Raw genomic sequence first — 288358 nt, forward strand, 5'->3', positions numbered from 1 at the left:
CTAAATATTTAAGACACATTACAGAGATCAGTTTAAACCATGGAATACACTGCAAGGATACGATTTATTCACAAGGGTAAAAAAAAAAAATCAGTTTACTAATACTGACATAAAAATTATTATTTTTTCAAACTTTTAAAGCAGCAATTTAAACAAATTTTTTTTATAACCGAAACATGCAGAGAGTGTAAATGGCATTATACAAAAAAAAAAAAAAAAAATGTATAATCTGTATTATGTCATCTTGGACAGGACTATACTATACAATACTTGTTTTCCAGCACTACAAATCAGTTAAATACATGTGTTTGATCAGTAAAAAATGGCTGAGCAGCTAGACCAATATAGTTTCCTTTGGATTCAAATAACCATGAAATCAGCAAGTGCTATATAAGACCACCAAGTTCAAATGTATTTTACAAATGGTAGACAGAAAAAAAAAAAAAAACACGACACAAAAACGTGTTCCTATCAACATATCTATTAGAAAGCACAAAAATATGGGGATGAATAATTTTTGTGCATTTAGGCTAAACCATCAGAACATACATTTTTAAATTATTTACAGTTATGCACATTTTAGCACCAAGTATTAACTCCATAATTCCACCTTAAACACCTTCAGCCAGTATGCCTGTTTTAGGATCTTTTATCTTAAAACATCTGTCTCTTTCTTAGGCACTATACAATGCAATACATTTTTACTGTTTTATTTGGATACAGCTTAATTTGGCAGTTTAAACTGACCATACTCCTACCCAAAGTGAAGTGTTTTATGTGCAGTATTTGGTCAATGATATTTTCTGTACAATATCGGTTATGAAGCAGGAAGCCTTGCTTGCTGTCCTGGGAAGTAGGCTGACAGTATTGGTGAACTTCCAGACTTAGTCAAGTTCGACCTAACTGGAGCTGGAAAAAAAGAAAAATGGCTTTTATATTTAATTTGATTAGGAATGATAGAACAGATCTACATTTTTTTTTGTGAAGTCCATCTGTACGCCTAAGTGTTAAGCTTACCAGGGTTTGCATTTTTTTGTGATTTGGTAGGTGCACTTCCATTTCTTTTCAGGTACTTCATATCTAAACCAGCAGCGTCACTGTAAAAAATGGAAAGGAACAAAAAAGGCATTTCATTTTAGAAGTATGGACCAAATGCATCATCACCATTATATCTGGCATGCCTACACTGACATTTGTAACTGAATGCATCCAGACATTAAAAGACCTTCCTAAAGCAGAACAAAATTCTTCTACAATTTAGAAAAGAAGAACTATCGTAGTTTCTCCTTAGATCTGCAATATGCATAGTGATTTACATGTGATCAGCCAGGACATCAGCAATTTGAGGGGTTGAGGTTTGGTTGAGGACACTGGCACCAATGACAGTTATACCTTGAGTGTAACTGTTTAGAGAAACCTTTCAAAATCGCTGGGTTTAGGTCTGCTTTAATTAAATAATAAATGTTAGTGACCGCAGGATTGCCATCATAGCAGACAAGGCAGACTGGGACCCCGCAGCCTCTGCGAGCGGGTCAGGTGGTGTCACATACTCCAGGGACTCCATGGTGAACCTGGTAACCGCCAGGAAAAAGTGAAAAAATTGCTTTTAAAAATCCCCCCCACCGCTGCACCACCAGCACCACCACAAGTCCCAGTGCACCAAATACCTATAACAGAAAGAGGGAGTAGTTTTGCAGCCACAGGGACTAACCACTCCCTCCCTCAGATGCAGAGTCAGAGAGCCAGGCTGCACGCCGTGTGGCGATCAAAGAGAAAGAGGAAATCGAGTAACTGCCACTAGGAGGCCCACCGCTGATTTACCGCTCCATAGGTTTCAAAAACATGGCAGCTGTTTGATAGCAATGGGAAACTACAAGAAAACGGCCACTGGACTACACAAACATGGCCGCCAAAATATACATCAATGGCAAAATAGCGGCTACACGTGGCGCCCACGCAGCTCCCAGGACCCCTGGTACATTTGGACAGCAAGGGGGGACCCCCCACCAGGACCATCTTCCTAAAAAAAATGGATTTTTGTAAAATCTTACCGTAAAATCCTTTTCTCTTAGCTCATTGACAGACGTAGTCCTCGGTGATACACCACCTTCGGGTTATGTTGCCTCCACAGGAGCAGGACTAGACAGGAAATTAAAAAGCTCTGGCCACACCCCAGGGGCAGTCCCAGAGGGTATATCCTCTCTCTCTCTGCCTCAGCAAATCAGTTATGTGAAAAAGCAGTCTTTAGAGATTTTAACCCAACTCAAAAAAACAGAGGGGCGGGGACTACGTCTGTCAATGAGCTAAGAGAAAAGGATTTTACGGTAAGATTTTACAAAAATCCATTTTTCTCTAGCGCTCATTGACAGACGTAGTCCTCGGTGATACACCACCTTCGGGACGTCCCAGAGCAGTATCACAACTGAGGGGTGGGAAAATGGAAATCAAATCCCAATCTAGAAGGCCCAACCGGTGCCAACTAGAAGTTTACAATGCTCATCCTTAATGATGAGACTCAACAAAAAAAGAGAAAACAAATTTTTTTTTTTTTTTTCAAACAGAAAAAAACCCTCGAGGTAGACCACCGGTCTCCTCAAATTGCGGCCTGCAAAACCTTGCGGCCAAATGAGGCATCCGCCGATGCCGTCACATCAATTTTATAGTATTTTGTAAAGGTATGTACTGACGACCAGGTGGCCGCCTTACATACCTGGACCACTGACGCCTGATGGCGAAAGGCCCAGGAAGTACTGAGCGCTCGAGTGGAGTGCGCCCTAACAGGGAACGGAGGACTCTGACCCTTAATAGAATAAGCCTGTACCACCGTTTGTCTAATCCATTTGGCAATGGTCGCGGCAGATGCAGGCAAACCCTTTCTGGGGCCATCCGTGATCACAAAAAGTGAATCCGTCTTACGGAATGATTCCGTAGCTTTCAGGTATACCCTGATTGCCCGAACCACATCTAAGGAATGCAACGCATGTTCCCGATGATGCTTGGGCTGAGGACACAAGGAAGGTAGTACAATATCTTCATTCAGATGAAAATCTGAAACCACCTTGGGAAGAAAAGATGGCTTAGGATGAAGTACTACCTTATCCCTATGAATCACTAGGTATGGGGACTGGCATGATAATGCAGCCAGTTCTGACACCCTGCGAGCAGAAGTAATAGCCACCAAGAAGGCCACTTTCTGGGATAAAGTAAGCAAGGGAATCTCCCTGATGTTTTCAAAAGGAGGTTTCTGTAGAACCGACAAAACCAAATTAAGCTCCCAAGGCGGTAAGGGCGCGCGGACTGGAGGAGCCAGGTGCCGCACCCCCTGGATGAAATTCCGCACCAAGGATTTGGTAGCTAAAGGCTTCTGAAAGAAGATTGCTAATGCTGAAACTTGACCCTTGATGGTGCTCAAGGCTAGCTTCTGCTCAACCCCTTGTTGCAAAAAGGCCAATATTCGAGACACCGAATAGGTACGTGGAGGAAATCCTAAAGATTCGCACCACGCAATATAAGTTTTCCATGTGTGATAATAGACTTTGCTGGAAGTCGCTTTCCTTGCTTTAATAAGGGTAGGAATGACTGAAGCTGACAAACCTCTGTCCTTCAGTACTTGGGTCTCAATGGCCAGGCCATTAAACCCAGCGACTGTAAAGCATGATGGTAAATTGGTCCTTGAGACCACAGACACTCCCTGAGACGAAGTTCCCACGGAACGTCTACGACTAACATGTCCAAGTCGGCCAGGCCGGCTTGAGGAGGCCAGCCTAGAATTTCTAGGACCACTGGCGCTGATTGGATCTGAACCAGGCGTCCCTAGAGGTATCTGGCCCCGACCATCCGAGAAAGTCTGGTCGTTTTCTGTTCCCACACATTTATCAGATACCTGATAGTTATCAGGAAAGGTGATCTTTTCTGGTTGAACCTCAGGGACCGAAGTCACCCGACTAGAGGCTACTTGGCCTATCTGGTCAACCAGATCCGATTCCTGTGAGGTATCGGGACTAATCTTAGGAAAAGGTAAAGGAAAAGATCTATTCAGGGAACGGTAATTACCGCTCCCTGTAGTACTTAAATGTTGGAAGGGAAGAATCGCACCGGTAGTAGTGGTTGATGCTCGATCTAATGTCCTGAATACCGGTGAAAACGTCCCCCCACCCTGAAACCGGGTGGGGGCGCACCTTCAGGCTGTGTACTCCTTTGCTTCGGGTTTGGCTGGGTTGGTCCTTTGCTTGTCCGACCAGCCCTTCTTGAACCCTCCTGGAGGAGTCTTGCCTTTCCCGCTAGTACCAGCCGGGCGCCCTTTATGGGCGGTAAAGAAAGGTCCTCGCTTGTTGCGAGGTCCCTTAGCTTTAGCAGCCTGTGGCAAAAAAGTGCTCTTGCCCCCAGTGGCATCCTTAATGATTTCATCTAGGTTGGCCCCAAATAGACGATTCCCCTGAAAGGGGAGATTTGTCAAGGTCTTCTTGGAACCTAGGTCAGCTGACCAGCATTTTAACCACAGCACACGTCTGAGGATCACCGCTGTCTTAGATGCATGCCCTAATAAGGGAGTAGTGTCCAAGGCTGCGTCACAGATAAACTGTAGCCCTTGTATAATCTGTTCCATCAAATCAGATGTCTCCTGGGGAATATCTTTTCCCCTAAGATCTTGGCGTACCATTTTCGCCCATTCCGTAAGTGTCTGGGAAACTAGACCAATAACAATTACTGGTCTAAAAGCTGACCCTATCAGAGAGAAGATGGTGCGGGACTCTGCTTCCATCTTTCGATCCACCGGATCCTTAAAGGACGAAGTGTCCTCCACTGGAATAACCGTGGCTTTATTCAGCCTGGAAATAGGCGGATCCACGACTGGTGGTACCGTCCATTTCTTAATGATGGATTCCTCAAACGGATAGCGTCTAGCAATACGCTTGGAAATAGTAAAGGTACGTTTAGAATGCTCCCATTCTCCTTTAATCTGATTACCGAAACATTTAGGTACAGGAAAAGCCTTCATCGTCCTGATGGGCTTATTAGTACCAAAAGGAATCTCTGTTTCAGTTGCCTCTGCCGGTAAAGCCTCAAGTTTTAAGGTTTCCTGCACTGCTACAACTAGTGCGTCCACCAATGCTTCTTCCTGAATAATAGCAGGAGAAGAAGCGTCCTCCTCACTGTCTGAGGGGGCTTTACCTGGGATAACAGCCCTTGCAGAGGAACCTGCAACTGCCGTGACCACCTCTGAATCTGAGTCAGAGGTGTCAGATGGTATAGGGGTAGGCGGGGGTCGCTTCCTTGACCCCCGTCCCTGACAGGCCGCCTCCACCCGAGCCACCATAGACTCCAAAATTGCTGTAAATGACTCTATACTCTGTGCACCGGCGGGTCCCGTGGCCCCCTCGAGGGAAACAGGTGGGGGAATATGTGTGGCAGGGTCCATGATAACTCCAGTTACTTCCTGGATAATATAATTCAAAAATAAAACTTTTTTTTTTTTTTTTTTTTTCAACCCCCAGCGCCACAAAAGCCCCTTAGTGTTACCTGCTAGGGATCCCTATCGATCGAGAGAGAGAGAGAGATAGACCCCCAGGCTCACCACTTGATGCTCAGAGTTTAACTGCAACAGGTTACAGCGCTGTCTTAACAAACAGGAAGTCTTTTGGCTGGCTGCCCAGGAAGAAAGGAGGCGGCTCCGCCCCTCTGTACGCCTTCCGGCGCCTCCCCCAAGCTCCACGAGGTGTTTGGATCACCTCAAACATGGCCGCCCCCATGCTGGAGACACGAGGCTACGCCAAAATGGCGGCTCGTGCGATCCAGCAAAAAAAATGGCGGCGGCCCGTACTGAATAGCGGTGTGCTGCAGGGCACACAACACTCTCACTGCATGGGGATATGGCGTGGTTGGCGGTACCGGCCCTGGCGGACCGCATGGCCGTTCGGGAGGCCTGCTAATAGCTGGAGATCTGATTAGGAAGGCAGTCTACATGTCCGTGGCTTCTGACTGGTAGGTAGCTTATTCTTAACCCATAAGATTCCCAGAATGCCACAGATTACATCTTTAAAACATGTATACAATTAGATTGTTAGCTCCCAAACCAAGCCTGGCTTTTTGCACACATAAAATCACACTCAAAGTAGGAGGATCTGTGTCATGTTGTAGGATAGAAAGGGACTCTATCTTACCATACAGAGAGGGGCCCGCGTTCACCACAAAACCCGTCAGGGGGAAAGGGGGAACATACTACTCACCATACCGGAACCAGGTGGGCACCAACTCCTGACAGTACCCCTCTCCACCGGGGCGGGAGGGCTGTCGACCGATACGGACGCCGTGACTCATGGTCTTTGGCGTTTCAGCGAGACGTTTAACTCGCGTGGACAGTCCTTTAATGGGACTTTGTCGCGGCCGACCCAGCGCGGAGCTATGGCCTGCACGCGCTCGTAGGCTGAACTGGGGTGACCACCGGATCTCAACATCCAGCCCGTCGCCCAGTTCAGCTTTCTTGCTTGAAGATCTCACAGGAACACTGGAGAAAAAAGCTGTCTAAAAAAATCCTTTAAGAAAAAATTCTTGCCAGGACCTAAGATCCCAGCAAGGTATCTAGGTCCTTACTCCTAACTAGACAGAAAATAACTGATTTGCTGAGGCAGAGAGAGAGAGAGGATATACCCTCTGGGACTGCCCCTGGGGTGTGGCCAGAGCTTTTTAATTTCCTGTCTAGTCCTGCTCCTGTGGAGGCAACATAACCCGAAGGTGGTGTATCACCGAGGACTACGTCTGTCAATGAGCGCTAGAGAAAAGGGATTTTGCACAACTGGCAGTGCCCCCCCCCCAGTCCCTAGAACCTGTTGACATCCCCAGACAAAATAGGCATGGCCGCCCTAGGGGGCTGAGGGTGGGGGGATCAAGGCACGAGTGCAAGGGGGATGGTCCGCAGAGGGCTCCCCTGAAAGTGTGGGGGAGAGACATGAGGGAAGGAAGGACACTCGGGGTCCGACCAAACGAGGGAGGGGCCCACCTCCACCCTGAAAAACAACCAGAGGGGGGGGACACTAAACACACCTTGGGACTGGGTGGGCACCGCTCCAGGTGGACCACTGCACCATCTTGGAATGGGTGTGCTGCGACTCATGTCGTGACCAGGGCTATGCGTCCTTGCGAGGCATTTAACTCGCCGATCAGCCCCAGTAGGGCTATGTTGCGGCAACCCCAGTGAGGAGCGAAGGTTAGGGTCATGCTCGCTGGCCAGACTGGGAAGACCATAAGGATCTAGAATATCCAGTTTGTCGCCCAGTCCATCAGTTGCTTGTAGTTCTCACAGGAACAGAAAATAACAAAAAGAGAAAAAATTCCATTTAATAAAAAAATGCTAGGACCAGAGATCCCAGCAAGGAACTAGGTCCTTACTCCTGACTAGGCAGAAAAAAAAACTAAAGACCTATAGCAGGAAGTGGGAGTATATCCCCTGGGACTGCCCTATAGGCATAGTTCATCTTTTTTCGGCCTAGTGTCCTACTCCTGTAGGGTGCAGCATAAACTCAAGGGCCAAGCTCTGGAGCTGTGTCCGTCAATGGACGAAATAGAAAAAAAAATGACAATTCTGAGAAAAAAAAAATGTTTTTTACTTTCTGCTATAAAACACACAGCAAATAAAAAAATAAATAAAAAAATCTATTTTTTTTAATCATTTTAGGCCAATATGTATTCTGCCACATATTTTTGTTAAAAGAAAAATCCCAATAAGTGTATATTGGAATAGATTTATGACATTTTTATTTTATTTTTTTTACTAGTAATGGCAGCTGTAACTGATCAACTGGCACCCCGACTGGGTAGTTGGAGTATCGTCGTCTCCTACCCACCCTGGACCTACGACAAGACTCCAGGTTGCAGTGGGTGAACCTCTTTCCCCAGAGAGTGCAGCAGGAACAAGCTCTTACAAGAGCTTAGTGATTATTCAAGGGAGTATGAAGAGCATAGCAATTAGGGATGCACCGAAATTAAATTCTTGGCCGAAGCCGAAGCCGAATAATAATAAAATGTTTGGCCGAAGGCCGAATACCGAACGCGGTGTTTTGCATTTTTTCCATTTATTTTGCCAATTTTTTGTCCTCTCTCTTGTCCTCTCGTGTCTCTCTCTCTCTCTTGTCCTCTGACTCTCTCTCTCTCTTGTCCTCTCATGTCTCTCTCTCTCTTGTCCTCTCATGTCTCTCTCTCTCTCCCTAAATGTTACTGTAGGGAATGGGATTCAGTGCACACTGCAGCCTTGTACCATAGGGTTAATGTTAGTGACACTGTAGGGATTGGGAAGGATGCTGGGAATGGAAATCAGGAAGCATGCAGGCAGCCTTGTAAATTTTAATTGCAGATACAGGGCACTGGGCAGGTCAGGGTTAATGTGGTAACATCAATTACTCAGTGACAGTCAGTGTCAGTGTGGACTCGATCAGATTATACAGTGACAGACAGTCTCTCATAGTGGTGGTAGTAGGAGGCTGGAGGTGGACTAGTAGTAGCCTGGAAAGGAGCACAGCCGCATACATACATTACTCACTCGTGCACTGCAGCCCGCCCCACACATTCAGTGAGTCTTACTCTCCTCCCTAGTTTTTTCAATGGCACATTCAGGAAGCCAATCACGCCGTGAGTAGCGGCACAGCGGAACCAATCAGGTGTGCAGGCACGCGTGATTGGTTCGCTGTGCAGCTAATCACGGCGTGATTGGCTTCCTGAATGTGCCATTAAAAAAACTAGGGAGGAGAGTAAGACTCACTGAATGTGTGGGGCGGGCTGCAGTGCACGAGTGAGTAATGTATGTATGCTCACAGCTGAAGTGTCCCGGCTTCCCCTGCCTAACACGGAAGTCTGTGAGTCCTCCTGTCCTCCTCAGAGTCCCTTCCCCCTGTAAATATCGTGACCTCGGCGATATGAATATCCCCTACGGCCACAGAACGATAGTCAATATCATATCGACTATCGTTCAGCCCTATTATTCGGCACAAAATTATTCGGCCTTTTGACTTATTGGGCCGAACACCGAAAGTGCTATTTTTTCTATTTTCGGCCGAATAATGTTCGGCCGCCGATTATTCGGTGCATCCTTAATAGCAATCCCTTGTAGCAGATTCCCTCAATGAGAGACAGGACTCCTTTATACAGTTTTCCCCCACAAGGTTACCGCCCAGGTGGACCTTGTGGGGAACAGGACATGAAATTCACAATCCAAAAAAAAAACAGAGGTTTAAACTCAGTCAATCCCAATACACACTCCCTCCCCTCTGCCTGATTACATTATCATATGCAGATGAAATTGCATACAGAACCAGAATTAACCTGAATTATCTAGCCATCTGGACAGAACAATGTGAGGTCATTAACATTTAACAATGGGACAGGCAGACTCAACACAATACGCGTCCCACCTCAAAACATACAATAGGACAAGACTGCCAATGACAGTCTGTCTGTCTCCTACATTGAAGTACATGGAATACACATCTAAGTGTCACAGACTGCATGGCAACAGGCTATAGGTCTCACAGTGTAAAGTGGGATTAAACCTTCATATTTCTTGAGAGAAATTGTGGATAAATATTACTCTCCCATTTGAAGTTATCCAAACCATTTTCTCGGCGTCCCTTAAGTATGTCTCACTCCCAGTAACGGTGAGTACCGTTAAGCGGCGATCTGGGATTTTTAGCGGGACTGTGACGTTGCGGCAGACAGATCAGACACCTAACACTTTTGAGGGGACCAGTGACATTATTATAATAATCAGTGCTATAAATATGCACTGTTAATGTACTAATTACACTGGCAGGGAAGGAGTTAACACCAGGGGCAATCAAAGGGTTAAGTGTGTCCCTAGGGGGTGCTTGATAACTGTGTGGGGGGTGGACTTTCTGAGTGTAGAGATCTGTGTTCCTGAATAGCAGGAACACAGGATCCTTGTGCTCATCTGTGACAGAATGGCGGTCTGCCTTGTTTACATAGACAGACCACTATTCTGTCTCCATGGGGAGCGATCGCGGGTAGCTGGCAGACATTGCGTCCGCTGGACCCACTGGCTATTACAGTAAACAACATACAGGTACATTGTTTCAGGCAATAGAGATGACCTGCCATAGTAAAAGTGCAGCGGCTGGTCGGCAAGTGGTTAAATAAGTTTCAGAAAGGCACGTTAAGAAGGGTTTCTACCCCAGGTAATAGCAGGTATTTTATATCTGGTACATGGTCGGTCTTTTTACTTAACAGTTTAAAACTGAAATATGTTTCACTTTGAAATGGAAATGTGGCTAGGCTATTGACAACCAATTGTTTATAATAAAGTTTATTTACTGCTTGTTAAGGATATTTAAAGTCCTCACTGACCTATGCAGCTGCAGCCAGAATGTCCCAGCAAAACATGGAAAGGAACAAACAAGACATTTGATTTTAGAAGTATGGACAAAATGGCTCACCATCATATCTAGAGTGCCTACATGATTATGTGCAGATTAATGTATTCAAAAATTAGTAGATCTTCCTAAAGCTAAACTAAACTCTCCTATACTTTACAAAGAAAGACAGCGCCATTTTAGCTTCTCTTTAGATCTGCAGTTTGCATGGTGCTTTCCATGTTATCAGTTACAACACTAGCCATTAGTGCCGGGTCACATTTATGCGATGACAGACATCCCATGTCATTTGGAGTGCACTGCTGTGCGATGAATTCGCATTGCATTCGGACACAACTCGCACAGGACCCTTTTTTGGGTCCGCACCAGAATCTGATCGCATGGGTGTTCACACCTATGCGATCTGATTCATGTCTGAACTGACAGTTCGCACTGCGATATGCAAACTGATCTGGGGGTGTCATTAACTTTGTATTGACACCCCCAGCGATTCGCATATGGCAGTGTGAACTGCCTGTGAGTTGAACGTGATGCAGGAACCTGCAGTGGATTTGCAGGGTTCCCACATCGCATATGTGTGAACCAGGACTTGAGATGTTTGAAGTCTGGTTAAGAGCCAAGAGTTAAGACGCTGAGATCTGTAGCTGCAGGCACTTTAGTAATTCATCCTTAAAAGGTTTTTTCTTTTTTGAAACACATACTTGCTTTTTCTTGGTAGCTTGTTTTGCTACCCCCTCCTAAAAGTGACTTGGCAGCCTGCCATCCTTCCAACCTCCTCTGTAAACACAGAACAGCTACACAAAATGAGGGTGACCAATGTGCTGGGGCCCAGCAATCAACTTCACTGCATATTTTGTGAGATTTAGGGGGAATTGCTCTCTAATGCCTACAGCTAGAGGTTAGTCGGGACTTGTTTTAAAGTTTTATTTACTGCTTTTTAGGATTATTTAGATAATTCACTACCCAATGCCTGGCCAATGACTTTGTATAAATTCAAATCTGTGTACCTTGAGGTAGGAGGCAAAATAGGAGTTGATGTTGTAGGTACAGGCCTGGGCTCAGGGGCTGGACTACAATCAGTAGGGGTACTGACATTGAACCGTACCTGTAAATGGAAAAATATCAGCTTTTAGAAGTGATGAATATGAATAAACTAAATATAAACCAAGAGCTCAGAACAGCATATATAAAAAAAAAAAAAAGCTAGACAAAACAAAATTGCTTTAACAGTGCAAAAAATGTAAAAAAACAAAAGAGAAGAGTAAACCACAGTGAATGAGTTTAAAAAAGTGCCCAAAGCCAATGAAAAATGTGAAATAGTAAATTAATTGTATGCTGCATGCCTGTGGGCTAAGTCTTGATGAACCTGAGATCCCAGCTGGCACATTCATTCGCAAAGCTGGAGTACTGCTGTTGTGAAATTTGGAAGCTAGAGAAAGGCCAACTGGATTAAAGATTGTTGAAGCAAAGTAAGGATCATTACCAGTAGAAAACGGTGGCTAGGAAAAAAGAAAAACATTGTTTGAGGATATGCCACATTCTAATACAGCTCTCAAAATGGGGGGAAAAATCTTCAGGAAGTACTTTTAGACTTTATATGACAATACCAACTTTATTTTAATGTGATTATAGTTTTGATCATGCATTGACATTTCTTTACATGCAGTTTCCTTTCAGTGAAGGGTTTTTGATCAGTAAAATCTGGTTGGTAAGAGTGTCTATTAAGAGCAGAGGACAATACCTTCCATGCTCTCATAGCATTTTTTCAAGCCCCAACGTGAGCCTGTGCTTTTCCATGCAAGCAGAGCAACAGGTAAACTTTAAATGCTTGTACCAACAGCTGCACTTCCTCTTTACCAAATCTTCTCACAATCGTTCTGTTCTGCAGTCCAAACAAGGGAGATAAAGCCCTTTCTAAGACTCAATTCAAACCTTTGCAGTTTGCTTTTGTGCGTTTGTGTTTTTGTTATCGTGATTTCACAGTGATTTGCATTTTTTTATGCTTTTTTTTGCCAAATTTCTTGTTGGGCAGATTAAAAAATGCAAATTGTGGTAAAAAACGAACTGCATGCTTTCTGCGGCTTTGCCATTAAACTTCTCCCATCCGCGCTACAGCCTATATACGGCTGCAGCGCAGACTCACATTTTCGGGAGGCTGTTTTTAAACGGCCTCCCAGAAACAGTCTGGGAAAATATGCGCATTGGGGAAAATCTGTGTCGGCCGTGTCCCTTGGACACAGCCGATCACAGATCGTGGAGAATGGCCAATCACAGCGGCCATTCACCATGTGATCGGACCGTCCAATGAGAGATGATCTCATATGTAAACATATGAGATCATCTCTCATCGCCAGCGCTCCTTCCTCACACAGAGCCTGCTTGTGAGGAAGGAGGGAGAGCTGCCAAGCGCCGGGGACACAGAAAAAAGTAATCAGGGCACTGATCACCAGTGCCCTGATTACACAAGGTACACCAAACACACCTTCAATGCCCACAGTGCCCGCCATCAGTGCCCCCCATCAGTGCACACAATCAGTGCCCATAGTGTTGCCAGTCAGTGCCCATCAGTGCCTGCTCATCTAGGCACTGATGAGCACTGACTGGCAGCACTATGGGCACTGAGTGTGGGCACTGATGGTTCTGCCCATCAGTGCTCATCAGTGCCGCCCGTCAGTGCCCATCAGTGCCGCCCGCCAGTGCCCATCAGTGCCGCCCGCCAGTGCCCATCAGTGCCGCCCGCCAGTGCCCATCAGTGCCCCCCAGCAGTGCCATCCTCTGTGCCCAGCAGTGCCACCTCTCAGTGCCCAGCAGTGCCGCCTCTCAGTGCTCATCAGTGCCGCCTCTCAGTGCGGCATATTAGTACCTCCTCATCAGTGCCACCTCATCAGTGCCCATAAGTGCCACCTCATCAGTGCCCATCAGTGCAGCCTCATCAGCGCACATCAGTGAAGGAGAAAAATTTATTTATTTTCAAAATTTACTCGCAAAAAATAAGAAAAACTTTTTTTTTCAAAATTTTCTGTCTTTTTTCTTTTTAAAATAAAAAACCCAGAGATGATTAAATACCACCAAAAGAAAGCTCTATTTGTGTGAAAAAAAATGATAAAAATTTCATATGGGTACAGTGTAGCATGACCGCGCAATTGTCATTCAAAGTGTGAGAGCACTGAAAGCTAAAAATTGGTCTGGATGGGAAGGGGGTTTAAGTGCACAGAAGGCAAGTAGTTAAAGTCTATCGAACCAAAAACACAAAAAAAAAAACACCGTTTTGCATTTAAAAAAGTCCATGACTCTTTCCAAAAACGCAGGGGCACAAAAATGCATTGATGTGAACGTCTTCCATAGGAACCCATGTTAAAAAAAAAAATAATAATTTTTTTCTTACCGCAAGATCCTTTTCCCTGATGTTCATTGACAGACAACTCCAGAATCTTCTTGACCATTGGGTTTTGCTGCCCCCCCCCCCTACAGGAGTAGGACACGAGGTAGGAAAAAGCCTTACTACGCCTATGGGGCAGTCCCAGGGGGCATACTCCCACTTCCTGCTATAGGCATTTAGTTTTATTTCAAGCAGTATCAGAAGAAAAAGAACCCAACTCAACAGAGGGGTGGGTGTGGTGTCTGTCATTGAACATCAGAGAAAAGGGTTTTACGGTAAGACAAAAATTCAATTTTCTTTTGTTCATTGAAGGACACAGTTCCAGAATCTTCTTGACCATCTGGACATCCCAAAGCAGTGTCATACATGAGAAAAAAACAGCAGAAAAAAAAAAAAATCCCAAAGGCTAAACCTAGCCAACAAGGTGACATGGCGCTCAACCAGGAACAACTGGAGCTCACCTGAAAACAATACACCCTCAAAGAGGACCAAGTTCTCTCAAACATTGGCCTGCAAAACCTTGCCGCTAAAAGCAGCAACCGCAGATTCCAACACATCTTTGTAAAATTTTATGAAAGTGTGCACAGATGACCAAATGGCTGCCTAGCAAACCTGCATCACTGACGCCTGATGGAGGAAGGCTCAGGAGGCGCTAAGCGCCCGCGTAGAATGCGGGCGCAACAGGGAAAGGAGGAACTTGACCCTTTGATGGAATAGGCTGGCACTACAGTCTGTCTGATCCATCTGAAAATGGTCACGGCAGACGCGGTCAACTCCTTGCGAGGTCCATCCATAAGGACAAAAAGTGAGTCAGATTACCTAAACAACCTTAGGAAGGAACGACTGACAAGGGCGAAGCACCACTTTATCTCAGCGAACCACCAAATAAGGAACGACAAAGCAAAGCTGCCAGCTCGGACACCCTGCATGCGGAAGTAATCGCCACTAAGAAGGCTACCTTCTAGGACAATGTAAGTAGAGGAATCTCGCAAATATTTTAAAAAGGCAGTTTCTGAAGAACCAACCATACCAAGCTAAGGTCACAGAGGCAACGGAGACCGCACAGGTGGAGCCAAGTGGCAAAACCCCTAAACAAAAGGTGCGAACCAAGGAATGTGTAGCCAAAGGACGTTAAGAGAAAATCGCCAAGGCCGAAACCTAGACCTTGATGGTGCCCTAGGCCAGGCGCTGTTCCACACCTCTTTGGAGGAATGCCAAAATTCGAGCCACCAAAAAAACGGGGAGAAACCCCCAGAGACTCACACCACTCAATACACGACTTCCAGACGCGATGGTAAATCTTCCTAGAGGTAGATTTTCTAGCCTTCAACAGCGTGGGAATCACTGAGCCAGACAACCGCCTAGCCTTCAGCACCTGGCTTTCAACAGCCAAGCTGTTAAAGCAGGATGGAAGATCAGCCCTTGGGCCAACAGGTCTTCTCTGAGAGGGAGTCGCCAAGGTACGTCGGATTCCAGCCTTACCAGATCCGCGTACCAAGACCGGCGAGGCCTGGGGGCCACAAGGACGACCAGTATTCCTTCTGCCTCGATCCTTCGCAGAAGTCTCGGCAGAAGTTTGAGAGGAGGAAAGGCATATATCAGGCGGTACTAGCCCCAAAGAGCCACCAGTGCGTCCTTGGCGTTGGCTAGAGGATCCCGACACCTTGCCAGGAATCTCTGCACCTTCCTGTTGAAACTAAAGACCAACAGGTCCACCTTGGGTGTTCCCCACTGGAAAGACAGCTGATGAAACACCTCCGGATAACGTGACCATTCTCCTTAGTCCAAGGCCTGTCGACAGCCAATTTTCCACCCCTGGAATATGCATAGCAGAGAGAGCTGGAACAAAACGTTCCGCCCACCTTAGAATGCCGGCTACTCCCCAAGCCGCTAGGACTCTTCTTGTACCCCCTTGGTGATTGACATATGCCATGGCCGTGTGATTAAACCTGTACCGGACACCCCTGAAAACCAACCGTCCTAATCCGCCTGCCAAATTTCGTACCCCAGCTCAATAGGATCAGATTGTCTAGAGACTGTAGATTCTTGTCCCACTTGGCAAATAAATCTCTGCAGAGGTCTCGTGTGCAACTGTGCAAAGGGAACCGCCTCAAAAAGGTAGACACCATCAGGCCCAGCACCTTCATGCAAGTCCTGAAAGACGACTGGACAACAGAAGTCGAATGGCATCCTGCAGCTTCTGGAGCTTGTCAAGCAGGATAAACACTCTGGCTGAGGTCGAGTCCAGAGTCAGACCTAGAAAGTCCAACTTGGTAGATGGAACCAGAGCAGAATTCTGGAAATTCAGAGTCCACCCGAACTCCTGCAGAGTCGGCACAGTGATGTCCAGGTTGTCCTGTAGAGCAGTCAGAGACTCTGCTTGTAGAAGATGATTGTCCAGGTACCCCAGCACCGCAATCTCCCGCTGTTGCAACAATGCTAACACCAGGGCCAGCACTTTTGTTAACACCCGAGGAGCTAAGGCAAGACCAAAGGGTAATGCCACTAATTGATAATGCTCCTCGGTCACAGCAAAGCGGAGAAAGCGATGATGTCTGACATAGATCGGGATATGGAGGTAAGCATCCTGGATTCGATTCAGAGTTTGGAACTGGTACAATTATCCCTTGCCGTAGCAAATCTTGTACCGCCCAGAAGAGACCACGTGAGCGGTCAAAGGACAAATGCAGGCTGGAAAGAAAAACGCCTCTCTGGAGGATAAGACCGACATTCGATCTTGTAGCTGGACCGAATCAGCTCGTGGATCCACCTGTCTTGAATCAGAGGTCCACGGGTCTGGAGAAAAACAAATATGTCCCCCCCCCACCCCAGATACGGGTAAGGGGGCACCTTCAGGTGGAAGAGGGCTTGTCTGCAGGTCTGGAAGGACCTGCTCTCGGCTTACCAGGCCAGGGCCTCTTGGAACCTCCGGAGACGTTCCGAACGGATTTGGATCCTTTTTCTTGAGACCCTGAGGGATGAAACAAACGCTTATGAGCCGAGAAAAAAGGAACACGTTGACAACGAGACTCCTTGACCCTGGAAGCCTGTGGAGTACTCTTCACTCCTGTGACTCCCTAATGATTTCATCCAGCGAAGACCCAAAAGGGCGATCCCCCACAATGGGAGATCCGCTAAGGCCTTCTTGGAAGCTTGGTCCGTAGACCAGAATTTCAGGCATATCATGTGCAGAAGAACCACTGCTGTCACAGACAGCTGAGAAACTAAGAGCCGCATCCAGAGAGGTGTCGCAGAGAAACTGCAACCCCTGGATCAACTGGTCCGCCAGATCCGCAAAGGCAGGGGGAAGCTGTTCCCCCTCCAGATCCTGGCGCAAAAGCTTAGCCCACCCAGTCAAGGTCTGGGAAACTAAGGCAATGGTGAACACTGGCCTAAGGACTGAACCAGCCATAGTCAACATGTGCCGGACCAAAGTCTCCCCTTTCCTAACAAAAAGGTATTTAAAAGCCGGAGACTTCTCCACCGAAATCAGGGTGGATTTGTCCAGCATGGAAACCGGGGAATCCACCACTGATGGGACCCTCTACTTTAACAGGGACTCTTCAAAAGCGAAATGCTTGGGAACCACCACATTGCATTTAGGATACCCCACATACTCCTGCCGGATCCTCCATTTTTAACGTTTTTCGCACTGACACCACCAGTGCCTACACCAGCGCTTTTTCATATGCGGTTGTAGTGGAAGAGGAATCATCCTCACTGTCAGAGCACTCAGGGTGCGTGGACGCAGACCCAGCAGGGTGACTCTCCTCAGCGGCAGCCAGATCAGACTCAGAAACTGAGAAGACAAAAGAGGGCGTGGACGCTTTTTGCTGGTCCTTCACTGTAGGACCAAATCAACCTTTTTTTTTTTTTGTGTAAATGATTTTTATTGAAAATTAAATGCATACATTGCAAATGAACAACCGTACAAATACAGTAACATATTGACATGGTACAGGCTTAACGAAACATAACAGTACAAGCCGAACAGTGCCTGTCCCATGGGTTGGGGAGGAGGAGGGGTAGAGGAGGGAGGGAAAGGTACAGGTTAGGTGAGGTAAGTGGAGTAAGGATGCAGTAAAGAACAATAATGTCAGTACATTAGAACTGGTCTACAATGTTGTTGCCCAGAAGTTCCACTGTGAGTTGAAGGATTGCAACTTCAATTGGTTGATGGCGATAGCCTTTTCAAATTGATAGTTCGTTTTTAATAATGAAACCACCTCTGACAATTTCGGGGCATCGGGTGTTCTCCATTTACGTAGGACTACCGTCCTGGCCGCCAGAAGAATATGGGTCACCCAAGGTCTATACATGACAGGGATTTTATCTATACCTAGATGTAATAAGGCCATAGCTGGGGACGGTGAGGTCAGGCAGCCCGTGTGAGAAGATATGTAAGAGAACACTTGGTTCCAAAAACTGCGTAGGGAGGGGCACGACCATAGTATGTGAAGCAGAGTGCCCACCTGGGAGCACTCCCTCCAGCATAGTTGGGAATATTTTGGGGAGAAGCCTGCCAGTCGGAAGGGGGTGTAGTACCACCGATTCGTTATCTTGAGAGCCGTTTCCCAATGGGTGGCACAGTGTGAATATTTGTGAATCGCCTGGAGAGCTGCCTTCCACTCAATAATAGAGAAAGTCGCATTCAGGTCCCTGTCCCATCTGAACATGTGTGTGGTCTTGTGAAACGTCACATTGTCCAGCAATATATTGTAGTAGGTTGACAGTCTAGGGGAATGTCCCGACGTGTCTGTGAGTGCGTCCCATAATTTCCCGTCCACGGTTATTTTGCATAGTGGGTGAGATAGTAGGAAGTGCGTTACCCTGAGCACTTGGTAAAAGGAGTTGTGTGGGAGTGCATACTTGCGAATGAGGTCGGGAGTTGAGAGCAAAGTGCCGTTATCATAGAAGGAGTTAAGTGACCTAAGGCCCCAACTAGTCAGTAAGCGTGTGGGGAGATCAGGTATATGCAATCGGAGAATAGAAATCGGTAATAAGGTTTCGGACAGAATGTCTCTTTCATTGAGCGGGACTGGAGAGCGACGCCACACCCTCAGCGAGGCTTGCATAGTAGGAGGCAGTAAGCGTAGGTCCCAAGCCTTCCATTTATCACTCAAAAGCAGCGCTTTGAGGTCCGAAATGGGTGCAATGTCTCTCTCCAGGTCCACCCAAATCGGGTGTTCGGCAGAGTTTAGCCAATGTCGCAGCTGAGCCAAGACAGTGGCCCAATAGTACGTCGGTATGTCTGGGATCGATGCCCCCCCAAATTGTTTCTTCCGAACTAGAGTCGCGAAAGCACAGCGTGGGTGTTTGCCCTCCCACACGTAGGTCGTCAAAGTCCTAGATAGTTTGAGGAGGTGCGTCATAGGGAAATGGATAGGGAGAGCTCTGAACAAATACAGCAGTTGTGGCAAGATAAACATTTTATACGCCGCCACCCTGCCGCTCCATGAGAACCACAGGGGGCGCATGCGAGATATGTCGGCATTGATCTTTGCCTGTATTCTGGACATATTTGTTGAGAGCAATTTGGCAGGGTTTGCTGGGAGATCTATACCCAAGTAGTGTATTTTATCCGAGGACCATGGAATGGGAATATTACTCGCGAGGGATATCTGGGAGGCGGAGGGGACCCCCATGTTGAGGACCGTGGACTTGGATGCATTTAATTTGTAGTACGATACCTTACTATATGCCTGAAGTGTATCGTAAGCTGCTGGGAGGGACGTGTGCGGTTGGGTAAGCATTAAGATAATATCGTCCGCAAAAAGGTTTATCTTATGATGATAGGAAGGGAGGGAGAAGCCCATTATACAGGGGTTGGATCGAATGGTCTCCGCCAGGGGCTCAATGACTAAGTTAAAAATCGATGGAGAGAGAGGACATCCCTGACGGGTACCATTCGATATATGGAACTGTTTGGACAGAGTGCCAGCAGTGTATACCCGAGCCGTTGGGGAAGAATACAGCGCTGTAATAGCTGACAGTATTGGGCCCCGAAAGCCAAATTTGAACAACGTGGCTCGCATGTACCCCCAGTGGACCCTATCAAATGCCTTTTCGGCGTCCAAAGTGAGTAGCACTGACGGGGTTTTGGATGTATGAGCTAGATGCATGATTCCTAGGACCCTTCTAGTCGCGTCCGACGTCTGTCTACCAGCCGTGAATCCCATCTGGTCTTTATGTATCAGGGACGGCAATATAGCTTGCAAGCGTTTGGCGAGTATACGGGCGTATATTTTGGCATCGGAATTAAGCAAGGAGATGGGGCGAAAGTTAGCAGGGGTGTTAGGTTCTTTCCCTGGTTTGGGTAGCGTGACAATGTGGGCCCCTAGTATGTCAGGTGGGAGTGAAGACACCTCCATGGCCTTGTTAAACACTGCAACTAAAGTGGGGCTCGTGAGGTGGGACGTGAGCTGGAAGAATTCATTTGAGAATCCATCCGGCCCTGGTGATTTACCCTTGGGCAAGGAGGAGATGCTGGTTTGGACCTCAGACAGTAGAATCGGTGAATTCAACGATTCCAGTTGGTCAGTAGTGAGAGATGGCAGGGACACGGCCGCGAGGAATTGGTCAATATCCGCAGCTGTCGGTTGGTGTTCGCTAGGGTCGTTCTGTAAGTTATACAGCGCGCCGTAAAAGTTGGCAAATTCGTCGGCTATGGCCTGCGGGTGTGTGATTTTCGATTTGGTCGAGGGTTGCAGCAGATGTGCAATCCTTGACTTAGCCTGTTTGTGTTTAACCTGATTGGCCATATATTTCCCCGCTTTGTTAGCTTGAAAATAATGTTGTTGTTTAAGGTATTGGAGATGTTTTTCTGACTGTTCTAGGAGTAGGAGTCTAAGGTCCTGTCTCAGCTTAATCAAAGCCATCGAGTCCGCATCGTTCGGTCGTGCTTTGTTAGTCATTTCCAGATTGTGAATGTCAGTCGTTAGGGATGATACCTTGTCCCTCCTCTGCCTCCGAAGCCGCGACTGCTGCTGGATGCACACCCCTCTAATGAAGGCCTTGAGTGCGCCCCACAGCACCCACGGGTCGGAGACAGAGGGTTCGTTAATGGCAAGGAACTCATGTATCTCCTTGTTGAGTCTATTACGACACCCGTCGTCCTGCAAGACCCGGGAGTCACATCTCCAGATACGTGTCGGAGAGAATTTGGCGGATTCCTCTATGGTCAATTCCACCACCGCATGGTCGGACCAGGGGATGTCAGCAATCTCAGAGGAAGTCGCCCTATTCAGCAAAAATAAGTCTACACAGAACAAATCTATCCTGGAATAGGAATTGTGTCTAGGAGAGAAAAAGGAATAGTCCCTTTCCGCTGCATGTTGACATCGCCAAACATCGTACAGCTTCTCTTTATGAAGAAGGGGCCCCAAGGACTGCCGTCGATCCCGGGGGGACGCCGAGGTGTCCAACCCAGGGTCGACGACAGCGTTGAAGTCCCCACACAACAATAAATGACCATATTTAACATCATATACTTGCGGGAGAACTCTCTTCAGGAACCGAAGTTGGTGCGAGTTTGGTGCGTAGAGTACACACAGAGTCATTGGCATGCCATTTATATCACAGGTGGTGATGATGAACCTGCCGTCAGGATCCAGTACAGTCTTGTGGATTGTGACCGCCAACGTGTCTCTAAACGCCAGCATCACACCCCGCTTCTTGTTGTTACAGGAGGCAAACAGGATCAGTGGAAAGTTCTTGTGGGTACAGCGAGGTTGATTGTCAACCTGAAAGTGTGTTTCCTGTACAGCTAATATATCAGCTTTCCGTGAGGTAGCCTCCTTCCACAGAGAGCGTCTTTTTGCGGGGTGATTGAGACCGTTCGCGTTGATGGATATCACCTTAATGGTCATGGGTAGACATAGGGATCCTTAGAGCTGACCTTTGGGCGTACAAAACAGAACAAAAATGCATCAGTTGCGAATCATCCTTACTGTCCAGGGAGGAGGTAGCAGGGGAAGGAGGAATAGGTATGAGGGCAAAAGAAAACAAAAAGCATAAGAAATGGACTGTCTCGGCAGTCCGTGAGCGGAACCAACCGCTAGAGAAATAACAGGAGGCCAGATAGAGGTGCTATCCGTGGCCTAGGACAAAAACGTGGGTCTTCAGTGTGCGTTGGGGCTGGAATGCACTGACGGAGACCTGGAGGATCTCTTGCGCGATGCTACTTGCCATTCAGCTTCCAATGGGCGTAAAGGTGGAGAGAAGGGTGGCAAAGCCTGATCCGCCGGCAGTATGTTCCATCTACGGAGCGCTGAAATCCCTTCTTCCAGGGATCTAATAGCCACAGATGAACCTTCATGGGTGACCAGAAGGGTCGCAGGGTATCGCCACTTGTGTTGTACCTGGTGGTTGCGCAGAGCCTTAGTGATCGTGGATAGGTTGCGCCTAGCCTGCAGTGTGTGCTTGGACAGGTCCGGCAAGAGTTGTACAGCGCTATATGGATCCGGTAGCCGATTGTTCTGTCTGGAGGCAAGCATGATGCGATCTTTAGCATGGAAAAAATGCACCCTCATGAGAACATCCCTGGGAACATCATGCGTTAGAAAGGAGGGTTTGGGTAGACGGTGAATCCTGTCTATTAAAAGTTCTGAGTCCGGGATAGTGGGGACCAGAGTTTTAAACAGCTCCGTCGCATATTGCAGAAGTTGTGTGGGGGGTACCGATTCTGGAACACCTCTCAGCTTTATATTGTTGCGCCGACTCCGATCTTCTAGATCGGCGACCTTATTTTTCAGCCATGCGATTTCCTCGGATTGAGAGTTCGTCCTGTCTATAACCATATTGATGGATTCAGCATGGGTATTAACAGTTCTTTCCACTAAATCTATCCTGGAGCCCAGAGAGGAGATTTCTTTAGTTATCTGCCTGGTTTGCTGCTGCATGTCAGCCTGCATAGATGCTCGCAGGGAGTACAGCATGTTCTTCATTGAGGATTCTGAGATAGGGTTCCCCCCCGAAGGGCAGGCTGCAAAGGAGTCTCCAGGAGTGGGGCTGAAGGCCGCTGAGGCCTGATTGTTAAAAGTAAGTTCCATACCTGAATCGTGCAGCGCTGGAGGAGGAGAGTCCCTGCGCTGCCTGTGCTTTGCTGGGCTCCGGGATGACGGAGAAGGTGGCGAAGGTGAACCCGAAGATTGTCCGCTATCCGGGTTTGCAATCATGCGGCGCTGAGGTGGGGTAGTCTGGAGCTGTGGAAGCTTGGGGATCTGCGTCGGGCTCGGCTTCCCGCGCTGCCCTCCGCTCGTGGTCCCACCGCCATTTTGGCGGAGCCCGGAGGCTTGGGAGATGAGATATCCCGTCATTTTACCGGACTGTCCGGTATCCTTCTTGCGCCTAGCCATGGCGGATGGTTCCCCGCAGGTCACGGATCGTGTCCGGGGTGTGTAGGAGCTTTGTGGGCCCTAGTAGCGGCGTTTGTCCTGGGTGGCCGTGCGGAGCTGACTCAACAAGCAGCCATCTTCCGCGCTGGCAGCCACGCCCTCTGGACCAAATCAACCTTGAACACCAATGACTCCAGAGCCACCACCATTGCAGACAGGGTGGACTAGGATCCAGAAGAGCCCGCCACCTCTGAGATGGGATCAGGGTGAGAAATTTGCTCCAGAGACTCCATGGTTAACCAGGGAACCACCCAATCAATCTACAAAAAAACACTGCTAAGAGACCCCCCTGCTACGCTAGCGGCACTACAAGTCCCAGACAGCTTTAGCAGAGGGAAGGAGATCTGCCTAGGGCACCCATAACAACTCACCACCCCTGGTCAACACAGAGCAGAGCGCTGGATGCTGTACACCATGTGGCGATCAGGGAAAAAGAGGAATTCCAGGAGTCCGCACTAGAGGTCCACTGCCACAGTCACCGCCCACTAGTCTCCAAAAACATGGCCGATGTACAATGCAATGGGAAACCACAAGAAAATGCCCGCCGGACTACACAAACATGGCTGCCAATATACAGCTAGCCATTCACTGCAAAATCGTGGGTCCTGGGACCCACAGGGGACACCAAGGGACATCTGTACAGTAAAGGGGGGCCCTGGCAGGAGTCCCCCCCCAGGACACCCCCCCAACAGACCGCTAGTTTGGCTAACAGCGGCGCACGCCCCTCCGCCCCCATTGACTGCTCGATACCCCCAAAACGCACAGGTATGGCCGCCCCCGGGGGGAACAGGAGGGGGGAGCTAGGTGTGGGTAGATGGGGGGGTGGTCCACAGGGGACCCAGACATATGGGAGGGACGCTGTGGAGGGAACCCGGGGGTCCGACCATCCCAGGGAGGGGCCCACGTCCACCTCAAAAGGCCACCAGGGAAGGGTGGGGACACTACCTACTATACCACGGAACCGGGTGGGCACCGCTCCAGGCAGACCACCTCTTCATCGGAATGGGGGTGCTGCAGGGCAGGAGGCACGACTGCGTCCTCACGAGACGTTTAACTCGCAGGCCAGCCCCCGTTCAGTAGGGCTATGTCACGGCGGACCTAGCGCGGAGCGGAGGTCTGCACGCGCTCGCCGCCCAGACTGGGGAGACCGCAAGGATCTAGAATATCCAGTCCGTCACCCAGTCCAGTTGTTGATTGTAGTTCTCACAGGAACAGAAAATAAAAAAGGAGGAAAAAAATAATTCTAAAAAAGAAAAAATGCTAGGACCAGAGATCCCAGCAAGGAACTCATTTCTTACTCCTGACTAGGCAGACAAAAAACAATGCCTATAGCAAGAAGTAGGAGTATACCCCCTGGGACTGCCCCATAGGTGTGGTAAAGCTTCTTCCTGCCTAGTGCCCTACTCCTGTAGGGGGCATCATAACCCAACGGTCAAGAAGATTCTGGAGCTGTGTTCGTCAATGAATGAAAGAGAAAAATGCCCTGCATTTCCGCAAAAAACATGAAACATGCATTGGTGCGAATGGAAAAGCAATAATCACATACCACGCGCTCCAGGGCTGCCTGTAGGGTGGAAGGTAGAAGCAAGCCTTTGAGGCTCCCCAGCGATTGCTATGCTGCTAGCCAACGAGCATAGAAGGGTGCTGATACAGATACAAGTATATGAGAAAGGCAGCGCATTAACACACCGGGATGCAATGGATAAAAAAGTCAGGTGAACATCCAGTAAAAAAAAAAGGGTTAACCGTTTATTGGTAATGATGACCGAATAACAAAGTACATAAAATGCTTACATCCCCCTGGGCTGGAGTGGACAAGGGCACCTGGCAGCGAGCAACACGAGTGCGGGGAGGTCAATCTCCAAGAACCGCTCTATCATCTATCTATCATTTCTTCAGACCCGAAAACGCAAGGACAGTACAAATATCTACCAAATTATCCCTTTTTCAAATTTAGACAGTTAAAAGGTTTTTTTTAAGAGCCATGGTGAGTATTTCTAAGTTTTAATTTGTCACAAATGTTTGGAAAACGAAGAAATTAAAGAAATACCCTTTACATTTTTTTTTTTTACCACCATACTGTCACCAGTTCTGTACAGTATTATATAATGGGTGTAGAAGTGATGAGGGATACTGACAAGTGACAGCATGTATAAAAAAAAATAAAAATAAATTTATATTATATATATATATATATATATATATATATATATATATATACACACACACACACACACAAGATATTTTTTTCTATTTGTTTTTTTCCTTTTTTATTACGACTATTTAGCACACAGTCACCAGAGCAGCACTGTTCTACTCTGGGAAAGGGATCAGGATTTTTTTAAAATATTTTTTCACATGATGTCCACCAGGATCGTTGAAAGACTGGCCCAGCTGTCATTTTGCTATAGGTCAGGTACGAGTGTGTTTAAAAAGAAAAAAAAAAAAAAACTTTAAACGCTTCCATGAAAAAAAAAAAAAAAAAAAAACATTCCACAATCATTGGTGGTCAGTGGCAAGCTAATCTCACTACTCCACTTGAAAGAAAAATGAAAAAAAATCCAATCCAAAATTCTTGATCATCAGTAGCACTTTAAACCCCCCCCCCCCCTTAAAAAAAAAAAAAAATAATTAGCAATCATTTAAAGTGGTTATAAAGGCTTCAGATTCCCATCTTTCATTCTGTACATGAATTTAAAAAACCCTCAGTATGCAGTTCCCCTCTCAGCCCCCCCCCCCGATTGCGATCCAGCAACGCGCACAAGAGCAGCGGCTCTCTCATGTCTCTCCCTCCTCAATGGCTGAGAGACAGTAGCAGGGGCCATTGGCTTCTGCTGCTGTCAGTCACAGCCAGTGAGGAAGGTAGGTCTGCCAGGGATGTAATTAGCGTATGTATTCTTTTCGTAAAAAAAAAAAAAAAAATAATAATTACATTCCAAAATAATGCTGAACAGGTAAAATACCTAGACAGACCTCTACTGTTGTACTTGTATTGTATTTTCTATCAGAGATGCAACAGATGGTCCTGAAAAGATGATGAGAACCATTTATACAGTAGTTAAACCCACACTTCCACCATCACACTATACACAGTTCACAACAAAGCGATTCATGGTCTTCTTTTTCATAGAACCCAAGGGACACATTTTCCACTTCAAAACACCTGTCCATATCTTATGATTTTTTTTCCCCCCCTGATTACCAGTAAATTTAGTTTACCACCATCTGTTGCACACCTCAGAAACTTAGCAATATGCATGAGTACTGTGCACCAGGGAGATGTTTAAAAACAAGTATTGCGTTACCTGGATTGGTTTAAATGAATCACAGAATTTACCAAAACGTGCTATAAGAATGTTATGTACTATATATCAAAAATAATTTACAGTGTTAGGCATCAGAGACACAAACAAGACAGCATCTGGAAACTATAAAATAAAAGCTGTTAATACACCACCAATCACTGAGCTAAAATTGTACAAAACTTTAAGTTTTCCTAATTTAATTGTGTAGAAGCCTATGGAAATGGTGCCTTTTATAAATATTCATAAAAGAATAGATGTGTTGTGAGAGGCAACACAGTGATGCCAACCGTATAAAGGTGGAACTCCTCAGGTAAACAACCTTTAAAAAGCAACTTTAGGTAGGCAGCTTTAGTAGGCAACTTCAGTTGTTGATTAATTGCTTTAAAGCGGAGTTCTGGGCACAGAAATGATTTTTTGCTGAACATACCCCCAGGACAGTCAGGGCTAGCACATTCCACAATGGCTAGCCTCTGATCTGTACCGGTTCGCACTTACCTTTTAGAAGAAATACTTACTTAGAAAATTTCTTCCACAGCGTTTCCATCTCTGTTGTGGGCAGCTAAAGCCGGCGCGGTCCTCTTCTCTGTCTTCTTCCGCGTCTTCGTGTCCCTGAAAAGGAATTGGATAGTTATTTTTATTTTTTTTGTTACTCACCTTTTTATTGAAGATCGTAAATACTCACCTATGACTGCTTCCTCCTCCAGCGCCGAGGCTCACCCCGTCACTTCCTGCCTCGCGATGATTCCTGGGAGCTAAACGTCATAGCTCCCAGGAATCAATGCGACGGCACCTGCCCCTCTCGTCACTTCCGGTGCGGTGCCGCATTCCTAAACAGCTTCTGGGCATGCCCAGAAGCTGTTTAGCAGGGGAATGCGGCGTCGCCCGGAAATGACGAGCGGGGCCGGTGCCGTCGCATTGATTCCTGGGAGCTATGACGTTTAGCTCCCAGGAATCATCGCGAGGCAGGAAGTGACTGGGTGAGCCTCGGCGCTGGAGGAGGAAGCAGTCATAGGTGAGTATTTACGATCTTCAATAAAAAGGTGAGTAACAAAAAAAATAAAAATAACTATCCAATTCCTTTTAAGGTGAGCTCTACCTAGCGGAGGGGCACAAAAAAAAATCGTTTTTGTGCCCGGAACTCCGCTTTAAAAGAATGCACAATTTGAGAATTGATTGCATTTGAGAACTCAACACATTCTCACATTTAAAGTTGTTACCCAAAAAAGAAATGGATCATGTTCCCCTAACCACTTTAAGACTGGAAGGATTTGCCCCATTAATGACCAGGCCCTATTTTGCAATTCAGCACTGAGTTACTTTAACGGACAATTGCGCGGTCATGCAACGCTGTACCCAAACTAATTTTCACATTCTGCTATAGGACATTCCCCAAAAAAAAAAAAAAAAATGTAAAAATGTAAAAATTAAAATTTTTTAACATTTTAGGCCAGTTTGTTTTCTGCTACATATTTTTGGTAAAAAAATAATAAAAATAAATCGCAATAAGCGTATTTTGATTGGTTTGCGCAAAAGTTATCCCGTCTACTAACTAACTAGGTCATTTTTATTGTTTTTTTTTTTTTACTAGTACTGTAATGGCGTCAATCCGCAAATTTTTTGCGGGACTGCGACATTGTGGCAGACAGATCAGACCCCTGACATTTTTGACACTTTTGGGGGTACCAGTGACATTACTACAGTAATCAATGCTAAAAATATGCACTGTTACTGTAATAATGCCATTGCCAGGGAAGGGGTTAACCCTGTGGGTGATCAAGGGGTTAAATGTAAGCCTAGGGGAGTGATTCTAACTCTAGGGGGCGTGGCTTCTGAGATGACCATAGAGACATGTATATAGCAAGATCACATGAGCTCTGTGATCATCCCAGGGAGAAGGACAGTCGGCTGCGTTTACAACAGCCGACTGTCCTCTCTCAGCGGGGAACGATTGCGGGTGTCAGGCGGCAATCGGAGCCGCCTGACACACGCATCGGCTTCCCTGCTGATGAGCGGGGGCGCGCCGGTGTGCGCTCGCCCCCTAGCCTCCTGAGAGTGAGCGATGTAGACCTAAGTCGCTTTGCCCAGGAGTGGCTGCCTGCCGCAGTAAATCTGCGGTAAGCGGTAACTGGTTAAAGAATGTTACACAGCACAATGCCTGTGCTGTGTAATTTGGCCCCCTGTATCAGCTGAAATACCTGGCTGATCCTGCCTGGCTATACCCTCCCCCCTGTAAACTGACCACGGTTTATCATGGCTGCTGAGCCCTGACACCATGGGCAGGTTACATGCCTCCCATCATCCACAGCTGTCCTCTGTGCTCTCCTGTGTCCTCTTTCCCCCCTCTCTTCCCTGCCTATCAGCTCTGTCTACTCCCCGATCCTCCCTCCTGCTGCTCTCATAGCTATACTAGGATTATGCCATCCCCTCTGCTATACAGCGCTGTGCTATTTAAAAAAAATGCAGATTAAACCTTACATCTTCCAGCGCTCACGTGACTCCTTGGCTCCCTCTCCTACCAAGCTACATCAGGAGTGCTGGTCCCCACCAGCTATAGCTGTCAGCCGGGCAGAGGAGTCACATGAGCGCCAGGCAAATAAGGTATAATCAGCATTTTTTTTTTAATTAAATAGCACAGGCATTGGGACACATAGCGTTAAATAAGAGGGGATCCGCATGATCATAGTATAGTGGGAAAAAATACACTTTAATGGGAAATTTGGAGGTATTTTGTCTGCGCTAAACCCCAGTTTTTTTGTTTTTAATATATCAAATATAATTTCATTTGCACAAATATTCTCGTTCAATACTTTTATTGAGTTTTATAAAACAGCCATAAAGCAAGTTACAAAACAAAAACAGAAGTAGAAATACTGTTATTGTTACAGAAGTATTACAAATGTTATACTGTATAGTGAAGTTTGCACAAAAGGAAGAAACAAAAGAAAAGGGTAGAATTATTAATATGATAGTCTGAGATATTAAGATTTTGAGAAGGTATTCAGAACATGGCTGTGGGGAAAATAAAAAAAATAAAAAGGTTAAAAGGAAGAAGTCAGCAGGGTGTGGGTAGGGTAAAGTGGGTAAAGGAGAGGGCATCGAGAATAGAACTTGTACCACAAAAGTTAATACAAAGTAAATAAAATATAAGTCTTAACTACCAAGCATTCAGAACCTGTTCCTCAAAACCCGGTGATAGGCCATGTTTAATCCAAGCGTCCCAAATGCTTATAAAAGTACTACATTTATCGCAATCCATGGCTTCCATTTTTGCATGTAATAATGCATTATTCATCCTATGTTTAACTTCTACAAGATTCAGTGGTAGTCTTCCAAGCTTTGGCTATGATTTGTTTAGCGGCATTAAGAAGCTGAAGGAATAATTTGAATTGTTTTTGTGTCAGGCATTTAGGTTTTAAATTTAAAATGGCAATCACCGGATCTGGAGTAATATCTATTTCAAAATTTTAGATGCTAGAGAGAATATTTCTTTCCAAAAAACTGTAGCAATTGAGCAATTCCACCATATATGAACATGTGTACCTATTTCCGTACAACCTCTAAAACAAAAAGCCGGATAGTTTGGTGTGAACTTAGCGATTCTAGCTGGTACAAAGTACCATCGTGAAAGAACCATGTATGATGATTCAATTGCGATAATATTTGAAGAAGAAGATTTCGTTACAGACCAGATTTCAGACCATTCTGATTGGTTAAGTGTACGGCCAAGGTCTTTTTTCCATTTCCTGACATAGTTTGGTGTATCTACGTCTGGATTGTTAAGCAATTGAGAATATAGGCTAGAAATTAGACTACTGGGGTGTGGGTTCTTGATACAGATACGCTCAATTTGAGAGAGCTGATTCAGAATGGTACCATTTGTTATAAATGGGGTATAGAAATTTTTAATTTGGAGATATCGAAAAAGTTCTGAATGTGGTAAATGATGGGATTCACAAAGTTCAGGAAAACATAAGATAGAAGAGCTAGAGACCAGATTAAATAGCCTTGACAGGCCTGACCTAGACCAGGCCCGAAATGAATTTGGGTATTCCCAAGCCGGATAAAAAGCTGGATTTTTCAGAAAAGACTGTAGTGGATTGTGTGTAGACTGTAAATTATAATTAGTCTTTAGTCTATCCCATAAAGAGAGAGAATGCTTGGTAATTGGATTAGTAATATGTTTTCGATCTGATGGTTGTAACCATAAGAGATTGGAAATTGAGATGGGGTCACATTCAATAGATTCTATCGTAACCCATAAGGGAATTTCAGTAGTGGCATGATACTTCTTTAATTGTGCCAATTGCGCAGCTTTGTAATATGTGGCAAAATTGGGGAGACCCAGTCCACCCCTTGTTTTGGGGAGAATCAATGTGGATTCGGGCAATCTAGGTTTGATTGAACCCCAGGTGAATTTAATTTTAGGTTGTAAGTTTCGAAGAAAATGTGCAGGTATATGAATTGGCAGGACCCTAAATAAATATAAAAATTTGGGTAGAATAACCATTTTGATTGCATTTATCTTCCCAAACCACGACAATGAAAGTGATGCCCATTTCGTCAGTAGTTCAGTAACTTTTTTCAATAATGGAGTAAAGTTGGCTGCATAAAGATCAGAATGGTTGGGAGTAAATTTTATACTCAAATATGGAATGTGCTTCAAAGACCATGAAAATGGTAATGCATTCTGCGCTAAATTTAACTCAGGTTCACTCAATGAGATATTAAGGGCCGTGGATTTTTAAAAATATATATGTTGTCCTGAAATAGCAGCAAATTTATTAAGGGTAGCAATGAGATTAGAGGCTGATATATGGGGAAATGATAGAAAAAGAAGAATGTCATCTGCAAATAAACAACTTATGATGGTGACCACCTAGTTCTATACCAGAACTTGAGGGATTACTTCTAATACTGTGTGCTAGAGGTTCAATGAGAAGGGCAAATAAGAGAGGGGAGAGAGGGCAACCCTGACGCGTGCCTCTCTCTATGTTAAACCAGTCTTATTTATAGCCTGCGTATTAAATATATGCTTTAGGTTTGTTATAAAGCACAGAGATCCATTTTAAAAAATTTAGGCCAAAACCCCATTTACTAAAGAGTATATTGCATATATGGCCAGGATATGGTATCAAAGGATTTTTTAATGTCTAGTGATAGGAAGCACGAGGGTTTTAGCTATACGAGATAACAGAGTTGCACGTCTGATGTTGTCAGTAGCTTGGCGAATAGGCATTAAACCTAATTGATCCCTATGAATGAGTTGTCCTATGAAGTTATTTAGTCTGGAAGCTATAATTTTGGCTAAAATTTTAATATCTAAATTTAATAAGAAAATGGGTCGATAGTTCGACCAATTCGACCAAATCGTGTCATCAGTTTGAGGCTTCCGGAGCATACAGATGATTGCTGTTAAAGTTTCCTGTTTAAGTTTCCTGTTTAAAGGATTGTCCATTAAGAAGTGTATTGAAAGCATTAGCTAGGATAGGCGAAAGGGAATCGGAAAAAACCCGGTAGTATAATACCGAAAAACCATCAGGGCCTTTTATTTAATTTTATTGATTTGATAACTTGGGACACTTTCTGTCTCAGATGGAATTTATGGAAAAATCAATAACACCAGATGAAGAGTCGGTAGTGATAGTTGAGCAAAAAATTAATTTACCGCAGAAAAATTCAAATTGTTTTCAGATGAATATAGAGTAGCTAGATGTGTTTTAAATTTCTTAAGAATTTTTATAGGGTTGCTGGAAAATGTATCTCTCGAGATTTTAAGACGTATGGGTTTAAATGGTTTATGGAGTAACGCGAGCATGCGGGCCATAGGTGAATCTGGTTTATTTGCTTTAATGTAAAAATTGTGACGCGATCTTCGAAGTGTCTTATCTGCAGACTCTGTAAAAAACAGATCAAATTCAAGCCTAGCCTTATCAAGATTGGTTTTATTAGAAGAAATAGGATTATTTTGATATACTGTGTAGCATGTATTAAAGTTTGTTTCTAATTTCTGGCTAAGTGTTTTACGTTCACGTCTAAAGAGTGCAGCCTGTCTCAAACAAATACCACGAATAACTGGTTTGTGTGCCTCCCATAAAGTAAGGGGAGACACATCTGGCGTTGAATTATGTAATAGATATTCAGAGAAACCATTTTTAATATCCAGAAAATGAGATGTATTTTTTAATAAAGAGTCATTAAGGCACCACGTAATGAGTGTCATGTGTTTTAGGAATAGTTGAAGCAATAACTGTGCATTAGGGTCAGACCATGTGATTGGTATGATCATAGATGCAATCGTTTCAGGTATGAGACCTATAGTGAGAAATATATGGTCTATGCGGGAGAAAGTTTTATGAGGGTGCGAGTAATATGTGTATCTACGCTTGTTTGGATTCACCTCTCTCCAAGAATCTACCATATTATGTTTTGCAAGCAGTTGTGAAAATGAGTTTATTAGGGCTGCTCGAAGAAGATACAGGGGATTTATCCAGAAATGGGAAAATAACTTGATAATATGACACTATAGTGATAGTGGAGTCAATAAGGTATCCCGTGAGAATCAGATACCTGCCCTCAGAGTAAATGGAGTAGACCGATGAAAGGCCACTAGCACACCTCGTTGTTTTGTAGAGGCAGAGGCAGTGAAAATTTGAGGATATTTAGGACTAAAATATTTGGGAGTGGATTGTAAGGTGAAGTGTGTCTCTTGGAAGAAACAAAATGTGTGCTTTTAACCACTTAAGCCCCGGAAGATTTTACCCCCTTCCTGACCAGGGGGTATTTTGCGATTCGGCACTGCGTGACTTTAATGGACAATTGCGCGGTCGTGCGACGCTGTACCTAAACGAATTTGACGTCCTTTTTTTTCCCCACAGAGCTTTCTTTTGGCGGTATTTGATCACCTGTGCGATTTTTTGATCACGCGCTATAAAATAACAATATTTTTCAAATTTTTTTATATGAAATTCCCCCCAAAAAAAAGTAAAAATCTAATTTTTTTTAAATTTTCGGCCAATTTGTTTTATGCTACATATGTTTGGTAAAAAAAAAAAAAAAAAAAAAAAAAGAAGAAAATCGCAAAAAGCGTATTTTGATTGGTTTGCGCAAAAGTTATCGCGTTTACTAACAAAGGGAAAGATTTTTGTTGTTTTTTTTTAACGCGTAATGGCGGCGATCTGCGATTTTTTTTGCTGTACTGCGACATTGCGGCGGACAGATCGGACCCTTGACTGACATTTTTGGGGTTACCAGTGACATTTCTACAGTAATCAGTGCTATATATATGCACTGTTACTGTAAAAATACACTGGCAGTGAAGGGGTTAACTTTATTTGAGAGGGAGGGGCTGTGTGTGTCCCTAGGGGCGTGATTCTAACTGTGATTGGCTGTGGCTTGAGGTGTAGTTACACCGATCAACGGTTCTACATTGTAGAACCGTATGATAAGTGTTTCTACACTGGGAGAACTGACAGGCAGCTTGTTTACACAAGCTGCCTGCCTTTCTCCCTCTCCCCCGCCGATCGCCGAGTGACCAGCGGACATCGGGTCCGCCGGTCACACGCGCGGGGGGGGGGGTCCGTGACCGCGCAGGAGCGTGGCGCGCGCTCGCTCCCCAGACCCTCCCGGGCTAGTGACGTACCGATACGTCACTCTGCCTGTGAGGGGCTGACCGCCGCAGTATATGTTCGTGCTGCGGTCGGCAAGCGGTTAATGATGCAAAGTTGCGAAAAGCTTTAGTACGTTTGTTTGGGTTATTTAGTCCCTGAACATTCAAGGACATTATAATTAGGTGGGGCCATAAGATTGTGTATAAACGATGTCTAGCATACCATACCATTGTGGAATTTGTCGATTGTTTCATACTCGATGTGGGAAGGGGGAGGAAATGTGTAGAGAAAAGGGAAGAACTAAACAGAAGGGACAATTGTGTGCTTAGTATTGAAGGTAATATATAAAACAAATAGTTAAGGCACAACCAATAGGAATGTATGCTGTTGATGGGAGATGGAAATCCCCCAACAAAGGCTAAATAGCTACCGTCAGTAGTCTCCGAAAGGGAGAGGCCACCGAGGGTAACAAAGTGAGGACGCACGGAACAACCTAGGAAGGTACAGAAAACCACAAGTTAACCGGTTGCCGACTGCGCACAGTATATTTACTGCGGCAGTCGGCCCCGGCCAGGCAGAGTGACGTAGGTCTACGTCGCTCGCCTGTCACTCCTTCTAGAGCCAATAGCGGGCGGGCGCGCGCCCGCTGAGGCGCGCGCCCGCCTCGGCTCGTTCCACGGAGGAGTGCGGGAGTGTGACTAGCGGACCCGATGTCTGCTGGTCACACTACGATCGCCGGTACAGCGGGAGAAAGACAGAGCGGCTTATGTAAACAAGCCGCCTGTCAGTTCTCCCTGTGTAAAAGTGAAGATCAGACAGTTCTACTATGTAGAACTGTTGATCTTTGTTTTTACACTAGTAGACCTGTCCCTGCACAGTTAGAATCACGCCCCTAGGACACACTTAACCCCTCCCTGTCCAATACTGTTAACCCCTTCCCTGCAGTGTCATTTTTGCAGTAACAGTGCATATATATAGCACTGATTACTGCAGTAATGTCACTGGTACCTCCAAAAGTGTCAAAAATGTCAGTCAAGGGTCCGATCTGTCCGCCGCAATGTCGCAGTACCGCAAAAAAAAAAAAAAATCGCAGATCGCCGCCATTACTCGTTAAAAAAAAAAAACACCAAAAATGACAAAAATCTTTCCCTTTGTTCGTAAACGCGATAACTTTTGCGCAAACCAATCAAAATACGCTTTTTGCGATTTTTTTTACCAAACATAGGTAGCGTAAAACAAATTGGCCGAAAATGTTAAAAAATTTAGATTTTTACATTTTTTTTGGGGGGAATTTCATATAAAAAAAAAGTGAAAAATATTGTTGTTTTTGCAAAAATTACGCTCTTTTTTTGTTTATAGCGCGTGATCAAAAAATCGCACAGGTGATCAAATACCACCAAAAGAAAGCTCTGTTTGTGGGAAAAAAAGGACGTGAAATTCGTTTAGGTACAGCGTCGCACGACCGCGCAATTGTCCGTTAAAGTCACGCAGTAAAAGATCGCAAAAAACCCCCTGGTCTTTTAGCAGGAAAATCCTCTGGTGGTAAAGTGGTTAATAATTACTAAACAATATACAGTAGTATAAGAGACTTAAAATAACAAGCAGAAATCACAGTACTCCTGCCAGTAGTAGCTGTGCAAGATCCTGCGAATCTAAGAATTAATTTCATAGGAAGGAGTACCAACTATAAAGAACTTTATAGAGCTCTAAAGGAAGTTATCCATGTCTTATATCACATATTATAGATAGGAAAGGCTGTAGCACAGTGAAACTGAATAACCATATTAAAAAAAAAAAAAGGAAGATTGATTTGAACCAAGCAACAGAGATTATTCTATAATAAGTAGAACTAAATGGAATTCTGTGCCACAATGTAGTTTGCTATAACATGTATGAGCTTGAGCATTTAGCTCAAAAAACAAATTAGAAGTATGTGGCAAAAAGGGATTAGATCCATGAATTATTATACTGGCAAGATAAAGAAAGACACAAGTCTTTTCTAGGAAAGAAAAATTGGATGACCAACATGGGACACATTGGCATAAGACAGAGGAGATAAAAAAATTATCTGATCCATCAGTCCATGGAATCTTTAGCTGATGGAGAAGGAGAAATGGAGCGACCACGTTTATGTGAATCACAACGATTTTGTTTCCCAGAGGATTTTGAGAAAGTGCGTGGTGAGCCAGAGGCAGATCTGCGACGAGCATTTTCTGAGCCTTGCAAGTTCTGGTGTTCAGTTAGGTGAAGGTCTTGAAGGGTGTTTTAAAAATCTTCAGATGAATGACATTTGTATTTAGTACCTTGAAAAGTAAAACGCACCGAAAAAGGAAAACCTCACTGGTAGGGGATAGGTTTTTGCTGCAATATTTGTAATAATGGTTTAAGAGCTCTTCTTTTATTTATGGTGATAGGACACAGATCCGCGAAGATTTGGTATTCGTGACCCTGAAAATTTAAGGATTCTTTTTCTCTAGCAGCTGATAAGAGCTGTTCCTTTGTACGATAATAATGGAATATAATGATGATGTTTCTGGGTGGACCCTCTGATTTTTTTGGAGATAAGGCGCGATGGACTCTGTCCATTTCCAGGCGTTCGACTGGAATAGCAGGTTGTAATTCCTGAAACAAGGCTAACATTGTCGCTTGTAGGTCAGTTATGGATTCAGGAATGCCTCTTATGCGCAAATTGGAGCGTCTTGCCCTGTTCTCAAAATCTTCTAGACGAGACAGAAGTACTAAGTTTTCCTCTTTAAGATTCTCAATTTTGGTCCTGTGTAAAATTCTCAATATCCTCTATCCTTGTTTCAAGATTAACTATGCGTGTGCCCAGCTCCCTTATCTCTTTAGTCAGGCTATTAGTAATATGGTCAGAAGTCTGTTTAAGTGCCTTTTAAAACATGCGTTCAATATGTGATAATATATTGGGAGAGACTGACTCAATGTCCTTTTCATCCTGTGAAACTGAGCTACTGCGGACTGTTTCAGTTTGATATGTGAGGAGAGGAGGTAATAGTTTCACTGCTGTGTCAGCGCTGTGAGGTGATTCTGAGGCGGCTGAGGGAGAGGGAGCCAACGCCATTTTAACTGAGGCTCTGGACAGCACTTCCTTGCCACTTTTGGACTTAAATTTAGTCCGAGACCTGCTGAAAACCATACCTTTATGTACAGCACAGTTTCCTGTACTAATGCTGTAAAAACTGAGCGAATATTCGGCGGGCAGCCGCTGCTGTATGTAGTGTGCTTTCAAGTCAACAATGTGCATTTTACATCACTTGGGGACAACGGTAAAAATATGCTGTGCTCAGTTAATTATATTTTTATATTCCTCAGTTTTGCCTATTCATAAAGGAGGCTAGTTCTACTTCTTTGATTCAATAGACGCAAACATCTAAAATTATTGCATTTTTAGACAGTAAATCAACTAGCGAAAATTCTCTTCTGGTTGTTTTCCCCCAAAATTTTTAGAGAACATTTGCCTTAAAACAAGCATATTTGTATTTCAAAGGAAATGAACAGTAAATGTTTAAGGTGGCATCGTTGTTTCACTTAATTTAAAATAGAAAACTGGATTTTTGACTTACCGTAAAATCCTTTTCTCTTAAAGCGAAATTCCACCCTGGGAAAATTTTTTTTAATAAAAATACCCCCGGGACAGTCAGGGCTAGTGCATTCCACCATGGCTAGCCTCTGATCTGTCCCGGGTTGCACTTACCTTTTAGAAGAAATACTTGCCTTGAAAATGTATTGTCCAGCGCTGCCATCTCAGGTGTGGGCAGCTTGAAGCCAGCGCGATCCTCTTCTGTGTCCTCTTCCGTCTCCTTCGGTCCCACGATGCACTGCACCGGCCCCACCGTCACTTTCGGTGCCGCAGCGTCATCCCTGCACAGCTTCTGGGCATGCCCAGAAGCTGTTTAGCAAGGTATGACGGCGCCTGAACCAAAACGGACATCGGGGCCGGTGCAGGCGCATTGATTCCTGGGAGCGATGACGTTCAGCTTGCAGGAATCATTGCAAGCCAGGAAGTGACGAATCGCCGTGGCCGCCGAGGAGAGGAAGAGGAAGTAAGGTAAGTCTATTTTCTTCTAAACAAGGTAGTAATAAAAAAAAAAAAAAAAATTGCGATTATCCATTTGTTTTTCAGGTGACCCGGAGCAAGAAGATGGAGGTAAGTATAATTTTAGGGTGGAACTCCGCTTTAAGTTCATTGACGGACGCAATTCCTGATGCATATCAGTAGGGTTATACTGCCCCCTACAGGAGTAGGACACTAGGCAGAAAAAAAGTTCTGACTACACCTATGGGCAGTCCCGAAGGGTACACCCGCTCTCTTCCTGCATAGGAGACCAAAGGGTAATGCCACAAACCGATAGTGAGCCTCTACCACGGCAAAAACAGAGAACCCGTTGGTGTCCTGCACATAACGGGATGTGAAGGTAGGCATCTCTGATGTCTATGGAGGCCAGGAATCCCCCTGATGTAGGGAAGCCACCCTTGTGGGAACCAATACCTTCTTGAATGTTTGATTTGCATGGAACCATCCAGAGCCATTAGGTCCAGCCTTGTTGACTGTACTGCCCCATAGAGTGCCAGCAAGTGATCCAGGACAGCCGTACAGTGGAGGAAAACCTTACTGGAGAAACTCGATAGATTGAAACTCAATCTTGCAACTGGACCGCATGACTGCCTGAACCCAGCCGTCTTGGATCTGGGCCAGCCGCAGGTCTGAGAACCTGCACAGACGTCCCCCCCACCCGGGTGAGAATGCACCTTCAGGCCGAATAGGCCTTGTCCACAGGTCTGGAAAAAACAATCTTTGACTAGGGTCACTTGGAGCCACTGGCAGAAGTCTTGAAGGACTTCGCCTCATCGACCCGAGGGACGAAGAAAACAGTTTGTGAGCCGAAAAGAAGGAACCCCGTCTGCGACGTGGGTCCTTACCCTTGTTAGCCTACAGTAGACTAGGCTACAAGAAAAGGGGGAATAGGGGGGTTGCACACAGGACAGAGAGGACCCCTGGAAAGTGAGGGTCTGACTGCCCCAGGGAGGGGCCCACGTCCACCCCAAGGGAGAAGGGGGGGGACATTTACTCACCGTACCAGGAACACAGGCGGGTGCCATCTCCTGACAGGACCCCTCTCCGCCAAAGTGGGGGGCTGTCGCCCAAATAGGAACGCTGTGACACAGGCCTAGACCCTGTTGTGTGTGACCTTGCGAGATGGTGGTGGTGGGTGGCTGGCACCCTGTGGTGGTGGGTGGCTGGCTGGCACCCTGTGGCGGGTGGCTGGCACCCTGTGGCGAGTGGCTGGCACCCTGTGGTGAGTGGCTGGCTGTTGGCACACTTTGGTGGTGGGTGGCTGGCACCCTGTGGTGGGAGGCTGACTGGCACCCTGTGCTGGTGGGTGGCTGGCTGTATGGCACCCTGTGGTGGTGGCTGACTGGCACCCTGTGGTAGTGGATGGCTGTCTGGCACCCTGTGGTGGTGGCTGTCTGGCACCCTGTGGTGGTCGGTGGGTGGCTGGCACCCTGTGGTGGTGGGTGGCTGGGACCCTTTGGTGGTGGGTGGCTGGCTGTCTGGCACCCTGTGGTGGTTGGTGGGTGGCTGGCACCCTGTGGTGGGTGGCTGGCACCCTGTGGCGAGTGGCTGGCTGTTGGCACCCTGTGGTGGTGGGTGGCTGGCACCCTGTGGTGGGTGGCTGACTGGCACCCCTGTACTGGGTGGCTGGCACCCTGTGTTGGTGGGTGGGTGGCTGGCTGTATGGCACCCTGTGGTGGTGGCTGACTGGCACCCTGTGGTAGTGGATGGCTGAATGGCACCCTGTGGTTGTGGGTGGGTGGCTGGCACCCTGTGGTAGTGGGTGGGTGGCTGGCACCCTGTGGTAGTGGGTGGGTGGCTGGCACCCTGTGGTAGTGGGTGGGTGGCTGGCACCCTGTGGTAGTGGGTGGGTGGCTGGCTGTCTGGCACCCTGTGGTGGTGGGTGGCTGGCACCCTGTGGTGGTGGGTGGCTGGCACCCTGTGGTGGCGGGTGGCTGGCTGTCTGGCACCCTGTGGTGGCGGGTGGCTGGCTGGCACCCTATGGTGGCGGGTGGCTGGCTGGCACCCTGTGGTGGGTGGCTGGCTGTTGGCACCCTGTGGCGGGTGGCTGGCACCCTGTGGCGAGTGGCTGGCACCCTGTGGTGGGTGGCTGGCTGTTGGCACCCTGTGGTGGTGGGTGGCTGGCACCCTGTGGTGGGTGGCTGACTGTATGGCACCTGCGTTGGTGGTGGGTGGCTGGCTGTATGGCACCCTGTGGTGGTGGCTGACTGGCACCCTGTGGTAGTGGATGGCTGAATGGCACCCTGTGGTAGTGGGTGGGTATCTGGCACCCTGTGGTAGTGGGTGGGTATCTGGCACCCTGTGGTAGTGGGTGGGTGGCTGGCTGTCTGGCACCCTGTGGTGGTGGGTGGCTGGCACCCTGTGGTGGTGGGTGGCTGGCACCCTGTGGTGGTGGGCGGCTGGCACCCTGTGGTGGTGGGTGGGTGGCTGGCTGGCACCCTGTGGTGGCGGGTGGCTGGCTGGCTGGCACCCTGTGGTGGCGGGTGGCTGGCTGGCACCCTGTGGTGGCGGGTGGCTGGCTGGCACCCTGTGGTGGCGGGTGGCTGGCTGGCACCCTGTGGTGGCTGGCACCCTGGGGTGGCGGGTGGCTGGCTGGCTGGGTCTGAGTTTAAGTGCACAATATAATAATTTTTTTTAAATATAAGATGTTGTGTCAAGTAAATAGATACCAAACATGTCCAAGATTTAAAATTGCACAGCTGTGAAATGGTGACAAACTGTCATACCTAAAAACCATTAAAGGTTAACAGTTTAACCACTTCCATACAGAGCAGTTAGACACCCTTCCTGCCCAGACCAATTTTCAGCTTTCAGCACTCTCACACTTTGAATGACAATTGCTCAGTCATGCTACACTGTAACCAAACAAAATTTTTATCATTTTTTTCACACAAATAGAGCTTTCTTTTGGTGGTATTTGATCACAACTGGGGTTTTTTTTTTCGTGATATATGCAAAAAAAGAGCAAAAATTTTGAAAAAAAACACTTTTTTTAGTTTCAATTATAAAATTTTGCAAAAAATTAATTTTTCTTCATACATTTGGGCCAAAATGTATACTGCTACATGTCTCTGGTAAAATTAACCCAAATTAGTGTATATTATTTAGTCTGTGTGAAAGTTATTGAGTCTAGAAGCTATGGTACCAATTACTGAAAATTGATCACACCAGATGTACTGACGGCCTATCTCCTTTCTTGAGGCCCTGAAATGTCAGGACAGTACAAATACCGCCCAAATGACCCCTTTTTGTAAAGTAGACAGTCCAAGGTATTTAGTAAGAGGCATGGTGGGTTTTTTGAAGTTGTAATTTTTTCCCACAATTCTTGGGAAAATGAAGAAAAAAAATTTTTTTTCTTTTTTTTCCCACAAAGTTGTCAATTTATAAGCTATTTCTAACACATAGCATGTACACAGCAAAAATTACACCCAAAAATACATTCTGCTACTCCTTCCGAGTATGGCAATACCACAAGTGTGAGACTTTTACACAGCCTGGCCACAAAAAGACTCCACGTCCAAGAAGCACCTTCAGGCGTTCTAGGAGCATAAATACACATAAAACTTTCTTACTACCTATCACACTTTTCAAGGCCCTAGAGCACCAATACAATGGAAAAGTCCACAAAATGACCCCATTTTGGAAAGCAAACACTCCAACGTATATTCTATGAGGCATTATGGGTCGTTTGAACATATCATTTTTTTCCACAGGTTTTTGGAAAATGTGGGAAAAAAATGAAAACTTTTTTTTTTTACACAAAGTTGTCAATTTATAGGATATTCCTAACACATAGCATGTACACAGCAAAAATGACACCCCAAAATACATTCTGCCACTCCTCCTGAGTATGGCATTACCACATGTGTGAGACTTTTTCACAGCCTAGCCATATAGAGGGGCCCAACATCCAAGGCGCACCATCATGCATCCTAGCCACTTGCCTACGCCTATTTTTGACATTTGGTGTTTACAAGCTAAAATCACTCGTTTTGCTAGAAAACTGCTTAGAACCCCCAAACATTATATATTTTTTTTTAGCAGAGACCCTAGAGAATAAAATGGAGATTATTGCAATATTTTTTATCACACCGTATTTGCGCAGCGGTCTTCCAAACGCAATTTTTTTGGAAAAAATTCACTTTTTTAAATTAAAAAATAAGAAACCAGTAAAGTTAGCCCAATTTTTTTCCATAATGTGAAAGATAATGTTACGCCGAGTAAATAGATACCCAACATGTCATGTTTCTAAATTGCGCACGCTCACGGAATGGCGAAAAACTTTGGTACTTAAAAATCAACATAGGCGACAATTTAAAAATTTCTACAGGTTGCCATCTGAGTTACAGAGGAGGTCTAGGGCTCAAATTATTCCCCTTGCTCTAACGATCGCGGCGATACCTCATGTGTGGTTTGAACACCGTTTACATATGTGGGCGGGGTTTCTGTATGCGTTCGCTTCTGCGCGCGAGCTCACGGGGACAGGGCGCTTTAATTTTTTTTTTTTTTTTACTATTTATTTTATTTATTATTTTTTATTTTTACACCGTTTAAAAAAAAAAAAAAAAAAATTGATCATTTTTATTTCTATTAAAAGGAATGTAAACATTCCTCGTAATAGAAATAGGCACGACAGGACCTCTTTTTTGTGAGATCTGGGGTCAAAAAGTCCTCAGATCTCACAAGTACACTAAAAGATAGAAAAAAAATTATTATATAAAATGAAAAAAAAAAAAAAAAAAAGGACCTTTAAACCGGTTGCTAGGCAACATTTTCCGTAGCTCCGGTCCTCCAAGACCATAGAGTCAAGTGAGGGTAAGCTTGCCCTCACTCGACATCCTGTCTGTGAGGATCTGGGACCGGATTGTTTTCCCCGCTGCCGGCGGGTCCGGTAAACGGGGAAAAGGACCGGAACGTGGCGGGAGGGGGGGGGGGGGCGCCTCTTCCGCCATCCCGGAAGGGTGATCCCACTGCAAATCCGCCGCTGGGACCACCCTTATCGGAAAGCCAACCGTCCACCGTTTAAAAAAATACCAGGGTTATGGCAGCTATCTGCTGCCATAACACCGGTATTTAGGTTTAAACGGAGGACGTATATAAACCTTTTTGGACTTGGACATGGTGGCTGTATGAAGGGTGATAGGTACTCGGGTACTTTGTTGGGCAGGTGACAGGTACTCTGGTACTGATGAGCAAGTGGCAGGTACTCGAGTACTCCGATAGGCAGGTGTTACGAACCTCAGCGTAAAAAAGAATGAAACCGCCGTTTAGTGGATGTACCACCTTTGCAGCATGTACGAATTACCCCTGTAGCACGCCAGCATACAAATAATCATCCAAAGAGAGCCCCAAACAATCAAACGGCTTTCTGTATAATAAATCCCCCTCCAAAAACTAGACAAAGCTCCGAGTTGAGGGTAAAAACAGGAACTGTTTATTACATTCCAAGACATACAGTTACATACAGCTAAGGGGCACTCCCCTTAGCCTTGCAGGGGGGGGGGGGGATGAGATAAGGACCAACCAACAACCAATGAGAACTGAACATTTGTACATTTGAAACTGCAAGTCTTAATACACACCCCCTGCGGAGAGATGTCTCCAGCCCAGCTCAGGCTATTGTCTGTATCATGAATCCACACACTTAGACACAGGAACAGGAGGAGAGGGGGGGGGATGGGCTGTAACATTACATTACATTACATTTACTCAATGGCATGAGTCCTGCCATCTTCCTTTGTTCAGAGGATGAATAAAGAGGAAATAAAATGCAATAAAAGTGCAATGTCCCAAACTCATAGGAAAATTACACAAAGGGGTTTACAATCCAGGGACAAGGTGATCCGTCACACATAGTGATGGTTAGCACCGTCACATCTCTTCCCCCCAAAGGTAGACTAATCCAGGTACCAGACCTCCAACTGGTCTGTGCCTGAATTAGTCAGGTAACAAGTCCCAAAGAGTCAATCCAGGGAGTTCCAAGTAAATCTGCCATGGCCCTCCCCTCCCAAACCAAAACCTATCCCATATGACCGCACTCCATCCAAACATTCAAGCATCTGGACCTCAGAATGTAAGTAGGTCTCCGTGATGTGGGCCCAGGATCTGGACTGGCAGGAACGCTGAGGTCAAGTGGCCTAGGTCGTTCCCCAGTAAGACATCGGTGGGGAGCTCCTGTATCAACCCCACATCAATCATACCTGACCCAGCACCCCAATTCAAGTGGACCCTCGCAGTGGGTATCTGGTGCACCCCTCCCCCTGCTACCCGTACCACTACTGAACCTCCAGTTCGGGCGGCATCTGGGACCAAATGTCGCTTGACCAAAGTGAGAGTGGCTCCCGTGTCTCGGAGACCTCGAACAGGCTTTCCGTTTAACTGGACAGATTGGCAATGGTGCTGGCGGTTCTCTGTAGCGGCTTTCACTGGGTCAGCTTCGTGAAGGGTACCCAATTGCATCTCGGTGGGTTTGAATATTGGTATGACTGGGGGAGCCTCTGCGTGATAGTAGGGGACCGTTGTCTTTACTGGAGGGGGTGACCCTGGTCGGATCCATGCAGCTTGGTCCCTGCTCTGGGTACAGTCTCGTTGGTAGTGCCCAACCTGCTTGCACCTGTAGCACTGTACCCCACTGCGGGATTGGTATCTGCGTGCCTGCGAGTTGGAGGAGTCCCCCCCTCTCTGTGGTAAGGGTGGTCCAAGATTGGTAATCCGGGGCTTGAGCATTGGTCTGAGGCTAGGTTGTTGCTGCCTGTGGCCATGGTAATAGTGGACGGCATGGACCGGGTCTGCTTCATGGAGGACACCCCGACATTCCTCCTGCTCAATGCAGTGAGCAGCAGACTGGTAGTTGCGTAGATTTCCGCCGGCTGGCCGTCTCCATGACTGCGCCTGGTTGGCTGTGTTCAACGGGCACTCCGGCCTTTTGTGCCCAAGCTGTTTGCATCCAAAGCACCGGATGGGTTGCGAATAATCCCTGGAGTTAAAACGGGGTGGCTGGGTGTAGCTATCGGTTTCAGGCAAAGCCGGGGTGCGGTGTGCTGGAGCCTGGTAAATAGTAGTATTGGTGGGTGCTGCTTGTCGGTATTCCACCCTGGCAGGAGCTTTGGGCACATTATCATACAGCTTACGAGCGTCTGTATATTCATCTGCCAATCGAGCGGCTTCCGGGAAAGTGGAGGGTTTACGGTCCCGGACCCATTCTCTGACCCCGGCAGGTAACTTGTTGAAGCAATGTTCCAACATAAACACTTGTAAGATCTCCTCCCCAGATACAGCTTGGCATCCTGCCATCCAGTGGGTTGCTGCACGGTGTACTCTGCATGCCCACTCCATATAGGAGTCACTGGCTTGCTTGGGGGTCTCTCTGAACCTCCGCCGGTATACTTCTGGCGTTACTGCATACCTGGCCAACAGGGCATCTTTAACGGCCTGGTAATCTATAATGTCCTCCTCTGGGATGGCCCGAAAAGCATCGCTGGCCCGGCTGGACAATTTCCCAGAGAGGATGGTGACCCATTCGTCCGTGGGCACCCTGTGTAAGGTACACTGCCTTTCAAAGTCTGCCAAAAATCCATCAATCTCCCCCTCAGATTCCACAAAAGTTTTAAACGCAGCAAAAGGTACCTTCTTTCTTCCCACATTATTATGGGGTGCCTCCGCTGCTGCAGCTCCTCTTCCTTGCAGTTGGGCTGTTACCGCTGCTTGCACTCGTTCCACAATATCAGCTGTAGGGTTGGGGCCAAAATGTGCCAGCCTTATTTGCACTGCCCGGTTAAATTGTATTTCCTCAGGTGTTAAATCCAAGATGCCGGTCACATTAGCTCTCTCCCTTTCTTGTGCTGCATCCATCTCCAACAATTGAGCAATAATCTCTCGTTTCTTTAAATTACCTGCTGGTCGTCCTCTACGTTGCAATAACTTTTTGAGGGTAATCCGTTTCAGCTCCTCATACTGCATCGGTAGCTGTTCTGGGCGGTGGGACTCATCCCGTCGCTTGCCACCAATTGTTACGAACCTCAGCGTAAAAAAGAATGAAACCGCCGTTTAGTGGATGTACCACCTTTGCAGCATGTACGAATTACCCCTGTAGCACGCCAGCATACAAATAATCATCCAAAGAGAGCCCCAAACAATCAAACGGCTTTCTGTATAATAAATCCCCCTCCAAAAACTAGACAAAGCTCCGAGTTGAGGGTAAAAACAGGAACTGTTTATTACATTCCAAGACATACAGTTACATACAGCTAAGGGGCACTCCCCTTAGCCTTGCAGGGGGGGGGGGGGGATGAGATAAGGACCAACCAACAACCAATGAGAACTGAACATTTGTACATTTGAAACTGCAAGTCTTAATACACACCCCCTGCGGAGAGATGTCTCCAGCCCAGCTCAGGCTATTGTCTGTATCATGAATCCACACACTTAGACACAGGAACAGGAGGAGAGGGGGGGGGGATGGGCTGTAACATTACATTACATTACATTTACTCAATGGCATGAGTCCTGCCATCTTCCTTTGTTCAGAGGATGAATAAAGAGGAAATAAAATGCAATAAAAGTGCAATGTCCCAAACTCATAGGAAAATTACACAAAGGGGTTTACAATCCAGGGACAAGGTGATCCGTCACACATAGTGATGGTTAGCACCGTCACAGCAGGTGACAGGTACTCGGATACTCTGATGGGCAGGTGACAGGCAGGTGATAAGTACTGATGAGTAGTACTGATACTGATAGGTGATACTGTACTGATGGGTACTGATGATCAGTACCGATACGTGATAGGTACTGATGAGTACTGATAAGTAGTGATGGGTACTGATGAGCAGGCGGCAAGTACTCGGGTACTTCAGGCGTCAGGTACTCTGATGAGCAGGTGACAGGTAATCAGGTACTCTGATGACGGGTACTCCTTTGACAGGTACTCAAAGTACCGGAGTACCCGTCATCAGAGTACCCGAGTACCCGTCGTCAGAGTACCCGAGTACCCGTCGTCAGAGTACCCGAGTACCCGTCATCAGAGTACCCGAGTACCTGTCATCAGAGTACCCGAGTACCTGTCATCAGAGTACCCGAGTACCTGTCATCAGAGTACCCGAGTACCTGTCACCAGCCCATCAGAGTACCCGAGTACCTGATGGGCTGGTGACAGGTACTCGGGTACTTTGATGGGCTAGTGACAGGTGCTCTTTATATGGGGGGGGGGGGAAATCAGTGTGTTTGGGGTGCACTGTAATTGGTAACTAGCTGTTACCACACTCTCTTCCTCACACAGGATCAGTGTGTGAGGAGGAGAACACGGTGACAGCTAGTTACCGTGTTCTCTGTTGACATTTGTGACCGGCAGTGATTGGACACAGCCGGTCACGTGGTAAAGAGCCAATTTCATTGGCTCTTTACCTAGATCGGGGATCGACTCCGTCCGAGGGACAAGCCTCGTGCTGGAGCCGCTCATGTGATCGGCTGTGATTGACACAGCCGATCACGTGGTAAACAGCCAATTTCTCCTTGATCAGGGATGGGCTATGTCCGAGGGACGAGCCTCACCCCCGATCGGCGCGCAGTAGAGGGGAGATCCGGGCGACCTCATATGACGGCGGCCCGGATCCTCACAACCACTTTGCCGACGTCATTTTACATGACGAGGTATGGAAGTGGTTAATTGTTAATTTTTTTTTCTTGATTGTTTAATCTTTAATTATGGCCATAGAGTTTTTTCCAATCTGGTATTAGTATATAGCTATTTTGCCCCTAGCCTGGCCAACCTATTTATGGCCAAATGGGAGGAGGATGTTGTCTATCCACAAAATAGGCCTGAGTTGGTTTTGTGGATTCGTTATATAGACGACATCCTCCTCCTATGGCAGGGGGATTCTGTATCTTTAGACTCCTTTATGTCCCTTTTAAATACCAATGAAAGGGGCATTCATCTGTCTTATGAGTCTAGTAATAATACCATTCATTTTCTAGACCTAAACATTAGATTGGTTAATAACCAATTTGTCACGAGTACATTCTTCAAAGACACTGACCGTAATTCATACTTACCGGTAGATAGCTGCCACCATAGGGCTTGGCTGAATGGTGTACCCAAAAGCCAATTTATTAGGCTCAGGCGAAATTGTACTCGTGACGATGAATTCCTCCAACAGTCAGAGGTCCTTAAAGAGAGATTTCTGACCAAAGGTTATGAACAGGGCTCTTTAGAATCTACTATAAAAGAGGTATTACGAACAGACAGATCCCAATTATTGAATGGTTCCACTGCTAAAAAAGATGACCCAGGTTTTACAAAATGGTCCTTATTCACAGAATATTCCACCCAACATAAGGCCATTAAAAAGATTTTTCTAAAACACTGGGACATCCTTAAAAATGATCGGGTGTTGAATCCTGTACTTCCTGATAAGCCAGTTGTCACATTCAGAGGTGCCCCATCCTTTAGAAATAAGTTGGCCCCTAATGTGGTAGATGAACCAACAAGACCAAAGTTTTTTCTGGATCTTGTTGGTTACTACCCCTGTCGCAAATGCAGGGTGTGCATGTGTAATTGCAATCAGAGCAAAAGAATCTTGTCTTTTCAATCTACAGTGACCAGTTGCATATATGAAATTAAATTCTTTGCCACATGCACTACCACTCATGTTGTTTACTTACTGACCTGCCCCTGCCATAAACAATATGTGGGCCGAACCATTAGACCCTTTTACGTTAGATTAAACGAACATATCACTAAAATAATTAAAGGGAAGGACAAACATAATGTCTATAAACATTATTTATTACATCACCAAAAAAGCCCTAAAGGGACACTTTTTCAAGTTATTGATCGTTTTTTTTTTTTTCAAATATTTTATTTATGAAAAAGGAACAACAGTCGAGAAACAATCTGTGACATGTACCATACAGACATATGTAGCAAACATATCATTGAAAGAAGAAACATACTAAAACAGCAGATCGAAGATCAATGAAGGTCCTGGCGAAATCATAGGACCCATCCCCGAGGGCGGGGAAGGTGCAGGCACATCCAACCCGATTCACAGATAGCCAGGCACTAATACAGGCATGTGGAGAAGCTGCATTACGGAGAGAGAATAACCGTTTCCGGCCGTCGCTCCCCAATTTTATCTAAAAAATGGAAAAGATAAAAGGGAACAGAGCCCGAGAATGGGTGACACACAGAGAAGACAAAGAAGGATGGTGAAAGGATAGGGACGGGGGGGGGGACGGGGGGGCAGAAGGGGCAACTCCCCGCATGGACAAAACCCACGGGCACTCCCGAGGTGAAGATCAGCCGCACATCAGAGACCTGCCCTTGTCAGAGAGCACGAAGACATTCCAGAAACCCCAAATCCTATCGTACCGCTCCCTGCGATGCTGCCTCGTGAGGGTGAGGTCCTCCATTCTGTTCACGTCCTCCATCCTGCGCATACAATCCCCTATAGTCGGTACTCTAGTCGTCTTCCATAGCACCGGGATGCAAGCCTTGGCAGCACTCAGAACATGGGGGATAATCGATTTTTTACTTTTCGAGATCGGTGTAGAGGAGACCTGAAGTAGGAAGAACTCCGGAGTATCCGGGATTTCCCGGTCCGATAGTTCCCCCAAGAGGGCCCGGACGGCTTGCCAGAAAGGGCGTAGACGAGGACATGACCAGAAAATGTGGAGTATCGTGCCCACATCACTCTGGCACCTCCAGCAAAGGTTCGGTGTGTCCGGAAAAATTTTGTGCAAAGTAGAGGGAACCCTATACCACCGGGTAAGGATTTTATAGTTTAACTCCTGCAATTTCGCGCAGGTCGGCGTCTTCAAAGCCAGGGCGTATACTTTCAGGCGTTGCGCCGGGGTGAGCTGCAGCTGAAGATCCCGCTCCCACCTGCCCAACCCAGGGAGGACATAGTCCTCTCCCGGCGAGAGCAGGAGGCCATAGGATTTGGACAGCGTACCCGGCAGGCTCCCGTCCCCCACGCAGTATTCCTCATAGGGAGTGAGGTCCCTGGAGAATGACGAGGGGTCCGGTAAGGAGCGTAGATAATGGTGTACCTGGGCAGCGTGCCAGAACCCCAGTCGAAAGGAGCCACTGCTCGACATCAGCTCCTCTATCGTCGGCCACCGAGATCCCCTGAGGAAGTGGACTGCTTGAGAAACGCCCCTGGACATCAATCCGCGGAAAGCCGAGTCCTCCAATCCAGGGGAAAACTCCGGGTTACCCAGGACCGGGTAAAGCGGGGATGACTGCGTGGATATGGAGGGGTGCGAAAGAACGCAACGAGTGGTTGTAATCGTCACGCCGATCGTGGGATGCGCCCGGAGGCCCCGTGGAAGCTCCCCCCTAACCCATGGCATGCCCTCCAGGGAGGCGACGGTCTGTCCCCTCTCCAACTGCACCCACAATTTACCCGTACCATGTCTCCGCCAATCAATCAGCCGGCCGAGGTGGACCGCTTGATGATATTTAGCTACATCAGGGAGGGCCAGGCCCCCAGAGTGCTTTGGCAGAGTCAACTGGGCACGAGACAGCCTAGGCCTCCCGCGGGCCCAGATGAATTTCAGGAAGATGCTGTGGGTTTGGGCAAAGAATGAGGCCGGGATCTGCACAGGAAGCGCCTGCAGCAGGTACAAAATTTTAGGGAGGATCGACATCTTAATTAGGTTGCATCGGCCGAACCAAGAATGCAGTCCGGTATTCCAGGTCTGTAGCAGGCCACGAATATGGGTCAAGAGGGGCGGGAAGTTCAATTCATAGATTTTGGAGAGGTCCGAGGGGATCTGGGTCCCAAGGTATGTCAGAGCTCCCTGAGTCCATTTGAAAGGCAACGTCGAGGACAAGTGCGCCAAGAGGGGGGCCGGAACGCCCACCCCCAAAGCCTCGGATTTGTGAAAGTTCACTTTTAAGTTAGAACACTGGCCGTACCGTTCCAGTTCCTTCATCAAATTAGGTGCTGAGATCGCCGGGTTCGTGATGGAGAAGAGCATATCGTCGGCGTATGCTGACACCTTGCACTCCAGGTCACCAACCTTAATTCCCGATATGTCGGGGTTGGCCCGTATTCGTCCCAGAAATGGTTCTAGAGAGAGCGCGAACAGCAGCGGGGATAAGGGACATCCCTGCCGGGTACCATTAGAGATGTCAAAAGGGGCAGAAAGTACTCCATTACACTTCACTTGGGCCGAGGGGTGAGAATAAATATGCCCTATCCAGGACATCAACGTATCTCCGAAGCCCATAGCCCTCAACGTAGAAAGCATGAACCGCCAACTGACGCGGTCAAACGCTTTCTCCGCATCCGTGTTGAGCAATACGCAGGGCGTTTTCGTCGATTGGGCCACGTGGATAAGGTTCAGGACCTTAGAGGTATTGTCCCTCGCCTCCCGAGAGGGAATGAAGCCCACCTGATCCAAGTGGACCAAGTGCGGCATATGGTGGCTGAGGCGATTGGCCAGAATCTTCGTGAACACCTTCAGGTCTATGTTCAGCAAGGAGATAGGCCTGTAGCTGCCGCAGCTGGAAGGGTCCTTACCGTCCTTGGGGAGGACCGATATGTGAGCCCGAAGTGTGTCCGGTGGAAAAGACGACTCCCCCTTGCCCAGCAGGTTAAGCCACGCCACCAAGTGAGGTCCGAGGACCTCCAGGTAGGTGGAGTAATAAGGCAGGGTGAAGCCGTCAGGACCCGGAGCCTTCCCCGCCTGCAGAGATCCCACCGCTGTCTGAAGCTCCCGCAGGTTAACGGGGGCCTCCAGCTCCCCCCTGGCCTCATCACCCAAAGATGGGAGGACCACCGAGGCCAGGTATTCCTCCACGGCGGCCGTAGCGCCCCCGTGGTCCGGGAGGTTATACAAAGAGTCATAGAAGCCCCGGAACGCACCAGCGATCTGTTCGGGCAGAGTAGCGGAACCCCCCGAGGGAGATGTGATACAGGGTATAAAATTGGCAAGCCTCTGCGCCTTAACCGAGGCCGCCAAAAGCCTCCCGCACTTGTTCCCCTCCATATAAAAGGCATGCCGTGCCCTCTGCAGGTCTGCCTTGGCTTTGGAGAACATAAGATCCTGCACCTGGCGGCGGAGTACGAACAGTTCCTGTTCATCTGACCGATCCAGGTGCTTTTTATGGGAGGTTTCCAACAGGTGAATCGCCCCCAAGAGTCGCTGTAGTTGTTGAGATCTCAGCCTCTTCAGTCGAGCACCATGTTTCAGGTATACTCCCCGAATGACTGCCTTATGGGCCTCCCAGATAGTCCCCGGATCACAGTCATCCGTGGTGTTGGTCCGGAAGAATTCCGTAAGTTCCCTCAGAACGTCCGACCGGACCTCCTCGTTATTGAGGAGGGAGTCGCTCAGGCGCCAGAACCGCGTCTTCCCCCGCATACCATCCGCCAGTTTGTACACAAGCGAAATCGGCGCGTGATCGGAGAAAGTCATCGTGTCGATCGTGGAATCCAGCACCGCGTGTAACTAGCAATGCGGGATCAGAAAATAGTCTATTCTGGAGTATAACCTGTGGGGTGGCGAGAAAAAGGAATAGTCGCGTTCCCCATTGTGTTGCATTCTCCACACGTCGATAAGCTGAGCTTCGTGGAGAGCACGAAGAATTCGTTTCCGTGAAGTGTGGGGCACCGAAGAGCCGCCGGAGGACGTATCCACCGTCGGGGATAGCGGGACGTTGAAGTCGCCCCCCAAGATCAGCTGGCCCACCTGAAAGGAGGCCAATCTTTTAAGGACTCGGGCGATAAACACGTCCTGGCCATCGTTAGGGGCGTAGACACTCGCCAGTGTCACCATAGTCTCCCCAATGGTGCCCCTCAGAAACACAAAACGGCCATTTGGATCTAGCAGGGAGTCCTGGCAAGTCCAAGGCACCCTTGCCGCCACAAGAATGGATACCCCCCGTGACTTGGCAGCAGCGTGCGTGGAGTGATAGGAAGTGGGGTAGTACCGGTTAGTCAGTCGCTGCAGGCGGTCCGAGCGGAAATGCGTCTCCTGGAGGAACGCCACATCAGCCCGCCGGCGATGTAACTCGTTAAGAAGGACCTTACGCTTCTCTGGGACGTTAAGCCCCTTAGCGTTCAGGGAGACCACCGTGAGTTCGTCCATGCCGAGGGGGAGGGGAAGGGACCAAAAAGGGCTAGGGAAAAGAAGTACCAGACAACGGGTATATTGATCGTTTTACTGCTCCTTGGAGAGGTGGCTCTAAGATCCGTGGGGTTTCGCAACGTGAGACCTATTGGATCTACACATTTCGGTCTTACCATCCTCACGGACTTAATATAGAGTGGGACATTAACGCTTTTATTAATACATCTTAAATTGATTCTATTACTGTCCCCTCTATTTGCTCGTTTTATACACACCATCTCCTTTTTTCTATTTTTCTACAAGATATTTTATCCTCTCTCTCATAATTAATTGGCATTTTTGTATTTTTCATATTGCTTTTAAAATATTTTTACTGTTTTTATATTTTATGGCATTTATATATTCTTGCCATTGCATTTTATCCTTTTTTTTTTTTTTTTTCATATATACCGTTTTAATTCATTCATGATATATTATTTATTTAGTATATCTGTCTATTCAAATGTTGTTATATTGTTCAATTTATATTTGCATTGCAATTGTCCTTTATTAAGTATTGTTTTAATTTATATTTGCATTGCATTTGCGCTTTATACAGTATTTTTGGCTCTGTCCCCTGATTGAATTGGTGCTTTCTCTGCGTTGTCACATCCTGTTTGCTCTGTATGGCACGGCTGCACTTCCTCATATGATGCTGCTTCCTGTCTATCCCGGAAGTGATGCTGTGCCTCTGGTTTATCTGAACATGAGGCTTGGAATGTGGTTACTTCCGCATATGATGCACTTCCTGTTTACCCGGAAGTGATGTTGTGCTCCATAGTTCAGGCTCAGGTAAGTATCCAGGTGGATGAGGGGACGATACTGCATTAGTGTAAAAAATGTCCAGCCTTTAGGCCTACAGACTTAAAATGTTGAGCCATTGAGAGATGGTAAAAGGAGATGCTGGCTCCCCTTTAAAGGGGCCATCAGGGATAACAGAGTGGCAATGGTTTTGAATGGTGATTTTGGTAGAACTGAAAGAACCAAAACCTTCAGCACTGTAAAAGTGATTGGAAAATGGCTTAGAGGCTGCCACAGCTGCCTGAATTTTCAATAAAGACTCAGCAGGGGACGGCCTAAAAAAGGTAAACTTATGGCCACTGTATTCTGAGTGCGCCATCATGGTAAGTATTTTATTTATAAAATCTGGCATAACAGTAGAAAACGCTTCTCTTATTAAAGGGAGAGTTGGGAGCCACACCTGAAGGAGCTAGGGCACTAAAAGGCACCCCAAAGCAGTTTGTGAATCGGGAGGGGAAAAGGCCAGCAGGACTGGTCCTTTTGCATTTGGATTCGACATGTTGTAAGACAACTTATGTAAAACGCAGTAAGAAGAAACCTTGGGTGCTCACAAACCAGTTGCTGAGTTTAAGAGAAGTATAAAATGAAAGTAGAAAAGTGAGTCACTGTAGGCAGAAGCAAGGACAAACTGAAATAGCCGAATGCCCGTTGCAATTGGAGCAATAGGGAAGAGCTATCACACACTGAAGGCGGGTAGAGATAATGTAGAGCAAGCACCTGGCACTGCGGCAGATGCAGGACTTATTTCTCCAAGCAATATCACTTTCTGCTGAAACAGGTTAAAAAATAAAAAATAAAAAATAAAAAAAATAACGGAAACAATGAACAAGAGAAAGGATATTTTGCCATGCTCAGAAATAGGGCGAGAGTCTTCAGAGATTTACCATGGTAGAGGACCTGGAGAGCACTTTGTGGGTAACAAAGTACCAAATGCCACCTGCTGTGTCCAGGTTATTTTTACCCCCTCCATAGGCACACTCACTAGTAAGTTTACAGGAACTGGGCCACACTGTTGGCCTTGCCATGGCGCTGGACCCATAAAGCACCCTGTGGCTAACAAGACAATACATTAGATGTCTGGGAAACTCCACAAGCAGAGACCAGTATCTGAGGGTGATATAACAGGCAAGCCCCACAATCTTTTGTCCAGAGGGTGAAACAGCATCCAAAAACTCATCATATTTTATAAACATTCTAGTTATTACCTTGTCCATAGCCATCACTTCATTTATACAGACTGAGGGCTCTTTCACACGGGCGGTCCGATCAGATCCGCCTGTCAGTTTTTTAGGCGGATCTGATCGGATCCTCCATGCAGCTCTATGGGGCAGCGGGTGTCAGCGGAGACACCTCCGCTGACACCCGCTGCCATCCGCATCCGATCCTGTGCTGAAATCTGGACGGATGGAAACCCTATTTTTCCATCCGTTCAGTAATCGGAGCGGAGCGGATCTGATGAGAGCGGACAAGCGGTCCGCTCTCCTCCGATCCCCCATAGAGGGCAGCGGGTGCTGAGACACCTCCCTCTCCGCACTGCAAGCGGAGACGGAGCTGTCATCCGCCCGGCTCAGCGGGGATCGCGGATCGATCCCCGCTGAGCAACACGGATCCGCCTGCGGAGGCGGACCGTGTGAAAGAAGCCTTAGGGCTCTTTCACATGGGCGTTCCGTATGTCCGTTTTTCATCCCATCCGTTTGCGGATGAAAAACGGACATAATGTATCTCTATGTAAATACGGATGTCATCGGATGATCATCCTCTGACATCCGTTTTTTGTCAGTTCAGTTCAGTTTTTTGAACGGAGGAGAACCCTATTTTTTCTTCCTTTCAAAAAACGGAACTGAAGCAAAAACGGATGTCAGAGGTGTCATCCGCAGACATCCGTATTTACATAGACATGCATTATGTCAGTTTTTCATCCGCAAACAGATGGGATGAAAAACGGACATACGGACCGGATGACACAAGTGTCATCCGTGTCCATTACAAAAAAAAAAAAAGGGACCTGATCGGGCAAAAAAAAAAAGGAACGCCCGTGTGAAAGAGCCCTTATAGTACCTCATTATTACACAAGATTTCTTGGGGCATCCCTTTTTAGGTGGTGGGACCCCTGCACCTACCTCTACACTACATGGTGTCATACCCAAAATTTTGGGCACAACCAATTCTTTTTCTAAAACTTCACCCACTAACAATGATGGTTTTTTTAGATCTGACACTACAAGACCCAAGAAAACAACAGCAAAGCAACTTAGACACATTTTTCCTCAAACCTCCCCTTCTCCCTCCCCCCTCAACACCGACTCTACACACTTGAAAATCATTACCCTCACTCCCCACACACTTTCCAGAGGTGAGGTGTCAGTTTTGCAATTGGGATTGAGTCTTTGCCCACTCGATACCCTTAACGTCAACGGAGACAATTAAGTATTTATATCTCTTTGTGAGGAACCAGTGTACTAAACATTTTACTATGGCCAATTTTCGTGCATTACGTGACTTGATGTTGCTTTATGAGGAAGGGACTACTGAGGATGGGACATCCTCGTTCCCGACCCATACACAGATCCCTCTCCCGACACCTCATTGAACGCTAGTAGACTCCCTACATCAAAGAAAAAAACTTTCAAGCTTCATTCTTGTAAATTTTCCTGACCTGATGACGTGCCCAACCATCTGGTCCTTTGTACATAACACCATTAAGGACCTGAAATGCCAGAAATGGCAGGATATTCCTCACAATCTTACCCCTAACCAAGGCCAAGCACTTAAACTCCAGACATTGTTAAAACTCCAGACATTGTTATCAATCCCTCTGATAAGGGTGGAAACATCGTCCTAAGGACCCATGCCCAATACCAGACTATGTGCCATAGAATTTTGAATAACCAGGCCCAGTATCAACTAATCCCCCTTGCTTCTGTACAGGGGTTTATTGGGGAATACTGTAGTCTAATTGCAAAGGTCTTTTGGCAGGGCACTATTGACAAAGACACTTAATTTCCTCAATATCAAATTTCCTCGAACACCTACCTTCTATACGCTTCCTAAGACCCACAAAAACTTAGTTTCCCCTCCCAGTAGACCTATTGTTTCGGGTATTGGTTCTTTAACTAATAATGCCAGCAAATTTGTGGACGGGTTTCTTGCACTCCATGTCCACGCCCTGCCCTCCTATGTGAAGGATACCTCGGATTTGCTCAAGCACACTGAAGATGTCCAGCTCCCTCCAGATGCCCTACTCGTAGCAATTGATGTGGAGGCTCTCTACTCCAGCATCCCCCACAAGCGGGACATCAGGATGGCGGAGTTATTCCTTATGGAGCAAGATCGCTCTACCTGGACACTCAATACCTTTATTTTGCAACTGTTGCAGTTCATTTTGACAAGAAATTACTTTGTCTTCATGGACCAGCTCTATTTACAAGTACAGAGCGTGGCCATGGGGACTACATGTGCACCATTTTATGCAAACATTTATCTTGGAGGCTGGGAGAGAGTGATTTTTTCTGAAGACATTTTTGTGCCTTTTCTGAATTTTGTCACTGTCTGGTTCAGGTACATAGACGATCTGTTCCTGGCCTGGACTGGCCCTAAAACTATTATGCATGAGTTTATTCAATTGCTAAAAACGAACAAATTTAATCTACAATTTACTTTTACCTACAACACTCATCAGATCTCGTTTCCAGATCTCACGATTACTAATGCCCCATACACACGTGCAGATTATCTGCAGACTTTTGTCTGCAGACTTACCATTTCTATGTAGTGCAAGGGCCTGCCGGATTGCATACAAATTGAAAATGTTTAGGTTTGACCTCATATTATATGGTTTTGGTAAGTCTGCAGACAAAAGTCTGCAGATAATCTGCATGTGTGTATGGGGCATAAGGCACCTGATGGAACCCTTTCCACGGATTTGTTTTGTAAACCCACTGCTGGCAACACTTTGTTGCATGCAGCGAGTGCACATCCCAAACACCTGGTTCGCAGTATTCTGTACGCACAATTTTTGCGCTTACGTAGGTACTGCTCCAAGGTGGAAGATTTTCATATCCAAGCTATTCTTTTGCGTGATCGCCTCCTTCAGAGGGGCTATACAAGTACCAACTTGAAAAAGACATTAAATAGGGCCTTGGCCAGGGACAGAACATCTTAGCTATATGATCCTCCCAAACCTAGACACTCTGATACGGTCAAATTTATAACTAAATTTTCTGCACAACACCAACAAATCCGTACGGTCCTTTCCAACCATTGGCATCTTCTCACAGATCACCACATTACCAACAAATATATCAGAGCCACTCCTGATTTGGTCTTCCGTAGGGCTACCTCCCTTCAGGACCGACTCACTCAAAGTCATTACATAGACAGTGTCAGTTCATGTGCCGGCAACCGGGGCACCTTTCGATGTGGACAATGTCCTTGTTGTCCACGGATATTGGAGGGTGCTACTTACAGATTGCCGGGCAGTGAACTGTTTTCACCACGCACCCATTCCCACTGCGGCACCAAGGGTGTGATTTATCTTATGGTGTGTCAATGTGATGCCTTTTATGTGAGCAAAAAGAGATGCAAACTATGCCAACGTATCGGTGAGCACCTCTATTACTCCACCAGTGGCAAGATGACCTCTGTGGGCCACCACATAGGTCTCCACTACAGATTTCAATTTGAGGTAGCTAAATTTTTCGTGTTAGAGGTGGTCCCAGAGGATCCAAGAGGAGGTGATTGGGACAAGAGACTCCTACAGCAAGAGACTCTTTGGATAGAAAAACTCAATGCCATTATTCCACCTGGCCTTAATGAGTTACTTCCGTACAAACCCTTTTTATAATTTCCAGTTTTCATTATTTCTCTTTTTTTTTTGCATTGGGAGGGTAATATACTTAAATATCTGATGTTTTTTTGTGAATCCTTCAATCCAATGTTCTGTCTCACTACATGTTTTGTTTGCTGTAATCAAAACATATGATTTAGCTAATTTGTGTATTATTCATCTTTTATATTATGGGCAGTTGTATTTGTATGTACATACGACATATGATGTCGTTGTTCTGTTATGGAATCTGTGCACGTTTGGAGCAGTGCGGTTCACTTTTACTTCTCATGGCAACTTCTGGCCGCGTATCTCGGCGGGCATGTGACCCGCCAGCACATGTGGGTGGCCTTCTGGTCTTCGGTACCTCCCACTTGTGTGTTGCGATCCATTGTGAACCGCATATCCTTTGCGCGACATTCGCAATACTGCGGATCTGATTGGGTGGCGTCACACACCAACATCAGCCAGGGGATTGCCTGCTGCATCTCGACAAGGACACACATCCTAATTATGATCCCCACGTTTGGCACATGGATGTAGGGGTACGTTTTTTGATCTTTATGGCTGAACTTAGGTACTTAATGATGGTTCTACATCAGATTACTTTGTTTTACACCATTCCAATTTCTCTATTGCAGGACCTGGTGGTCTTACTTTCAATGGGAGTCCGACACACAGTTTCCTTATATCCTTGGAGAATATACATGTCTTTTCTCTAGCTGCCCCCTATCATATCTTTTGACCCGTGGTTTATTCGGTTTCATTGTACCCATGAACCTATCGGCCCATATAGGCGCTCCATCTTAACTCACTTACTCAATGCTGCAAAGGCTCTCATCCCTGTTCTGTGGGGTCACCAGTGGCTCTGGAAAGTAAATGAACTTTGTCTCCTGGAGGACCTCACGTATGTTGACAGAAGTGACTATTACACACGCCAGAATATGGGCCAGTTGGTTCGCTTTCAAAACCTCTGATACTTGTAGTGCATGGATGATGACCCCATTTGAGCAGGGGGAGAGGGGGCTCGCCCCGGACCTCCCTGGTTCAAGACTTTCCTAAAGTGTCTTACTAGTGTTTACTATTAGTTGCGTTGCAGGTACTGATCCTTCTTACAGGAATGTCCGGCCACTCCTCCCCCCCTCCCCTCCATTCTCTCCTTTCTTCCCTCTTCCACCTCTTCTATACTTATCCCCTTGCTTCTGTCTGTTTCCTACTCATTTCACATTTTCCTTTAATCTCTCCTTTCCTATTTCCACTATACCTATATTAGGACTATTACTTGACTGTTTTATCCTCGTTTACATCTTGGATTCCATCACTGCTTGACACCGTTTTACTGATATCTTACATGACTCGGTCTCAGGATAGTAAACAACGTCACATCCATACCTTTATAGATAGATTGTGTGATCCTGGTGTTCTGACTCATAATTGTGTCACTTTGTACTCTCAGAAACTGTTATTTTTATCATTTACATGACTGTATATCATTGTAATACTATGTTCTTTTTTCTGAATAAAAAGATATTAAACAAAAAAAACAAAAACAGTGGTTAGTTTTTCAGTTGAGGTCATCATTGTATCCCTCGACAGCACCCCCTCCTTTTTTCCTCTATGCATCTCCCCCTATGTTTTCTCTCCCACCTACTTCTCTCAATCCCCCTCCCCCCCTTTATTTTCCCATCCCCATCACTCCCTATACACTACCCTCCCCTTCCCCACTGTACCCCTCTCCTACCTCCCCCCCCCCTTCCATTCCCTCTTTTCCTCTCTGTCCATTCCCTTCTCCCCACCCCCCCATTCTTCCTTCTCTCCTATCCCCCATTCCTTCCCCATCCCTTCTCCTTCCCGCTCTCCCTGCCTTCACTATTTCTTTCCCCATTCTTATTCACTTTCTTCTATAACTTTCACCTTCTTTTCTCTTCCCCCCCTCCCCTTCTTCTGTGCCCCTTTTTCTTTGCTTTCTAGCTGTGGGATTCCATCCTAGTAGTATAGCATACCTATTTTTATTTTATTTCTGACAAGATCCACCTTTTTAGTCCCCCATGTCCGCCGGTGAGAGTTTTGGCTTAGGCTGAACTGCTGAGGTACTTGGCGACTGACGTTGTTTCTAGGTGATTGTCTTCATCAAATATTATTATCCAGTTATATTATTATCTGTACACATTTTAGCCAGGTCTACTTATTTATATGCGGTTTATTATCTCTAGAGCGCGTATATACATTTTTTCCTCCCGATGAAGCGGATGTTCACCACAAAACATGTTGAGGAATACACGCCTACACTCAATTTACTGTTTTGATGAATAAGTATTCATTTGTATTGATGTGAATGAACGGTTGTTGGATGATCAGCCCAAATTTTAAATTGTAATATGTTATACACAATAAATTTGAATATTTTTAACCATATGTGATTATTGTTAAATCAGGGTACCATTAAAATCCGACTATCTCTCCCTATCCCCTTCCAGGAGAGTGTTTTGAAGACACTCTCCTCTCCCCATTTCCTTTTTTTGAAGTATCCCCTATCAAGTTAAAATCACACAATGCACTTGATATCCAATGTTTCATTACCTAGCTTCTTTGCTAAATTTTACACACAAAACAGAGAGAACATGAACAAAGAGAGCTATATGAAAAGCGTGAGCTACTGGAAATACACTTCAGCTTGACTGGAGAGGTCATTGATTCCATCGTTTAAAAAACCACAATAATTAGAAGACACTTAGTCAATGTGATTTTGTATTTGATCTTTAAAGAGCAAATGCAAAGGCCAAGTCCAATAGATGTTAATTTGCTTGGTGTTTGCATCAAGATACCTGATTAATGACGAGAATTCTTTTTAAGCAACTAATTAGCATAACGCGAATACTTAGCAGAACCCAAATTAAACCATGCAGAGCATTAGCAAGAAATAAATGCTATCCACTCTATATAGAGCATAATAATATTATATAGAGCATAATAATATTAAGGTGCCAAGCTTGTACTAGGTCACACACAAAAAAGTTGCCTAAGGGCTTCCTGAACATGATGCAAAAAAGGGCCCTTGGCACTGAAAACCACTGAAAGACATAACACTAATATTGCCCATTTTAAAGTGTGTGTGGGGGGGGGTCTGCTGCACACAGAGTTTTTACAAAAAAATTAGGCTAACTTTAGGGTTTATTTTTTTTTTAATTCATTAAAGTATATTTCCCCCCCCCCCCCAAAAAAAATTGCATTTAAAAGACCGCTGCGCAAATAGTGTGACATAAAATATTGCAACGATTATATACAACGTTTAGCGGTTCGAATTCTAAGTAACTTTCTAGGAAAAAATACTGATTTTTACGTTGAAGGCAACAAAAGCCAGAAAAGGGCTGGGTCTTTAAGAGGTTAAACTGCCCTCACTGAGTGCCGGTTCACACTTCCGCGTGTGCGGCGATCACATGTAATATCGGAGCGCACTGCTCCTTCATTACATGCGATCGGATGTGCAGTGCGAATTCAGCCATACACTTTGTATGGCTAAATTCGCACTGCACCCGCACAAAAGTCGCACATGAGGCATTTTTTCAGCCGCATCAGGATCGGATCGCACAGTGGTTCACACTTGTGCGATCCGATCCTGTGCGAACTGTCAGATCGCACTGCGATATGCGATCAAACTGGGGGTGTCGTTAACATTTCATTGACACCCCCAGCGTATCGCATATGGCAGTGTGAACTGCCAGATGTGCGTTTGCGATGCGGGAACAGGCTGCGAATTCGCAGCCTTCCCGCATCGCACAAGTGTGACCCGGCACTTACAGACGGAAGTTCATTCCTTTGATCTAAAAGAACGAATAGATACATTGTAAAACATTGTGTTTACAGTTATCTCCCAGCATTGGCAAGGTTGATAAACATTTGCTGTAGGCTTTTTTTTTTTTTACAGCTTTACCTTACCATGCCTTTACCTTTTCTTTACAATAGAGAGGATATTGCGATCATACTGTTGTCTTCCATTGACATCCAGGTCTTTTTATGTTGCGGACCTCACCAGTGCTTTCCTTAGAATGTACCAAACTGTGGATTTGGCCACTCCTAATGTTGCTGCTATCTCTCTAATGAATTTGTTTCATTTTTGAAGCCTTACAATGGCATGTTTTTCTTGCATGGACAGCTCCTTTGAACGCCTGATGTAGGTTCACAGCAATAGATTTCAAATGCAAATACCACACTTAATATCAACTCCAGACCTTTTACCAGCTGGATTAAGAAATAACAAAGGAGTAGCCTACACCTGGCCATGAAACAGCTTTTGTGTCCTTTCACACGAACGATCCGATCAGATCCACCTGTCCGTTTTTTAGGCGGATCTGATCGGATCCTCCATGCATCCCTATGGAGCAGCAGATGTCAGCGGAGATATCTCGGTTGACACCCGCTGAAATCCGCATCCGATCCTGCCTGTGAAATTCGGACAGATGGAAATCCTATTTCCATCCATCAAGCGGATCAGATTGGACGGGATCGGATTAGAATTGACAGGCGGTACGTTCTCATCCGATTACCCCATAGAGGACAGCGGGGCTCTGACACCTCCCTCTCTCCGCACACAGTGCGGAGATGGACCTGTCATCCGCCTGCTCAGCGGGGATCAGCAGATTGATCCCTGCTGAGCAGAGAACGGAGCTCATCGGAAGGCGGATCGTGTGAAAGGACCCTTTGATTCAATTACCCAATTACTTTAGGTCCCTTGAAAAAGGGGATGGCGATTCTTAAGACCTGTAATTCCTAAACCCTTCCATTGATTTGGATGCACATACCCTCAAATTAAACCTGAGGGTGTGCACTTTCAGCCCATCTCCATTATAGAACTATAGCTTGAATATGTTTTGGTAAATACCTGAAGAAATTTGTGCCTATGTCCAAATATATATGGACCCAACTATCCATTTCTCACACACGCACACTGTACCACGCACAATGTGAATGGCATGATCTGATAAAGAGGTCTATTTTAACCACAAAAACAAAAAACCTAAAGATGATCTAACAGGTGTGTGTTGTTATTGGAAGACTACTTTGTTCTCATTTTTGCAGACCTGTTGGGTCCAACTCAAAATGTACGGGTAAGCATGAAATATCACATGGATCTATAGGCTCAATTTACAAAGCTTAACACAAGGATGAATATCTTTACTTTAGCCAGGTGACGGCTTGTTTGGAAATCTCAATGGACTCAATTCAAAAATTCACTTTTTTGAAAATAAAGATCCTCACTCTGCTGTGTTAGCGTTACGAGTTGAGCCTATAGTCGCTCCAATGCTCGACAGTAGTATAGTTAACCGTACTGCCCGATGTGGCAAAATGTCATTTTTTTTTGTAAAAGACCATTACTAAAATGCAGCATTCTGGCTGTGGCAATTAGCCAAATTACAGAAGTGGAAGGTGATGGTTCTAGGAAATCCTAATAAGAACAATACTGTCTTTAGAGTAGCAAGAAAATTAAATGCATGTTTTGATAGTTATAGAAAATACCCATGCTCGGGTAAACTATAAAAAGCATGAGTTTATGTTGCACTTTTTGAAGTGTTAGTGTAGAATTCACAAGACCTAAAGGACCCTACCTATTTTGAAGCAAAACAAACACCCAATAATTGTCAGTTTGCTTTGGTCTTTTGAGGAGCAAGTGAAAGAGGAATTTTGAGCTTTTCCTAGACCCTGGGTTATAGGCTCCCACCCTCAGGTGACTGGACAATGGCAATATTTCCAGGACATGCCCCCTTCCAATAACCCTACTCCTCTCCTCAATTTCGTAGCAAGCAATGCAGAATAATGAAGAAATGAAAGGGAGGGTGGTTTGTGTCACCCAAGTTATGGAATTTACAGGTAAAATAAAATTCCCCTTTTCTTCATTGTAAATTACATTTTCTGGGCTACTAAAGCCTGGTGCTTAAATGCCCAGAAACTCCAACCAATTAGTGCAATGTACATGTAAAAGTGAAGGTGGTTTGTTCTTGGGAGTGTAGGCACTAGCGATCGCAGTTCTCATTCATCTTGTGATAGTGGACTTGTAAGAAGGATGTCCCCTATAAGGCCCTGAGAACATGATAAATAGATAATCTGTCTTGGCCAAAGCTGGAGCTTTCAGGTAAACTTTAATGGCTCTGACTATAGCCAGGCAATGAGGAGAGATTTCTTTAGGATGCTTTGGAGCAGGGCATAAAGATCGTAAGACTATGTCCTCATTGGGGTGGAAGACTTATATCACCCCTTACGGAGAATGGAGGGCCTTGCGTCTAAGACAACCATGCCAGTGTGAAATATAAGGAATGGCTACTTACAGGAGAGGGCCGCCAACTCAGACACACATTTGACCAACGTGTTCTTCCTGTTAATGGCTTTTTTTTTTTTTGTTGCTTTAAGCAAGCTAGAAATAACAGACTCAGGGATCCCGCTGTCTAAGTCCTGGGCTTCAACAGCCATGCCATTAAAGCCCATAGAATAGGAGGGCCTTGGGATCTGACTGTTCTTGGAGGTTTCTGTGGTTAATTTGAAAGAAGTAAGCAGTGATTGGGTAGAATTTCTAAATACTATTTTGTAATCCTTTGAAACCACCGATTGAACCCACAGGTCTGGGACATCTGTGGCCCAGAGAGGCAAATTGTAACGGATGTCCCACAGAGGTCCCCTTTATTGGAAAGAGGACTTTTGGCGCAAGATTTGGTTTTCAAGGCCCAGCAACTCTTCCCCAAAGAAAGGACTGAATTTCGGTTCGGACGTTGAAGCCTGAGTAGAGCAGTTAGGCACTCTGTAACTCTGTATTTTAAGGCGGTAAGTTTTTGGGATCTTCCAGTGTGGGAATAAAAACCTTCCCTCCTGTGACAAGTTTGATAAATTTATCAAGTGCCTTTCCAAATAGATGTCTTGAAAAGGCATATGCAATATGCGCTTTTTAGCCACAAGACTCTGCACATGTGAAGAGCGGAAGGCAATTGTGGAAAACTGTCCCGTGAAATGTTCTAGGGCATGAAATGTTCTAGGGCAGGAGTGTCAAACTCAATTTCATTGCGGGCTATATTAGCATTATGGTTGCCCTCAAAGGGCCTGTTATATCTACAAGATTAGATGTCCAGAGCAACCCACGCCCCCTTACATGGGAAATAGAGAGCCCCCCACCATCAGAAGTCAAGAGTCACCCACCCTTCCTTACATCACAAAGCACCCCCTTACCCTGTGCTGCTGCCAGGAAGAAGATGCAGGTGGATCTGGGAAGAAGTGCAGGGTCTGGAGGAGAACCAGAGGAGGGCTGGAGTCAGCTTTCAGAGTCTGCTAAATGCTGAGACCAGGGGAGGCAGAGGCAAGGTGGTGTTGTGGTTGCACAGAGAGGTGCAGGATCTATACGAGGTGTTCTGCCCTCCTCTCTGCTGCGGACTGCTGAGAGGGGGAGGGGGATGGGCAGACAAGCCTTTCTGCAGCTGCCCAGAGGATTGCATATCTGGCAAAGGAGTTCTGTCCTCTCTCCTGCCGACTACAGAAACAAGGTGGGGGCCCGCGGGCTTTGTGTTTGACACCTGTGTTCTAGGGTATCCATATAAAGAAGCACAGCAGAAGGCAACCGCTGCAACTGCCCTGTTAAAACCGGATCCTAAAAAACAGGGATATTGGTTGTTCATTGCCCTAGTCCAGTTAGCAGTAGTTTGACATACTGAAATTGCAGCAAGAGCTGGTTGCAGGGCTGGGCCAGCAAGAATAAAAAAAGCCTTTAGGAACTTCTAAAACTGTATCTGCAGCATCTTTAAAAGAAAGAATATCTTCAAAAATACAGTGGGATGTTGAAGATTGAAATCGCAGGATCAACTAGAGAGATAGACAACTTCTTTGTAAACAATTCCACTAGATAGAAACCTCTTCAAACCTCAGGAGAAACAAACAGGTCACAAATTATATGCTCACTGATACTAGAATTTGTCTGTCAGGCCTCAGTAGTCAAGAATCACACTAGCCGGGCTAATTATTGCTTAATAACCATACCTACCTTACAGCCTTGTATATACATTGCGTGCTAATCATATCCTTAGGCGAAGTGGCAGCTCTCCTGAGATTTTGTTTTAAATGATGACATGGCAATGCTGTATACACCAATTGAATCTATAAAATTGATGCCAACCACACCCCTGAAGGAGGAGCTGTGATAGCCCAGAAACGCGTCAGATTAAGGACGTCAATCCTTTTTCGGCTATTAACATTGGTGTAATATGTATACAGTATCTCACAAACGTGAGTACCCCCCTCACATTTTTGTATATATTTTATTATATCTTTTCATGTGACAACACTGAGGAAATTACACTTTGCTACAATGTAAAGTAGTGAGTGTACGGCTTGTATAACAGTGTAAATTTGTTGTCCCCTCAAAATAATTTAATACACAGCCATTAATGTCTAAACCGCTGGCAACAAAATTGAGTACATCCCCTAAGTGAAAATGTCCAAATTGGGCCCAATTAGCCATTTTCCCTCCCCAGTGTCATGTGACCCATTAGTGTTACAAGGTCTCAGGTGTGAATGGGGAGCAGGTGTGTTAAATTTGGTGTTATTACTCTCTCATACTGGTCTTTGGAAGTTAAACATGTCACCTCATGGCAAAGAACTCTGAGGATCTGGAAAAAATAATTGTTGCTCTACATAAAGATGGCCTAGGCTATAAGAAGTCTGCCAATACCCTGAAACTGAGCTGCAGCATGGTGGCCAAGACCATACAGCGGTTTAACAGGACAGGTTCCACTCAGAACAGGCCTCGTCAATGTCGACCGAAGAAGTTGAGTGCATGTGCTCAGGGTCATATCCAGAGGTTGCCTTTGGGAAATAGATGTACGAGTGCTGCCAGAATTGCTGCCGAGGTTGAAGGGGTGGGTTGCCTGTCAGTGCTCAGACCATACGTGCACTGCATCAAATTGGTCTTCATGGCTGCCGTCCCATCAGGAAGCCTCTTCTAAAGATGATGCACAAGAAAGCTGCAAACAGTTGCTGAAGACAAGCAGACTAAGAACATGGATTACTGGAACCATGTCCTGTGGTCTGATGAGACCAAGATAAACTTATTTGGTTCAGATGGTGTCAAACGTGTGTGGCAGCAACCAGGTGAGGAGTACAAAGACAAAGTTTGTCTTGCCTACAGTCAAGTATGGTGGTGGGAGTGTCATGGTCTGGGGCTGCATGAGTGTTGCAGCCACTAGGGAGCTACAGTTCATCGAGGGAATCATGAATGCCAACATGTACTGTGAAATACTGAAGCAGAGCATGATTGCCCTCCCTTTAGAGACTGGGCAGCAGGGCAGTATTCCAATATGATAACGACCCCAAACACACCTCCAAAACAACCACTGCCTTGCTAAAGAAGCTGAGGGTAAAGGTGATGGACTGGCCAAGCATGTCTCCAGACCTAAACCCTATTGAGCATCTGTGGGGTATCCTCAAACAGACGTTGGAGGAGCGCAAGGTCTTTACCATCCACCAGCTCTGTAATGTCATCATGGAGGAGTGGAAGATTATCTCAGTGGCAACCTGTGAAACTCTGGTGAACTCCATGTCCAAAAGGGTTAGGGCTGTGCTGGAAAATAATGGTGGCCACACAAAAAATTGACACTTTGGGCCCAATTTGGACATGGTCACCTAAGGGTGTACTCACTTTTGTTGCCAGCAGTTTAGACATAATGGCTTTGTGTTGAGTTATTTTAAAGGGACAACAAATTTACACTGTTCTACAAGCTGTACACTCACTACTTAACATTGTAGCAAAGTGTAATGTCTTCAGTGTTGTCGCATGAAAAGATATAATAAAATATTTACAAAAATATGAGGGGTGTACTCACTTTTGTGAGATACTGTATGTATTTCCATTTACAACCATGTCCATATAGCATTGGTGTTTTTATGCTACTGTAGCAGGTTTTCCAGGCATTGGGCCTGAGGTGGGTCTGCCATTGTTACCAATAACACTCCCAGCACATTTAAGCTGTGACTCTAGGTGTGAGAACTGAGACTATGACAATTCCGGCATCTTTGGTTTGTGTGTTTTATTGTGTTTTGGGGATGGGAGAAGGGAATGAGTGGGATGCTCCTTTGGCTCAACTAGGTACAATTTCGGGACTTTTCTAGAGAAAAATGCCTGTCAGCGCCGTCTTGATGCCAGCCGATGCTGGCCAACGCTTCCTGATGCTTGGGTATACCGTAACACTGAAAACTGTGCTGGAACCTCAACCTTAATCCAGAAGATCCAGGACTGTATAACACTTGACTCCAGACATTGCTTTGCTCAAAAGTCACTGAATAGCTTCCTCCAGCCCTGCGCTGGCTTGAGGTAGCTCTTTGTAAATTCATGTGCTGCTGCAACTCTCAACTGGTACACTACACACTGTACAATGACTCTTCAGGGCCCAAACTGCAGGTACCCCCGCTATACTTCAGGGTCCTCAACCTAGGTACCCCTTTCTACTACTTCAGGGTCCTCTGACCAGGCACTCCCTTTACAGCTAGCTGACTCTTGGATCCCAGAACATTCTCCGGAGTGGTCCCCTCTGACACTAGGCAGACCCCCAGGGGCAACCCACAGTACTCACAACCTTTGTAGGCTTTCCTGGGACTGGACCCCTCTCTCTCTCTCTCTGCTTGTTCTCGGCACACCGGATCCCCTTCAGCTCAACTCAGCCCCTCTGGATTCTAAGGCAGCACCCAGAGACATCCACTTCTTCTGACAGGGGGAGAGACAGCCACACTCTCCCTCCTAGGACTCTGCTTCCCGCCAAATACGCTGAGTCATGCACTCCCCTCAAACTTATACCCACTCCCAGAATCCTCTGCGGCAGAATCTGCCTTCTGGGGTATTTACAAGCCTGAATGTGTCCCTGATTGGGTTTCCTCCACTGGCCTTTGAGAAACCTCTCACATGGCCAGTGGGGAGACTCTTCCCCCCCCCCCCCCCCAGCAGACACACCTGAGAGCCATGACACCCTGACCAAAAAGAAATCATGGCCCTGCTGTTAGGCAGACAAGGCCCACTATGCATTTACCTAGCCCCTGCCTGTAGGATGCTACACTACCTTAAATAAAACTGATTTTTACTCACATTATTTAGTACTCTGTTAATCAGATGTTCATCATGATCTGTAGCAGAGATCAGAAAGGCGTTTGACAACTAAAACTATTTTACAGGCAATACAAATATCAAACAGTTACATAAGTATGATATAAACGTACAAACATAAAAAAATATTGCATGCAGCTAATGTAATAATCCTATTCTGTAGGTTTTATTTTAATTTCACAAAAACTGTTCAGTTACAGTTTCACAGTGACTCTGACAGGGGTTAGTACAAACTACATTGCCAGGAGTGATTGAGTAGTTGCAGCAGCAACAATTATGTTGAAAAAAGGTGATTCTATGTTTTGTCTAAGAACAGACCCTGTATTGAGGAAACCCCTACAGTAACAGGTAAGGATTTAGGTAGTGGATGTGTGAGAATCATCATACAAATAAATGCTAACAATATTGTATAGTGATTTGACCATGCCGGATTTGTATGAGGGCATTTGTAAGCACCCCATCCATGTTACAGTCCTAACTAAAGTTCACTTAATTTTTGTTGTACAGCTTGGTTTGTATTTGAAACGCAAAATATATAGGTAAAAAAAAAAAAAAAAAAACCTGAACAAAGATGAATTCATAAACTAAATACTCTAAAATAATTACATTAGGAAGAGTTGGATCTGAATATTGAGATTTTTGACTTCTTGTGATCCTGATATTCATAATCATTGGGTTATACTGCCCCCTACAGGAGTAGGACACTAGGCAGAAAAAGAATCTGGCTACACCTATGGGCAGTCCCAGGGGGGGTATACCTCCTCTCCCTGCTATAGGTACTCAGTTTAGTTACAAGCAGTGTCAGAAGAATTAAAACTCCACAGAAAGGTGGATGCTGTGTCCATCAATGAACATCAGAGAAATGGATTTTACGGCAAGTCAAAAATCCCATCTTCTCTTTCGTTCACTGACGGACACAGCTACTGATCTTCATAACCATTGGGACATCCCAAAGCAGTTTTAAACATGAGAGGTGGGAACAGCAAAAACATTCCCAAGACTAAACAGTAGCCAACCAGGCAACAGGAGCTCAACCAGAACAACAGGAGCCCGCCTGAAAAAAACAAACAATACACCCTCGAAGAGGATCAGGTCCTCTAAACAGCAGCTTGCATAACCTTGCCAACACATCCACTTTATAAAGCTTTGTCAAAGTGTGCACCGATGACCAGGTGGCTGCTTTGCAAACCTGTATCACTGACGCCGGATGACGGAAGGCCCAGGAGGCACTAAGCGACCTAGTAGAGTTTGCCTTAACAGGGAAAGGAGGAACCCGACCCTTGAAGGAATAGACCTGAGTCACCGTCTGATCAATCTGGAAATGGTCGCAGAGGAAGCGGAAAACCCTTTCCCATTAGTGAGCACAAATAGTGAGTCTGACTTCCTAAAAGACTCTGTAGGTGCCAGGTACACCCTAATTGCCTAGACCGCATGCAAGGCAATTTCCTTCAGATGTTAAGGCCTGGGACACAGGGAAGGCAACACAATGTCTTTATTCAAATGAAAATTGCAGCCAACCTTTAGGAAAAACAATGGGAAGGGGCGAAGAACAACCTTATCTCTATGAATCACCAAGTAAGGTGAACGACAGGATAAAGCTGCCAGTTCCGACACACTGTGCACAGAGTTAATAGACACCAAAAAAGCCACGTTCTGAGAACCTTCTGAGACAGTGTAAGCAAGGGAATCTCCTGAAGTTTCTCAAAGGGAGACTTCTGGAGGACCGAAAGGACCAATTTGAGGTCCCAAGGCAGCAACAGAGACCGCACTGGAGAAACCAAATTTCGGACACCCTGAAGATCAGGTATGCACCAGGGAGTGTATGGCCAAGGGTCGTTGGAAGAAGACCACCAAAGCCGACACCATGCCCTTGATGGTACTCAAGGCTGATTTCTGCTCAACCCCTCGTTGAAGGAAGGACAATATCCGAGCCACCGAGAAGGTGCGAGGAAGAACCTCAAGAGACTCACACCACGCAATGTACGTCTTCCACGTACGATGGTAGATTTTCCTAGAAATAGATTTCCTAGCTTTTAGCATTGTAGGAATCACCAGCTCAGATAAACCTCTATCCTTCAGCACCAGGCATTCAACAGCCAAGCTGTCAAAGCCAGCAACTGTAAAGCAGGATGGAAGATTGGTCCTTGGGACAGCAGATCCTCCCTGAGAGGAAGCTTCCAAGGAATGTCGGCGACCAGCCGCACCAGATCAGCGTACCAAGCCCGGCGAGGCCAGTCTGGAGCCACTAAGATGACTGCAATCCCTTCTGCCTCAATCCTGCGTAGAAGTCTTGGCAGAAGCTTGAGAGGAGGGAAAACGTAAATCAGATGATACTGCCCCCACGGGACCACCAGTGCATCTGTGGCGTCCGCCAGAGGATCCCGTGACTGAGCCACAAACCCCTGCACCTTTCTGTTGAGCTGAGATACCAACAGATCCACCTCAGGGATGCCCCACTGGAGACATAACTGATGAAATGTCACTGGATGAAGGACCAACTCCCCTTGGTCCAACGCCTGCAGACTGAGGTAATTCGCCTGCCAGTTTTCCTCCCTGGGAATTATGCGGCAGAGAGGGCTGGAACGAATTGTTCTGCCCGCCTTAGAATGCTGGCTACCTTCAGAGCCACCACTTCTTGTGCCCCTTAGTGATTGACATAAGCCACGGCCGCGGCATTGTACGACAATGCGTGTACGATTGAATGCGCACTGGGCATCCCTGAAGACAGCCCGTCCAATGATCGAGACACAGTCTGATCGCTCGGAGTTCCAAGATCTTGATCAGTAGACTGGATTCTTCCAGTGTTCAGATTTTATGAGCAGAATGCTTGCTGAGGATGCCTCCCCAGCCGGACAGGCTGGCATTCGTGGCGACCACTGTCCAATACAAAAGGGAGAAAGGATTTGCCCAGGCGAAGCGCCGGAGAACAAAGCCACAATATCAGGGACTTCTTCGTTCCCCGGCTCAGTCTGTGGAGACTTGTCCCATTTGGCCAGAATCGCCCTTTGCAAGGACCTCATATGGAACTATGCAAACGTGCAAGTCCGGAAAGGATGCCCATCTGCTGGACAGCAGGAGACGAATTTCAGCCTGCAAATTCTGGAGTTCATTCAGAGGAAGGAACACTCTGGCTAAGGCCGAATCCAGAATCAGACCCAGATAGTCCAGCTTTGTGGATGAAGCCAGAGCAGACTTCTGAAAATTCAGAATCCATCCAAACTCCCGCAGAGTTCGTATAGTGATCTCCAGGTTTTCTACCAGAGCAGAAGGAGACTCTGCTCGCAGACGGAGGTCGTCCCAAGTAGCCCAGTACCACAATCCCCTGTTGGCGTAACAAAGCTAGCACCGGTGCTAACACTTTTGTGAAGACCCAAGACCAAAGGGTAACGCCACAAACTGATAATGCTCCTTTCCCACAGCAAAGCGGAGGGAGCGCTGGTAAACGACAGAGTGTGAAGGTAAGCATCCTTGATGATGTCGATAGAGGCAAGAAAATTCCCCTGATGCATGGATGCTGCCACCGTGTGAATGGACTCCATTCTGAACTTCTGCACCTGCACAAAGCAGTTCAGCGTCTTGAGGTCCAGGACTGGACGCACCTTGCCTTCCTTCCTGGGAACTGTAAACAGGTTTGAGTAAAAACCCTGAAAACGTTCCGACTGTAAGCAGTCTGGGGACAGGCGCAAGTTGGAAGGAAAAACTTACTAGGGAAGTAGAGCGAAACTCAATCTTGTTGCCTGACTGAATTACTTCATGGACCATCTCATCTTGTTCCAGGGAAGTCCACTAGTCCGGAAACCAGCAAAAGACATCCCCCCACCCCCGATACGGTTGAAGGCGCACCTTCATGCTGAGGGAGCCTTGTCCGCGGGTCTGGAGGAGCAGGCTCTCGGCTTGCCAGATGAAGTTCGCTTGGATCCTCCAGAGCAGGCCCTGAAAGGCTTTGAGCCCTTGTCAGTCGACCCTGAGGGACAAAAAAAAAAACTTCCTATGAGCCGGGAAGGAGGGTCCATGTCCACAATGAGGTTCCTTGCTCTTTGTAGCCTGCGGAAGATAGATACTCTTCCCCCTCAGACCTTTGATGTCATCCAGGGTAGCTCAGTCCATGCCTTTTTAGAAGTCTGGTCCGCAGACCAGCATTTGAGCCAAAAAAGACACGCCGAAGGACCACTGCCAAAACAGAAAGCCGAGCCACTAAGGGAGCCGCATCCAAAGAGGCATCACAGATAAACTGCAGCCCCTGGACCAGCCGGTCTGCCAGCTCAGCAAAGACAGGGAGGAGCTTTTCTCCCTCTAGGTCACATCGTAAAAGCTTAGCCCACTCGGTCAGAGTTTGCGACACCAGGGCAATGGTGAATACCGGCCTTAGTGCCGAACCAGCCAGAGTGTACATATTGCGGGCCACAGCCACCCCTTTCCTGTCAGCCAGATCTTTAAAGGCCAGGGACTCTTCAACCGGAATCATGGTTGCCTTGTTCAATCTGGAAATTGGATGGTCCACCACCGGTGGAAAAGTCCACTTTCCTAATAGGGACTCCTCATAGGGGTAACGCCTAGAAAATCACTTAGGGACCCCAAGGGGACGCTTTGGTTGTCCTCACTCTTTTGCGACAATTTTGTCAAAATAGGCAGGGAAAGGAAACACCTTTGCTGCTCTGGATGTCTTGTGAGTGCAAAAGGGAACCTGCATCACCGTCGCAGCTGCGTCCTCCATTTTTAAAGTCACACGCACAGATACAATCAGTGCGTCCACCAGCGCAATTTCCTGCGCAGTTGCAGATGTGGAGCAATCATCCTCACTATCAGAGGATTCAGGGCGTGTGGTTGCAGACCCAGCAGGCGGACCCACATCCGCAGTTGCCAAATCATAGTCAGGATCTGATGGGACAGGGGTGCTTTTTGCTAGTCCGTCGCCCGATAGCCACCTCCAACCAGGACACAAAGGACTCCAGGACCACCGTCAGTGCATCGATGGATGGCTGTTACCCAGAGGGCCCGCAGCCTCAGAGAGGGGATCAGGTGGGGAGATGTGCTCCAAAGACTCCAGGAGTCACCAGGGGGACCCCACAAAAAAAGGTGTAAAAACACTGCAAAGGGAAACCCCCACCGCGCTTGCAGCACCACCCAGTAGCCAGGCACAAAGAACCAAGCGATTCTTAGCAGAGAGGGAGAGAACCCCAGCAGAAATAGGCACCTGCAGCAACCAGGATAATCTACACTGCACGCGCAGAGATCAGGAAGTAAAAAGATCCAGGAGTCAGCACCAGGGGATGAGGAGGGGCTCCCACCACCAAAATTGCCACCAACAGAGCTCCACTGCCATGGCCGCTGCTATTTTCAATGGCAAACCACCGCAAAATGGCCACCGGACTCAGTGCCATCTTAAAAGCATTAAAGGGCCCCGGGCAATGCAGTACACTGGGGCCCTGCCTGCACAATCACCCACGAGAATAAAAATTCAAATTATTAATAAGGCGATTTTTATTGGTATAGCAGAGCCAGGCTAATGACCGCTTCCAAGTTTGGCGACTGGGTCCAGTGAGCACACACATGGACGGGAGTCGGACTCGACTGTCCTATGTGTGCCTGTTCTGGTGGAGGCGGACAGGCATTCCTGCAGTTGTGGGCTCCCCCTCAACGGCCCAAGTGGCCTGACAGCATCGCAGGGCCAATAGGCGCTTGCCACCTGCTAAGTTCGGCAGCAGGGTGCACACGGGAATCGAGACTAATGCTTGGCTGGGACTGGGTCGCTGGGCAGATGTGGGCCCCCCCGACAACTGCCCATTCGGTAAGATGGCCCTGGCCGGACTACACAAACATGGCCGAAACACACAGGCTACAACAAAATGGCAGCACCACAAGGCTTCCAGGGACCCAGGACGGATCCCTAGGTCTCAAGGACATACCCAGGCAGGAGGAGGGGCCCTGGCATTAGCCCCCACCAAGTATAAGACCCCCTGCAAAGCTGATCATCTGGTCACTGGCGGCGCACCTCCCCAGCCCCCCATCGCCAATATAGCACCCTTCCCCCACACCAGGAGGTGGACCAGACCACCAAACAGCCCAGCATAAGTGGAGAGGGGAGGTAGAATGGGGGGACAGATGAAAGGGGGCACCCTGACAGGAAGAAGGGGACCCGGGAGTGCGACTGTCCCAAGGAGGAGCCCACGTCCACGCCAAAACCCTCCAGGGGGGACAGCTACACACAGTACCAGGAACCAGGTGGGAACCGCTACAGACAGAATCCCTCTCCATGGAAATAGGGGTCTGTCGGCCAGGAGGAACGCTGCCATTCAGGCTAAGACGCGGTCATATGCGACCTCGCGAGGCGTTTAACTCGCAGGCAAGCCCCTGTCCAGTGGGGCTATGTCGCAGCCGACTTAGCGTGGAACTGAGGTCTGCGCGCCCTCGCTGGCCAGACTGGGGTGACCACTGGATCTATTATCCAGCCCGTTGTCCAGTCTGGCAGTTGATTGTAGATCTCACAGGAAAAATCCAGGAGAAAAAAAATGTATATTTAAAAAGAAAAAAAATTGCCAGGACCAGAGATCCTAACAAGGAATTAGGTCCTTACTCCTGACTAGGCAGAAAAAAAAACCTGAGTACCTATAGCAGGGAGAGGGACTGCCCATGAACATAGGCAGATTCTTTTTCTGCCTAGTGCCCTACTCCTGTAGGGGCAGTATAACCCAATGGTTATGAAGATCAGGAGCGGTGTGTCAATGATTGAAAGAGACATTTTTTTTTATGACAGGAGAAGTATACCAAACTAAAGGAACAAGACACAATATAGAGCCATTTCAAATTGCATTATCACTTTTTTGTTAAGCCAACCATAAATGAATCAAATCTCAGCCGGTTCAACGAGGACTGTCCAAGATTTGATCAGTGTATGGGCAGGCTGGTTATACTGAAGTCGATTCATTGATCGACTTCAATAAAACAAGCCCGTCAGTTATTTATTTATTTATTTCTAGCAGCGCAGTCAGCAGTGATCATTATGTTCTGCCAGCAGAGAAGGCTGCCCGCTGACAGAACACAAAAATGCTGCAAGATGGATTCCCCCTCAACACTGAATGTGTTGCAGGGGGAATAAAGCATAGCCTATGGCCAGCTTTAGTCTTTCAGTGTGGACTATTTTTTTTTTTTAGACATTTTAGAAGCAGTTGAGAAAATCACATTTTCTAGTTAGTCAGGCTACTGTGTAGGTACCATTAATCAACCAACAAAGGTAGGCACTATAGGAAAATCAAATGCTATACAAGTAGGAGAAAACACAATAGGCACAAAATCAATTTTCAACAAGAAAACATTGTGGAAGATTACACTTGAAAATTGTGACTGTGGATTGATACTTGGCTTTCTGAAAAATCTGAAACAGCAGAAAAGAAAAACACAGTCTATGAAATATATTTTTGGATACAAAAGGAAAATAAATACCTGGTTGGTTTGTATTGTGCCAATATTTGATGTTGGACCGGAGGTTTTTAGTGAGCCAGGCATTTCATGCAATGCTTGTGGTCCTTGTAGAGATGCAATTTTGTTCTCATTCAGCTGCTTGTTAAGCCAAGAAATTACTAGAGACAATAATATATAAATGAATTTAACACCAATGCAATTTACTTGATATTCAGAAACAAAAGTCAAACATTTGACTCTGCTGCTAAATCAAGACAGAAATTATGCAGCCTTTAAAAGTTTTATAATATATATAAACCAGTAGCCACGGTTATAGTTAAAGTGTTAATAAACCCAGAATCCTGCATTCACTATATCTGGTCTCCACAGTACACAGAACATGGAAATGCAATTATTTTTCCAAATATAAACAGCTAAATACCTTCTCTCATCAGCAGTATATAGTAATCTTGCGACTTCTATCAGTTTCTTGCTGAGCACTGGTTAAAGTTTTTCATTTTCCCCTGACTATGAGGCTGCATGACCCCTGGCCCTCTGTCTAGATGGTACTGATTGGTCATGTATCGATCACATGCACCCTTAAACAAAAAAAAAAAAAAAGTGTATCCCTTTCCTTCAATCAGCTACCCTGCCATCGGTTTTCTGAAAGCTCAAAAAGGCTGTATACATTCTGGGCTTTGAATGGCTGTAGAAGATAAATGGCTGCAGATAAACAGGTGCAACATATATAGGAGGATTTTTTCATCTCCGTGCATCACCTGAGGCTGGTCACTTCACTGGACAGATGTAAGGGTTTACAACCACTTTAAAGTCTTTAAAATGCATGGTAAAGCATATCCTCGTATAATGTGCACCTGCCTCAATTAATGCAATATGCATGCATCACTTCTGGTAGTTTCTTACAGCACAGGGCATTTCATGGTGACACCTCTCTCCCTAAAGGATCGTACACACTTGACGAAAATCGGACGAAATATCCTCCGATTTTTCTCTCTCATGCTCAGCGATCATAACCCTTTTTAGTTGACAGTGCATAATGTTCACTAAATTTCTCGTCCGATTTTTTTTGGGACATTTGTTCCTAGACTTCCGAGTCGTCAGCAACTTCAGATCATGCGCGGTCTTTCGTATCCTGTATCTTTCGTATTGTGGTCCTAGCAACCAAACACCAGCTTGCTAAAATGAAAAGTTAACTCTGCAGCTCTCGTCCTTTATCCAGTGCTGCTGTACCTCCCTCTGCCTTTAGTTCAGGATTGTCCCACCTCCTGCTCTCTGTAAGGTAGGAGAGTGAAGGAAGTAAAGGACATGGCTGTGAACTTGTGAAGGATGGGGGGTGTGCTTTGTGTATTAGGAGGTCATATACAAGGGGGTCATGTAAACAGGAGCAGTGCTGTGTTTGTTGGGGAGCCTTGTAAAGGAGAACAGTGCTGTGTGTGTTGGGATTTCATGTACAGGGGGGCAGTACTGTGTGTTGGGGTTTCATGTACAGGGGGGAGTGCTGTGTGTGTTGGGGTTCATGTACAAGGGGGGGCAGTGCTGTGTGTGTTGGGGTTCATGTACAAGGGGGGGCAGTGCTGTGTGTGTTGGGGTTTATGTACAAGGGGGCAGTGCTGTGTGTGTTGGGGTTCATGTACGGGGGGGGCAGTGCTGTGCGTGTTGGGGTTCATGTACAGGGGAGCAGTGCTGTGTGGTTTGGGGGTTCATGTACAGGGGTGGGCAGTGCTGTGTGGTTTTGGGGTTCATGTACGGGAGGAGGGGCAGTGCTGTATGTGTTGGGGGTTCATGTACGGGGGGGGGGGGGCGCAGTGATGTGTTTGTTGGGGATTCGTGTACGGGGGGGGCAGTGCTGTGTGTGTTGGGGTTCATGTACAGGGGGGGCAGTGCTGTGTGTGTTGGGGGGTTTGTGTACAGGGGTGCAGGGGTGGGCAGTGCTGTGTGGTTTGGGGGTTCATGTACAGGGGTGGGCAGTGCTGTGTGGTTTGGGGGTTCATGTACAAGGGGGGGGCAGTGCTGTGTGTGTTGGGGTTCATGTACAGGGGGGGTAGTGTTGTGGGGGGGGGGGCATGTTAAGAGGAAAAAAAGTGTTGTGGCTGTGAAAGAGGAAATGCTATGGAGGCGATATGTGAAGGGGGAAGGGGAGGGGGATGTGAAGGGGGGCAGTGCTGTGGGGGTGATACACATGGTGTGGTTTCCCACACATGGAAATTGCATGGTAGAAACGCACCGTGTGGTTTCCATGCAGCTGCATTTTTTAAAAGAGGTGCAAGGACCCTTTACCAGCAGAAAACTCAGGCACAGCGGCCCATTCAAATGAATGGGCTGTCATCTAAAGAATCTGAGTCATCTCACAAAAATGCGATTTGGACCTTTGCTGTAAGAAAATTTTACTAATCGGACCTCCATGCATTTTAATTCAATACCCCTGGTATAGACCATTTACATTTCTGTCAAACTGCTTTTATGTAGACAATGCTGGGGAAAAAAGCAAGGGACACTGGATATCTGTCTAACAAAATAAAATAAAAATATGTTTTACAGGAAACAAGTCAATATCGTCAAGAGTATCAAGAGACACCATGCCTCATTTAAAAGTAAATAATGCCATAACAAATAGTTTTGCAACACTTGCCATTCTCATTAGTTTTCAGCAGCTGCTTGCTTTCTTCCAATTTCTCAACTGTGTTATCTAGCTTTTCTTGTATCTTTAACACCTAAGCGTGTGTAGATAGAAAAAAAAAAAAAAAAAAGAAAAAAAAATTAGACACACATACAGTATAAAAATATAAAAAAAAAAAAAAAATTGAATCTCATAAACACCAGTCTGAAGGCATATTTACTAAGCATAACAAAATACACCAATATCTATGTAAACACAAGCACTGGCATTTACATGTACATACATACGTAAAACTTATTTTGTAATTTATTCATGTGGGTACAATTACACAGCAGCTTGGGCTCCTGGGTGCCAAAAATACAGGTGTTTTTTCATGCTCCACTTTCATATGCCTGCAAATGCATCCCTGTCAATATAAAAATTAGGTGTGTTTCTTCAAAAACTATAAATAAAAATTTGATACAATAAATAATCATAGGTGCCAATAACCAGAGTAAGGTGTTCAGAATTTTCAAAATTCATAATAAATCACAAATAAAGTGCATAAGTGCAAAAATTATAGGTGTACATAATCATCATGATTTATAATACCAATATAATACCAACTATGAAGATAATAATAATGATTATGTACAGTTATGATTTTGAACGTATGTACTTTATTAGTTTATTATGAATTTTGAGAATTATGAGCACTTGATGCTTATTGGCACTATATTATATATATATATATATATATATATATATATATATATATATATATATATATATATATATATATATATATATATATATATATATATATATATATATATATATAAATAAATTATTTACTGTATGAAATTTTCATTTATAGTTCTTAACTACTTGCTGACTGCAATATAGCACTTTTACTACTACAGGGCAGCAGCTCTGCACAGGATCACATATATACTACATGTAGTTTTGTATTTCCGCCTGTAGGGGGCGTGCAGGGGCCACTACTGCTGGGATAACTCACAGCAGAAGCCAATCTACAGGTCCTGGGGCCTCGATGTCCTTTGGCATCCGGCAATAGTTAGTAAAACCAACCAGTGTCATCAGTACAGTGACTGTGCATATTTTTAGCACTGATCACTGTATTCGTGTCACTGGTTTCCGCAAAGTGTCAGTCGGCCGCTATAAGTCGCCGATCGCCACCATTACTAGTATAAAAAATAAATAAAAAAAGGTTTTTGTAAGATCTTAACCTTAAAACTTTTTTCTATGATGTCCATTGACAGACGCAGCCTCATCTTCATGAGCTGTGTGGGTTAGGCTGCAACCTGCAGGAGTAGTCTAGGCAGTACATTAGTAAAATGTATACATGCCCACAGGGCTGTCGCTCCAGACATAACCCTCACAGACACAGCCCAGCACATCAGTTTAGTTACAAGCAGTGAAGACAAAAAAAATCATCCCCATCAGAGGGGCGGGTGCTTCTTCTCAATGGACATCAGAGAAAAAGATTTTACTTTAAGATCTTACAAAAATCGTATTTTCTCTATCGTCCATTGACAGACGCAGCCTTATCTTCATGAGCTGTGTGGGACGTCTCAAAGCAGTATAGGCATGAGGGGGTGGGAAAAACGCAACCAGAAAGTAACGTAAATTCCAAAAGGCTAAACCTAGACAACTGGGTAACATGAAGCTCAACCAAACAAAATGAGCTCACCCAGGTCAAAGACCCCTAAGAGAATAAGAAAAAACATTATCTTATGAAAGAGCGGCCAAAAGAGAAATCCGAAGAAGCCAACAAATCCACCTTGTAAAATCTGGTAAAAGGTGTATACAGACGTCCAAGTCGCTGCCCTACAAACTTGTAGAACAGAAGCCGGATGACGAAAAGCCCAAAAAGCACTCAGCGCTCTAGTAGAATGCGCCTTCACAGGGAAAGGAGGAACCTGACCCTTGAGTGAATAAGCCTGAACAACCGTCTGCTTGATCCATCTCGAAATGGTCGCAGCGGACGCAGCCAAACCTTTGCGAGGACCGTCCGTAAGGACAAAGAGTCCGATTTCTAAAGGTCTCGGTAACCGTCAGATAAACCCTTATCGCCCAAACCACTTCCAAAAAATGCAAGGCAATCTCTTTGGGATGTTTAGGCTTAAGACATAAGGAAGGCAACACAATGTCTTCATTAAGATGAAAATCCAACACCACCTTAGGGAGAAAAGACGGTTTTGGCCTGAGGACCACTTTATCCTTGAGGACCACCAAATAAGGCGAACGACAGGATAGCGCCGCCAACTCAAACTCTGCGAGCAGAAGTGATAGCAACTAGGAAGGCAGCCTTCTCTGACAAGGAAAGCAGAGATATCTCCCTAATATTATCAAAGGGAGGCTTTTGAAGAACAGACAAAACCAGATTGAGTTCCCATGATCTTAACGGGGGATCTCCTCGGAGGAGCCAGATGACGCACCCCTGGATGAAAGTGCAAATTAAGCCATTAGTAGCCGAACGGACGTTGGAAGTAAATAGCCAAGGCCGACACCCGACCCTTAAAAGTACCCAAAGCCAAATGTTGCACAAACCCTTTTTGTAAAAAGGTCAAAACCCTAGCTACAGAAAACAAGCGAGGGTGCAGTTGTAGTGATTCACACCATGAAATGTATGATTTCCAGGTACCTGGCCTTCAAAAGAGTTCGGATTCACAGAGTCAGAGAGACCTCTATCCTTTAACACATTGCTTTCAATAGCCAAGCTGTAAAAGCCAGAGACCGTAAAGCAGGATGGCAGATTGGTCCTTGAGATAGTAGATCTTCCCACAGAGGAAGACGCCATGGAGAATCCATGACCATTTTTATCAGCTCTGTGTACCAAGACCGCCGAGGCCAGTCTGGTGCCACCAGTACGTCCGGAATGCCTTCCACTGCCACCCGGCGAAGAAACTGAGGCAGGAGTACGAACAGAGGAAAGGCATAAATCAGCCGATACTGGCTCCAAGAAGCCACCAGAGCGTCTGTGGCATTGGCCAGAGGATTCCGAGACCTGGCCACAATCTGCTGAACTTTTCTGTTGAGACGGGATGCAAACAGATCCATGTCTGGGGTCCACCACTGGAAACACAGGAAATGAAACACCTCAAGATGAAGGGACCATTCCCCTTGATCCAACACCTAACGGACTCAGGTAATCCGCCTGCCAAATCACACCCGGAATGAGGACAGCAGAAAGAGCTGGAACAGTGGCCTCCGCCCAAATCAGAATCTCGGCCATCTCCTTTGCTGCCAGAGCACTCTTGGTGACCCCTTGATGATTGATGTAAGTCATGGCCATGGCATTGTCCGACTGAATCAGAACCGGAGAGCCGCGTAGCCGACTCATCCAGTGAAGCAGGCAGAGCTTGATTGCTCTCAGCTCCAGAATATTGTTGGGCAAGGAAGACTCTTCCGTTGCCCAATTTCCCTATGCACAGAGTTTCCCCAGTACTCCACCCCAGCCTGACAGGCTGGAGTCCGTGGTGACCACCGTCCAAAACCCCGGCAAGTAAGAGCCGCCTTTGTCAGATGGCTCAGGCGAATCTTCTGGTCCAACGACCAAGGATTTCTGTTCCATTTCGCCAGAATCCCCTTTTGCAAGGGTCTCAAGTGAGACTGAACAAAAGGGACAGCTTCAAAGGTCGGCACCATAAGACCCAGGGCCCAAATGGAAGCTCGCAAGGAGGACTGATCGGTCTACATCAGCAACCTGACTGCTTTTTGCAGCTTCTGAAGTTTGTCCAGGGGGAAAAAGACCCTCGCCAGAGTCAGTCCCAGATAAGTGACCCGTACTGAAGGGGTCAGAGCAGATTTCTTGAAATTGACTGTCCCCCCGAATTCCTGAAGGGTCTGAATCGTGATAGAGACATTGCCTAGCAGATCTGAGTGGGAGTCTACTCACAACAGGAGATCGTCCAGATATCCCACAATTGAGATACCTCGTTGACGTAACAAGGCCAGCACTGGGGCCAGGACCTTGGTAAATACTCTGGGAGCCGAGGCGAGACCAAAGGGTATCGCCACAAATTGAAAGGGCTCCTCTGCCACCGCAAAGTGGAGGAATCGCTGGTGTCCCTCGAAAATGGGGAAGTGGAGATACGCATCTTTGAGTTCGATGGAGCCCAGAAAATCCCTCTGATTCAATGATGCCACCACTGGCCGAATGGACTCAATTCGAAACTTCTGCACCCGCACAAAGCTGTTCAGAGCCTTGAAGTCCAGAATTGGGCACACCTTGTCCTCTTTTCTGGGCACCGTGAACAGGCTTAAGATAGGAGATCTTGCACAGCCTCCCGCAGAGCCTTCAAATGCTCTGGAGACAAGTGAACATTTAACTGAAAAAACCTGTCCCCTGACCTGGACCAGAATTTGATCTTGATCGGAACAAATCAGTTCGCAAACCCAATTTTCCTGAATGAAGGCCAGGGTTCTGGAAAGAAGCGCAGGCGTCCCCCCCCCATCCCTGAGCCGGGTGAGGGCATCCCAATGAAGAGGACTTGTCAGCAGTAACTGACTGACTGGCCTTGGGCTTGCCCCAATGGTTTTGCCCCAATGGTTTTTAACACCTCCAGAAGCTCTGAACGGCCTACCTTTATCTAGCGCTGCAGAGGCACGAAAAAAACGCTTGTGAGCAGAAAAAAAAAAAAGGACCCCACTTAGTACGGGGAGTCTTACCCTTGGAGGATTGAGGAAGAAGAGTACTATTCCTGCCAGTCAAGCCCTTGATCAACTCATCCAATGAGTAACCAAACAAACACTCTCCAAGAAAGGGGAGGTCAGCTAGGGCCTTCTTAGATGCTTGGTCAGCCGACCAGCTCTTCAGCCAAACCATGCTTCTCAAGGCACTGCCCACCCCGAAACCCTGGACACCAGGGGAGCCGCGTCCATCAACGCATCACACGGGAACCACCAGAGCCTGGATCACCTGGTCCAAGGTTCCAGCTGTTCTGGAGGAGTCTCGGGGTCCAAAGACTCCAGCAAACCCCTAATCAACTCCATCACCGTCTGTGAGACTAAAACAGATACAAACACCGGTTTCAAAATAGAACCCGCCAACACGTGAAGATGGCGGGGAAAGGGATTCCACCCGCCTGTCAACCGGCCTGTAAAGACCGGGGAATCTTCCACAGGCACAAGGGGATTTGTTTAACCTGGAGACAGGATGGTCCACTTTAGGTGGCACCGTCCAACGGCTGGAGACCTTTTCAGCAAAAGGATACCGGCGTTTAAAGAGTTTTGGCACAACTAACACGTGCTTAACGCGCCGCCATTGGTCATTCACAATATCGAGAAAAGTGTCGGGACAAGGGAAAACCTTGCCAGCTTTTCGAGACTTCTAGGAGCCAAAAGCCACCCGCGTCCCTGCCGGCGTGGGCTCATCAGCCAATTTTTAAGTGTCCCGTACTGAAATAATCAGGGCTTCCACTAAAGCGCGCTCCCGCGCTGTGGCTGAAGAATACAGGTCCTCTTCACCATCTGACTGCGAGGAAAGCGACCCCTCAGGAAGGGGAGCATCCGGGGCAACCACATTATCCTCTGATCAGAGCACATCTCAGACGGAGAAGGCAGAGGCCGTTTTCGGCTATCAACCTTTTTCATGCCTAAATCAACTGTTGTCGCCAGGCTTTGCAGAGCTGCAGAAATCGCGGCTAGCGACTGGGATCTGGACTGTCCAGGAGTCGCACAGAATGGGTCTGAGGGTGAATTCACAGTTTGGGACTCCATATTGCAAGTTGCAAAAAATGGAGTACTGTCGCTTTAAGAAGCGCCAATCGCGGTTCCCACCACCGATCGCAGAGATCCCCTTTCAACTAAGCAGCAGAGCATGCAGGGATATGTCCGCAGGGACCCGAGTACTGTACCACCGAAGATAAAGCGTCCTCCTGATCATACCAGCAGCATGCGGAAGAGACAGAAAATGACCTTGGCAGGAAACAGAGCACAGGAAATGATCTCGCCTGAGTGAAAGGTCACGCTGCTCAGTGCAGCACAAAGGCTACACAAACATGGTTGCCCATACAGTTTCAATAGGAAGCTCAGGGAAAATGGCTGCCCCATACAAGTCTATGGGGAAAAAACTACATTGCCCACACTTAAGATGGCAGCACCCACGGCGAGCCATGCCATTGACAGACCCTATGAAGGCCCAAGGATCGACAACAGAAACCAGCAAGCCCAAGGTACCATGCAACCCCCCCCCCCCCAGGGGGTCCAGGCGCCCCATACACATCTCCCACCGCAGTGACAGGGAGGTGGGGGGGGGGGTAGGACACACAGACCGAGCAGGCCAGGGGGATCGTTCAGGAGGTACAAATCCCATTATCCCCAGGAGAGGGCCCGCATCCCCACCCCAAGGCCAGCAGGGGCAAGGGGGGCACATTTACTCCCCATATAATAGACTGATGCCAGCCATAGGGTATGCTGCGGCTCAGGGTGTTCCAGGTCATCGCGTCCCGGCGAGGCATCCACTTGCAGGCTCGTCCCCACCCGGGAAAAGGGCACCGTCGTGGCTAGGCCTAGTGCGGGACTATAACCTGCTCGCGCTCGTAGGCCAAGGCTAAGCGGGACCATAAGGATCTAGAATATCCAGTGCGAATCCCCAGCCAGCATGGTTGCTTGTAGATCACCAGGAAATTCTTCCCGAAACACTAGTTAGCAAGTGAGTAAAGAAAATATTCTGAAAGGAATACAAAAAACTGAGACCGGAGTCCTAGCAGGAAACCTAGGTCCTACTCCTCCTCTAGGCAGAAACAAAAACTGATGTGCTGGGCTGTGTCTGTGAGGGTTCCAGAGAAGGGCAACTAAACTAATTAGGTGATTGGAGGACCTTAATTATGAAGAGCGTCTGAAATCGCTTGATTTATTCTCCCTGGAGAAGAGACGCCTGAGAGGGGACATGATAGCAATTTATAAATATCTCAATGGTAATCTCGACATAGAAAAAAAGCTATTCAGTCAGAGAGTGCATGAGGACTCGAGGGCATACACTGCTATTAGATGAGAAGCGTTTTAACCTCAGGCAACGTGGGGGGTTCTTTACTGTTAGAGCTACAAGATTGTGGAATTCTCTACCACAACAGGTGGTTTCTGTGGGAAGTATGGTGGCTTTCAAAAGACTCTTAGACGTACATCTCAAGGATCAGAACATTCAGGGGTATGTGAGATGATTACGGCCACACACACACCTACACAGGTTGAACTGGATGGACTATTGTCTTTATTCAACCTCAACTACTATGTAACTATGTTATTTATGGAGGGACAGCCCCGTGGGCATGTATATGTAAAATCTTTGTACTAACGTACTGCCTAGACTACTCCTGCAGGTGGCAGCATAACCCACATAGCTCATGAAGATGAGGCTGCGTATGTCAATGGACGATAGAGAAAAACAAATTCTATAAAATATATCCCATAGTTTGTAGATGCTCTACATTTGCATAAACCAATCAATATACGCTTTTTGGGATTTTTTTTTTTTTTTTTTTTACCAAAAACATATAGAAGAATATATATTGGCCTAAATTTATGAAGAAACATACATTTTTTTTATTGGATATATTTTATTGCAGGTAGTAAAAAATAGTTGTTTTTTTAATCAAAATTGACACCCTTTTTTTTGTTTATAGCACAAAAACTAAAAACCAGAGAGGTGATCAAATACCACTAAAAGAAAGCTCTATTTGTGGAGAAAAAAATTACATATATTTTGTCTACAGTGTTGTACGACTGTGCAATTGCCAGTTAAAGTAACGAGGTGCTATATCGCAAAAGTTAGATTTTTGCTTTACCGTAAAATCCATTTCTCTGATGTTTATTGACGGACACAGCTCCTGATATTCATAACCAATGGGTTATACTGCCCCCACAGGAGTAGGGCACTAGGCAGAAAATAATTCTGGCTACACTCATGGGCAGTCCCAGGGGGTATTCTCACTCTCTCTGATACAGCCACTCAGTTTTGTTACAAGCAGGGTCAGGAGAATTATAACTCCAGAGGGGTGGATGCTGTGTTAGTCAATGAACATCAGAGAAATGGATTTTACGGTAAGTCAAAAATCCCATTTTCTCTTCCGCTCATTGACGGACACAGCTCCTGATATTCATAACCATTGGGACATCCCAAAGCAGTGCTAAACATGAGGCGGGGGAACAAAAAAAAAAAACAATTCCCAAGGCTAAACAGTAGCCAACCAGGCAACAGGAGCCCACCTGAAAAAAAACAACACACCTTCAAAGAGGATCAGGACCTCTTAAACAGCAGCCTTCAAAACCTTGCAGCCAAAAGAAGCATCCGCAGATGCCAACACATCCACTTTATAAAACTTTGTAAAAGTGTGCACCGACGACCAGGTGGACGCCTTGCAAACCTGCGTCACTGATGTCTGAAAACGGAAAGCCCAGGAGGCACTAAGCGCCCTAGTAGAGTGTGCCTTAACAGGGAAAGGAGGAACCTGACCCCTAATGGAATAGACCTGAGTCCCCGTCCCCACCTGTCTCTTCTATCTGAAAATGGTCGCAGAGGAAATGGTCGCAGAGGAAGCGGACAACCCCTTTCAAGGTTCATCCGTGATCACAGAAAGTCTGGACTTCCGTAGGTGCCAGGTACACCCCAAATTGCCCAGGTCACATCCAAGGCATGCAAGGCAATTTCCTTCAGACGTTTAGGCCTGTGACACAGGGAAGGTAATGCAATGTCTTTATTGAAATGAAAATCAGAGACAACCTTTGGAAGGAACGACGGACAGGGGAAAGAACCACCTTATCCCTGTGAATCACCAGCTAAGGTGAACAACAGGATAACACCACCAGTTCAGACACCCTGCACGCAGAGGGAAAAGCCACAAAAAATGCCACCTTCTGGGACAGCATAAGCAGGGGAATCTCCTGAATATTTTCAAACGGAGGCTTCTGTAGAGCTGAAAGCACCAAATTAAGATCCCAGGGCGGTAACATAGCCCGCACTGGAGGAACCAAATGTCAGACACCATAAAGAAAGACGCACCAGGGAGCGTGTGGACAAAGGTCGTTGGAAGAAGACCACCAAAGCCAGCACCGGGCCATTTATGGTACTCAATGCCAATTTCTGTTCTACCCCACACTGAAGGAAAGTCAAGATCCAAGTCACTGAGAAGGAGCAAGGAAGAACCCCAAGAGACACACACCACGCAATGCAAGTCTTCCATGTGCGATGGTAGAGCTTCCTAGAGGTAGATTTCCTAGCTTTCAACAGTGTAGATAAACCCCCATCTTTCAGCCCCTGGCGTTCAACAGCCAAGCCGTCAAAGCCAGAGACTGAAAAAAGCTGGATGGAAGAATGGTCCTTGGGACAATAGATCCTCCCTGAGAGGAAGCTGCCAAGGAACGTCAGCAACCAGCCGCACCAGATCAGCGTACCAAGCCCAGCTAGGCCAGTCCGGAGCCACTAAGATGACCGGAATCCCTTCTGCCTCGATCCTGCGTACAAGTCCTGGCAGAAGCTGGAGAGGAGAGAAAGCATAAATCAGATACTGACCCCACAGGGCCCCCACTGCATCTTTGGCTTCCGCCAGAGGTTCCTTTGACTGAGCCACAAACCTCTGCACCTTCTGTTACGCTGAGACTCCAACAAATCCACCTCGGGGATGCCCCACCGGAGACACAGATGATGAAACACCTCTGGCTGAAGGGACCACTCCCCGTCGTCAAACGTCTGCCCATTGAGATAATCCGCCTTCCAATTTTCCACCCCGGAATGGGTACGGTGGAGAGGGCTGGAACGAACTTTTCTGCCCATCTTTGAATGCCTGCTACCTCCAGAGCCGCAAGGAAACTTCTTGTGCCCCCTTGGTGATTGACATAAGCCACGGCCATGGCACGGTCCGATTGAATGTGCACTGGACAACCCTGAACACGATCCGTCCAATAACCCAGACAGAGTCTAATCACTCTGAGTTCCAAGACATTGATCGGGAGTCTGGACTCTTCCAGCATCTAGATCCCCTGAGCAGAATGCTTGCCGAGGACGCCTCCCCAGCCAGACAGGCTGGCATCTGTGGTGACAACTGTCCAATACAAGGGGAGGAGGGAATTTCCCGGACGAAGCGCCGGAGAACGAAGCCACCATATCAGGGACTCCTTTCGTGCCCCGAATCAGCCAGATCGGATTGTCCAGTAGACTGCAGAGTCTTGTCCCATTTGGTCAGAATTTCCCTCGTATGGACCTGTGCAGATGGAACTGCCTCGAAGGTAGACACCATCAGGCCCAGCACCCGCATGCAAGTCTGGAGAGATGACCATTTGTTGGACAGCAGGAGGCGAATTGCAGCCTGCAATTTCTGGAGTTTGTCCAGAGGAAGGAGCACTCTGGCTAAGGCCGAGCCCAGAGGAAGGAGCACTCTGGCTAAGGCCGAGCCCAGAGAAAGAAGCACTTTGGCTAAGGCCGAGTCCAGAGGAAGAAGCACTCTGGCTAAGGCCGAGTCCAGAGTCAGGCCCAGATAGTCCAGCTTTCTGGACGGAACCAGAGCAGACTTCTGAAAATTCTGAATCCAGTCGAACTCCTGCAGAGTTCGTATTGTGATCTCCAGGTACTCCACCAGAGCAGAGGGAGACTCTGCTTACAGAAGGAGATCGTCTAAGTAGCCCAGTCCCGCGATGCCCTGTTGCATAGCAAAGCTAGCACCGGGGCTAACACTTTTGTGAAGACTCGAGGAGCAGATGCGAAACCAAGGGGTAATGCTCCTCTCCCACAGCAAAGCAGAGAAAACGCTGGTGACTGCCACATATTGGAATGTAAAAGGTAGGCATCCTTGATATCAATAGAGGTGAGGAAATCCCCCTGGTGCAGGGATGCCACCACCGTTCAAATGGACTCCATTCTAAACTTCTGTACCCGCACAAAGCAGTTTAGCGCCTTGAGGTCCAGGATTAGACGCACTTTGCCTTCCTTCCTGGGAACTATGAACAGGTTAGAGTAAAAATCCTGAAAACATTCAGGAGGTCGGAACCGGGACTCCCATGAAGGAACAGGTTTTGTACCGCTCCAAACAGACCCTAGGCGGTAAAAGGGACAGGCGTAAGTTTGAAGGAAAAAAACCTTGCCGGTGGACAAGAGCGAAACTATCTTATAGCCGGACCAAATGACTTTGTGGACCCACTTGTCTTTCACCCGGGAAGTCCACGGGTACGGAAAGCAGTGAGGACGTCCCCCCTCCCCCGATATGGGTGGGGCGCACCTTCATGCAGAAGGAGCCTTGTCCCCCTTGTCCCCGGGTCTAGAGAAGACCCATCTTGGCTTGCCAGACCAGGTTCCTTTTGATCCTCCAGAAGAGGCCCTGAAAGGCTTCGAGCCCTTGTCAGTCGACCCTGAGGGACAAAAAAACTTCTTATGAGCCAAGAAGGTAGGCCCACGTCTATGAAGAGGTTCCTTGCCTGCTTAAGAAAAGTACTCTTCCCCCCTTGTGAGACCTTTAATGATGTAATCCAGGGTAGCTCGAAAACAGGCAATCTCCTTGAAAAGGAAGATCAGTCAAGGCCCTTTTTAAAGTCTGATCTGCAGACCAGCTTGAGCCAAAAAACACGCCGAAGGACCACTCCCAAAAAAGAGGCAAGCCATCAGGGGAGCCGCATCCAAAGAGGCATCACAGATAAACTGCAGCTCCTGGTGCGTCAGCTCAGCAAAAGCGGGGGGGGGGGGGGGTTGGGGGACTCACGCACAGATACAATCAGTTCGTCCACCATGCCTTTTCGTGCACAGTCGCAGACGTGGAGGAATTATCTCCATTATCAGAGGTCCCTGGGTGCGTGGTTGCAGGGTGACCCACGTCCGCGAAGGCCGAATCAGAATCGGGGGGGGGGGCGCTTTTTGCTAGCCCGTTGCCCGCAAGCCACCTCTACCTGGGACACAAGAACTCCAGGACCGCAGTCAGTGCATTGATGGATGGTTGGGACCCAGGGGGCCCACAGCCTTAGAGAAGGGATCAGGTGGGGAAATGTGCTCCAAAGACTCCACGAGTCACCAGGGGGACCTCACAAAAAGTATACACTTTAGACTCACCCTCCACAGAAACTGGTGGCTGCAGCCACCAGGAGAATCTGTACTACACGTGCAGTGATCAGGAAGTGAAATGATCTAGGAGTCAGCACCAGGGGATGAGGAGGGACTCTCGCCACTGAAATCACCACCCACAGGGCTCCACTGTCATGGCTGCTGTTATTTCCAATGGCAAACCACAAGAAAATGGCACCCAGACTACAAAACATGGCCGCCGTGTATAGAAACACACAGGCTACAACAAAATGGTGGCACCACAAGGCTTATAAAGACCCAGGAGGGAGACCCGGCCTCAAGGACAGATCCAGGCAGGAAGGGGGGCCCTGACAGGAGACTCCACGAGGTACAACCTTCTCTCCGCACAATTGACCGTCAGGTTATCGGCGGCGCACCCACCAGTTAGTGCCCTGCCCCGATCCCAGGAAAATGGCTAGACCACCCAAATAGCCCCAGCGTGGAGGGGGGGGCAGGATGAGGCACTTGGCAAGGGGGGGTGCCTGAGGGGAACCCGGGGGTCCGACCATCCCAAGGAGCCCACATCCACCTCAAAACCCTCCAGGGGGAGAAAGGGGTCATCTGCTCACCATACCAGGAACAAGGCGGGCACAGCTCCAGATAGAACCCCTCTCTATCAAAATGGGGGGCTGTAGGCCAGGAGGAATGGTGCGACCTCGCAAGGTGTTTAACTCGCAGGCCAGCCCCCGTCCAGTAGGACTATGCCGTGGCCGACCTAGCAAGTAGCTGAGGTCTGCGCGCGCACTCACTGGCCAGACTAGGGTGACCACTGAATCTAGATTATCCAGCCCGTTGCCCAGTGCAACAGTTGATTGTAGATCTCACAGGAAAAAAAATCCAGGAGAAAAAAATGTTCTATCTAAAAAATGTTGCCAGGACCAAAGATCCCAGAAAGAAAATAGGTCCTTACTCCTGACTAGGCAAAAAAAAAAAAAACTGAGTGACTATAGCAGAGAGAGGGAGTATATCTCCTGGGACTGCCAATGGGTGTAGCCAGAATTCTTTCTGCCTAGTCTCCTACTCCTGTAGGGGGCAGTATAACCCAATGGTTATGAATATTAGGAGCGGCGGTGTCGGTCAATGAACGAAAGCTAAAAATGGCCTGGTCATGAAGTGGGGGAAATCTTCCAGGAGTCAAGTGTTTAAAGGGGCAGTGCACTACTGACAGTTATAGAATTTGTATTCAGATATTCGAGTGCAGCAGTTCCTAGGAAGTTACACCAAGCAAAAGATTCTTTAGTTTATTAAATGCATCACCATGCCAGGGCATTAAAAAGCAGCTGTCATTACTGAACTGTTTTGAAATGTGCATGCTGAAAGCACAGCATGCTTAAGGCCCCTTTCACACATACAGGTTCCTCCATTTTTCATCCATCCCTTGAAGGATGAAAAACTGACAAATGCATTCCTATGGAAAAACGGATGTAAATGGATAATCATTCATTTACATCGGTTTTCATCTGCTTCCGTCAATATCCGTTTTTTGAACAGTTGAAAGCCCTATTTTTAATCCTAGAAAAAAAAAAAAAAAAAAAGGATCAAAAACGAGAAAACGGACGAGAAACAGACGTTGACTGTAAAAAAAAAAAACTGCTGAAAAAAAAAAAAATGTGAATGAACTGATTAAATGGTCCGTATGTGTGAAAGGGGCCTTTAGCAGATCACTTTTTTTGTATTTAAAAAAAAAAAAATTATAATAATAATTTTAATCTGCAGTGGAAATCTAAGTAAAATGTTAAGAGGCATATGTCGCTAAGTATATGTGAGGCAATGGTAAAATTTTCACTTTTGATCAACAATGTACAGCAGGAGGGGCTCTTAACTGGATTCTCAGGCATGGAAGCCACACTGTATTGTTTCTCCACCACTTTCTTCCCTTGCCCATTCACAGTGACAGAATGCTTTGTTTTCAGTGAATAGGTACATAGTAACCAAAGCGTTCATTAAATGGGCAAGGGGAGAGGAAGGGCGGACAAGCAACAGTGCAGCTTCAGTGTATGATACCTGCAACAAGTAGAGAGATCTGTTCTAAATAAAAAGTGAAAATATTACCGCAATAGCACACATACTTAAAGTGACATACACATCTTAAAACCAAGCATATTTTTTTACTACAGATTAAGAAAAAAATTTAAAAAAAAAAAGAAAAAATTAGCCACTGACCAAGAACATACGTGCGTATTAGGTGTCCCAACAGTTGATATTCAGATGCTTATTATACGTCAATAAATAGTAGTACAGAAAAGGATAAAGCCAAACCTAGAATGGTAACATTGATTTATTCATCTATCCTTTCATACTCATAAAAAGGCAACTCAAGGGTGAGATGTATAATAATTTATTTTTGGGTAGCAAGTTTATTTTTCCTAAAGTGGGAAAATAGTTAAAAAAACTGAATAAACTCCAAAAACATTTAGAACTGTCAGTGAAGGGTAGCACACCTTTATTTAAACCACTCCCCCCCCCCCCCCCGGGGGACGTCATGGACTTTTGAGTGGAGATATCTGAATGATGCCTGCAGCTACAGGCATCATCCAGATATCTTTTTTTTTCAGGCAGGGATTCATTAAAGTGTAAGCGCCACCTTAGCGGCTTGATTTGCTCATACAGGCACTTGATTTGCTCATACAGGACTCAAAGAGTGGATTACAGTATTATAGGAGGTGACCAGCGAGCATGCTCCCTAAAAGCTTTGCTAGTGTTTAAATCACCCAGTGGGGTGAATGAATACTTTCTGCTTGCGCCCTGTACTATACAATTAAGATATCTTCTAAATGCACCAAAGCTGTAGTAAATTTTGAAAATATTGTTGCCCTTAATATTACCTCCTCTTCCTTCATCTTTAAGGCATGTTTCACGTTTGTTAGCTCCTGCCTCTCGTTCTGTAGAAGCTGTTCCTTTTCTCCCAGAAGCTTCTCTTGCTTCATAGTAACAGCATTTTTCAGTTTCATCTTTTCTACCAATTTCTTTAGATCAGTTTGCAATTTTTTAATGATTTCATTAGCCTAGGATAAAAATTGCAATTGAACAATAAGGCCATGAAGTCAAGACACTTTAAGTATCAATAATGGGATATACCAAGAATGAAAAGTTTACTTTTAGAAGTTCTTCAGAGAGGGATTTCACTGTAGTTTCAAGCTTGCCAATTTGCAGCTGTTTTTGTTCCAAAGATTCTTCAAGTTTTTTCTAAAAAGGGAAAAAAAAAAAACTAAATCACATAAACATGATTCATCGCAGCAGATGCAAGAAAGATGGAGTATGAAATTAGTCATTTACCTGATGATAAATTCTGCCTTCAGTGTGCAAATGGCAAGAAATAAAACAAGCATTGCCTGCATTAGGCATTGTAATTTCAAGTTTGAAATCTCTGTTTACACTGCACATTTTCTGATGTACAAAAAAAAAAAGCATTATAGTTCAATATTTTCTTTCAAGATAATTTATATGGGGTGTGCTTTAGAATATTCTCCCTCAAATGATATGGGAATCTTCATGTAGTAACTAAGAAATCTTCTTCCATCCACATCTTGGCTTTCACCAGGATCGGTGTGGTTGTATGATTTTATGTCAAACTTCCCCACAAATAAATGAGCAAAATCTAAATGTGTTTTGGTTCAAACTTACTACACAGAGTTTTGAATGCAGATATTAAAAAAAAAAAAAAAATCCACACAAACACACACGCACTATTTGGGTGCATTCACATTCATGTGTTTTGCAGGTACAGTGCATTAAATAAAAAAACCTTGCTTTCATTTTCATTAGGAATGAGCGTGAATGCATGTAAAACACACCTGAAAATGCATTGCAGCCAATATGACACATACCTTGTGCTCCTGTGCGCTTTCACAAGCATCTGTACTTCGTAACACTACTTGCTCTTTATCCTTGACTTCCTGTTCTAGAACAGCTGTCCGCATTTTGTACTGGTTTAGAAGTTTCTCTTTCTCGTGGCACTCAGAGTCCAAAGTTGCATTTTCCCGACGTAGGGAAGAAGCTTCTTGTTTAGCTCTGTAATTTTCCTGAAACAACATTTTACAATCTATTTACCCAGAAATAATCGGGGAAATTTATCAACACTGGAGCAGACAGAATCTGGAGCAGCTGTGGATGGCAACTGATCAGCTTCTACTATCTTCAGCTTGTTCTGTTAAAGTGAGGTACACACTAAGAAAATCAGGTGAACAATTGTTCTGATTTTCTTTGTTTTTTTCACAGTAAGTGGGAACAGAGGAAGGAAATCGTGTACAAAAATTCTTGTACGACAAAGGCTTTTTTTTGTGGTTTATTGTTTCTGATCATGTGCAGTCTTTCATTTCTGATCTTTCTCGTACGAGAATCGAGCGAAAATAGGACACACTGAAACGAAAATCAGTTGTTTGGTTACCGTACGAGAAAAAAACTTTGGAGTTTGACCCTTCGGAAGTTTTTATTCAGAAGGTCGGAATCGGAAGGTTGGAATTGGCTGTTGAAAGTTATGTACACACCATGAGAAAATCATACAAATAGTTTCTCGGACTAAAATGTTTGCCTGATTTTCCTATAGTGACGAGCCTTAACCTCTTCCGGACCGCCCGCCATAGATATACCACGGCAGGCAGCCCCTCCTGTGCGAACCAACGTAGCTATAAGTCGGTCGCGTGCCTGCAGCTAGAGGCTCCTGTTCGGCAGTGGGGACTCTGGACACCCACAATCGTTCCCCGCTGAGAGAGAAGGACGGTCAGCTACTGCAAACACAGCTGACCGTTCTTCTCTCCAATTCTCTCTCTGGAATGTTCACAGAGCGCCTGTGATCCTTCTATGTAGGATCACAGGTCTCTGATCATTTCAAAAGCCCAACCCCTATACAGTTAGAAACACTCCCCTAGGCTCATATTTAACCCCTTGATCACCCACTGTGTTAATCCCTTCCCTGCCAGTGTCATTATTACAGTAACAGTGCACATTTTTAGCACTGATTGCTGTAGTAATGTCACTGGTCCCCCCCAAAAGTGTCAAAAATGGCAGTTAGGGGTCCGATCTGTCTGCCACAATCCCACTAAAAATCACAGATTGCCGCCATTACTAGTTAAAAAAAAGAAATAAAAATGATAAATCTTTCCCGTAGTTAGACGCGTTAACTTTTGCGCAAACCAATCAAAATACGCTTATTGCTATTTTTTTCCCAAAAATATGTAGCAGAAAACAAATTGGCCTAAAATGTTAAAAAAATTTGATTTTTAATTGTCTTTTTTGGGGGAATGTTATATAGCAGAATGTCGCTCTTTTTGTTTATAGCGCAAAAAAAAAAAAAAAAAAAAAATTGCAGAGGTGATCAAATACCACTAAAATAAAGCTCTATTTGTGGGAAAAAAGGACGTCAATTTTATTTAGGTACAGCGTCGCACGACCGCGCAATTGTCCGTTACAGTAACGCAGTACTGAATCGCAAAAAATGGCTTGGTCATTAAGGGGGCAAATCCTTCCGGTCCAGAACTGGCTAACTTTTAAAATTAAAGATAGATACTAATTGGTTGGCATGCACAGCTGCTCCAGATTCAGGCTCCATTCACATGTGCTGCAGCCGCGGCTCACAGCATGAGCTCCAGTGCTTCCCCATTTACTGATTCAGGTGTGAATCAGGTCCGAAGTTTTGCCTGAATTTGCACGAATTGGACCAATGCACAGGATCCTTCTTCAATGCAGAGCGCGGATGCCCCGAGGCTGCGTGAACCAGCTCCATTAAGAACTGGTCACACTCTTTGGTCATGCAAATTAAACGTGGGGAAACCTGCATCTAATTCGCATATATGTGAATCCTGCCTAAGACTGTAAAAGCCACTGTGTCTGCTTGCACACAAAGATTCATTCCAAACATGTATTTTCAACAAAAAAATGCACTGACTGGCTGAATGTAATCTGATCTTAAGTAATCAATGCTTGCAGTATTCCGTATGTAAAACTTTACACAGATCATTGCACAGGTTTTTTTTCCTTCTGGCTGATATTAGTAGTGATGTTCTATGATCAGCCCATTGATGAGAGAAGAAAAATGCACCATGCAATAAAAGACTGATTCATAAGAAAATTTCAATAGTCAAATGTTCATTTAAACCATAGCTAAACCTAAAAACAAAAATGTTCCATATTGCAGCTTATCGATCCTTAAGGCCCCTTTCACACTGTGGAGTCCGGCGGCGGACTCAGTTTTTCTCAGCGGAGGATTGATCCGCCGATCCCCCGCTGAGCAGGCGGATGGCAGCTGTGTGTCTGTGCTGTGCGCGGAGTGCGCTGTGTGCGGAGACACAGCTATCAGATCCCGCTGTTCTCTATGGGGGAATTGGACGGGAACGGACCGCCTTTACCTTCTCATCTCATCTGATCCGATCCGCTGGACGGATGGAAAATAGGGTTTCAATCCGTCCAGATTTGACGGATCGGATGTCAGCGGACAAGTCTCCGCTGACATCCGATGCCCCATAGAGATACATGGGGCATCCGTTCAGATCCGCCAAAAAAACAAAAACAAAAGATAGGCGGATCTGAACGGTCCACCTGTGTGAAAGGGGCCTTAGGCTCGTATACACTAAGAAAATCGGGTGAACATTTTCGTCCAAAGCATTTTCGTACGATTTTCATATAGTGTGTATACAACTTTCTACAGCCGATTCAGAATTTTCTTGCAAACATTCTTAAAGGGACAAACCCCCAAATTTTTCTCGTACTGGAAAAAAAACTAACGATTTTTCGCTTAATGTGTACCGTTTTCGTACGATTTTTGTACACGAAAAATCAGAAAAACTGCGCATGATCAGAAACAGAAAAAAAGCCTTTGTCTTACGAGAATTTTCGTACGAATTTTCGTTCATTGGTTCCGATTTGCTGTGAAACAATGAGGCAAATTGGACGATCATTTGCCCGATTTTCTTATAGTGTGTACCCCACTTGAGTCATATTTGTTTGATTTTTTTTTAGACTTTTATTTTTGCCTGGTGAGCCTACCAGTTACACACTTTATCCTTGGGTGACAGCGCTCCCTCCCCGTGCTGTATCCATCGAGGAGCAGCGTTATCACCATAAGTGTTGTAGTTCACAGAACACAGCTGGGAATGGAAATTTACATTTAGAGCACAGGAAATACATCTACAAAAGCTGGTAACATTGCAGAAGACATAACTTAATGGGTGGGGAAGATGGTAGTTGCCATGAATCCCAAGGTTAGCCACTGATTTTGTTTTGCTTGATTTTATTTCTTCTATTTTTACCAGATTAAAGCATTATGACATTATGCACAACAATGCAAGCCATGTGTACCATTCAAACCTATATAAATAAAAATTGTTATGCCTAATTTACTGCACGTCTTTCAGAAACTGAGTTTAACATTAGAGCTATCCGGTAATTCATTAGCAACCCAAACATACAAAATTCTTACAGAAGTTGGTTTACCTCTTCCATTGCAGAAAGCTTCCCCTTAAGTTCACGTATGCATGATTCAGATTTGTACTTCTTCTCTGTCAAATCTTTATTATTGGCTTCCAATTCACACACCCTTCCTTCCAAATGTTGTATTGTTCGGTTGTTAGAGGATTCCAGCTCTTTCTTTTGCTGGTCATGCTGAAGCTGGTATTCAGTTTGAAGCTAGGAAAAAATGGATGATATCCAACTGTAATATTCTATTGTAAGAATTACAATAAAGAACAATATTTTTTTTTTTTTTTAATATGATTACAAACAGTGTTATTATGAAGTTAAGGCTTTATAACAAAGCACAATGTGTGATGCCCATTAGTGAAATTCCAGTGACTTCCACACTACAAAAAGCTGCTAGAGACAGCATGGCAATGTGTGGGTGTAGATTGCAAAACCAAAGAATAAATGTCAATTTGTTTTTAGAATGTCAAAATGTAATCCAACCTGCACCACCTTTTCTCTTTCTGCTGTAATTTCCTGTGTATGCCTGCTTGTTAATAAAGAGGTCTGTGAAGTCCATTCATTCCTGAGCTTATCCAGTTCCTTGCATTTCTCTGCCAGGGCCTGTTAAGAAAGTTACTACAGATGTAAGGCAATATAAAAGCCCAATTTTGTATAGACAGGATCACAAAGCAAAAAAGAAAAAATAAAATAAAACAAAAAGGCATTTAATTAGGAACATGAACTGTATTGCAAACCGCACGAAATTAAAACATTCTGAAATGCAAAATAAAAGCTTTTACAACTTAAAATTAGCCCAGGGCTTAGTTATCAAGAACAGCAAAGATTCCTGCACAAATGAGTGTGAGAATCCGTAAGTGTAAGGTCCTAATTCTAAAAGATCTTTCATCTACCTCACATATAAAAATACTGGTTTTACCTTTCTCTTCTGTTTTAGCACTTGGAATTTTTTGTTTTTATTAAAGGCTTATTCACATCAAATGTACTAGGGCTACGCTGGCAGCTATTTCCCCATGCAGCCCCAACACATAAACAAGGTAAAATGCCTAATTTCCAATAGTGTCAGTTCACATCACAGTGCGGCTTTGTGCTGGAAAAAAGTATGCAGTAATTTTTTTTCAGCACAGTGCGTTGGAATGTGAACCACCTCATATCAGTGTTAATTTTAACTGTAATTAAATCTTGCTCATGATATTTCTGTAAAGTTCTGTGACCAAGAGTAAACAATCAGTGCATCAGCATCTAATCTCCCAGCATGCAGCAATGGCTGTGAGATCAGCACAACTCGCCAGTGTGAACAAGCCCTAAACCATCCATTTGTTTCATAGTGTCCAATTTAACCCCTTGGTGCCGGCCGTACGCAAATATGTGGCCTCTCTGCGCCTGGGCGCCAAGAGGACGCATATTTACGCCAACTGCAATCAATAGTGCTGCGCCGAGAGCACGCGCCCTGTGCACTCCCAGAAGTGACCAGCTAGCACAGCACCAATGCATATTGAGATGTCATGCTTAGTAACAATATAAGTCTATGTTATGGTTGTTCAATTGGTTGTGTAGCCACGCCCAGCAGGGTGGTATCTCCTCCCACATTCTGGAAGGTTATGTGGTGGGCTTTTCCACTCTATTTAAACCAAGGATTTAGTCATGGCCCTCAAGCTCTGAGGAAGAGGCACGGCCTCGAAACGCGTTAGCCCTTCGTCTCCAAGAGACATGGACTTATAATAAGGACGTTGTTCTATGGAATTGAGATGCTGGATTTTAATCGCATGTTTGTGAGTAGTTCCTTTTTATTTTTCCAATAAAAGCCCACTGAGGATAATGCGCTAGGCTGGTGCGCCCTTTTCTTTGTTTTTATTTGCAGTGTTTTGTCGACCACCCAGGTCGTAGAGGGCAGCAAAGCTTAGCCATAGTGGATGCCAAGTGTGAGTTCCAGAATTGAGGCAGCCTCGGAACCTGGTTCTGAGCGCAGAAGCAGGGTGCTCAGCATCGCAATTTTCTTTTTGGAGTATCCCCATACCATCTTACTGCTTCCACCATGTTTTACAGATGAAGTTGTGTGCTTTGGATCAAAAGCTGTTCCAAGCCTTCTCCACACTTTTTTCTTCCTGTCATTCTGGTATAGATTAATCTTAGTTTCATCCATCCAAAGAATACTTTTCCAGAACTGCTCTGGCTTTTTTTTTTTTTTTAGATGTTTTTCTGCAAAGTCTAATCTGGCTTTTCTATTCTTCAGGCTTATGAATGGTTTGCACCTTGTGGTGAACCCTCTGTATTTGCTCTTGTGAAGTCTGCTCTTGATTGTAGACTGGCAATGAAACGCCCACCTCCTGGTGAGTGTCTCACACTTGCCGCGATGTTGTGAATGGGTTTTTCTTTACCATAGAGAGGAGTCTGCGATCATCCACCACTGTTGTCTTCCGTTGACATCCAGGCCTTTTTATGTTGCTGAGTTCACCAGTGCGTTCTTCTTTCCTCAGAATGTACCAAACTGTTGGTTTGGCCACTCCTAATAGTGCTGCTATTTCTCTGATGGATTGGTTTTGTTTTTGAAGCCTTACAATGGCCTGTTTCATGGCAACAGATTCCAAATGCAAATACCACACTTCTAATCAACTCCAGATCGTTTACCTGCCTAATTGATGAAGAAATATCGAAGGAGTAGTCCACACCTGGCCATGAAACAGCTTTTGATTCAATTGTCCAATTACTTTTGGTCCTTTGAAAAAGGGGATGGCTAATCTTAAGAGCTGTAATTCCTAAACCCTTCCTCTGATTTAGAAGTACATACCCTCAAATAAACCTGAGTGTGCACTTTTAGCCAATATCTATTATACAACTATAGCTTGAATAGGTTTTGGCAAATACATACCTGAAAAAAACAAACAAAAAAAAAAATTGTGCCTGTAGCCAAATACATGTGTACTTAACTGTATCTCTCAATCGACAGTATACAGACGGCAGCAGAAGATCTTACCTGTTGTGTGACAGAAAGTTTCTGAAAAAGTTCCTCTTCAGATTTCTGTAGTTTCCCTTTTAAAACGTAATTTTCCAACTAAAGATAAAAAAATTAAAAAATAATAATATTAGCTAATATATGGGTTGACTCATTATAGACCGTAAAGTTCTTGACTCATATGGCACCACTATGAATTTTTTATGAACGTCAAATGGCCCTGAGCACTATACCCATCTCTCCTATCACCCCCCCCATCCCTTTTTTTTCTTCTTTCTTCCTGCCCCCTCTGTGAGTTCTTCCCCACTTGTTTGCCTCCCTAGCAACTTTTTCATATCTTTTCCCTGAGATTATTCTACTTTCTTGATTTCTATACATTTCCCATTGTTTTACCCTTGTGGATACTGTTGTGTCCACCACCTAAAAGCAGTATTAAGCCCAAAACCAGAATGTAATATAGTGTAGCTTACCAATCATTAGCTGAAGTGAGTGCATTCGTTAACTTTCTTTGGGCTTTTTCCCCTTTGTTTTAACCAGGTGAAATGGCCAGTAACACTGCTTGTATTACAGTACCCTCACACTGGATGAAGGAGGACAGGGGGCGTCTTTGGACAGTAGCATTAATATTCTGGGGGAAGGGGAGTGTTGGATGGACTAGCAAATTTAAATGCACTAACAAATAGAAGCTTAACTCCAGCTAATACTTTATACACTGTAAGGCCATGTTCACACCTGAGCAATTTTTAGGTCATAAAACGCTCATCTCTGAAGTCTCAAAACTCCCAGCAAGCAAAATCCCATTCATTTCAATAGCCCCTGTTCACATATGAGCATTTTGTCACCTGAAGCAAAATGCCTGAAGCTCAAAAAAGTACATGAGCTTCTTTTTTGGCAGATTACAAGCATTTTTGGACAGATGTCAATACCAGCCTTAAAACACCTGAAAAAAGTGCCCGAAAACTATACGCTCTGGTGTGAATAGAGCCTTACAGCAAACCGTTTTTTTTTTCTTTTGATATAAAGGCTTTACATAAATAAAAGCTGGTCATTGTAAGCAACCCTGTTAGTGTTTATTTTATCCCTGTAAATGATACATCTGCAAGAGAGCTTGTTCTTTTGAAAAGCAAGAGAGCTTGTTCTTTTGAAAAACAATAGACTTACTGGCTGGATCACCAGACGGAAATAGAAGAAAAAAAAACCTAAAAAGAAAAGAAAACAAATGCAGCAATCACATCTAAGAATAGCTAAGCTGCAATATAATCAATGTTTGCTTTTAGGTTTAATACTGCTTTAAATTACCTTGTTCATTATTTATCTAAAGATTAAATGTTCAAACCAACTAACGTTTGCCCTTTAATCTCTTACCCATATTTTCTTTTTACAAAAAGGAAATATAAACCAAGAAAACGGTTCTTATAATTGAAGATCTCATTCTGCACATATATGCCACATACAGATTGGATTTTTTAAACACTATTCTATATATGACTATATGCCTAGTGTGTCTTATACATAAGCAAATGCATATTATTGACCCATTTAGAGCACAGGAATCTCCCATCAGCCAAGCTCTAAATGGCCATTATACTACAGTGTTAAGTAAAGCATTGGGGACAGATACTTTGTTAACTTTAAATCTAAACATACAGTATTGGAATTAGCAGATAGCATAACACTCATTGCTCAACAACAGCACCTTAGGCACCCAGCTGATGATTTCAAAGTAGTGTGGCAAACACTTTAGCAGGCTAGTAGCATAGTAGAAAGCCACCACATTCTAGGCAACCTTGCCAGTGGGAATGCCAGCCTGGAACCAATGCGCGCTAGTGGTTTTTAGGGTTAAAAAAGGGTGGGGGGGGGAGCAGGTCATTCCAGTTTTTACCAATGTCTTTTACCAAGATCATTCCAGGTTGGAGGACAGTTTGTTTAATCCCTACAGATCAAATCCTATTAAAGGATATCCTACACTTCTGTGAATGTTTTTTTTAGCATTTACCACTTGTCGATGGTTGCAGTTATTGCTGTCCTACTTGGTAACCTTAAGTGATATCGACAGAACTTGAAAATCTGCGTTAAATCCCCCAGGGGACAAAGTGTATGTAGCACTCAGCCCTGTTGAGTCCTATGCTGTGGCTTGGAAATAATATGTAATTTTAATTTCTGTCAGTGCTGGCCGTAGCTTCACCTCAGGCTTAAAGTGGAGTTCCACCCTCAAACGTTTTTTCAATAAAAATACCCCCGTGACAGTCAGGGCTAGTGCATTTCAGAATGGATAGCCTCTGAACTGCCCCAGGGTGCACTTACATAAAAATACTTACCTTGAAAATGTCTTGTCCAGCGCTGCCATCTTAGGTGTGGGCAGCTGAAGCCAGGGCGTCCTCTTCGGTGTCCTCTTCAGTCCCAGAATGCCCTGCGCCGGCCCTGCTCGTCAGTTCCGGGGCAGGCGCGTCATCCCTGCACAGCTTCTGGGCATGAATCGCCTGCCACGGAACTGACGAGCAGGGCCGGTGCAGGTGCATTGATTCCTGGCAGCGATGACGTTCAGCTTCCAGGAGTCAATGCAAGCAGGAAGTGACAGGAAGAGGAAGTAAGGTAAGTAAATTTTATTCAAAACCAAAACAAAAAAAAAAAAAAATCATGATTATCCAATCGTTTTTCAGGTTAAATAAAGGAAGCGGATGGGTCAAAGTCGTTTTGGAGGGTGGAACTCTGCTTTAAGTCCAATTTGTGGACGTTCCTATGGGAGAATTTACAGCACAGAACTAGGCATCCCCTCCTCTTATGTGTACTAGATGTTGCCTTGTGTTGGAATCTGTGTTGACGGTCTCGGTCATACTCCTATTTAGCATGTGCAGAAGAAGATATGAGTCAGGGATGTGCTAGCTGGTTTTCAGTACAGGGACACATCATAAGCACTGGAGAGGGGCAAAGCTGTCACCACTAGTTACTCACCTCTTTCTGAACAGTGGTGTTGGACTGTGGGGGGGGGGGGGGGGGGGGAGGCCAATTTGACCATGTTGACAAAATGCTACAGTTCATCTTATGAGACCACTTTAAGATTTAATTATGACCTACTACTGAAATCTGCCAAAGAGAATATTTTCTTTATTTTTTTCTGAATTCTTTAGTGATCTTTGAAAAAGATCAAGGAAAATGTTAGTGGGAAACTTTCAGAAGGATTAAATTTTTCTCCTTTTCGATACCCTGAATCTATATGTAGCACCCTCCTAGCTAGGTAGGTGCTAGGTAAAGCATTTATTGCTCCTGCTGCTCATCAAGGGAGCCTGATCTATTAGGTTGCCTGTCACGTTTCCAGGTGTGATTCACTGGGTCTGAGGGAGAGTCCCCACTGCATCCAATGAGGGAGATTGTTGGACAGTGGAGGAAACCTAGCCAGTGACATGTATTATGGCAGTCCCAGTAAAAAGGGCATTCTGCAATGCATCCTGTGATTGGCCATAAATACTGAGGGGACATGTGACAGGGCGTCTTTGGCGGTAAACAGAGTCCCAGGAGGAGGTGGACGGGTGTCTCTCCTCCTGCAGTGTGTGAGGAAGGTGGTCTTAGGCGGTCGGCCTAATGAACCAGGTGTGGAGCTGAGCTGCAGAGGATCGGGTGTAACTGACGGTGGAGCTGCTGGCAGAGTCTTTTGGAAAAAAGTGTCCGTTAGTACTGAGGGACCTGCCAAAGGGTCTGGCCCAGGAAGGGGCACCACTCTAGTGAAGTCAGGTGATCAAGGAGCTAGCTCACACAGAGTATGACAGTAAAGGGGGTGCCATGTAAAAAACCCTGAAGAATAGAACAAAAGGGGGTGCCAGGAAGGACCCTGAAGTGTGTTCTGCAGTGCAGTACAGCTTATCTAAAGCGGTTCATTTATGACTACTTCATCGCTATAGTCAAGTTAAAGCAGCGGTCTTGCCGCATTCTAGTGCAGTTAAACGTTGCAGCAAATTGTGCATAGTTTATTCAGGTTGCAGTATCCTACTCATTCCCTTCTCCTATACAAGTTTTCAATAAAACAACAAAAAACCCAACCCCTAGACTGTTTCCTGACTGAGCAAAGCGCTAAACTATTGTACTGTTGCTATGGATAACCCAGGGGAACTCATCACCAGCAGCTCCCCAGGGAGTAGTGCTACATATAGATCATAAGGAAATGACAAAAACCCACAAAGAAGAGTGCTGTCTTGGATGAAGGGTGTGAGGTAGGGTGTGAGGGAAGGTAGAAGAATACAAATGATTTTTACTCCATGCCAAATAAAATGTGCTCATCCCAGACTTCTTGCAGTCAGTGCACTTTTGTCAAAGTATTCCCTCAAAAGAATTCGATCAAGATTCTCTTGACAAAAGAGGCAGATCACAGGCAGCAGCAGGGCTGATGAAGGACTAGGGAAGGAAGTGTCCTGCACTAAATTTGCCCACGTGGTACATCATTGGTCTTAAAGAGATTTTACCTGAGAAGATGCCTGCAGCTGCGGGCTTCACCCCAGTACAGTTTTTAGAGCCAGTCGGCTCTCTTGTAATAGCAAATACGAGCGGCTAATTTGATTGGGTCTTCGCTATCGTAGCCTGAAGCGATGACCTGACATCACTTCCGGTTTACCCGGATGTCATTGGCGCAAGTTTGCAAAAGAAAAAAAAAAAAAGTATGCAAAAACACAGATCTTGGTGTTTTGAATGCGTATATGTACAGATCAGAGATTTGGGGTCTTATTGACGTCATATCCCTTCAAAAAGAGCACCTGTCCTATGCCTCTCACAAGGATATGTCGATGCTTGCGACAGCAATAAAAGTGACTAAAAAAATATTTAAAGCAACAGTGTAAAAAAAAAAATATATATATATATTTTTTCAAAGTGAACCCCCCCCTACCTGCGCAGAAAGGCAAACACATGCGTCTGTCCCCCACAAGCCTAAATATTGATCGTCCCACACGTGAGGCATTAACGAAGAAGTAAACCCTCCTCTGCAACTTGTACCTATAGGTAAGCCTATATTCAGAGCCCCATGCGCATGCGCGGGAGTGACGTCATTGCGGCTCTAGCCAATCAGATGGCTGGATGCCGCAAACCCGGAAGAAGGGTGACACAACATGTCACCCATGAGAGAGGTGAGCGGTCGGCACTTCGGGGCTTCGTTCTTAGGTAAGTATTTCATAATGAGCTAGTATGCGATGCATACTAGCTCATTAGGTGTTTTTCTTTCAGGTGTTCGTTTAAAAAAAAATAAAAAATTCGGAGGTTTACAAACTCTAACACAAACGTCAAATCCTGAGCAGTAATTGTAGCACCAGACCTCCTCTATAAATCCAGTGGTAACCCGTAAAGACTTTATAAAGCGCCGCCTATGGATAGAAAAAAACGATGCTGTTTGTCGCGGCTGCATGGGCGCAATTTAAGAGTGTGCCAGGTTTGGTATCCATTTACTCCACGTATATAGTCTTTTATACTTTACAAAAAAATAAGGTTATACTTTTTGTTTTGTTTTTTTGCAATAAAATTAAAAAATAAGATATTTTTTCGAAAAAAAGCGTTGAAAAACCGCTGCACAAATACCGCGTGACAAACTGCAAAACCCACCAAATGTATTCTCAAGCGCCTCTGCTTTTTAAAAAAATTATAGTTTTTGGGGGTTCTAAGTAATTTTACAGCAATAAGAAAAAAAAAAAAAAATGGTACATTTAAAAAAGTGCCAGAAAAAGCCTGCAGCGCAGTCAATGCAAAACTGCTAGAAAAAAAGCTAGACAGTGGAATGGATTGGAGTGGAGTGGACACTAGTACTATACCACTACGCTTTGAAAACTCCCACTTAAGTAGTATATTATAGTGCAGAAAGCATAACATTTCAGCATGTTCACCAGTTAAATGGCTTCTTTTTTTTCATAAATTGCTGCCACTTCACTAAAAACACGCTCACTTGGTACAGAGGAAGGAGGAGCAGAAAAGTATCTTCTAGCATGAGAAGCAAGTCTTTTGTAGCGTGCCTCATTTTCTTTCCACCACTGAAGAGGATCACCACTTTTTCTGTCAATTACTGGTACCTTCAAATAGGAGATGAAGTTCATCATCCAGGCTCATTATTGCAGATTCAGAAGAATCCTCCGCATGAGGCCCCAATAAAACACTGAACAAGTCATCCATTTCCCCACAATGAAGTTTCTCTTCTGTCCATTGACTTTTTGGACATTTTTCTCCTCTTTTTGAAGCATCCTGCTCTTCCACATTAGAAAACTGCTCTTCTTGACTTTTCTTTTCGGCAAGAATCACCTGCACCTCCTGTTGAATATCTTCTGTCAGCCATTGTTTTGCCTTGGCCAATACATCATCAGAAGAGAAAGGCTGGTTCTTGTAATGAGGATCCAAAAGACATGCAAGCACAACATTTTTATTCCCTTTATGCTTCTCAAAACGTTTGGCGAGGCTGTCCCTCATGGCCTGCCAACATGTTTTAGTGTGTTGGGTCCTTCATTCCATTGAAGAAGCATCTTCAGCACTCTCACACATGGGATGACAGATGACACAGATGAGTCGTAATGACTCGCCTCTAATGTCACTTCCTCTATGGGGAGGAGGGTCTCAATGATATTGGCTACAATGTCCCACTGATCAGCAGTAGGACAAGACTATCCTCCATATATTCACCGTAGTATATGGCAAGAGCTCGCTTCTGCTCCAGCATTCTTTGCAGCATGTGCAGTGTTGAGTTCAATCGTGTTGGAACAGCGTTAATCAAGTTGTTTTTGGGTAGACCAAGGTCTTCCTGAATGCACCTCAGTCGCTGCTTGGCAAGGATTGAATGGTGGAAATGGCCTGCGCACTTCTTCAGCATGCTAATTATGTCAAGCAAAGCTTTCTGGTTTGACAGACCATCATTTACCACAAGTTGGAGGGTGTGTGCCATGCAACTGAGATCTGACACTTCAGCAAGTTTTATTCCTTTCACCATGTTCGCTCCACTGTCTCGAAGCACAAGCATCACTTGGCCTTTGGTGATTCCCCATTCTTCAAGCATGCCTTGAAACATTTTGTTAATGTACTCCCCAGTGTGGGATCCTTGCATCACTTTTGTATTCAACACCAAATGCCTTCTTGACCATCTGATGTCAATGAAGTGGCATGTAAGACTCAGTCATTCTGTTTGTCCTGACCAGCAGTCAGTCGTGAAGGAGAGCGAGTTGCCAGCATTCTCTGGTTTCAGCATAGCCTTTACTTTCTCAACAACCTCTTGGTGAATCTTTCCCAGCATTTCGGTTCGATAAAACTTGTCATTCTTCAGTGTGTATCTTGGCTCAAGTACGGACATCAATCGCTTAAATCCAGAGTCAGACACCATTGTAAATGGCCGGTTATCAGTGACCATCACCTCTGATTACTCTGTCCAGCAGTTAGGATCTTCCATCCCATTTTAGCCACCTGTTTTTTTTCCTGAAACATATCGGTTATTGTTGCCTGGGATAGTGATGTTTCACCTTGTGATTCATTTTGTTTATTCTGTGCTGCATGATACAATTCAACATGATGAGCTCTTAGATGGGCCCAAAAATTTGATGTATTTTTGTTTTTTGCAGTTATTGATCCCATGCTTATATTGTTTTTGCACATGTTGAACACTGCTTCGGCTTTTCCTGGAGATGGAGATGAGAAATAAATAGTCCCAGAATATGTGACGGTGGCAGGTATCAGACCCCTGGCCTTCTCATCCACCTCGTGACCAAAGAGCAGGCAATCTCCCACCCTGCCGTCACTTGCGCAACAATGCCACTCTCATATGCACCCGGCACACAGACTGTCCAACTTGCGGGACCACAATCTAGATGCCAGCAGACAGAGCGATTGTCACCGGGCTAATTTAACAATCAACCCTTTCTCTGCCACCTCCTCTACATTATAATGAGCCTAGAGGACGCTTGGAATTTTACAAATATCAATTATGACTTTAGAATAACCGTCTGTAACACACGTAACCTCAGAAAAAAATGTTTCAGATAGGTTAGCCTATACAGTAGCGAGCTTTCAGGAGGCAGGTTCTTTTGGGTCAGTTTGCGTTTAAGAGCTTAGAGACAAAGTGAACACTTTTCAACATAAGGTTTAATTATAAGAAAGGTTAAAATTGGTGCGAATAAAAACAACATTTACAGAAAAATGGGTTACAAAGAAATAGAGACACAATACAGCAATTTAGAAATATGAATATAAAGAGTGAAAATACTTGCATTAAAACGGTCCTGGTATTACCTTCATTTCAGAAGCTGAACAGGTATGATTGGTTCCCCTTGAGCGATGTTATGGCCTCAATGGTAGGATGAGAACTGCTCTCTCGATCAGTTCCAGCCCTTTTTCACTGACCCCCCCAGGGGGTGTCACCAGAAGTACTTGGCCAATAGGCTCTGAGTCTATAAACTGCTAAGGGACCTCCCGGTTTGACAGATTATTAAAAGCACTCATATCTTGAGGTATGCAACGGTTACATGTTTGAAACTGATATTTTATGGTCTGGTTTTGAATGTCCTATCTTTAGACACTAAACATGGGTTATCTCGGAATAACCTCTGACCTGTAGGGCATCTGATCGATAGCTTGTCTTTCCTAGGCATGAAGGTGTTCATGTTTGATATTAATTTGATCGGTATTTTATCTGGCATTCAAATAACGGAATTTTTGTAAAATTCCTTTCTCCGAGTCCTCCGACAGTTGCCGCCTCTTCATATTCGTCACAATGGGGGTATTAGACTTTGCTCCGAAGGAGTAGCTAGGCAACAGAATATGTTAACATTAAAGCTTTTAACATATCCCACCCTCAAGGGGTGGTCCCCTCAGTCAATACCCTCCTACTTCCTGCAACCATATCTCAGTTTCAGTGGAATAGCAGTAGAGTATACAACCAAACCCCAAAAGAGGGGCGGGGGCGGCGACTGTCGGAGGACTCAGAGAAAGGAATTTTACAGGTAAGATTTTACAAAAATTCCGTTTTCTCTTACGTCCTCCGACAGTCGCCGCCTCTTCATATTCGTCACAATGGGGACGTCCCAAAGCAGTGCAAACATGAGGGGTGGGAAACGCATCCGCGCCGGAAGGCAACGCAGTCTCCGCATCAAAGAAAGGAACCTTACCAAAGGAAGGAAACCAGCTGGGCAACAGGAAAAAAATTGCTCAACAAGAGCAACAACCCAGGAAAAAACAAATTACCAGGGGATAAAAAACCTATCCCAACAGCCAGAGGTCCCAACAAGGGACCCTAGGGAACTGCCGCACTAAGAACCTTGCGGCCAAAGGAAGCATCCGCCGATGCCTGAACATCTACCTTGTAGAATTTTGTGAAAGTGTGCACGGTCGACCAGGTCGCCGCCTTACACACCTGGGCTACAGAAGCCCCATGACGACAGGCCCAAGACGTACTCAGAGATCTAGTAAAGTGCGCCTTCACAGGCACAGGGGGAACCTTCCCCTGCAAAGTATACGCCTGTTCAATGGTCTGCCTGATCCATTTGGCGATGGTAGAGGCCGACGCCGCCATGCCCTTCCGAGGACCCTCAGGAAGAACAAACAAGGAATCCGTCTTTCGAAAAGACTCAGTCGATTTAAGGTAAACCCTTATCGCCCGAACAACATCCAAAGAATGTAGTCTCACCTCTTTCGGGTGTTTAGGCTTCGCGCACAGCGAAGGCAAGACAATATCCTCATTTAGATGGAATTCCGAAACTCGCTTCGGAAGAAAAGAAGGATTAGGTCGCAAGACCACCTTATCCAAGTGAATAACCAGATACGGAGACTTGCAGAACAAAGCCGCCAGCTCCGACACTCTGCGAGCCGAAGTGATCGCAACCAAAAAGGCGACCTTTTTGGACAACATAGACAACGAGATCTCCCTGATCTGTTCAAAAGGAGCACGTTGTAACACAGATAGAACGAGATTCAAGTCCCAAGGGGGCAGAGGATCCCTCCTAGGAGGAACCAGATGCCGCACACCCTGAACAAAAGTGCCAACCAAGGAGTTGGAAGCCACGGGACGTTGAAAAAGAACGGCCAGCGCAGACACCTGACCCTTTATCGTAGCCAGCGCCAAACGCTGATCGACACCTGTTTGAAGGAAGGACAACACTCGGGAAACCGAGTACGTGCGGGGTGAAAACCCCCTGGACTCACACCAGGCAAAATAGGCCTTCCAAGTACGGTAGTAAACCTTCCCCGAGGAAGACTTCCTCGCGTTGATCAAGGTATGAACGACCTCAGGGGAGAGACCCCTCTCCTTCAGGACCTCGGTCTCAACAGCCAGGCCGTCAAAGCCAGCGACTGTAAAGCAGGATGGTATATCGGCCCTTGAGACAGGAGATCGTCTCGAAGAGGCAGACGCCACGGGGCGTCGATCGCCAGATTCACGAGGTCTGTGTACCAGGACCGGCGTGACCAATCCGGCGCCACAAGAATCACCGTGCTGCGTTCTGAGTGTAACCTGCGAAGGAACCTGGACAGCAACTGAATTGGTGGAAACGCGTACATCAGCTTGTACTGATGCCACAGGGCCTAACGCGTCTGACGCGTCTGCCCGAGTGTCGCGCACCCTTGCCATGAACCTTCTCACCTTGTTGTTGAGACGAGACGCGAACAGGTCCACATCTGGAAGACCCCACTTCGCGCACAACATCTGGAATACAGCCGGGTGGAGAGACCATTCCCCCTGATCTAGGGTCTGGCGACTCAGATAGGCCGCCTGCCAGTTCTCCACCCCCGGAATGTGAACCGCCGTTATCGCCGGGACATGAGTCTCAGCCCAGGACAGAATGTCGGCCACTTCCCGAGCCGCTCGGGCACTCCTGGTGCCCCCTTGGTGGTTGATGTAGGCCACCGCCGTGGCATTGTCCGTCTGCACCCGAACCGGGCAGCCCTGCAGCCGGCCCGTCCAACGATGAAGACAGAGATTTATCGCACGCAATTCCAGAATGTTGATCGGAAGGGAGGACTCCTCCTCCGACCAAGTTCCCTGGGTGGACAGAACGCCCAGAACACCACCCCAGCCCGACAGGCTGGCATCCGTGGTGATCACCGTCCACGAGACAGGACGAAAAGACTTGCCCCCCGACACCATCGGGGACTGGAGCCAACACAGAAGGTCTCTTCTGGTGCGATGGCCCAACGAGATTTGAAGATCCAGAGATTGAGGTCGCCCGTCCCACCTGGACAGGATCTCCGCTTGGAGACCCTGCGTGTGAAACTGGGCAAAGGGAATCGCCTCGAAGGCCGAGACCATCAATCCCAGACATCTCATGCATGACCGCAGAGACGAGTGTGGAACGTCCCTGAGGGACCTGACTTCCTCCTGAAGAGTTCTGAGTTTGTCTCCCAGCAGGAAGACCTTCGCCTGAACCGAGTCCAGGATCATTCCCAGGTAGGGAAGACGAACCGACGGACTCAGTGTCGACTTTGGAAAATTTATCGTCCAACCAAACTCCTGCAGAGTTTGCATCGTGACAGACAGGTCCTTCTCCAGACCCTGGCTGGTCGCAGACCGAACCAGAATGTCGTCCAGATACCCCAGGACAGAGATGCCCTGGGCTCTCAATAATGCCAGAACCGGTGCAAGCACCTTGGTGAAAACCCGCGGAGCCAGAGCGAGACCAAAAGGTAACGCCACGAACTGGTAGTGATCCTCCGCAATGGCGAATCGAAGGTACCTCTGGTGACCCTCGAAAATGGGGATGTGAAGATACGCATCCTTCAAATCCTTCAAATCGATGGAGGCCATGAATTCCCCTGGAACCAGGGCAGCCACCACCGACCGCAGGGATTCCATGCGGAATTTGCGAACCCGCACAGAGCGGTTTAGAGCCTTCAAGTCCAGAATTGGACGAACCTTGCCCTCCTTCCTGGGCACGGTGAACAGATTGGAATAAAACCCCCGAAATCTGTCCCGATGAGGCACCGGAACCACCACTCCCTGAGCCCTCAGGTCTCGCACCGCCAGGTGCAGGTCCCGTAAACGCTCTGGAGACAGTTGAAGATTTGAGGGAAAAAATCTGCTCTCCGGCCGAGAGAGAAACTGGATCTTGTAACCAGATCGAACGATCTCCTGAACCCACCTGTCCCGCACGCGGGCCAACCATGGTTGAAGAAAACCGAGCAAGCGTCCCCCCACCCCAAAACTGGGTGAGGGCGCCCCTTCAGGCCGCACTGTTATGGGCAGCGGGTCCGGACTGACCGGACTTCTGTTTACCAGACCAGGGCTTCTTTTGAGAGCCTTGTCCTTTGAACGGTTTGCCCTTGTAGTGCGACCGAAAGGCACGAAAGGACCCCTGAGGGGGCGGAAAATTAGCATGCTTCTTCCCAGAAGCCCCCTTAGCCTTGGGGAAATGGGGCAAGAGAGTGCTCTTACCTTGGGTGATCCCCTTAATCAACACATCCAAGGACTCCCCAAAAAGGCGAGACCCATCATAAGGCAGATTGGCTAAGGTCTTACGTGAAGATTGGTCCACCGACCAACACTGCAACCAAACCAGGCGGCGAGACAACACCGCCACGCTGTGCCGTGCAGCCAACGGAACTAAGTCCAAGTCCGCATCACACAGATACATGACACCCTGGTGGATCTGATCCACCATATCCAGGGTCGCCGGCGAGGCCGAATCGGCCACTAGGACGCGCCTAAGCATCTGCGTCCAACTTGCGACAGCCTGGGCCACCATGAGAGAGGCAAACAGAGCCTTAAGCATAGAACCCGTAACAGAATAAGTATGACGGGCAAGAGACTCCAATCTTCTATCCGTGGCATCACGGAACACCGGGGAATCCTCTGCAGGAATCGCAGTGGATTTGTTCAAAACCGCAATTGCGTGATCCACCGGGGGTGGTACACACCACCGTTCATCAGTGGAAGGCGAAAAAGGATAACGCAGCTTGAACCTACTTGGCACAGCAAAAGGTTTGCGCAAATTGCGCCATTGTTCCTTAACAGCGCGCTGAAAATCATCATTGCAGGGAAAAACCTGCGGCGTCCTGCGTTTTCTCTGCGTCCCATAAGCCGCCAAGGCAGCGGGGGGGGGGACACACTTCATCCTGCAAACGCAGCGTTTGTTTTATGGAAGCAATCAATTCATCCATGATTGCAAGCTCTTCAGGCGAGCCAGGGGGAGAATTATCCACCCCTTCAACTTCAGCCTCCACCTCGGACCCCACTAGATCCAGGGAGGAGCGGGACCCCGATAAGGAGACCCCCGCCATAACAGCCCCATCACCTTCACCCTCAGAATCAGAGGAAATAGAAACTCTGGGTCTTTTAGTAGATTGAGCAGCCACCAGCATCTGCACCTGAGCAGCAAGGCCAGCCACAATAGTGGCCAAATCCCCCCCTGGGGGGGGGAAACAGCGGTCCCCTGGCTTTCCACCAAGGTGGCAGGAAATTTGCCTTCCTGAGAATACATTGCCCCAATATGATATGCCGGAGAATAAAGGGTTAACTGCCCCTTTAACAAGCGCGGCGAGCGCAGCCCACCGCACCACACACAAGCACAATGAGACCCCCACAGGGACAATGAACTGACACAGGCAATGGATATAGCAAGAACAGAAGGATAGAACCTGAGAAGACCCTCGCCGCTGCTGCTGCCTCGATCGGTGTACCCAGGAGAAGAGGAAGTGATGAGGCCAGGGCACTCTATTAAAGCCTATGGGAGGCTACAAGAAAATGGCCGCCATGCATGTAGAACATGCGGCCGGAGCGAGTGTAGGCAAAATGGCGCCGTTTGGCGCCGAAACCGCCGCTCCTCAGTACAGTAATGCACATAAAACCATCCACATAAAAAGCATGGCAGATCGCCGCAGCGATCGCTGTATAGTGCCCAAACATGCCACAAAACATGCCCCACAGCACACAGCTTCTCACACTGACCAGGCTGACACAGACAGTGTCACACAGCTCTCCCCCCCCTTGCAGCCCGCAGCATGCAACAGAATGATAGGGAGACAAACAGTGAGAACAGAGGCAGGTTACACAGTCCCAGACTGACACCCCCCCAGACAGACAGGTCCCCACATAGATACACTTACCTCCAATGGCGTGGGGGGACCCGCACAGGCGAACAAGCCGCTGCACATGAGGCAGGGAGAGTCGCATACAAGACTCACAAAATGGGGGTTAAGAAACCGCACAGCGTCCAGTGAGGTAGCCACCTCACCAATCATCCCTGCACCGAACAGGGATGGGTCGTTCACTGTGCCAGGAGCGTTACCTGGCTGAACGCTCAATGGCAGGCTGGGAAGCCACTGACCCACGACCTGCGACCAGGGGGATCAGCCCGAGACCCAGCCCGCATAATCCTCTTCGTCAGAAGAACTAACTAATGATGACAAAAAGAACAGCTAGGTAAAGATAGAGAAAAAACTCAAACAAAAAATCAAAAAAGAAGAAAGAGGCTGGGGCACAAAGCCCCAGCACAGAGAGAACCAGCTACTCCTGACAAGCTAGACATTGAAACTGAGATACGGTTGCAGGAAGTAGGAGGGCATTGACTGAGAGGACCACCCCTTGAGGGTGGGATATGTTAAAAGCTTTAATGTTAACATATTCTGTTGCCTAGCTACTCCTTCGGAGCAAAGTCTAATACCCCCATTGTGACGAATATGAAGAGGCGGCGACTGTCGGAGGACGTAAGAGAAATATATTTTCTAGAGACATATCTTGCTTGTGTATAAAGTTAGGAAGTTTTGTGGTTAACTGTGTCATTTTCGAATAACCTAGGAGCCAAATGGTTGTATTCAGATTACCAATTAACTCTAGAGCACGAGGATACGGAATGTCTGGCGGTCAGTCTGCTTGTGTATATTAAAGGTGTGAAAAGTGTCAGCTATGGAGGAACCTGCATTCAGTGACACTAATTGAGGTGGGGTGGGGGTGAATGAGCGCCTTTTGGTTCCACTGATTAGCGAAAGGTGGGGGCTACTTTCACTCAAGGAGCCGGTGTCACTAAGCAAAATGGATGCCGAGGACAAGATGGTGTCCTCACGCACGATACCATTACACCAGACCGCACTTTTAATTTTTCTATCTTCATCCATCTCCATTTAAATTTGAAAGACACTACTCAAATTGAATGTAGGCTTAAAAAAAAAAAACTGGCTAGCTGGCACCCTGTGGTGGGTGGGTGGCTGGCACCCTTTGGTGAGTGGCTGGCACGCTGTGGTGGGTGGTTGGCACCCTTTCGGTGGGTGGCTTGCAGCCTGTGGTGGGTGGGTGGCTGGCACCCTTCGGTGGGTGGGTGGCACGCTGTGGTGGGTGGGAGGCTGGCACCCTTTCGGTGGGTGAGTGGCTAGCACCCTTTCGGTGGGTGTCTGGCACGCTGTGGTGGGTGGGTGGCTGGCACCCTGTGGTGGGTGGGTGGCTGGCACCCTGTGGTGGGTAAGTGGGTGGCTGGCACCCTGTGATGGGTAAGTGGGTGGCTGGCACCCTGTGATGGGTAAGTGGGTGGCTGGCACCCTGTGATGGGTAAGTGGGTGGCTGTTACAGGCCCAGGGCCTGTGGCTGGCTAGCTGGTAAAGGCAGTGCCTATGGTTGGCTGGCTGGTACAGGCCTGTATTTGGCCGCGGCGGCTGTGTTAAACACACTGTGCACTGTGACTGTACTGTAGAATCACTCTGTCCGCGACTGCTGTGTTTTGTGTTAAAACACACTGTGTGCACTCACTGTGACTGTAGTGTACTGCACTGTCCTGACTCCAGATGAGGCTGAGGGAGGCGGCCTAAGAGGCAGAAGCTGTCCCAGAGTGCGCGGCGGTGCATGGCGCAACATATGCGATGACGTCGCGGCAATATCACTAACCGCCAGGGCCGATTCCGATATATCGGGGTAAGTGCATATCAGCCCTCGATACATCGGGTTTGCCGAAAATCGGTCGATCCCTAATGCACTGTATTTGTGTGATGGATTTTAAATAGTTGATATGTATTTCTCCTTTGTATTTTGAAAGCTTTTTTTTCCCCATGTGAACGGCAACAGAGGACTAAACTCCTCCTTCTGATGTTTCTCTTCAGAAAGGCTGGGAAACAGCTGGGTGACATAGTTCCATAGTGAAGGTTGAAAAAATAAAAAAAGGCACTATTCCAGCCAGTTAAACCTGTGGTATGAAAGTGTGCTCATGTTTATGTCACTAGTACATTGTATATCCTTGTATGTTTTGATTGTTAAGGTGCTCATCTAATAGTTTTTTGAAACAATCAATGCTCCCTGCTGATACCACTGCTTGTGGAAGAGAATTCCACTTCCTTGCCGCTCTGACAGTAAAGCACCCTCTATGCATCGAATTGCGGGGTATAGCTGCATGTTTTTTTAAATTCCCTTTCACTGAAATGTTTTTTTTCTAGGCTAGAGTCACCAGTACGGTTATTTGTATATCGCTATCATATCCCCTCTCAAGCATCTCCTCTCCAGGGAGAATAGGTTCAATGTTTGTAGTCTTTCCTCATAGCTGAAATCCTCTAGTCCCTTTTTTAGCTTTGTTGCCCTTCTCTGGAGTCTCTCCAGTTCCAGCACATCCTTCCTGAGAAATGGTGCCCAGAACTAAACGGCATACAAGATTCGGCCAGACCAGAGTCTTGTATGGTGGGAGAATTATTGTTTTATCTCTGAAGTGAATCCTCTTTTTAAAAGATGCCAATATTTTGTCAGCCCGTCAGCTGTATATAGAATATGGAAAAAATGGACCACTTCCCATAAACTGACCTACCTGTACGTCGGCTTGCAGTAGTGGTTGTACTGGGATGATGCCTGCAGCTGCAGGCATCAACCCTGTACCGTTTTTTAGAGCCGGCGGTTGGCTTTAGGGAAATAACAGTTGATGCAGCTCAGCAGCCACTCAGCTGTTATCCTAGTGACTGGGAGGGGACGCTGTCCAGGTCTCCCGTCCCAATCAGGAGACCTGAGCAACCAGCCGGCATGTCCGCTGGCTATTTGGAGTCCCGAACAAAGCCGGATTCAGCTTGGATCGCGTCTCCGATGTAGTAACCCGGAAGCGACGTTACAATGTCACTTCCGGTTTACTCGGCTGCTAACGGCGACAATTTTAAAAAACTGTCAGAATTCAAAAATGCTGATTTCGGCATTTCGAATACTTTGAAGTGCAGTGTCTTTTAGACCCCCAATCCCTCCATAAAGAGTACCTGTCACTGCCTATTACTGTCACAAAGGATGTTTACATTGCTTGAGACAGCGTGTCTTACACGCTGGTTACCCCTGTAGGGGTGCTGCTTTCTGGTGAGTGTGGGAGAAATTGAAATATAGGGGGAATCACTGTCTCCACACTCGGCACTTAAATAACTGGAGCACCACGAGAATCACCTACGGAGTTGACCATCGCCACAGCTCACCTTTCTATGGACTTTTATGGACATTTTCTATCCATTTGATTAATCGACTTTTTATTGCTACAGGATTGATCATATATATTATATATTTTTTTCACGGGTCCAGTGACCGATATCTTTAATCTGGACCATTTGCACCAATAGCACTTTAGTATCACTTATTTATAGTTTTATCCTTCGGATCACATATACTTCTATTGGTCATTTTTGGGACCATATTGCACTTATACATTTTATTACGGATTTCACCATATTAACAGCACTTTTTTTTCCCCACTTTCTTTCATTGCATGGTAACACTGCAATTTATTTCAGCTGGAATATCTAGCCATTTCTTTGTTTGGATAATTAAGGGCTCACTGGCCAGACTTCTTTCAGCTGGCTTTCCCCATTATAATCACTTTTGGATATACATATATGTAGAAGATATATACACATAGTTTTCGGTGTGCGCACTGTTACTGCACTATTGCACTTTATGTTTTATAGAAGATATTATATATAGATATTGGTTTGTGAATGCACTGCTATTGCATTATTGCACTTTATAATTTAATTTATATATATGAGATGATTTTCTGCACATAAGTTATTGGTTTTAACCCAGTCTTTTAGGCAGCGCCAATTACCTCATTACTTTTTACATTTTTAATATTGACTTTATAGTCTATATTTTAGGGGTAGGCAGCAGCCCTTATATATATATATATATATATATATATATATATATATATATAGATAGATAAGTATAATTTTTTCTCTCCATAGCGCGGAATTATTGTTTATCATAAATACTGTGTGACAAACAAATATTACAATGACCGCCTTTTTATTCTCCAGTGTCTTTGCTAAAAAGATAAACATTTGGAGGGTTTTAAGTAATATTCTAGAAAAAAATAATGATTTTAACTTGTAAACAAGTGTCAGAAATAGGCTTGGTCCTTAAGTGGTTGAGCCCCCGTTCACACTGGGGCGACCTGTCAGGCGACCTGGTCGCCTGACAGGTCGCCTTCCATAGAGAAGCTGCGGACCCGTTCGAATAGGAGTGACACAAGTCGCTCCGACTTAGAAAAAGGGTCCGGAGCTTCTTTGGGGTGACCCGGAGCGACCTGCATAGACTTCAATGTTATGAAGTCCGTGCCGGCCGCTCCGAGGTCGCGGCGCGAGCAGCGCGTCGCGACCTATGAGGTCGCCCCGGGAAGTAGCGTCGCCCCAGTGTGAACGGGGCCTAAATAGTATGTTTTTAGTAGAATTTAAACACTTTACTATAAACAAAGCAAGATTATGTGGCGATCATTTTTTGCCAAACTCCATAATGACATGTTTAGTCAAACATGGCCAGACTCACCTTTAAGCTCTTAATGCAGGTGGCAAGATACTTCTTTACATCACTGTCACTGCCTTCCACAAGTTTTAAAGAAAGATGTATTAGGTGCTTGAATGGGTTTGTTTCAATTATATTTAAGCTGGCAGCCATACACTCCAGGCCATTTGCAGAGGTCAGCAACTGAAGTAAAAACCTGTAAAATGTACCAAAAATTACCCAAAATGCATATACTTTTCATAAAATCACCAAATCCAAAACCTTGATTATCACTTTTAACAGACCTTTATCAAAAGCTGGAGATAATGGATACTATAGCCATGGTTTATGAAAAGGCAATGTCTAAAAGCCTGACTTTTCTGGATCAGGAAATTTAGGTGAGCAAAAATAAATTCTTTTGAGGCAACCTGAAATGTCTCCAACTTTACAAGTCCACTTGTTCAACCCAAGTAGTTGGTGACATTGCTTAGGAACCAACCCAAGTAGTTGGTGACATTGCTGCTGTCATTTACAGTGCCCACACAACCTACACCATCCATGCAACATGAACACATACACACTGCAAGACACATGCATTGTATTTAGGAATGGACACCAAACACAAGTAACATGTCTTTCCATGTTCCACTTGTTAAAGCGGAGTTTCACCTAAAACAAAAAAATATATATAAAAATACCCCCGGGACAGTCAGGGCTAGTGCATTCCACAATGGATAGCCTCTGAACTGTCCTGGGTTGCACTTACCTGCAAGAAGAAATACTTACCTTTAAAAACATCTTGTCCAGTGCTGCCATCTCAGGTTTGGGCAACTTGAAGCCAGCGCGATCCTCTTCTGCGTCCTCTTCCGTCCTCTTCGGTCCCACGATGCACTGCACCGGCCCCGCCGTCACTTCCGGGGCTGCAGCGTCATCCCTGCACAGCTTCTGGGCATGCCCAGAAGCTGTTTAGCAAGGTATGACGGCGCCTGCACCGGAACTGACGTCGGGGCCGGTGCAGGCGCATTGATTCCTGGGAGCGATGATGTTCAGCTCCCAGGAATCATTGCAAGCCAGGAAGTGACAAATCGCCGTGGCCGCCGAGGGGAGGAAGCAGAAGTAAGGTAAGTATATTATCTTCTAAACAAGGTAAGTAAAAAAAATAAAAAATTGCGATTATCCATTTGTTTTTCAGGTGACCCCGGGCATGAAGATGGACCGAACTTGCATTTTAGGGTGGAACTCCGCTTTAAGTGTTCACACATGCCCTCTACGCACGCATTCTTGTACAATTCTTGGATGGTGGGCTTCCAAAAGTAAAAAAGGACACTGTTGTCTTGTGAGAACCATGTGCAAGCGGTTGCTGTGCAGCACCGTTTACTCTTGCCACAGCTGTGAAGCATCCCTTTCTTCCATTCTCTCTTGCTCAGGTTCTCCATCTTCTTCCTCCTGGTCTCACACACACACTATGGTTGTCACACATTTAAGTACACAAGCTTACTTCCCACACAGCACATACATCAAGGTAATGGAAGGTTTCAATAAAAGAAAAACATAATAAAAAGGAAAAATTAGCATGCATCAAAATCCCTCTTCCAAGCTTGATAGCATCATTTTTTGTGACAAAACCAGCATGTGGAGGGCATAATCCAGTTCTTAGCACAGCATGATATTCCACAGCAAAGCAATCAATTCCTATATGCCTTCAAATAAACATCAAGTTTACAGGTATATCACTTGCAAACACTCCACTGCAAGTGTTAAGGAAGAAATATTTTACCATCAAAGGAAACTGAGAAAAAAAATACATGTAATGGAGGGTACCGGAAAAAAAAATATAATACATGTAATAGAAGGTCACTTAAGACAACTTTCTATCAGTTTATTATTGATGATATGCACATGCTGAGTGTCATTTCTTGTTTTCCCATCAAATATCACAACTCTTATCCACAAACAGACTTCTTTGTCCTAAGGTGTTAACCATTGTACAAGTTATCTTTCAAAGTGTGATGACCCAGGGCAGAATCAAGTACACTTGCAATCTTCTAAAAGATCGATGCAATGAGCTAAACACAATAAAATCTTGTACTCTAGAGAAGGCTCTAAGCACCTTATTTTTCAAACAACAAATCTTGCAAGAATGACATCACAATCCATACCCTATTTCCGCTAAAGATAATTTTTGAACTGCAATTCACAATGAAAGAATGCTTAGTGAAACAGTTCCCAAACTGTAGAACATAAGAAATGCAAAATATCACTGATTTTCCAGAGTAATAATTAGACTTGTATAATATAAGTGTTACTTGTAACAAACATTTTGAAACTTCAAATTTTTTAATAAGTTTCCCAAACTCTAGGTACATTGTGCATTCCTGATTGCATTTTACACGAATCAAAATTAAAGTCTTACTAAACCCACAACAGTAAAATCCGCCTGTATACGCAGTAAAGCATGCTTTTTATACTCACAGTAGAATGTAAGGGGTTAATACTCCTTTGTGCAAAAAAGGCTGTTTGATCCGGTCTTCTCTGATCCTCCCTTTCTTCCACTGTCTCCAATCCCATCTCCTGATAGTGCAGAGCCTTGGGGGCACTCTGCACATGCTCAGTTTGGTGTGTATTGTTAGAGTTGTTTGTTTTCTGGTTGCATGTGATCAGCACAGGGCCAATCAGTACTGTCCAGACAGAGGGTCAGGGGTTCTACAGCCTCATAAGACAGTCAGAGTAGAATGAAAACTCCTAAAAGCTTTAACAAGACACTGGTAGAAGTCACAAGACTGCTATAAACTGCTGATGAGAAAAGGTATTTAGCAGTTTATATTTACTAAAATAATTGCATTCCCATGTTCTGTGCACTGTGGGAGAGCAGATGTAGTGAATGCAGGGCCCTGGGTTTAGGAACATATTAAATTACATACAACACACATTACCTGAAACTGCAGCAAGCTAGCTTTTTTCCATTGCACCTAATATATGCATACATGAACAGAGCCGAATTCTTCAAAATGTGCCTTACTGTTAGAGATGCATCAAATCTATAAGAATTTCCCCTCATACAAAAAGTGGTGGTTTTTATCCTTTACAGTGCCCTGAAAGTATTTCTACCCCTTGGAAATTTTCCACATTTTGTCATACAACCAAAAATGTAAATTTATTTTATTGGGATTTTATGCGCCCGACCAACACAAAGTGGCCCATACATGTGAAGTGGAAGGAAAACTATAAATGGTTTTAAATTTTTTTTACAAACAAATATCTGAAAAGTGTGGTGTGCATTTGTATTCAGCCCCCTTTAACTCGGATACCCCTAACTAAAATCTAGTGGAACCAATTGCGTTCAGAAGTCACCTAATTAGTAACTAGAGTCCACCTGTGTGTAATTTATTCTCAGTATAAATACAGCTGTTCTGTGAGGCCCTCAGAGGTTTGTTAGAGAACCTTAGTGAACAAACCGAATCATGAAGGCCAAGGAACACACCAGACAGGTCAGGGACAAGGTGGTTAAGAAGTTTAAAGCAGGTTTAGGTTATAAATACCCCAAGCTTTGAACCTTCACTTTCTTCTGCTGTAGCAGACAGGTCTGACAGGTCGACTTGGCCTTGTGTTTAGGATCATTGTCATGTTAGAATGTCCAAGTATGTCCTATGCGCGGCTTCCGGGCTGATGAATGCAAATTGTCCTCCAGTATTTTTTGATAACATACTGCATTCATATTGCCATCAATTCTGACCAAATTTCCTGTGCCTTTGTAGCTCACACATCCCCAAAACATCAGCGATCCACCTCCGTGTTTCACAGTAGGAATGGTGTAACTTTCATCATAGGTCTTGTTGACTCCTCTCCAAATGTAGTGTTTATGGTTGTGGCCAAAAAGCTTAAATTTTGGTCTCATCACTCCAAATGACTTTGTGCCAGAAGGTTTGAGGCTGGTCTCTGTGCTGTTTGGCGTACTGTAAGCAGGATACTTTGTGGCATTTGTGTAGTAATGGCTTTCTTCTGGTGACTCGAGCACGCAGTCCATCTTTCTTCAAATGCCTCCTTATTGTGCATCTTGTTTTCAGAGATTCCTGTATTTCACCTGAAGTCATTTGTGGGTTTTTCTTTACATCCGATAATAAATAAAACTAGCCGCGCTTAGTCACACCCAGGATACTATAATGGATGATGTAAATTGATGAAGGCTGCCAGTACAGTAGTTAACACTGCGTGCACCAGATGGAAGGAGTGTCTGCTTACCGGAACCTCATGACCCCCGGTCAGGGTGGGTCAAATGAGCGTGTAGTAAAGATATCTAATGGAATCCCCAAGGATAAGAGAGCCAAATTAATGGGATCCCCCCAAAACAACAGGCAGGTCTCCAATACTCAGACAACAGTGCAGCAGGGACAGCTTTAACATACCATATACCTCAAAATAAAGAGGGAAACTCCAATGGCATAGTAAACTTAATCTTTAATGACTATATACATAAAAATTGGCAACTCACAAATCCATCCAAATCAATATGCATGGAAAGGTAGGGGAGCCTGGATCAGCGTGTCAGCATGCGGGCGTGCCTGACGTTTCGTCCAAATCAGGACATTCTCAAAGGCGAAGCCTGCACATCAGGCCTCGACAAAACCCGGGCGCCAGGTCGCATTTGCGACTAGAATTAGCGACCTGGCGCCTTGGGTGCCCTGCAGAAGGTGTCCTGTCATTTTTGCACGGACTTCCGCGCACGGAGTGCACGGACTTGCGGGCCGTCCGAAATTTGAGGCCCCAGCTTTTCGGCCTACTTGAGATGAGAGGCTTCCAATGGGGAACTGGCACCCTCTTGTGGTGGCCGGGAGTAATGACTGTTGTAATTACTGTTTCCACTGCCTGTTTGTTCACAATGCATTACCATCTCCCTGTCCAGTAAGTTACCTTTGACAGGGAGTGTGGTTATTTATTAATTTAATTTATTTTTTAAATGTAAAACTAAATATTTTTTCTTCTTTTTTTTTTAATTATTAAAAAAATAAAAAAAAATATATTTTTTTTTCCAATTATTATTATTAAAAAAAAAATAACATTTATATATATATTATAATATCTTTCTTTTTTTTTTTTTCCCTCATCGCCATGCCACAGCTGAAGGCCCCTTTCACACGGGCTGTCTGATCAGGTCCGCCTGTCAGTTTTTCAGGCAGACCTGATCGGACCCTTCATTCTCCTCTATGGGAGCAGTAATCTGCCGCCATCTGATCCTGTCCGCCAAAAGCAGACGGATGGTGGTTCTATTTTCTATCCATCAGATGGCATTGGATGGAAAGAGACAGTCTGTTTTCATCCAATTGCGCTAGAGGAGAGTGGGGTTCTAGTCGTATTTATGTGTAAATTTAGTATCCGTTTTATTAAATAAAGCTTGGTTGTTAGTTTAAAAAAAAAAAAAAACTGGCTCCTAACTTTTTTAGCTGGCTCCTAGATTTCAGGAAAATTTGTCAAGCCCTGCCGCACATGCCTGCACGCTATTTAAATAGTACTATCCATAAATAATTACGCGGGGTCCCAGAACTCCGAAGCAACAGGAAGTTCATTTGCCGGAAGTGTCGTCATCGGCAGAGATGCGTCAGTTCCGGTGTACAGCCAAACCGGAAGAGCACTTGCGTTCCACCACTGCTCATTCTGGAGGTCACAGAAGGACTCTCCCCTCACTGTGGGGATGAAAAATTCGGGGTACCTTTTGTAACCACATATACCCAGCAATATGGAGACTTAAAACGGATCTCCCCTGAGACTAAAAGTGGCCCCTAATGTAGTGGACCGACCACTCAAGTCTTCCTTTTTTCCCCAGATTAATGGGTTTTTTCCATGTCGGAAATGTGTGGTTTGTAGGACCAATGCTGTTAAGGACAGAAAGATTATTTCCTTTCGGTCCAATACTACACAGAAGGTCTATACCTTCAGGTCCTTTATTACCTGCTCCACTAAAAATGTGGTGTACCTTTTGGAATGCCCTTGTGGCTTCCAATATGTCGAGAGGACGATCAGAACTATGCAGATAAGAGTTAATGAGCATCTGGGGAATATCAGACGAGGGTTCCCGAAACATAGCGTCTCCCGACATTATTTGGAATGTCATGGGGAAAAAAGCCACAGGAACTTCAATTATTGGCATTGATAAATAGACAGCCCATTGGAGGGGTAGTAATGTGAGGCGTGAAATTTCCAAGAAAGAGACACGCTGGATTTTCGACCTGAAGTGCTATACGCCGTATGGCCTGAATGTCGACTGGGATGTCAACTGCTTTATTAGCAACAGTTGACCCCAGTTTTTGATTGTCTGTATCGCCTGGCAGTTCCTTTCTTTTATTTTTATCTTAATTTATGGATAGATAGGGTTCGGCACATTTTTCAAGTTTATGGTTTTATATATGGGAGTTATGCTATATATATATGCAATATATTTGATTTTTTTATCTTTTGACCATAATGGGTCTTATATATATATATATATAATTGGATAATGGGGTATTGTCATAAGTATTACCATTGCCCTATTTTATGATGCGATGTTTTATCCCTTATATCAGTAATATGATAATATGATTATAAGTATGGCAACATTTTTATTATTTATTGCATTATATGTGTTCCACATTGTGGGGTTTTTTTTCCGATTCCCCACAGTGTTTTGATTGTTTATCCTGTGCTCTTGTGACCATGACTGTCCCTGGTTTATTCAGGTTATGTTGTGGTCGATAAGTATTTCATCATTGCGGGGCTCTCAGGTGTCCTTTGATGCATCAGGGGGGGGGGGGGGGGGGGGGAGTCTTAGTTCCGGTGAGGAGGTATGTTCAATTGGAGCGCAAGCTCTTATTGGCTACCACAGTGAGGGGAGAGTGCTTCTGTGACCTCCGGAATGAGCAGCAGTGGAACGCAAGTGCTCTTCCGGTTTGGCCATACACCGGAAGTGACGCATCTCTGCCGATGACGACATTTCCGGCAAATTAACTTCCTGTTGCTTCGGACTTCCGGGACCCCGCGTGATGATTTCTGGTTAGTACCATTTAAATAGCGTGCAGGCATGTGCGGGCTTCGCCTTTGAGAATGTCCTGATTGGGACGAAACGTCAGGCACGCCCGCATGCTGACACACTGATCCAGGCTCCCTACCTTTCCATGAGCATTGATTTGGATGGATTTGTGAGTTGCCAATTTTTATGTATATAGTCATTAAAGATTAAGTTTACTATGCCATTGGAGTTTCCCTCTTTATTTTGAGGTATATGGTATTTTAAAGCTGTCACCGCTGCACTGTTCTGTCTGAGTATTGGAGACCTGCCTGTTGTTTTGGGGGATACCATTGGATTGGCTCTCTTATCCTTAAGGACTCCATTGAATATCTTCACTACACGCTCATTTGACCCACCCTGACCGGGGGTCATGAGGTTCCGGGAAGCAGACACCCCTTCCATCTGGTGCACGCGGTGTTAACTAGGTTTTCTCCAGCTTCATTGATGTTACTCTGTGGTGTTGGACTATAATCTTTTACTTTGGACCTTTATCACTGCATTTTTTGGACTTTTTATCACACGGAAATTCCCAGCAATTGGGTTTATGTTGGTGCTGTATTTTGTATTTATTTATTTTCTTTACATCCGAACAATTTTCCTGGCAGTTGTGGCTGAAATCTTAGTTGGTCTACCGGACCATGGTTTGGTTTCAACAGAAACCCTCATTTTCCACTTCTTGGTTAGAGTTTGAACACTGCTGATTGGCATTCTCAATTCCTTGGATATCTTTTTATATCCCTATCCTGTTTTATACAGTTCATCTACCTTTTCCCGCAAATCCTTTGACAATTCTTTTGCTTTCCCCATGACAAAGAATCCAGAAACGTCAGTGCAGCACTGGATGAAAGATGCAAGGGTCTGCCAGGAGTCCAGAAATTCACTGACCTTTTATACACACACTCTAAATACAAGCAAACAGATCACAGGTGAGGGTGGTTTCCTTTAATAGCCAAAACCCTTTGTGTCAACTTGTGTTCATGTTATCAGGCCAAAATCACCAGGGTATGTAAACTTTTGATCAGGGTATTTAGGTAGTTTCTGTTGTCATTATGATTTAAAAAGTGTAAACACAGTTAATTGATAACAAATGGCTTCAGACAAACACTAACCATGAGTGAAAGGTTTTTGTGTTATTCATATTCTCAAAAAAATGGCCAAAAATTCATAAATTCTGCCAGGGTATGTAAACTTATGAGCACAACTGTATATACAGTATCTCACAAAAGTGAGTACACCACTCACATTTTTGTAAATACTATGATATATTTTCATGTGACAACACTGAAGAAATGACACTTTGCTATAATGTAAAGTAGTGAGTGTACAGCTTGTAAAACAGTGTAAATTTGCTGTCCCATCAAAATAACACACACAGCCATTATTGTCTAAACTGCTGGCAACAGAAGTGAGTACACCCCTAAGTGAAAATGTCCAAATTGGGCCCAATTGGCCATTTCCCTCCCCAGTGTTAAGTGACTTTTTAGTGTTACAAGGTCTCAGGTGTGAATGGGGAGCATGTGTGTTAAATTTGGTGTCAACTCCCTCATACTGGTTACTGGAAGTTCAACATAGCACCTCATGGCAAAGAACTCTGAGGATCTGAAAAAAAGAATTGTTGCTCTACATAAAGATGGCCTGGGCTATAAGAGGATTGCCAAGACCCTGAAAACAAGCTGCAGCAGGGTGGCCAAGACCATATGGCAGTTTACCAGGACAGGTTCCCCGCAGACTAGGCCTCACCACAGTCGACCAAAGAAGTTGAGTGCACATGCTCAGCGTCATATCCAGAGGTTGTCTTTGGGAAATAGACGTAGGAGTGCTGCCAGCATTGCTGCAGAGGTGGAAGGGGCGGAGGGGGAGTCAGCCTGTCAGTGCTCAGACCATACGCCGCACACTGCATCAAATTGGTCTGAATTACTGTTGTCCCAGAAGGAAGCCTCTTCTAAAGATGATGCACAAGAAAGCCTGCAAACAGTTTGCTGAAGACAAGCAGACTAAGGACATGGATTTCTGGAACCATGTCCTGTGGTCTGAGGAGACCAAGATAAACGTATTTGTTTCAGGAGGTGTCAAGCGTGTGTGGCGGCAACCGGGTGAGGAGTACAAACACAAGTGTATCTTTCCTACAGTCAAGCATGGTGGTGGGAGTGTCATGGTCTGGGGCTGCACGAATGCTGCCGGCACTGGGAATATACAGTTCATTGAGGGAACCATGAATTCCAACATGCACTGTGACATACTGAAGCATAGCATGATCCCCCTCCTTTCGAAGAATGGGCTGCAGGGCAGTATTCCAGCAGGATAACGACCCCCAAAACACACCTCCAAGATGACCATTGCCTTGCTAAAGAAGCTGAGGGTAAAGGTGATGGGCTGGAGGAGTGCAAGGTCTCTAGCATCCACCAGCTCCGTGATGTCTTCATTGAGGAGTGGAAGAGGACTCCAGTGGCAACCTGTGAAGCTCTGGTGAACTCCATACCCAAAAGGGTTAAGGCAGTGCTGGAAAAAAAGAGTTTTTGTAAGAACTGTAAAACTCTTTTCTCTGAGTCCTCTGACAGTCGCAGCCCAGTCCAATCAGCCTTCACTATTGGGTAATGGCAACCACTATTGGATAATATACACTTGACACACCCCTAGGTGCTGTCCCACATACATTACCCTGCTCACCTCATGTCATGCTCTCAGTTTTGTAGCAAGCAGTAGCAGAAGGCACCAACCCCAAGAAAAAATTCAGAGGGGCGGGGGGGGCTACGACTGTCAGAGGACTCAAGAGAAAAGAGTTTTACGATAAGTTCTTACAAAAACTCTATTTTCTCTTACATCCTCTGACAGTTGCAGCCCAGTCCAATCAGCCTTCACTATTAGGACATCCCAAAGCAGTGCAGATTTGAGGGGTAGGAAGACACAACCAAGTAGAAAAAAAAGGCAACTTGTCAACCGGGCCAGAGGAAAAGACAAAAACTCCACTGAGCCAACAGGGCAACAAAAGCTCAACAGGAGCTAAACCCCAAAAAACCCACAGTAAAAAGAGATAAGAAAACAGCTCTTCAAACAACTGCCGCACTTAAAACTTTGCGGCTAAAGGAAGCATCTGAAGATGCCATCATGTCAAGTTTATAAAACTTAGTGAAAGTGTGCACTGACGACCAAGTCGCTGCTTTGCACACCTGAGCCACAGAAGCCTGATGGCGAAAAGCCCAAGGGGCACCGATAGCCCTCGTAGAATGTGCCCTCACAGGGAAAGGAGGCACCTGACCCTTGAGCGAATAGGCCTGAACAACAGTCTGTCTGATCCATTTTGAAATGGTTGCAGCGGACGCAGCCAAACCCTTCCGAGGTCCCTCGGGAAGGACAAACAGGGAATCCGACTTCCGAAAGGACTCCGTGGCAGAAAGGTAAACCCTGACCGCCCGGACCACCTGAGGGACCTGATCTCGCTCCGTAGGGTCCAAAGCTTCTCTTCTGGGAGAACAACCTTTGCTTGGACTGAGTCCAGGACCATCCCCAGATAGGCGAGACGATTTGATAGGGGTCAGTGTAGACTTCTGAAAGTGTATGGTCCAACCGAACCCCTGGAGCATCTGAACTGTAATTGACAGATCGCTCGACAGACGCGCTGAATTGCGTCCTCAATAGATCGTCCAGGTAGCCGATGACTGCAATCCCCTTCATGCGCAGCAAAGCCAACACCGGAGACCTTGGTAAACACCCTGGGAGCCGAAGCAAGACCGAAGGGTAACGCCACAAACTGAAAGTGCTCCTCAGCTGATGACTTTCGAAGATCGGGATGTGCAGATATGCATCCTTTAGGTCGACGGAGGCCATGAAGGCTCCTGGACTCAAGGACGCCACCACCGGGTGGACGGACTCCATCCTGAACTTCTGCACCGCACAAATCGGTTCAGGGACTTGAGGTCCAGAATCGGACGCACCTTGCCCTCTTTTCGGGGCACCGTGAATAGGTTGGAATAATACCCATGGAACCTGTCCGGCTGAGGAACCGGCACAATCACTACTTGGGCAACCAGATCCTGCACCACCCCCTTGAGATCTTTTTAATCAGTCGGGGGACAAACTGAGGTTTGAAGGAAAGAATCTGTCTGCAAGACGAGAGCAAAACTCTATCTTGTACCCTGAGCAAATCAGCTTGTGAACCCATCTGTCCCGAATCTCGGACAACCATGGTACCTTAAAGTAAAGCAGACGTGCCCCCACCCCTACCACGGGTGAGGGTGTCCCTTCAGGCGGAGGACTAGACCGCCGAGCCGGACTGCCCCGTCTTGGACTTACCAGACCAGGGTTTCTTGGTCCCCCCGGGGACTTTGAAGGATTTTCCTTTGTCCTGTGACCCTGAGGCAAGAAAGGACCCCCGTTAAGCCTTGAAGTAAGGACCCCTCCGAGGGCGGGGCTGCTTACCCCTAAAATTTTGGGGCAGTAGGGTACTCTTACCACCCGTAAGACCCTTGATCAGTTCATCCAAAGTATCCCCAAAAAAGTTGATTCCCCATAAATAGGACATCTGACACAGTTTTCTTGGAGGCGTGGTCAGCCGACCAACTCTTTAACCACAATGCGATGGATAGCGAACCCCACTGCAGACAGCTTTGCGATCAAAGGAGCCTCGTCCAAAGCCGCATCACATAGATACAATACGGCGTGGGCCATTTGATCCACCAGATCGAGGGCCACAGGGGGGGGCCGATTCTGTCACCAGGATGCGCTTCAGCTCCTTGAGCCACTCGGTGACCGCCTAAAACACCACCACAGAAGCGAAAACCGGTTTGAGTAGGGAACCCGCCAACAAAAAGATATGGCGGGAAAGCGTTTCCGTGCGCCTGTCTGCCGGGTCTTTAAAAACCGGGGGGAGTCCTCCAGGTGCATTAATGTGGACTTGTTCAATCTAGAAACCATATGGCCCACCTTAGGCGCCACTGTCCAGCGGTTGTCAACTGCATCCGCAAAGGGATAACAATACTGGAAGCCCTTAGGTACTGTCAGCATATGTTTTATGCGACGCCATTGTTCGTTCACTGTGTCGTGAAACTCCTCGGGACAGGGAAAAACCTGATCTGACCTCTGGGCCTTGCGGGACCCGAAAGAAACCCACTTATCTGACAGAGTTCTTCTACAATATTCAAGGTCTCCCTGACAGAAGAAATTAGTGCATCCATCATAGCGCGTTCCCACGCTGCATTGGAGGAAGACTCCTCCTCCCCATCTGAATGCGAGGACAGGGACCCCTCCAGGGGGACGTTCTCGGTGGCAACCAAGTCAGACTCTGAGTCAGAAGACTGAGAGGGCATCGGCCGTTTTTGAGTAGTGCGTTCTGACATCAGCAGATCCACCGTAGACGCTAAAGTCGCAAGTGCAGCAGATAAGGAGGCCATGGAAGACGATTCAGGTGACCCTGAAGCCCCAACCAGGTCTGGAGGGAATTTGCTGTCCTGTGAGTCCATCTGCACACAAAAATTTTTTTTGGGACACTGGCCCTTTAAAATCGGCGGTACCTGCAGTTCCCACCGCAAATCCACACCGCTGATAGAGACCCCCTGTAAACTAACTAGAGCAGAGGAAGGAAAGTATTACAGGGAAAATAGCAAAAATCACCCTCCAGTGTCACAGTGTACTGTACCAGACCTCCACGCGCTGCTGCAGTGAAGAAAGGGAAGTGATGTAATGCACTAAGGCCACCCCAGCCCTGCCTGCTTATCAGTAAGGGAGAGGAGAGATTAAAGATGGCCGTTGCCCTCACACGGCAGCCGCCCAAATCCAAGATGGCGAAAGCTCGGCGCCAAGTTCCGACCGCACAAACACACTGACCACCACGGGGATAGCTGCCAGGGACCCCCTCCCAGACATGAAGCAAGCCCCCACACTCCCCCACGCACTCTCTCATCAGTGCGCATAGCGCCCCCAGTGGGGCCGGCTCAGGCATGGGGATATCACAGAGACCTTAATGTTTGTCATCCCCTAGGAGTGGTCCCACATAACACCCCCTGCAGACTGTCCCAGGATAAGGTAAGGAGATAGCATCACTCACCATACCACGATACGCGGGCTCCTCTCCAAGATAGGAAACACCTCCCACCCTAAGTGGGGGTGCCGTCAGCCAGGAAGGGACACTAGCATCCCAGGGCGTACCAAAGTTGAGACATCCCAGCGAAGAATCTTCGCAGGCTTGTCCCCAGCCAGCGGGGCACAGTCGTAGCGAGGCCTGGGCGCACCTCAGACCTGCGACGCTCGGTGGCAGGCTGGGACACCATAAGGGTCTATATTACCCAGTGTGAGGCCCAGCTCTGCTGTAGCTTGTAGTCCTCCAGGGATCCCCCTGACTAACTGGTGATAGTGAATGAAAGAAAATAAAATACTTCTTATAAAGAAAAAAGTAGAAATACTGAGACGTATATCTCAGCTGGGTAACCTAGATCTATTCCTGAAGCTAGGCAGCAAAAAAACTGAGAACATGGGATGAAGTGAGCAGGGTAATGTATGTGGGACAGCCCCTAGGGGTGTCAAGTGTAAAAGTCTGGTTGTGTTAACTTTTCACTGCCTAGCTACTCCTGCGGAGGTTGCCATTACCCAATAGTGAAGGCTGATTGGACTGGGCTGCGACTGTCAGAGGACCTATGAGAAATAATGGTGGGCACACAAAATATTGAAACTTTGGACCCAATTTGGACCTTTACACTTAAGGCTACGTTCACATCTTGGCGTTGCTATTACAGGCATTTTTATGGGCATTTTTTGTGCAGGTGTTTTTAGATTGACTAGAGAACAATTGAAAACGCCTGTAATCTGCCCAAAAAGAAGCTCATGTACTTTGAGCGTTGGGCGTTTTGCTTAAAACGTCAAAATGCTCAGATGTGAACAGGGGCCATTGAAATGAATAGGATTGGTCTTGTTGGGCGTTTTGAGAGCTGATCCTAGAGCAGAAAAACGCCCCCAAAACTCCCCAAAATGCCTACATGTGAACGGAAACCTAAGGGGTGTACTCACTTTTGTTGCCAGCAGTTTAGACATTCATTGTTGTGTGTGGAGTTATTTTGAGGAGACAGCAAATTCACACTATACACAAGCTCTCCATTCACTACTTTACATTGTAGCATAATGTAATTTCTTCAGTGTTGTCACATGAAAAGATATACCGGTAATAAAATATTTACAAAAATGAGAAGGTTGTACTCACTTTTGTGAGAATGTATACACACACACATACATATTATAATATATATATATATATATATATATATATATATATATACACACACACACACATACACACACAGTGGGTACGGAAAGTATTCAGACCCCCTTAAATTTTTCACTCTTTGTTATATTGCAGCCATTTGCTAAAATAATTTAAGTTCATTCTTCTTCCTCATGAATGTACACATAGCACCCCATACTGACAGAAAAACACAGAATTGTTGACATTGTTGCAGATTTATTAAAAAAGAAAAACTGAAATATCACATGGTCCTAAGTATTCAGACCCTTTGCTCAGTATTTAGTAGAAGCCCCCTTTTGATCTAATACAGCCAGGAGTCTTTTTGGGAAAGATGCAACAAGTCTTTCACACCTGGATTTGGGGATCCTCTGCCATTCCTCCTTGCAGATCCTCTCCAGTTCTGTCAGGTTGCATGGTAAATGTTGGACAGCCATTTTTAGGTCTCTCCAGAGATGCTCAATTGGGTTTAAGTCAGTGCTCTGGCTGGGCCATTCAAGAACAGTCACGGAGTTGTTGTGAAGCCACTCCTTCGTTATTTTAGCTGTGTGCTTAGGGTCATTGTCTTGTTGGAAGGTAAACCTTCGGCCCAGTCTGAGGTCCAGAGCACTCTGGAGAAGGTTTTTGTCCAGGATATCCCTGTACTTGGCCGCATTCATCTTTCCCTCGATTGCAACCAGTCCTGTCCCTGCAGCTGAAAAACACCCCCACAGCATGATGCTGCCACCACCATGCTTCACTGTTGGGACTGTATTGGACAGGTTATGAGCAGTGCCTGGTTTTCTCCACACATACCCCTTAGAATTAAGGCCAAAAAGTTCTATTTTGGTCTCATCAGACCAGAGAATCTTATTTCTCACCATCTTGGAGTCCTTCAGGTGTTTTTTAGCAAACTCCATGCGGGCTTTCATGTGTCTTACACTGAGGAGAGGCTTCCGTCGGGCCACTCTGCCATAAAGCCCCGACTGGTGGAGGGCTGCAGTGATGGTTGACTTTCTACAACTTTCTCCCATCTCCTGACTGCATCTCTGGAGATCAGCCACAGTGATCTTTGGGTCCTTCTTTACCTCTCTCACCAAGGCTCTTCTCCCCCGATAGCTCAGTTTGGCCGGACAGCCAGCTCTAGGAAGGGTTCTGGTCGTCCCAAACATCTTCCATTTGAGGATTATGGAGGCCACTGTGCTCTTAGGAACCTTAAGTGCAGCAGAAATCTTTTTGTAACCTTGGCCAGATCTGTGCCTTGCCACAATTCTGTCTCTGAGCTCTTCAGGCAGTTCCTTTGACCTCATGATTCTCATTTGTTCTGACATGCATTGTGATCTGGAAGGTCTTATATAGACAGGTGTGTGGCTTTCCTAATCAAGTCCAATCAGTATAATCAAACACAGCTGGACTCAAATGAAGGTGTAGAACCATCTCAAGGATGATCAGAAGAAATGGAAAGCACCTGAGTTAAATATATGAGTGTCACAGCAAAGGGTCTGAATACTTAGGACCATGTGATATTTCAGTTTTTCTTTTTTAATAAATCTGCAACAATGTCAACAATTCTGTGTTTTTCTGTCAGTATGGGGTGCAATGTGTACATTCATGAGGAAGAAGAATGAACTTAAATGATTTTAGCAAATGGCTGCAATATAACAAAGAGTGAAAAATTTAAGGGGGGTCTGAATACTTTCCGTACCCACTATATATATATACACATACATATATATATACATACATATATATATATATATATATATATATATATATATATATATATATATATATATATATATATACACATACATACATACATACACACACACACACACACACACACACACATTACATACACACACACACTATATTACCAAAAGTATTGGGACGCTTTCCTTTACATGCACATGAACTTTAAAGAAATCCCAGTCTTAGTCCATAGGGTTCATTATTGAGTTGGCCCACCCTTTGCAGCTAGAGCAGCTTCAACTCTTCTGGGAAGGCTGTGCACAAGGTTTAGAAGTGTCTCTATCGGAATGTTTGACCATTCTTCCAGAAGCGCATTTGTGAGGTCAGGCACTAATGTTGGACGAGAAGGCCTGGCTTTCAGTCGCCACTCCAGTTCATCCCAAAGGTGTTCGGGTTGAGTTCAAGACTCTGCGCAGTCAAGTTCCTCCACTCCAAAACTTGCTCATCCATGTCTTTATGGACCTTGCTTTGTGCACTGGTCCAAATCATTTGGGAGGAGGGGGGATTATGGTGTGGGGTTGTTTCTGGCCCCCTAATTTCAGTGAAGGGAACTCTTAAGGTGTCCGTATACAAAGACATTTTTGACAATTTCATGGTCCCAACTTTGTGGGAACAATTTGGGGTTGGTTTTTCCTGTTCCAACATGATGCACCGGTGCACAAAGCAAGGTCCATAAAGACATGGATGAGCGAGTTTGGGGTGGAGGAACTTGACTGGCCTGCACAGAGTCCTGACTTCAACCCGATAGAACATCTTTGGGATGAACTGGAGTGGCGACTGTGAGCCAGGCCTTCTCGTTCACAACAGTGCCTGACCTCACAAATGCGCTTCTAGAACAATGATCAAACATTCCATAGACACACTCCTAAACCTTGTGGACAGCCTTTCCAGAAGAGCTGACTAAGTTAAAGCTGCCCTATAATCTGGGTATTTTCATTTATGAGAAATAAAAGTACTAAGTTTTTAATATTAGACTACTTTTTAAAGCTTAAATCAACAAAAAGGTCTAAGAAAGGTATGAAAATATAACATATTTATACCTAGGAACAGGTTTGTCTTGCTCCAATATACATTGCTCCAAAAGGTCAATGAACCTCCGTGGAAATGCAGAAAATTCCACTAATAATCCTTGTTGGTTTTTTAAGCTGAGAAAGAGAGAGAGAGAGAGGGGGGGGGGGGGCATTTGATCAAAAACAGGAACAGTATATGCAACAAAAAAAAAATAGACTTGAGAAATACTCAACACAATCACTGTTACAATAAACACAAATCTATAGTTTGTTATGAGACTACCTAGCACAAGCTGAACTACATTTTATATACTGAAGGTGTTGTACAAAAATGAATAAGGTAGAGATTGGAAGATCTTCTCCCAGCATCTTGCTTTCAGATTTGAGGTTATGATTTTACTAAGATTGATTAAATAGTAGCTCTGGAAGGGGTTAATAAGACGCTCATCTTTGCGATTCACATTTACCTACACAATTTAAACAGGTAAATCACTACATCCAGGCTTGGACATCAGATCCATAACTGCAGTTATCCACTCTGTGTGCAACAAGACGTGAACAGCAACTGCTAATTGCATGTCCCAGTCTTTCCAGCCGCAAGAACCCACTGATTCTTGCACAGGAGTCTGGTGGTAATCGGCCCTGCGAATGTGACCTAAATGTGGGAAAGCAATAACAAAGTATTTGTGGATCTGTATGCTGAAACTTTACTAATCTACGTGTCCGATATGGATGTTTGTTTTACGAAATATCAAAACTCATTCTGTTCTTCAGGTGTTCGGCTGTAAGCTGGAAAGTAGGGATCTGCCGATTATCGGCAAAGCCGATATATATCGAGAGCCGATATGCACTTTGCCTGATGTAGCGGAACCGGCCTTTTGATTTACCGATATTGCCGATATTTCGGGAAAGTGCATGTATCGGTGTGATGCCTGCAGCTAGAGGCATCACTCCAGTACCGGTGTCCATAGCTGACGGTCGGCTGTCTTGTAATGACAACCGATGCGGCTGAGAAGCCGCTCGGCTGTTATTCCAAGGAGCGGGAAGGGAAGTCACCCCCCCCCCCTCCCACCGCATTCCGCGGCTTGCCCGGGTCTCCTGTCCAACCGGGAGACCTGGGCATCCTACCTTCACTGCCACCGTCTGACCGGGTCTCCATCTGCACCGCCGCCTTCTGACAGAGACATTTCAAAGACATGCCATCACTCCCGGGTATTGGCGGCGCCAAATTCAAAAACGTACAGAATTCATAACAGCCAAACTTGGCGTTTTGAATGCTTTAAGTGCAGAGGAGGGGTTTGGGGTCTTTTAGACCCCCAGATCCCTCCACCACAGTACCTGTAGACAAATTTTTTTTTTTTTTTTTGTTTAATGTCCGAAAATATTGGCAGATACCGATATCCGATGACTAAAATATCGGTATCGGTGGAAAAAACTGATATAGTGATCAGTGCTAAAAAAACCTGCACTGTCACTGTACTGACACTGGCTGGAAAGGAGTTATCAGGGGCGATCAAAGGGTTAACTGTGCGCCAGCCAAGCCAAGATCCACAGGATCAATACCTTCCCTTCTGACAGAACGGCAATCTGCCTTGTTTACATAGGCAGACTGCCGTTCTGTCGGTGTACTGTATAATCAGCTGGTGATAATGGACATCAAGCCTGTGGTACCTGCTGCTGGGCTGCTGCTGTGTGTGATCACAGCGGGAGCGGATCACCGGCTTCGCTCTCCCCAGACCTGGTATGTGTCAGATCACATACTAGGTATGTGATCTGGCACAGAGCGGCCACCCTGCCACAGTACATGTACGGTGGGCGGACCTCAAGTGGTTAATATGAAAGTGCCCTCTTTACAGAGCAGTCCCCATTACATAATTGTAACAGGGACTGCACTATAATGTAAGGGGGAGAGGTGTGTAATGTGAAGGGGAACTGAGGACACTGTGGGACTGCTTTAAAGGGGGAACTAGGATCCTGGGAAAATTGGCAGCTATAAAATCGGTCCCTGGTGCCAAAAAGGTTGGGGACTTAAGTTTAAGGAGCTCCAGCATTTTGCAGAATATCTTTTGGATAATAGTGCCACGCTAATGTCAAAGGAAACTATAGGAGGTTTGGCTAATTTTATATACTAAAAAAATGTATTTTTGTCTTACCGTTTAATCCTTTTCTGAGGTTCACTGACAGATACAGCTCCATGTCTTTTTAGACCCTTGGGCTTATGTTGCTCTCTCTTTAGGAGTAGGACTAGGCGTAAACAATTTTGGCTATGCCCCTGAGGCAGTCCCATGGAGTATACCCTCACTTCCTGCTATAGGACTTCAGCTTGTAACGAGCAGTGTCAGAAGAATACATAACTCACACAACAGAGGGGCAGGTGCCGTGTCCGTCAGTGAACCTCAGAGAAAAGGATTTTACGAAGACAAAAATCCAGTTCTCTCTTTCGTCACTGATGGACACGGCTCCATATCTTCTTAGACCCTTGGGATGTCCCAAAGCAGTATTAACATGAGGGGTGGGAAAAACACACAAATACATATAATTCCCAACAAGGGCTAAACATAGTCAACCAGGTAAAACAGGAGCTCAGCCAGGAACAAATGGAGCTCACCACCAAAAAAAAAAAAAAACACCCTTTAAGAGGCGGGAGCCTCTGCAACCGCAGCCTGCAATACTTCTAGCCGAACGCAGCATCCCAAGACTTTGTGAATGTGTGTACAGATGACCACACAGCCGCCTTGCACACCTGAACCACTGACGCATGATGACAAAATGTCCAGGAGGCACTGAGCGCCCTCGTAGGATGTGCCTTGACAGGGAAAGATGGAACCTGACCGTTCATAGAATAGGCCTGCACCACCGTCTGCCTGATCAATCAACCAATGCCTCCACCAGTGCCTTTTCATGCGAGGTTGCAGAGGAAGAGGATTCATCCTGACTGTTATGGCACTCGGGGTGCGTTGACTCGCGTCTGCCAAATTCACCTCAGACTGCGAGGGGGCAGAGGATACAGGGGAAGGCGGGGGGTGCTTCCCTTTGCAGGGCCGTGTCAACCTTTGACACAAGTGACTGCAGGGCCACCGTCATGGCTGCCAGGGCAGACAGACCCAGAGGTTCCTACAGCTTCACACGTTCCAGGAGCTTCATGTTTAAACCGGACCCGAACTGTGCCCAAAAGAAAAAACTTTTTTTTTTTTTTAAGAAAAAAAAACTCCCTGCACACAGCTCGGAGCACCACAAGGATCAGCGTACACCAGCGGCGCTGTATACAGCAGAGGAAGGGCTGTATACCCACAGAGACTCACCACCATGCACCCAGAGCTGGATCCAGAGCACCAAACAGCCTGCCACACTGCAATCAAAGAGGAAGTGCTGACACGGTCACTAGAGGCCCCCGCTGCACGTCACCGCACTGGACTTCAAGAAAATGGCCCCTGCATAGACTACAATGGGAAACCCAAAACATGGCCGCCGGACACCACAAACATAGCCGCCAAGGCTGAAAACAACCATCCATGGCAAAATGGCGGCCCCACGCGGGAACTGGGACCCCAGGGAAGTAATAGTCTACCAGGGGGAGCTCCCCAGGGACCCCCCCCCCCGCAGTGCAATAAATGCAGGCACCCCTAACAGGGAGCCGCCAGCGGCACACTCCCACCGCCCTCCGGCCCAGCACCAATGTAACACCCCCACCCAGAAACACCCCTACACCCCAAAGGGGAACTAGGGGAGAGGGCTGAGGGCAGGTGAGGGCAACAAATGCAGGGAGAACCCCACTAGGGAGAGGGGGGGAAAACATGAAGGGAAAAAGAACATGGGGGGGGGCCACGACCACCCCAGCTATTCCTGAGAAAAGAGGGGGGACACTACTCCCCACACCTTGGCATTAGGTGGGCACAACTCCACGCAGTCCACCGCACCATCTTGGAAAGAGGGGTGCTGCAGCCAGAGGTACGCTGCAACTCCGATTGGGACCGTTGTCGTGACCAGGGCTATGCAAGGTGTTTCACTCGCCGGCCAGCCCTGTCCAGTGGGGCTATGTCGCACCTAACCTAGTGCGGAGCTAACAGTTAGGTTGCGCTTGCAGGCCAGACTGGGAAGACCCTAAATGATCTAGGATATCCAGTGTGTCGCCCAGTCCATCTGTTGATTGTAGTTCACACAGGAACAGATTGATTGCAGTTCACACAGGAACAGAAAATATCAAAAGAGAAGAGAAAAAATTCAATTTAAAAGTGCCAAGACCGCAGATCCTAGCAGGGAGCCAGGTCCTTACTCCTGACTAAGCAGAAAAAAACTGAAGTCCTATAGCAGGAAGTGATGCCTCAGGGGCGTAGCCAACATAGTTTTCACCTAGTTCCACTCATGAAGAGAACAGCATAAGCCCAAGGGTCTAAGAAGACATGGTGCTGTGCCTATCCGTGATCGAAAGAGAAAAAAATATTTAATATATATTTTTTTTCCAATTTTTTATCCGACCAAAATAAAGAAATGCAAGTACAAAGTGTTACTGTGTACTCCTGAACATAAAACACAGGTATATAAGAAAACACTTTTCCATTTAAAAGCACCAGTTAACTTGTAATCGAATAATGAAGCTTAACTTATATGCCTGACTGGTGGGTCATAATTACTTCTTCAGACACACTGCACATTTATATTTCCAACTTTCTTTTGGGTATTTACTTGTCTTTTTTGGCCAGGAAGAAAAAAGAAATCTGCAGAATTTTATATTTTAAAAAAGGCTTGGAACTGTTTTTAGGTTAGGTTAAATTCTGAGTGAAAATAAGTCAAATGTCTAGATTTTTAGAATGCACTTTAAGCCCCCGTTTATACAGAATATGACTTTAAAATCGTGTTTGTTTTTTTTTGTTTTTTAAGTCGCATGATATCAAAGCCACAGGTCAGTGCCATTTCAGGTGCAACTTGCCTGACATCTGTGTGACTTCATGCACAGATGCCTACGCAAGTCTCACTTGAAATTGCTAAAAATAAAGTAGAAACCTTTTCTTTTTTCAAATCGGTGCAGCACCGCAAAGTCGAAGACCCACCGATTCTAACAGTTCCCTTGCAGACAATAGGGTGCGACTTGTCATGTGATTTAGAACTGTCAAATCACATGAAAAATTGCACCAGTGTGAACAGAATTTACTGTGACTGGGTTAATAAATACCTAGAGACGGTAAAGCATTGTCTAAATAGTTTGTGCTTCATTATATCGTTCAAAATACTTTGCTTACAGTATCATTTATTGGAAAAACATTTTATTTTTATTTCCCCATCGGAAATTGTATTGATCAGTATTTTAAAAGGAATGTTCATTTATCAGCGATCTTCTAAAGCTCATTATCTAAGGGAAAAGTGCAAATAACCAATATCAAAACGTGTAATGTTTAATATAAGATGTGAGTCGCACTCCATAGTTATCTTGCTTTTGATACTTTATTCAGTTTAAAGTATTTTTTTTCTTATAAAGTGGCCGCATACATATAGTCTCCACCAAACACTAGACACTATATGTATGTAGCCAACTATCTTCATCCAAAAGCAGAAATGGGTTACAGGAGCTCTACTACGGGAACAAACAAATAAGAACATACACATATGTGGCATCACTGCGATCATCAGGAGCAGAATTTTGGGTTGTTCTTTGGTGCTAGGTTATGGTAGTAACAAGAAATATGTAAGATGACATGTATCTAATTTGAGGTGTTATGGTATTTTGGGCACTTTTCATTACAAAATGTGTTTACCTTTGAAAATCCTCTTCTCCTAAAGTAAGATTGTACAGAAAAAATGGATCTGTATCATCTGACAGACGAACAATTAAATCCTAAAAGCAAAAAATACAGAAAAAAATTAGATTTTTATATGTACTGTAAAATATTTTTTTAAAGTCCATTAAGAGAAACTTATTTGGTCATTCTTAGAATTTTGGGTTATCTGTTGCTGCCTACAGAAGGTATGGGTACTGGACAAAAAAAGAAAAAAAAAAAAAAAAACACCCTTAAAAGCAGTCCCAGTATAACGCTACCCCTGACATCATGCATCGGTCTGTGGGCAAGCAGTACATAGGGCCAAGAACATGGGGATAGGGAACTTGAGTCCCTCAATGGACTTCAAGAAAAAGATTTTAGAAGTACAATCTTCTTTATCATCAATTGAGGGGACACAGGAGGTTAGTAATTCTTTGACATTAGGGATGTCCAAAAGCCTCGGACATATCCAAAAACCAGGAACAGTCAAAAAATAACCAGGACCAATGGCTGAACCTGAAAAAGGAGGCAAATTTCCCTAAAAGGACAATGAAAATAATATTGACAAAGGGAACCCCCAAAACAAGATCAAGGACCATTAAATCCATAAAGGACCACCTGCACATCCTGCCATAAACCAAGACTCTAAAGATGACTGATTAAGAAAAAAGTCAACAAGAGAAGGAGAGGCAACATAAAAGCAAGTCTTTAGTACCCCACTAGTATTTAAACAGAAAAGCGGGGGGTACTATGATCATTAGGGAAAATTCCACCAGGTGCAGAGTGCTTCAGGTAGGATCAAAGCTGGTTGTCCTCACTTGCTGGTGACCAATCTTAGACATGTGTTAGGCTCCAAGATAAAGTATTATGGCGGACATACGGTCCAGGACACTGAGTGGTCAGGAGCCAGCCATGGGAGGGAGCAGTGGAAACTGGTTCCAGCTAACTCAGACGGTCCCCTCTGGGGAGGGAGAATCCTGATGATCAACATTAAACAATACAGAATTCTTGTGGAGGAGAAGGATTGTAGGGAATAACTCCCAAGAGAAGTTTTGTACCAAGACAGGAACCGGAGGTCCCAGAGTGCAAGAAATAAAGGGGGGCCTGTATAAAGGCACAGCTATGTATAGTAGAATAGCAAACAAGCAGGGCAACTAAAATAGATGGCAAGTAATTAGCCCGACAGCTAAAAAGAGTTTCACGAGGATCCAAAGGCAAAGTAGGCCCAGGAGACCAAACTGGGTGTGTGAATAACCCCCCCACTTGTAGAACTGGGGGCCCACCTGCATGCCAGAGGCAGTAGCAGATCTCCTGCATCGGACCTATAGGTCCTATGAGTTATACACAGAGAATCGGAGTGTGCCAAGGAATATAAGGTAGAGGGAAGATCTTCTAACCCTTCTTCAGATCTCCTATGCCATGGTAGAAGGGCCCTGTGACACCCCCCTCCACCCCCAAGGCATTGCTAATGACTGTGTCTAGAGCCAGCAAGATACAATGCCTCTCAATGGGAAGACAAATCAGCAGTTCCCTGAATGTCTCATCAGCCTCTCACACATACCCAAAGTGCCCTAAGCATTTGCGCAGACATCAGTCCTATGTGGGTCATAAGTTCAGAGACTTGTATTAAAGTGTTACTAAACACACAAAACAATAAAATTCAGTCTCTAGATGCAGAATAGCATGCTTGTTATACTTACTGAGTAACCTAAGTGATTAATCCTCTGCATTGTGTAAAAAGACTGATTCTGGATGCACAGTTCCTCCCCCTACTGCTTGTTCACTCAGGGCAAGTTCAGATAAGACACAGTGGGTGTATTTCAGCTTCATATGCTCCGTTTACTCTCTATCTCTCTAACACTTCCTGGTTTTAGTTGACAGATTCAAGTAACATTGTATTAACATCACACATGTGGGCGTCTACACAGATCCTAAATGACTGCCCAGTCCCTCCTACCTCAACCATGACCAGTAACTAAAAAAAGAACAGTGGGCGGGATGTCACATCTGGATTAATGGATGATCCGCCTCCCATAAAAGCATGAGGACACAGGCGGTTAGGGGTGTTGAAAATAATTGTTAGATCAATGCATCGTGATTCGAATCCAATGCCGAGGACCTGCCGCACAGATGCGTGGATGATGTCATCCCGGCTCCCCCCCCCCGCCTCTCCAAGGACAGCCCTGTTGGCTGCCCGTGCACTCAAAAGTTAAAACAAATTAGTGTCAGTGACTCAGTTTCAGGGACACTTCTAGTGTGTAAGGGTTAATGTAAACGGATGCTTGATTTTACCTCATCTCCGGTCTTTTCATCTCCGTCACAGCCACGTGCCCTCTGGCCGGCTGATCTCCTCCTCCTCCCCGCCGGCTGAGTGCACGAGTGCAGACTGACAATGAAAATACCGGAGATAATAAGGTAATCACTCAGGCATCAGTTTACATTAACCCTTACACACTGGAAGTGTCCCTGAAACGGAGGCACGGACACTAATTTGTTTTAACTTTTGAGTGCACTGGCAGCCGGCAGGGCTGGGGGGGGGCTGCTATTTAATGTAAATTGGCTGTGTTAAGTCAATGGGGGGCTGTGGGCAGTAATCGTAATTCATCGATAATCGTTCACATTATAATCATAACCGAATTCTGAGACCAGTTAAGATGCGCAGCCCTACAGGCTGTAGTGGATTTCAAGAGGCAGTGATTCCATAAAGGAGATAACACCACTGTACTGTACATGTTTTTTGCAGTGTTCTTTTTTGACTTCTCAACAGCATTAGTTGTAGCCTGCAGATGTGCATATTGAGGTCATAGATATTTCTAAATTTTTAAAAAAACATTAATTTCCCAATTTCTAAATTCATAAATAATACAGATTGTGCCAAAAATGTGTTCGGTTTTCTTTTTTTCTTTTTTTTCATATTTGTGATCCTTCTTTCTTGCTTTCTGTGCCTTTCCTTTTTTCCTCTCTCTCTCTCTCGCTCTCCCTCTCCAGTCATCCTCATCCCACCTGGCAACTAACAACCCACCTCTTGTCATCCTCATCACACCTAGCAACCAACTGATTCCTCACCAACACCCCACCCCCTGCCATCCTCCTCCTCATCACACCTGGCAACCCACTGCAACCTTGCCAACACCCCACCCCCTGCCATCCTCATGACACGTGCCAACCCACAGATACCTTACTAACACCCCACTCCCTGTCATCCTACCTGGCACCCCACTGATACCTTACTAACACCCCACCTCGTCATCCTCATCACATCTGGTACCCCACTGCTACCTTGCTAAAACCCCACCCCATCATCCTCATCACACGTGCCAATCCATAGATACCTTACTAACACCCCACCCCCTGACATCCTCATCTTCATCACACTTGGCAACCCACTGATACCTTGCTAACACCCCACACCCTGTCATGCTCATCACACCTGGCAACCCACTGATACCTTGCTAACACCCCACACCCTGTCATGCTCATCACAACCGGGGTAACCCACTGCAACCTTGCTAGCACCCCACCCCCTGTCATCCTCATCACATCTAGCACCCCATTTCAACCTTGCTAAAACCCCACCCTCGTCAGCCTCATCACACCTGCCAACCCACTGCAACCTAACACCCCACCCCCTGTCATCCCCATCTTCATGACACCTGGCAACCCGCTGATACCTTCCTAATACACAACCCCTTGTCATCCCCATGTCCCTATAACCCACTGCCAGCTTCCAAACATCTGCATTGAGAAAGCAGCTTACTACAATGTTGAGAGGACAAGGGTCTCTTCTCCACAAACGTGTGGAGGTGGGTAACGTGTTCTGTGGACGGGTAATGTGGTCTGTGGACGGGGGCATATTGAAATATGGATCACAATGTTAATAAAGATGCCACCCTAGGTGAATGATTATGTGTTACTAAACCCGCAACAGCATAATTAGTCTGTATATGCAGTAACGCATGCTTGTTATACCCAAGAGATCCCAAGGGGTTAATCCTCTGCATTGTGTAAAAAGGCTGTTCGATCCAGTCTTCTCAGATCATCTCCTTGCACAGACTCAAAAAAACTGGATTTTTTTTACACAAACTATTCCTCCAAGTCACCACGCAGCCAAACAAACCATTGCAAGAGCATGGAAGTCCCCCCACCTCTCCTTGCCTGAGGTCAAGCAGTGGGTCACCACAGCCATGATACACGCCAAAATTGAGGTGGTTCTAATAGATAAAATAGACAAGTACAGTAGACTTTGGCAACCTTGGGTTGACCATTTTCTTCCATCCAATTTTGACACCTCCCTCCTACTGCCCTGATATTAACCTGAGGCTTACTGGCTACTACTCCCTGTTCATTGCCCCCCCCCCCCCCCCGGGCAAACCTCCCTTCTCCCCCCCCCCTTTTTCCTTCTCCGCCTCCCCACGTGATTTGTTCTGGCACCAACAACACACCTGTTTGAGCCTGTCAAGAACTACAGAGTGCACCCCGCAGGCTCCCTGGTTTGGCCTGCTTTTCCTGGTTTTACTTATTGTTTCCCCCGTCTAGTTGCATCACCATGTGGATTATCGCACACATTTATCTCTTCTCATGTTCTACCGAGCTACTGGGCTTTGTTCACCCTTGCTTCGCCTGCTGCTTGGCCGCGCCTCCCCACCTGGGCACAGTGTTCCCTTTACGGGGGGGGCCTATGGGTTGGCTACGCCGGTTGCAGAGTCCTGGCCACAGCCCCCCGGTTGCCCCTTATCTACCTACTCCTAAGTTTGACCCATGGTTATTGTAGCCATTATTTTGTTAGCGCATCTGGCTTGTACTTATCTTGTCACTCTGTTTACCAATTGTTGTTACCCATTTACTTTGTTCTCCAATAAAATGTTTGAACCACAAAAAGAAAAAAAAAATGGATTTTTGTAAGAACTTACCGTAAAATCCTTTTCTCTGAAGTCCATTGACAGACGCAGCTCTTATGCTTCTTCACTATTGAGTTATGCGCCATCTACAGGAGTAGACTAAGCAGTGAAAAGTTTTCACTCGACACGCCTATAGGGGCTGTCACTCACGACATAACCCCAGACACACTGTGCTCTCATATCAGTTTCGTAGCAAGCAGTGAAAAGAAGACCCCACCATCCCCAAAATAGAGGGGCGGGTGCTGCGTCTGTCAATGGACTTCAGAGAAAAGGATTTTACGGTAAGTTCTTACAAAAATCTAGTTGTTTTCTCTATCGTCCATTGACAGATGCAGTTCTTATGCTTCTTTACTATTGGGACATCCCAAAGCAGTATAGGCATGAGGGGTGGGAAGAACGCAACCAAAAACCGTTAACGTATTTCCAAGGCTAAAAACGTAGCCAACTGGGTAAAAAAAAAAGCTCAACCCATACCAACAGGAGCTTACCCCCAAACAAAAATTCAACCCTGTAAAGAGAAAAAAAAAAAAAAAAAGTCTCTTTTAAACAGCAGCCTGTAAAACCTTGCAGCCAAAGAAGGCATCCGAGGATGCCAAGAAATCTACTTTGTAGAATTTTGTAAAAGTATGTACAAACGACCAAGTCACTGCATTACACACTTGAGTAACAGATGCCTGATGGCGAAAAGCCCAAGAGGCACTTAGCACTCTAGTAGAATGTGCATTCACAAGGAAAGGAGGAACCTGACTGTTCAGGCCCATCAATGAATGGGCCTGAACAACTGTCTGCCTGATCCATTTGGATATGGTCGCAGCAGACGCAGCCGAACCCTTACGAGATCCCTCAGTGAGGACAAACAGAGAATCAGATGTCCTAAAAGGCTCCTTGGCCGACAGGTAAACCCTGAACACCCGAACCACATCCAGAAAATGTAAGGCAAATTCCTTGGGAGGCTTAGGACATCTTGGAGGAGCCAGATGACGCACCCCTTGAATAAAGGTGCGGGTCAAGGAATTAGTCGCCAACGGGTGTTGGAAGTAAATGGTTAAGGCCGACACTTGTCCTTTAATCGTGCCTAAAGCCAAACTTTGCTCAACTCCTCTCTGCAAGAAAGCCAAGACCCTCGCCACCGAAAACGAGCGAGGATGCAATTTTTGCGATTCACACCAGGCAATATACATCTTCCAAGTACGATGATAAAATCTTCCTGAAAGTCACCTTTCTAGCCCTCAACAGGGTAGGAATCACAGAATCAGAGAGACCTCTGTCTCTCAACAGCCATGCCATTAAAACCAGCGACCGTAAAGCAGGATGGAAGTTTGGCCCTTGAGACAGATCCTCTCTCAGGGGCAGCTGCCAAGGAGGCTCAACGACCATCTTTACCAGGTCTGCGTACCACGACCGGCGAGGCCAGTCTGAGGCTACCAGAATCACCGGCACCTTTCCCACCACCAACCTGAGGAGAAACGTCAACAGCTGTAGTGGAGGGAAAGACATAAATCAGCCGATATTGGCTCCAGGGCACTACCAATGCGTCTGTGGCTTCGGCCAGAGGGTCTCGAGCCCTGGCCACTCGTGAATCAGACGTCCAGGGTTCTTGAAAGCAACGCAAACGTCCCCCCAGGCCAGAATCGGGTGAAGGCGTCCTTTCATGCAGAGGTGGATTTGTCCGCCGAACTGGACTGGCTAGTCTTGGGCTTACCCGACCAAGCCTTACTGCGAGGTGCCTTGTCGTTTGAGGATTGGGGGAGAAGAGTACTCTTACCCCCCCAGTTAGGCCCTTGATTTACTCATCCAAGGAGTCACAAAACAGGTGTTCACCAAAAATGTGAGATCAGTTAAGGCCCTCGTAGTAGCCTGGTCCACCGACCAGTTCTTCGGCCAGACCATGCGGCGTATGGCAATCCCCACCGCAGACACTCTGGCAACCAGAGGAGCCGCGTCCAAGGCCGCATCACACAGGTACACCATGGCCTGGGCCATCTGGTCTGTGAGCTCAATCATAGTAGGGGGAACCGTCTCAGCGTTCAAGTTACCCCTAAGTACCTTAACCCATTCAGTAACCGTCTGAGAAACCAGGACGGACGCGAATACGGGTTTAAGTATCGAGCCCGCCAACAAATGTAGGTAGCAGGAAAGGGATTCCAATCGTCTGTCCACCAGGTCTGTAAACGCCGGGGAGTCTTCCATAGGTACCACAGTAGATTCGTTCAACGGGAAACAGGATGATTCACCTTAGGCCACACTGTCCAATGATTTGAGACTGAGTCAGCAAAGGGGTAAGGGCGTTTAAAACACTTTGGCACCACCAGCACGTGCTTAATGCGCCGCCATTGCTTATTCACAATATTGTGAAAGTCTTCGGGACAAGGAACACCTGATTCAACTTCTGGGCTTTGCAGGAGCAAAAAAAATGAATTTTTGTAAAATCTTACCTGTAAAATTCCTTTCTCTGAGTCCTCCGACAGTCGCCATCTTCATATTCGTCACAATGGGGTATTAGACTTTGCTCCGTAGGAGTAGCTAGGCAACAGAATATGTCAATATTAAAGCTTTCAACATATCCCCACCCCAGGGGGTGGTCCCCTCAGTCTATACCCTCCTGCTTCCTGTTTCCTGCTTCAGTTTCAGTGGAATAGCAGTAGAGTACCTAAACCCCAAAAGAGGGGCGGGGGCGGCGACTGTCGGAGGACTCAGAGAAAGGAATTTTACAGGTAAGATTTTACAAAAATTCAGTTTTCTCTTACGTCCTCCGACAGTCGCCGCCATCTTCATATTCGTCACAATGGGGACGTCCCAAAGCAGTGCAAACATGAGGGGTGGGAAACGCAGCCGCGCCTAAAGGCAACGCAGTCTCCACATCAAGAAAGTAACCTTACCAAAGGAAGGAAACCAGCTGGGCAACACGAGAAAAAATTTGCTCAACGGGAGCAATAACCCAGGAAAAAAACAAATAACCCAGGGATACAAAGAAATCCCAAACAGCCCAAAGGACCAAAACCAGGGACCCTAAGGGACCGCCGCACTAAGAACCTTGCGGCCAAAGGAAGCATCTGCCGATGCTCGAACATCCACTCTGTGGAACAGAGTGAAGGTGTGCACGGTCGACCAAGTCGCCGCCCTACACACCTGGGCCACAGAAGCCCCATGACGACAGGCCCAAGACGTACTCAGAGATCTGGTAGAGTGCGCCCTCACAGGCATAAGGGAAACTTTTCCCCGCAAAGCATAGGCCTGTTCAACGGCCTGTCTGAACCAATTGGCGACGGCAGAAGCCGACGCCGCCACGCCCTTCCGAGGACCCCCGGAAGGACAAACAAAGAATCCGTGAAAAGATTCAGACGATTTTAGGTAAACCCTAATCGCCATGAACAGCATCCAAGGAGTGCAACACCACCTCCTCCGAATGTTTAGACTTCGCGCAAGGCGAAGGCAAGACAATGTCCTCATTGAGGTGAAATTCCAAAACCCTCGTCGGAAAAAAAGAAGGGTTAAGTCGCAAGACCACCTTAACCAAGTGATTGACCAGATACGGACAATGGCAGGACAGGCTGCCAGCTCCGACACTCTGCAAGCCGAATTGATCGCCACCAAAAAAGGTGACCTTCTAGGACAACATAGACAACGAGATCTACCCGATCCGTTCAAAAAAGAACCATGTTGTAACACGGACAGAACAAGATTCCAGTCCCAAGGAGGCAGAGGCACCCTCCTAGGAGGGACCAGATGCCCCCGAACAAAAGTGCCAATCAAGGAGATAGATGCCATAGGACGTTGAAAAAAGAACAGCCATCGCAGACACCTGACCCTTGATCATAGCCAGCGCCAAACGCTGTCAACACCCTTTCGAAGGAAGGACAACACCCCAGACACCGACCACGGGCGAGGTGAAGACCCCCTGAACTCACACCAGGCAAAGTAGGCCTCCGAAATACGGTAAAAGACCTACCCCAAGGAAAAAATTCCTTGCGTCGATCAGAGTGTGAATGACCTCAGGGGAGAGACCCCTATCCCTCAGGGCCTCGGTTTCAACAGCCAGGCCGGCAAAGCCAGCGACTGCAAGGCAGGACGAAATATCAGCCCTTGAGACCGGAGATCTTCCCGAAGAGGCAGACGCCACGGGACGTCGACCGCCAAATGCTCGAGGTCTGCGTACCAGGACCGGCGAGGCCAGTCCGGTGTCACAAGAATCACCGTGTTATGGTTCCGAGACCAACCTGCGAAGGAACCTGGGCAGCAATTGAAACGGTGAAAACGCATACATCAGTCGGTACTGATGCCACGGAGCTACCAACGCGTCTGACGCGTCTGCCTGAGGATCGCGTGGCCTTGCCACGAACCTGTACACCTTGCTGTACAGACGAGACGCGAACAGGTCCACCTCCGGAAGACCCCACGTCGCGCACAACATCTGGAGAACACCCAGACGGAGGGGCCATTCCCCCTGGTCCAGGGACTGGCGGCATCAGATAATCCGCCCGCCAGTTCTCCAACCCCTGGAATGTGAACCGGCGATATCGCCGGGACATGCGTCTCGGCCCAAGACAGAATGTCGGCCACTTCCCGAGCCACCCGGGCCCTCTTGGTGTCCCCTTGGCGAATGATGTAAGCCACCGCCGTGGCAATGTCCGTCTGCACCCGAACCGGACAGCCCTGCAGCCTGTCCGGCCAACGTTGAAGGCAGAGAATCATCGCACGCAATTCCAGAATGCTGACCGGAAGGGAGGATTCCCCCTCCGACCAAGTTCCCTGGGCGGACAGAACGCCCAGAACACCACCCCAGCCCGACAGGCTGGCATCCGTGGTGACCACAGTCCATGAGAGAGGACGAAAAGACTTGCCCCCTGACACCGGCGGGGACAGGAGCCACCACAGAAGAACCCTTCTGGTGCGATGGCCCAACGAAATCCGGATCCAGAGATCGCGGTCGCCCGTCCCACCTGGACAGGATCTCCGCTTGGGGACCCCGCGTGTGAAACTGGGCGAAGGGAATCGCCTCGAAAGCCGAGACCATCAATCCCAGACATCTCATGCACGTCCGAGCGGAGGAGGACGGAGCGTCCCTGAGGGACCTGACTTCCTTCCTGAAGAGTCCTGAGTTTGTCGTCCGGTAGGAAGACCTTCGCCTGGACAGAGTCCAGAACCATTCCCAGGTAAGGGAGACGAACCGATGGGCACAGTGCTGACTTTGGAAAAGTTATCGTCCAACCAAACTCCTGCAGAGACTGCATCGTAACGGACAGAGCCTTTTCCAGACCCTGGCTGGTCGCAGACCGAACCAGACTATCGCCCAGATACCCTAGGACAGAGACGCCCTGGGCTCTCAACAAAGCCAAAACCGGTGCCCGCACCTTGGTGAACACCCGTGGAGCCGAGGCGAGACCAAAGGGCAACGCCACAAATTGGTAGTGATCCTCCGCTATGGCGAATCGAAGGAACCTCTGGTGACCCTCGAAATTCGGGATGTGAAGATACGCAGCCTTCAAGTCGATGGAAGCCATGAACTCCCCCGGAACCAGGGCAGCCACCACCGACCGCAGAGATTCCATGCGGAACTTGCGCATCCGCACAAAGCGGTTCAGCGCCTTTAAATCCAGAATCGGACGTACCTTGCCCTCCTTCCCGGGCACGGTGAACAGATTGGAATAGAACCCCCGAAACCTGGCCCGATGAGGCACCGGGACCACCACTCCCTGAGCCCTCAGGTCCTGCACCGCAAGATGCAGATCCCGCAAACGCTCCGGGGACAGTAGAAGATTTGAGGGAAAAAATCTGCGCTCCGGCCTAGAGAGAAACTCGATCTCGTAGCCAGAACGAACGATCTCCTGAACCCACCTGTCCCGAACCCGGGACAGCCATGGCTGAAGGAAACCGAGCAAGCGTCCCCCCACCCCAGAGTCGGGTGAGGGCGCCCCTTCAGGCCGCACTGGTGTGGGCCGCTGAACCGGACTGGCCGGACTTTTGCTTACCAGTCCACGGCTTCGTACCAGGAGCCGTCTTAGCCTTGTGGGATTAGGGTAAGAGCGTGCTCTTACCACCCGTGATCCCCCTAATTAACGTATCTAGGGACTCACCAAAAAAGGCGAGAACCATCATAGGGCAGATTAGCCAAGGTCTTACGCGAAGATTGGTCCACCGACCAACACTTCAACCAAACCAAAACGGCGAGACAATACCGCCACACCATGCACACGTGCAGCCAACGGAACCATATCCAGGTCCGCATCACACAAATACATGACACCCTGGTGGATTTGATCCACCATATCCAAAGTCGCCTGGAGGGCAGAATCAGCCACCAGGACGCGATTAAGCACCTGCGTCCAGCTCGCGACAGCCTGGGCCGCCATAAGTGAAGCAAATAAAGCTTTCAGCATAGAACCCATAATAGAATAGGCATGACGGGCAAGGGACTCCGTCCGTTTGTCCGTGGCATCCCGGAACACCGGGATATCCTCAGCAGGAATCGCAGTGGGCTTATTCAGAACCGCTATCGCGTGATCCACCGGAGGTGGGACACACCAACGCCCATCAGTAGCGGGCGTAAAAGGATAGCACAGCTTAAACCTACTTGGTATAGCAAGAAGGCTTGCGTATATTACGCCAATGTTCCTTTACAGCGCATTGAAAATCATCAGTGCAGGGAAATACCTGCGTTGTTTTGCGTCTTTTCTGCGTCCCATAAGCCGCCAAGGCAGCAGGAGGACAAGGTTCATCCTGTAAACGCAGTGTTTGCTTGATAGAAGCAACCAATTAATCCATGAATGCAAGCTCTTCAGACGAGCCAGGGGGAGAAATATCAACCCCCTCAACCTCAGCCTCCATTTCTGACCCTACAAGGTCCAGGGAGGAACGGGACCCCGACAAGGAGACCCCAGCAACAGCAGCCCCATCACCAACACCCTCTGATCAGAGGAAATTGAAAACTCTGGGCCTTTTTGAGGATTGAGCAGCCATCAGCAATCGCACCTGAGTCGCAAGGCTAGCCACAATCGCAGCCAAACCCCCCCCCCCCCCGAGGGGGAAAACCGCAGTCCCCTGGCTTCCCACCAATGTGACAGGAAAATTGCTTTCCTGAGAATCCATGCCCCAACATGAGTAAAATAAAATGGGTGACCGCCCCTTTAAATAAGGCGCTGCGAACGTAGCCCACCGCCACACAAGCACACCCACACCAGGGACCCCCACAGGGAGAAGTTATACTCAGGCAAGGATACAGAGAATAGAGGGAAAAAACCTGGAGAGACCGCTGCTGCTGCTGGCCAGATCGGTGCTCCTGTAGAAAAGGAATTGCTGATATTCAGGGCGCTCCATTAAAGCCTATGGGAGGCTACAAGAAAATGGCCACCATGCATGTGTACCATGCGGCCGGAGCGAGTACAGCCAAAATGGCGCCGTTTGGGGCCGAAAGCGCCGCTCCCCCACCTCATGAAGGTGGAATAAAAATACACCACATAGTTTCTAAAGAACATGGTGGACCGCCGCAGCGGCGCTGTAATGTGCCCCAAACATGATAGCATCAAGTTCCACAGCACAAAGCCGTTCACACACTCAGACTGACACAGAAGTGCAGCACAGCCCCCCCTCCTTGCAGCCCACAGCATGCAGTATGAGAGATAGGGAAACAGCAATAGTGTGAACACAGGGCAAGGTAACACAGTCCCAGACTGACACCCCCCAGACAGACAGGTCCCCACATGAATACACTTACCTCATACATGGCGTGGGGGACCCGCACAGGCGAACAAGCCGCTGTACATGAGACAGGGAGAGTCGCATCCAGGACGCAGCAGAAGGTGGGTTGAGAAACCGCACAGCGTCCAGTGAGGTAGCCACCTCACCCTAGCATCCCTGCACGGAACAGGGATGGGTCGTTCAGAAAACTCAGGAGCGGTACCTGACTGAACGCTCGATGGCGGGCTGAGAAGCCACTGACCCACAACCTGCGACCAGGGGAGTCAGCCCGAGACGCAGCCCGCATTATCCTCTTCATCCGAAGATCTAACTATTGCTGGTAAAAATAACAGCTAAATAAAGAAAGAGAGAAAAAAACTCAAATAAAATCAAAAAAGAGAGAAGGCTGAGACAAAATGCCCCAGCATAGAGACATCCAGCTACTCCTGACAAGCTAGACATTGAAACTGAAGCAGGAAACAGGAAGCAGGAGGGTATAGACTGAGGGGACCACCCCCTGGGGTGGGGATATGTTAAAAGCTTTAATATTGACATATTCTGTTGCCTAGCTACTCCTACGGAGCAAAGTCTAATACCCCATTGTGACGAATATGAAGATGGCGGCGACTGTCGGAGAACGTAAGAGAAAACTACCCGCTTTCCCGACTGTGTGGGCTCATCATCCATTTGCAATGTTTCCCTTACTGAAGGATCAGTGCTTCCACCATAGCGCGTTCCCAGCTCTGCAGCCGAGGACACATCCTCCTCCCCATCTGACCGCGAGAACAGAGATCCCTCAGGGATGGGAATGTCCGTGGCGACCATATCAGGCTCTGAATCAGAAGACTGAGAAGGCATAGGCCGATTTTGGGTAGCGACTTGTTTTTTCACAAGGTCCACCTTTGACGCCAGAGTTTCTAAAGCTGCAGACAGAGACATGAGAGATTGCGAGCCAGATGGTACGGCATGCGTACAAATAAAGTCTGAGGGGGAATTTTTACCTTGGGACTCCATTTTGCAATTGTAGAAAAAAAAAAAAATGATTGCACTGCCCATTTAAATCACGATCTGCACCGATATACCGCGCTATATCTGGAGTCCCCCCTAAGGGTTGGCAGGAGCATAGAATGCCCGAGGAATGCCCAAAGGAACAAAACCCCTTACTTTACCACCGCTGAGAAGCAGCTGCTCTGTAGTCAATCTCCAGCATGAAAAAAGTCTGACAGGAAGTGACATATTACCACTAGATGTCGTGCACTGCCTGTGTAGCCTCAGGTTACAATAAAATGGTGCCAATAGTAAAGTATAGGAAGCTAAGGGAAAATGGCAGCTGCCCTTACACATTGAGAGCCTATGCCCACACTTGAAATGGCGGCCGAAAACGCTGCCACGTGCTCAGGACCCAGGCATGAGGCCACCACGGGAATCCACCTAAAGGGACCCCCCAGGGCAAGGTAACATTATTAAACCCCCCCCCCCCCAGGTGTCAGATGCCGTCTATAGCGCCCCCAGCGGAATCAGGGAGGGCAAGGCCCATACTGATAGACCTGGGGGATCTTTCAGAGAAAACACTGCCCTGTAATCCCCAGGAGTGGGCCCACATCTCTCCCTCAGAGGTCTGCTTCAAGGACACGGGGCGCTGCATTACTCACCATACCATAGACCGAGTGGGCTCTGCCCCGAAACAACTTGCCTCCCACCCTGAGTGGGGGTTCTGCCAGCCAAAAGAGGTACACTGTGACTCAGGTTCCAGGTTGATGCGGCCTAGCAAGGCATCCACTCGCAGGCTCATCCCGATCCACCGGGGCTCCGTTGTGGCGAGGCCTGGGCAGACCACAACCTGCTCACGCTCGTTGGCCAGTCTAGGAGACCATAAGGTTCTAGATTATCCAGTGCAAAACCACAGCCGGCTGTCACTTGAAACTAGCTAGCGATAGTGAGTAAAGAGAAATAAACAAACATTCTTAAAAGAATATAAAAACTGAGACCGAAGTCCCAGCAGGAAACCTAGATCCTACTCCTTCACTAGGCAGCAAGAAACTGATATGAGAACACAGTGTGTCTGGGGTTATGTCGTTAGGGACAGCCCCTATAGATGCGTCGAGTGAAAACTTTTCACTGCCTAGTCTACTCCTGTAGATGGTGCATAACCCAATAGTGAAGAAGCATAAGAGCTGCGTCTGTCAATGGACGAAAGAGAAATAACCTAATATGGTTCAAGATCCTCCCTGTAAGGGGCGTGGTGAGGAAATGGCCCCGAGAGACAGCACACAGCGGAGCTCCGAGACTCGCGGGAGAGTCTCTGCCCTGAACAGCCAGCGTTCCCTGCTATGTGCTGAGGCGACCGAGACAGGCCGGGTGGAGGGTATTCGATAGTCCCCGGGTTGGGACCCCGAGGCAGAGTATCTCATACTTGGAGGACGGTGCAGGAGGGCTGGTGGAGCCAATCCATAAGCGGAAGGAGGGGACATCGCTCCGGCCGGGGGATGAGACAGCCTCTGCCTGGCTTTTGAGTGGCGGCAAGAAGCTGGCGGGACTCAGATCGGCGGTGAGACACTCCGATATCTCGCAATACTTTATCCGAAGCACCCCCGCACAGGAAAGTAAGGTGGATCGCTCCAAAATGGCGCCGACGCGCTCGGGGACGGCAAATGTAAACGCCACTAAGAAGGATGGAAAGGCGGTAGTATCCAGCGGGAACCCCAAGAGACCTCTCGAGAGCCAGCAACAACAAAGGCCAGATAAAAGTATTATGTTGCAGGGAGCAGACTCTCCCATCTCCCAAGGGTCCCGAACACAGGAATATCAAAACCCTGACTGGCAGGAATTACTGGCCATAATGCCCACAAAGCAGTATATATCAGCAATGACAACTTCAATAGTAAGTGCTCTTACACAAGAAATTAACTCTCTAAAGGGTCAAATGGATGATATGACTAAAAAAATAGAAGTGGTGGAGACAGGATGCAGTGTATTTAACCGCTTCCATACAGAGCAGTTAGACACCCTTCCTGCCCAGACCAATTTTCAGCTTTCAGCACTCTCACACTTTGAATGACAATTGCTCAGTCATGCTACACTATAACCAAACAAAATTTTTATCATTTTTTTTCACACAAATAGAGCTTTCTTTTGGTGGTATTTGATCACAACTGGGGTTTTTTTTTTTTTCGTGATATATGCAAAAAAAGAGCAAAAATTTTGAAAAAAAAACACTTTTTTAGTTTCAATTATGAAATTTTGCAAAAAATAAATTTTTCTTCATACATTTGGGCCAAAATGTATACTGCTACATGTCTCTGGTAAAATTAACCCAAATTAGTGTATATTATTTAGTCTGTGTGAAAGTTGAGAAGCTATGGTACCAATTACTGAAAATTGATCACACCAGATGTACTGACTGCCTATCTCCTTTCTTGAGGCCCTGAAATGTCAGGACAGTACAAATACCGACCAAATGACCCCTTTTTGTAAAGTAGACAGTCCAAGGTATTTAGTAAGAGGCATAGTGAGTTTTTTGAAGTTGTAATTTTTTCCCACAATTCTTGGGAAAATGAAGAAAAATGTTTTTTTTTTCCCACAAAGTTGTCAATTTATAAGCTATTTCTAACACATAGCATGTACACAGCAAAAATTACACCCAAAAATACATTCTGCTACTCCTTCCGAGTATGGCGATACCACATGTGTGAGACTTTTACACAGCCTGGCCACAAAAAGAGACTCCACGTCCAAGAAGCACATTCAGGCGTTCTAGGAGCATAAATACACAAAAAACTTTGTACACATAAAACTTTCTTACTACCTATCACACTTTTCAAGGCCCTAGAGCACCAATAAAATGACCCCATTTTGGAAAGCAAACACTCCAACGTATATTCTATGAGGCATAATGGGTCGTTTGAACATATCATTTTTTTCCACAGGTTTTTGGAAAATGTGGGAAAAAATTAAAACTTTTTTTTTTTACACAAAGTTGTCAATTTATAGGATATTCCTAACACATAGCATGTACACAGCAAAAATGACACCCCAAAATACATTCTGCCACTCCTCCTGAGTATGGCAATACCACATGTGTGAGACTTTTTCACAGCCTAGCCATATAGAGGGGCCCAACATCCAAGGCGCACCATCATGCATCCTAGCCACTTGCCTAGGCCTATTTTTGACATTTGGTGTTTACAAGCTAAAATCAGTTGTTTTGCTAGAAAACTGCTTAAAACCCCCAAACATTATATATTTTTTTTTAGCAGAGACCCTGGAGAATAAAATGGAGATTATTGCAATATTTTTTATCACACCGTATTTGCGTAGTGGTCTTCCAAACGCAATTTTTTTGGAAAAAATTCACTTTTTTTAATTAAAAAATAAGAAACCAGTAAAGTTAGCCCAATTTTTTTCCATAATGTGAAAGATAATGTTAAGCCGAGTAAATAGATACCCAACATGTCATGTTTCAAAATTGCACACGCTCACGGAATGGTGACAAACTTTGGTACTTAAAAATCCCCATAGGCGACAATTTAAAAATTTCTACAGGTTGCCATCTTTGAGTTACAGAGGAGGTCTAGGGCTCAAATTATTAGCCTTGCTCTAACGATCGCGGCGATACCTCACATGTGTGGTTTGAACACCGTTTACATATGTGGGCGGGGTTTCTGTATGCATTCGCTTCTGCGCGCGAGCTAACGGGGACAGGGCGCTTTAATTTTTTTTTTTTTTTTTTTACTATTTTATTTATTATTTTTTATTTTTACACCGTTTAAAAAAAAAAAAAAAAAAATGATCATTTTTATTTCTATTAAACAAATGTAAATATTCCTCGTAATAGAAATAGGCACGACAGGACCTCTTTTTTGTGAGATCTGGGGTCAAAAAGTCCTCAGATCTCACAAGTACACTAAAAGATAGAAAAAAAAAAAAATAATAATAATTATAATATAAAATGAAAAAAAAAAAAAAAAAAAAAAAAAAAAAGGACCTTTAAACCGGTTGCTAGGCAACAACATTTTCCGTAGCTCCGGTCCTCCAAGACCATAGAGTCAAGTGAGGGCAAGCTTGCCCTCACTCGACATCCTGTCTGTGAGGATTCGGGACCGGATCGTTTTCCCCGCTGCCGGCGGGTCCGGTAAGCGGGGAAAAGGACTGGAACGCGTCGGGAGGGGGGGGGGCGCCTCTTCCGCCATCCCGGAAGGGTGATCCCACGGCGAATCCGCCGCTGGGACCACCCTTATCGGAAAGCCAACCGTCCACCGTTTAAAAAAATACCAGGGTTATGGCAGCTATCTGCTGCCATAACACCGGTATTTAGGTTTAAAACGGACGACGTATATAAACCTTTTTGGACTTGGACATGGTGGCTGTATGAAGGGTGACAGGTACTCGGGTACTTTGTTGGGCAGGTGACAGGTACTCTGGTACTGATGAGCAGGTGGCAGGTACTCGGGTACTCTGATAGGCAGGTGACAGGTACTCGGGTACTCTGATGGGCAGGTGACAGGCAGGTGATAGGTACTGATGAGTAGTACTCACTGACTGATAGGTGATAGGTGATACTGTACTGATGGGTACTGATGATCAGTACTGATACGTGATAGGTACTGATGAGTACTGATGAGTAGTGATGGGTACTGATGAGCAGGCGGCAAGTACTTGGGTACTTCAGGCGTCAGGTACTCTGATGAGCAGGTGGAAGGTACTCGGGTACTCTGATGGGTAGGTGACAGGTACTCTGATGACGGGTACTCCGTTGACAGGTTCCTTAAAGTACCCGAGTACCTGTCATCAGAGTACCCGAGTACCTGTCATCAGAGTACCCGAGTACCCGTCATCAGAGTACCCGAGTACCCGTCATCAGAGTACCCGAGCACCTGTCATCAGAGTACCCGAGTACCTGTCATCAGAGTACCCGAGTACCTGTCAGAGTACCCGAGTACCCGTCATCAGAGTACTCGAGTACCTGTCATCAGAGTACCCGAGTACCCGTCATCAGAGTACCCGAGTACCTGTCATCAGAGTACCCGAGTACCTGTCAGAGTACCCGAGTACCCGTCATCAGAGTACCCCAGTACCTGTCATCAGAGTACCCCAGTACCCGTCATCAGAGTACCCGAGTACCTGTCATCAGAGTACCCGAGTACCTGTCATCAGAGTACCCGAGTACCTGTCATCAGAGTATCCGTCATCAGAGTACCTGAGTACCTGTCATCAGAGTACTCGAATACCTGTCACCAGCCCATCAGAGTACCCGAGTACCTGTCATCTGAGTACCTGATGACAGGTACTCGGGTACTTTGATGGGCTAGTGACAGGTGCTCTTTATTGGGGGGGGGGGGCAATCAGTGTGTTTAGGGTGCACTGTAGTTGGTAACTAGCTGTTACCACAATCTCCTCCTCACACAGGATCAGTGTGTGAGGAGGAGAACACGGTGACAGCTAGTTACCGTGTTCTCTGTTGACATTTGTGACCGGCTGTGATTGGACACAGCCGGTCACGTGGTAAAGAGCCAATTTCATTGGCTCTTTACCTAGATCGGGGATCGACTCTGTCCGAGGGACGAGCCTCGTCCCCGATCGCTGCTCTGCGCGCCCCCGGGGGCGCGCATTGCAGAGAGAACGAGCGGCTCGTGCTGGAGCCGCTCATGTGATCGGCTGTGATTGACACAGCCGATCACGTGGTAAACAGCCAATTTCTATTGGCTGTTTACCTTGATCAGTGATGGGCTATGTCCGAGGGACGAGCCTCATCCCTGATCGCGCCGCTGCGCGCCGCCGGGGGCGCGCAGTAGCAGCTAGAACGGGCCGACGTCATATGACGGCGGCCCGGATCTAGACAACCACTTTGCCGACGTCATTTTACATGACTCGGTATGGAAGTGGTTAAGCACCACAGTAACCAATATGGAGGACACTCAAAAAACCTTTGCTAAACAATTCATTATATTAAAACTCCAACAAGATGATGGAGAGAATTGAAGTAGAAGAAACAATATACGCCTGTGGGTTTTATCAGATAAAATCCAAGGCTCAGAGCTAAAAGTTAAGGTGATGGCCATACTGAATGACCTTCTGGAGTCACCTCCAACAGAAGACATTGAGATAGATCGGGTTCATCGAGTACGAGCTCCACGAAGCATTTTACTCCATTAAAGAGAAAATAATGAAAAACGCATGGAACAAGGGTCCATTGACTTTGAAGGTTCAACTATACGGCTACTTCCAGACCTGTCAAGACATACCCTCAAGATGAGGGCCACATTAAAGCCTTTATTAGAGGTTACACAGAAAGCCGGAGCCACTTATCATTGGGGACACCCCTTCCACTTGATTGTGGTGAAGGAAGTTGGATCATACACCCTAAGATGGCCTGATCAGTTACCAGGACTGTTTTCCTTCTTAAAAAGTTCCACCTATGGAGGTCCCTGATTGGCTGGGACTACAGGGGTACAAAAATTCTCTGGGGTCCCCGACGATTAGGGGGTGACTTCTAAGGGTTTAATATATGGAAATTTCCATATGGGGGTAAGGGGATCGCTCCAAGAGGGGGCTTGAGAACTCATCAACGGGCGAGGACCATCCTCGTGGAGATATGATTTTGTTGAGATAGAAGGGAATTGTAGAATATGGGTCATTAGAGCAGGGAAGTAAAGCAGATGTGTTTGGAGGGGAAGACTGCACGAGGGGATATAAGGGAACTGAGGGTTAATTAAGAGTAAAGGGAAAAGATATAAATTAAATCTTATAAATACAAAATTAGACATATAAATAGTATGCCTCATTGAGGTATAAATGACTTAAAGAGATTAAAATCTCCCTTTGGAATAAGGTGAACCTCTCGTGCATCTTCCCCCCTCCTGTAGTAATGTCAGGGTGGTCTTACCTGAAGTCACGGAGCCGCTTTTGTGGATAAAGTTAGGAATATATTTCTTTGTGCGTTTTCTTTTTTTCGATCTTGCTGTATGATAGGAGGTTATCTATCATAAGGCAGGTCTCATGGAGCGACCCTCCCACACGCCCCTGAATTAGGAAGCGCATAGTGGCGCTAGGTCAAGGATTTACCAACTAGGGGAAGTAAGGGGTTGTAGACAGGGAGGATCAGTGCACTGATATACCACCCTGTTGGGGTTTTTTTTTTTTTCCTCTTTTTTTCTTTGTTGTTTCGCTTCCCTTCTCCTCCCCCCCCCCCCCCCCCCGGCCTTGCAGGTGTCTCACCTATATTATAGAGGGAGGAAAAGAGGGGTGAACATGACGACCAGGGATATCAAAACGGGTCTTAAGCTGACCTCTCTGAATGCGAGGGGGTTGTCCACCCCACAAAAACGCATGCGTGTATTGAACGACATGAGAAGAGGCGATACACAGGTAGCTTTTTTTCAGGAAGCATACTGTATTTTCTGGCGTATAAGACTACTTTTGACCCTCAAAAAAAATCGCCCAAAAATGGGGGGTCGTCTTATACGCCGAGTATAATATCTCCAAGGTAACCTAAGTATAAGTATTACTGGTAGATGAAAATTAGGGGGGTCGTCTTATACGCCCAGTACGCCGGAAAATACGGTACTTTAAATCTGAAGGACGTACCAAAATTACATAACAGAAACTTCCCGTCGGTATACCATGCACCCTCTCCGATCCCAAAATCGAAAGGAGTGAGCGTTGTAATAGCAAAAGAAGCAGAGTGGACCCATCGGGAATCAAGGGTGGACCCACAAGGAAGATTTCTTATGATAAAGGGTACAATAGGACAAAGGGTAGTGACATTGGTAAATGTGTATTTCCCTAATACTAACCATCTAACATTCTTACAGCAGTTATTGCCATTGATTTTGGACTTCCGCGAGGGCCTCTTGATAATGGGTGGAAACTGGAATTTTGCACCAGAACCTCTTTTAGATACGTCACGTGGGTCTTCTCATTTATCGTATGTACGGCTAAATGGGCTTAGGAAAGAACTCTCCCTCCTCAACTTAATCGACCCCTGGAGGATCATGCACCCAGGTGAGAAAGATTATACACACTACTCCGCATCTCACAACACATATTCAAGGATAGATAGATTCCTGATTCCTCAGGGAGAATTGGGGAGGGTTATCTCTTCTGAAATTGACAATGCTACCATGTCAGACCATGCGCCTGTACATATTGTGGTTAAACTGGACTCTGTACCACCAAAACCAACCACATGGAGATTAAATGAAGCTTTATTGCAATTCCCCGAGATAAGAACAGAGATAGAAGCAGCTCTAATAAATTATTTTAAAGAGAATACTGATCAGCAGACTTCTCCATCTTTAGTGTGGGAAGCACATATATGTGTTATTAGGGGGATATTAATGAAGTTAGGAGCCCGGCGTAAACGAGAACAAGAGAAAAGTGTAGAGGAATTGATGACACAGATAGAAAAGCTAAGTGTTGCACATAAAAAATCTATGGCAACAGAACATTTACAACCCCTTATAAAAGCAAGGGAAGAGCTGAACAATCTGCTCTTTCAAAAAACAGTAAGGAACCTGATGTTGAGACAGTTCTATGAATTTTCTAACAAACCCGTGGCCATGTTGGCCAGGGCATTACGGGGCCCTCAAAAAAAAAGACTGATCTCACATATTCAATCAAAAAAGGGGAAAAAAAAAATCATAGAGACAGGAAAGATAGTAGAGGAATTTGGCAAATTTTACCAATCCCTCTATAGCATAGCCTGCGGGGAGGATTTGGATAAGAAATCAAAGTCTTTGGCATCGGAAGTCCGGGATTATATTAAAACTTCAGGGAGGCCTTCACTAAAAGAAAGAACAGGCTGCGGCTCTGGAAGGAAATATTTCAGAAGAGGAATTAGAGTATGTGTTGAGCCAAAATAAACCACATAAAGCACCAGGTCCTGATGGACTGACTCTCCCATATTACAAACAATTCTGGACACAGTTGAAAATGCCCTTACTAGCCCATTTTAACAGTATCGGCAAGGGAGGCTCATTGCCTTTGGACAGTTTAAGGGCTTACATTTCCCTTATATATAAGGAGGGTAAAGACCCTTCGGCATGTGGCAATTATCGTCCCATAGCCTTATTGAATCTGGATCTTAAATTATTCTCCAAGATCATTGCGAATAGAATTATAACATAAATTCCTCAATTGATTCACTATGATCAGGTGGGATTTGTCCCATCCAGAGAAGCAAGGGACAACACAACCAGAGTAATTGACCTCATATCAAGCCCAGAGTTCGCAGAAACCGATGATGCTCCTTTCCATTGATGCCGAAAAGGCTTTTGACAGGGTGGCCTGGGACTTTATCGAGGCCACTCTGTCACATATTGGATTGGGATAGTGGATGAGAACATGCATCATGGCCTTATACTTTGGGCCTACAGCAGCAGTAAGGATAAATGGTTGGAGGTGAAATTTCTTCCAGATTAAAAATGGTACACGCCAGGGCTGCCCGTTATCTCCATTAATTTTCATCTGGACTCTGGAGCCTTTACTTTGTAAGATCCGGAAAGATACAGAGATCACGGGCTTACAGGTCGGTGGGATTCATCATAAATTAGACGCATATGCAGATGATTTAATCTTCTTTGTAACAAATCCAATGAAGGTGCTGCCACTAATTCTGGGAGCAATATGGGAATATGGAAAATTTTCCTATTTCAAAATAAATTTAGCAAAATCCGTTGCACTGAATATATCCATCCCTAGGGATGTATGGAGGGAATTGCAATCATTTTTTTCGTTTCAATGGGCAAGAGATTCATTGGTATGCCTGGGGGGTACATATCACGTCAAATTTGAAAGATCTATTTGGGGCAAATTTTCTTCCCCTGTTAAAGACCCTTAAGGTCGACATATTGAGATGGCAGACCCTTACATTAACATGGTTCGGGCGCTGCAACGCCTGGAAAATGAATGTACTCCCACAAATGCTATATGTCTTACAGGCACTACCAATAGAGATACCAGAACATTTCTTCCTGCAAGTGAAAACATTACTTAGAGCCTTTGTCTGGGCCAATAAATCCCCAAGGATAGGAATGAAAATTCTATCCCTCCCTAAAAACAAAGGGGGGGTAGGCTTACCGGATCTAAAGCGATATCATAGGGTGCTACATCTTATGCGGGTATTAGACTGGCACTGTAACTCTGTAACTAAACAATGGGTGACATTGGAAAATATTATAATAGAACGGCCAGTTCCTTTGGCTATATGGGTCCCAATTTCATCTGAGGATCCCCTACACTCCCATCCTACGATAGGAATTACAATCAAGGAATGTAGGAAATTACAAAAAATGACAGATTGCACCTTCAGTCTCTCCGATGTTACCTTTAGTGGGCAATTCAGATTTTCCTCCAGGGCGCATAAATGGTAAGATAAGAAATCTTGCTCAGTGGTAAAATTTGCTTAGTAGACATATAGCGCCAAAAGAAACCTCCCACTCTGACGGAGATCATGACTTGGTCGGGGGAGACTCTAGATGTTTTTTCCGCCTTTCAAATCAGACACTATCTTCTTGACTTACAAAAATGGGGATATTCTCCTCGTGCCTTAACACCATTTGAAACACTGTGCAGGAGGAAAACCAATCTCACATGCATTGTCGTTTTTCTATTCCCTTTTGTCCAAAACGCAGGGGGAGCATCCTTTGCCATATATCCAAAAATGGGAACGAGAGATGGAAATCTCCTTTAACCCACAACAAGTGAAAAAAATATTAGCTGTTGCACATAAAGCCTCAATAGCAAATAAATATCAGGAGATTAGTTATAAAATTCTGGCTAGATGGTACAGAGTCCCAGCGGTTTTACACAAGATAGACGAAAAAAATCCTGACAAGTGCTGGAGATGTGGAGCGGAGGGTGGATCAATGATGCATATCTTCTGGACATGCCCCATGGTAAGGGGTTTTTGGTCAGAAGTTGCGAAAGTGATAAAAAATCTCACCGCAGTCGAGGTGGGAGAAGATCCGGCACTATGCCTTCTACATTCCACAAAGATGTCAATTTGGAAATATAGAAACTCCTTATTGATTCATCTACTTAATGCGGCGAAAGCAAGCATTCCAGCAGTATGGAGACAAAATAGTCCCCCAGCCTTACAAATATGGTTCTCAAAGGTGAATGAAATCCAACGAATGGAAACTTTGATGGCTGCACGCTCGGGTAGAGAGGAACGGATACGTAAAAGGGAGAATTATTCACAATTATTGAAATATTGGCATTGAATTTATCATCAGAATTAAGCACGTTAGCACTATTTATATATATATTTTTACTGGGAGGGGGAGGGTTTTTTTTTTTTTTTTATGTGCAGTGTTGGTGAATATTCACATGGTATGGAATGATGGTATTAAATGTATTTGGAACTGTTAAGTTATATATTTATAAATACTTACACATGAGGAGGAGTGATGGGATTTTTTTTTTTTGTGGGCAAGGGTTAAGGTGGGAGGGGGGGGGATTGGGTAGCCTGGACAGATCATTTGAAGGGGATTATATGTAAATTGGTTGTGTACAGTAATTGTATTTGTGTATAAACTGTATTGATGTGGAAAAAATAAAATGTTTTAATTGGAAAAAAAATAAATAAATAACCTAATATTTAGAGAGTCTATAGAGTCAGGCTGCTCAGTTTGGTGTGTATTGCTAGAGAGTTTTTTTTTTTTTTTTTTCTTGGGAGGGTACATGTGATCAGCACAGGGCCAATCAGCACTGTCCAGATGTGTTCATACAGAGAATCAAGGGTCTTGAAGTCTGATAGGACAATCGTGGGAGAAATGAAAACTCCTCCTGAAAACTATCAGCACTCACTGATGCAGGTCACAAAATTGCTCTAATTGCTATATACAGCTGATGAAAAAAGGTATTTATCAGTTTACAGTTAATAAATAATTGTATTTCCATGTTCTATGTACTGTGGGAGACCAGATATAGTGAATGCAGGATCTGGGTTTAGTAACACTTTAAGCCATTACAACTAAAGCAAAATCTCCATAATTATGAAATATGCCCTAGTGATAAAATAATCCCCTCTAAGAAGTTTAAGTTTTATTCAATCTGACAGATCAGAGTTACCGCCAACACAGGGTGGAGGGCCAAACCAGATAACTGAAACTGGAATTAAAAGGAGGGAATTCAACTTCCTATCAGTGAAGTCCCCAAAAGATAAGTATAATGTTGACCCTTCTGGTGGTAACTCTTATCATGGATCAGTGGAGCATCCACATTAGTTATGGACCACCTATAAATGAATCCCTTCTCAAAAAGTAAAATGCCCTGTCAGTCTCAGATGGAGCCTACACCCTCCATACAGGTCAGTAAGCTTGTGAATATGTGAGGCGCAATGTCTCATTGGACATGTAGTCCTGGCAAGGAAAGGGAAGTGATTTTTTGTGATTCCAAATGCAGATTATATATATATATATATATATATATATATATATATATATATATATATATATATATATATATATATATATATATATATATATATATATTTTTTTTTTTTTCCAACCTTGCTGTATAGGGGAACTTTATATTGTACTTCGCGGCTTGCTTTATTTAGGTGCACTCTTAAGACAAGAGGAGCAAAAAGACAGGGCACCCCAGAACAGGAAGTGCAAGTACTGATACTTTTTCTCAAGTACTCCCCAATATCAAATATCGATACCCATTTCTATTGTCAGGAAAGTTTTTTTTTTTTTTTAGACTAGACTAATGAACAATTATTACTGTTTCTTTATTATTATGAACAGTTCTTCTGTAGCTTTGAAATTGCACTGCTTCAGCGTAATTTCAAAGCCGCAGATCAATGCGATTTTTACCTCTGATTTCTTTGCGGCTTCATTTAACAGAACTTAATGCAAGTCAACAGAATCGCAAAAAAGGTAACAGAGTATCAGAGCATTTGCACAGTATCTGTGAAACACACACACACACACACACATATATATATATATATATATATATATATATATATATATATATATATATATATATATATATATATATATATATATATATATATATATATATATATATATATATATATATATATATATATATATATATATATATATATATATATATATATATATATATATATATATATATATATATATATATATATATATATATATATATATATATATACACACACACATATACACACACACAGTACAGACCAAATGTTTGGACACACCTTCTCATTCAAAGAGTTTTCTTTATTTTGATGACTATGAAAATTGTAGAGTCACACTTCAAGTGGTAGTCACCTGAAATGGTCTTCCAACAGTCTTGAAGGAGTTCCCAGAGATGCTTAGCATTTGTTGGCCCTTTTGCCTTCACTCTGCGGTCCAGCTCACCCCAAACCATCTCAAATGGGTTCAGGTCCGGTGACTGTGGAAGCCAGGTCATCTGGCGCAGCACCCCATCACTCTCCTTCTTGGTCAAATAGCCCTTACACAGCCTGGAGGTGTGTTTGGGGTCATTGTCCTGTTGAAAAATAAATGATGGTCCAACTAAATGCAAACCGGATGGAATAGCATGCCGCTGCAAGATGCTGTGGTAGCCATGCTGGTTCAGTATGCCTTCAATTTTGAATAAATCCCCAAGAGTGTCACCAGCAAAGCACCCCCACACCATCACACCTCCTCCATGCTTCACGGTGGGAACCAGGCATGTAGAGTCCATCCGTTCACCTTTTCTGCGTCACACAGACGCGGTGGTTGGAACCAAAGATCTCAAATTTGGACTCATCAGACCAAAACACAGATTTCCACTGGTCTAATGGCCATTCCTTGTGTTCTTTAGCCCAAACAAGTCTCTTCTGCTTGTTGCCTTTCTTTAGCAGTGGTTTCCTAGCAGATATTCTACCATGAAGGCCTGATTCACAAAGTCTCCTCTCTTAACAGTTCTAGAGATGCGTCTGCTGCTAGAACTCCGTGTGCCATTGACCTGGTCTCTAATCTGAGCTGCTGTTAACCTGCGATTTCTGAGGCTGGTGACTCAGGTGAACTTATCCTCCGCAGCAGAGGTGACTCTTGGTCTTCCTTTCCTGGGGCGGTCCGCATGTGAGCCAGTTTCTTTGTAGCGCTTGATGGTTTTTGTGACTGCACTTGGGGACACTTTCAAAGTTTTTCCAATTTTTCGGACTGACTGACCTTCATTTCTTAAAGTAATGATGGCCACTCGTTTTCCTGTACTTAGCTGATTTTTTCTTGCCATAATACAAATTCTAACAGTCTATTCAGTAGGCCTATCAGCTGTGTATCCGCCTGACTTCTGCACAACACAACTGATGGTCCCAACCCCATTTATAAGGCAAGAAATCACACTTATTAAACCTGACAGGGCACACCTGTGAAGTGAAAAACATTTCAGGTGACTACCTCTTGAAGTGTGACTCTACAATTTTCATAGTCATGAAAATAAAGAAAACTCTTTGAATGAGAAGGTGTGTCCAAACTTTTGGTCTGTACTGTATATATATATATATATATATATATATATATATATATATATATATATATTCATATATATATATATTCTGTCTGTTATTAGAGTACATTAAATATTTTGTTCCCACACCACTACAAATTCTGGATGGACCCTCTGCACACTGCTACACTCTTTCCAGCAAACTATGCAATGAAAAACAGGGATATTTAGTTCACATATAATCCATCCAGAATTTGTAGTGTTAACATGTGGTCACACCCCTTTAGCACCTGATAGTTTAAATACATGTACAAGCTATTGGGATTTGAGCACAGGTATAACTTTTCTCTGTTGTACCGCAGGTCAATGACCAGACCTAAACCTAGTAGCTCTCCTCCACCTTGTGTCTCTATGCCCCAGGTTGGCATGGTGTCCACCGTAGCATTTGCAGTGGCAAAGCAGTGTAGGGTTGGCCATAAGAGGGATTACTTTAACGCAGTTGGCCAGCTTAAACATGTATTGCAATATGTGTGAACTAAATATCCCTGTTTTTCACTGCATAGATTCCTGGAAAGGGTGTTTAGCAATGTGCAGAGGGTCCTTCCAGATCTTGCAGCATTAGTATGTGGTCACACCCCTTTAGCACCTGATAGTTTAAATACATGTACAAGCTATTGGGATTAGTTTAAATACATGTACAAGCTATTGGGATTTGAGCACAGGTATATCTATTTTCATCATAAAGCTGGTTATTTGTATTTACCACTGCATAGAGATATTTAATAAGACATTTTCTTATACTTTACATAATAACTAAATTATACACCACACTTTGAGTTTTTATTTTATCTTATCCGATTAATAGAAACAAACAATCGGCCAACTAATTGATTATGAAAATAATGGTTAGTTGCAGCCCTAAAACAACCATTCTATAGCTGAACCAACTGCAGGAGACTGCGGTGACCAAAAGCTGCTGTTCCCAACAGTTTGAATTCTGAATTTGAACCAGAAGTGATTAAGGCTACAAACAAGGTTGAACTCAAGGTCTTAACGGAGAAACTGTTGTGCAAATGGCGCTTAAGTGTGCTTTGAACCCTCTAAATAGAATGTTATAGTAGCTAGATACAAAGAAGTAGGTAGATACAAAGAAGTAGGAAGTCCCTAGCAAACATAAAAGTCCTCTTGGGTATTGGTGGGGCTGAACTAGACTCAGCAGATGAAAACCCAATCAAGATAGGATCCCAGGTTCCAGCTTAGAGTTGTCAGTTTTATTTGGAGCTACCAGGTAAATGCTTCCACAACCATTAGGGAACATGGGCTGAGGTCTCCCATAACATGACTGTCCTCTGTGTTGCATGGCAGTAAGAAACTAGGCCTTCGGTACTCATAAACCCAGGCAGCTGGTGCTGATAAGGGTTTCAGATGGTTGGAGGTGATCAAGTCACTGTAGGCAGTTGAATGGAAAGAGACACCATTAAGCAGCCTGGTGTTTCAGGAGCAGCAGTAAAATTATGTTTCCTCTAGGGTGGAATAGGGAAAGAAAGCACCAAGTGCACTCACGTGGCACTCCATCTAGCTGAGGAAGTCCGCATTCAATCTCTCATTCTAAACCTTTACTGTGGTGAAAAATGTTGGGAAATTGAAAAATGCCACTGTGAGGTAGCTTCCATTGCTTCAGCCTAACCAACCTTGCTCATTGATGAGCTTTTAGTGACCAAGTCACACCCAAAGTTGTGCCATGGCTTTGGACCAAGGAGAGTGCTCTGTGGCTAACACAATACATGAAGGTTTAGAAAGCACCACAATGAGCACACTTGTGCGATGCGGGAAGGCTGCGAATTTGCAGCCTTTTCCCGCATCACAAAAGCACATCTGGCAGTTCACACTGCCATATGCGATACGCAGGGGGGGGTCAATTAAATGTTAACGACATCCCCAGTTTGATCACATATTGCAGTGCGATCTGACAGTTCGCACAGGATTGGATCGCACAAGTGTGAACCACTGTGCGATCCGATCCTGATGCAGCTGGAAAAAAGGGTCCTGTGCGTCTTGTGCGGGTGCAGTGCGAATTTCAGCCATACAAAGTGTATGGCTGAATTCGCATCCGCACATCCGATCGCATGTAATGAAGGAGCAGTGCGCTCCAATATTACATGCGATCGTCGCACTCGCAAGAGTGTGAACCGGCCCTTAGTGACCAAAGGCCACATTTCAGGCTAGCCTTGGCACACTCACAGGCTTACTGAAAGAACAAGCTTAAGACTAGATTACACCTGAGGCTGTGCCACAGCTCTGGATCTTCTGGATCTAAAGAGCAGTCTATGGTGAACAGAGAACACAAGTCTGGAAAGCACCATGAGCAGAGCCCACTATTTGAAGGCCATATTCCAGGCTTTCCCTGCAATCTTTCAGTCCAGCCTCCAAAGCTGTTGCTGAGGATATGCTGATTCATTTGCTGTGTGGTGACTAGCCTAAACTGTGTTTTGAAGTCTTGACTGAAGACACAGAAGGAAAACATTTCACTAGTGTATGCTGACTGAAAAAAAAAAAAAAAAAAAGAGCTAGCAAAATATAGTTCCGAGACAGAAAAAAAAAAAAAAAAGAAAAAAGGCCCCAACCTCATAAGACACTAGAAAGAAAAAAAAAAAGAAAAAAAAAAAGTAAGGAGCAAAGTTATGCGATGGCCTACAACTTATTTTTTGCCAGTGTCCAAACCTTCCGTAGTCAGCAGCATTTAACCCAAAAATGTTTATTAATTACTAAATTCCTGTGCCCCTTAGCAGGCGAGAAATTCTGTTATATAAACTCAAATCACTCATTTGCACATGGATATAAACATATAAGCTATAAATGGCTATTAATATTTATACATTGTGAAAGGATGATCCAGAAGTACTGAATTTTGAAAGAAGAATTTAGGGTACCGAGACAAAAAGGTTTATTTTTTTGGTCAAATCCAATGGACACAAAACTGTTTTCATTCAACTAAATATGTAACCTTTGAAGTGGCAAAAAAAATTTACTTTGCGATTGGTGTTACTCAAATACTTTGATTTTATATAATTTTTATCCACTTTCCCATGTCTATTACCCATCTATTTATTATGTGATGCCACAAAGATATGGTTTCTAGTGTACCCATTTCACCACCTTGCATTATTTTATATGCTATGCAGTATTTCTTCTGATCTCCCTAGTCGAATCACCGCTGAATCTGGATGGCCACCTATTTCAAGTTTCTTGTGCTACAAAGGATGACTGGAGTTTTTATAATGCCACTAATTCACAAGGCCGAATACCTATCCACAGTTGGCACCAAAGTGGAAGGAGTTGAAGACAGACCAATAAAAAATAATGTTTCATGCCTATCCAATAGGAAGGTTGATTTACTAAAGGCAAATACACTGCACTTAAAGTGCATTTGCTCTAGATCTTTTGCGTTTATCCAAGTACAAGAAAACATGCTGTTTTTCATTTTTCTTACATATGATTAAGTATTCTTTGCAAAGTGAATCTTTACCTCATTTAATAAGCTCTGGGGTGAATGCACTTGCATTGCACATTATATTTTCTTTTAGTAAATTAACACCATAGGCTTTTATGAATTTGAGGTTAGGAGCTTTGGCAAAAAAAAAAAAAAAAAACTCCAAAAGCTCCTAAACTCAAGTTTAGGAGCTGCCAGTGTAGGCTAGTGTACATGTAGCCTTAAATTCCATCTGCTAATCCCGTGTCAAGGAAGTGCCTCAGTCAAGATTGGTATTTTTCACCAAATCCTCCTCCAATAGTACTGTTTTGAACAGGACTCCCAGATAGCTGCATGTTAAGATGCCACTTCACTTTTAGTCTCGCTATTTTCACACCAGTACAGTTTCTTTAAAAAAAACTATAGTTACTCAAATCTACTTTTAACAAATGAGATGAACATACCTTCTTATGTACAGGGTTTTTTAACGAATGTGTTTCAACAGTCAGCCTGACACTGGTACGTCTGTAGGAAAAGAGTTTGTTGAAATGAAAATGATCACTTATTTAAACACAAACATAAGCAAAAACAGACATTTAAACTAAAAACACCAGGCCTCTTATTTTCTGCAAAGAATAATTTTGTACATTGTGCACGGCTTCCCTGGTCACTGTCAAAAGCATAGGTGATGTCAGGGCCTGGAAACTGAAGCAGCCGAGTCCGTCGTCTTCCACAGAGTCTCCAACACTCAGCGTTTGCAGGATAACAATATACAAAAAAAAAACAAAACCTGAATTATTGCAATGTGAGTTATTACAAGGGGTCACTTTCATTTATACAAAGCCATTTCAACTAACAATGGCTTAATGTCTAAGGGACCAGATCTGGCAGACACTTTTTTTCCAAAACGAGGATGCGTAACCCACCATACCATAGCCAATTGGTCTAAAAACCTAACCATTATTAACACACACACATACTATATATATATATATATATATATATATATATATATATATATATATATATATATATATATATATATATATATATATATATATATATACACATACACACACACATACATACATATACACACACACACACACATACATATACACACACACACACACATACATATACACACACACACACACATACATATACAGTGCCTTGCGAAAGTATTCGGCCCCCTTGAACTTTGCGACCTTTTGCCACATTTCAGGCTTCAAACATAAAGATATAAAACTGTAATTTTTTGTGAAAAATCAACAACAAGTGGGACACAATCATGAAGTGGAACGAAATTTATTGGATATTTCAAACTTTTTTAACAAATAAAAAAACTGAAAAATTGGGCGTGCAAAATTATTCAGCCCCCTTAAGTTAATACTTTGTAGCGCCACCTTTTGCTGCGGTTACAGCTGTAAGTCGCTTGGGGTATGTCTCTATCAGTTTTGCACATCGAGAGACTGAAATTTTCGCCCATTCCTCCTTGTAAAACAGCTCAAGCTTAGTGAGGTTGGATGGAGAGTGTTTGTGAACAGCAGTTTTCAGTTCTTTCCACAGATTCTCGATTGAATTCAGGTCTGGACTTTGACTTGGCCATTCTAACACCTGGATATGTTTATTTGTGAACCATTCCATTGTAGATTTTTCTTTATGTTTTGGATCATTGTCTTGTTGGAAGACAAATCTCCGTCCCAGTCTCAGGTCTTTTGCAGACTCCCATCAGGTTTTCTTCCAGAATGGTCCTGTATTTGGCTCCATTCATCTTCCCATCAATTTTAACCATCTTCCCTGTCCCTGCTGAAGAAAAGCAGGCCCAAACCATGATGCTGCCTGCACCATGTTTGACAGTGGGGATGGTGTGTTCAGGCCAGGTGATGAGCTGTGTTGCTTTTACGCCAAACATAACTTTGTTGTGTATCTGTAACGATACACGAGGGCTACAGAAGAGGGTTTTGTCATTGAAAATAAAGCTTCGTTAAAAAAAACAGGCTCCTAACTTTTTCAGCTGTCTCCTAGATTAAAAACAAATTCGTCAAGTCCTGTATATATATATATATATATATATATATATATATATATATATATATATATATATATATATATATATAAATAAAATATAGGACATGTGCAAGAATATATATCCACTTAAAGGGGAACACCTTAAAAGAAAAATATGAGAGCGCACCTCTGTGGTCACTTGTCTAGTTGCAAGCAGCAACAATAACTTCAATGCTGCCTTCTCTGCTCAAACTTTCAGAAAATGAGGTCACACTGCTTGTGTTGGTAATCTTCTGTTCTATATAGTTCCTAACAGATACCTGTCATCTAGGTCATACTGCCTGTATAGTAGGTTACTCAGCCTATAGTGACAGCTTGCTTGCAACCAAATGTGGTCACACTGCCTGTACTGGTAGTTTTGACCTAAAGTCACTTACTACCAATTCTATAGAATTCCTGACCTATAATATTGAGATTACACTACCTGTATAGAAAATGACTTGGCTTATATTGATATTTCTGCAGCTTGCTTATAATCAATGTAGTTACACTGGCCATGCTGGTAGTTTTCCAAAACAAGCCTTCAAAGCGATCAGTGGATCGGGGGTGCAATGTCAGGCTCTTGCAGACACGTCCTCCAACTCTTGTGAAGTATGGGCTTTCAGTGTTAGAAAGCTGGAGGAAGTGTCAATGGACTACAAGTGTGCTGACCAGGGCATTTGAAGGCCAGTGAGAACTACAAGCTGTTTGCCATGGTGGCAGGTGGGACTCCATTCACAGATCCCTGTGAACGAATAACGTAGCTGCGTGGGTTTCGGGGGGAGGGGTGGCTTCTGGAACACGTTACAAAAACAAGTGCAACATAACATGCTCTAAAAAGGTGAACTTTGCCTTTAATCTCCATGGGGCACTTGCTCCTGACATTTGTCTACCAATATCAATAGGATTATTTTACAAATATAATCAGTAAAAAAGAGGAGGACTATCAAATAATCTTTCATTGCCTTTAACTGTTTTAGAGTTACTTGATATAATCAAACTCTTAGATATCCTTAGTAGAGGTCCCTTCGGGGAACAAAGGCTACAGGGCAAAGATGGAATGTTTTATAGCATATAATTGTGCACATTTATGTGAGCTTTTAGAGAATGCTGAAATAAAAGGCTATCTATAAATACAAGTCAATGCTAGCCAGATTAGGCCAACATCTTAATAAATTATTCATCAAGTAATAAGACAAATGTGAATTAGTACAGTATTGAAATGTCCCTTCATACAAAACTGTGCAAACTTACTGTGTACAATCATTTGGTTATCTTAAAAAACAAAATGTGAGAAAAGATAATTAAAGAGAATTAACAAAAAAAAAAAAAAAAACACTAAAGGCTACATACTTACTTCTTAGGCATACTCCACTATGAAACATCTTTCAAAGATGAACTTTCAATTTAAAACGGTCTAGTTATTCAAACTGCCAACTAATTTCTATTGGTAGCCAAAAAGTGTACTGATTCAGTTTATCTTGAAAACAATCTGCAATTTGTTTTGAGAAAAGTGTATATCCAACTGGATTCCTCAGCAAACAAAGGAACAATGAACTTTTTCTTGACAGGTCAACTAACAAGCTGAACAAGTTGAAAGAATACATAACTTTTTCCTTGGCTATTTTCTACAAGGTGCTAAGGTCAACTATAAATCAATGCCTCGGGGGAGAACCATCATCATTTCTTGCAATGTGTAATTTACACATGAGAGAAACCATTGGTAAAATCATTAATCCAGGTATATATTTTACACTTATCAATTTTTTCCATTTTTATATGCTGAACATTTTAACCATATGTAAAAGTGCAACCCAGTGACAAAATACATACCTCTAGCACAATTTAAAACGCAAACCAAGCTTGAGAAAAATGATCTAATTTTTAGCCTATTTTACTATCAACAATAGTTATTCATTTAGCAGTAACCCCATCTATAATGTCTTTAATGCTCTATTGACATTTAACACAATGGGGTTGATTTACTAAAACTGGAAAGCATATAATCTGGGGCAGCTCTGTATAGAAATCAATCAGCTTCCAAATTTTTTTTTGTCAAAGTTTAATTTAACAAGCTGAAGTTGGAAGCGGATTGGATACTATGCACAGCTGCAGCAGATTTTGTACTCTCCAGTTTTAGTAAATCAACTCCAATGACTAAGCATGTTGCACAGCTCCTTAGAATTCTTAACCATTGGGTTATACTGCCCCCTACAGAAGTAGGACACTAGGCAGAAAAATAACTTGACTACGCCTATGGGCAGTACCAGGAGGTATACTCCCCCCTTCTCTGCTATAGGTACTCAGTTTTGGTTACAAGCAGTGTCAGAAGTATTACAACTCCATAGAGGGGTGGGTGCTGTGTCCATCAATGAACATCAGATAAATGGATTTTACGCTAAGTCAAAAATCCCATTTTCGCTTTTGTTCATTGCGGACACAGCTCCTTAGAGTTCATTTGGGCGTCTCAAAGCGGTGTCAAACATGAGGGGTGGGAAAAGCAAAAAAATTCTCAAGGCTAAACCTTAGCCAACCAGGTAACAGGAGCTCAACAGAAAAAACTGGGGCCCACCTCAACACACCCCCAAAGAGGAAACAAACCCTCTAAACAGCAGCCTGCAAAACCTTGTGGCCAAAAGAAGCATTTGCGGATGCCAACACATCAACTTTATAGAATTTTGTGAAAGTGTGCACCGACGACCTGCGGCCACCTTTCAAAACTGCGTCACTGATGCCTGATGAAGGGAGGCCCAAGAAGCACTAAGCGCCCAAATAGAATGCGCCTCACAGGGAAAGGAGGAACCTGACCCTTGACAGAATAGGCCTGAGTCACTGTCTGTCTGATTCATCTGGAAATGGTCGCAGGCGAGACGGACAGCTCTTTCGTGGGACGTCCGTGATCACAAACCGACCTCCGAAAAGACTGTGGCTACCAGGTACACCCAAATTGCCTGAACCACATCCTTGTTGATGTCTGGGCCTGGGACACAGGGAAGGCAACACAGTGTCTTCATTCAAATAGAAATCAGGGACAAAACTAGGAAGGAATGACAGACATGGGCGAAGAACCACCTTATCTTGTGGAGCACCAAGTAGGGGGGTACAATAAGGCAACGCTGCCAGCTCTGACACCCTGCAAGCAGAGTAGATAGCCAGCAAAAAAAGCCACCTTCTAGGCCAGCGTAAGCAGGGGAATCTCCCGAACAATTGCAAAGGAAGGCTTCAGGGGAACTGAAAGCACAGAGTTCAGACCCCAAGGCAGTAAAGGAGACCGTGCCAGATGTCGGACTCCTTAAAGCAGGGCTTGACAAATTTGCCTGAAATCTAGGAGCCAGGGTTTTTTTAAACTAACAACCAAGCTTTATTTAGTAAAAAACTGATACTAAATTTACACATAAATACGACTAGAACCCCACTCTCCTCTATAGCGCAATTGGATGGAAACAGACTGTCTGTCTCATTCCATCCGATGCCATCTGATCCGATCCATGGGGTGGATAGAAAATAGAACCACTATCCATCTGTTTTTGGAGGACAGGATCAGATGGCGGCAGATTACCGCTCCATAGAGGAGAATGAAGGGTCCGATCAGGTCTGTCTGAAAAACTGACAGGCGGACCTGATCAGACAGCCCGTGTGAAAGGGGCCTTCGGCTATTTATTTATTTTTTATAATAAGAATTGAAAAAAAAAATTTAATTTTTTTTAAATTTAAAAAATAAATTCATAATAACCACACTCCCTGTCCACTTACCTTTAAGCAAAGGTAACTGGACAGGGAGATGAAGCCTGCAAAAACTTCCCATCTCCTTCCAAAGAGCAGATGAGAGGGAAGGCATTGACAACATGCATTACTCCCGGCCACCACAAGAGGGCGCCAGTTCCCCTAGCCTCTCATCTCACAGAAGAAGGCCGAAAAGCCGGGGCCTCAATTTATGAACGTGTGGAAGTCCGTGCACTCGGGAAAGAAGGTGGGGGAGCAAAAGGGACAGGACACCTCCTGCAGGGCACCCCAGGCGCCAGGTCGCCAATTCTAGTCGCAAATGCGACCTGGCGCCCGGGGTTTGTCTAGGCCTGCCTTAAAGAAAGGTATGCACCAGAGAGTGCTTGGCCAGGGGCCGCTGAAAGAAGACTACCAAGGCCTACACCTGCCCTTGATGGTACTCAAGGCCAACTTCTGCTCAACCCCTCATTGAAGAAAGGTGAAAATCCAAGCCACCGAAAAAGAATGAGGGTGGACACCACGCAATTTACGCTTTCCACATACGATGGTAGATCTTCCTAAGAGGTAGACTTAGCCTTCAGCAGTGTTAGATCACCGACCCAGGTAAACCTCTATCCTTCAGCACCTGGCTTTCAACAGCCAGGCTTTTAAGCCAGTGACTGTAAAGCAGGATTGAAGCCTTGGGACAGCAAATCCTCCCTTAAAGGCAACCTTCAAGGGACCTCGGAGACCAATCGCACCAAGACCGGCGAGGCCAGTCCCTAGATTGACCAGACAACCTTCGGCCTTGATCCTGCGTAAAAGCCGCGGCAAAAGATTGAGAGGAGGAAATTGCGTAAATCAGATACTGGCCCCACGGGGCCACCAGAGCATCAGTGGTGTCTGCCAGAGGATCCCGTGATTATGCCACAACCTCAGTACCTTTCTGTTGGGTCGGCATGCCAACCTATCCACCTCAGGGGAGCCCCACAGAAGACATATCTAATGAAAACACGTCCGGGTGAAGGGACAACTCCCCTTGGTCTAACACCTGCCGACTGAGATAGTCTGCCTGCCAGGTTTTCCACTCTTGGAATGTGTATGGCAGAGAGGGCCAGAACGCATCGTTCTGCCCACCAGAGGATGCCAGCTACTTCCAGGGTTGCCCACACACTCTTTGTTCCACCTTGGTGAATGACATAGGCCACTGCCATGGCATTGTCCAACTGGATCCATACCAGCAGCCCCCGGGGATGATCAGTTCAGTGATCCAGGCACAGCCTGATCGACCGAAGTGCTGATCAGTAATCTGGACTCGACCAGCGTCCAACAACCCTGAGCAGAGCTCAGGCCCAGGACACCTCCCCACCCGGACAGACTGGCATCCATGGTGACCACTGTGCAATACAAGGGGACAAAATGTTCCCTGCCGAAGAGCTTGGAAATGACTGCACCAACAAGGAACACTCTGGGTTCCTGGCTCAGCCGAATCAGATTGTCCAGGGACCATTGACACTCGTCCCATTTCACCAGGATCTCCCTTGGAAGGGCCCTCGTATGGAACCGTGCAAACAAAACCGCCTCAAAAAAGTTAGATACCGGGGGCGTGGTGACCGCCGTCAGACACAGATGCACAGTGAAGAGCTCCACTTAGCTTCCCAGGCATCTACCACTCTCTGGGCTTCCAAGGGTCACCTACTCGCATTCCCAGCACTCCACATTCTTGCTTCTCGGCAGTATGTCTGGGCGCCGTAAGGAATCCCTGCAACCCACAAAACGAACGGCCTTCTCCTCCTCTACAATGCGGAGGTTCCAACAAGATGGTGACGAGTCCCCTGCTCAGGCGGCTACAGCTGGTGCTCTTGTGCATGCAGCCTCAGAAAACCACACAGGTGGCGCTATCAGCTAATGTGGATATTTCTCCTAATTTAGACCTCTCCACTCTTGGAACAAGAAGCCCTCTGAAATCTAGACCCAGGAAAGAATCTGAAGCAGATACAGATGACATGGATGGGGTGAGTGCACCTGTTGAGGAACCTAATTTAAACAATGTATGGCTTGACCATATTACAGCATTCCCCACAACAGGACAGCCCATTTCTGACATAACTATGAAAGAAATGTTGCTCTCTCTCAGAACATCTATTAAAACGGATATCCTAACCAGTTTAAAACAACAAAGCTGAAGTTACTGAACTGGGGAACAAATTATCCCATGTAGAGGATAAAAAGGTCAGAATTTGCAACCTCCTTCAATACATTAGTAGATACAAATGCTGACCATGCAAAAGACATCACATGGCTTAAAGCGAAAGTAGCTGATTTAGAGGACAGATCGAGACCGAACAATTTAAAAATACGTGGTATCCCTGAATCCGTCACCTCTTCCCAACTCCCTCATTATGTGCACGATATCTTTCGATCAGCAATCCACACCCTGTTCTTCTGCTGACCTCCCCATCGATTGCATTCATAGGCTGCCGAAACCAGCTCATATTTCATATATCACCATCCGTTCCCAGGGATGTCTTACTTAGAATTAATTTCTTTCAATTTAAGGAACAGCTACTGGCTAATAATGCCAGATCTTTCCAAATACATGCTACAATTAAGGTGGAACCTACAAACAGTCACGAAAGCTCTTCAAAATCATAAAGTGGTTTACCAGTGGAGATACCCAGCCACTCTTCTGGTCCCACACCAGGACACCCCATCAAAAATTTCTTCTCTGGACGAAGGTATGGACCTTTTATGGCAGATGCAAATCATACGAGATCAGCCTCCTCCGCAAGCCAACAAACCACGCCATCCGAAGAAAGCTTTCCTTGAACCTGAATGATATAAGAACCAACGCAAACAAACAAAAAAAGATAAGAGGAGTATGGAGCTTAACCCCTAACTGACCCGGCCGTATAGCACCATAGCCGGAAGCTGAAGAAGAACACACCACCATACTTGAGTCCCCCAAGTTTTTTCCTGCAGTTTCACTGCTCTAGATCCTACTAGGATCTTCCTTTTTTACATTCTTGTTTTTGGTATTTGTTCCCCTTTGGGAAAATGGTTTTACCACATCGTATCCACAACTACTTGATTTCTATTCTAAGTCAGGTCACTGAATTCCTTTCCTCAAACTATGACATATGGTTAGTGTGGGTCTTTACTCATGGATCCATACAGGAAATATCAAGTAAATCCCCATCTTATACCTTTCTACAGCCAATCATTTGGTCCTGAGAAGTCTACCAGCATGTTCCCATCACCTATCTCTCAACCCTAAAACACTAACCATGGGGAAGAAATGTTTATCTATAAATGCTAATGGCCTCAATCATCCAGCCAAGAGTTACTCTTTATGGAATACAGCATTGCAGAGCAAGGTGGACATCTTAGCAGCTCAAGAGACTAATTTTCCTTACCCCAAAATGTTCTCGCATGTATTCACGTCTTCGACTAATAGAATGTGTCGGCAGATAAGAACCATTTGGCCCATCTAGTCTGCCCAATATATCTGAATCCTATGAATAGTCCTTGGCCCTATCTTATATGAAGGATAGCCTTATGCCTATCCCATGCATGCTTAAACTCCTTCACTGTATTTGCAGCTACCACTTCTGCAGGAAGGTTATTCCATGCATCCACTACTCTCTCAGTAAAGTAATACTTCCTCATATTACTTTTAAACCTTTGCCCCTCTAGTTTAAAACGGTGTCCTCTTGTGGTAGTATTTCTTCTTTTAAATATGCTCTCCTCCTTTGCCGAGTTGACTAATGCGAAAAAGGAGGGGTGTATTATTAGCTATCAAGAGACTCTGTATCATTTACACCTCATGAGGTGTTCTCTGACCCCCATGTAGATTTCTTATCGTGACATCAACTCTAAACCCTATACCTTGTCTTCCATATACGCACCAAACAAGCACAAATTATGTTTCATTCTTAAACTATTACGAAAAATTTCCAAACTCTTATGGTAAGTGGTAACCTTGTCATTTGCGGAGATTTTGACATAGCACCCTACTCAGAGATGGACTCAACCTCCTTTGCGTGCTGTCGTGGTCCCTCTTTGAATGATTTACTACACAAAGGAGGAATTATATGATGTATGGCGATGTCAGCACGCCAAAGAGAAAGATTTTACGTTTCATTCAGCTAGATATAATACTTATTCTCGCATCAATTTTTAGTAGACAACAGACTCCTCCAATGGGTAGCTTCCTAGTCCATTGCTGATATTTAATGGTCTGATCATGCTGCCATTTCTATCACTTTGGAGATGCCTGCCCACCCACTTCACTGTGGCAATGCAGGGACACTATTCTACACTCCTCTTCCCACCAGAAAGAGGGTTGCTCAGTACCTGCACAAATTTTTCAGTGATAACGACCTACCTACCGGACACAAATCCTTTTAGCCTATGGAATGCCCATAAGGCATACTTGAGAGGTATTTTGAGCCAAATTGGAGCCAGAAATAAAAAACTATACAATGCCCAGATTGACAACCTAACTTCGGAGATTCATAAACTAGACTCCCAAAATAAAATCCCCCCCTTCCCACAGTTGGCACTGACCCTCTGTAAACTTTGCACAGATCTCAGGACATTGCTATTGAAACACCATGACAAGCTTCTCAAAGCACTCAAATTAAAATACTCTCAGCACAACAAAGCTGGGAAATTTTTGGCTAACAAAATTAAGTCACAAAGAGCTAAATCTTGCATACAATATCTCATCCACCACAACAATAATAATCTTTTAAACCCTAATGCTGATGCGTTTGCAGATTACCAAGTTTCCAAGGTCATAAATTCACTCCCTGCTGGCAAATCCCCAGGACCGGATGGTTTCACAAATGATTACAATTTTTTTAGCAACATCCTCTCTCCATATACGATTAACCACTTAAGCCCCGGAAGATTTTACCCCCTTCCTGACCTGGGGGTATTTTGCGATTCGGCACTGCGTGACTTTAACGGACAATTGCGTGGTCGTGCGACGCTGTACCTAAACGAATTTGACGTCCTTTTTTTCCCACAAACAGAGCTTTCTTTTGGTGGTAATTGATCACCTGTGCGATTTTTTGATCATGCGCGATAAACAAAAAAAGGAGCGTCAATTTTGCAAAAATAACAATATTTTTCACAGTTTTTAATATGAAATTACCCCCAAAAAAAAAATGTAAAAATCAAAATGTTTTAACATTTTCGGCCAATTTGTTTTATGCTACATATGTTTGGAAAAAAAAAAAAAAAAAAAAAAAAAAAAAAAAAAAAAATCGCAAAAAGCGTATTTTGATTGGTTTGCGCAAAAGTTATCACGTTTACTAACAAAGGGAAAGATTTTTGTCATTTTTGTTGTTAAAAAAAAAAAAAAAAACGAGTAATGGCGGCGATCTGCGTTTTTTTTTGCGGGACTGCGACATTGCGACGGACAGATCGGACCCTTGACTGACATTTTTGACATTTTGGGGTTACCAGTGACATTACTGCAGTAATCAGTGCTATACATATGCACTGTTACTGTAAAAATGACACTGGCAGTGAAGGAGTTAACTGTATTGGAGAGGGAGGGGTTAAGTGTGTCCTAGGGGCGTGTTTCTAACTGATTGGCTGTGGCTACTAGTGCAAGAACAGAGATCAATGGTCCTACATAGTACAACCATCTGATCTCCATTCTTACACAGGGAAGAATGACAGGTGGCTTTGTTTACATCAGCCGCCTGCCTTACTTCCGGTGTAACGGACGATCACGAGTGCCCGGCGGACATCGGGTCTGCCGGGCACCCGCGCGGGGGTGGGGGTCCGTGACAGCGTGGGAGCACGCCTCAGGCGGCACGTGCTCCCTCCCTAGAGCCTCACAGGCTAGCGACGTAGTACTACATCGCTTTGCCTGTGAGGGGCTGACCGCTGCAGTAAATAGTCGTGCGGCGGTTGGCAAGCGGTTAAAATCTTTCATAGGGCTGTGTCGGGTGGGTCGTTCCCAAGGGAAATGTTGAAAGCATATGTTGTGACATTACCAAAACCCAGTAAAGAACATTCCTCTCCAGAAAATTTTCATCCTATATCATTACTTAATACAGATGTGAAGATTTATGCGAAGCTGCTAGCACATTGTCTAAACGATATTATACCCACATTAGTTAGGCCAGACCAAATGGGCTTCAAACACAGACAAACATCGGATGCCTCTAGACGCATCATCAATATCCTACAAGTAGAACAGTCTAAAACACCTACTTTGCTCTTATCTATAGACGCAGAGAAGGCGTTTGACAGGGTGCATTGGCGCTACATGCAACTAGTGTTGGAGAATTTCGGTTTTCAGGGCCCCATTTTTTTCTGCTATCTTAGCCCTCTACTCCCATCCATGGATTATTGTCAAAATCCATTGAGATTTTGAATGCCACCCACCAGGGATGTCCCCATTCATCTTCTATCTTCACAACCTTATGACTGAACCCGCATTTGCACCACCTCCCACGTCATCAACCTGTTTGCTGACGATGTAGTCCTCTTACTCAAGAACCAGATAGTCTCCCTGCCTGCAGCTCATCAAACTTTAATTTTAGCAGAATTTCATATTACAAAGTGAACTTCACCAAATCCCCGATATTAGATGTAGGCATTCACAAGTCAACTCGACAGCATTTAATGGACCAACTACCTTACAGCTGGACTGAAAATCATATACCTTATCTAGATATACTCATTACATCTAATATGTCAACACTAGCAGATATCAATTACAAGATCCTTCTTGATGTCAGAAAAGAACGTCTCTGTATCGAAATTTGAAGTTTCCTGGGCAGGTAGAATAGCTACCTATAAATGATAATCTTACCCAAATATTATACGTGTTTCGAACCCTACCGATCCCCATTAAATCTAGCTTCCTGCGTTCACTATCAGAGCTGCTCAGAAAGTTTGTTTGGCAAGGCAAAAGAGCAAGATGCTCTTATACGCATTTGATCAAGCACTGGAAGGCTGGAGGTATGGGTTTGGTGGACATCATGGTGCAAACTAAATACTGGTTTAACTCTTACTCAGAAATCTTATGGGTAGGAATAGAAAAATACCTTGGGAATACCACTGATTTATCACTACTCCTAGCTGACGCATGGAAACCACTAACATTGAATAATTAATCTCCCTCTCACCATTAGGGCTACTATCTTCGCTTTGAGAACATTGCTTCAACAACACCCTCAATCTTCACACCACCAGATACGCTTCCCTGTTCGCACCTTAGAACATCTTATACCTTACATTAGAATCAATCATTGGATAGATAATGGCTTGTTAGGGCAGTGTTTTGCAAAGTATAACCCCGTTAGAACGGGTTTTTAGTCTCACTGTCACTGATGAGTTCACCTTTATTCGCATTAGGAATTTTCTGGTTAAAACACCCTCTTCCCAAGGTTTCAGTTGATCGTACAGCGTGGTCCTTTTTTACCTTGCCCCACATCCAGGCCAAGGGAATTTCAGTATTTTACTTCAACAAAACCTGGAGTTTGTGAAAACAAACCCGATTCTTAAATGGGTAACAGACCTAGGTCAGTCCTATACTCCCTCCCAACGGCCCTTAGCCTTTAAATCAGTTTACTTGTCATCTCAATGTATTAATCACTGGGAGTCACTACAAAAATTGCTGTCCAGATGGTACCTTAGCCCCTATCAATTGTCCATATTCTACCCTCACACTTCTGCCCTATGTTGGAGAGGATGTGGAGAATCAGGCACTGTTTACTAGTGATCGACCGATATCGGTTTTTCGTTGCCAATACCGATATTTTGGCCAATGCATATCGGTATCGGCCGATATTTTTGTACATTTAAAAAAAACATTTTTTTTGTATTTTTTTCTTTTGTGGAGGGATCTGGTAGTCTAAAATACCCCAAACCCCTCCTCTGCACTTAAAAGCATTCAAAACGCCAAGTTAGAATGTTTTGAATGCTGTCTTTTTTTAATCTGGCGCCAGACAGTACTCGGAAGTGATGTCACTCATGACATCACTTCCGGGTTTTTGAATAGAGACCCAATCAGAGCCGAATGCGGCTTTGATCGGGTCTTCGGGGGCCATGCAGGCCAGTTCCCCGGGTCTCCTGGTGGGATGGGAGACACGGGCGAGCCACAGAAGGCGGTGGGAGGCGTCCCCTCCCGCTCCTTATAATGAGCCGAGCGGCTTCTCAGCCACATCAGTTGTCAGTACAAGACAGCCGTCCGTCAGCTATGGACGCTGGTACCGGGGTGATACCTCTAGCTGCAGGCATCACTCCGGTACAAGAACTTTCCTGAAATATCAGCAATATCGGTCACCTTGGTGGCCGATTCCGATATATCTGGGAAAGTGCATATCGGCCCTCGATATATCGCCTTTGCCGATAATCGGTCGATCCCTACTATTTACCACATATTTTGGTCCTGTAGAAACATCTCCAGCTTCTGGAATGATGTATTCAAACTAATACGAGATATCACAGGAAACCTCACCAAACCGAACCCGGCACTTGCTATCCTAAATCTGCAAATTGATGATTTGCCTCATCCATATCGTACAGTGACCACTCCTATACCTATAGCTGCCAGAACATTGATAGCTAGATGCTGGAAGGCCTCTCAGGCTCCTAACAGATCTGAAATGTTATGGTTGGTTCAGCTGAAATATTCTTTTGAAAAAGTCCTCTGTTCAAACAGACAAATACCAGCACTTCGAAAAAAATTGTGAAAACTATGGACAGACTGGGGTCATCACAAATGTTATATTTTTCTCACTGATATTTCCTGTATATAATTTACCTACTGCTTGGAATCATTTATATTGTATGGCTTTCCTGACTAACCTTATCTTGTTTTTAAATTACTTGATATGATACGATTGTTACTAATGTACCGATTTACTTTTCCCTATTATCACCTTCACTGTTGTACATTTTACGTTGATAATCAATAAAAAAAGTATTTTAGAAAAAAAAAAGAAAAAAAAAAAGTAGATACCATCAGGCCCTGCATGCAAGTCCAGAGGGATGACCACTGCTGGACAGCAGAAGAATCACAGCATGCAACTTCTGGAGTTTGTCCAGAGGAAGGAACACTCTGGCTAGAACTGAATCCAGAGCCAGACCCAGATAATGCAAATTTTCTAGATGGAATCAGAGCAGACTTCTGTTAATTCAGAGGCCAACCAAACTCTTTCAGGGCCTGTACTGCAATCCCCCGCTGACGTGGCAAAGCAAGAACTGGGGCCAACACTTTGTGAAGACCCGAGGAAAGACCCAAGGGTAACGCCACCACTGGTAAAACTCCTCTCCCACAGAAAAGAGGTGGAAGCGCTAGAGTCAGGCACACATTGGAATGTGCAGGGAAGCATAAGCAATGCCGATAGAAGCAAGAAAGTCCCCCTGAGGAAGGGATTCTGAAGTTCTGTACCTGCACAGACGCCTCAGAGCCCAAAGGTTCAGAATTGGATGAACCTAACCCTCCTCCTTTGGGACCGTGAACAGGCTTGAATAAAAGCCTTGAAACTATTCCGATACCAGAAGCAACAGGACATGAACCGCCCCAAAGAGAGCCTGCAATCGGTCTGGGACACACATTGGAAGGAAAGAACCTTTCCTGAGGGAGAACGAAACTCCGGCTTGTAACCAAACAGTATGACTTCATGGATCCATTGGTTGTTTACCAAGGAGGTCCACGCCCTGGAAACCAGCGAAAACATCCCCCCACCCCGGGTAAGGGTGAGGGCACACCTTCAAGCTGAAGATGTCTTGTCTGCGGGTCTAGAAAAAATCCTGCTCTCGGCTTGCCAGACCAGGGCCACTTGGAGCCTCCCGAGGAGGACTTAAAACTTCTCGTGAGCCGAAAAAGCCGGGACACGTCTGCGACTAGGTGCTTTTTCCTTTCCTGTGGAAGAAAGGTACCCTTCCCCCCCCTGTGAGACTCCCTAATGTGGTCATCCAGGGTGATCCCAAACAGGGGATCGCCTTGAAGGAGTAAGGCAGTCAGAGCTTCTTAGAAGTCTGGTCTGCAGACCAACACTTAAGCCACAATACACGCCTAAGCCCACTGCCAAAACAGACAGCTTAGAAATCAGGGGAGCCGCAGCCAAAGAGGTATCGCAGACAAACTGCAGCCCCTGGACCAACTGGTCCACTTACTCAGCCAATGTAGGGGAACCTGCTTACCCTCTAGGTAATGGCGCAAAATCTTAGCTCACTCAGTGTTTGTGACACGTGGGCAATGGCCAGGACTGGCCTAAGCGCCGAGCCAGCAGTAGAGAATATTGCGGCCACAGCATCCGCCTTCCTGTCAGCCGGATCCTTAAAGGTCGGAGATTCCTCAACTGGAACCATGGTTGCCTTGTCCCAACCTGGAAACGGGGGGGGTGGGGGGTCTACCACGGGTCGAACAGTCCACTTCTGGAGTAGCGACTCCGCAAAAGGGTACCCTACAGCAAAGCGTTTAGGAACCACAATGGGGCGTTTTGGACGCTTCCATTCAATATAGACAAATTTGTAAAAATAGGAGGATCAAGGAAACACTGTTGCCATGGAAAACAGCTAGTGAGTGCTAAAAAAAAAAAAAAAAAGTGACAGCAACCTACACTGCCAACTCAGCTGCACCCTCCCTCTGCAAGGTCTCACGCAAAGATGTAATTAGTGCGTCAACCAGCGCCTCTCGAGCGCAGCTACAGCAGTGGAGGAAATATCCTCACTATCTGACGCGTCAGAGAACGTGGACTAACCCCGCAGGGTGGGCACGTCTTTGGCGACCGAGGCAGATTCAGGATCTGGTAACAGATGAGACGGGAGAGCGCTACCGAGAAACACAAAAAGACCCAGAGAGGCGCCGTCCGAGGCACCGCACAGGGGGCACGGACCACTGACGCCCCGCCACCATCGCCTCTCTGATGCAGGTAGTCCCGCAGTCAGAATCCCTCTAGGGCACCGCTGGGAAGGGTGCCCTACAGCATAATTGTGACTACTGCCATTGGTGACCTGGACCACCCCCACAGCGCTGCCCCTCCAGAAGGAGGGGCCCGGCTCAACCGCACAGCCTAGTAGACTGCAAATTATGGGCTACATTTTCGGGTGCGTGGATCCAAAGGCACCAGGACCAACCAAGGCAGTGGAGGGGGGGGGGGGGCAAATGCCTGAACTGAGAGTGTCGGCTTCAGCCGCCCTCACTAGAGCCACCCCACGGAGCGTCCAGCCAATAGGCCACAAAGCCGCGGCCTAAATTACCGGCGGGTCCGACTGCGTGGAGGGTGGACCCACGATAGTCTGGTCACCCGCTCCCTAGGCCTAACAATATGCTTAGGCGAGCCCAAGCGAGACCCCCACAGTACAAACAACCCAGAGAATGGAGGGGGGACAGTGTGCCCGCTAGATACCCAGACCAGGGGGACACAGGGCAGGTAGAATGCCAGCCCATGCCCCACCTGGGGGGGGTGGAGGAGAACCCCCGAGGGAGTGACCATACCAGGGAGTACCCATGCCCCACTTACCATCCTGGAAGGAGCCATCTACTTACCACTCCAGCAAGTTTGCGGGTAACACTCCCAAGACAGAACCTCCTCACCACCGAAGTGGGGGGGCTGTCAGCCAGAGTAACACTGACACAGATTATCGGCGCCCAGTCATATGTCCCCGCAAGAAGTTTAACTCGCTGGCCATTCCGGTTCAGGATGGGGCCTGTTGCGGCCGACCCAGCGCGGAGCTCTAGTCTGCGCGTGCTCACTGGCCTGACCACTGGATTTAGAATATCCAGCCCGTTGCCCAGTCCAGTAGTTGATTGCAGATCTCGCAGAAAAAAAAAAAAAAAAACAAACGCAGGAGAAAAAAAAGACATTTAAAAAGTAAAAAAAAAAAAAAAAAAATTGTCAGGACCAAAGATCTCAGCAGGGAACTAAGTCTTTACTCCTGACTAGGCAGAAAAAAACTGAGTACCAATAGCAGAGAGCAGGAGTATACCTCCTGGGACTGCCCGCAGTAAAAATCAATGGTTAAGAATTCTAAGGAGCTGTGTCCGTGAATGAATACTATTCATCAATTCCCTCATGTGTGCAATTTAATTAACATGGGAAATATGGACGAAGGAGTACTACCTCACTGTTGCATTGTCAGGCCAAATAACCCAGAATTGATACCATATTTCAACACAACGTCTTACTGATAAAAACCCTGCACTGTATACTCAAACTTCTGGAAGTCCCTTCTGTTATTCCGAAGTGCACAAATAATTAAAAGTGTGTGTGTGTGTGTGTGTATATATAATTATACACACACACACACACACAGTAACTCACAAAAGCGAGTAGACCCCTCACATTTTTGTAAATATTTTATTATATCTTTTCATGTGACAACACTGAATATATGACACTTTGCTACAATGTAAAGTAGTGGGTGTACATTTGTTGTCCCCTCAAAAAAAACTCTATACACAGTCATTAATGTCTAAACTGCGATGGCAACCAGGTGAGGAGTACAAAGACAAGTGTGTATTGCCTACAGTCAAGCATGGTGGTGGGAGTGTCATGGTCTGGGGCTGCATGAGTGCTGCCAGCACTGGGGAGCTACAGTTCATTGAGTGAACCATGAATGCCAAACATGTACTGTGACATACTGAATCCGAGCATGACTCGATCGGAGACTGGGCTGCAGGGCAGTATTCCAACATGAGAACGACCCCAAACACACCTCCAAGACGACCACGTCTTGCTAAAAAAGCTGATGGTAAAGGTGATGGACTGGCCAAGCATGTCTTCAGACCTAAACACTATTGAGCATCCTCGAACAGAAGGTGGAGGAGCGCAAGGTCTCTAACATATAATAAAGAAAAAGGGATCTTGCGCTGTTGTGGGTGAGATGTGCGTAAGAGAGAGATAAGGGTGTTGAGGCTGCAGCTAGCCCTGAAAGCTTATCCTTAAACTTAGTGGAGCACTACACCACATCATAAAAGGTCTCCAACATCCCCAGCTCCGTGATGTCTTGATGGAGGAGTGGAAGAGGACCCCAGTGGCAACCTGTGAAGCTCTGGGGATCTCCATGCCCAAGAGGGTTAAGGCAGTGCTGGGAAATAATGGTGGCAACACAAAATATTGACACTTTGGGCCATTTACTTAGGGGTGTACTCACTTTTATTGCCAGCGGTTTAGACATTAATGGCTGTGTGTTGAGTTATTTTGAGGGGACAGAAAATTTACACTGTTAAAACAAGCTGTACACTCACTACTTTACATTGTAGAAAAGTGTAATTTCTTCAGTGTTGTCACATGAAAATAATGAGTATAATAAAATATTTACAAAAATGTGAGGGGAGTACTCACTTTTGTGAGATACTGTGTATACATATATTTGTATAAAGGTTTGTATACCCGAATATACCAATAAAAACGATTGATAAAAAAAAAAAAAAAAAAAAAAAAAAAAATAGAGCTTGGTTTAAACGTCATACCTGTAGGTTGTGTGGGCTCTCCCAAGTCTGTCAGAAAACAACCGACAGTGAGTGGCCCACCCTGCCTAGATGTTCAAATGAATTGTACATTGTGTGTGCACCCCAAGCATTCTGCCAGGCTTGAAACCCAGGTATGCACTCCTTCTCCCTCTGTTGCAAAATGCTAAGCTCAACCGCTACTGCAACAGGGGCTTGGAAAAAGCCACACATGGCCTATTAGCGTGACATATGAAAGAAGCTGCACAATGATTTTTTTATCTACTGGGGACACTATAATGCACAACAACATTATTGGAAAGATGAACTTCACTTTAGAGGACACTAAAATATCTTAGCCCTCATTCACACTTGCATTAGTTTTATTAAATACAGGAGCATCGATTATGGAATATAATAAAAAGGTTTTCCCTCTCGCATCAATTTCTCCTATGTTTATGCAATACAGGAAAAACAAAACTGCGCTATAATGTACAATTTATAGCAGCAACTCAAAAGTGAGATATACACCAATAACAATATAAAAAATATAAAGGTTGCGCTATATGTAAAAAAAAAAAAAATCGCAGATTAAAATTTTTTTTGACATGAAAACATAATTGGGGACATTCTAAGGGCTCTTTTACACGGGCGCTCCCCGTATGTCCGTATTTCATCCCATTTTTTTGCGGATGAAAAACGGACATAATGCATGGCAATGGGATTGCGGATGACCATCCGCTGACATCCGATTTCCGTCCTTTCAGTTCTGTTCCGTTTTTTGGAACGGAACAGAATCCTATTTTTCTTCCGTGTAAAAAACGGAACGGATGCAAAATCAGATGTCAGCGGTGTCATCCGCTGACATCCGCAATCCCCATAGGCATACAGTATGTCCGCATATCATCCGCAAACGGATGGGATGATATGCGTACATACGGAGCGGATGACACAAGTGTCATCCGTGTCCGTGAAAAAAAAAAAAGTGCCGCAGCGGAATAAAAAAAAAAAAAAAAAAAAAAAAAAAAAAAAAATCGGAGCGGCCGTGTGAAAAAGCCCTAAAACAAAAAAGTAATCCATTAACATGAATAATTTGAACACCTGTGCAAGTCCAACAAAATATAAAACATGTATATCTCCAGCCATGTTATACATGAATTTCCCCCATGAAAAATCTTCCATATCTTCCTTTATATCCGAAGGAATATAAGGACTCTCCTCCAACCATTAATCCAGCTTGGCAGCCTTTCAAAGGGTGACACCCCCCATAAAACATAACAAAAGATTTGCCAGAGTGTAAAAACGTAAGATAGTTTATTTTCAAAGTATAAAATACTGCACTTACAACAGCGCAGTGATCAACAGCCTAAAAATCAAGCCGGCCAGCTAAAGCAGCATCGCCCGTCCTTCTGGGACCTCACAGAGCGCGATGACGTCAGCACGTCGCTAAGCTGATGCATTTCGTCACAGATGACATCGTCCTGGGGCATGGGCTGCGTGCTGACTCCCCACTTTAAATACCAAACTTTACAGTGCCTACAACTCGGTCTGAGCCCCAAGCAGTCACTTTACTGATCGGCCATATTGGACAGGGTAAAAATTACCCGATCTTATGATATATTACCTCTAGCCAATTATAGTAAAATCTGATAGAGTGTCATATTTATTTAGATAAGGTACCACCCGGTAATATTATCCATTTATTAAGATTCCAATATTAACCCTGAATATGTACAACTATCGGAACAAGAGCAACCTATACTCGGTGGTAGATACATCCCCCACTCAGTGTTTATGTGTTTACATGCATTTAGAGGTGTTGGGAGAATCTAATCTGCCTCAGGATGCACAGATATTTATTTTTCTAAATGGAGCTAAACTGAATGCAACTTAATGAAAATGTTAATTACCTACATTCTGTGTATCCGCCAGCACAAGCTTTTTAAATGTATTTGGGATCCACATGTCCCCAAATTAAATAAACAGGTTTCATATGATCGTAGGGTAGGGCTGGGCGATAAAATGATACCGATAGGTATCGCGATAGTCCCGTGCTCGATAGCAATAAAGGACTTGCAACGATAAAACGAAAAGTCCGCTCCGACGGGTTTAAGATTTAAAAATGGCGCCAACACGTCATTGCGCACGCGCCGCCGCCACTCGGGAGAGGCCAGGAACAGCCGAAATTATACGAGAGGCGGAGGCGCGTGCGCAATGACGTGTTGGCGCCGGGCGGCGCCAGTTTTAAAATGAAGGCGCCTCTGGAACAGGTAAGCGAAACAGCTTCACTACCTGCCATTATGCAGGGCTGCGGGCACAATACAAGGGATGCAGTGCTGAGGGCATGGTCCACCTGTACCATGCCCACAGCACTGCATCTCCTGTAGTATGCCCACAACCCCGGATCCTCTTGTACCATGCCAGTCACCCTGCATTCTCCTGCACCATGCCAGTACCCTGCATTCTCCTGCACCATGCCAGTACCCTGCATTCTCCTGCACCATGCCAGTCACCCTGCATTCTCCTGCACCATGCCAGTCACCCTGCATTCTCCTGCACCATGCCAGTCACCCTGCATTCTCCTGCACCATGCCAGTCACCCTGCATTCTCCTGCACCATGCCAGTCACCCTGCATTCTCCTGCACCATGCCAGTCACCCTGCATTCTCCTGCACCATGCCAGTGCGCTGCATTCTCCTGCACCATGCCAGTGCGCTGCATTCTCCTGCACCATGCCAGTGCTCTGCATTCTCCTGCACCATGCCAGTGCCCTGCATTCTCCTGCACCATGCCTTGCCAGTACCCTGCATTCTCCTGCATCATGCCACTACCCTGCATTCTCCTGCACCATGCCAGTCACCCTGCATTCTCCTGTACCATGCCCGCCGCCTTGCATTCTCACCCTAGGGTCCTTATTTTAAATGGGTAATAAAAAATATCAATAATTATCGATATCGACCGATATGAAACACTGATATCGTGATACAGTTTTCAGCCATATCGCCCAGCCCTATCGTAGGGTCAAGGTCAGCTTCTCGGTCCCAACTTGCAAGCATATTATACGGCAGTGAATACAGCCCCATTAGTTCACCTTTGTGAAACACACCAATTGCCATTATGGGTCACCATCGATTTGGTGGATTCTTATCCCATCCCCATTTCCTCCCTGCCCTTGCTCCCTCCTATGTATTGCCTGGCCATGTCTAACCCACTCTGTTTGTGGGATTCAATCAAATTTTCAGCAGGTTTGATTTCTCCCCACCTACCCTTACTAGGTCTTACCCATTGCCCATCATTTTCCCCTAGCTATGAAAATCCTAAGCAATTTACCTGGTGGATCGATAATGGATTGGTTGACATTTATTCTCTGTTCACCCCACAAGAATAACAACCTTTGAACTCTTAGATCTTCTCAGGATATTCCCCTGCGCAAACATTAGTTACCTACAACTCAGGCATTTTCTTCAACAACTTATAAAACCCGACCGCTACCCCATACACTTTAAAAAGTTTGGGACTTTGAATGAGGCAAGTGGCACACAGCTGATGAAACAATGTTGTACAGTGGCATATTTATTAATTGATACATGGATAACAAAGTAGGACATGGCACATTACAGAAATGAAACATGTTAATTATTTATATGAGCTGATATACATGCCTTGGCATCAAATAGGTTAAAATACATAATTTTATTATTGGATCAAGATGTAAACGCATGATTATGATGTGGCTGCATCCAGGAAAATCTTGACGCGTTTCGGGCGCTAAACGCACTTCCTCAGGAGCAGATGCAGGACATAAATCTGCAAAACAATATATGTATGAATGTCTAAAAGATCTCACAATTTGCCCAAAAATAGGAGGGGGGGGGGCGGAGAAACTTCTATCCACCCTTGATGACTTATAAGTCAGCTGATGGTTCAAGATGGTGCTGAAAGAGGATAGGTTAGAATGTGTCTATTCCGGGAGCATGGCCGGCGGAAGACCGAGGCACACACGACACACCCCAGATGGTGATAGGTCCCAAAAAGTTGTTAATAAAGCAGATTCGAACATTGTCTGTAAAGGAAATAAGTAGTATGTAGAATTGAATGTTGCTGCTTGCATACAAGTATGAAACCTGGGAAGCCTAATCAGACCAAAAGTGGGATAAAGAACAAGTATGGAATAAGAGTAAATCGAAAGAAGCAACAACCAAGAAAACAAAGTGATGTAGTGTGGGGAGTGCATGAGTATAGAGGAGCATGAAAACTTAACCCCAAAAAGGGTGAACTACTTAACATGGTTAATTACCATATTCTCACATCCCTTAACCACTTCTGGACCGGGCCTTTTTCTGACACTTGTTGTTTACAAGTTAACCAGTTGCCGACCGCTCACTGAGCTGGTACTGCGGCAAAGTGGCTCGTTATTGTCCAGCGACATAGACCTACGTCGCTGGATCCCGCCCCCTCTCAGCAGCGCGCGCGCCGCCGGAGGCTCGCTCCCACTGTATTCAGACACAGCAAGAGTCGGACCAGGGGAGGAGAGGCGGTGATCACCGCCGCTCTTCCCGATCGCCGGGGATCGAGTGAGGAAATCCGCCCACTTGTGTAAACAAAGTGGGCGGATCTCCTCTGCGACAGACAGTCACAGATTACAGGATTCAGCATAGCTGAACCTGCGATCTGTGTCTGTGTCACACAATCCCCTCCCCCCACACACGTCAATAAGCATGAGGCATGCATTTAACCCCTTGATAACCAATAAAGTTAACCCCTTCCCTGCCAGTGTCATTATTACAGTAAGTGCATATTTATAGCACTGATTACTGTAGTGATGTCACCGATACCCCCAAAAGTGTCAAAAATGTCAGTTAGGGGTACGATCTGTCCACCGCAATGTCGCAGTCCAGCAAAAAAAAAAATGACAAATCTTTCCCGTAGTTAGTAAATACGATAACTTTTGCGCAAACCAATCAAAATACGCCCATTGCAAATTTTTTTTACCAAAAATATGTAGCAGAAAACAAATTGGCCTAAAATGTTAAAAAAAAAAAATTGATTTTTAAATTTTTTGGGGGAATGTTATATATCAGAATGTAAAAAATATTTTTTTTTTTTCAAAATTGTCGCTCTTTTTCAAAAATTAAAAATCGTACAGGTGATCAAATACCACCAGAAGAAAGCTCTATTTGGGGGGGGGGTAGGACAAATTTAATGTGGGTACAGCGTCGCACGACCGTGCAATTGTCCGTTAAAGTAACGCAGTGCCGAATCGCAAAATATAGCCTGGTTGGCCTAAATATGACAAAAATTTAGTATATTGGATATTTTTTAACCGTCAAGTAGAAAATGACAATTTTTTCACAAAACTTTTGCTCTTTTATTAATATCGCAAAAAATGAAAAGCGCAGAGGTGATCAAATACCACCAAAAAGGAAGCTCTGTTTGTGGGAAAAAAAGGACGTAAATTTTGTTTGGGTATGGCGTTTGCATGACTGCGCAATTGTCAGTTAAAGTCGCGCAGTGCCAAGTTGCAAAAAGTGGCCTGGACGTAAAGCAGGAAAATCCTCCAGTGGTAAAGTGGTTAAAATCAGTTTTTCTTTGCTAGAAAATTAGAACCCCCCATACATATCCATACATAAATTTTTATCACCCAGTATTTGCGCAGTGGTCTTACAAACGCAATTTTTTTGGAAAGAAATAAAAAATAAAACAGTAAAGTTAGCCCAATGTTACGCCGAGTAAATAGATACCCAACATGTCATGCGTCAAAATTGCGCACATTTGTAAAAGGGCAACAAACATTGGTAATTAAAAATCCCCATAGGCGACACTTTAAACATTTCTACAGGTTACCAGTTTAGAGTTACAGAGGAGGTCTTGGGCTCAAAATTATTGCTCTCACTCTAACTATTGGGGCGATACCTCATGTGTGGTTTAAACACCATTTACATATGTGGCCGCGACTTGCGTATGCGTTCGCTTATGCACGCGAGCTAATGGCACTTTCATTTTTTTTCCCCATTTATTTTTCCTATTACTGTTGCTAGGAAGCGGTGTATGACGTCGCTCCGGTCCTCCAAGGCCATAGAGACGAGTGAGGGCCATCTTGCCCTCACTTGACTTCCTGCCTGAGGGGACAGCAGACCAGATTGTTTTCCCCGCTACTGATGAGTCCGGTAGGTGGGGAAAACGACCGGGATGGGGGGGCACATCTCCCGCCGCCCATAAGGGTTGATCCCGTGGTCAATCCACCACTGGGACCACCCTTATGTTAAAGCGGACCACCCGCAGTTTTAAAAAATTTAACGTCAAAGTACCAACGTAAAACTACGGCGGACCAATATGTAAGCAGCAATACATATCACTCAATATGGTAATTAACCACTGTTTTTTAGATTCCCCTTTCAGCTTTACTTTGGCCCTTGACTCACAGGGACCTTCACTGGCTGGGTGACCATATCCCTTTCAAAAAGCTCTAAAAATGTGCTTATATTGGAGAACGCCTACAAAGTGCTATATAGGTGGTACTATACACCAGCTAGGCTGGCCCGATTTACTCCATCCTAATTCTTCTCATTGTTTCCAGGGATGTTCTCAGGAAGGAACTTGGCATATATTTGGTGGTCAGGTCCCAAGGTTTGCAGACTTTGGAGTTTATTTATTAAAGCTAAACAGGGCAAAATCAGTCACACTTCTGCAGAGTAACCAATCAGCTTCTAACCTCAGCTCGTTTAATTAAGCTTTGGCAATAAAACCTGAAAGCGGATTGGTTTCCCTGCAGAAGTGTGACTGATTTTGCCCTCTTTAGCTTTAGTGAATAAACCCCTATGTGTCAGAGTTTATACCCTTCTTCATAACATACTTCATACTAATCTTAAAAAAAAAAAAAAAAAAAAAAAAAAAAAAAGAGACCCTTCCGGTGCCCTTCTTTGGAAACCAATAGCAGAACTGCTTCATCCAGCCAGAACGCCAGTTGGCTTTGTATCTTTTTACTGCAACGGCTTGGAAAACCCCTGTGCTTCGTTTTGAAGCAGTTAAGAATCGGATGAACAATATCGTAAATAAGAAACTGTCGGCTTTTGCTTCGGATATTCATGATAAAATTTCTCAGGGTCTGGCACCCGTGGATAGCATACACCAAACCTTCTGGATTCGATAATAATAAGCTTCTCTCAATTTAAGTGATGCCCCATCGCACACTCAGTAGGACTTCTGTTCTTCTCTTCTTGGCTCCTTTCCTCTTCCTTCTATTTTCCAGCTTTTTCTCTAGCCCTTCTCCTTTTACATGTAATTGCCTTCATTGCCCACCAGGCCGCCCGGCGTGGTTTTGGCGAGGAAGGTTACAGCGATCGCATTAGCTTACTGGTAGATGGAATATTCATCTATATAGACATCCACAGTCTACAAGTTTAAATGTTGTGTTCTTCAAAACCATGCTTGGGTGTCTGTTTTAGTCCATCATGCATTATAGTCTGGAACTTCAAGCTTTCTTCACTAAGGACTTATGGACTTAAGTCAGGGTTCTACAAACCCCGGGCGCAAGGTAGCCATGGCGACCAGAAACCGAGTCCTGGCACCTGATATGCCGCCAGCCCACTCTCTGCAACTCTTAACTGGCTGCCCGGACATGCAGCTCAGAGTGTCAGGCAGCTGATCCTTCGGCTTATATGGATGGGCCGGAACTGTCAGAGGATGTAAGAGAAAGTGAAACAATCCAGTTAAGATTCCATAATACAGGACTTAAGCAAGCCAAAGATAATGCAATTTTTTTTTTCCCTGCAACCATGAGTTTCCTTTCCGTAGAGCTATTTTCTTCTCTTTGGGGGGGGGGGGGGGGGGGGCTGCTTAACTGGCCAAGACTCAAATTATCTATGGCAAACAAAGCAGAGTTCCAGTCATTTTTTTTTTTTATTAAAACTCACCAGCTACAAAAACTAACTGCTGACTTAAAAAAACACTCACTCACCTGTCCCACGATCCAGCAGTGCACTCACCCCAGCGGCCTCGGCATCTCTACTAAGGGCACCCAGCTGTGACAGCTTGCAGCTTCACAGTCGGGTGCCCGATGCGCATACGCGAGCGGTGCTGCGGTCTGTGACTGGTCCCAAAGTCTTCTCTTAATGTGTCCCAGATCGCCTAAGGCAACCAGAACAAAAGTGGGAGCAGGTACCTGCTTCCCTCCTCCAAAGGCTCCATTTCACAAACAGGAGCCAGGACTAAAAGGCCTTACAGCAGAAGTTCCACTTTTGGGTGGAACTCTGCTTTAAAACAGACGCTTAAAAAAAAATATCAGTACTACTAATAGTATTTGAATAACCACACCTTGCAAAAGAAAAAAGTTAAAGGGGTTGTAAACCCTCACATATAGAGTGAAGTAAACAGCCTCAGGGGATAGACAGATGAAACAAATCCTCCTAAATAGGTTTTAGTTTATCTGCAGTCTTCCCCTCTCTAAACACTTTCAGAATTGCAGATGTGTTAAAAAAAACTTTCTTCATCTATTACAGAACACAGTAGAGGGTGGAGAGACTGCATTTACACTGTACGAGAGCTGAGTGGAGGAAAGGGACACACCCCCTCCACACAGCAGAACAGTTGTGAATAGACAAGCTCCATGCTGAGCTCTTTCTCCGAATTCCCCCAACAGAAATGTATCTCATGTGTCGAGAAAACTTCTTAGAAGTGACTTATGCTAATAACAGAGGATGAAGCACCAGAGAGAAACGACACTCAGAGCTTTTGGAGAGAGATAAGTAAACACTACAGATATACAGTGTATGTGCTTTGTTCAAAATCCACGACTGGGTCCCCCCCCCCTTTTTCTGCCCAGGCCAATTTTCAGCACTGTTAAAATATGAATGACAAATGCGTGGTCATACAACACTGAACCAAACCCATATGAATATTTTTATCATTTTTTTTTCCACAACTAGAGCTTTCCTTTAGTGGCATTTAAATCACCACTGGGTTTTTATTTTTTGCTTAATAAACAAAAACAAAAAAATGCAAAATATTTTGCGATGCCATTAACAATTATTGCCAGCACAAGAGCGACATGCATATGTAGCACGCTTACATGCATTTCTGCACGTGTTCCCGGAATGCACAGGTGTGAATCGGGCCTAAGGACTATGTATCCCATCGTACCTTGCTGCATGCAAACAGTGATTCCTGTACTGACTACACCTCCTGAAACTCTTCTTCTCGACACCTCTGTAGTTCAAAAGGCAGGCTGTGTGAAATGTGTGACACAGCCTGGCCTACTAACAGGGCACTTGCATGGGCTTATGTACCTTCAGAAAACACAGGAAAAAGTCCCTACACCTTTTCAAAACTCTAACTGCAGGGAAACCGCATGGTGCTTATGGACCACACGGTTCAAGCACCTGAAAACGCGCTGCATTTTCAGATGTGTGGAGATTCCATTAAGAATAGCACCCGCACGTGTCTGCCTGTGTGTGAAGAAATGCATGCGATTTACACAGATTCCTGTAAGTAGACTAGAAACATTTAGGGCTGCAACTAACGATTATTTTCATAATCAATTAGTTGGCCGATTATTGTTTCGATTAATCGACTAATTGGATAAAATCCTCAAAAAATAAAAAAAAGGTTGGTGTATAATTTAGTTAATATTCTTGAATATCTATATGCAGTGGTAAATGTAAATATCCAGCTATATAGTTGGATATTTAATCCACTCTGAGACAGATATATGTATTATTAGAGGTTTAAATGCGGTACATATCAGACTCAGAGATCAAATATTTTTAAAAGACCTAAAACACGGTTTTGCAAATTTTCAGACCGGATTGGTATATAATATTCATGACACACTCCCTTATTAAGAGGCAGGTAGCTTGACACAAGCTCCCTGTGCTTTTTTTTTGCAAAGTCGGAGTGACTTGCATTGACTTCCATTATGTCAAGTCGTCGCAAGCCGCGACGGCATTAGTGTGAACCGACACTTAAAGCGATTGTAAACGTAACGTTGGATTTTTTTTTTTTTTTTTACAACAACAATCTTGTCATACTTATCCTCTCAGTGTAATGATTTTGCACAGAGCAGCACTGATTCTCCTCTTCTGACCCCCCCCCCCCCCCCCCACGGCACTTCTGGCCCCTCCTGCCTTTAAAGTGCCCCTAGGAAGCAGCAAAGTATAGTACTGTACAGAGTGTCCCCATAGCAAGGTAAAAAAAAAAACATCTGCCTTTAGAATCACTTGGTTCCTTCTCTTGCCCAGGACTACATTTCCCATGAGGCATTGCTCATCACACATTCACAAGTTCTCTGCCATCTACATACATGTATGGATGGTGTACTGAGCTGTGCGTGCGTTGCACTGCATTTTCTGATATGTAAACAAATAATGCATTCTGTATGCAGGACAACTAATCGGCTGATCAATTACAAAAATAATTGACAACTTTTTTCATAATCGATTAGTTGTTTCAGCCCTAAAAAAATTACAATGTGGGAATGAATATATGATTTTATATTTTAACCATAGCCCATATTAGTTGTCATATTACATAGTTGAAGTGATTGTAAAGTCTTTTTTTTTAACCACTTGCCGTCAAATGACTGCGGAGCATTGCGGCTCTTGTTCTGGGCCGATAGAATATGATGGGGGCCCATTTAAGCAGGGCATGTGCGCGATCGTGTGCGCGCAGCCCTGCATTGATGGTGGCAGCGTGTCCCCAAGACATTGCGCGTCGCCAACAGTGGGTAAACAGTCAAAGTCGATCACATAGCTCTGCCCACGGTGTAGACTGCGCATGCGCGATCGGGAGCGCACTGCGCAGTCATGTCGGTGGCGGCGTGTTCCCAGGAACACAGCTCGTCACCGTCAGTGGTAAACAGCCAATGACAATGGCTGTTTACCACGTTATCGGCTGTGATCCATTAACAAATGGAAACACAGAGCGGTAACTGGCTGTTACTAGCTCTTCTCTCCTCACACACCGTTTCCAGTGTGAGGAGAGAAGAGCCAGAAGCAGTGATTTACCGACCTGTGTTCTGTCAGTTTCTACTGCACTACATAAATAAAGAGAACCTGTCCCCATACAGCGTTCAGCCCCGCGCCCCCACCCCCCCCATATTGCACCTATTACCATCAGAGACTGCCATCAGTACCATCAGTGACCGTCACCTGTCTCCCCATCAGTGACTGTCAGCAGTCATCTGTCACCCGTCGCACAGCCACCATCATATCCATGACTGATCAGAGCGGCGGAGAGTTCTCATCAGATTCCGATTCCAAATTTGAACCAATAAATAGTAGTGGATCTGTGACGTAATTGGAGGAAGAATGGGTCTCTCCTAAAAGGGCATGGCGCTCTGGAAACCAGGCAGCCACAAGCAATAGACCCGATGATCAAATGCTCACACCCAGTACCAGCACTGCCACCAGCGATACGCCCCAGGATCGAATGCCCAGGCCCAGCACCAGCGCTGCGGTATCACTCCCAACTACCAGTGCAGGAATTTGAAATCCCCCAACTACCAGCACTGGAGTGTCACATCCTCCAAGAGCCAGGGCCACTACATACCTCCCAGATGCTCTTGCCAACCCAACATGGCTGCCTTCCAACTCTGGATCAGCAAGCATTCCCCACAAGCAATAGACCCGATGATCAAATGCTCACACCCAGTACCAGCACTGCCACCAGCGATACGCCCCAGGATCGAATGCCCAGGCCCAGCACCAGCGCTGCGGTATCACTCCCAACTACCAGTGCAGGAATTTGAAATCCCCCAACTACCAGCACTGGAGTGTCACATCCTCCAAGAGCCAGGGCCACTACATACCTCCCAGATGCTCTTGCCAACCCAACATGGCTGCCTTCCAACTCTGGATCAGCAAGCATTCCCCCTTTCACCGCACAGCCAGGTGTGCAGGCCAATCCTGAGAATTTCTCAGAAGTTGATTTTCTTTATTTTTGCCCAACACTTTGCTGCAATTTATCGTGGACCAGACCAATCTCTATGCCCAGCAGTATATTGCAAACAACCCCCAATCATCCTATGCCCATCCGTTTGAGTGGAGAGATTTGAATTTGGAGTTCAAATTGTTTATGGGCCTCAATATAAACATAGGGGTTACAAAAGGAAAAAAAAAAAAAAAATGAAGGACATGATTATCGGTCCACCAACCCATACACCACATGCCCATTTTTTCTGCCGTAATATCCAGGTCCCGATATGAGATTATGCGCTTCCTTCACTTCAGCGACAACACCCAGTGCCCTTCCCCAAACCCTCCAAATATGACAAATTATGTAAAATTCACCCCCTCAAATTTTTTTTCCCAAAGATTTGCAGAACTTTATGTCCCTGATCAGAAAATGTGTGGATGAGTCCCTGGTACACTTTACAGGCCGACTACAAATAAAACAATATATTCCTAACAAAAGGGCCAAATACGGGGTCAAAATCTACAAATTATGTGAAAGAGCCACGGGATATCTGTATGCGTTCCGCATATATAAAAAGGAAGAGACTCTCAGCTCCAGCCCCCTAAGTGCCTGGCCTACATGGGCACAACCGGAAAAATTGTATGGAACTGGACGTATTTACTGCTGAAGAAAGGTTATCATATATACCTGAATAACTACTACACCAGCCTGCCCCTTTTCAAACACCTATACCTTGCAAAAACCCTGGCCTGAGGAACCACCAGTAAGATCAGGAAGGGCTTCCCACAATCCTTGATCAATAAAAAAAATGTGACGGGGGGGGGGCTAAAGCAGCTTTGAGAAGCAAAGAAGTGCTGGCCTTGAGGTGGAAGGATAGTAGGAATGTATATATGATGTCCACCATCCATAATGACACCACAGTTGAGGTTCAAAGAAGACGAGGTCCCATTCAAAAGTCAAACATGCTTTCCAGGAGCATAATCTATACATGAAGGGATGGATTTTAATGACTAAATGCTTCAGCCATACTTCGCAACAAGGAGGTTCCTGTTTCTGGGACAAGAAAGTCGCAATTTAATTCATTTGGCCATTTATAATGCATATAATATCTACACCAAACCCACGAAAAGCCCCAACCCCTTCCTAAAATGAGATCAAAGAAATTCTCACATCCCTCATCTATCAACAAAGACCCCCCTGAAAACCTTTGCACTGATACTGTAAGCCGACTTCATTAGCGCCACTTCCCGGACAACTTTCCATCATCTGAAGCAGGCCGAAGATGCCAAAAAAGATGTCATATGCAGCAAAAGAGGATTTCATCGAGATACCAGATACCATTGTCCCTCCCAACCCGGCCTGTGCATTGGAGAATGCTTCCGACTTGATCATACATCCCTAAAATATTAGCCCATATTTGAATCATTTACCCATTTTTATCTGTGCTGACCATTTTCTAAGTTCCCTCAAATAACCACATGTCATTGCCTTCCACTATGCCTCTGCCTACTGTTTGGACTGCTTTCACATGAACTGACCCTGGCCTATTTTAGCAACTACACTTCTGCCTACCACTTGGGACTACTTCCCTGTGAACTGACCCTGGCCTGGTTTATCAACTGTTTCTGCCTACCGCTTGGACTGATCTGTTGTCCTGCTACTGTAGTACACAGGGGTCTCACATATGTGAGGGGCTCCAGAAGCGTTTTTCCGGATGGATAAAAATGTTTTGGTTCTCTCCAGGTTTCGTAATTTCCGGATTAGGGTCTGGAGGCCAGAGGCTTCAAAGAGATTTCAGTAGGGTTATATCTAGACCGTTGTTCCTAATCTTCACAGACAATATATTGACAGGAACTGTACCAGGTGACTGGAGGAAAGCCAATGTGATACCAATATTCAAAAAAAGGGAGGAGGGATATTCTGGAAACTATAGAACGGTCAACCTGACATCAATTGTATGTAAATTATTGGAAGGGTTGATAAGGGACTATATCCAAGAATTTTCTAAGAACAACAGTATCATCAGCAGTAATCAGCACAGGTTAAAAAAAAAAAAAAAAACACGTTCTTGCCAAACCGATCTTAACATTTTACGAGGAGGTGAGCTAGATATGGGGAGACCTGTGGATGTGATGTATATGAATTTTTCTAAGGCATTCGACACTGTTCCCAACAAAGGCTTAATCTACAAACTAAGGTCTGCAGGCATCGACCTCAAGGTTTGTTCTTGGATAGAAAACTGGTTACATGGGCGTGTCCAAAGGGTGGTGATAAATAACGCTTACTCAGACTGGTCTGGAGTGGTAAGTGGGGTCCCCCAGGGCTTAGTCCTGGGACCAATTTTGTTCAATTTATTCATCAATAACAGAGGACGGAATCAGTAGCTCAATCTCAGTTTTCGCAGATGACACCAAGATATGCAGTGCAATATCTTCTCATCAAGATATAGATATTTTACAGAATGACCTGAACAAAATAACAGATGTAATGTAGAGAAGTGTAAGGTATTACACTTGGGGGGCAAAAAAACAAAACGCAAAATATGCTCTGGAGGGGGGGGGGGGCTCTGGAGGAATCCAGAATGGAGAAGGATTTGGGGGTTCTAGTGGAAGATAGACTAATAGCATGCAATGTAAAGCTGCAGCTGTCAAAGCTGGCAGAATATTAGCATGCGGGGGGGGATATATTCCAGAGACAAAGCTATAATCCTGCAACTTTATAAACCCTGGTCCAGCCACACCTGGAGTATTCTGTCCAGTTCTGACAATATCCCAGTGTTGACTATAGATGATATTCCTGCCTGCTGCCTGGACCAATGCTCTCCTCAGTGGACAACTGCACTACTAAAAGCACAAGTTAAAAAAAAAAAAAAAAAAAACTTTCCTCAATAGAATGTATTTTGTAGTGTAATTCTTGGTATGTGTTAGAAATATGAGGAGCCTTCAAAAATGATAGGTTGTCAGGAAATATGTAAAATTTAGGCTCCTAGAATGCCTGACGCTGCTACTTGGATGTTGAGCCTCTGTATGTGGCTAGGCTGTGTAAAAGTCTTATACATGTGGTATCACCATACTCAGGAGGAGTAGCAGAATGTATTTCGGGGTGCATTTTTTGCTATGTACATGCTATGTGTAAGAAATATTGTATAAATGGACAACTTTGTGTAAGAAAAACATTTTCCAAAAGCTTGTGGAAAAAAAAAAAAAAAAAAAAAAAAAACACGACATGTTCAAAGGACTCATTATGCCTCAAAGATATACGTTGGGTGTTTGCTTTCCAAAATGGGGTCATTTTATGGGGGTTTCCATTGTCCTGGTGCTCTAGAGCCTTCAAAAGTGTGATAGGTTGTCTGGAAATTATGATGTTGTGCCTCTGTATAGGGCTAGGCTTTGAAAAAGTCTCACACATGTGGTATTGCCATACTCAGGAGTATCAGAATGTGTTTTGGGGTGTAGTTGCAAGTATGGATATGCTGTGTGAGAGAATAACTTAATACAATATGTAAAAAAAAAAAAAATATTCATTTTTCAAAGAATTGTAGGAAAAAATTACAACTTTAAAAACTCACCATGCCTCTTGCTAAATACTTTGGAATGTCTAATTTCCAAAAAGGGATTATTTGGGGGTATTTGTACTTTCTTGGCTTGTTAGTGTCTCAAGAAATGAGATAGGCCTTCAGTACATCAGGTGTGATCAATTTTCAATTTTCTGTGGACTTTCACAAAGACCAAATAATACACTTATTAGGGTTATTTTTACCAAAGACAAGTAGCAGTTTAAATTTTGGTCAAAATTTATGAGGAAAAATTATTTGCAAAATGTGAAAATTACAAATGTGCAAAATTTTGACAGAAAGAAAAATGTGTTTTTCACAATATTTCCAGTCTTTTTTTTATTTATAGCACAAAAAATAAAAAAACTCAGTGGTGATTAAATACCACCAAAAGAAAGCTCTATTTGTGCAAAAAAAAAAAAAACTGAATTTTTGTAAAATCTTACCTGTAAAATTCCTTTCTCTGAGTCCTCCGACAGTCGCCGCCACTTCATATTCATCACTAATGGGGTTATTAACCTTTGCTCTGCAGGAGTAGCTAGGCAACAAAATTTGTTAATATCAAAGCTTTTAGCATATCCCACCCCTAGGGGGTGGTCCCCTCAGTCAATACCTCCCTGCTTCCTGCATTCCCAACTCAGTTTCAGTAGCATAGCAGTAGAGTACACAAACAAACCCCAAAAGAGGGGTGGGGGCGGCGACTGTCGGAGGACTCAGAGAAAGGAATTTTACAGGTAAGAATTTACAAAAATTCCGTTTTCTCTTACATCCTCCGACAGTCGCCGCCACTTCATATTCATCACTAATGGGAACGTCCCATAGCAGTGTAGACATGAGGGGTGGGAAAAAACGCAGCCGCGCCTAAAGCAACGCAGTACCCACATCAGGTAAAAAGGAACCTTACCAAAGTAAGAAAACCAACTGGGCAACAGGAAAACAAGTAACCTAGGGATAAAGACATCGTAACAGCCAAGGACCCAAAACAAGGGACCCTAAGGCACTGCCGCTCTAAGAACTTTGCGGCCAATGGAAGCATCTGCCGATGCCTGAACATCCACCTTGTAGAATTTGGAGAAGGTGTGAACGGACGACCAAGTCGCCGCCTTACACACCTGGGCCACAGAAGCCCGATGATGACAGGCCCAAGACGTACTCAGAGATCTGGTAGAGTGCGCCTTCACAGGTACGGGAGGAACCTTTCCCTTCAAAGCAGAGGCCTGCTCAATGGTCTGTCTGATCCATTTGGCGATGGTAGAAGCCGACGCCGCCATGCCCTTCCGAGGACCCTCAGGAAGGACGAATAGGGACTCCGACTTGCGAAAGGATTTAGTCAACGACAGGTAAACCCTGATCGCCCTAACAACATCCAAGGAATGTAAAGCCACCTCCTTCGGATGTTTTGGCCTCGCGCAAAGCGAAGGCAAGACAATGTCCTCATTGAGGTGAAATTCCGAGATCCTCTTCGGAAGAAAAGACAGGTTAGGTCGCAAGACCACCTTATCCAAGTGAATCACTAAATATGGAGAGCTGCAGGACAAAGCTGCCAGCTCCGACACTCTGCGAGCCGAAGTGATCGCCACCAAAAACGCAACCTTCTTGGACAACAGAGGCAACAAGATCTCCCTGATCTTTTCAAAAGGAGCATGTTGCACCACGGACAGAACAAGGTTCAAGTCCCATGGAGGCAAAGGCTCCCTCCTAGGAGGGACCAGGTGTCGCACCCCTTGAACAAAGGTGCTAACCAAAGAGTTAGACGCCACAGGGCGTTGAAAGAGAACGGCCAGCGCAGAAATCTGACCCTTGATCGTGGCCAGCACCAAACGCTGGTCCACGCCCGTTTGAAGGAAAGCCAACACTCTCGATACAGAGTATGAGCGAGGGGAATACCCCCTGGACTCACACCAGGCAAAATACGCCTTCCAAGTACGATAGTAAATCTTCCCCGAAGAGGCTTTTCTAGCCTTGATCAAAGTGGGAATGACCTCAGGGGAGAGGCCCCTATCCTTCAACACCTGGCTTTAGACAGCCATGCCGTCAAAGCCAGCGACTGTAAAGCAGGATGGAATATCGGCCCTTGAGACAGGAGATCTTCTCGAAGAGGCAGACGCCACGGAGCGTTGACCGCCAGATTCACGAGGTCTGCGTACCAAGACCGGCGAGGCCAGTTTGGCGCCACCAGAATCACCGTGTGCGGTTCCGCGGCCAACCTGCGAAGGAACCTGGACAGCAGCTGAATCGGTGGAAAGGCATACATCAGACGATACCGATGCCAGGACGCCACCAACGCGTCTGATGCGTCTGCCCGAGGATCGCGTGACCTTGCCACGAACCTTTCCACCTTGTTGTTTAGACGAGATGCGAAACGGTCCACATCTGGTGAACCCCACTTCGCGCACAACATCTGAAAGACATCCGGGTGAAGGGACCATTCCCCCTGGTCCAGGGTCTGGCGACTCAGATAATCCGCCTGCCAGTTCTCCACCCCCGGAATGTGAACTGCCGTTATCGCCGGGACGTGTGCCTCGGCCCAAGACAGAATGTCGGCCACTTCCCGAACCAGACGGCCCTGTAGCCTGTCCGTCCAACGCAGAAGGCAGAGAGCTATCGCTCGCAATTCCAGAATGTTGATCGGAAGGGAGGATTCCTCCACCGACCAAGTTCCCTGGGCGGACAGAACGCCCAGAACACCACCCCAGCCCGACAGGCTGGCATCCGTGGTGATCACCGTCCACGAAAAAGGGCGAAAAGACTTGCCCCCCGACACCGCCGGGGACCGGAGCCACCACAGAAGATCCCTTCTGGTATGATGACTCAAGGAGATCCGTAGATCCAGAGATTGCGGTCACCCGTCCCACTCGGCCAGAATCTCCGCTTGGAGACCCCGCGTGTGAAACTGGGCAAAAAGGATCGCCTCGAAGGCCGAGACCATCAATCCCAGACACCTCATACACGTCCGGAGGGACGAGCACTGATTGTCCCTGAGGGACTTGACTTCGCCCTGAAGCGTCCGGAGCTTGTCTGGCAGGAAGACCTTCGCTTGAACAGAGTCCAGGATCATCCCCAGGTAGGGGAGACGAACCGACGGACACAAAGTTGACTTTGGAAAATTTATCGTCCACCCGAACTCCTGCAGTCTGTATCGTGATGGACAGGTCGTTCACCAGGCCCTGACTGGTCGCAGACCGAATCAGGATATCGTCCAGATACCCCAGGACAGAAATGCCCTGGGCTCTCAATAAAGCCAGAACCGGCACAAGCACCTTGGTGAAAACCCGCGGAGCCGAAGCGAGACCAAAAGGTAACGCCGCGAATTGGTAATGATCCTCCGCAATGGCGAATCGAAGGTACCTCTGGTGACCCTCGAAAATGGGGATGTGAAGGTACGCATCCTTCAAATCGATGGAGGCCATGAATTCCCCCGGAACCAGGGCAGCCACCACTGAGTGCAGGGATTCCATGCGGAACTTGCGAACCCGCACAAAGTGGTTCAGAGCTTTCAAGTCCAGAATCGGACGTACCTTGCCCACCTTTCTGGGCACAGTGAACAGATTGGAATAGAACCCCCAAAATCTGTCCCAATGAGGCACCGGAACCACCACTCCCTGGGCCCGCAGGTCCCGCACCGCCAGGTGCAGATCCTGCAAGCGCTCCGGAGATAGCTGAAGGTTTGAGGGGAAAAATCTGCTCGCCGGCCGAGAGAGAAACTCGATCTTGTATCCAGATCGAACGATTTCCTGAACCCACCTGTCCCGAATGCGGTCCAGCCAGGGTTGAAGAAAACCGAGCAAACGTCCCCCCACCCCAGAACTGGGTGAGGGCGTCCCTTCAGGCCGTATTGTTATGGGCAGCGGACCCGGACTGGCCGGACTTCTGCTTACCTGTCCACGGCTTCTTCTGGGAGCCTTGGCCTTTGAAGGGTTTGCCCTTATAGTGCGACCGAAAGGCAGGAAAGGACCCCTGAGAGGGCCTAAACGAGGTATTCTTCTTACCACGAACAAACTTATTCTTGTGAGATTGGGGCAAGAGAGTGCTCTTACCCCCAGAAATTCCCTTTATCAGAGTATCTAAAGATTCGCCAAAAAGGCGAGATCCCGCGTAGGGCAAATTAGCCAAAGTCTTGCGAGAAGATTGGTCAACAGACCAACATTTCAGCCATATCAGGCGACGGTTCAATACCGCTACACTTGAAAGACGCGCAGCCAAAGGGACTAAATCTAAGTCCGCATCACACAAATACATGACACCCTGATGAATTTGATCCACCATAGCCAAAGTTGTCGGCGAGGCAGAGTCAGCCATCAGGGTGCGCCTGAGCACCTGCGTCCAATCCGCAATAGCCTGGGCTGCCATAATGGAAGCAAAAATAGGCTTCAGCATAGAACCAGCAACCGTATAAGCATGACGGGCCAGAGACTCCAATCTCCTGTCCGTAGGGTCCCGGAACACCGGGGTATCCTCAGCAGGGATCGCAGTGGATTTATTCAAAACCGCCACCGCGTGATCCACCTGAGGCGGCACACACCAACGCTCATCAGTGGTGGGCGTAAATGGATAACGCAGTTTGAACCTACTCGGCACAGCAAAAGGTTTCTTTAAATTGCGCCATTGCTCATCAACCGCGCGCTGAAATTCCGCAGAGCAAGGAAAAACCTGCGACGTTTTGCGTTTCCTTTGCGTCCCATAAGAGGACATCAAAGCAGGAGGACATGGTTCATCCTGCAAATGCAGCGTTTGCTTGATAGAAGCAACCAACTCATCCATGAGTGCAAGCTCTTCAGACGAGCCAGGGGGAGAATTATCAACCCCTTCTACCTCAGCCTCCCCCTCAGACCCAACAAGGTCTAAAGATGAGTGAGACCCTGAGAAGGGCACTCCAGCCATAGCAGCCCCATCGCCCTCTGAATCAGAGGAAATAGACACTCTGGGCCGTTTGGTGGATCGATCAGCCACCAGCATCTGCACCTGAGCAGCCAAGTTCGCCACAATAGTAGCCAGATCAGCCCCCTCGGGGGATGCAGCAGCCCCTTGGCCCCCCACCAAGGTGGGAGGAAACTTGCAATCCTGAGAATCCATGCCCCAGTAAAAGTAGAAAAAAAAAAAAAGGAGTACTGCCCCTTTAAGACCGCGGCTAGCGTAGCCCACCGCACCCTACTGAATACACCGACCCCCACAGGGATAAGAACACTGGGCAAGGAATACAGGAAAAGGAAAGGTAAAAACCTGGAGAGATCACACAGGCTGCTGCCACCGATCGCTGTCCCAGAGCAAAAGGAAGTGATGCAATGACTGACCGCCCTATAAAGCCTATGCAAGGCTACACAAACATGGCCGCTCGGCTGAGGATTCCTTAGGCACAGAGAAAATGGCGCCGACATGTGGCCTGATCGATCGCCGCCAAAAATGGCGGCGTTTGGCGCCAAAACACCGCGCCATACCACAAAGGACCGGGCACCATAAAATTTGCGCAAAAAAATGGCGGGCCGCAGTAGCGATCGCCGCACCACATATCTAAGCCCAGACTGCTTCATGCATTCACACAGCAGAGCGGGAGAGCCCCCCCCCCCCCTCGCAGCCCACAGACAGGCAGCTATTCCACACAGGAATCTGACAGGGAGCTCAGCATTTACACAGACATGCAGGGTCACACAGTCCCAGACTGACACCCAAATAGACAGGTCCCCACATAGATGTACACTTACCAGTCCGGATGGCGTGGGGAGCCTTCTCCAGCGACCAAACCGCTGCACTGAGGAAAGGGAGTGTCGCAGCCAGGACGCAGTGGAACTGCGGTGCGAAACCGCAATGGCGTCCAGTGAGGTAGCCACCTCACAGATAGCATCCCTGCAGCGAACAGGGATGGGTCATTCAATATGCCAGGGAAACCTGAGCTGAACGCTCGATGGCAGGCTGGGAAGCCCCTGGCCCTGAACCCTGGGATCCAGGGTGGCCAGTCCGAGACCCAGCTCCGCATGATCATCTTCATCCAAAGAAGCTAACTAATGCTGAAAAATAACAGCTAAGTAAAAGAAAGAGAAAAAAAAACTCAAAATAAAATCAAAAAGAGAAAAGAGGCTGAGACTGAAAGCCCCAGCACAGAAACAGCCTTGCTACTCCTAAGCTAGGCATTAGAAACTGAGTTGGGAATGCAGGAAGCAGGGAGGTATTGACTGAGGGGACCACCCCCTAGGGGTGGGATATGCTAAAAGCTTTGATATTAACAAATTTTGTTGCCTAGCTACTCCTGCGGAGCAAAGGTCAATAACCCCATTAGTGATGAATATGAAGTGGCGGCGACTGTTGGAGGACATAAGAGAAAAAGGAAATTTTTTATGGGTACAGTGCTGCATGACTAAGTAATTGTCATTCAAAGTGTGAGAGCACTGAAAACTGAAAATTGGTCTGGGCAGGAAGGGGGTGAAAGTGCTCTGTATTGAAGTAGTTAAAATACATGTTACACTTACCTCCTCTGTGCAGTTGGTTATGCACAGAGCAGTCCAGATCCTCCTCCTCTCTGGTCCCTCATTTCTGCTCCTGAACCCTCTCTCCTATCAAGTGCCCCCACAGCAAGCAGCTTGCTATGGGGGCACCAGAGCTGAGCTGCAGCTCTGTGTGTCAACTCAGAAACGGAGCTGCCATTTGGCACCACCCCCCTCTCTCCTGATTGGCTCACTGACTAAGATGGACAGCCACGGTAGCCAATAGTGCCAAGGGACTCGTGGACATCGCTGGACAGAGAGGAGGAACGCAAGTATTAAGGGTGCTGAGGAGACTGCTACACACAGAAGGCTTTTTAACTTAATGCATAGAATGGTTTCACTGCCGGGTTCCCTTACACTGGATGGTGGTGGCGGTACCCAAGAGCCAATACGTAAATTGGCTTCAGGTGCCGACATCGCAGGCCCCCGTGGACAGGTAAGTTCTACTATTTAAAAGTCAGCAGCTACAGTATTTGTAGCTGCTGACTTAATTTTTTTAAAGGGGGGCGGAACTCCGCTTTAAGGCCCTATTTACACTTGTGCAACTTTATGCAACTTTGGAAATCAAAGTTGCATGACAAGTCTTTCCCTGTGTTTTTCCAATGATAACCATGCATATATGTGCGACTTATATATGTGCCACCCCAACACACTCCTTTTCCCTTCCTTAGACAGCTAGAAAGATTATTGGGGTCATTCTGCTGGCTCTGCCAAGTGAAACTGGACCTGGAACAAGGAGATCAGTCAACCACAGCTCAAGGTACCCCTAGCAACCTCAGGAGGAACCCTGGTTGAAAATGGCTGGTATAGTGTTTGGCCAGCTTCTTAAGACTATACTATTCGCAAAGCAATGTGGTAACCTGCGCCAACCAGCTTCTAGCAGCAGAAGCCACCGGCAACCTGTGTCCACCAACGGCAACCAGCATATACCAGCAGCACCCTGCATCAACCACCATTCATCACCGGTAACCTGCAGCACCCGGCATCAACCAGCGGCACCTAGCATTCACCAGCGGCAACCTGCATCAACCAGTATTCATCAGCCATAACCTGCGGCACCCTTAATCAACCAGCATCCACCAGCGGAAACTATCATCCACCAGCGCCAACCTACGACCCCCTTTATCAACCAGCATCCACCGGCGGCAACCAGCATCCACCAGCATTCATCAGTGGCAACCTTCATCCACCAGCATTCATCAGCGGCAACCTTCATCCACCAGCGGCAACCTTCATCCACCAGCATTCATCAGCGGCAACCTTCATCCACCAGCATTCATCAGCGGCAACCTTCATCCACCAGCATTCATCAGCGGCAACCTTCATCCACCAGCATTCATCAGCGGCAACCTTCATCCACCAGCATTCATCAGCGGCAACCTTCATCCACCAGCATTCATCAGCTGCAACCTTCATCCACCAGCATTCATCAGCTGCAACCTTCATCCACCAGCATTCATCAGCTGCAACCTTCATCCACCAGCATTCATCAGCTGCAACCATCATCCACCAGCATTCATCAGCTGCAACCTTCATCCACCAGCATTCATCAGCTGCAACCTTCATCCACCAGCATTCATCAGCTGCAACCTTCATCCACCAGCATTCATCAGCTGCAACCTTCATCCACCAGCATTCATCAGCTGCAACCTTCATCCACCAGAATTCATCAGCTGCAACCTTCATCCACCAGCATTCATCAGCGGCACCCTGTGTCATCCTGCATCAACCAGCTGTAACCTATGGGACCCTGCATTAATCAGCTGCAGCCTGCATTCACCAACGGCAACCTGCATCAGCCAGCATTCACAAGCGGCAACCTGCATCCGCCAGCATTCACCAGCAGCAACCTGCATCCGCCAGCATTCACCAGCAGCAACCTGCATCAACCAGTATTCACCAGCAGCAACCTGCATCAACCAGTATTCATCAGCCATAACCTGCAGCACCCTTAATCAACCAGCATCCACCAGCGGTAACCTGCATCAACCAGCATTCACCAGCGGTAACCTGCATCAACCAGCATTCACCAGCGGTAACCTGCATCAACCAGCATTCACCAGCGGTAACCTGCATCAACCAGCATTCACCAGCGGTAACCTGCATCAACCAGCATTCACCAGCGGTAACCTGCATCAACCAGCATTCACCAGCGGTAACCTGCATCAACCAGCATTCACCAGCGGTAACCTGCATCAACCAGCATTCACCAGCGGTAACCTGCATCAACCAGCATTCACCAGTGGTAACCTGCATCAACCAGCATTCACCAGCGGTAACCTGCATCAACCAGCATTCACCAGCGGTAACCAGCATTCATCAGCGGTAACCTGCATCAACCAGCATTCATTCATCAGCGGTAACCTGCATCAACCAGCATCCACCAGCGGTAACCTGCATCAACCAGCATTAATCAGCCATAACCTGCAGCACCCTTAATCAACCAGAATCCACCAGTGCCAACCTACAACCCCCTTTATCAACCAGCATTCATCAGCCATAACCTGCAGCACCCTTAATCAACCAGAATTCACCAGTGCCAACCTACAGCACCCTTAATCAACCAGAATTCACCAGTGCCAACCTACAACCCCCTTTATCAACCAGCATTCACCAGCGGCAACCTGCATCAACCAGCATTCACCAGCGGCAACCTTCATCCACCAGCATTCATCAGCGGCAACCTTCATCCACCAGCATTCATCAGCGGCAACCTTCATCCACCAGCATTCATCAGCGGCAACCTTCATCCACCAGCATTCATCAGCGGCAACCTTCATCCACCAGCATTCATCAGCGGCAACCTTCATCCACCAGCATTCATCAGCTGCAACCTTCATCCACCAGCATTCATCAGCTGCAACCTTCATCCACCAGCATTCATCAGCTGCAACCTTCATCCACCAGCATTCATCAGCTGCAACCATCATCCACCAGCATTCATCAGCTGCAACCATCATCCACCAGCATTCATCAGCTGCAACCTTCATCCACCAGCATTCATCAGCTGCAACCTTCATCCACCAGCATTCATCAGCTGCAACCTTCATCCACCAGCATTCATCAGCTGCAACCTTCATCAGCTGCAACCTTCATCCACCAGAATTCATCAGCTGCAACCTTCATCCACCAGCATTCATCAGCGGCACCCTGTGTCATCCTGCATCAACCAGCTGTAACCTATGGGACCCTGCATTAATCAGCTGCAGCCTGCATTCACCAACGGCAACCTGCATCAGCCAGCATTCACAAGCGGCAACCTGCATCCGCCAGCATTCACCAGCAGCAACCTGCATCAACCAGTATTCACCAGCAGCAACCTGCATCAACCAGTATTCATCAGCCATAACCTGCAGCACCCTTAATCAACCAGAATCCACCAGCGCCAACCTACAACCCCCTTTATCAACCAGCATTCACCAGCGGCAACCTGCATCCGCCAGCATTCACCAGCGGTAACCTGCATCAACCAGTATTCACCAGCAGCAACCTGCATCAACCAGTATTCACCAGCAGCAACCTGCATCAACCAGTATTCATCAGCCATAACCTGCAGCACCCTTAATCAACCAGAATCCACCAGTACCAACCTACAACCCCCTTTATCAACCAGCATTCACCAGCGGCAACCTGCATCAACCAGCATTCACCAGCGGCAACCTGCATCAACCAGCATTCACCAGCGGTAACCTGCATCAACCAGCATTCACCAGCGGTAACCTGCATCAACCAGCATTCACCAGCGGTAACCTGCATCAACCAGCATTCACCAGCGGTAACCTGCATCAACCAGCATTCACCAGCGGTAACCAGCATTCATCAGCGGTAACCTGCATCAACCAGCATTCATTCATCAGCGGTAACCTGCATCAACCAGCATCCACCAGCGGTAACCTGCATCAACCAGCATTCATCAGCCATAACCTGCAGCACCCTTAATCAACCAGAATCCACCAGTGCCAACCTACAACCCCCTTTATCAACCAGCATTCATCAGCCATAACCTGCAGCACCCTTAATCAACCAGAATTCACCAGTGCCAACCTACAACCCCCTTTATCAACCAGCATTCACCAGCGGCAACCTGCATCAACCAGCGGTAACCTGCATCAACCAGCATTTACCAGCGGTAACCTGCATCAACCAGCGGTAACCTGCATCAACCAGCATTCACCAGCGGCAACCTGCATCAACCAGCATTCACCAGCGGTAACCTGCATCAACCAGCATTCACCAGCGGTAACCTGCATCAACCAGCATTCACCAGCGGTAACCTGCATCAACCAGCATTCACCAGCGGTAACCAGCGGTAACCTGCATCAACCAGCATTCATTCATCAGCGGTAACCTGCATCAACCAGCATTCATCAGTGGTAACCTGCATCAACCAGCATTCACCAGTGGTAACCTGCATCAACCAGCATTCACCAGCGGCAACCTGCATCAACCAGCATTCACCAGCGGTAACCTGCATCAACCAGCATTCACCAGCGGTAACCTGCATCAACCAGCATTCACCAGCGGTAACCTGCATCAACCAGCATTCACCAGCGGTAACCTGCATCAACCAGCATTCACCAGCGGTAACCAGCATTCATCAGCGGTAACCTGCATCAACCAGCATTCATTCATCAGCGGTAACCTGCATCAACCAGCATTCATCAGTGGTAACCTGCATCAACCAGCATTCACCAGTGGTAACCTGCATCAACCAGCATTCACCAGCGGCAACCTGCATCAACCAGCATTCACCAGCGGTAACCTGCATCAACCAGCATTCACCAGCGGTAACCTGCATCAACCAGCATTCACCAGCGGTAACCTGCATCAACCAGCATTCACCAGCGGTAACCTGCATCAACCAGCATTCACCAGCGGTAACCTGCATCAACCAGCATTCACCAGCGGTAACCAGCATTCATCAGCGGTAACCTGCATCAACCAGCATTCATTCATCAGCGGTAACCTGCATCAACCAGCATTCATCAGTGGTAACCTGCATCAACCAGCATTCACCAGCGGCAACCTGCATCAACCAGCATTCACCAGCGGTAACCTGCATCAACCAGCATTCACCAGTGGTAACCAGCATTCACCAGTGGTAACCAGCACCTGCCAGCATTCACCAGTGGTAACCAGCACCTGCCAGCATTCACCAGTGGTAACCAGCACCTGCCAGCATTCACCAGTGGTAACCAGCACCTGCCAGCATTCACCAGTGGTAACCAGCACCTGCCAGCATTCACCAGTGGTACCCAGCAGTTTGGCCCATACAATACGATGTTTGCAGTTGCTATGGGTTCCAGCACACCGCCCCCTCTGCCCTATAGAATCATTATAAAGTGAAGACAGGTATTCCAGTGTATCCCCAATAATAGGTGTAGTGTGAGAAGTATAACAATAATAGAGGATAGCGGTAGTGAGGCTGAGAGCCTACTTCTCCTCTACTAGGCATGTTATTCCTATGAGACAGGTGTGCTGTCCTCGGCGGGCTCTTTACCTCTCCTCACAGTCCCGGCATTTGATGATAACGGTGACCACTTTACAGAACAATTCCTCAGTCATGGTGGCGCTCAGTTCGGTGCTCCTACACGTACATAATATCCAGCGTGGCCAGCAATGAAGGGACGAGGCAGCTCAGGTTCGGACACACATGGAGGGGGCGGGGCTCGCAGCACCTTCACCTCGTGTACCGGGAGGAATGGCAGGCCACACCTTGCTGTGTGTGTGAGACCGGCTCAAGGCTCTCCTCCCACCCGCTCTGGCCGCGGCTCCCGTGGGGATTCGCGCCACTTTCCCGCCGCCCGCAGCCTTCTCGCCTTGCCTCCTCTCATATCCCAGCTCTAGGGTGTGAGGCATACAATTGAGCAACTGCGACTGACCCCGGGGCAGGTGTGCAAACACAGGCAGGGATTGTGTTCAGGAAGAAGATAATTAGTAGAATGATGCTTGCTAATACCTAGCAATTGCCAAGTGCAGCGCTGGCCTTCTTTACAGTTCTCCAGAGGAATGAAGGGCTTGCCTTTTGTCTGAGGTGAATAGTATACCGGGGAAGTTTGCCTTTAGGCTCCAGTCACACCTCACTACTTTTAGCTACAAAACCCTCATCCTCTAAAATCCTGTGTAATTATCTTAGTGGTAACCTGTACTTCCTCACCTCACCTGACATCAGCTACATTTTAGGCTAGGTTCACATATACGCAACTGATGCCGTTTTACTTTTTTGAACGTGTGGTTTTGATGCATCTTTGCATGCAGTTTTCATGCGTTTTTTCCCTCTAATTATTGAACTGTGGAAAGCAGGTTTAAAACCACTTGACCCCTGGAAGATGACCATGCAATTGTTTGCAATACGGCACTGCATTACTTTGACTGATAATTGTACAGTAATGCGACACTGTACCCAAATAAAATGTATGTCCTTCCCTCCCCCACAAACAGCTTTGTTTTAGTGGTATTTGATCACCTCTGAGGTTTTTATTTTTTGCACTATAAACAAAGAAAGGCCAATAATTTTAGCGAGAAAACAAAAATTCTCTTCCGTTCATTGGCGGACACAGCTCCTGATTCTTCTTAACCATTGGGTTATACTGCCCCCTACAGAGGTAGGACACTAGGCAGGAGAAAGCTTGACTACGCCTATGGGCAGTCCCAGGGGGTATACACCCACTCTCAGCTATAGACACTCAGTTTTTTACTGCCTAGTCAGGAGCAAGGACCTAGTTCCTTGCTGGGATCTATGGTCCTGGCAATTTTTTTCCTTTTAAATGGAATTTTTCCTATCTTTATTTTGTTCCTGTGAGAATCTACAATCAATTGCCGGTGTAACGTTAGAATTCCATACCTCGTTAGAATTCCATACCGTCGTCACTTCCTGTCTGCAACAGCTGAGCAGCGCAGCAGTGCGCATGCTCAGAGCCCCGGAAACATCATTGAAGAGCAAAGAATTTGAGAAGTGCGCATGCTCGGAGGGAATGAACTTCTCACGGCACTGTGTGTAATTTTATGCTTGCGGCGGTTAAATAAAAACACTTCGGCTGCAACATCAATCATCTCCTCTCCTGTCCCTGTCACTTCCCTGATCTCGCCTAATAAATATAAAAGCGGCGGCGGGTGTATGAGATGTAAATGACGGCGATCGCGGCTCCGTGATCCGCTGTTATATTTATTACCCGAGATCAGGGAAGTGACAGGGGAAGGAGCGTACATGAGCCATGATGCAGAGGAGCTGTTTTAATGTAACCGCCGCAAGTTTAAGTACCGTGAGAAATCCATACCCTCCGTAGGTGCAACGGAAGTGATGAGGGTATGGTTTTCTCACGGGTATGGTTTTTTCACGGAACACCGGACTGGATAATCTAGATCCAGAGGGTCCCCCCAGTCTGGCCAGCGAGCGTGTGCAGACCACAGCTCTACGCTTGGTCAGCTGTGACATAGCCCCATCGAACAGGGGCTGGCCTGCGAGTTAAATGACTGACGAGGACGTATACAACCTGGCCTCGGCCTGAGTCTTAACGTTTCTCCTGGCCAACAGCACCCACATTACAATGGAGCGGTGCCCACCCTGTTCCTGGTATGGTAAGTAGCTGTCCCTCTTCTACTCCTGGAGGGTTTTGGGGTGGATTTGGGCCCCTCCCTGGGACAATGGGACCCCCAGGTTCCCCTCCTTCCAGCCCCTCTAAAATCGGTGGTCACTGTGGGGCTTTCTGCCCCTCCCTGGGTGAGTTAATGAGCTGGCTGTTGCCACATGCTCTTAAAGCGGTTGTAAACCCTATAAAAAAAAAATAAAAAAATAAAATCTGCAAGACAAAGGCATAATGAGCTAGTATGCATCGCATACTAGCCCATTATGTGTAACTTACCTAAAACGAAGCCCCGACACGGACCCCCGGACATCGATGCGGGCGCTGCCATGATCCCTCGTCGTCTCTTCCGGGTTCGGCGGCTCCAGCGCACTGATTGGCCGGAAGAGACGGCTCCGGCGCGCTGATTGGCCGGAGCCGCGATGACGTCACTCCCGGCAACTTAATTGAAGGTCCCCCCGGACCTTCAGAGCGCATGCGCCGCTCGCGCGAGCGGCTGCATGCATTGTAGATATCTCCTAAACCGTGCCGGTTTAGGAGATATTATTTGTACCTACAGGTAAGCCTTATTATAGGCTTACCTGTAGGTAAAAGTGAAAAAAGCGGGATACTACCTCTTTAACCACTTAAGCCCCGGAAGATTTTACCCCCATTCCGACCAGGGGGTATTTTGCGATTCGGCACTGCGTGACTTTAACGGAGAATTGCGCGGTCGTGCGACGCTGTACCTAAACGAATTTGGCGTCCTTTTTTTCCCACAAACAGAGCTTTCTTTTGGCGGTATTTGATCACCTGTGCGATTTTTTGATCACGCGCTATAAACAAAAAAAGAGCGTCCATTTTGCAAAAATAGCAATATTTTTCCCTTTTTTTTATATGAAATTCCCCCAAAAAAAAATGTAAAAATCAAAATTTTTTAAAATTTTCGGCCAATTTGTTTTATGCTACCTATGTTTGGTAAAAAAAATCGCAAAAAGCGTATTTTGATTGGTTTGCGCAAAAGTTATTGCGTTTACTAACTAAGGGAAAGATTTTTGTCATTTTTGTTGTTTTTTTTTTTAACGAGTAATGGCGGCGATCTGCGATTTTTTTTGCGGTACTGCGACATTGCGGCGGACAGATCGGACCCTTGACTGACATTTTTGACACTTTTGGGGTTACCAGTGACATTTCTACAGTAATCAGTGCTATACATATGCACTGTTACTGTAAAAATACACTGGTAGTGAAGGGGTTAACTTTATTTGAGAGGGAGGGGCTGTGTGTGTCCCTAGGGGCGTGATTCTAACTGTGATTGGCTGGGGCTTCAGCTGTATGCAGAGTGATCAACGGATCTACATAGTAGATCCATGTGATCAGCTCTCATACAGCGAGGAGAATGACAGGCAGCTTGTTTACACAAGCTGCCTGACTTTCTCCCTCTCCCCCGCCGATCGCAGAGTGGCCGGCGGACATCGGGTCCGCCGGTCACACGCGCGGGGGGGTCCGTGACCACTCGGGAGCGGGAGCGCGCCTCCGGGGGCGCGCGCTCGCTCCCTAGACCCTCACAAGCTAGTGACGTAGCCCTACGTCACTTTGCCTGTGAGGGGCTGACCGCCGACGTAGATAGTCGTGCGGCGGTCGGCAAGTGGTTAAGGGGGGCTGGTTGGAGTTGCTGCTGACTGGGTTTCCTGGTGTGCAACAGGGGGTTAGACATGGTTCCCTACCACCCTGGGGGTTGGTGACTAGGGCAGGGATGTCCTCTGGGCTCCCTGCGGTGGTTGTTGGGGATTGGATAGTTTAGCACCCGGGGGCCTCACGCGGCCAGATCCATCCAAAAATTTAGGCCGCGGCTTTGCAGCCTACTACTCAGAAACTATGTGAGGCGGTCCCTGTGAGCATGGCTGAAGTCACTGCCTCCCGTTTGGGCTTCCGTCCTCCCCTCTGCTGCCCCTGGGTGGTTTACTTTGCTGGGGCTCACGTCCAAGCAACTGGCCCCCCACAAACATGTAGGCCGCTACTTGTAGCCTACAAGACCATGCGGCCCCAGTGCATTTAGCTGAAGCCCCCACTCTTCCTTTGGGCATATGCTGGGCTGGTATCTGTGCACTTGCGGCTGGGCCTCCACAAAAAATGAGGCAGCGGCCTGCTAGGCCATGTGGTCAGCTTGGCACCTCCCATGGAAGGGGTGGCGCTGTGGGGGCGCTTCATTTTGTAATGACAGCCTTGCCACCATTATTGTGTGGGGCACCTTCGCCTCTTAGCACTGTGGAACCATTAGGGTACCCAGCCTCTGCGTCTGGCGGGCAGCCCCCTTTTAAGGGGACTATTTCCTATTATGCCCTTTATGGAGGGCAACCCCTTGTTGCAACCCCTTGTGGTCCATTCGTGGGTCCTTGGTGCATTTACCAGCCTCCCCCTGATTGTTATGTTTTCCGGGTGAGCTTAGTATATGGCGACCCTACTGGGTCTGCGTCCACGCGCCCTGAGTGCTCAGATAGTGAGGATGATTCCTCTGCTCCTCTAGCCATGCATGGAAAGGTGCTGATGGATGCACTGATTGTGTCAGTGCATAAAACTTTAAAAGTCTCTTTGGGGCAGTGCAAGGCTTCTTACTTCAAGGGGTGATTGTCCCGGTTCCGACTTCGGAACATTTTCAGGGGTTTTACTCAACCCTCTTTACAGTTCCCAGGAAGGAAGGCAAGGTACGTCCAATTTTGGACCTCAAGGCGCTAAACTGCTTTGTGCGGGTACAGGAGTTGTGAATGGAGTCCATTCGCACGGTAGTGACGTCCCTACGTTGGATTTTTTTCTCACTTCTATCGACATCAAGGACACCTACTTTCACATTCTAATATGCGTCGGTCACCAACACTTCCTCCATTTTGCCATGGGCGAGGAGCATTATCGGTTTGTGGTGTGGACCTTTGCTCTCTCCTCCGCTCCTCGGGTCTTCACAAAAGTGTTGGCCCCGGGGCTAGCATTGTTTGAGTCAGTGGGGGATCGCTGTACTGGGGTACCTTTATCTTCTTCTGTGAGCAGAGTCTGACTGCTCTGATGGACAACTGAAGATTGCTCTGCGAACTCTGAGGGAGTTCGATTGGTTTCTGAACCTTCAGGAGTCTGCTTTGGTTCTGTCCATAAAAACTGGACTATCTGGGTCTGACTGGATTTGGCCTCAGCCAGAGTGTTTCTTCCTCTGGAAAATCTTCAGACTTTGCAGGAGGCAATAAAGCTTCTGTTGTTCAGCAGACAGTCTTCCCCCTGGGCTTGCATGTGGGTGCTGGGCCTGATGGTGTCCACCCTCGAGGTGGTCTGTTTGCACAGTTCCATACAAGATCTCCGCTAAAGAGATTCTGGTGAAATTGGACACGGATCCACGGTCTCTAGAGGTTGTTTAATTCTCTGGCACTTTGACAGGGAAAATCCTTTCTCCCCCCCTGTACTGGACAGTTGTCACCAAGGATGCTAGCCTGTCCGGGTGGGGAGGCATCCTCAGTGCAGATGTACTAAGGGGGTTTGGACTTTGGCAGAGTCTAGACTGCCGATTTCATGTTCTGGAACTCCGAGCAATCAGCCTTTGTCTGGCTCATTGGACAATTTGTCTTCAGGGGTGTCTGGTACAAATTCATTTGGACAATGCCATGGCCGTGGTCTGTGTCAATCACCTAGGGGGCACAAGTAGTGTCCTGGCAGCTCAGTAAGTAGCCGGAAATCTAAGGTGGGCTGACCGATTCGTTCCAGCCCTCTCAAATTTCTGCCACTACTCCTGTGCAGGATCAAAGCAGAAGGGATTCCGTCCAGACTGACGTCGCTGATCTTGGTACACCGATTGGGTACGGCTGGTCGTCGATGCTCCTTGGGAACTTCCTCTCAGGGAGGATCTGCTGTCCCAAGGACCGCTCTTCTACCCTGCTTTAGTTGATGGCTTTGACGGCTTGGCTGTTGAACCATCAAAGGCCAGGTATCGGCTTTGGTGGTCTTTTTCAAACGAAATTTGGCTTCACACTCCCTGGTGCGTATGAAGAGGATGAAGCGCCAAAATCGGTAAGAGACCGGCTGTACAGAGGCCTACAGGTGCCCAAAACCCGTACCTTCCCGGTCCATCAATCCCTAAAAGGGATCATCAATAAAGAATTGGAATGTCCAGAGAACAAGCTCTTCTTTCCAAAGGCAATGAAGAAGAGATTCCCCTTCGAAGAATCAGTGGGCATCTGGTCCAAATGCCCCAAACTAGACGCGTCACTGGCCAAGGTGTCAAAGAAATCAGACCTATCTTTCGAGGACATGGGCCAACTAAAAGACCCAATGGACAAAAAGATAGATGTGACACAGGAGGGCATACGAGGCAGGAGCCGCATCATTCCAGCCGAATATGGCAAACGCCTGTGTGGCCAGGAACGTATCCTTCTGGTTGGAACAACTAAGGGGACAGTTGGAGAAGGTTCCAGGCAATGAAGAGGCACAGGATTCCCTCCTATTGATTGAAAAATGGGTTGCTTACATGGCCGATGCGGCCGCAGAAGCGGTACGGATATCAGCCCGAACCACTGGCCTAATAAACTCGGCCAGAAGAGCTCTCTGGCTCAAAACATGGGAAGGAGACTACGCTTCCAGAAACAAGCTCTGTAGCATTCCCTTTGATGGAAAATTCCTTTTCGGCCAGGAAGTGGATAAAGTCCTAGAGAGATCGGTGGACAAATCCAAAGGATTCCCTTCCAAAAGGAAGGAGAAACAAAGGAGATTTCTCTTACGTCCTCCGACAGTCGCCGCCATCTTCATATTCGTCACAATGGGGGTATTAGACTTTGCTCCGTAGGAGTAGCTAGGCAACAGAATATGTCAATATTAAAGCTTTTAACATATCCCCACCCCAGGGGGTGGTCCCCTCAGTCTATACCCTCCTGCTTCCTGTTTCATACTTCAGTTTCAATGTCTAGCTTGTCAGGAGTAGCTGGATGTCTCTGTGCTGGGGCATTTTGTCTCAGCCTTTCTCTATTCTTTTTTGATTTTTGTTTGAGTTTTTTTCTCTCTCTTTACTTAGCTGTTATTTTTGTCAGCGTTAGTTAGTTCTTCTGATGAAGAGGATTCGTGCGGGCTGGGTCTCGGGCTGATCCCCCTGTTAGCAGGTTGTGGGTCAGTGGCTTCCCAGCCTGCCTTTGAGCGTTCAGCCAGGTAACGCTCCTGGCGCATTGAACGACCCATCCCTGTTCGGTGCAGGGATGCTATGGTGAGGTGGCTACCTCACTGGACGCTGTGCGGTTTCTCAACCCCATTTTTGTTGCGTCCTGGATGCGACTCTCCCTGTCACATGTGCAGTGGCTTGTTCGCCTGTGCGGGTTCCCCACGCCATCTAGGAGGTAAGTGTATCTGTGTGGGGACCTGTCTGTCTGGGGGGTGTCAGTCTGGGACTGTGTTACCCTGCCTGTGTTCACACTGTTAAGTTCCCTATCTCTCTGGCTGCATGCTGTGGGCTGCGAGGAGGGGGGGATGTGCTGCACTATGTGTGTCAGACTGTGAATGTGTGAACGGCTGTGTGCTGTGGGGCATGTTTATTTCATGTTTGGGGCACATTACAGTGACCGCTGCGGCGGTCCGCCATGTTTTAATACATGTGGTGTGTTTTCTCCACTTCACTGAGGTGGAGGAGCGGCGTTTTCGGCGCCATTTTGGCAGCGCTCACTCCGGCTGCATGGTCTCACTGCGGGCGGCCATTTTCTTGTAGCCTTCCATAGGCTTTCATAGAGCGCCCTGTGTTGCATAGCTTCCTTTCCCTGGGCGCACCGATCGAGGCAGCAGCGGTGGTCTTTACAGGTTTTTACCTCCCTGTCCCTATTTCCTTGCCTGAGTTGAGTTTTTTCTCCCTGTGGGGGTCAAACTTGTGCTAGTGTGTGTGTGCGGTGGGCAGCGCTCGCCGCGCTTGTTTAAGGGGCTGTTAACCCTTTATTCTCCGGCATGGTATTGGGGCAATGGGTTCTCAGGAAAGCAAATTTCCTACCACTTTGGTGGGTGACCAAGGGACTGCTGTTTCCCCCCCCCCCCAGGGGGGAGGGGGGGGGGTTTGGCTGCGGTTGTGGCTAACATTGCTGCTCAGGTGAAAATGCTTGTGGCTGCTCGATCCACAAAACGGCCCAGAGTTTCAATCTCCTCTGATTCAGAGGGTGATGGTGATGGGGCTGCTATAGCTGGGGTCTCCTTATCGGGGTCCCGTTCCTCCCTGGATCTTGGGGGTCCGAGGTGGAGGCTGAGGTAGAAGGGGTGGATAATTCTCCCCCTGGCTCGCCTGAAGAGCTTGCACTCATGGATGAATTGATTGCTTTTATCAAGCAAACACTGCGTTTGCAGGATGAACCATGTCCTCCTGCTGCCCTGGCAGCTTATGGGACGCAGAGAAGACGCATGACATCGCAGGTCTTTCCTTGCACTGATGTTTTTCTGCGCGCTGTTAAGGAACAATGGCGCAATATACGCGAGCCCTTTGCTGTACCAAGTATCCTTTCACGCCCGCTACTGGTGAGCGGCGGTGTGTGCCACCTCCGGTGGATCACGCGGTGGCGATTTTGAATAAGTCCACTGCGATTCCTGCAGAGGACACCCCGGTGTTTCGGGATGCTACGGACAGGAGGCTGGAGTCTCTTGCCCGTCATACTTACTCTATTACGGGTTCTATGCTAAAGGCTCTATTTGCTTCGCTTATGACAGCCCAGGCTGTCGCCAATTGGACGCAGGTACTCAGGCGCGTCCTGGTGGCTGATTCAGCCTCACCGGCGACATTGGATATGGTGGATCAAATCCATCAGGGTGTCATGTATTTGTGTGATGCGGACTTGGATATAGTACCGTTGACTGCACGTGTTCACAGTGTGGCGGTATTGTCTCGCCGCCTGGTTTGGTTGCAGTGTTGGTCTGTGGACCAATCTTCGCGCAAGACCTTAGCCAATCTGTCCTATGATGGATCTCGCCTTTTTTGGAGAATCCTTGGATACACTGATAAAGGGGATCACGGGTGGTAAGAGCACGCTCTTGCCCCAATCCCGCAAGGCTAAGGTTGCTCATGGTAAGAAGCATGCTTCTTTTAGGCCCTCTCGGGGGTCCTTTCGTGCCTTTCGGGCGCACTATAAGGGCAAGCCGTTCAAAGGTCAAGGCTCCCAAAAGAAGCCGTGGTCAGGTTACCAGAAGTCCAGCCAGTCCGGACCCGCTGCCCATAGCGATGCGGCCTGCAGGGGCGCCCTCACCCAGTTCTGGGTGGGGGGACGCTTGCTTGGTTTTTCTTCAACCCTGGTTGGCCTGTGTTCGGGACAGATGGGTTCAGGGAATCGTTCGTTCTGGCTACAAGATCGAGTTTTCTCTCTCGGCCGGAGAGCAGATTTTTTCCCTCAGGAGGTTCCGGTGCCTCATCGGGACAGATTTCGGGGGTTTCTCTTCCAATCTGTTCACGGTGCCCAGGAAGGAGGGCAGGGTACGTCCAATTCTGGACTTACAGGCTCTGACCCGCTTTGTGCGGGTTCGCTAGTTCCGCATGGAATCCCTGCGGTCGGTGGTGGCTGCCCTGGTTCCGGGGGAATTCATGGCTTCCATCGACTTGAAGGATGCGTGCCTTCACATCCCGTTTTTCGAGGGTCACCAGAGGTACCTTCGATTTGCCATGGCGGAGGATCACTACCAATTCGTGGCGTTACCTTTTGGTCTCGCTTCGGCTCCACGGTTTTTCGCCAAGGTGCTTGCACCGGTTTCTGGTTTGTTGAGAGCCCAGGGCATCCCTGTCCTGGGGTATCTGGAAGATATTCTGGTTCGGTCTGCGACCAGCCAGGGTCTGGAGGAGGACCTATCCATCACGATGCTGACTCTACAGGAGTTTGGTTGGACGATGATTTTCCAAAGTCAACGCTGTGTCCGTCGATTCGTCTTCCCTACCTGGGAATGATTCTGGACTCGGTCCGGGCGCAGATCTTCCTACCAGACGACAAACTCAGGACTCTTCAGGAAGAAGTCAGGTCCCTTAGGGACGTTCCGTGCTCGTCACTCCGGACGCGCTTGAGATGTCTGGGATTGATGGTCTCGGCTTTCGAGACGATTCCCTTCGCCCAGTTTCACACGCGGGGTCTCCAAGCGGAGATCCTGTCCAGGTGGGACGGGCGACCGCAATCTCTGGATCTCCAGATTTCGTTGGGCCATCGCACCAGAAGGGATCTTCTGTGGTGGCTCCAGTCCCCGGCGGTGTCGGGGGGCAAGTCTTTTCGTCCTCTCTCATGGACGGTGGTCACCTCGGATGCCAGCCTGTCGGGCTGGGGTGGTGTTCTGGGCGTTCTGTCCGCCCAGGGAACTTGGTCGGAGGGGGTTTCCTCCCTTCCGATCGACATTCTGGAATTGCGTGCGGTGAATCTCTGCCTTCACCGTTGGCCGGACGGGCTGCAGGGCTGTCGGGTTCGGGTGCAGACGGACAATGCCACGGCGGTGGCTTACGTCAATCGCCAAGGGGGCACCAAGAGAGCCCGAGCGGCTCGGGAAGTGGCCGACATTCTGTCTTGGGCCAAGACACGCGCCCCGGCGATGTCGGCGGTTCACATTCCGGGGGTGGAGAGCTGGCAGGCGGATTATCTGAAGCCAACAGTCCCCGGACCAGGGGGAATGGTCCTTCCACCCGGATGTCTTCCAGATGTGGTGCGCGAAGTGGGGTCTTCCGGAGGTAGACCTGTTCGCGTCTCGTCTAAACAGCAAGGTGAAAAGGTCGTGGCAAGGCCGCGCGATCCTCGGGCAGACGCGTCAGACGCGTTGGTGGCTCCGTGGCATCAGTACCGACTGCTGTATGCGTTTTTCACCTTTTCAATGGCTGTCCAGGTTCCTTCGCAGGTTGAACTCGGAACCAGAACACAGTGTTTTTTGTGACACCGGACTGGCCTCGCCGGTCCTGGTACGCAGACCTCGTGCATTTGGCGGTCGACGTCCCATGGCGTCTGCCTCTTCGAGAAGATCTCCGGTCTCCAGGGCGGATATTCCATCCTGCTTTACAGTCGCTGGCTTTGTCGGCCTGGCTGTTGAGACCGAGGTCCTGAGGGATAGGGGTCTCTCCCCTGAGGTCATTCACACTTTGATCGACGCGAGGAAATTTTCCTCGGGGAAGGTCTATTACCGTACTTGGAAGGCCTATTTTGCCTGGTGTAAGTCCAGGGCGTTTTCACCTCGCCCGTAATCGGTGTCTAGGGTGTTGTCCTTCCTTCGAAAGGGTGTTGTCTTATCTTTCAACGTCCTATGGCATCTAACTCCTTGGTTGGCACTTTTGTTCAGGGGCATCTGGTCCCTCCTAGGAGAGTGCCTCTGCCTCCTTGGGACTGGAATCTTGTTCTGTCCGTGTTACACCATGGTCCTTTTGAACGGATCAGGTAGATCTCGTTGTCTATGTTGTCCAAGAAGGTCAACTTTTTTGGTGACGATCACTTCGGCTCGCAGTGTGTCGGAGCTGGCAGCTTGTCCTGCAAGTCTCCGTATCTGGTCATTCACTTAGATAAGGTGGTCTTGCGACCTAACCCTTCTTTTTTTCCGAAGAGGGTTTCGGAATTTCACCTCAATGAGGACATTGTCTTGCCTTCGCCTTGCGCGAAGTCTAAATATCCGAAGGAGGTGGAGTTGCACTCCTTGGATGTTGTTCGGGCGATTAGGGTTTACCTAAAATCGTCTGAATCGTTTCGCAAGTCGGATTCTTTGTTTGTCCTTCCGGGGGTCCTCGGAAGGGCGTAGCGGCGTCGGCTTCTGCCGTCGCCAATTGGTTCAGACAGGCCATTGAACAGGCCTATGCTTTGCAGGGAAAAGTTTCCCCTATGCCTGTGAAGGCGCACTCTGCCAGATCTCTGAGTACATCTTGGGCCTGTCGTCATGGGGCTTCTGTGGCCCAGGTGTGTAGGGCGGCGATTTGGTCGACCGTGCACACCTTCACTCTATTCTACAGAGTGGAGTTTCAAGCATCCGCAGATGCTTTCTTTGGCCGCAAGGTTCTTAGTGCGGCGGTTCCTTAGGGTCCCTTGTTTTGGACCTTTGGGCTGTTTGGGATTTCTTTTTATCCCTGGGTTTTTGTTTTTTTCCTGGGTTATTGCTCCCGTTGAGCAAGTTTTTTCTCATGTTGCCCAGCTGGTTTCCTTCCTTTGGTAAGGTTACTTTCTTTGATGTGGAGACTGCGTTGCCTTTAGGCACGGCTGCGTTTCCCTCCCCTCATGTTTGCACTGCTTTGGGACGTCCCCATTGTGACGAATATGAAGATGGCGGCGACTGTCGGAGGACGTAAGAGAAAACTGAAATTTTGGAAAATCTTACCTGTAAAATTCCTTTCTCTAAGTCCTCCGACAGTCGCCGCCCCCGCCCCTCTTTTGGGGTTTAGGTACTCTACTGCTATTCCACTGAAACTGAAGTATGAAACAGGAAGCAGGAGGGTAAAGACTGAGGGGATCACCCCCTGGGGTGGGGATATGTTAAAAGCTTTAATATTGACATATTCTGTTGCCTAGCTACTCCTACGGAGCAAAGTCTAATACCCCCATTGTGACGAATATGAAGATGGCGGCGACTGTCGGAGGACTCAGAGAAAGGAATTTTACAGGTAAGATTTTACAAAAATTCAGTTTTTTTCGCCGCCCGAGGGGAGACACTCAATTCAAGGGGGAGAAACCAAACACACAGAGGAAGTGGGTGTATAACAAGAACAAGGGCAGACCAAATGCCCTTTTCTCCAATGCCAGCAGCAACGTCAGCAAACCCCAGTGACGCCAGGTGGCCTGTGGGGGGAAAGTTGAAATTTTTCGTCCCACAATGGGAGAAGTTCTGCGCAAACCATTTCATATTACAGATTATCAGAGAGGGTTACAAGATAGAATTTGTGACAATTCCCCCTCACAAATTTCGGACAACATCCCTACCGGGAACATCGCCAGCAAAAGAAGCCTGGGAAGCATCCATCTCGAACCTCTTACAAGAAAAGGTGATAAGGGAGATACCTTTTTCGCACCAGCGGTCGGGGATTTTCTCCCGAGTCTTTCTAAGACTAAAACCGTCGGGCAGTGGCGTAGCGTGGGGGGTGCAGGGGGGGCCGGCCGCACCGGGCGCAACATTTGGGGGGGGCGCATCCCGCACCAGTGTCACTCTAGCAAACTTTAAAAATTCTTCCTAGCATGTCACTCCAGCCGCCGCCATCTTCAGGCTAAACAATATTAGGCCGGCGCCCTGTGATTGGGCCAACATTGTCATGTGCGGCAGCGGGGCTGGCCAGTGGCAGAGCCCCGCCTCGCTTCTGGAGCCCGCCTCGCTGTCTTCTAAGTCAGCTCTGCATGGATCATGATGGATCATGAAAACAGGTAAGTCATTTTGCTGGCTGCAGGACTAGACACAGCCTGGGGAGGAGGCATAGTTAACAGTGTAGTGTAGTTTAGTGGGTAGTAGTAGTGTAGTGGACAGGGTAGTGTAGTGTAGTGTAATGGTCAGTGTAGTGGGTAGTGTAGTGGACACTGTAGTGAACAGTGTAGTGTAGTTTAATGGTCAGTGTAGTGGGCAGTGAAGTGGGCAGGTAGGAATCAGGTAGGTCAGTGTAAGGGTCAGTGTCGTGGCCAGTACAGGAATCAGGTATGTTAGCATAGTGGACTGGTAGGTCAGTACAGGAATCAGGCTGGTCAGTACTATTATATGAAGGGACTCAGGGAGTGCTAAAAGCCTGCAGGTTAGGGGGCGCAAATTACTTGCCTTGCCCCGGGCGCTGACAACCCACGCTACGCCACTGCCGTCGGGCAAACACCGCCTCATTTTAAACCTCATAGACCTCAACCGTCGAGTGAGGTACAGGAGGTTCAAGATGGAATCCATCTTCTCGGTGAGAACTCTGCTCCCCGAAGGAGCATTTTCGGTGACCTTGGACCTCCAAGATGCTTATTTACATGTACCAATTCACCCAAGGCATCAGAATTTCCTAAGATTTTCGACCCGTGCAGGGTCACAGATACGCCTATTCCAATTTCAGGCGCTCCCCTTCGGAATCACCTCAGCACCCAGAATCTTCACCAAGATCATGGCGAAGGTAGTCCAGGATCTCCGGGTAAGAGGGGTTCAAATAATTCCCTACCTAGACGATTTCCTGATTTACGGCTAATCAAAGTCGGAAGTATTAGAGAGTCTCCAGATGACAGAGGATTTCCTCACCTCACTGGGGTGGGTGATCAACACCCAGAAGTCCAACAGAATCCCTTCACAGGAGATAGTATTTTTGGGATACCAGGTAAATACGGTGTCACAAAGAATCCTGCTCCCAGAGAGCAAGATAACGAAACTCAAGGAGGCTACGAGGGGCCTAATAGAGTTACACGAAATCTCAAGAAGAGACACCATGGTGGTCCTGGGCCTCATGTCAACAGCCATCCCAGCAGTACAGTGGGCTCAGCTACACATGAGACCTCTCCAGGGTCATCTCCTGAGCCACTGGAATAGGAAGGCCTCGTCGCTGGACGGACTAATATCGATCCCGCCAGCCATAAAGAAATCGCTGACCTGGTGGTTAAGAGAAGACTCCCTCTCCCAGGGAAGACTCTGGATGCCCACCATCCAAGTCAGGATAACAACGGACGCGAGCCTCTTCGGCTGGGGGGCTCACATAGGACACCAAGTAAGGCAGGGCACTTGGTGCCAATCTGGGGAGGAAATATCCTCGAATATGAGAGAACTAGCGGCCGTCAGGGAAGCCCTGAAAGGATTTCAGGGAGAAACAAAGGGAAAACACGTCCAAGTCCTGTCGGACAACGTCACGACGGTTTCCTACATCAACCACCAGGGTGGCACGCGCTCAAAACACTTGATGAGTATAGCTCACGACATTCTGACAGGGGCAGAAGCAAACCTACTATCCCTCTCGGCGGTACACATAAAAGGGTCAACAAATGTGCTGGCGGATCTCCTGAGCCGGAAGCACCTGGACCCAGCGGAATGGGAACTAAATCATCAAATCTTCAACATGCTGGTACAGAAGTGGGGGACCCCGGAGGTAGACCTTTTTGCCACCGAAAACAACAAAAAAGTGGGAAAATTCTTCTCGCTACACAAAGAAAAGAACGCACTGGGCATAGACGCCCTGGGGTTCCCTTGGAGGTTCAACCTGGCATATGCCTTCCTTCCAATCCAATTGATTCCAAGAACGATCAGGAAAATCCGTCTGGAAAGGGCAAGGGTGATTCTAATAGCACCTTTCTGGCCGAAACGGGCATGGTTCACCCCACTACAGAAAATGGCGGAAGAAGAGCCCCGGATCCTGCCGGCTCAGAGCGACCTTCTGGTGCAAGGGGGAGCACATCATCCTTACAGCCAGACGCTAAAGTTAGCAGCCTGGATCCTGAACGGAACATTCTTCTGAACAAAGGACTGTCCACCAGGGTCACGGAGGTCCTGCTCCAAAGCAGGAAACCGGTGACCAGGAAAATTTATAACAAAGTATGGAAAACATACAGATCAAAAATGGAGCCCAACAACAGGAACCTGAGGGACATCAGCACTGTGTTGGATTTTTTTCTAGACGGAGTAGACAAACGTCTGGCAGTAAGCACTCTCAAAGTGCAGGCAGCAGCTCTGTCAATCTTCTTGGAAAGGCCCATAGGCGAAGATCCTCTGGTGAAGAGGTTTTTCAGATCCATTGAAAGATCCCGGCCCAGCAAAAACCTTAGCGTGGCCCCATGGGATCTAGCACTGGTATTACAGGCACTCACCAAAGCCCCGTTTGAGCCTTTAGAGGACTGCAATTTGAAGAACCTCACCTTGAAAGCGGCCTTTCTGGTGGCAATCCCCTCCGCTAGGAGGGTGAGTGATCTACAGGCCCTTTCCATCAAGGAACCTTTTCTGACGATCTTCCCAGACAAGGTAATCCTCAGGGCGGACCCTCTTTTTCTCCTGAAGGTATCCTCGGCATTTCATCGCACACAGGAAGTGGTCCTTCCATCATTTTGCCAAAACCCAACCAGAGCTTACTGGTGGGCATCAAGGCACACTCCACTCGGGCTATATCCACATCTTGGGCAGAAAAGGCTGGGGCCTCAGCAGATCAAATCTGTAAAGCAGCCACCTGGTCAAGCGATTTGACGTTCGCCAAACACTACAGGGTCGACCTGGTCTCCTCCCAGGATCTATCCTTTGGTCGCAAAGTTCTCCAGGCAGTAGTCCCACCCTAGGTACGCATCGTTGGGGTCTCATGTGACCGTCCTGGAGGATGACTAGGGAAAAGTCTGAGTTATTACCTGATAACTCCCTTTCCAGGAATCCTCCAGGACGGTGGACCCCCACCCTATTAGTGGGTTGACTATGTCTAAGATATGTTGGGCTATTCGCCTAAGCTGTCCAGTTCATCTTTTAACAACTGAGGGGCGGCCTTTTAAACCTAACTGTGCTTGTGTTTCCTGTAGGAGGAGGAGCCATCTCTCTCATGTGACCGTCCTGGAGGATTCCTGGAAAGGGAGTTATCAGGTAATAACTCAGACTTTTTCCCATAAGAACTCACACAGGAGTGAATTTCCCTTCCTAGGGCTGGATTTCCTCTCACTTCCTGTTGTCTTCCTCCGTTTGTAAGTCAAGTGTTTGTAACCCGGGGGCCGCCTGTACGTGATCCAGTGCAGTAGAGCCGCATTGCTGCCGTATATCTAAGTTATACAGTCAGAAAGTGGTTAAGGAGTGGGTGTCCACTGCCCAGTCCTAAACAACCAATGAGTCATCAGCTGTCAGCTAAACAATAAGAAAAAATGCGTGGGGTCCCCCCCCATGCATACCAGACCCGAATTTTGAGGGGACCCCATGCCAAAATATTAAAAAATGGAGAGGGGTACCCCCCAAAATCCATACCAGATCCTCATCTAAGCATGCTGGCCAGCAAAGGGGGGGGGGGGGACAAGCAAGAACCCTGAACCATACCAGACCACATGCTCTCAACATGGGGTGCTTTGGGGCAGGAGGGCCTCTTCAAAATTCTGGCTGGTGGTTGTGTGGGTCTGTGGGTGGCGGACATATTGGGCTAAATTTATAAAGAGATTTGATTTTTTTAAATGTTATTTATTGGATGTATTTTATAGCCCAAAGTAAAAAATTGTGTTTTTTTTTTTATTCAAAACTGTCGGTCTGATTTTGTTTATAGCGTAAAAAATAAAAACCGCAGGGGTGATTAAATACCACCAAAAGAAAGCTCTATTTGTGGAGAAAAAATTACATACATTTTATTTGGGTACAGCATTGCATGACTGCGTAATTCTCAGTTAAAATAACGCAGTGCCATATTCCAAAAAAATGACCTGGTCATGAAGGGGGTAAATCTTCCGGAGGTCAAGTTTACCTTAACCTCATTGTGGTAATTACTTCACATTTTTCAGTGAACTGACACCATTGTATCTTTTTCTTCATTTGTAAAGAGAAAATAACAACATGTGGGCAGGCTGTACAGTGACTGATATTGTAATAGCTTCCCAGTTCCTGACTATTCATATGAGACCTGGGGCTGTCGGTGACGGCTCGATCTCTGTACTGAGAGTGCACTGTGCAGTACTCTCTCAGCACAAACAAAGCAAGAGACCCACTTCCATGAAGCCGTATTTATGTGTTCGCTCAGCAGGAAGGGGTTAAATAGTTTGGACCAAGGTGGTCCAAACAAACTATTTTATTTACTAACAGATGCAGCAGCTGTGGGTCCTGTAGAAATTCTTGACCCCACAAAATCGAGTCCAGATGAGCACTACTCAGCCATTCACAGGGAGCTTTGTAATCTATGCATGAACAATTCTGTATACTGTATGTAGAAGATCACACAGTTTATACAGCACACATAGTCGCTGCATCTGTTAGTTTATTTGGATCAGCTTGATCCAAACAAACAATAGTATTTAAACTTCACTAAAAGCTCAAGGTTAGCTTAAATACATATGTAAAATTGCTCGTATGTATGCCCCAAAAAATACACCTCAAAGTCAATCTGGTCAGGCATGGGTGCAGCCTAATGGTAGCCCTACATGCTTCAGTTTATTATCTTTTTGATGTGTTATTCAATCAAAATGATCAAATCTGCAAACCATGAAATAGTCACTTTCCTTCAGATCAATTCAAACACAATTTTGGTTAAATTCAATCAAACGGAGTCGATCAACCAGAGCAGAAAATTATCAATCGCTTTGCATTAATTGGCAACACTGTGATACTTTGTACATGAACAGGATCATATTTTGATTGTTTGGATTATGCGATCACATGGTGGAAACAGAGATGCAATCAGTAACCCCTTCAAATGGGTTCTCAACTATAGATAGGGTATTCCTTTTGGAAGAAATCAAATGAAAAATAAATATATATATTTTTTTTTTTTTTTTTTTTTTTATTGAAGCATGTATTGCAACCATTAGAGTTTATTAGTGTCAAGCTCATATCTCCCAGCTTTCTGAGAAAGAGAGACACCCTTTAGAACAAAGTGTGTAGGCAAAGGACAGACTCGTAATTATGTGACCCATGAAAATGCTTGGCTAAACCCAGAAGTACTTGTTCATCACGGTTTCCTGCATAAGCCAGCAACAGTGTTCTGATGGCTACCACACCAGACCAGTGTAAGCTCTCAACAGTGTTTCTGATCGCTAGTTGCATCGGTCCCAGTGTCATCGAACAAGTGTAGTTCTGCAACAGTGTTTCTGATTGCCACCACACAAGTCCCAGTGTCTCCAGACCAGTGCAGCCCGCAACAATGTTCTTGATCACTAGCTATACCAATGCCAGTGTCACCAGAGCCAGTGCAGCCATCAACTCTGTCACTGGTTACTGCCACATAATGAGATAGTTACTGTATCAGGAAATTGATGCCCCTTAAAAGCCTGAAGGTACTCCTAGAATTCTGGGTACCTTTGTGTCCAGGCAGTGAAAAGTCTCACACGTGATATCCCCATACTTGGCCGAAATAGAAATATGTTTTTGGGTTGTAATTGTAAGCATAACTATGCCATCTATGAAAAATAACTTTGTGAAATAAAATCAAATTTTATTTGCTTTCTGACTTTTCCAAAAAGTGCACAAAACTCACTATGCCTCTTACTAAATACCTTTGGAGTGTCTACTTTCCATAAAGGGGTCATGTGGGGGTTATTTGTACTGTCCTGGCATTTTTGGGCCTCAAGAATTGAGATAGGCCATCAGTACATTCTGGTTGATAGCTTTCAAATGTATATGTCAAAGTTTGAAGGCTCTATAACTCTCACGCAGTGTAAACAATTTACACTGATTTCTTTTTTTTTTTTTTTTTTTTTTTTTTTAGAAATGTAACAGAAAACATTTTGGTTATTAAGAAAATTGTTTATTTGCAAAGTTTTATAGCAGAAACATTTTTTTTTCAATGTTTTTGGTCTTTTTTATTTTTCCTTTTATGAAGTGAACACAATAAAAATAAAATAAGCCACTGGTGATTAAATACCTACAAAAGAAAGTTCTATCTGACATAAAATAATTTCAGTACAGTGTTGTGTTACTGAGTAATTGTCAAAGTATCACAGTGCTAACAAAATGGACTGCACAAGAAGGGTGTTTAGCATGACGGTCTTCAAGTGATTATAGGTCTATGTGAGGATGTGATGATTTTGTAGCAACAAATAATTGCTGCTGAAAATCACTGATGCCTGCGATTAACAGTAATTTGTAGGTAGCAACGGAATCACAATAGTCACTGACAATTTGTTAATAAGAGGTGGTTTTTCACCGCTACAGGTCAAACTTTTGATATGTCATGACAATGGGGTTCACTGATACAAATCGCTTTCCTTTAAGCAATTTGGAGCTAAACAGTAGAGGTGAATGCAGAGGGTTGTCACTGGTTGCCTCCTTCTTCATTAAATGGTTTGCAAGCTCAATTGCTGAGCCAAAAGTTGCTATAAAGTGAGCAACTTTGTAGTAAATAGCTGTATTTGCTTAAAAATTTTTCCAACATGACATGGCTCTGAATTTGGCTAACAAGCAAACAACTTGAGTTCAAGGGCGATCACATAGTTACATAGTAGGTGAGGTTGAATAAAGACAATAGTCCATCCAGTTCAACCTGTGTAGGTGTGTGTGGCCGTAATCATCTCTCATACCCCTGAATGTTCTTCTCCTTGAGATGTATGTCTAAGAGTCTTTTGAAAGCCACCATACTTCCCGCAGAAACCACCTCTTGTGGTAGAGAATTCCACAATCTTGTAGCCCTAACAGTAAAGAACCCCCCACGTTGCCTGAGGTTAAAACGCTTCTCTAATCGCATTGTATGCCTTCGAGTCCTCATCCAATCCTTTCGACTGAATAGCTTTTTTTCTATGCTGAGATCACCATTGATATATTTATAAATTGCTATCATGTCCCCTCTCAGGCGTCTCTTCTCCAGGGAGAATAAATCAAATGATTGCAGACGCTCTTCATAATTAAGGTCCTCCAATCCCCTAATTAGTTTAGTTGCCCTTCTCTGGACTCTCTCCAGCTCCAACACATCCCTCCTGAGGACTGGTGACCAGAACTGGACAGAATACTCCAGATGTGGTCGGACCAGAGTTTTATAAAGTGGAAGGATTATAGTCTTATCTCTGGAATACATCCCGTTCTTTATTCATGCTAATATTCTGCTGGCTTTGGCAGCTGCCGCTTGACATTGCATGCTATTGCCTAGTCTATCCTCTACCAAGACTACCAGATTTTTCTCCATTTTTGATTCCCCCAAAGGTTCCCCCCCTAAAGTGTATTGTGCTTTTATATTTTTAGTCCCCAAGTGCAAAACCTTACACTTCTCCACATTAAACCTCATTTGCCATGTCGTTGCCCACTCTGTTATTTTGTCCAGGTCATTGTGTAGGATATCTGCTTCATGCTGTGCAGTTATTGCCCTGCCCAATTTTGTGTCATCTGCAAAAACTGATATAGAACTACTGATCCCGTCAATGCTGTTTATTAATAAATTGAACAAGGTTGGTCCCAGGACTGAGCTTTGGGGGACCCCACTTTCCACCTCAGACCAGTCTGAGTATGTGCTGTTTATTACCACCCTTTGGACACGCCCTTTTAGCCAGTTCCGTATCCAAGAGCAAACACTGCGGTCGATGCCTGCAGACCTTATTTTATAAATTAAGCGCTTGTGGGGAACTGTATCAAACGCCTTAGCGAAATCCAGGTACACCACATCCACTGGTCTCCCCATATCTAGCTGACAGCTCACCTCCTCGTAGAATGTTAAGAGATTGGTTTGACAAGAACGCCCATTTGTAAACCCGTGCTGATTGATAAAGACAACACCATCATCAGCAGTAAACTCTACGATATAGTCCCTTATCATCCCCTCCAGAAGTTTACATACTATCAAGTTTACATACTATCGATGTCAGACTGACAGGCCTATAATTTCCCGACATGCCTCTGCCCTTTTTTGAATATCGGTACCACGTTAGCTTTCCTCCAATCCCCTGGTACATTTCCTGTCATAATCCTGTCAGCAAAGATCAGGAACAGTGGTCTAGATATAATCTTACTAAGTTCTTTGAGTACTCTCGGATGTACACCACCCGGCCTGGTGATTTATTTGTGTTAATTTTATCCAGCCTTTCCCTGATTTCACCCTCTGTTAGCCATGGCGGCAAGTCCTGTGTATTACTACTAACCATATAGTCGGGGTCAGTGTACCCCTCCTTTTCCTGTGTAAAGACTGACGAGAAAAAAGCGTTCAGCACATTTGCTTTTTCAGTGTTCTCTGTAACCATCCTCCCATCATCGTTAATTATGTGTGCTATATGCTCTGCCCTAGTTTTTATTGCTGTTGATATATTTAAAGAATTTCTTTACTATCCTCCGCTATTTGTCTCTCAAAGTTGATTTTAGTCATTTTGATTTTGTATTTACTTTTCTTATTTGCCTGCTTGTATTGCTCGAAAGCCGATACTGTGCCGATCACCTGTCCCTATTTGCAGATAATCATTCCACAGGCAATTGCTTCCTAAAGTGTGGTACACACTATAAAAAAAATCGTGTGAACGATCGTCCGATTTTCCTCAGTTTCACAGCAACATTCCTACGACAATTCTCGTACAGCAAAGGCTTTTGTTTTGTTGCTTATTGTTTCTGATTATGTGCAGTCTTTCGTTTCTGATTTTCCTCGTACAAAAATCATACGGAAATGGTACACATTAAGTGAAAATCGTTCATTCTGTTCCCATACGAGAAACATTTTGGAGCTTGTCCCTTCTAAAATTTTTGTTCAGAAGGTCGAAATCGGCTTTAGAAAGTTGTGTACACACTATACGAAAATTGTATGAAAGTTCTTTGGCTGAAAATTCTCGCCTGATTTTCTTATAGTGTGTACGAGCCCCAACACTTGAGGACAGCTGGGGCCACTGTCAGCCTAATGCCTGGTACACACAATGAGATTATTGGACGAATGATCGTCCGTTTTGTTTTTGTACATGCTAGTCTCCTTTTGAAAATCAAGAGGTTACTAAAGTTGCAAAAATTCTCGTACCAAAGAATAAAAATTCGGAAGTGATGTAATGTTTTGTATTGTATTTTGGGACAAATACCGTACAGATTAAACAAAAATCGGAAGATCTGGTATCATACGAGAACATTTTTCATGCTTGTCCCATTGGATAATTTCGCATGAACTGTCGTGATCAGCCCTCAAAAGCTGTGTACTAACGATCAGATTATCACATGACCGCTTAAAAAGCGGTATTTTTTTCCGTCCGATTTTCTGAATGTGTGTACGGGCTTTAAGGCCCCTTTCACACGGGGTGGATTCCATGCCGAATCCATTCTGATCATCAGGGGATCAGTTTACAGATCTCCTGCTGATCGGAGCAGAGCGGGCAGATGACACATCCGTGTCCCCTCAGTTTTTGCACAAGGGACATGGACAGAGCCCACTCTGCTCTGTGGGCGGCCGAGAATAGACTTGGCATGATCTTTTATACTGGACTACCTTCTGATTTGATCTGCCTAAACAGAAGAGGTTGGATTCCCTTTTGTTTTTTTCTAGCGTATTGGATCAGACCTAGAGGTTGGATTACCTTTTGTTTTTTTCTAGCGTATTGGATCAGACCTGGAGGGGAGGTAGGTGAGTGCAAATGGACACAAGACAGTTTAATCCCATCTGTCCATAGGAAGGCATGGAGGTTCCGATCAAGTCCACCTGAAAAGCTGGCAGGCAGTCCTGATCAGATTGCTGGGTGAAAGGGGTTGAGGCTGAGTGGCTGCAGCTTTCTGCATGCATCTGTGAATCCAGCTAAAGAAATCTGCTGGATTCTTGCCATAGCTAGTATATAAATGCCTGTGAACGAGGCCCCGCAGTGGCCATACACATAATCTAAATAAATGATTCTTAACAGAGTTGGTCAATATCTTCACTGATGATTGATCGTATCTATGAATTATCAAAAAGGATACGTAATTGATCGGTTTTGATTAAAACAATTTCGATATGATTAAAATCAGTTTCATCAAAATTTTTCTAATCGGTCTTGACTAAATCTGATCTTAAAGTAGATACAGTATATTGATTAAATCATTAAGCGATATGGTGCAGCAAACGATCTCTTCGATCTTACAACCATATTTTTTCTTAGACAGTAAATTGATTAACAGTAAGATCATATAAAAAAATAGTTTGGTGTATGGACTCTTTTCACTACCCAGTCCTATGACAGCCAGCAGTCTGGTCCTCTGATTTCCAGTGCTAAAAATGCTCATTATAGAGCAGGTCTGAGGGCTGGTAACAAAATTAGAGAGACTTTAGCAGTCGTTACAACGAGCAAAAGATTTTGATAAGCGTGTGGTTACATTTTAACGACTTTACGACCATCCGCCATAGATACACTGTGGCAGGGTGGCCGCTCTGCGTCTGACACTTCCAAATCTGGGGTTCTCCGCCGCCGACCCGCTCCTGCTATGATCACACACAGTGGGAGCAGGGTGGTGGGTACCGCGGACTCGATGTCTGCCAGCACCTGCCGATTTGTTCAGCACAGAGGCAGAACAGTGACCTGCCTCTGTAAACCAGGCAGGTTGTCGTTCTGTCAGTAGGGAAGGCATTGGTCCTGTGTTCCTGTAAACATGGATCAATGCCTTCCCATAGTAAAAGCATCTCCACCCACAGTAACCAAGCACAGCCTAGGCACACAGTTAACCTTTGATTGTGATGCTAACCCCTTCCCAGCTAGTGTCATTAGTACACTGATCACTGTATAAGTGTCAAAAGTGTTAGTGTCCGATTTCTCCACCATAACATGGCAGTCCTGCTATAAGTCGCTGATCGCCGCAATTACTAGTAAAAAATAAATAAATAAAATTATCCCATAGTTTGTAGATGCTATAACTTTTGCACAAACCAATCAATATACGCTTATTGAGATTTGTTTTTACTGAAAATATATAGCAGAATACATATTGGCCTAAATTGATGAAGAAATTAGATTTTTTTTTTCATTTTGTTTTATTGGATGTGTTTTATAGCAGAAAGTAAAAAAATTTTTTTTTTTTTTCAAAATTGTCGGTCTTTTTTTGTTTATAGCACAAAAAATAAAAACCCCAAAGGTGAACAAATACCACCAAAAGAAAGCTTCGTTTGTGGGAAAATTACATACATTTTATTTGGGTATAGTGTCGCACGACTGCAGAATTGTCAGTTAAATTAATGCAGTGCCGTATCGCAAAAAATGGCCTGGTCATGAAGGGGGGTGAATCTTCTGGAACTGAAGTGGTTAATGTGGTCATAGTTGGGCTTTAACTTAAACTAAGTGTACCAATGTGGGCACAGGTTTCATGAGGAACAAAAGGTAGGCACGTGGCTGAGATCCAGAGCCTGCTGCGCCCACTTCCTTCCCTGCCCAGTTCTCCAGTGCATGCTGGAGGAGCAGAGCGGAGAGCAGTGAATTACAGTCCCAGCTCTCTCCAAGCAGACCAAAAGTTGTGATCAATGGTCATTTTATTGCTCAGTTCTCAGGCTTAGAAGCAACGTGGCCACTGATCCCTTTCCACCACCACTGCTGCCACTCATCCCATCCCCCCACCACTGCCGCTCATCCCATCACCACCGCTGCCACTCATCCCATCCCTCCGCCACTACCTCATCCACTGCCACTCATACCATCCCATCTACCCCACCACCACTGCTGCCACTGATCCCATTTCCTCCCCCACTACTCATTCCAAACCCATGCTCCAGGGGGCCCATGCCTCACCCCTGTACACCTGGATAGGAGGGGTGGAATATAGAGGAACCAATCCCCTCTCTGCTGCAGGAAGAAAATGAAGGGGGATCAGTTCCTCTATATGCCACCCCTTCTATCCAGATGTACAAGGGTGAGGCATGGGGCTGAGTTGCCCCAGGGGTCAGGGGGGCCCTTCATGGCTTCTTGCAGTGGGGCACTTAAGGTTCTAGTTACCCCTCTGCTTTGAGGGACAAATCATACTTTTGTGTTGGGGTAACATTGCATTGCTATAAATTTTGAATGACAGTACTGAGCACTGCAGCAAGGCAACACAGATCTGAAGCACATGTCCTACAATGCACCACAATGCATAATAGTAAACTGTCTGTTGTAGTGCACTGGCTCAGAAAAAAATGCTGCATGTACATTAATTGTTCATTCTTGTGCACTGGCAGACTATTCAAAATGAATGGAATGTCCTAATCTAGTGCAGGTTAAGGCATGTTATCATAATGCACAAGAACGGCAAAGTATAAATGGGCCCTAAAGGAGGAGATAGGTGTAGGCTGCCATTGCTCAAAAATGCTAGTTTTCACAGGCTCAGAACAAGCATATATCAAGGAAAGCCAGCATGCAGTAAGGGCTCCTGATTTGAATACTTGAAGCAGTTTGATCAACATTATAGCCATGAAACTGAGTATTTGAGAAACAAAGGTCAGTAACAGCAATCTACATGTTTCTCTTTTAAATGCATAATAAAATATTGTTTGTTCTCAATCAGCAAGTATTGTATAAGAATCAAGGTAGTGTGAGTTAGAATCTGGTCTGCTGCTTGCAATTGTAAGATTAAAACTTTGCTGAGACATTCGTGTTTGTAGTTTTCTTGTTTACTTTAGCCATGGAATCCAGTCGTTGATACTAAAGTACATAAGGATTGTATGGTCTAAATAAAGGTGGGGAAAGCAAACACAGAAATAGACTTGTGAGTGTATATCAATAGCTTTCAAACTTGTTATTTGCTGTAGAAGCATTAATAACACTCTCACTGACACATGACATGAGTATTGTGTAGAGATTAGTTTATTGTGAAAATAGTAGATTTATTTTTAGTTCCAAGTGCTTACACCACCGCATTTTTATGAGACCTACCTAAATGTTTCTGTTGTAATACTTCTGATAGCATAGAGAGTTTAAAAACTGCATGATGACTTGTCTTCCAGTAGAATCTGCTCATTTATTAATTGTATTTATTAATGGGAGTATTCTACAGTCTTGTGGCCACTTTATATTCATTAAAGATACTCACTAGGGTTCAGCTCCAGGTGTGCTCTGAACCTACAGTATGTCTGGCTAAACCTGTAAGTCCGCCATCCATGTTGGGCCAATGAGCTGTGGGCACGGGATTTCCATCCCAGCAACTGTATGTACACAATAGATGTATGCCCATATTACATCATTGATGTTATCAGCAGCACCATTCCTTTGTGTTCATTAAGCTACATGGTGGGTAATCCTTGTCCACAGCTCATTGGTCCTTCACTGACCGCTGCCTTACTAAGCACGAGTTTAATGCCCAGATATGTAGGAAGGGGTTACTGTTGTTTCTCTTTAATGTGTGCCCCTCAGTTAAAATGTTTGCATCACTTTCACTGCCCCTACTAGGACATAGGTAGAGGGTGGAGCGAGAGCACATCTTTGTTATGTCTCAGGCTGGCCGCTAAACTTATTGAACCTTAGCCTTGAATCACGTAACAATTCAAGGCCTTGCAAAAAGGTAGATCCTAGCTGATATGAGGGGTAAGTGCTGTGGTTGATCCACCATCCATACACATCGGAGCAGACAGTAGAGGTTTGAGTTGGGTGCCTTGGCTGGTAACTGGCTTAACAACATTGCCCCAAGATGACTCAGCTGTAACAGGCAAACAATAGTGGCATAGTCTGTAGGACCAGCCTCCCAACAGTAGATAGCGCTATTGGGAGACAGGGAGATCTGGATGTTACTATAAGTTACTTGAGAATGTGCTCGTACCTAACAGAAGAGGCAGCACCGTGTATAAGAGGAGTGAAAGTGGCGCTGAATGCCCACACGTGTGAATTGGTGAGTCAATGTGTGCTTTCGTACAAGAACAGCAATGGTAGGTCCTAGGTGGAAGATGGTTGAAAACAACAGTAAAAAATAGGGTTGTGTCAATCTTTTTTTCAACGCTTCTAATATCTGCTGAAAGTTGTGCTCCCAAGTGGGTAATTTATTCCATATTTTGTGTATACAAAAGTGCTGCGCTATTCAGGTGTGCTACTTAATCATATAAAGTCTCTATAGCAGTGATGGCAAACCTTGGCACCCCAGATGTTTTGGAACTACATTTACCATGATGCTCATGCACTTTGCAGTGCAGTGGAGCATCATGGGAAATGTAGTTCCAAAATATCTGGGGTGCCAAGGTTCGCAATCACTGCTCTATAGGAAAATCACATAGAACATTCGTAAAACATCTAAAAAACATAATGAATAATAAATCTGTGATCTCCTAAAAACTTTTCTTCAATTTCCACATGCAGAAAAGTGTTCACCATAAAGAAGTATTTGTAAAGAATTCATCAAGAAAAAAGTGCTTTGTAGTAAAGTAACATGTAGGATTCTTCCACCAATAAATCTGGTTACAATGCAAATCTCACCTGCAGAACAATACATCAGTGCTTTGTAACTTTAAGGCCCCTTTCACACATACGGCCTCTTTCACACATACGGTCCGTTCAGTTCATCAGTTCAGTCACGTCAAAATGTATCAGTTTTTCGTCTGTTTTTCATCCGTTTTGCATCCATTTTTCATCTGTTTTTCATCCATTTTTTTATCCGTTTTTTTTACATCCACTACCGATGCAAAAACGGATGAAAAATGGACCGTTTGTCCGTTTACATCCCTTTTTCGTCGAATCCGTTTTTTTGACGGATCAAAAATAAGGCATTCATTCGTTCCAAAAAACGGACATTGAAGGAAGCGGATGAAAACGGATGTTAACGGATGATCATCCGTTGTCATCCGTTTTTACATAGAGATGCATTGATGTCCGTTTTTTCCATCCATCAACGGATGGATGAAAAACGGACCATATGTGTGAAAGGGGCCTAAATCTCCATCAGATGAAAGTAGGATGCTGCTGCACTTTCCTCACATCAGATCTCCCAAAATATAAAAAAAGAGTAAAGGAGAAACACATAGTACAATATTGTAACAGTAAAAAGGTAAATATACCAAAGGAAAAGAGGCTTAAGAAAAAAAAAAAAAAAAATATATATAAGATAAAATCCGTAAGTTTGTTAAAAGTCCATCCACATCATCCACGTGAAAAAAAACTTGTGCACACAATAAAATTAGAGTGCTCTAAAAATGTGAAGTGCCACAAAACAATCTTCCATCAATAGATCTGGCTACAATGTGCGCTCACCTGCAGCACATTGTCTATGCTCCTTTAAAATAGCTCTAGATGTTCATCTGGTAAGTGCAGTATGATGACTCTCCTCACATCCAAAGCCCCCACATAAATGAAAAAGCAAGGGAGAAATCTATAGTGTAGTATGAAAATATCAAATTTTTTGAATAAAAACAGGTCTCACATTTAGGTAGATAGGTGTAGACAAGTAACTCCTTTCTAAATATGGCTCTCTCCGAGTCTGGCTCTGGCCCCACACCAGACAATCAGCTGTTTAGATTACAGCGAGTAAGATGAAAGCAGCTGTCACTAGCTCCTCCTATGCGTTGCGTCACTGTCACGTGACTTCCTCACTTCCACCCTGAGGAACTGGTTGCTCCCATTATCGTGTTTTCAGATGACAGCCAGTGCTGTTTATCAATTTTTTCATGTCTGTTACTCATTTATTTATAGTTTTTTTTTTTTTTAGTTTAATGAAACTATGATTAATTAAACTATGATTAATAACTTTTAACCTTTACCTTAAAAACTATTCTCTGACTGTAAAAGCAGATGGTACTGTCATTTTAATTTTCACAATTTCCTTACCTGGTGTGACTTCAGGTTATGGGGTTTGTGACTGAGTAGCTTCCTGGAAATGATGTTAGGGAAAAGATGCTAAGGACCTTTCCCAGACATTGCCATCTTCTTTTTTCATCTTCAAGAATTCTGCACCATACAAAATGGTTCTACGAACATGATTTCTTTCCAGTAATGGTCTTTGCCCTCCATGTGTTTTCAAAGCTTGACAAGTCCTTAATCTTTTCCAGCTGCTCCACTTTTGACATCTTGAAGCCTAGCTATGGGAAGTGTAAACTGTACACTCTAGTCTTTTGTTATTTCTATCTGTTCTTCACAACTGTTGATATTCTTAGTACTGATTTTAGTACTGATCATCAGTCCAATATAGCTTGTGCACCTAAAAAATATTGTGACTGTAAATCTTTCTGAAAAGTTGAGGTCTACTTATCAGCTGCTAAAGGTTTAGGATATCTCTTATCTTGCCTCGCTCACTGACTATTCCATGAATTACTCATTCCATACCCAAGCACCTAGACATTACTTCCCTCACTCTACAGACATCTGAAAAGCCGGCCATAGGCTGTTCGAATTTAAGCCAGTTTAGCAGGAACCGGTCGAGTTTCGAACCATATATGGGCAGGCTAATCGTATCCAAGTTGACCGATCAATCAACTTGGGTACAACCAGCCAGTCTGATTTTTCATGCGATTATTGCCAGTTGCTGTAGCCAATAGCAAAAATCACTGTGTGTTTTCCCTGGAGGGATGGCTTCCCCCACCCACTCCCTTGCTGGCGAAAACACTATAGCTCTGTATTGATGGGGGAATTTAAAGATTTTCTTTCTGGGTTGCAGAAAAGAAGATCACACCATCTATGGCCGGTTTAAGCTAGGTAAAATGTTCACTAATTTATTGTGAGCACTATTGTGGCAAAGTATTTTGTTCTCCCTAGATCTAAACATTTGGTATGCAAAAATATCTGTTTCTCTGGCCTTGAGTCTGCTACTTCTTGTCAAATGTGGTCATTTAGTGCATCTTCACGTTTCTTGCAGATTATTATTGCTATGAATTTTGTTGGTAAAGGTGAAGTTTATGCCTTGTCAATTGTTGCTTTCTAAAAGATCACCTTCCTTGAGTATCTGGACTGTTAATCCAGACTTCTAATGCTGTTTCACCATCCCAGATCTCTCTGAACCCCAGTCATTGAATGTCAGTAAATTTGATTACTATGTCTTCTCTCCCTTCAAAATGTTTGATGTAACTCTGTCAATTCATGCTGCTTTTCTACTCTTACTGCTGCAATAGCTTCCCTTGTCTATTATTATTATTATTATTAATATTACTATTAATGGCATAAATAAAGGTTAATAATAGGCTACCAAATAATAACATTTTGGAAAGTGTAACTATGGCATTTTTTAGGTTAAATTATAGTAAGAAAAATGTGAAACTCTGTTACGTTTTTACTAATGGCTTAGTTTTTGGAATATTCCGCTTCAATTTTTTTGATGACCGCAGAGGAAGAGGGGAAAGACAACAATAAAAACTGGAAAGAGGTTCCAACCTTTTCCAGCTTTATTAAAACACTGGCTGTATTTCTGTCCCTGTTCCCAATGAATAGGTAGATGGGAAAGCGCCAACATCTTTGACATAGAGAGAGTAAACTTCAAGTCTTTAAGCTAGGCTTAAAAAGTTATGTTATGTAAAATTTAAGAAGAAAAAAAAAACAGCTTTATGTTATCTATTTGTCATGAAACATGGATTATTTTTGAAGTTTTGTTCAACATTGCTACAGAGAACCCACAAAAATATATAAAACTGATTTTTTTAAAATACAATTTAAAAAGTAGTGGGAGCAATAGTTGAAAGGGACCAATTATCTTTTCCTCCCATTGAGAATCTGGTGTTCACACCAATTGACCTCAGTGGGGAATCCTCCAAGACCTAAACAAACAGAGAAGTGTGTGTGGTTCTAGAAGGACATTGGTGCCATGAATCTCCTTCTATGGGTATAGAGTATAAACAGTCAAGGTCAGTTTTATGCATAAAGTCTCCTATAAACATATATATAAAAAAAAAATTAATAGTTTTGTTTGATCTTCTTTTTTTTTTTTTTTTAAATAGTGATTCACCTTTATAGAGGCGCCAGGCATGCTTCCCACTTATCTTTTGTATGTAAAGAAAGAATGTACAGGCTGTGTTGGTAGTGGAAATGTATCTCTGCTCTACTCCCATCCATGTCACAATAGTGAACGTTTAATTGAAAAATACACAGCAAGATGTCAGATGTTCTTTTGACTTGCTCCGGACAAGTGTGTACTGGCTTTCTCATCACCAGCCAATTCAGTAGTGCAGAAATGTTATCTATAGTAGTTACTCTACAGACTGGTTGCTGAATGGTGTGATTTGTAAATGACTTGGTAATTACTTCAGTAATTTATTTTAGAATGTTAAATACCTGGCAACAATTAAAAAGAAGATCTTCACAGTTTTCTGCTTTCCTGATGATGTTAGCAACTATGAAACCATAAAATTATCAATTTTTTTTCCCTCTTTCTTTCATCACCAAAGTAAGCTAGTTAGTTTCCTTCTTATCAGCTGTTCCAGCTGAAAGTTTACTAAATTGCTCACAGTTGTGCATCATGCTCATTCTGTCACTTTTTTTCTATTGTAAAAATTCTATAATCATTTAATATTGTACATTTTTAAGCTTCCAAATAATTTGGACGTCATGTTGTTTAAGTAATGGTGTGAAAACATTCCTTTGATGTTTTGAATTTGGACTTTTTTTCTTCCTGCTCCTTTCTCCTAAAAGTTAGTTTTTCTTCTGTGTTTGCCACTACAGTTCTTTATACATAGACCATAAAATACAGCGGCGGCCGGTCTATAGGGGGCGCAGGGGCGCCGCCCTCCCAATCAGCATCTTCAAGGAAAAAAGAAAAAAAATACATTTTAAAGCCCATTAGGGGTGCCGGACCTATTGCAGTCTATGGGGGGGGGGGGGTTTGGCATCCCACGTGGTTAGAGCAGAGGCGCCGATTGGCGGCCTTCTGGGTGTCATTGGGGCGCAGAGCAATGCGCCCCGACACTCCCCACTTATAGTCCTGTGATTTGGTCCAGACTCCAGCCTGGACCAATCATTCAGGACTCCCGTCTGACGTCATCGTGGGGGCGGTGCGTGACTCACTCACCTTCCCGGTTCACGCCCGCCGTCAGACTCAGAGTGAGGAGGAGCAGCGTGGTCGGCGGTCACGAGACGTCTCGAGCTAGCCAGGAGCAGGTAAGTGAAAGTGAAGCCGCTGCCTCGTGTGTGTCTCCTCTGCCGCCACTGGTGATCTGCAGGAAAGTGAGTAATATACTGTAACTGCTGCAGTGCACACCCATTGCTTCCTTACTTATGGAGGAGAAGGATAGCTATTGTACATTTCTGAGCACACATTTGTGTAGTATACAATGTAGAGGGTGCGGTGCCTGTGTGTGCAGAGCCTCTTTGTGTGCGGTGCCTCTCTGTAATTAGCTTGCCCGATAAAGCTGGAAAGACAATTGTGGAGCCTAGCAAGTCCTGATACGGTGCATAGATGTGTGCTTTTTTGACATCATGCAATGGGATGTGCAGTGTCACATCATCGTATTGTAAAGGAAAGAGCTGACACAGTTGCTCGGTGTGTGACGATGGGCAGATGATCCCTTGCTTCTTATCTCCTCGTCCCAATGGCTTCTGCTTGTTAACTCCATGGCTTCCGATGGCTGCATTGTGACACCCACTTGTTCAGTATGAGTCACTGAAGCAATAATGTGACATGAGAGCATGTGCTAACTTGATCTGTGGAAATTATTCAACAGGCATTTTTTTTTGTTTATATATTTATTTATTTTTTACTATCGATTAGAAAATATTCCTTCATATTCGTCTTCTCGGCAGTTACCTGAGAGGGTGGCTAATTTGCATCTAGAGAGGGGAGGAAGCTCCACAATAAAGAACTAACACCTAATAAAACCCAATGTTGGCAGACGAGACCTTTTCTATTTCTCCTTATAGCTGCTAGTATGAACAATTAGAGCAGGGTCAGTCTTCTGGCTGTTTTTTGTGTGTGATGAATGGCTAGATATAGATGATGGTACCAAGCCCGCCAATAACAGAGCTGACGGTGACATATTGGCGTTGGGACTTGTAGTTCTGTATTGTCTCCATGCTACTATCTGGACATTGGGACTGCTGATGTGTGCTGCTATCAGAGGTATAAAGGAGCAGTTTACAGCGGCTCAGACTTGTAGTCCTCTACTGGCTGTGTGTGCTGCTATCTGCACACTTGGACTGCTGGGACTTGTAGTCCTCTACTGGCTGTGCATAGTTGCCAACATTTAAAAAAAATTTCCAGGGACACTTTGGAGCACAGCTATAAATTACCACACCCACTTCCCTGAAGTCCCACCCACTCTGCATAATTAATCTCGCCTCCTTATCAGATTATAGAGTGTACTCCAATATAGAGGGAATTACAGGAAATTAAAAAGGAAATTTCAAATTTAAGGCCACAGTAGCAGAGTTGGAATAAGTCTCTCATTCAGCTACACTACTTCTGCGTAACATTTACGGGCAGCCTGATTAACAGGCGCTTCCAGGGACAATATAAATTACCTGGGACAGGCTCATTTTTGCAGGGACTGTCCCAGGAAAAAAGGGACAGCTGGCAAGTATGGCTGTGTGTGCTGTCTGCACACTGGGAATGCTGGGACTTGTAGTTCTGTACTGGCTGTGTGTGCTGCTATATCGGCACTGGGACTTGCAGTTCTCTATTGGTCGCATGCTGCTATCTGGACACTGGGACTGCTGATGTGTGCTGCTATCAGGAGAGGTTTAAAGGAGCAGCTTAGAGCGGCTGGGACTTGTAGTTCTGTACTGGCTGTGTGAGCTGCTATCTGGACACTGGGACTGCTGGGACTTGTAGTTCTGTACTGGCTGTGTGCGCTGCTATCTGGACACTGGGACTGCTGGGACTTGTAGTTCTGTACTGGCTGTGTGCGCTGCTATCTGTACACTGTTTATGAGCAGTGTATAGATGTATAGAGCACTCTTCTCACTGATTACCATTGTATAGAGCAGTGGTTCTCAATTCCGGTCCTCGGGACCCACCAACAGGCCAGGTTTGCAAGATAACTAAATTACATCACAGGTGATCTCATTTGCTGCTCAGTGATTGCAGTATTCTAGTCTGCATCCCCCAAGGTAATACTTAAAATCTGGCCTGTTAGTGGGTCCCGAGGACCGGAATTGAGAACCACTGGTATAGAGTACTGTTGACAATGAACACCATGCTAATGTGCCATGAGTTGTGGCTACAGTAATTAGGCACTGTTCCTTGATTACTGAAGGCCCACTTCACACTTGTGTGACCTCAGTCACACAATTTTTTTACCGCGTTTTTTGCCGCGAAGCAATACCTATTACATTTTTCTTTTTGCGCCCCCCCCCCCAAAAAATTTTGATCACCAGCCGCCACTGATAAAATAAATGAATAACAATTTGCTAAAGCACTATGTATCATATTATTTATTTATTTTGAATAAAATACTTATCACCTTTTTTTTTTATTACTTGTTGCATTTCAACACTTGTGATCTCCTGTAGCCTCTTTCTACATGCATTTAAGCAATAAGTGGCAAATACGTTTTCAATGTGGATTTACTGATGATGACAACCCTGTGTGACAGGCTGACAATACAGAAGCACAAATGGGAGGCAGGAGATGACATTGTCTTCCTGGAACCAGAAATTCCTGAATAAGGACCTTCATGACATGATCTGCATGTATTATTTAAATAAAAATTAAAAACAAAGGTAAAAGCAAAAAAAGAACCAGGCTTAATAAGTATGCCAGAGTTGGTGAAAAGGAAGGAGTACACTGACAATGTACATTTTAACACTAGTAGAAATGTGCATGAAAGGAAACATTTGTTTCCTTTCATTTCAGATTAATTTGCTAAGTAAATCATTTTGTTTTTTAAATACAGATTTATTTTGTATATTCATTGTTCCAAATTGATTCATAGTTATTTCAGAAGATTGGCTATATCTGTTTTAATGTGTTAATTTGTATTTCGGGAGATTGCTTATGCACTCTGAGTTATTCCTGCTAATCCAACTCACAAAGACAAATAGAATGAGCTGATTGGATATCAACTGGACTTGCATGCATCCGGAAGTAGAACATGTCGTATTCATTCATTATGTTATGATTTGGAAATTCTGATAGATCCACCTCCTTCCAACTCAATCACAATAAGTAAGAATCATCATCTTACCACATTTTTTTTACAATATGTTTCCTTTTCTTCTGTTTTGTATTTTCTTTTTTATGTAATAATGGAAAATGTTAATGCAAAATAAAAATAAAATGGATCTAAATGAATATAGATCATTTGTTATGTCGTTACATTATTTTGGATGCGTCAAACCTTAACAAAAGCCCAAACTATTGCATCATGTCATCCAAATGAATACAAATGAAAGCCAGTTCTGACGCCAGGAAAAAGCAGCTGTAAAAACATGCTTTTAGAAGCGTTTTGTATTGGCGTTAATGCACGTTTTAGCCACGTTTAGCAGCGTTAGTGTTTAGCAACCTTTCTCTGCCCTCTTCTATTTTCCAACCTCAAATATCCAACTAGGTGGTGTGACCAACCTTTACCTTCAAAACAGCATCAATTCTTCTAGGTACACTTGCAAACAGTTTTTTGAAGGAACTCAGCAGTTAAGTTGTTCCAAACATCTTGAAGAACAGATTTTCTGTAGATGTAGGCTACCGCAAATCCTTCTGTCTCTTCATGTAATCCCAGATAGACTGATGATGTTGAGATCAGGGTTCTGTGGGGACCAAACCGTCACTTCCAGGACTCCTTGTTCTTCTTTATGCTACCTGCTGAAGATAGTTCTTAATGACATTGGCTGTATGTTCAGGGTCGTTGTCCTGTTGCAGAAAAAGAGGTTAATCACATGCCTCCCTGATGGTATGGGATGATGGATAAGTATCTGCCTGTATATCTCAGCATTGAGGACACCATTGATCCTGACCAAATCACCAACTCCATCTGCAAAAATACAGCCCCAAACTTGCAAGGAACCTCCACCATGCTTCGCTGTTGCCTGCAGACATTCATTATTATGCCACCCTTCAGTGAACAAACTGCCTCCTGCTACAGCAAAATATTTCAGGTTTTTGACTCATTAGCCAAAGCACCTGCTGCTATTTTTCTGCACCCCAGTTCCTATGTTTTCCTGCATAGTTGAGTTGCTTAGCCTTGTTTCCAGGTAGGTGGTATTGGTCTTTGGCTGCAGTTCTTCCATGGAGACCACTTCTGGACAGACTTCTCCAGACAGTAGATTGATGTACCTGGGTCCCACTGGTTTCCGCCAGTTCTGTGCTTACGGCACTGTTAGACATCTTCCAAAGTCAAAGGGAAGCAGTCCTCAGCATTGTCTGATCAATGGTGTCCTCAATGTTGAAAAATATAGTCAGAAACGTACCCATCATGCCATACCATCAGCAAGGCATGTGCTTGACCCCAAACTTATTCTGCAGCAGGACAGCAAAGAATGATTGCTAGTTTGAAGCCAAAGGGTAGGCACACCAAAAATGTATTTGATTTAGATTTATCTTCTGTTTGCTCACTTTGCATTTTGGAAATTTAAAAAAACAAACAATTACAATATATATTCTTGAAAGCATTCTCACCCTACAGCATTTCTTCACACCTACCTCAAACTTTTGCATAGTACTGTGTGTATGTATGTACAAAAGGTTTTGAAAAGAATCACCCCCCCCCCCTTTAAAATAATAAAATTTTGTTGATTTGCAGCCTTAAAATGAAGACAGAAACAGCTTTTGTTTTATCCAAATGTATTTACTAGTGCAACGTATAACATCCAAGTGAAAGATATAACACCACTAAAACCTTGTGGATAGATGAGACTAAAATTTAAATATTTGGCCTTGACACCAAACAATATGTCTGTCAGAAATACAAAACAGCTAACCATTCAAATAACACCATTCCTACAGTAAAGCATGGAGGGGGCATATCCTGTTATATAGGTGTTTCTTTGCAGCAGGGACTGGAGGACTTGTCAGGATAGAAGAAAAATGTATTGGGCATAACACTATCAAATTCTTGAGGAAAATCTCTGCCAAAAAGTTGTCAATGGGAAGAAGGTTTACCTTTCAACATGACAATGACCCAAAGCACACAGCAAAAATGGCCACGCAGTGGTTGAAGGAGAAAAAGGCAAATGTCCTTGCATTGCATAGTCAGAACCCAGACTTAAACCCCATTGTAAATCTGTGGAATAACTTGAAGACTGCAGTCCACAAACGGTCACCATCAAATTGAACTGAACTTGAGCAGTTCTGCAAAGAAGAGTGGGCAAATATTGTAAAGTCTAGATGTGCAAAGTTAGTAGAGACATATCTTAAGAGACTAAAGGTTGTAATTAAAGCAGAAGGTGGTACAATGAAATACTGACATAAGGGGGTTATCCTTTCTCCAACTCAGTGATTCTGTTTTTTATTTTTTATTTTTTTTCTGACATGTTGGTGTTATATCTTTCACTTAGACTTGCACTATTAAATACAACTGGATAAGACAAAAAAGGGGGTGATACTTTTCTATACACACGTATGTGTGTGTGTATATATACAGTATATGTGTGTGTGTGTGTGTGTATGTGTATATATAAATATATATACAGTGCCTTGCGAAAGTTTTCGGCCCCCTTGAACTTTTCGACCTTTTGCCACATTTCAGGCTTCAAACATAAAGATATAAAACTGTAATTTTTTGTGAAGAATCAACAACAAGTGGGACACAATCATGAAATGGAACGAAATTTATTGGATATTTCAAACTTTTTCAACAAATAAAAAAACTGAAAAATTGGGCGTGCAAAATTATTCAGCCCCCTTAAGTTAATACTTTGTAGCGCCACCTTTTGCTGTGATTACAGCTGTAAGTTGCTTGGAGTATGTCTCTATCAGTTTTGCACATCGAGAGACTGAAATTTTTGCCCATTCCTCCTTGCAAAACAGTTCGAGCTCAGTGAGGTTGGATGGAGAGCGTTTTGTGAACAACAGTTTTCAGTTCTTTACACAGATTCTCGATTGGATTCTGGTCTGGACTTTGACTTGGCCATTCTAACACCTGGATTTGTTTATTTGTGAACCATTCCATTGTAGATTTTGCTTTATGTTTTGAATCATTGTCTTGTTGGAAGACAAATCTCCGTCCCAGTCTCAGGTCTTTTGCAGACTCCATCAGGTTTTCTTCCAGAATGGTCCTGTATTTGGCTCCATCCATCTTCCCATCAATTTTAACTATCTTCCCTGTCCCTGCTGAAGAAAAGCAGGCCCAAACCATGATGCTGCCACCACCATGTTTGACAGTGGGGATGGTGTGTTCAGGGTGATGAGCTGTGTTGCTTTTATGCCAAACATAACATTTTGCATTGTTGCCCAAAAGTTCGATTTTGGTTTCATCTGACCAGAGCACCTTCTTCCACATGTTTAGTGTGTCTCCCAGGTGGCTTGTGGCAAACTTTAAACGACACTTTGTATGGATATAATGGCTTTCTTCTTGCCACTCTTCCATAAAGGCCAGATTTGTGCAGTATACAACTGATTGTTTCCTATGGACAGAGTCTCCCACCTCAGCTGTAGATCTCTGCAGTTCATCCAGAGTGATCATGGGACTCTTGGCTGCATCTATGATCAGTCTTCTCCTTGTATGAGCTGAAAGTTTAGAGGGACGGCCAGGTCTTCGTAGATTTGCAGTGGTCTGATACTCCCATTTCAATATTATCGCTTGCACAGTGCTCCTAGGGATGTTTAAAGCTTGAGAAATCTTTTTGTATCCAAATCCGGCTTTAAACTTCTCCACAACAGTATCTCGGACCTGCCTGGTGTGTTCCTTGTTCTTCATGATGCTCTCTGCGCTTTAAACGGATCTCTGAGACTATCACAGTGCAGGTGCATTTATACGGAGACTTGATTACACACAGGTGGATTCTATTTATCATCATTAGTCATTTAGGTCAACATTGGATCATTCAGATATCCTCACTGAACTTCTGTAGAGAGTTTGCTGCACAGAAAGTAAAGGAGCTGAATAATTTTGCACGCCCAATTTTTCAGTTTTTTATTTGTTAATAAAAGTTTGAAATATCCAATAAATTTTGTTCCACTTCATGAATGTGTCCCACTTGTTGTTGATTCTTCACAAAAAATTACAGTTTTATATCTTTATGTTTGAAGCCTGAAATGTGGCAAAAGGTCGAAAAGTTCAAGGGGGCCGCGAATACTTTCTACTTTCGCAAGGCACTGTATGTGTGTGTATATATATATATATATATATATATATATATATATATATATATACACACAGTATCTCACAAAAGTGAGTACACCCCTCACATTTTTGTAAATATTTTATTATATCTTTTAATATGACAACATTGAGGAAATTACACTTTGCTAAAATGTAAAGTAGTGGCTCTGTGTACAGCTTGTAAAACAGTGTAAATTTGCTGTCCCCTCAAAATAACTCAACACACAGCCATTAATGTCTAAACCGCTGGCAACAAAAGTGAGTACACCACTAAGTTAAAATGTCCAAATTGGGCCCAATTAGCCATTTTCCCTCCCCGGTGTCATGTGACATGTTAGTGTTACAAGATCTCAGGTTTAAATGAGGAGCAGGTGTGTTAAATTAGGTGTTATCGCTCTCACTCTCTCATACTGGTCAGTGGAAATTCAACATGGCACCTCATGGCAAAAAACTCTCTGAGGTTCAGAAAAAAAGTATTGTTACTCTATATAAAGATGGCCTAGGCTATAAGAAAATTACCAAGACCCTGAAACAGAGCTGCAGCACGGTGGCCAAGACCATACAGTGGTTTAACAGTACAGGTTCCACTCAGAACAGGCCTTGCCATGGTGGACCAATGAAGTTTAGTGCACGTGCTCAGCGTCATATACAGAGGTTGTCTTTGGGAAATAAATGTATGAGTGCTGCCAGCATTTCTGCAGAGTTTGAAGGGGTGTGGGGTCAGCATGTCAGTGCTCCGACCATACGCCGCACACTGCATCAAATTGGTCTGCATGGCTTTTATCACAGAAGGAAGCCTCTTCTAAAGCTGATGCACAAGAAAGCCCGCAAACAGTTTGCTGAAGACAAGCAGACTAAGGACATGAATTACTGGAACCATGTTCTGTGGTCTGATGAGCCCAAGATAAACTTATTTGGTTCAGATGGTGTGAAGCATGTGTGGTGGCAACCAGGTGAGGAGTACAAACACAAGTGTGTCTTGCCTACAGTCAAGCATGGTGGTGAGAGTGTCAAGGTCTGGGGCTGCATGAGTGTTGCCGACACTGGGGAGCTACAGTTTGTTGAGGAAACCATGAATGCCAACATGTACTGTGATATACTGAAGCAGAGCATGATTCCCTCCCTTCAGAGACTAGGCCGCAGGGCAATATTCCACCATGATAACGACCCCAAACACACCTCCAAGACGACCACTGCCTTGTCAAAGAAGCTGAGGGTAAAGGTGATGGACTGGCCAAGCATGTCTTCAGACCTAAACCCTATTGAGCATCTGCGGGGCATCCTCAAACGGAAGGTGGAGGGGCGCAAGGTCTCTAACATCCACCAGCTCTGTGATGTCGTCATGAAGGAGTGGAAATGGACTCCAATGGCAACCTGTGAAGCTCCAGTGAACTCCATGCCCAAGAGGGTTAAAGCAATGCTGGAAAAATAATGGTGGCCACAAAAAATATTGACACTTTGGGCCCAATATGGACATTTTAACTTAAGGATGTACACACTTTTGTTGCCAGCAATTTAGACATTAATGGCTATGTGTTGAGTTATTTTGAGGGGACAGAAAATTTACACTGTTATACAAGCTGTACACTCACTACTTTACATTGTAGCAAAGTGTAATTTCTTCAGTGTTGTCACATGAAAAGATATAATAAAATATTTACAAAAATGTGATGGGTGTACTTACTTTTGTGAGATACTGTATATTATGAGGCTAATCTTCTTCCCCGTTCTTCAGCAAAGGTGATTAAGACCAATTCACGGTCTGTAGCCCTGTATTGGATGTAATGATGCCAAGCGACAATCTATTTCCCCAGCAATGGGGAGTGTTGTCTGCCAGGGCAGCGGAGGATCAGGTAAGTAAAATTGCTTTTACTCTCCCCTAGAATACAGGAGTAGTTAAAGTGATTGTAAAGTCTTGTGTTTTTCTTTTTTTTTTTTTATAAGAAACATGCTATACTTCCCTCCTCTGTGCTGTTGGTTTTGCACAGAGCAGCCCAGGTCCTCCTCTTCTCGGGTCCCTCTTCCCTGCTCCTGGCCCCTCCCTTCTTTCGAGTGCCCCCACAGCAAGCATCTTGCTCTGCGGGCACCTGAGCCAAGCTGCAGCTCCATGTATCCAGACACGGAGCTGCTGAGTTTGATTGACAGCAGCGGGAGCCAATGGTGCTGCTGCTGTGTCTCAGCCAATCAGGAGAGAGAATCCCAGATGGCCTGAGGGACTCGTGGACATCGCTGGATAGAGATGGGGCGCAGGTAAGTATTAGGGGTGCTGGGACGACTGCTACACACAGAAAGCTTTTTATCTTAATGCATAGAATGCATTAAGATAAAAAGACCTTCTGCCTTTACAACTCCTTTAACCCTTGCAGGAAACTCTAAGTCCCGGTTCACACTATAGCGATGACAGACATCGCATGTGATTCGGAGCGCACTGCTCTGAAAATGCAATGTCTATGCGATGCGAATTCAGCCATACAGATTGTATGGCTGAATTTGCATAGGATTCAGACAGAACACGCACAGGACCTTTTTTTGGGTCCGCAGCAGAATCGGATTGCATGGTGGTTCACACCAATGCAATCCGATCCATGTCCGAACTGTCAGTTCGCACTGTGATATGCGAACTGATCTGGGGGTGTCGTTAACTTGTGTATTGACACCCCCAGCGATTTGCATATGACAGTGTGAACTGCCTGCGATTTGAATGCGATGCAGGAACCCCCAGTGGATTCGTAAGGTTCCCGCATTGCATATATGTGAACTGGCACTAATAGTCAACGTTATTTCAAAATAAATAAACTGATTTTCATATAATTTGCTCAGTTGTCTACATTTTCTTTAAATAGCATTTAATAAAGGGAGCTTGCTTGACAATTTGCATCTACTTACTTGTTGATTGCTTCTGTCTGATTGAAAACCTTTAGGGGTCTCAGCTAGGAGAAGGGAGGCATGTCTCTCCTCTGGCTCATTTTGTTGCATATGGGTAATTTAATATCCTATCTTTTCCGGTCTATCAAAAAAAGTGTATTCATACTATCTATAGCACATCAGTATCATAGCTTGATGAAGAGCTGTAGAACAGCCTTGAGGCTTGCTGTCTAAGGGCGACCAAACATAGATCGAAATTCAGCCGGTCTCTGCTGATTCATCCAATTTCGATCCATGTATAGGCAGGCTGGCTGTGCACAACCATCCTGTCAGGTTTTTCACAAATGACGCCTATGGCCTGCAACACTGTTCATTGGTTTCTGACAGTGGAGAAGGCTGCCCGCTATCAGAACACAATAGAACAGCGGAGTGATTCTCCCATCCACATTGAATGTGTGGATGGGGAAATTGGATCATTTTTTTTTCTTACAACCCGCTGGTTAAGCAAAAAAAAATTATTCATGAATGGCCAGCTTAAGTGGTTAGTAGGGAATATCTATATTTAGTATTTCAGAATCATCAGACTAAAATGTTTTAGTGATAAGCAAAAGTAAAAAAAAAAAATCTACAAAAATATTATACATATCCTTTAAAATAAGTTCAAGCCTAAACTGTAAAATGATACCAAAAATAATTAACATGCACACATTTTGTTAAGAAAAATACAGTTTTATTTGTCAGGGATAAAGAACAGAACAGGGATATACTATTCCAGGTGCTGGAAAACATCAATAAAATAACATACATTAGGATAAAGATTTGACTATGTGGTTAGTATGTGTTCTTTACTAGTATATACATATTTTTAATGTAGCAAATATTCAACTTTTTCACAACACGTGCTATAGTATGATTTTAAAGGAAGTCTGTGGCCAGCAAAAAAAAAATGTTTGGTCATGCATCACAACACTAATTGGATTAATGTTACATTGCATCAGTAATCTGAACACCTGAAAGAGGAAATTTCAAGTAAATTACTGACAGAATTGGGTACCTATCTAGTGCAAGTCATGCTTCTTCTCATTTAGCAAAAGATTTGTGATAGTTTTTGTGCATTTGGAGCCCCTGCGTCTGCAACTTGGACTGCCAACTGCAATAGTTTTCCATAGTAGCTTTTAATTTAAAGAGACCCTGTCGCCAACTTGCAATTAAAAGCACCGAAAAAATGGGTATTTTAAGTGCTTTACTTGCAAAGATTTTCCTTTCCCTAAATTATTTTTATTTTACCTTGCAATGTGCTTCCAAATTGGCTAAACTGCCAAACTTGCATTTCTCTAGCAATGCCTCTTCCCTCATGCCATGTCATAGCCCTCACCTCTTCTAGGCATGTCTAATTACTTTCCATGCTTGAAAAGATCCCCCATCCATCCCTAAAAACCCTTTTATGTAGCAGTCAAGGGGGACAGAAAGGCAATACTATACAGTGTCATTAAGTGAGAGCTGTGAGTCTGCTGGGGCTGCTGACATCACATCCAAGATGGTGGCACCCAGCAGCAGTCTCAAATCTTTTGGATGTCTACACAGGGGAAGTTTTACAGGTATTTAATATGCACTGCATACAATAAATGCACAGCAACAAGATTGTTGAAATAAATGGCCTGGCGACAGGCTGTCACATATAAAACATGCAAATTAATGCAACTCTGTAATCTGTAAAGCTCTGTATAAAAACAAAACTTGCAGTGTGCATCTCTCACATATAATGCAAGGCTATTAACCCCTTGCGTCACTTAAGGGGCCCTGCTGGAGTGAGAATAAAAAGGTAAGTAATACAATCTCTTCTGCAAACTCCTGGAGTTAAGAGATCCTGTTCTCTTATAGCAGGTTAAACAGCACAGTGTTTGTGCTGTCTAATCTGTCCCTCTCTATGCTGTAAAAAACCTGGTTGATCCTGACGGTTCCTGTGTCCCCCTTATTGTGTTGACCACGATAATCATGGCTGCTGATCCATGATTACTGTGGTCAGGTTAGGTGCCTCCTTCATTCTGCTGTTCTCCTCTCCCCCTCCCTCCCTGCCTGTCCATGTGTGAGCCCCCCCCCCCTCCTGCCACTATTAGTAGCTGGCAGTAAAGTTAAATAAATATTACTGTCAGCCCCTCTATTCTAACAATCCATCCCACACAGTGTAAATGTTTGTATAAAACAATGCCTCTAAATACCTAATGTCAGATGTTTTCTGGCGGGTCATGGGACCTCTGGCCGCTCTCCTCCCCAGATCTAAGGGCTACAGCGGGAGGGTCTGAGCGGACAGCACAGCAGTCACGTGACCTCCCTGGCTTACGTCAGAGGGGGATCTTGGTCCCTCCCGCTGAAAGCTCTTAGATTGGAGGAGAACAGCCAGAAAAGATAAGGTGTTTAGAGGCATCCTTATATACAAAAATTTACACTGTGTAGGATGGTTTGATAGAACAGAGGGGCTGACAGTGATATTTTTTTGACTTTACAACCACTTTAAGTTCACAAGGTGTATGCCATCTTATCGACTTATCTTGTGTATTTACAACTGCCGGGAGTACATTTACCACTATACTCTCTGCACTCTGCCAGGAGAGATGCTGTCCTCTTGTACAGTAGCACCTCTGCCCACCCCTCTCCTCTGCTGCTCATTCACAGAAGGCTTTGTATTTTGTGGATGAGTTCAGATAATACAAAGTGCTCTGTGATTGGGCAGGAGGAGGGATAGGCAGAGCAGCAGCAAACAACTCTGCAGCTTCAGGAGCTGGGACCAGAAGGTCCAGTGTCAGAGTGACAGGAGTATAATGATAACAGTACTCCCGGGACTCAGTAAAAAAAAAAAAAAAAGCATAAGTCCCCAAAAGGACATACACCTCCCTGACTTAACCCCAATTAATCCAGAACATTTTTGAAAGTGGCTGAATTCCTGGAGATAAGCTTTAACCCTTGCAGTGTATTTGGTACTTGTATGTAGCAGTTTTCCTTGAGAGTTGTTTTGAAAGGTATAACCACTTAAATAAATAGCATGTTTTACAATGATGTGGCATGTTTTATATTGATGTAGAGGGGTTTTATAAATTGAGCCGTAATCATTTTAAATGGTGAATTTGTCTCCTAACTCTTATTTGGCCCAGAAAAGTTGATGAATCTCCCCCTTTTCTGTCAGAACACAAAGGAATGTTCCACTTTAATTATACATTAGGGGTATGGCTATGTTCAATATTTAGCAGTGATGTCCAGGTAGAGTAGCACTTGGAGCTCCAACTCTATGCATCTTGGTGTCAGGTGTTTGCAACTTTAATTTAGAAAGTAAAGTTGGTTTCTGCAGTGTCCCAATCTGCTCTGGCACGCACGATTTTGCTGGACAGATTCACTTTAAACTGTCAACAATGCCTGTCTAAATCTTAGTCTATTTAGAATTTGGTAAACACACATAAGGTTATTGGCTTTTGACAGACTGAAGCTGAATCACACTATATTGATGTAAATAAACGTGGTTAAAAAGTCATAAGTATTACTTACATTAGTTCTCTCTGTATTCGTTTTTTTTTTTTTTTTCCAGTACAGTGTGTGTGTGTTTTCCTGAAATTATAATGCTAAATACCCTTTTTGCAGAGCCCCTGCTGTGCTGTCTTTTGTCCTTCCTCTGCTTTCCTTCCAATGAAAGTGAGTACAGTGGGAGGAGCTGAACTTCCCCTCTGATGAAAGCAAGCTGGCAGAGGGAGATAACATGTCTGCACAGCAGGGCTCTGCAAAGAAGGTATTTAGCATTCTAATTTTAGGAAAACACACACACTGTACTGATCCAGGACCTAAACAGAGGGTAGCAAAGTAATTAATATATGTTTTTTTACTTTACAAGCACTAGAGCAGCTACAGAGAATATAATTACACAGGGAGGAGAGGAGAGGAGATCAGCTCACACACAGACTGCAGAACTCACAGGGAGAGAGGGAGGGGATGCAGAGAGCAGGTGACAGAGGTACCTAAACTGACTACAGTATCATGAATCAGCAGCCATGATAAACGTGGTCAGTTTAAACAGGGGAAGACCAGAACAGGCAGGATCTACCAGGTATTGTACAACATAGAATAGGAAAAATGCCACTACAGAAACACTATGCTATATATTATGCCTTAAGGGTACAGGAGCATTTATTTTTTTTTTAGGGTCACAACCACTTTAAATATCAGTGAGATACTAAATAAAACTTAACAGTGATAGTCTGAAAGAGTATATAATACAAAACAATGTAATACAATACTCAGTTTAGACCAATCTTAGACAGATATGATTTATTATAAATGAAATATATTTCCTTGCACAACAGCCGAGTATAATGCTATACCTTGCCAAATACTGCAAGATGTTCATTTCTGCTTAAACAAAAATGAAGGTAGGTAACGCATTTTGCCCAGATAGTATCTATCCTTATCTGCTATTATAGTTAAAGTGTTTGTCCAGCCAAAACTTTTATTTTTTTCTTTCAATTAAGTGGGAAGGGTTAAAACACCCGTCAGATTTTCTGCTGATATTCAGGGTCCAATAGAGAGATTTAGGCCGGCCATTCACGGAACAAATGTTAGCAGGAAAGAAATTCACTCAATTCCCCCATCAACACAGACAGTGTTGATGGTGGAATCCCTCCTGCTGAGCTTTTGTCTTCCCCCTGCGGAAGAAGATGTCCCTGCTGGAGAAGACAGTGATTATTGCTAGAGGCTATGACAGCCGCTAGCGATATTCACAGGTAAAACCTGGCATACTGGTTGTACTCAAGTTGATCGATCAATCAGCTTGGTACATTCAGCCTGAACATACATTGTTCGAATCAGCTTGAACCACCCGAGATTCGAACCGTAAATGGTCTGCCTTACCCTCTTTTCCTGTCCTGTTGACAACATTATTACCTGTTAGCAATATTGCTGTGCAATGTGCTCTAGCCCATAGCACCCAATAATTTTTGAATAAGCCTGAAAGTGTCATTATAAGGTTTATTTTATTAGTCTGATATATGGCTGGTGCAGTTTGAATAAATTAGATTTACCTTTTTTTCCAACAGATAACCATTTAGATATAAAAAGGGTATGTTGCTAATAGGTATAATATAGGAGTGATTTGTATTTCTAAATCATTTGAGGTGACCTACTGCACATGCCACAGGCTGATGTAAATTGCCCATATATTAAACTATTTTTATAATTTTCCACTAAACATATACAAATCACCAACATTTTTTATTCACCCAGTGTTATAACTCAGAAAACTTAGGGATGATAGATCTGTCTCCCAAAAATACTTTACGTTATTCTCTAGGGCATTTTGCCGATAAACACAAAGCAAAAAGTGATGGACAGCTGTACTGTAATCTTGTTCGTTATGCTTGACTTGTGCAAATTGTTGAGTCAGTCCTTTCAGTTTCTGCTTATGATTCATTCTAAGTATCTGATTTAAATTTTATCAAAATGACCTTACTAAATAAAGTCATCCCAAATCGTGCCAGGCAACTTCTGAAAAATGTTTCAAAATGCAAAAAAGTACACTGTAAAATTTCATAAAAACTTTAAGTACTTTTTCTGTGTTATATAATCCATGTTTTTTGTGCATTTATTATATTTTATATTTTTGATAATAGATGACTACTTTTATTCATTTTTTGTTAGGTTTTTCACATGCCTGAATCATCCCAGCTTTGTATTCCTATCTGAGTCTAAGTTCACATTTATGCAGTTGATGTATTTTTTAGGTGCATTTTGCGGTGAGTTTTGCGATTTTTAAACCCACGGTTTTGATGGGTTTATGCATGCAGTTTTCATGCATTTTGTGTTTTGTTTTCCCATTTAAAAACACTGTATAAATCTGGTTGCTAAGCAGCGGGTCTGGGAAGCTGATCGCCGCATCCCTAACAACTAAAGCTGAACAGCTGAATGTAAAAAAAGAATTGCCGGCAAAAAAATTAGTGAAAGAAACGATGTGGGGTTCCCCCCTGAGCCATATCTGGCCCTTCGTGCTGGTATGGATTTAGAGGTGAACCCCATGCCAAAATTTAAAAAAAAATGGCGTGGGGTCCCCCCCAAATCCATATCAGACCTCTATCTGAGCATGCAGCCTGGCAGGTCAGGAAAGGGAGAGGTGGAGCGAGCCCCCCCCCCCCCACAAAGCATCTTTTTCCTATGTTGATGAGGACAAGGGCCTCTTCCCCACAACCCTAGGCTGTGGTTGTGGGGGTCTGCGGGCACCATTTTTTTTTGCCGGGAATTCTTTTTTTTACTTTCCGCTTTTAGCAGGGAACCCCGCTGACAGCTGATGACTCATCGGTTGTTAAGGACATGGCGGCTGGCCATTCCCGCTCCTTAGCAACCAGCTATATACAGTGTTTTTGAAGGGGAAAAATGAAAAACGCATCAAAAATGCAACAGTTGCATTTTTGGTGCAATTCCACTATAGTCTATTACACGCAAAACACAATCTGCTGCAAGAAAAAAGTCCCCGACTCTCTCTAAAAACACACTGGCTGAAAAACACATAGCATTTACATACACATGTACCATAGGAGACAATGTTAAATGGACTGTAGTGCATTTCTGCAAATTGCAAAATGCACTAAAAAGCACATAGGTGTGAACCTAGTGATATACAAAGGGTATAAATATATATAAGACCCCTTTTTTATTTGGTAAGCACAAATCTCTTTAGCAGGGCTACAGTAGCTCTAGTACCGGGTAACAATTAATGCCTCTCCTATATAAGCAGACTTATTCTCCTTTACTACTTAAATCGCTATGAAACAGGAATTGAGGGGACATTTCTTCAACAAGGAATAAGACATTTTTTTGGGTGAATTGTTAATGTTAAAGTTTTTTTGCAGACTGTGTCCCATGTTATGGAGAAACCTCCACAAATGCAACAGAGAATAAAATGAACACCTAATAAAGGAAAAAAAATGTTGGTTGTAGTTCCACATTAACAACAAATAATATGTAAAATTATAAATAATAATGATTGATATAAAACTACATTCTGATTTGGCAAAATGCTTTTTTTTTTTTTTTATATATATCAATTTTATACAGAACATATAAGATTTGTAGTAAAATTCAAAAAAAGGTTTTGATGAATTAACTTTGTTTAAATTTTTTTTAGGACAACTGATTGTGTACAAGTCACATGCCCCACTACTTTTCTTTATTATTTATTACAAAAAATAAAATAAATAAATAAAATTACATTACTACATGAAGTGTACAAAGGTTTGGGTGCCCACTTTTTCCTGCCTTCTGCACATCCTTATTGACTAGTGAGGCTGCCATCATAGTGATTGGTCAGTAGGAATTTGTGAGGGCTAGGGCTTAGTATTAAGCTCCCACATGTCAACAGAAAAAAATAACTGCAGTAATTAGAGGTATGTGCACTATATTACTATGGCAGTTGTTTCCCTTTATTTTAAAAATAGAGTATTATTGAGCTACAAACCTTGTGGCTGTCTCCTAATCCTTGCTTTACCTTTTAGCAAGTACATGACTAGGAGCAAGTAAGCAAATCAGGAGTTCCAACTTCACTAGCTCCATACTCCGGGTCACCGATTAACTAAATAATGAAGCAAGGACAAGGGTGGAAGATCAGGAGCTTCCTCTCCTAAAATCCAAGCTTGGAAAGTCAGTTCCCATATTGATATTCTGACAGCTCCCATTTAATCACGGCAATAAGGAATATTAATTTTGGTGAGCTTAAAGCATATTAGCTTTGCATGCTGCCTCTGATTCTAAACAGAACAACAGTAGAACAATGAAATAGACATGCTCTTTGATCTATAACTTGTGCAAAAGAGAAAATCATAAAACACTCATTTTTTAAGTTCCAGTCATGCAGAGGTTTCCCATTTTGCAAGGTAGGTATGTGCCTATAGGCATCAGAAGAAAAGATTTAGCTTTTACTTATATAACTATCAGTAACACGTTTCCCCCATCATTAGTAGAAATAGAGTCATCTAATATTAGCTCATAGACATAGTTGAATTATTCCAACCTGGGTAAGGACCAGTAAAACAAGAAAATATTTTGTGCAGAAGTGTTAATCCTGGCAGAGAGATGTTCCTACAAGCATTGAAGGTCATGTGCCTACAGGTTCCAATATTTAAAAATCTGGTCTTGCTAAAGCTGCACATGAAAACGGCCATGCACTAGGAAATTTTGGGGCAGTAAAAATACGTTCTTACAGCTCTTGGTTACATATACATTGGATGAATCAAGACATCCCACCACCAACAGTTTTGATCATTTGATCATTTCACAGTTTTGGGAGGAACAGTTGGTGATAGCTTTGCCATTTAAAATGGGTAAAATTGCTTAGTTTTTGGCTAGCATGCAAATCACAATTAAAATAGCACTAATAATACATTATTATTATAAGAATATGAAAATCTTTTCTTTAAGTAATAGTTAACCATTAAGGGCTATACTTACGCTAGCAAAACCTTGACATATTCTTAATAGTTGTCTCATATAATTTTTATTGTCTATGTATATATAGAGAAATTGTACTCTAACAGCAATAAGTCAGATACTAGGAAATAGTGCATGAATGTGATCTTATGTCAGCCTTTCTTAAACAGGGTACTTCCAAACAATGCTAGAGGTTCCTTGAGCATTGAGCAATTTCTACCTCTCAATTAGGTAATCACTGACACTAATGATTGTTTTACTTATCTCTAAGAAGGGGGAAGGTTCTTCCAACTGCCCGCAAATGTAAGAAGCAGTCTTCCCACTGACCACAGAGTAATGCCTCGTACACACGATCAGATAATCAGACGAATTAGTCTCCATTCACATTGGTACAACTTGTCAGGCGACTTGGTCAGCCTGACAAGTCACGCACCGTCACGTCCCATAGTGTAGTACAGGACCCGTTCTAATAGGAGGGACACAAGTCGCTCTGACTTAGAAAAAGGGTCCTGTACTACTTCGGGGCGACCTGGAGCGACTTACATAGACATTAATTTTATGAAGTCCGTGCAAGTCGCGCCGAAGTCGCGCTGCACGCGACTTCACAGGTCGCCCCCTAAGTCGGAGCAACGTAGTGTGAACCGAGCCTTATTGTTTGCATTTTGTTGCATTATACTAGTATCGAATTCAACAATGCGTACTAAACATATGATTTTTTTCGTACGATTCTGGAAAAGCTTCCTGGTTGCTTAGCTATGTATCGGATAGTGCAAAACAAAAACAATGGCAGCTAGGCTTTTTCAGGGTTATTTTAGTGTTTCTGATCATGTGTGGTCTTTGTCTATCGATTTTTTAGCGGACACATACTGTACTGATTAAACGATTGTCGTTCGCTAGGCCATCGTACGACAAAAGTTTTTGTGTTTATTCTTTCGGATTTTGTTGGACGAAATGTCATGATGGGCTGTCAAAAGCTGTGTACTAATGATCAGAATATTGTGCGGTCAATTTGAAAGCGCTTCTTTTTTTTTTCCGTACGATTATCTGATCGCGTGTACGAGGCATTAGTGTTAGCAGGGGTTCCCTGAGACCAGAAAGTTATTTCAAGGTTCCCTATGTGTTTAAAAATTTGAGAAAGGCTACTATATGTCATTACTCTATAGTTTAAACATTTTATTAAATTAGATGTTTCCAAAGCAAATCTTCCTAAAGTAGAAGTCTGTATGTTTGGTGATCAGAAGGTAAATCATTTTGATATTTGTCATTTCTTCACTTCTATATCTGCACGTTCAGTGACACCTTCTTTGTATAAGTAGGGGTGGCATCTAAAAGAGATATTAGAAACATTATTATACCATTTAATATTTAAGGTAATTTAATATTAAAACAGTACAACCCCCACCCACTCATTCAATTGGCTTTTGCAGCAAAATACTAAATAGAACACGTCTTACAAAAATATTCCCTGCCTGGGGTGGCACAATGTTTAGTAAATTTGACACTATACTGTATAGCTGTAAATAGCTTTGTGCACCATTTTATTTGCATTCAAAAACACAATCAGCACATGTTTACTTTAGAAGCTAAATCCTCTTTCCAGTTGAATAGTTTTTTTTTTAAATTTCAAAAAAGTGAACAGGCTACAAGAACAAAGTGGTAAGTAGTCGATAACCAAGTTGAACATTAAGGGAGGGATACAGGAATTGGGCAGGTTTACACAGTACAATTGTGAATTACAAGCAGTGCCATCTAGTGTTCATAAGTGAGTAGACATGCAAGTGGTCAACAGATTTATGACAACATTCTCATATTGTATTCTAATGCCATCTAGCGGTCAGTCACGGAATTACGGGAGTGGGCTATGCAGGTCTAGCTGAGTAGAAGGTCTGTCACCTAAGAAAGTGCATGGAATACCACGCTGTCCATTGCAGCCACTTGTCCTTTTCTTTCTGGTATGAATCTTATGTTTGGGTCATGATTAGTTCGTATGTATGGTGAGTCTATGTGGTTATGATGTCTGTGAGAGAGGGAGGTTGTTCACATTTCCATTTCCTAGTTATAGAAATTCTGGTAGCCAGGAGCAGATGGAGTGCAACTTTTCTAGAACACACCGGGATGTGGTCAACGGACAGGTTTAAGAGTGCTAGCTTAGGTGACGGTGGAACATGTAGGGCTAAATCCTCTTTCATACCACCACCACTACCTGCGTTAAGGAATGGATGTCAGAGCCTGGACACAGTCAACGGTGTCAAGGCTGGAAAATTCAACCCTATGCGCAGGTAACTACTCTGTGTGCGGCTACATGCGAACCCTGGTGGCCGTTGCTGGCCTGTCATTAGTTTTATTGGGCTGAGCAACCACTGCTGTTTGCATGCCCCAATCATTCCAGTTGCAGTTCACTGATTCTTGCCACTGAAATCTGGTGGCTGCATGTAAACAGCCATTAAAGAGGCCTTAAAGACTAACGAAACCTAAAATAAAAATATATTGTAGCTTACCAATCATTGGATGTAGTAGCTATGTTAGTTTTCTTTATTCAACCTTTAAATACTTTCTTTCCATTTTGTTGATCAGTCATTAACACACCTCCTTTCTTAGGGTGACTGCATTCACTCTTCCACTGTATCTATGGAGGAGCAACGTAGCCACCTTTGGACGGCAGCATTGTCAATTTGTGAAGAGGGTAATGTTGCATGGCCTAGTAGATTTAGATGGACTTTACATAGGTGACTAACAAATTACAGTCAAATTCCGGCTAATACTTGTTAATCAGTTACATCAGGGGTGGGCCACTGCAACCCTCCAGCTGTTGTGTAAATACCCCATCATGCCTCTGGGAGTCATGGTTGTAACTGTCCGTTTTGCAATGCCTCATTGGACATATAGTTCCACAACAGCTGCAGGGCCAAAGTTGCCCATCCCCAAGTTACAACAATAGTTTTTTCTTCTCAGGATAAAGATTTTACATACAGTAAATTATTAAAAGCTGACAGTGTTAAGCACCCCTGTCTCTGGTAAGTGACTTGTCTCAACCCTCTAACTGCCACTTTTGCTGGACAGCATGATCTGTTCAAGAAAGGTAAAAAACAAATTACTTGGCCGGATCACCAGAAAATAAACTATGTTACAGGAGGGACAAAGACTGCAGGTGTTATTGCTAATGACAGACTAATGACAGACTGTATCTTGTCTTTTTTTTTTTTTTTTTGCCCACAGTTACACTTATAGAATACAGCTGAAACAAAACTGAATTTTAGTTTTTGGTAGATGCTGGAGAGTTAAACCCTATTACAGGTTCATACAGTTCCTTGTGGAAGTAGGGTTCCATTCTCCCTGCTGTATTTTTAAGTCAGAACTAATCCCATCCGTTTAACTGTTTCCCAAAACAGGTAAATAACTATCAAAGTTCCTTGTGCTCTAAACTGAACTTTCAAACCATCAAATGACAGGTGTCATAGCTGTCACATGTGTAGCACCATGGCAATTGAAGATCAAACAGAGGCTAAAAAATAAGGCTGGGTTCACATATTTGTGGCTGCGGTTTGCAGTCCAGTGTCCTGTGCGTTTCTGTTCAGGTGCGATTCAAGTGCAAATATTTCCCTGAATTTGCACCTGATCCAGACACAAAAAATGCACAGGACCCTTTTCAAAACCGCACCACAGCTGCCCCAGATGTGTAAACCGGCTCCATTGAAAGCACACTCACATGTTAAGCAAATTGGATGTGGTTAAAAATGCATCCAATTTGCATATATGTGAACCCAGCCTGACCAAAATCTTGCCAGTTCTGCAGGGCCAACCAAATTTCTATTATCCGGTGCATATCAAGTTCCCATCAGTGTGTGGAAGTCCCCGCTTCACAGAATTCAACCGTTTGATTGAACGGACATGTTGAAATATTTTTCTCAATCAGTGGCTGCAGCCACTGAGCTGCAGGCACTGCTCAACACATTTTGACCGCTGCTGTCAGAATACAATAGCCAGCTTAAGATGGCAGCTTCCTTGGCTGTAAAGGATAGGAGGGTTTAGTTCCGCTCTAAGTGTGTTTTATAACAAAGCAATAGAAGGTGCTGGAAAACACAGTTGGGAACCAACAGGGACAGTAATTATGGCAAGAAAATTCTGCACGTGGAGTATCCAACATAGCCAAAATATATGGGAATCCAAGGGCTGACTTTGTCCACATCTAACCAAAATATTGATTCTGAGTAAAATGACCCTTTCATTTTTTACTACCAGGTTTACCTTTTTAGTTAGTGGAAACTGCAATGTCTGTTTCTCAAGTTACTGCAGCAAAGTGAAATTTTGTTTCTGTGGGTAACTGTACTTGTACAAAGTCACTGCCATTAGCACAAATAAAACTTCTGTGTACAAGCATTTGATGCTAGTAAAAAATAACAGTTAGCTGAGAATTAAGCACTCACCGATTTTGTTATTGTCCATTGTTTATTTTGTACTTGTTTTTTTCAGGTCTAATTAATTTAGTATGGACAGTATACATTTGCAAATTAAATGTAAATGGCTCTCAACATGTTTGTCTTGTGGTCAAAGCCTAGTACACATGTGCTGAATGTCGGGTGGCATTGATTGGCCATTTCTATTGAACATTGGGTCTGTGTGTACTGCAGCTGGTCTGACAGAAGGCGGCTTGAATGGGCATGTCAGAAAAAGGTCTGCTGATCGGCTCCTGATCAGCGCTCTCAGCGCACTAACCAGAGTGTTTTGGTGTGGGGGGGGGGGGGGGTTACGGGGAGACCTGAGCTGTCTGACCTGAGCCCATTGAACAAAAAAACCTAGTAGTGTTACTACGCTTTAAGCTTCACTCCAGCCTTACTTTAAAGTGGTTGTAAACCGCAGTCATGAAATCTGAACTAAGAACATTCAGTATCTCACAAAAGTGAGTACACCCCTCACATTTTTGTAAATATTTTATCATATCTTTTCATGTGACAACAGGAATTACACTTTGCTACAATGTAAAGTAGTGAGTGTAAACCTTGTATAACAGTGTGAATTTGCTGTCCCCTCAGAAAAAACTCAACACAGCCATTAATGTCTAAACCGCTGGCAACAAAAGTGAGTACCCTAAGTGAAAATTTCCAAACTGGATCCAATTAGCTATTTTCCCTCCCCGGTGTCATGTGACTTGTTAGTGTTACAAGGTTTCAGGTGTGAATGGGGAGCAGGTATGTTAAATTTGGTGTTATCGCTCTCACTCTATCATACTGGTTACTGGAAGTTCAACATGGCACCTCATGGCAAAGAACTCTCAGAGGATCTGAACAAAAGAATTGTTGCTGTACATAAAGATGACCTAGGCTATAAGAAAATCGCCAAGATCCTGAAACTGAGCTGCAGCACGGTGGCCAAGACCATACAGCGGTTTAACAGGACATGTTCCATTTAGAACAGGCCTCACCATGGTCGACCAAAGAAGTTTAGTGCACATGCCCAGCGTCATATCCAGAGGTTGTCTTTGGGAAATAGACATATGAGTGCAGCCAGCATTGCTGCAGAGGTTGAAGGGGTGGGGGATCAGCCTGTCAGTTCTCAGACCATACGCCTCACACTGCATCAAATTGGTCTGCATGGCTGTTGTCCCAGAAGGAAGCCTCTTCTAAAGATGATGCACAAGAAAGCCTGCAAAACAATTTGCTGAAGGCAAGCAGACTAAGGACATTACTGGAACCATGTCCTGTGGTCTGATGAGACCAAGATAAATTTATTTGGCTCAGATGGTGTCAAGCATGTGTGGTGGCAACGAGGTGAGGAGTACAAAGATACATGTGTCTTGCCTACAGACAAGCATGGTGTGGGAGTGCCATGGTCTGGGGCAGCATGAGTGCTGCCGGCACTGGGGAGCTACAGTTCATTGAGGGAACCATGAATGCCAACATGTACTGTGACATACTGAAGCAGAGCAAGATCCCCTCCCTTCAGAGACTGGGCTGCAGGGCAGTATTCCAAAATGATAAGGATCCCAACACACACCTCCAAGAGACCACTGCCTTGCTAAAGAAGCTGAGGGTAAAGGTGATGGACTGGCCAAGCATGTCTCCAGACCTAAACCCTATTGAGCATCTGTGGGGCATCCTCAAATGGAAGGCGAAGGAGCACAAGGTCTCTAACATCCACCAGCTCCATGATGTCGTCATGGAGGAGTGGAAGAGAACTCCAGTGGTAACCTGTGAAGCTCTGGTGAACTAATTGCCTAAGAGGGTTAAGGCAGTGCTGGAAAATAATGGTGGCCACACAAAATATTGACACTTTGGGATCAATGTGGACATTTCCACTTAGGGGTGTACTCCCTTTTGTTGCCAGCTGTTTAGACATTAATGGCTGTGTGGTGAGTTATTTTGAGGGGACAGCAAATTTACACTGTTATACAAGCTGTACACTCACTACTTTACATTGTAGCAAAGTGTAATTTCTTCAGTGTTTACTGATCCCTCTCCAAAGCTCTATATGTAATTTCTCTCTGGTGCATCCTTTCTCTGTTACCAGCATGAATCACTTCTGAGAAGTATTCCTAACACATGGGATAAAATTTGGGTTGGGGAAGGAGCTTAGCACACAGCTTGTCTATTCAGAACACAGTTCTGCTGTGTGTGAAGGGGGGTGTGTCCCTTTCCTCTAATCAGCTCTCACACATTGTCTCAGACCTCTAACTGCAGCTCTCTATCCCCTCCTCTGTGATACTGAAAAATGCAGAAGGATTTTATCTAAAATCAGCACTTTTGAAGGGATGTACAAAAGGGAATACTGCAGATAAACAAGTAAAACGTATGCAAGAGGATTTGTTTAATCTCTGTGTATCTGAAGATATTCACTTCACTGGGTAAATGAGAGGGTTTACAACCACTTTACGTATTTCAGAGTTGTACAGGTGTCAAGGTCTTACCTTGCCCTCCTGTTGGCAGCCATCTTGGACATGTACAGACTGCTGCCTCTTATAAACTCTGATTGCATCATCAATTGTCTACTGCTTGGGTGTCGCGCAGTGATGATGCTGCACACCTGACTATATCAATCACCTGATGGGTTGCAGTCCTTGCCCTTGTGTTTGTGCTCCAAGGTGCATCACTGCTAGCAGTCTTCTGTTCTCCGTGTTCCTCCGTGTCTGACCAGGCTTGGCTGACGACTCTCCTGGCTCTCGACCCTGCATCGGCAGACTACCCACTTCTGGACTCGACCCTCGGCTTGGATGACTACCTGCTTCTGGACTTGACCCCGGCTTGGATGACTACCCGCTTCTGGACTCGACCCCGGCTTGGATGACTACCCGCTTCTGGACTCAACCCTGGCTTGGATGACTACCCACTTTTGGACTTAACCCCGGCTTGTTCCTGATCTCCCTCCTCACTCTTGCTGTGCATTTATTGCTGTTTGCTCCAATAAACTGCATTATTTTACCTGCATCTCTATGTGGTCTGGTTTCCTTGCACCATTACGCAAGGGCCATTAATCCTGATGATGCAGGTACTCCCACGCTCCCCATGCTGGTTAACAGGCTCGATCAACAAGATCACCTTTTGGGTCAGTTCGCTCAGGCATTGCAGACATTGCTTGCACGCAAAGCAGACCTTGCTCCTGGTGCTGCTAGGCTGGTGGTTCCTCCTGCTGCTGTTCCTGTTGTAGCTTCTGCTCCTGCAGTTGCAGCTGAAGCCACTGTTACCAGAGGGATGACTGGTTCAGCCCCCCTTCCGCAGTGCTATGGGGGTGAGTCGAGTCAGTGTCATGGCTTTCTAAACCAAGTGGGCATTTATTATCAGATGGTTCCTCAGTCGTTTCCATCTGGTAGGTCCAAGGTGGGTTTCCTAATTTCGTTGCTCTCGGACAAGGCTTTGGCCTGGGCGAATCCCTTATGGGAGAATGATAATCATGTGATACTCGATTTGCCCGAGTTTTATTGCCTGGTTCCGTAGGGTATTCAATGTGCCTGCTTGCTCTGCCTCTGCTGCAAAGTTGCTTCTGTCCATTCAACAGGGTATACGAACCGTCGTCAAGTATGCCATTGAATTTTGTACCCTGGCAGCAGAGGTGGGCTGGAATAATGAGGCTCTGGTGGCTATCTTCTCTCATGGTCTCTCCGATACATTGAAGGATGAGATTGCGGCTAAGGATCTCCCTGATGAGCTTGAGGCTCTCATTTCCTTCCTGAATTTGATCGATACCAGGCTCAGGGAGAGACCATCATTTAGAGAGTGCCTGCAGAGGCCCTTCTACCAGATTGGCTCCTAGGTTTTCTTTCCCACTCATTCCTCCCTCACCTCCCACGCCTCCTGTGGATGGTGCATCTGCCTGTGAACCCATGCAGCTGGGGTTTACTCGCCTTTCCAAACCTGAGCAGGCCCTTAGGAGGAGGGGGAGGCCGGTGCCTGTAATGCGGTCTTGGTGGGTATTTCCTGAAATCTTGTCCGACCCCTCCGGGAAACGCTCACACCTAAGGTCCTGTCCAGGGATGGGGGGGGGGGGGCAGAACTGAGGTAGAATTTCCTCATTTCTGGTTTTCTGTAAAGATAAACCGCAAATCACAGTTGTCCTCTCGTGGGCAGCAGGTTCGGTGATTACTCAGGCGTTGGTAGAATTCGGTGCTGGCAGTTATTTTATTGTCAGTATGTTTGCTGCTGCAAATTCCATACCCTTGCAGCCTTGTGTTTCTCCACTGGTTATCGAGGCAATTGTTGGCAGACCCCTGCAACCGGCACAGGTTACCCACGAGACTGTTCCGGTTAATATGGCGATAGGGGCTGTTCACTGGAAGTCGACCTGTTTCCAGGTTATTTAGTTCCCGCACTACTCCATTGTTTTGGGGTACCCTTGGCTTTAGAAACACAATCCGACCTTTGATTGGCAGTCAGTCGAGATCCTCTCTTGGTCTCCACAGTGTGGCGCTGTTTGTATCCGTGGGCCTGTTAAGGTACTTTGTACCTCATCGGATTCAATGTTGCCTGCTGAACATCGGGAGTATCAAGATGTATTTGACAAGGTGGCGCTGGTACTCTTCCTCCTCATAGTCCGTATAATTGTGCTATAGACTTAAAACCTGGAGCCATTCCCCCTCGTGGCAGGGTTTATCCTCTTTTGGTTGCGGAGAATAAGGCCATGGAGGAGTATGCTGTGGATGCACTTGCCCAGGGGCACATTCACATGTCCTTTTCTCACGCGGGTGGCGGTTCTTTCTTCGTAAAGAAAAAAGGGGGGGGGGGTTAGTTGAGACCTTGCATTGATTATATGGGGCCTCAATCGCATCATGGTCAAGAATGCATACCCGATTCCGTTGATTACTGAGTTGTTTGCCACCTCAAGCGAGCAACGGTCTTTACCAAGCTTGACCTAAGGGCCATGTGTAACCTCCGAAGGATCAAGGAGGGTGACGAGTGGAAGACCATGTTTAATACCAGAACTGATCATTACAAATCTCTGGTGATGCCCTTTGGCTTGTGCAATGCACCTGCTGTCTTCCATGAGTTCATCAATGATGTCTTTCATGATATGTTGCAGCAATGTGTGATAGTCTATTTGGATGACATCTTGATTTGCTCGGATTCCACTGAATCACACTACCTGGATGTCAGATGGGTGCTCCCCTAGCTCTCAACCTTGCATCGGCAGACGACCCGGCATCGTCAGACTACCCGCTTCTGAACTCGACCTCGGCTTGGATGACTACCCTGCTTCTGGACTCGACTCTGGCTTGGATGACTACCCACTTCTGGACTTGACCCTGGCTTGTTCCTGATCTCGCTCCTCACACTTGCTGTGTGTTTATTGCTGTTTGCTCCAATAAACTGTTTTATTTTACCTGCATCTCCATGTGATCTGGTTTCCTGGCACACTGACAACAGGTTCCTCTCCTGTGCTGAAAATGCTTAGTCTGATTTCACTGCACACGGTAATGTACTCACAGTGTGCATTAGAAGCAAGTCAAGTAGAGCCCACCTCATTTTCCTAACTAGGGGATGTCCAGCATCATTTAGCCTTTTCCTTTTCAGCCTGACTGTCCCGTGCCCGCCCCTTTCATTATTATTATAAAGGATTTATTTATTGTCAACAGTTTGCATAGCACTTTACAATATAAATGGAGACAGTACAGTTACAATAGAATTTAAGACGAGAGGGTTAGGATGACCTGGCTCATGAGAGTTTACAACCTATAAAAGAAGGGGGCAGGTGGTACAAAACGTAATAAATATATGGTGATGAGTTGATGAAAAATTTCAGTTAGGCAGAGGTGGGATACATTTTCCTGAAGAGATGCATATTCAGGGATTACCTAAAGGTGGACAGAATAATAGATAACCAGACAGATTAGGGTACTAGAGGATTGGAGAGACACTGGAGAAGTTCTAGAGGTAAGCATAGGAGGAGGAGACAAGTGAGCTAGAGAACACAAGGTCTTGGAAGGTGCAGAGAGGAAAGTTTGTAGCTTAATATATCACTTTAAAATGCACGAAATATTATTCTATCTAATTACTTGTACTACAGTTTGAATACTCTGATTTCATATACTGTGAAGGCGATTGTGCTCTTCTTCCGATGCCTTCGCTCATGTTTTGCAGTTACTTTTCTCTGAAAATCAATAACAATTTGACAAAAAACAAATGCAATAAATAACCTGACCCTAACTCTCAACCTCTTTAACCTTATGCTAATGCAAAAAGAATACACTAGCTCTGTTATTGAAAAAACAAGATGCAGTTGTCTTGAGTAAATAAATACCAAACAAGCCTCAAAATAGTGCATGTCCATGAAAAAAAGTGAAAAACTACAGTGCCCAAAATAAGCATAGGCAAAATTTTAAAAGCTTTTTAACCACTTAAGCCCCGGAAGATTTTACCCCCTTCCGGACCAGGGCCTATTTTGCGATTCGGCACTGCGTGACTTTAATGGACAATTGCACGGTCGTGCCTAAACAAATTTGACGTCCTTTTTCCCCCACAAACAGAGCTTTCTTTTGGTGGTATTTGATCACCTGTGCGATTTTTTGATTATGCGCTATAAACAAAAAAAGAGCGTAAATTTTGCAAAAATAACAAAATTTTTCACATTTTTTTATATGAAATTCCCCCCAAAAAAATGTAAGTCCAATTTGGTTTCTGCTACATATGTTTTGTAAAAAAATCGCAAAAAGCGCATTTTGATTGGTTTGCGCAAAAGTTATTGCGTTTACTAACTAAGGGAAAGATTTTTATTGTTTTTTTTTTAACGCGTAATGGCGGCGATCTACGTTTTTTTTTTTGCGGGACTGTGACATTGTGGCAGACAGATCATACCCTTGACTGACATTTTTGACACTTTTGGGGTTACCAGTGACATTACTGCAGTAATCAGTGCTATACATATGCACTGTTACTGTAAAATGACACTGGCAGTGAAGGGGTTAACTCTTTTGAGAGGGAGGGGTTAAGTGTGTCCCTAGGGGTGTGCTTCTAACTGTGATTGGCTGTGGCTTCAGGTGTAAGAACAGTGATCAACGGTCCTACATAGCAGAACCGTATGATCACTATTCTTACACAGGGGAGAATAACAGGCGGCTTGTTTATATTAGCCGCCTGCCTTTCTCCCGGTGTAAGGGACGATCGCGACTGCCCGGCGGACATCGGGTCCGCCAGGCACACGCGCGAGGGGGGTCCGTGACCGAGCGGGAGCGCGCATCCGGCGACGCGCGCTTGCTCGCTCCCCAGAGCCTCACAGGCTAGTGACGTACCGATACGTCACTTTGCCTGTGAGGGGCTGACCGCCGCATGTACTTGCGGTGGTCGGCAAGTGGTTAAGGTTATCAATTTAAAGTTGCTCATGAATTATGGCCCTAATATTATAGCCATCATTCTAATGTTCATGTGACCTCACGTGTGCTGCAATTGCTGTTTACATACAGGTGACTGGGGTGCTTTCCATTGTTTTTAAAATATTTTTCTTTATTTTATTATAACTTTAGATACTTTTTCATTTCATTTTATTGCAATCACAAGGGGCTATCCTCAATGTTATAGCATAAGCAGCTGACAGGTTCTTTCTATTGAGACATCAATTGTCTTATAGGGCTCATGCACACTGCATCTCAAAGAAGCTGCTCCTACAGGCTTTTGAGCTTTTTTGAGCTCTAATTTTTTTCTGCCTGGAAACTCCCCTCTATGTTAGCCAATGTGCCAATGCACACTATGGCTTTTTCAGGAGTTTACAGGCATATGCTCTTAAAGGCAGAATAAAAAAAAAAAACACCAAACCTGCATTTTTGAGAGGAGCTTTTCCAGTGCCCTGAAACATGAAAAAGCGCAAAAAAGATTAATAAAAGCTCAAATGCCTGTAAAAAGAGGGTTTTTTTTTTTGAGCCGCAGTGTGCGTGAGCCCTTACACTTGAATAGCTGCTTCCCCAGCCACAGTAACCAGAGAATGAATGAACTAAAACTGGTAGTTGTGAAATGCTTGTTGCTTCTCAGTTCATTCATCTCAGAGAAAATTGGGCAACAGATGAGCTCTGAGCTCCTCCTGCTCATGACCTTGGGAAAGTTTACCATAGCTAGGGCTGGAGGAACAGAAGAGCCTGGGAACCACTGTAGGTGGTGACAGATGTAGAGCCACCCAGATAACTTTTATTGAAATGAGCTTGTTTTAACCACTTGAAGTCTAGGCTGTTTAGAAACAGACTTATGGTCAAGTGGTGAAAGTAGAACTGTGGCAAGGCTTTGGGCATTCAAATACTTACATAGTCTTAACCAAAATAAATTTGTTTTAAAATTCACCCTCATTGAACTCATTGAGTTACAGCCACTGCTGAGCAATTCATCCTGAAAGTTCTGAATGAAAGCAATTATCTCAACAATTTTCTCTCTCATGCTTTCTGGGAGCCTGCCTTGTGGTTACATTAAAGATTCTAAAGCAGTAGTATAAAAAACTTTTCCCCTGCATGGCAATGTTATAATGTGATAGTAAGCATCGTATACTAGCTCATTATTTGAAACTCACCTAAAAACAAAGCCCTCCAGTGGCGCACAGTCACCGCTGAAAGGGCTTCCGTCTTCACCTAGTCTTCCTTCTGAGTTTGCGGGCTCCAGTCCTTTGAATGGCCAAGCCATAATGATGACATCACTCATAATTTGTTGACTACACACTGATTTTGATGTGACAAGTATTAGTTTACACATAGATTCTTTTCACTGGGTCTAATAATATTGCACTGAATATATAGTGTGTTTATATATGAAAATTGGATGCATTTTGATCTGCATCCGATTTGCATGACATGTGAACAAAACTGGCTTTTTATGAAGCAAGTTCATATAAATACAGTGCAGTGGCAGTGCAAATTCACTGCAAATTTAAAAATAGTCCTGGGCATTTTCTGAGCACTGGAGTGCGATTTACATGCAAATTTCAGGCTCATTGCCTTCTATGGATATTCATCTGAATCACACATCCCATCCGTTTTGAACACTAATCCAATCAGAAAAAAAACAGCGTGGACCCCCGCCTCCCTGTGACATCACTGACCCAGCATGCACAGGTCGATTATATCACAAGGGGGTGACGGCACTCCTTAGATATTTAAGAACTAACAGATGGTGTAGCTGGCAGACAGTGGGAGCCTTCGGTGGGACCTTCGGTGTGAGCAGACCTTTTTTTTTTCTTTTTTTTGACTCAGCCGTGGCAGAGTCGTGATTGACGATGGATCTACACGGGGGGGGGGGCATTGTTTTTAATAAAGGACATGTCAAAAACTGTCTGTGTCTTTTTATTTCTTTTTGACACTTTTCCCCATACTCATTAACATAGGGGAGCTAAGATCTGGGGGTCCCCTTGTTAAAGGGAGCTTCCAGATTCCGATAAGCCCCTTGCATGCAGATCCCCACAACCAGTGGCCAGAGCCCTTCCTGCCCCTAAACCCCCCATGTTGAGGGCATGGCCTGGTATGGTTAAGGAGGTGGGCTGCTAACTCATCCCCCCACTTTCCTGGCCTGCCAGGCTGCATGCTTGGATAAGGGTATGGTATGGATTTTTTTGGGGGGGGGGGAACCCTGCACCATTTTTTTTAACTTTGGCGTGGGGGTTTCCCTCAAAATCCATATCCGACCCAAAAGAGCCAGGTAGGGATTACAGGGGACCCCCGGTTGCTTTTTTCTTTTATAACTATATGGAATGCGCTTTGTGTCTCCTGCTCCATATGTGCCATCAACTCCCCTGTCTTCTCTATCAACTTTCTTTTCTCTGGGATGCCTTTGGATCTAATCCTTTGTTCCAATATGTGTATTTCCCTAAGTAACTGATTCCTCCTCTCTGCTTTTTTCCTTTTTTCTTTGTGTCCCAATGCCTATTAATATCCCGCCTATATAGGCCTTATGCGATTCCTACAAGATAGTCCGTGAAATCTCTGGTGAATCGTTGATAACGAAGAAGCTCTCCATCTCTACTTTCTCAACCATCCTGGGGTCCTGAATGACCGAGTCATTCAGTTTCTAGATCCTACCCCTAGACACTGCTGAAAGTAGATCTAACTGTTCTGTCACTGGGGCGTGTTCAGAAAGTGTAATGGGCTTAATTATCACATTCCCAAGAGAGACTAGAATTTGATGCTCTATTAAAATATAATCAATCCTTGAATAAGACCCATGCAATAATTGTAATATCTAAGTTCTGGGTGTCTCACCCTCCAGGCATCCACTAGTTGACACTCCCCCAATAATCTCCTGGTTTCATTCTGCCTTTGTAGCGTGAGACGGGAAATCCTTGTCGACAAGTCTAGATGTGGGTCCAGCCCCATATTTAAATCTCCCGCTACAATAAGCCTACCCTCTTAGAATGTCATCAATCTTTTCAGGGTTTTCCTCAAAAACTTATATGGGTCTTTATTTGGGGAGTAAATATTTGCAAAGGTATACTCCATATCAGACAATCTTCCCTGGATAAATAAAGACCTCCCCTCGGGATCTACTAGCTGCTCCTTCAGCGTGAACATAGTGCTCCTATCGAATCCAATCACCACTCCCCTTGAATGCCTCGAATTCGAGTCACCGTAGAACCACATAGGAATGAATCGGGAAAACAATTTATTCCCTGATGTATATGTGATATGTGTGTCTTGTAGGAAGGCTATTCCAGCCTCATAATGATGCATAATTACCTTATGTCTATTGCTAGGTGTATTCAGGCCTCTAACATTATATGACACCAAATTTACCAGAGCCATGGACAGCCCAAGGAGCAACTAGTATCTCTTTTCCTTGAGAGAAGACCTGGGAAAAAAAAAAAACACACCCTCCTCTACTCCATTACCCTTTTCACTGGTGGTTTTAAGCATCACTGGGTTTTTTATTTTTTGCGTTATAAATGAAAAAAGAAAATTTTGTACAAAAAAAAAAAATGCATTTTTCTTCGTTTCGGTTTTAAAATTTTGCAAATTTAGTAATTTTTCCTCATACATTTTGGCCCAAAGTTATATTGCTACATATCTTTGGTAA

General features: G+C 45.4%; 2 protein-coding genes across 2 annotated transcripts in view; both read right to left on the reverse strand.

The window, feature by feature from the left end:
* Positions 1-817: 817 nt before the first annotated feature.
* Positions 818-222116, reverse strand: LOC309556156 (spindle assembly abnormal protein 6 homolog; the record flags this gene model as incomplete). The annotated part of the gene is made up of 17 exons (XM_082258516.1): positions 221974-222116; positions 175819-175879; positions 143876-143955; positions 138156-138260; positions 121166-121337; positions 102493-102570; positions 100002-100121; positions 99534-99725; positions 95933-96127; positions 95202-95291; positions 94931-95110; positions 80072-80153; positions 77464-77600; positions 11720-11875; positions 11384-11481; positions 1018-1097; positions 818-909 (listed from the first exon to the last, which is right to left on the reverse strand). Exons 1-17 carry the CDS (start codon positions 222036-222038, stop codon positions 818-820), a joined length of 1983 nt encoding a protein of 660 aa, XP_082114642.1. The 5' UTR covers positions 222039-222116.
* Positions 222117-273972: 51856 nt separating this feature from the next.
* The window catches only part of LRRC2 (leucine rich repeat containing 2), a 410134-nt gene continuing 395748 nt past the window's right edge, over positions 273973-288358 (reverse strand). The window contains exon 9 of the mRNA XM_082245752.1: positions 273973-274225. Coding sequence (XP_082101878.1) covers positions 274176-274225 — 50 coding nt within the window. The 3' untranslated portion in view covers positions 273973-274175. The remainder of the gene's footprint in view (positions 274226-288358) is intronic.

The sequence above is a fragment of the Pelophylax lessonae genome, assembly GCF_965119305.1.
Source record: "Pelophylax lessonae genome assembly, chromosome: 1".
NCBI classification, from domain to species: Eukaryota; Metazoa; Chordata; class Amphibia; order Anura; family Ranidae; genus Pelophylax; species Pelophylax lessonae.